General features: G+C 41.2%; 11 protein-coding genes across 19 annotated transcripts in view; 7 read left to right on the top strand and 4 right to left on the bottom strand.

Annotated features, from left to right (window-relative positions):
* Positions 1-2,299, top strand: part of usp44 (ubiquitin specific peptidase 44) — a 12,773-nt gene extending 10,474 nt beyond the window's left edge. For both annotated transcript variants that reach the window (XM_026147487.1, XM_026147488.1), the window contains exons 4-6: positions 585-693; positions 887-1,137; positions 1,996-2,299. In XM_026147487.1, coding sequence (XP_026003272.1) covers positions 585-693; positions 887-1,137; positions 1,996-2,120 — 485 coding nt within the window. In that variant the 3' untranslated portion in view covers positions 2,121-2,299. The remainder of the gene's footprint in view (positions 1-584; positions 694-886; positions 1,138-1,995) is intronic.
* A 2,498-nt stretch (positions 2,300-4,797) lies between these two features.
* Positions 4,798-12,875, bottom strand: metap2a (methionyl aminopeptidase 2a). 2 transcript variants are annotated; one of them, XM_026147121.1, is made up of 11 exons: positions 12,674-12,875; positions 9,847-9,948; positions 9,672-9,749; positions 9,463-9,565; positions 7,500-7,661; positions 7,217-7,398; positions 7,020-7,114; positions 6,840-6,936; positions 6,055-6,158; positions 5,760-5,875; positions 4,798-5,677 (listed from the first exon to the last, which is right to left on the bottom strand). In XM_026147121.1, exons 1-11 carry the CDS (start codon positions 12,828-12,830, stop codon positions 5,425-5,427), a joined length of 1,449 nt encoding a protein of 482 aa, XP_026002906.1. In that variant the 5' UTR covers positions 12,831-12,875; the 3' UTR covers positions 4,798-5,424. The 2 variants fall into 2 exon arrangements, with proteins under 2 accessions (XP_026002906.1, XP_026002907.1); XM_026147122.1 differs by having other exon boundaries at positions 9,672-9,734.
* A 3,139-nt stretch (positions 12,876-16,014) lies between these two features.
* On the bottom strand, positions 16,015-31,670 carry vezt (vezatin, adherens junctions transmembrane protein). 3 transcript variants are annotated; one of them, XM_026147236.1, is made up of 12 exons: positions 31,411-31,670; positions 30,298-30,435; positions 25,675-25,758; positions 25,380-25,564; positions 24,286-24,570; positions 22,868-23,026; positions 22,332-22,479; positions 21,470-21,834; positions 19,584-19,777; positions 19,209-19,315; positions 18,838-19,045; positions 16,015-18,591 (listed from the first exon to the last, which is right to left on the bottom strand). In XM_026147236.1, exons 1-12 carry the CDS (start codon positions 31,444-31,446, stop codon positions 18,032-18,034), a joined length of 2,469 nt encoding a protein of 822 aa, XP_026003021.1. In that variant the 5' UTR covers positions 31,447-31,670; the 3' UTR covers positions 16,015-18,031. The 3 variants fall into 3 exon arrangements, with proteins under 3 accessions (XP_026003021.1, XP_026003022.1, XP_026003023.1); XM_026147237.1 differs by having other exon boundaries at positions 22,868-23,014; XM_026147238.1 differs by lacking the exon at positions 31,411-31,670 and adding an exon at positions 31,014-31,379.
* A 271-nt stretch (positions 31,671-31,941) lies between these two features.
* fgd6 (FYVE, RhoGEF and PH domain containing 6) lies at positions 31,942-64,073 on the top strand. Its single transcript, XM_026146937.1, has 21 exons — positions 31,942-32,211; positions 33,895-35,944; positions 46,319-46,430; positions 49,743-49,810; positions 49,889-49,919; positions 54,611-54,762; positions 57,712-57,868; positions 58,091-58,178; positions 58,657-58,707; positions 58,798-58,856; positions 58,942-59,013; positions 59,724-59,792; positions 59,878-59,961; positions 61,305-61,384; positions 61,467-61,569; positions 61,657-61,800; positions 61,887-61,989; positions 62,253-62,347; positions 62,433-62,561; positions 62,642-62,790; positions 63,261-64,073. Exons 1-21 carry the CDS (start codon positions 32,202-32,204, stop codon positions 63,301-63,303), a joined length of 3,849 nt encoding a protein of 1,282 aa, XP_026002722.1. The 5' UTR covers positions 31,942-32,201; the 3' UTR covers positions 63,304-64,073.
* A 4,531-nt stretch (positions 64,074-68,604) lies between these two features.
* Positions 68,605-73,217, top strand: ndufa12 (NADH:ubiquinone oxidoreductase subunit A12). Its single transcript, XM_026147071.1, has 4 exons — positions 68,605-68,743; positions 69,066-69,151; positions 72,574-72,661; positions 72,962-73,217. The coding sequence occupies exons 1-4, from the start codon at positions 68,655-68,657 to the stop codon at positions 73,140-73,142; spliced, it is 444 nt and encodes a 147-aa protein (XP_026002856.1). The 5' UTR covers positions 68,605-68,654; the 3' UTR covers positions 73,143-73,217.
* A 583-nt stretch (positions 73,218-73,800) lies between these two features.
* On the top strand, positions 73,801-159,511 carry tmcc3 (transmembrane and coiled-coil domain family 3). Of its 4 annotated transcripts, none has more exons than XM_026147554.1 (6): positions 73,801-74,173; positions 75,209-75,291; positions 152,149-152,313; positions 153,360-154,141; positions 155,434-155,569; positions 156,250-159,511. In XM_026147554.1, exons 2-6 carry the CDS (start codon positions 75,226-75,228, stop codon positions 156,550-156,552), a joined length of 1,452 nt encoding a protein of 483 aa, XP_026003339.1. In that variant the 5' UTR covers positions 73,801-74,173; positions 75,209-75,225; the 3' UTR covers positions 156,553-159,511. The 4 variants fall into 4 exon arrangements, with proteins under 4 accessions (XP_026003339.1, XP_026003338.1, XP_026003340.1 ...); XM_026147553.1 differs by having other exon boundaries at positions 75,209-75,297; XM_026147555.1 differs by lacking the exons at positions 73,801-74,173; positions 75,209-75,291 and adding an exon at positions 79,563-80,007.
* On the bottom strand, positions 92,317-102,166 carry LOC113009326 (reticulocyte-binding protein 2 homolog a-like). The gene is made up of 2 exons (XM_026147552.1): positions 100,689-102,166; positions 92,317-93,082 (listed from the first exon to the last, which is right to left on the bottom strand). The coding sequence occupies exons 1-2, from the start codon at positions 101,562-101,564 to the stop codon at positions 92,453-92,455; spliced, it is 1,506 nt and encodes a 501-aa protein (XP_026003337.1). The 5' UTR covers positions 101,565-102,166; the 3' UTR covers positions 92,317-92,452.
* Positions 159,512-161,151: 1,640 nt separating the features above from the next.
* On the top strand, positions 161,152-164,721 carry eri1 (exoribonuclease 1). The gene is made up of 7 exons (XM_026148236.1): positions 161,152-161,518; positions 162,430-162,611; positions 162,702-162,918; positions 163,013-163,096; positions 163,170-163,279; positions 163,367-163,481; positions 163,982-164,721. Exons 1-7 carry the CDS (start codon positions 161,444-161,446, stop codon positions 164,222-164,224), a joined length of 1,026 nt encoding a protein of 341 aa, XP_026004021.1. The 5' UTR covers positions 161,152-161,443; the 3' UTR covers positions 164,225-164,721.
* An 899-nt stretch (positions 164,722-165,620) lies between these two features.
* Positions 165,621-197,156, bottom strand: lamb1b (laminin, beta 1b). 2 transcript variants are annotated; one of them, XM_026147046.1, is made up of 33 exons: positions 197,018-197,156; positions 196,491-196,666; positions 191,915-192,047; positions 190,084-190,157; positions 189,003-189,191; positions 188,850-188,913; positions 186,328-186,530; positions 184,981-185,101; positions 183,866-184,054; positions 183,389-183,565; positions 182,683-182,795; positions 182,518-182,597; positions 181,739-181,874; positions 181,508-181,666; positions 180,465-180,598; positions 180,271-180,391; positions 179,847-180,033; positions 179,614-179,757; positions 179,299-179,530; positions 177,868-178,031; positions 177,410-177,634; positions 175,961-176,178; positions 174,972-175,068; positions 169,873-170,242; positions 169,611-169,795; positions 169,221-169,462; positions 168,945-169,148; positions 168,709-168,853; positions 168,399-168,606; positions 167,877-168,018; positions 166,700-166,876; positions 166,462-166,621; positions 165,621-166,139 (listed from the first exon to the last, which is right to left on the bottom strand). In XM_026147046.1, exons 1-33 carry the CDS (start codon positions 197,049-197,051, stop codon positions 166,003-166,005), a joined length of 5,340 nt encoding a protein of 1,779 aa, XP_026002831.1. In that variant the 5' UTR covers positions 197,052-197,156; the 3' UTR covers positions 165,621-166,002. The 2 variants fall into 2 exon arrangements, with proteins under 2 accessions (XP_026002831.1, XP_026002832.1); XM_026147047.1 differs by lacking the exons at positions 186,328-186,530; positions 188,850-188,913; positions 189,003-189,191; ... (2 more) ...; positions 196,491-196,666; positions 197,018-197,156 and adding an exon at positions 185,498-185,529.
* Positions 197,157-198,143: 987 nt separating this feature from the next.
* On the top strand, positions 198,144-204,651 carry ssbp1 (single-stranded DNA binding protein 1). The gene is made up of 7 exons (XM_026148085.1): positions 198,144-198,218; positions 200,061-200,136; positions 200,333-200,390; positions 200,611-200,751; positions 202,447-202,534; positions 203,316-203,404; positions 203,711-204,651. The coding sequence occupies exons 2-7, from the start codon at positions 200,113-200,115 to the stop codon at positions 203,752-203,754; spliced, it is 444 nt and encodes a 147-aa protein (XP_026003870.1). The 5' UTR covers positions 198,144-198,218; positions 200,061-200,112; the 3' UTR covers positions 203,755-204,651.
* Positions 204,652-206,927: 2,276 nt separating this feature from the next.
* Positions 206,928-244,417, top strand: creb3l2 (cAMP responsive element binding protein 3-like 2). Its single transcript, XM_026146737.1, has 12 exons — positions 206,928-207,557; positions 232,462-232,705; positions 233,311-233,513; positions 233,616-233,694; positions 233,906-234,111; positions 234,433-234,579; positions 234,782-234,840; positions 235,142-235,210; positions 239,347-239,446; positions 239,692-239,821; positions 240,836-241,070; positions 242,354-244,417. The coding sequence occupies exons 1-12, from the start codon at positions 207,459-207,461 to the stop codon at positions 242,427-242,429; spliced, it is 1,647 nt and encodes a 548-aa protein (XP_026002522.1). The 5' UTR covers positions 206,928-207,458; the 3' UTR covers positions 242,430-244,417.
* The last annotated feature ends 6,801 nt before the right edge of the window (positions 244,418-251,218 follow it).

Genomic DNA, 251,218 nt, shown 5'->3' with positions numbered 1-251,218 from the left:
TGTGACACTGAAACAACAAATGGAAGCATTTTGGTGACTATAAAACATGTTACCAGCGTTTCATTACGTTGATGCCGTGCTTTTCGCTGCCGTGCGGTGTAAGTGCCGTGCAGCACTCACACCGCTTAGCTGAAATCCAAGCAAACTTCCAATTCCCTACTATCACAGTGAGGGTAAGATGGGTAAAATGATTGGCTGCAGTCTTGACTGACTCAAATGTTGAAAGCCTGTAAGTGCCTGTCGTGAAAACAAAACAGGACATGGTGGGGACATTCCGGTTTGTAGGCAGCAGCTAATAAAAAATAAACATACCCAACAACGGTATCCAGGAAATCAAGGACATGTTTTCACACTTCTAAATGAAAGCATTTAGAAGTGTGGTTCCTTCAGGACTAAACTAACACAAATACCTGCACTGCTTCTCAGATCTACTCTAAAATGTTCATGTAAAATGGCGCCTTTATCGCTCTGCAGCAGTTTACATAATCACAGGGTCACGTGACCGCTTTAAAGCTGCGTCGACGCTCACAAAAAGTGATCTTTGTGCTGTGTGTCAGCTCTTTCCTCTCTCCACGTGTGTGCAGCTGCCAGAAGACGGGCCTCATCCAAGCCAGTCATTCTGACCGAAGCACAGAAGCAGCTGATGGTCCATAAACTGCCTCAGGTCCTAAGGCTGCACCTCAAACGCTTCAGGTGAGGAGACGTTAACGCCTGTGGAGTTGATTGGATTAATATAACCGTGTCTTAAGTGTTAACTCAAATTTTCACTTTATTATACATGGATGTGACTTCTAGAGACGAGACTCTAGTAAGAACACTAATAACCTTCAGCTGTTCTTAGAAGATCACCCCTCAGCTTTTTCTCTGCCTTCTGATTGGTCCTCAGGTGGTCTGGGAGAAATCACCGGGAAAAGATTGGAGTCCACGTCAGCTTCGACCAGCTCCTCAACATGGAGCCCTACTGCTGCCGAGAGCCCTCACCCAAAGCCATGCCCTACTCCAGTCCCAGCAGCCCCAGCGCCGCTGGCTCGCCCCGCTCAAAGCACTTCCTTTACGAGCTCTCGGCCGTGGTGATGCATCATGGGAAGGGCTTTGGCTCTGGCCACTACACTTCCTACTGCTACAACACAGAAGGAGGTGAGTCATTTTCTTTACTTCTTTCTCTGTGTTTGGGTTTAAGCAGGGAAGTGTACACAGCAGTGAATGCCCCGGTCACAGGAGGATTAATGCTGTGGGAACTGTTCCCTTCATCCTCTCAAAATGTCCACATTAAAGTCCAGAGGTTCCTCTGCCACAGTGAAATGCCACTGAAAGGATTCTCATGAGATTCATGCTCAGGATGAATTTTATCTTGTCAGAACGAAACGTGGAGTCATCGTCGCCGAAAGAGTCAAACTAACGCCTCATATTCCTGCAGAAATGATGACGTTCCCTCCTCGGCCCTCTCAGCTGTATTTGCAGGTTATTAATAGGACACGAGGAAGCTTTCAGGACTATTGTTCCAATTTTACCACCTGATTCATTCACTGCTGCATGTGAATAAGGTTAAATGTAGTTTAGTTTCTTTCCTGCTGATATTTATATACATGAACTTCTGTGTACGCTGAGATTATGGTTAGGCTAAGTTAATCTTTGTTTTCAGTAACTGGCACAAGGCTTTTTGCTAAATTAAACTTCAGGTATTTTATTTTATTAAACTTAAAATTAGATTTTAAGTTTTTAAGATATTACCAGGTTGTGTTGATCTTAATTTTCCCAACATCTTGTCATGTTGAGTATTCAGGATGTGATTTTGATACCAGTTCTACAGAGTAAAAAACAAATATGTGCTCCATGGGGTTAAAAGTAGAATTTGAGTGCTTTTCCAGTTGTTTAGCCAGTGTCCAAGTATGTGGCTCTGTGGGAGCGGGATCTCAAAAACCAACCCCAGTAAACAAACGTGTTGTTCCAAACACATCTGCTCATCTGGGTAACTCGTCCCTCCTCTTCCTCCAGGCTTCTGGGTTCACTGTAATGACTCTAAGCTGAACGTGTGCTCGGTGGATGAGGTCTGCCGCGCTCAGGCCTACATCCTCTTCTACACGCAGCGAGTATCTCAGGACAGAGACCGGCCGCTATAGGACTACACCCCTCTGTGAACCCCGCTGCCACCTCCCCAGCAGCCCGACTACTCAGCGAGGTGACATCAGCACAGCCCCACCTATCGGTCTTTCTCTTCCCTCTTTCTTTGGGCATTTTGTATCTGGGAGGTTGGGTCTTTTTAGTCTATTTTTCTATTAAAAAAACAAAACAAAAAGGAGGTGAGAGAGAAAGGACTCGTTTGTAAAGTTGGGTTCTGCTTTGTGAACTTGTTGTATATTGTGTTTATATGTAGGTATTTTTTTTTTTAAAAGATTATGTTTGTGATTCATGTACAGTTGTATTTTATAAAGAAGAGAGCGTCAGCCAAGGTGTCTGTGTCAAGCAGCCAGTAGACTTTGGTCAGGCATGACTACATACTCTACAGCAGGGGTGCCCAATCCCAGTCCTCGAGATCTACTATCCTGCAGCTTTTAGATGCATCCCTACTCCAACACAGCTGAATCAAATGGTTTGATTACCTCTTCAGCATGCCATCAAGTTTGGCAAAGGCCTGATAACAAGCCATTCAGTTGATTCAGGTGTGTCAGAAGAAGGATGCGTCTAAAAGCTGCAGGACGGTAGCTCTCGAGGACTGGGATTGGGCACCCCTGCTCTACAGGTATGTCTGCTTACCTGTGCGCGAGGCTTGTTGATTGTAAATGCTGTGTTTTGGGGTTTTTGTTTGTTTGTTTTGTTTTATAAATCAGCTGAAATGTTTCTCAGTCACTTTAGATAGTCAACACAGAACTGGATGTAGGGTTATAAACTGTCATTCACTCAGTAGAAATGGCCTCCGTGTGTCTGAGACAGGTAAACATTTTCACAGGCGTTCATCCCGATTCCTTGCCAAAAAATGCACTAATGTGTATAGTGCAGGTTTTTAGTGTTGGTTGTTTAAAAATCTGTACACGAGCAATGTTTTTCACTCTGAGGCAGACCTCAAGCCAAAGTATTTGCGGGAAGTATTTGGAAAGCCCTGCTTCTCCTAAACGGTTCAGTATTTTATGGAGTTTTTAATGACAGCTACGAATGAGTGTGACAGGGCCACATTAAGAAGGTTAGATTTAGAAAATAATTTTGAGTGATGTTGAAATATTATTCTAGAAATATAGTTAGAATTTTGAGAATAATTTTGCAATACAAAAACATTTGAGAATAAAGTCTACATTTTGAAAAACATTGGAATAGTTACAAGAATAAAGTTGGATTTGAGAATAATGTCAGAATATGATTAAAGTAACTTAAAAAAATTAAATACCAATCTGAGAATAAAGTCTGTATTCTTTTGAAAGAAAGTCAACATTTTGAGGAAATTAGTCCAAATTATGAGACTAAAGTCAAAACACTATTACTGAGACTACAAAAGAAAGCATTTCTCTTTTAGTACACAAGTTTTGTGATATTAAAGGTGAGGACTATCTTTTCAGGGGGAAAAAATACAAGTAAAATTGAATGAGGCCTACAGCTGTGTTCTACTCGAGAGCTTTATTCCTAAAATCCCAGCTTTATTTTCAGCATGCTAAGTTGTAAATCTACATTTTCTTACTTAATGTGGTTTTTGGTTTAATATTTTTTTATTTGGCTCAGTGCTGCCCCCTGTCTGCCTCAGAATGTAACTGCATAACCGTAAACCATCCCTGACTAGGCAGATAACTGCTGTACTTGAAAAGTGCCCTTTAACAAAATAATCTATTTTTATAGTTCATATCAATTCAGCAAAGTGGGAGTCCCACACAGACCAGCATCTAGATTATGAATGTACTTTTTATACAATTCTCAGAGATTTTACAAAGGAGGCCATCGACTGTTTTAAACGTTTTATACAACCACTTTGTTCCAATTGTTGAAAACCACCAGCAGTTAACAGATTTCACTGTTCAATTATCTTCCCTCTGAGCAGAGGGGAGTCGAAGCACACTTTGTGGGTTTGTTTTTTTTTTCCTCTGTCCGCAGTTCTGTTATTTGTTGGCATTTTGGTTACTGCTCCATGGATGCGCCGTGTGTAAATTGATCGAAGTTATACTATGCAAATTATTACCTCAATTTTTTGTTTTTTCTAGAAAAAAAAATTACCTCAATAAATGAGAATATTTTTTCATTTTTCTACAAAAGATGCCCGTCTGTGCTTCGTTATTTACCTTCAATCTACAATGCATGAAAATTCCCCTTATTGAAGGGTATTAGAAGTTTTATTGCCAGTAACAGTCTCCAGTCTTCATGCTAAGCTTAAATAAGCCATGTTAACCTTTCTAAGTGGTAGCATCCTACTTACAGGTATAAAACCATTTACCATTTTTATAAAATTAACCGCTGATTAATCAATAAGGTTTAATATTTCACTAAACCAAGTCTAAAATAAGCATGGCTGAGAAGGTAGCCTAACTTTACCTGATTTTTTTGTTTTTGTTTTTTAATGTTAACCACCGTGTGATAGAGTAACGCTATTACCAGTTACTCCTAAGGACACCCCAACATCCCATGAAGTTATGTTTCCCCATCTTGTCTGAGCAAAATAAAGATTTGGGTTTGCAGAACTTTTGGGGGCTTCCTCTGTTGTAGGAACAAAATTAAGAAAATGCACCGTTTAGGTTTCTTGCACAAAGTCATCAGTAGGGAGCCCACAAATGAGCAAAATTATTTAGTTAATTTTCTTTCTTATAAAAGCATTATCAGGGAGAGTTTGAAAATGAAGCATTTTAATCTGGAACAGAGTGGCAGCAGCCATTTCAAAGAAACTTTACAAATACCAAAGAACCGATAAGCGGAGGGCCATAGTGCAGAGTTCCCTCCTGTTGCAACAGAAGCCAAACATAGAGCTGCAGGTTACCGGTGTCTGTATGAATATCTAACTACAAGACCACCTCTTCCCCAAGCTTTTAAATGTTAGGAACAGTCTGCAAAGACTTTGGGCCATGCCAGCATGCAGGCCTGACCACTTCTTTAAGCCATCAGTGGCCTTGGTGCTTCATTTTAACAGAGCACCAAAGCACCGAAGGCTCAAAGTGGAGAGAAACTCTTTGAAAACTGGGGTTGCACTAAATTCAGCAGCAGCTTAAATGTAATATTTTGCAATATGATAGTCCTGATGGAAACTGGAAAAAACAAAAAGCTCTATCCAAGAGAAAGGTGTGGGCTTGTTTCTTTAGTTGTGGTTGATGGCGGAGCGCTCAGACAGCTGCTTCTCCTTCCCTGAAAGCTGTGCACTGTCAGCGTCTGGCATCCTTCACTTCATCCCCGAGTTCTCCAACAGGTGCTGTGTGGTAGTGAGGGGGCGGGGTCTGGTGGTGCTGGAAGGTAGGGGTGTCAGTAGTCGTCCCCCCGGCTCACCACCTCCTTGCAGGTGGGCCTGAGCAGGATGGTGTGCTCGAACTGAGCGGTGTAGCAGCCCTTGGTGTCGCAGAGCGGGGGGTAGGGGTCCACGATGCCGAGGTCGCACAGGTTCTTCAGGGCCATCAGGTACTTGCTCTCGCCTAGGCGGTCCAGCCAGCGCCGGCAGAACGCCAACGTGCCGAAGTTCTCGTTGATCACATTCAGCAAGTGCTTCGCTCGCGGCAGCCTGGAGAAGAAAAGGAGTCAGTGAGTTACTGCTAACCAATACGCTCCCTGTCCAGGCGAGCTAAATAAACACAGGCTCTCACCTGATAGGGACGTGGCCGACGTCAAAGTTTTTCATGTAGTGCGAGCACTCCATGTCGTCGTGGACCACGCCTTTACCCGTGCTGCCGAACGTCTCGATGGCGTACACCTCGCCCTCCTGTAGAGCGACACCCGAGTCAACGAAAATAAAATCGTCAGAAGTGAAGCTGAAGGTGCTCTTCAGCTTCTTTTTACAGCGTTTAGTTTTTTTTTACTTTTTAGAAATTCTGATATTGCGTTAGAATCACGTGCAGTGAGTAAGTTGATCAAAATGTGAGGAAACCAGGAAGTACTCGCCTCCATTCTCGTCGCTTCTCCTCCTTTAACGATGGGCACAGTCTTTCCAGCGTGTATCCTGTACTGACCGATGGAATGACCGTTCAGGTTTCGGATGGGCTTCACTGCAACGTAGGGGAAAAAAGACGAAATGTAAGTTTTTCCCAGTTTTAAAGTGAAAATATTCAGTTTGTGTACACACCGGCACACAAATATCAGCAGAGGAGAGACTCCGTTGTAGATTTATATCTTAGAATAATGCCCTGAATCTAATTTTTCATGATCGGCATATTCAAAATTTTTGGTTCAATGTCCTTTTTGATGCAACTCTCCACCTTTATCCAGACTTGAGACGCCTTGTGGACACGCCAGTTGTTGTTTTAATAAAATAAGAGTAATTTGTTTAACTCTCTTGCTGACTAGTTGCACACGTCTTTAGTAAGCACTGGGAAATATTTGAAGCTCTTCATGTCAGTTTTTTACAGGAGCTACGCAGAGTTTAAAATAATGTCTGAGCTCTGATTTTGCTGCATTTAGAGTAAAAGGATCACAGAGGGAAAAATATGTGAAGCTCTGTCATGCGAGAACGACCTCAGATCATTTACATGTTGCAGATTTTTGCTCTTTTCTTTATTTTTTTGCTTAAAAAAACAAAACAAACAACATAATTCAGATGAAACAGAAATGCACGAGTCTGTGAACATTACCACACGAGTCATGGTGCACGTGAGGGTGGATTTTCACGGATAGCATAAACTACTGTTTTCTATAAAGTTGAGTATCCTGTAATGACAGTGTGATCTCACCCTGGTATGTTTTGCCATCAAGCTCGACCTCGTAGGACTCCATCACCTCTTGGATTGCCTCTCCGACATCACACAGGCGCACATCGATGCCGGCGTTCTTCAGAGGAGAACAAACATGTTTCAGCTGCAGGATCCACAAACACACACCAACTAAAAACGAGGCGTCCGTTCAGGTCTTACTTTGATTCCGGTATTGGTGGCGTCTTTCACGGCCTCCAAAAGCTTGTCGTACTTTGGGTTAAACGTGACGGTGAAGGCACAGTCAATGATTCTCCCTGCGGGCAGACACCGGAAGAAAGAAGCACACCGGTCAGCATCCAGTGGCTGATGTATTTTTAAACAGCAGTAAAAGAAGCAGAAAGGTTCAGTCGGCGTACCGTTGATGTGAGTGCCAAAGTCGATCTTGCAGACGTCATCGTACTGGAGGACAGTGGTGTCTCCAGCGTTGGGAGTGTAGTGAGCAGCACAGTGGTTCAGGGAGCAGCCGGTGGGGAAGGCCAGGCCGGCGTTCAGCCCGTTCTCCTTTATCAGCTTACGAGAGCAGTCCTCCAACCGCTCGCTAATCAAAACAGAGAAGGGCATCAGCAGGAAATCCAAATCTTCTCATCTAATTCCAAAACAGCCGCCTCTACGAGCGACAGAAGATAAAAGCAGCCTCACCAGATTTCGATCATGGTCATGCCAGGTTTCAGGAAGCTGCGGACATGCTTCCGGACCTGCCTGTGCGCCTCGGCCGCCTGCCTGAAGTCGTTCCACATCTCCTCGTTAGCTTTATCCAGCACCCGCTTCTCCTCGTTGGTCATGCGTGACACGGCGCTGCGACTGGGAGGTGAAACAAAAACAGCAGCGCAGCACGTTCAAGCATCAAATTTGGATTCAGTTACAGTTTCTAAAGCTAATAAAAACATCTGGAGACCACATTCTTCATGAATATGCACCTGCTGAAACTACTTAGTTGAATGTTTTTGTCTTTACTGGAAAATACAGAGTCTCTCCTCTGTTAAAGACAGAGATGAGTGAGTAATTTTTCAGATCACAAGATTAAAAAGTGTTTCCCAGAAAGAGGAAATAAAGACTGCGATATAAACACTGCACAGTGTGGTCCACAGCTTGCTGCAGGAGCCTCACATGTAGAGCCTCACATGTAAAACCTCTGATGTAATTCAGCCAGAAAACACAGGAACAAGAAGGGAAGGCAATGGAAGTAAAAACAGATTAAATGAAACCTGCACACCTCAGGAACACTCAGAGGAAACCACTAAAGAAGTCCTTCCATGCTAACTATTGTTACTGTTAGTACCACTCTGAGTGATACTAACAAAAAGAGAATAAGTTAAGATTTTGAAATATTATTCCAGAAATGTAGTTAGAATTTTGAGAATAATTTTGCAATACTATTTCAGGAATAAAATCAAAAATATGCATTGCAGGGAAATCCACGTCTATTCCAAGAGTAAGTTCAATAGGGCTGCCACAAACAATTATTTTGATAGTCGACTAGTCACCGATTATTTTTGATTAGTCGACTAATCAGATCATCATCCATTGGACGTACAGCGTACAGCTTATTGCACCAGCAGCATCTGGTCTTATATAACTATCATTAGCTTACAGCTTGAAGTGTTTGTGCTAACTAAAAATAAAGACAAGATGGTAGTTTATTAATTTTTAATGAAATTTGCAGATTGTTTCGGTGAAGTTTAATAAACTCCTTGCTTTCTAAAATATAACAGGACACCGGAGAATATTCTCCAGCGTCTCACACTTCTGATGATCAGCTGTCTGCTTGAAGTTTATTTAGCTGTGCAAAAACTATAACTTTAATCTCAGCCAAACCGATTTACTCAGGAACAAATAAAATACTAAAGAAAGCCAAACAATAACATTTTTAAGTTATCTAAGTGACTTATATATCATGTTTAACCTGACTAGCAAAAAACGGCGGTGGGTTTGAAAACGATTTGCCGGGAGTCCGGTGTTCTCACGGCTCTAGTTAGCCTTGCCCCCGCCTAGCTAACGAGCTAGTGGGTAACAGACGTCTCCGAAAACGTCGGAGAGCTTTTGAAAATATGTGGTGTCTTGATAAACTGAGCAGATATTTGAGGTTTACACAGCTACATTCTCGCCTGAAAATATGTTAAACGTTTATTTTGTGACCCAGAAAGAATAATAAGAGTAAAGTTAAAACTAACTAGCTGCCGCCATTGTTGACAACTGCGCTGGGCTGCGCTATGAATTCTGGGACACAGCTTCTTCTTCTTCGGGGTTTAACGGCAGCTGGCATCCTTGTACATGCAGTGCTGCCATCTTCTGTTTCAGTCCGTTATTACACCCTTAAATCCTACTACTCATTCCTGCGTCCTTTGTGATCTTACAAAGCTTCAAACGATGCGTCGACTATTAAATTAGTCGTCGACGATTTTAATAGTCGACATAATCGTGACTAGTCGACTAATCGTGGCAGCCCTAAAGTTCAATTCCCAAAATTAACTCAGAAGTTTTGGAAAAAAGTCAAAATATTATTTTGAAAAAACCCACCTGGCATTTTAAAAGCTAAAGAGATTTAAAAGAGAAGTAGAACTTAAGTCGCAAGTGTAGGTGTGTGTGTGTATGCTCGTCTTACCCATCCTGAACAACAGGGTATTCACATTCCTGTCCAATGGGGAAAACTCCGCTTGGGTAGAGCTCACAGATGGACACAGATGGAGGATCAGTCTGACATTTGGCTGTCAAAACACAACAAAGACTCACCAACAGATGTCTTACAGAAACACCTGGCTCCGGTATAAAACACACCGAGTCTGCTTTTCCACTAAAATATCATTAACTCACTTCCTTTCTTCTTCTTTTTCTTCTTCTTCTTCTTTCCTGCAGAGTTCTCTCCATCGTCTCCGTCTGTGTAAGTTAAGACTTTTTTTAAAAAAAAAAACAGCTACTAAATCCAATGTTTACATTTGACCTGTCCACACCACCGCAGGTTAAAGTGTTGATGTTTGACTTCAGTCACCTTCCTCGCCCTCCTCTTCCTTCTCTTTGTCCTCTATCGCCTGCTTCTCCAGCTGTTTGGTCACCTCGGCCACTCCGTCCGCCTCCACCTCTGCCTCAGTGCCTGTAAACAGATGCCAGTGACCCAGAAATGAATCGTTACTCACTACTTTTAAAATATACACCTTTAATGGCCTGATAGGGAAGCAATATCAGGGTTAAAACGAAATAAGATGTGAAGGTCTGAGCCACGCTCTCCTGAAATCTCAACACTATAATCCACAAATGAGGAACATCCTTCAAGAGATTCAAGATTCTTTATGCGTCACATGCATAGTTATACAAGTATAACACGCAGTGAAATGTAACCTGACACGCTCCTCGACTTGTGCAAAAGGGGGGGGGGAGAGGAAGAACATTATATATTATATACATTAGGCGAATGTGCAGTAGTAGCATTGTATGCAGCAAGCAGGTGAATTCTGTACATTAAGTGAATTAAATAAGAATAGACAATCTGAACATTTTCCTGCAGTTTTTGATGGATTAAAGCTTACATCACTATAAAGTAAACTAATAAAAACAAAAGTAACATTTCAATTTAACTCTCTAAAACACCTTCGGTAATGAGGCAGACCTTAAGGTGTACACTAAGTAATGTGACCACACACCTGAGCTCTCAACTTAGCCCAGCTTAATCCTGCTTTAACACAGTTTTCCCTGTTTGATGAACCTCTACAAAACTGGCTTTTATTAATAGAATTGTTAAATGTTCTGACAGGACCTGTGCCCCTCTTTTCACCTGGGCAAAGATCAGGGCATACACACAAAAAAACGAGGGCAATATTAAACCGCTGAAGGGCATGCTGGGTAATGACAGCGTGAAGGTCTGTTTGTGCTCACCACAGCTCTGCACCATTTACACCAGCAGCACTAAGGGCGCATCACTCGCTGATACAGGAGCCAGCGACTTTTCATTGACACTATGCCACAAATAACCCATCAGCCAGGATTCTCCATGACATCACGGCCAATTAGAAAAGGAGGAAGAGCTTAATGACGCCAGACGGTAGCCAGAGGTGTATGGATCAGAGCTCAAAAATTGAGTGAACAGAGTCTTGCTATCAGTTTGGCTACTGCTGGTCTTGTTGGTTAGCATAAATATTTCTTGGCTTCCAAAGCAACTGCATAAATTTGCAAGGGGGCGGGGGGCTACATGCTGATTCAGAGTTAGTGAAGACAGATACAAGAGCAGAGATGGCCTCAGAGAGGAGACGTGTCTGTTGGTATTCAAATAAAACAAGGCTTGTTTTACTTCATTACTGCCTCAGCTGAGTCTGTGCTGGACCTTCTATGTGGGCGGGGCTCAGTCAGCTCTACCCACACAGTTAAAGATAACCAGGTGAAGAAGAATAAGTACTGTTGTGTTATTGTCCTACTTGAAGGCAGTGTTTTTTGTTTCTTTTCTTTTTTCTCTTAAATAAGAAAAACAGATCAGACACAAAGAAAACTGACACCACTGCCCATTCCCCATAAACTTAAAATATGGCTTTTAAATAAATGTCTTCAATTACACAGTGTATAAAAGCTGTATTTTATTTTGTAATGTTCTGAATGTTATTAACTATCTAATAAGTAAGAAAAATATTTTTAACTGCGGCTAATTTTCAAAATAAACCTTCCTCTGTTCTTTTCTTACATAATAAGTCTGGCAAAGGGAGAATTACGAAACAGGAGAGCTTGGCTGAAGCTCGGCGGGGGGAGGGCGGCAGCAGCAGGGAGGACAGCTCCTGGAAGGACTATCTTCCACCCTAAAGCTGCCCTTCCACGACAGAGGGCACGTTTCCCGTGGGGAGCTCCGCTTAAAGCCCGGTGTCCTCGCTGAGGCCCAAGAGGCACAGCGGTAGCCCAATCTGCACTGATCTGCGCCCGCATGTCCAACGAGTAGGACGTGGAGAAGCTGAAACCACTCAACTGCACTGCTTCCGGTGTAAATTTCAGAATAAGATTAGATTAGATTAGATAGAACTTTATTAATCCCTCGGGTGGGTTCCTCTGGGAAGTTCGATTTCCAAAAAAGCACAGCACCGACAGAAGTTACAGAGTTGCAGAATATTATATATATATATAATATACACACACACACACACACACACACACACACACACACACACATATATAAATACAGAGATAATATAAATAAAATATACGAAGGGGATAAATAGAATAAATAGGAATAAAAAATAAAAATACAAGTGAATTGCACATTTCAAGTATTGAGGTCTATTGCACTGTTGACTATTTACAAAAGTATTGTACAGTGAGGTGAAGAGGCACTACAGCTTAGTTGTTCCCCCCTCCTTTGTCCTCCTGTTTCCCCTCCCTCTCCCCTCCAGAGAGGAGTTAAACAGTCTGATGGCGTGTGGGACAAAGGAGGTTTCTGTCACAATGCCTCTATTATGGAAACCAAGAGATGTAAACTAACACTGTCTAAATAATATAGTTAATTCTTCCAATCTTATTCCTAAATCTCATATAACTGACGCATTACAGCTCTTGTAATGCATGGCTCAAGATCTCTTCCTATATGTCAACACATTATCTCACATACTTTATCATGGAAATCAGCATCACAACTTAAATAAATTTCCTAGCAAAAACAAATCACAACTACTTAGCTTTGAAACAATACACGTTGGTGCAATTTAAATATTACATTTATAATTAAAACTTTAACTGTCGATTTTATTTTGAAGCCGTATGCACATATTTCCGGTTTGGTCGCGGCTAACTCGTCCGTCTAACTAACGTTAGCCTGTTAGCACGAGACTTCACCTGTCGTGGCTCACCTGTCCCCGCAGACTTGTTCTTCTTCTTCTTTTTTCTCTTCTTTTTCGAGGTTTCCTCCGCTGGATCGGCCTCCTCTCGGTCCTCCGCTTCTCCGTTCAGCTCCCGGTTCAGGACCGCTTTCTGCTCTGCTACCCGCTCCGCTATTACGTCCGCCATGATCGCAGGCGCTGCTGGAAGAGGAAGCACAAGGGGTTGTGGGAGTCCTCAGTATGTGTTGCCTTCATGGACACCCGGGATTTTTCTTCTTGTTAATAAAACTAATTACATTAATATTTTATTTGTAAGTACAGAGGGACTATGTTTTACTAAAACAAATACACATATTATCTCAAAATATTTAATTATAATATAATATAATTAAATATACTCACACCTAGTGAGTAATCATATATAATTACTCAATAGTTGAGAGTCTTTAATTAATTTAGAAACATTTATTTAGTAAACACGATACAAATGGAAATAATAACGTTTTTTATTATATGTTGACCCACGGGCACTCTAAAAACCAGGAATAGGTTTAATCTCCCTGCAATTTCAGTTTAAATAGTACTTTCAGTGTGGTGGCATATGCTTGAATGCTTAAAATTAATTATTAAATGACCACACCCTTAATGCACCACACACTGACTGCCATGTTTGGTGTTTAGCATTTGTTTAGCAGTTAACTTGTCTGCCAGATGAACGAAGGTATGATTTGGAATATTTTTTATAATGCGCGGAGTTTAAAGACGTTTAGTCAGAAACCGGAGCTCTGTACGCAGCCCCTGAAGGCATCACATAGTAAAACATGCCGAATCAGCTGAAGAGGAGCTTTAACACCTGAGGAACCAACAGATGTGATATACGAATAATTAAAAGGATAACAAACGAGCTTATCACACTAAAGAAGACGAGTTTTTCTTTCTTTTAACACAAAAATATAAAATACTATTTATTTTACAAGTTTAATCCTAATATAAGGACCGGGGAAGTTCCAGAATCCGCCACTAGGTGGCAGTAAACACTACAGTAAACAACCTTTATAAAACAATGTAAACACTATAGTTGTACACATGTTTGCAGCATGTGGGTGGCCTAAGTGCTAGTGGCCGACGATAGTGACTGTTATTGAATGTTTAAGCAGTTTAATTTAACCGTTAAAGCTTTTACATTTTTGTTGTGTTTTTACACAAAAGTGATCAGTTTTTCCTCCTCACTACCTATCAGTGCATTCGATGTGCACCTATACAGCAAATTTTAACTTCTTCCTATTTTCAATAGCAACTCGTGTGATAAATAAAGTTAATCTCAACTAATTTTCTCCCTTATTTAGTTTAAAAGTTTTATTTCGGTACAACTCATTTGGAGATACTGTCTCTGAGTAGCATAGATGGTGTTATTTGTTATTTTCTGCTGGTACCTTAGCAGTTTGAAGTGTTTCTCCAGGATCACTTGAACAGATCAGATTCAGGCTGGCTATGGGGCAAGTCGACAGACAAAGAAGCCTTTATCTCTTAATGATTCAAACCTAAACCATAACAAAACTGTATTATACTGAACAAAGAGCTCAGTATTGCTTCCATGAAATTGAACTTTGTCAGTGCAGTCTCTTTGGAGATTTTAAGATGTCTCATTAAGTCAGAATTGTAGATTTCTCAGGTAAATATCTTGCAGTTACAGAGTAGCAGGTTCTGCTCCTGGTTGTGTCATGAGGTTTATTATAGTTTGTGTTTAACTTGTTTTTGGGAGTGTTTTTTAAGCTGCCGTAAGAAATTAACTTCCCACTTCTGTGATAAACAAAGTTTATTTTAATGGCTCTCCTACTTAATTTGGTATGGTTTATAAAAACTCACCACACACTTTGTTAGGCAAAATGTTCAACTGTTAGTTAATGCAAATGTCCAATCATCCGCAGCTCAGCGCATTTAGGCATGTAGACACGAACGAGACAACCTGCTGAAGTTCAAACTGAGCATCAGATTTTAGTGACTATAAATGTGATTCGGCCTTTGAGCTGACAGAGAGGCAACAGTAACTTAAATAACCACTTTATAACCCAGTTACGAGGAAGAGAATCTCTGAACGCTCAGTACGTCAAATCTGGAAGCAGATGGGCTACAGCAGCAGAAGACCACACCGACCGCTGCTCCTGTCGGCTAATCCATAAAAGTTAATTCTGTTTATCTGGACATAGCGTTTTTAGTGGGAGAAACGTTTTGTCACTCATCCAAGCGACTTCTTCAGTCTGCACTGAAACGTTTCTCCCACTGAGAACACTACGGCCAGATGAACAGAATCAACTTTTTGGGATTTACTTGTCTGGATGATTGAGCATGCATCCTGTCAGCTAAGAACAGGAAACTGAGGCTCCAGTTAAAATAGGCTCACCAAAATAAGACCACAGAAGATGAAAAAATGTTGCCCAAGTCTTGATTCTTGCTGTGACATTCAGGGTTAGAATTTAATGTAAAAATCATAAAAGCATGGATCCATCCCTTCCTTGTATCCATAGTTCAGGTTGCTGCTGCTTGTGTGCAGGATATGCACACTTTTACCTCCTTAGTACCAACTGAGTATTGTTTAAACTCCATGGCCTACCTGCATATATTCTTTGATTGTTGCCATCCCTTAACGGCCACAGTGTGCATATCTTCTGATGTACTCTGTACTCAAACGCCCTCCATAGTCCAACGGAGCACCTTTAGGATGCTCTACTGGAAGCCATCTCAGAGAAATATTACCAGCACCTTATTGAATCTGTGCCATGTAGAATTATTGCAGTTTAGAAGACAAAAAGAGGTCCAATTCGGCACTAGTAAGGTCAGCTGAACAGATACAAGATGAACAATTGTAACTGATTCAGGCTGTTTTTAAGATCTCTTTGAGCATATGTCTGTTCTTGGTTTTTGGTGAAGTGCCTTACTCACACCTACATTAACTCTTTCCACCATGAAGACCTTCCATGTACCCTAATTAAAGTGTTTTAACACCTCAGTATACATCATTAAAGATGAGATTTGATGACCATTAGAAGGGCAGAGATACCCCTCATTGACTTCTTAATGCATAGCCAGGCTTGAAATATGACCAAAACAAGTGTCAGCTCTATTTGGCATTCACAGAGGAAAGAGTTAGGGTTTAGTTTTAGTTTAGTTAACTAAAAGTAACTTTAGCAGCTACCTCTGCCCACTGCAGATCTAAGTATTTGCCTCCAAAGCCAAGAGGGACCCAAAGAAGGCGCAGCAGCAGCTGCAGCTGTTGTAAGTCAGGCAAGAACAAAATCCCACACGAAACAGATCAAATAACCGACCCAACCTGTTCTTTAACCCCGCTGTGACACACGAGCGTGAGGACAAACTTCCAGGATGGTTTTTTATTTCACACTGAAAAATGCAGGAGGACAAGGCAGACACGGTGACAGGAGAGAGGGCTGGTTGGGTTGGAGGCGGGGCCAGCATCAGGGCTGTCAGACAAATGAGAGAAATACACCTTTGTTTCTTTTAATACCGTACCCGTAGAGGTGAACGTAAACTCACAGCAGATCATTAAACTCACACGTTTGAGCCCGACCCTTCCGCTGAGCGTGGCCCTGTAAACACTGACGCAGAGAAAGGGGATCGAACTGAGCAGTTCACAAAACGTCACTGGAAACAGGATTGTGGACGCACGTTCAGCTACATGTCACCTCCTCCGAGTCCCATCAGGGGCGCAGAAGCCCCCACGAGGACAAAAATAAAAGCGCTGATTGTAAAAATAGCTTCACTTCCTTTTCCCGCAGAGCTGCCTCTCACACAGATCCTTAAGAAATCAGCTGATTTGACCTTCAGCTCCTCGGTGTGTGTGTTCAGACAGAAAATCGCTCCTGGACAGATTTCACTGTGTATTTTACTCCCTGAAACATTAAGGCTCAGATTTCCTGATGTGTATTAAAAACTTTTGGATTCATATTTAGAAACTGGCTAAGCATGTAGAACCTGCAGTACACTTTTTTTTTTATTGTTTTATTTAAGTTGGTGTTAGTGTTGAATTCCTGGTTTGAGTTTACTTCCTGTGAGTACAGTTCCCCTGGCGTTTCCTCATCTGCTCCTCTCTCAGTTTTGTCTTTCTGTTTGTGTCTCAGGCTCAGAATGGTGTACTGCAGAACAGGCTTAAAGCCTCTTTTCACCAGGCTGAATCACCATGGCAACCTATGCTGGAGCAGGTTATGTTCAGAGTTTTGTTTAAAATCTGTGAAAGCTTTTTAACGCCACAGGAAAAAAAAAGATTATTATCTCAGATGTTTACATTTATAAGTCGTCTCATGGCGAGATGTATTTATTTTTTTCCAATGGCGAGAACAATCTTCCGTTGGAAACCCACTGAATTGAGAATATAAAAAGTAAATGACTTTTAGTTTGAACTAAAGTGATTCCTTCGTCAGAGAGCGTCAGACCTGAACACACCGAGTCACCTTTTAATATTTAAATGTCTGCAGCGTTTTGGAGCTCTCGTGTGCAGCTGTCGAAATAAACAGCCTCACGCAGAGCTGTAAAACAAATGTTAATTTTAAGCCACCTAAAGCAGAGAAAGCCTGGTTATATTGAGCTTTGTTGGCAGCTTGCCCCTCTGTCTTCATGTTTAATGCCAGCATTGTTTAATGCAGCTTGGTTCGTTTTGGGTTACTTCCTGCTTTACTGAAGGTTAGCTTTGTGTCCTTTACCCGATTCCCTGACTATTCTCGCCTCTTAACTGTGTTCAGCTGCTGTTATGCCTCCGAGTGTTTTTAGATACTTATCTGTCTCCAGCGTCCTGTATTTGGGTCCAAACCTTGCAATTTTTAAGGAGTTCTAAACCTTTATTGGATGAGAACAGGTGAGAGGAGACAGGAAAGGAGGAAGAGAACTAAAGGAAGCCATCTGCAGCCTTTCAGCCTGCAGGTCGCTTGTTATTCTTTATATTATGAATAAATTTTTTCAAATTCCAATTTTATAAAATTTTTCGTGTTATTATTATAAATGAATAAAATCAGATGACTGTGGAGGGGTTTCTGCCTGAACACACAGTGCAGCTCTGATTTAAAGTTAAAAAATGTGCAACTAAAACCGTTTTTCTTCTCATACAATCAGAAGTTTCTTCCACATCTACAGAGCGACTGTGATCACGTTTCAGAGTGTGGATGACACCGGGGTCTGCTGACCTCAACACTGTAAGGTCTTCATGTTGTTATAGTGGTTCTGGTACCTGAGTTTTAACAGCAAACAGAGCAGTAAGAATTGTGGGTAATGTACAGTAATGTGGACGGATGGGTGACAGAGTGTCGTGGGCTGGATTTTCTCTGATGTAACACAGACATAAACACTGTCTCTGCTTAGTGCTCGGTTAAAGCGGTTTCATCTCTAGTCCTTCTCTGGGTTTTGTCTGTCTCTGCCCTCTTCGTCGTCCCCCTCTTTCTCCTCCTTGTCATCATCATCTCCGAACGTCTGCTCCTCCATGCTGATGAGGGAGTGTGAGCGAGCAGCCACCTGAGCTGCGAGGGCGGAGCTGAAGCTGAGCGCCTCAGAGCCGTGGATCTCCGTCAGTCTGTCCATCACAGAGACGGCGGAGACTTTAGGCTTCAGGAAGCAGTCCAGGCCGTTCTGCCCCTCCCCCTCCTCCAGGACGCCATCATACTGGTGCAGCTCTGACGCACCTCCTCCTCCTCTGCTGCAGACAGACGTTCCTCCCATCTCTGATTGCTCCACACCGCAGCTGAACTCTGTCACGGGGTCGGTGGAGGGGTTAGGCCTCACCCCATCGTGTCTTCCTTCCTGCTCCTTCTCTTCATTTCCAGCAGAGCGCTCTGATAGGTTGTTTCCTCTGTCGATGGCAGATTCTCCTTTGCCCACAGATGTCAGATCGTCTGACGGCTGAGTGGAAGGGTCTGAACCCTCTGTGTGAACCGAAAGCCCCACGGCGGCTGCGAGAAAGAAAGAAAGACGTGGATGATTTCAGTGACATCTGCTGGTGGGGAAACTTGTAGGAATAATAATTATTTATTAGGCTCTGCTGCTAACTATAACATAACATTAATAAGGAACATTAGCTCAAAATTTGAGTAATAATTATTCGTTTTGCCTGCATGCATTTAAAAATGTACACGCAGATTTTATGAACTGTCATCCTGAGGATCAGTAGACGCGTTTTTCGAACGTCCAGTGCAGACCTTGGTCGCTGAAGAGCAGCTGCTTCCTCTTCATCCTCTCCCCCTCTGACGCACGGAAGCCCAGGACAGCTTTCAGCTCAGACAGGACGCGACGGGACTCCTCCCTCTCCCGCCGCTGCCGCTCCCGCTCCTCCGGTGACAACATGTCAGACCATGACCCTCTGCCTTCGCCATCAGAGTCCGAGTCAGACACGTAGGCCTCCCACTCCTGGTCGAATAAAAGAGTGGGAGAGGCTGACAACAGGGCAATAAGTCATCAGGGGAAGGGGCACGAGTTATACACATGGTTTCCTGTCCTGACAAAAAATACTCAACAATCGTGCTAAAAATAGCTTCAGATTTAATGTTAAACAGTCGACAGCTGATCTTACCAGCTCCTCCGGCACGGGGTCTCTGTCCAGGATCAGCGGGTAGGATGGAGGAGGATCGGGAACCTCAGGTGGAGGAGGACTGCACTGCTCCAGACCCTCAGCGCTGGCTACACAGAAAGATTTCAGACTAACATTATTGTGGGAAAGCAACAGTTTGGTCACTGTGCAGACAGCTGTGCTATGATTGGTCTATTTCTTGTCCTACAATGTGTTTAAGCAACTTCCTTCATGACCGGCAACAGTCTTGAGTCATGGTAAAGGAAGGAGGGATAAAAATAGGCCTGAAGTTACGTGAAACCACTGAGCTGATAACGTGGAAGTCACTGCGATGCCTTCACAGGTCGAACCTGACATTATGCGTTTGACCCGCCTCACCTGTACAGGCGTTGGCTCGTCTCAGCATGCGCTCCACCTGACTGATGGTGTCCTCCCAGCAGCCAGTGCTAGCCTGCATGTGTGGCTGCAGCTGGTGGAGCCGGTCGCTCAGGTCCTGGTAGCCCTCGAGCGTCAACTCCGTCAGCTCCTTGGACACCATCAGCTTCTCCAGGTCGTCCTCCAGGATGATCATCCTGATGATGACAAAGAAAGAGGTTCTTTATACACAATTTTCTTCTACAGGGAGTGCAGAATTATTAGGCAAATGAGTATTTTGTCCACATCATCCTCTTCATGCATGTTGTCTTACTCCAAGCTGTATAGGCTCGAAAGCCTACTACCAATTAAGCATATTAGGTGATGTGCATCTCTGTAATGAGAAGGGGTGTGGTCTAATGACATCAACACCCTATATCAGATGTGCATAATTATTAGGCAACTTCCTTTCCTTTGGCAAAATGGGTCAAAAGAAGGACTTGACAGGCTCAGAAAAGTCAAAAATAGTGAGATATCTTGCAGAGGGATGCAGCAGTCTCAAAATTGCAAAGCTTCTGAAGCGTGATCATCGAACAATCAAGCGTTTCATTCAAAATAGTCAACAGGGTCGCAAGAAGCGTGTGGAAAAACCAAGGCGCAAAATAACTGCCCATGAACTGAGAAAAGTCAAGCGTGCAGCTGCCAAGATGCCACTTGCCACCAGTTTGGCCATATTTCAGAGCTGCAACATCACTGGAATGCCCAAAAGCACAAGGTGTGCAATACTCAGAGACATGGCCAAGGTAAGAAAGGCTGAAAGACGACCACCACTGAACAAGACACACAAGCTGAAACGTCAAGACTGGGCCAAGAAATATCTCAAGACTGGTTTTTCTAAGGTTTTATGGACTGATGAAATGAGAGTGAGTATTGATGGGCCAGATGGATGGGCCCGTGGCTGGATTGGTAAAGGGCAGAGAGTTCCAGTCCGACTCAGACGCCAGCAAGGTGGAGGTGGAGTACTGGTTTGGGCTGGTATCATCAAAGATGAGCTTGTGGGGCCTTTTCGGGTTGAGGATGGAGTCAAGCTCAACTCCCAGTCCTACTGCCAGTTTCTGGAAGACACCTTCTTCAAGCAGTGGTACAGGAAGAAGTCTGCATCCTTCAAGAAAAACATGATTTTCATGCAGGACAATGCTCCATCACACGCGTCCAAGTACTCCACAGCGTGGCTGGCAAGAAAGGGTATAAAAGAAGAAAAACTAATGACATGGCCTCCTTGTTCACCTGATCTGAACCCCATTGAGAACCTGTGGTCCATCATCAAATGTGAGATTTACAAGGAGGGAAAACAGTACACCTCTCTGAACAGTGTCTGGGAGGCTGTGGTTGCTGCTGCACGCAATGTTGATGGTGAACAGATCAAAACACTGACAGAACCCATGGATGGCAGGCATTTGAGTGTCCTTGCAAAGAAAGGTGGCTATATTGGTCGCTGATTTGTTTTGGTTTTGTTTTTGAATGTCAGAAATGTATATTTGTGAATGTGGAGATGTTATATTGGTTTCACTGGTAAAAATAAATAATTGAAATGGGTATATATTTGTTTTTTGTTACGTTGCCTAATAATTCTGCACAGTAATAGTCACCTGCACACACAGTTATCCCCCTAAAATAGCTAAAACTAAAAACTACTTCCAAAAACATTCAGCTTTGATATTAATGAGTGTTTTGGGTTCATTGAGAACATGGTTGTTGTTCAATAATAACATTATTCCTCAAAAATACAACTTGCCTAATAATTCTGCACTCCCTGTATATGTTCTGCTTTGTTGCTATGGTGACCTGCTATCTCTGAATGGTACACGGTCTCCTTTTATTTAGAACGAGATTATTCAAGGTTTTCTCACTCGCTGAGCAGCGCTTTCAGGTGCAGCTGCAGGCTTCGGATGGAGGTGTGGAGGGTGTTGAGCTCTCGGCATTTCTCTCTGGCTCGCCCTGTCCTGTCGCAGCCTGTGGTCCTCGGCTGGGTCTCAAAGTGTCTGTGAAAGTCGAAGCTGCGCTGCACTTCGCCGAGACAGCTCGCCAGAGCGTGATGGAGGGGCTCGGTCACGGCGGAGATGGACCGGTAGAGCGGAGGAGGAAGAGGAAGAGGAGAGGAGGCGTCTTCTGTGGGTCTGATTTCCTCAGACTCCTCTACTCGGCTTGGAGAGAGGAGAAGGGCCAGCCGACGGAAACATTCGGAGCTTTGACCGACCCACAGCTGGAACAGCATCTGCATTAAGACAAGCCAATAAACCTGAGATAAATAGCTTCTTTCAGGCGTTCTTGCTTCGATATAACCAACACACTTCCTCTCTTTCTTCAGCACTGCTTCAGGCTTTTGAAAATCAGAAGCCAAAGTGAGGTCAGAGCATGAATAGACTTTTTTGTATCCTAGTTATTTATCGAGCTCTAAAAGGTTGAAGAAAATAAGCGATTTGGCTAAAAGTGTCCGAAAATGTGTCTGAAAATAAACAGGAAACAGAAAGTATATGGCAAAATTCATAATAACGACTGTTTTGGTTAACTGAAATCAGGATTATTTAACAGGGGGAGCAGAGATGTTATCAAAAATCAAAGATTTTTTGAATTTTAGAAAAAGAAACAGACGTCTTTAGGGGGAAAAAAAAACTGTGCTTTTCCTGATTTTTGTGTTTTAATAATGAGTGGAAGCCAAAATTGTAAACGCAATGAGAATTTGATTAACTGCCTTTGACCCTTGGGCTTTACCTTCAAGGCAGGCAGGCTGTAGTCATCCGTAAGCTCCTGGGCCTGCTCGTCTCCCAGGTGTTCGATACCCAGGCCAAGCCCCAGCTCCTTCAGAGGCACCGCGGACACGTAGTTGGTCACATTATCGATCTCAGAGTTCAGAGGGAACGTTGATGGGCATTAAGGACAAGTGATAGAAGTGTGGAAAGTCTCTTTTGCATAAATACATAGAAGTTTATAAATTTCTCATTTTATATAGATCTGCGCGGATCTTTTCGAATAGTTTAAAGAGGTAGCCTTGACTGTCATCAAAGGAAGCTTTGGGATTTCCACCCACACCATCAAAGCCTCAACCTTCAAAGACAATCACATTTCCCTCAGATATGTGACCACGCTTTGATGACAACGATAAATTCAATTAGGAGTTCGGTAAAGGACATTCAAATACTGAAGAGAAGAAACTGTCTAAATTCAAGCTCCTAAAAGCTTAAAAATCATGAAAATAAAGAATTCCCTGACAACAGCATCCACTCCCAGTTATCTCAGGTAAAGGATATGCCTTGAGCATGTGACAGGTGGCCCTGCGCGATGCCCTGAAGGCCGAACGCAGCGCCCGGTACAAGGCCTTCCTCAGTCCGATGAGCTGTTGGCCACGTAGCCCCGCCCCCGGCCCCGCCCTGCTAAAGGAGCTGGCCGCACTCACCCTGTCGAGCAAACTTGACAAGTGAAATGTGATACAACTGTGGAGACGTCCCAAAGAGGCAGGGGGGCAACACACAACACTGAACAACACATCACAGAAGACGAGACAAAGACACTGAGACGGGTTAGAAACGCTTTAGTGTCAGAAACAAGCAGGTGTGACAAGAACAGCTACGCAACTCAACACATCATCTTTTCTTAAATGAATCAATACTTGAGTATTAATCCAAGCTAGCAGCATGTAAATAGCTGTCCAAAGATAACCAAATCCATCCTCCAGCAGCTTTTGTGTAAAAAAGGTGGAGGCAAAAGAGGACCTCTGCAGGTCTGTTAGTCCTGGTTTATTGCAAAACACTACAATATAGTGATTAGAAGATGAAAATTAGAATATTTTACATATTTTAAACAAAGTTCTAGAAGCCGACGGACAACTTCAGGGAAAAAATAATTAGATAAACATATCACTTATATGGATGGGTTCAAAAATGACTCCACTTGGTCACTTAGGGGTTAAAAAAAGAAAACGCTCATCATCACTGACTCCAGTAAAATGTGGACACAGAGGAGTACACAGAGACATCAGAGGAAAACAATCAAGGCTGTGCATATATGTGTGCCCTTGTAATCCTCTGAAATGACTGTGTGTGATGGGATGCACTACCAGGAGCTCCACACTGTTCTTTCAACTTCCAAGCAGAAAAACCGAGCCGTTCAGAATAAAAGACCTGAAAAAGGGTGCTATCAGCAGGAAGCATCACTGATAAGTCAACCAAATGTCAGGCGCTGATAGTTTACAACTTGTTTTACAGTAAAATGTAGACTGTTCGAAAAGCTGTGAGTAACGTTACAATATTTGCATGTAGCATGTGAGCACATTTGTCAAATCAGCCATAGATATATATACACAAAGATGCCCTTTTATATTAAAAGAGTGCTTATATCTATGATTATTAGCTTCTAGCAGCTAAATAACCACCAGGCACAGTGAACTATGAATTTTTGCCAAAAGGCATTTTGTTTTATATTGTGATGCTGATTGTTTTCCCCTTGTTTATTGACTGTGACATACAGTGCATCATGCCTACAGACAGACAGAGACCACAGTAGGCTAAAAATCAACGATTAACCAAGATAAACACAGAGGATAACTAATGGTTAGGACACAGAATTAGTTTAGCATAAACAGTCAAATATGGGACAACATTCTGTAAATGCCCACCTTAACTACACTGATCGATTGATGTGTGGGTGGATGTAAAACAAGCACACTTACAGGGTGAAACCTCTGGAGATGACTTCAGTCTCCTGCACCAGACGCAGGGCTTTTCGGGACAGCCCCGTCAGGGTCTTGCCGTTGTGAACCAGAGTCTGGAGCTGGGTGGCCCTGGTGTGGACAGCTCTCTGCATACGGCCCTGTCTCCACAACGTGACCATCCTCAGTCCCACCCAGCCCAGCAGGGCCAAGCCCCACGGAGCTGCAGCCAGCGACCACAGGCCCCCAGACACGGAGCAGAGCCCCAGCAGCACTGAGGCCAGGCCGACCAGCCCGGCCATGTCCCTGAGAGACGAGCACAGGGAGGAATTTTGACCCTGTCAACATTTATATGTACTGAGCCCGGATAAAAGGGCAACAATTTTACATGTCAGTGTTAGATTATTAGAGTTGGGGAGTACGTGGGAGTAAACGGCTGTGTAATGTCTTCTGTGGTTCTGGAGTCACATTAATTAAAGCTATAACGATCATGCACCACATCATCCTGTGTGTGATGCAATTTATATCTGCACTGGATTTTCTCCAGCATCAGCATTCATCAAACATTGTTAAATTCCTGTTTTTGAAGCTCTTTGATGTAAAACTCCCACTAAGATGCTGGATTTTCATGAATCATTAAAAATAATGAACACAGAGGTTCATTCTTGACCTCATAGAGACCTTTTCACTTAAAAGCTTTATGAAACATCAATTTTAGCCAAAAGAATTTTGAACTATAAGAGCTTCATTGACAAACTAAGACTATTCACCTGTAAAACTTAATAATAGAGACTTTAAATGCAACCAGCTTTATAAAGACAATAATCCTTATTTATTTCCTGTCAAACTTTAGTGCGGCCCCTCACTTCATTGACCACTTGAAACAACACTCCCCTTAAAGGCCACCTGCCATTTAAGCCAGTTTTCCTATGATTGAAGGTGGCGCTTCTGTGCCAATGAAAGCCTACAGAATAGCTAAGTTTCATATGATAAGAATTTTGGTCAAAAAATTTGACATTTAGTTTTGTAGAAGATATCCAATACCTTGGATGCAAAAAAAGTCATTCAATATTTGTGAAAGGGAGTTCTCGACTGTCTGTTTCAAAGTGGCGTACCATAGGGAGGGCTTGGCGATGAGGCTCGGTCTAGGTAAGGTGTTCGCTCTGCGAGGCGAGCCAGAGGGTGAGGAGCCGAGGGTGAGCAGACTCGGGTCTAAGAGCTCGATCAGCTCCACGTCCTCCTGCAGCAGCACGTCCTGGTCCAGAATGCACCTGACCGAGTACTGGCCGAACATGCAGTCCTGCAGAGGGCAAAAAAAAAAGTTTGGTTTGTTTTTGTTTTGTTTTTTTAAAATAAACAAAAAACACGAACTGTAGGCGCTGGTTTCAGTGCCAGTCTTCCTGCACCTACCAGCTTCTGGTCCAGCTTGCGAGATGCTGCCGCCTGGTGAAATGGGCTCCATCTCCATAAGGCCTCAGCCAGTCTCCATAAGCCCTGCATATTACACACAAGGGAAAGGTTTGGATCATTTAGGTCAGGATTCCATTCCAGCTTCATGCAATATTTTATCCCGCCAATAGTAAACAAAAGAATAAAAGTGAAATATCCCACTATGAATCACCTCTATGACTTTTTGTTTGCCAACATATTTATTACATTTTTAACACAAAACAAACAACTGATAGAAAACCTCAATCAGGACAACAAAGTACACAGCTATTATAATGAAAAAAAGGCTATATTAATTTAAAAAACACAAGAAAAACATCAATAAACAATAAACAACCATTCTCTACTCTCCGATCCAAATACTTCCCTTCAAAAATTTCAAATTTAAGTGTGTCATTCAGTTCAGTGACTCAGATGCACTGGAAACCATTGACCTGCTGGATCACTGCTCTGCACCCACATGTCTTCAGACTGTTTTGGTTTGCTTCGAGTCCCAGAACGAGTGTGCAAACACACTTCCAAAAAAAAAAAGGGAAAAAAAAGGAGTATCCCAGGAGACAAAGCCTTTCAGGCAACCACAATAAGTGCAATGTGTGTTTGTGAAACACCCACGAGTCTTTTATATCAGCACCAGGGCACGAAAGCCACACAACCGCTTCACTTTGATGAATTTCTAGTTTAGCGTTTACACTTTCTGCCTCAACAAGACTACCTTTTATCCCTTCAAAAATGCAGGCCGGACAGAGGAAAAGGACGGGCTCCTTTGATTCCAGAAATATGAAAAGTTTGTACGCCCTTCATTCGACACAATGCAGACACACTTCTGTTTTATTTCTCGCTTCCTAGGAGCCTGGATTCCTAGCACAGTAAAATATACGATTAACTGAGACGGCGAGCCTCTGGCTTTTTGGTATGTTGTAACGTATTTTTTCATGTGCGGCTAAAACAACAAAAAAACAAATCCAACCCGTGTACTAGTCATGAATGGGATTTTCTTTTCACTAATCTGCTTAGTGTTGCTTAGTGGTATCAGTGAAATGCTTTGTTAAAAAAAACAGGACTCATTTTGAAAGACGTTTTCGGCCTGGAGGCTTTGGTTCTTGTTCTGCTAATGTTACAAAAAAATGAAGGCCAGCCTGGAGATTAGCGTGATAACATTATCTGAAGTCTGCATGTGCTCCAGTTTACAGCAGAAGCAGGGGGTTATTGATCCGACATGGGCAGCCAGGCCACTCTGACCCTTTTTCTCTGGGGATGAAAAGAAAAAAATCCAAAGTGTTATTAGTCTAAAGGCTGCGGTCGTATTGATTACTGATCAGAGAGTGAGTCTAACCCATCACCATGTGTGCTGCCAGTGTGGACCACAACTCTGTTCACTCTGGTGTGGAAAGTATAATGAACACCTGAAATACCTATGGCTTCTGCATTAACAGCAACATGTAGTTCTCAGGTTACAGTGCAGGGTTTTCAGCTACGATGTACCTGTGGTGCAGATTTAACACAGAAGCATAAATGCACTGTTGACTGTCTCCGTGGCTGTGAGTCAGCTGCCTCCAAACGTGCTGCGTTTGCAACTTCTTAAATATTCTCCAGACAAGCAACCTCGATATAACAGCGATTAAAAACAAAACAAATTCTGAATATAGTAAAACCAAAACCAAAACTAAAGATTTCCAACAATATAAGAACAAAGCTGAAATGACCAATCTAACTGAAGGTAAACTCAAAGCAAGCCTCAAAATGAAACTGAAAGAAAAGCTCATTTGAAAATGCAAAATTATAACAACTCTGGAAACACAGAAATAGATCAACCATTTAAACTGAGAAAATGTTTTTAAGAAGTTGGGACTGAGCTGTGTTTACCACTGTGCAGCATTCCCTCTTCTTTTAAAAACAGTCTGTAAACATCTGGGAACTAAAGAGAGCAGCTGCTGGATTTTTGGGGGAGGAATGTTGTCCTGTTCTTGTCTGATAGATGATTCTAGCTGCTCAACAATCCTGGGTCTTCTTCTGGGTATTTTTCCCTTCACGATGCTCCAGAAGATCTGGATTACAGGCAGACTAGTTCAGCACTGTGACACTTCTACTATGATGCCATAGTGTTGTAACAGCTTCAGTATGTGGCTCAGCATTGTCTTGCTGAAATATGAAAGGCCTTCCATGAAACAGACTGGAACTTGGTGAACTTCTTTAATAAGAAACTCTGCCTTACTCAGATGCTCTTTCTCATTCCCAGCCATGTCACTGACCTGTTGCCAATGAACTGAATTATTTGCAAAATGTTCCTCAAGCTGTTTCTTTTTAGTACAACTTCCTTTTCTAGCCTTTTGTTGCCCCCATCTCAACATTTTGACACATGTCGCTGTCATCAAAATTTTAAATTACTTTATTTTTCCTAAAATGTTCAATTTTCAAGGTTTAAACATTAGATGTGCTATCAATGTTCTACTGTGAATAAAAAAGGCTTTATGAGATTTTACAGCACCCAACTTTTTTAGAACTGGGGTTGTATTTGGACCTATAATTAAAGTAAGGAAGCACAGTAAAGAAGTAGCTGAGAGGGAAGCATTATTCATTCATCAGTAGTGTAACTTCGGGAATAATGCCACCTCAAAAACCGAATAAACAAACAGCTTATTTTTCAGAATCTTTAAACACGCTGTGCGTTTACCCCGTGTTAGGGTCAGGATTTTACTGTAATGAGATCTGTCTATGTGGTCGAATCGTTTTTGCTTGAGCTCCAGCTTTATCTGGACTCCAGGAAACGGATCACGGTGGAACAACCAAAAAGCTTTCCTGCCTGATCTGAGTCCCTCATCCTCCTTGACTCCTTAGAACAACAGTGCACAGCAGGGAGGAAGCATGACACATACGGAAAGTTCCTGAACACCATTTCCCATTTCAGGAGGAGGGGAGGCCGAGTCATGTTGTCCTGAGCTTCCCATCCTCAGACTGAATCACAGGCCGCTTCAAACCGCAGACGTTTACGGTTAGCATGATGAAAGTACCATTAAAAATTCAGGAGTTTAAATCTTTTAATTGCAGGGGGAAAAAAGCATGTAGCACACATGTGATCATCAGCACACACACGCAGGCTGTAAATGGACGCTCACAGAGGCAGGAATTACGTCAGGCGGAAAGCAGCATGTCGGTAATCGTATTCAGGCGTTCTCTTCTGAGAATCAGAGCAGCAGCAGGGAGAGAAAAATATACCTGAATCAGTGTGCATGAAGCCCTGCTCTCAATGTCTGTCCAAAGTGAAACATATAAACACAACTCATGCAACCGCTGTCTGTGGACGACTGCGTGTCAATATGTGTGAGGAGTCAATATCCAGATCAATTACTTTCTGCCTGACTGCACAATCGTGCACACATGCTGCCCGCTCAGGGCTGCAGAAAACATGGTTAGAGCAATAACCTAACCTGATGAGGGCTTGTTTGACAATGAAGAAGATGTTTTATATGACCTAAAACTTAATGTGCAGCCTATCTGAGCTCTAACAGAGAGCTGGTGTCAGAAACTGATCCACGTAAAGCACGCTGCAGTGTTTGGCTCGTAACATGTTCTGAAGGGGCAAACAGATTTTTCTCAGTTTTCACAGTTTCTTTTTCGGCTCCATTGTTATTAATGTTAATAAGGATATTGTTAAATCTTATTGCTATTGCTATTTTTTCAGTAATTACAGGCAAATAAATGGACAGGTTCCACCATCTGAACAGTTTATATCTAATAAAAAAAATTAACCTTTTAAAACTTAAAGATCTTAACTTTTTTCTCATTTTTCACTATTTTCAGACACTTTATAGACCAATGAATAAATGAAATGATCCAAAAATAAAACAAGAAATATTATTGTTGTTATTAATTTATGTAACAGATTTAATATATATGTAATTTCTTGTGTTTTATGTAATGTATTTTCCTTCTATGGATCATGATTATGCAATAAAGATTAACTGACTGTAAGGTCGGAGCTGGATGTCAAGCAGTCTCTTGCTTATAAATTTATTTTAAGCTGAATCTGTGTTCCATTCACTCAACCGTGTAACAAATTTTTGTTTAACAAATGGCCAGAAGTGAGATTACAAAAGCACAGACTACTGTTAATTTGTGCATTTATTTCATTTTCAGACATTTTATAGACCAATCAACCAGGTAAATAATCCACAAAAAAGAAATTAAGAATTATTCCTAAACTCAAATATCCTATTTTAAAACTAACTTAACATTGGATTTTAGTCTGACTTTGTAAGATTTTTTCCACAGAGGAATAATGCAAAACTGTTTTTTATACATTTTAAACAAACTAATTATGTTCTTCAGCTAACAAACACATTGCTTCAAAGATCCCTGTGGTTTTTTCCCACCCTTTTTGAAGAACGAATAACTGCTTTTATGTTCTTTGTCACTCATGGATAGTGTTTTTTTAATAACAAGTTCTATCTACAAAGCCTTTTATTGTATTTTAAGATCATGTCTTTGTCTGGTTTGTGTGTCACTTGGGAGCAATGTGTTAGAGGTTTGATTTAGATCAAGTGGTTGTTAGTGTGTCGTTTCTGGGAGAGGATGTGGGGAACTCACTGAGGTTTTCTGTGGGTCTCCACCGGGAGAGGTGAGGTCTCCCTCTTGCTCGCCATATTCCTCCTCCTGTGATGCTGTCGGACATGCCTCAAAGTCTGTGTGCCCTAGATCCTGCAGATACTGGAAAAGAGGAGAATTCTGCAAAGAGAGAAAGAAAGAGACCAGTTAAGGAGGAGGGGGGAAATTGCATAAAACAGAGCCGGACGGATGAAGACTGGGAGAAGGAGAGGAAATGTGATGATTAGATTAATCAACTGGATTCAGGGTGAGCTGACACTCATCCCGATTTTTGTCCCAGTTTGTCTTGCCGTGAATAAAAAGACGAGGGAAAGGCAGAGACTTTCCCTCAGCTGAGTCTCTACCCTCTCTCCCATGCACCTTCTTCTCTACTCTGGGAGGATGTGAATCTGGAAATCATCTCACACTCACACAGATGTCAGCAGGCACCTAGTTCTTCTCTCCTCAAGTCTAAGCACAAGTTGTCATGTTATAATCCTTTCCTGTCAGAGAGGTATAAACAGAGGTATTGCTGCCTGCTTTAAGAAAGCTCAGAAGCAAATCAGCCATGCAGAAAGCAGAAAAATATCCCCCTGCTAAAATTTGCCCAAACGATGTCTGACCCAGTTCTCCCCAGCTGCAGCTCTGATAAGCCAACATAAAAACGCATATAGCACCAGCCTGCACAGACGGTTAAACAAATATTAACTGCCACTCACATGCATGGTCACACGAAGTCGCAGCTCATGTTGTCATCATCCTGGATGCAGAGGTGTGTGTGTCATTTTTCAGAACCGACGCATTGGACGTGGTCATCCCCACCCCACCTCTTAGTAGTGATGAAACACCAACAAACAATGCGCACAACTAGCCCGGCTCAGCCCCTTCTCATGACCACCAAAGCTCCTTGGTAGGAACACGGTTAAGCAGCCAGCCAAATATGTGGAAATGCTTAGGATTGGCAGTGCATGGCAACGGGGCAAACGGCAGGACTGATAGCTAGCTCGGCTAGCTAATGAATTGGGCTCGTAGCTCCTATATTTAGTACAGAACTCGAGCGGTATGACAAAGCATCGGTTGCAAGTTTTGCTAATAAACAGGGGTGGTAATACGTACCTCAAACACCACATCTTCATCAAACTCCTCAGTCATTGCTCTCCGCCATCAACACGCAGCCCGTTTAGCATTCTGAAGTTGTAGGCAACAGTAATCAGGGTAGGAGCAGCGGCTGAGAAGTTAGTTGTTAGCCGGTTGCTAAAGCTCGCCTACAACTTCCATAATGCCTCTGTGTCTTCCAAACGCCGAAAACGAACGTTCGGCTCGATACGCTTTAGAGAGCCTCAGGTGGTCACGAGCGGTAGTGTGGTTTCCCATCCGTTAATGCAAGGGGGCACAGGAGAGTGAAGTTTTCGAAAATTAGCGCGCAAAAAAACGGAAGTTATCTTCAAAATAAAATGCTTCATGTTTTTAACACTGTAGAGTGCTAAGATTTTAAGTAAAACAACTGCAATTGCGATATATTTCAATGGACTCGTATGTTTGAAGACAATGTGCTAACATACACGCTTTACTTCACAATTTAATTTTCTATACGTCTTCTTTGAAATGTAATGTATTTTGTAAACTAGGACCGGAAATCTGTTGTTTGCTATGTCCAATTTAGATTTACACAGTTGGAGGAAAAGCACCGTGGCTGAAAACTTGGAAAAATGGGAAAAGTAGCAGGCATTAAGACTTTATCCGCGCATCCGCTGGCGAGATAAGGAACCACAGAGATGTATCTGCATGTTTCACCCACGGAGCGGATTTCACGCTGACAATAATGTCGAAGGAGGAAAAAACGCAGATTTCCTCGCAATTCCATTGAAAGTAAATTTACTCATGGAGAGAGGAGCAAGTCGGGAGTCATGAGCACAGGTTTGTGTCGTGGGGGAGCTGAAAAAAATCTGCTTTGCAAGCGTATTTTGTGGCAATAAAAGTACATGTAATGTCTTTTAGTTTTATTCGTGATACTTTTTCAGAAAGAAATGGTCAATTTCCACGCTGTAGCTGTCGGTAGCACCACTCTATTTTTATCCAGCCAGAGTTAATTACAGTTTTTCTTAATAACAGCTTCCAAAAAGACATAAAGGTGAACTGTTCCGACCTCAGTTTGAGTGCTTTGTAAAAACTCAGTGAAAAACAGCAGTTTCTTTTTGTTATCTAAACCTCTGTTGCAGCTGGAGGGGGTTAAATCCTTTGTCTCAAAACATCTGTCCTGCTGTTCCTGAAACATGTCGGACTTAATATCAAGCTGCAGCCCAAACATTTCACGAAAAGCAGCAAACATGTCTCTGGATGAAAGTCTTTTCATTTTATTTGGGGGGTTATACTTTTTAAACGTTTTAATAAATATGCCCGGCGTTGCCTTATAGAACTAAACATAACACCAGATTCCGTTTTAAAACATGCGAATTTAAAGTTGCTTCTTTAATAAATATGGTTGTGTGTCTTCCAGAGTGTAGTTTATGACTTTACATGCTGTTGTTGCATACGCTGACAGATTCGGCTCATAGATAAAACAGAAAGAAACAATAAAATTAAAAGTTGTGTATCCACACTCTTCTTACCAACACCGCCATCCATCGTGGGGTTTTTCTTAAGTTTGGGTGAAGCACTTCGCAAAGTGTACGCTTACTAACATGAAGTGTGCGCCGAATTGAAGGGTGGTTCTCGGTGATCAGAAAAAAATTCAATCACTATTTATTAGTAGTTATTACTGGTTGCAGTCACAGTGAATTAATGTTTTGCGATGTTTTTGAAGGGAATTTGGTTGGAGTCAGGCTTTCAGCTGCAACCGGAGAGCGGTTTTCGATCGTTGGCCTTTTCCGAAACATCCGCTCGATGACTCGACTTCTCGTGGTGTCGGCCAGCCAACAGTTTGAACCAATAGAGTGGAAAATATAGCCTACAATCCTAAACCAGAGGTTTTTTTTTAAATTAACGACTATACTTTTTTTTTCTATTTTAACCTTTATTTAATCAGATTATTTCCTAATAGGATTAGGAATGCTAAGCAAGGATTTTTTTCAGGAAAACAAACTGTCATGAAGAAGAGTAGGAAATGCTCTTGAGTACACAGGTCTATCGACAAATAAGAATAAACTGTGACTTATTTAAGGAAAAATTGGACCAAGAAGAGATAATACAGTAAACGCCAAGGTTATTATAGTGAACTGCTACAACATTAAACAACAACACTGAACATTTTCAATCAGAAATATAAACTGAACTGATAGAGAAATAAATAAAAGCTTTCAGAATTATCAGAAAATGCAAACTATGCAAAGAAATCTGGTCCAGCCATACCAAATATGTCAGAAATTAAGCATGTTTGAATCAAATAATCTAGATTTGCTGCCACCTTCAAACATTAGCTACGTCAGTTCACACTCATGAGTAAATACTTTGTTATAACGGGGAAGATGGTGCAAAATAGTTGAAAATTACTCATTTCCTATCTTCGCCCTGTCAGTGACCTTGTGACCTGAGCTTGCCTGTGCTTACATTAGAGGAGGCATGGCTTTTGTGTCTGACACTCCCTCTCTTTCTAACACACAGGTGTAAAGAAGCCTCCATTAGCTCCCAAACCTAAACTCCCCGTCACTACCAAACCTTCACCCCCACCCGTCGCTCCCAAACCGGGACTCATTTGTCAGCCTTTGGCGGTCTCCCAGCCCTCCCCTTCCACTCTGAAGAGGGCAAAACCGGCTGTTGCCCCCAAACCATGCATCCCCAAATACTCTGTTGCCTCTTCTCCCCTGGTTTCACCCCCGCCGCCACCCAAGCCTGCTGAACTGCTTATCCCATCTCAGGAACAGCAGGAGGCTTTTGATGATGGCCTCAATCTTCTCAACTCCAAAAACGGGATATTATCTGAGGCTAGCAGACGTGAATCGGATTACATCATTCCCACCTGCTCCTGTGGGCTCCGGGACTGTGCACAGTGTCAGCCCCTGGAAAATGGGAGCACATCTGAGGCTGGGGGACATTCACACAAAGAGCTGTTAGAGAATGGCATTTCCAAAGAGGGGTTCGTGGGGTCAAAGCCACGAAAGGGTGGAGAAAATCAAGAGGAAGATAAGGGTGAAAGTGTGCAGATTAGCAAAAAGCCCAGGGGTAAACCTCAGAGACAGAAACACCTTGATAGGGGACCGGTAAGCAAGGAGGTACAGAGGACTAAGGAGCAGGAAGTAACTTTAAAAAATCAGGAAAGCCCTGCTGCTGAGCTCGATGTCTCTAAAGTATCGACGGAGGCCCAAAACACACACTTGAAGTCAGCCTGTGATGTCATAGGTGGCATCATTGTCTTCTCAAGCATCTCTCCTCTTGAATTGCCTACAGAGTACTCTGAAAGCAGCAACACTGTCAGCAGAGTGTCTCCTACCCAGTCACACCCTGATCTGCAGGTCCCCGCTGCTCCTAGCAAGCCTCTCCCAGTCCCTCAGCCTCGTAAACTTAAAAAGCCGGCGTTGGTGAGGCAGGATGGTCTGGAGGGTGGTGCTCAGGAGCAGTTTGTGGAGGAGCAGAAACAAAGAACTGAGATGAAGGAAGCTGAGGGGAAACTAGCTGCTCTGTCTCTCAGTACAGAGAGCGAGGAGCTCAAACCGGATGCGTGTGATGACAGTTCACCCCCAAAAGACTCAGGTTTAGGAGACGATGAGGCTGACGCGCCTGTCCCGCCTCCTCGGCAAACCTCTCTGTCACCTCATCTCCACAGGTCATTTCGCATAAACCCCAATCTTAACAAAAACAACTCCCACTCCTTAGACCTACTCTCACAGCCCGACTCTGTCAGCCACAGTAAAGAGGGTGAGGCGCGCCGGGCCGAGGAAGATGAGGAGGATGGGTACGGCGACTTTGAGCGGTACCCCATCAGTCATAGCCTCCCTAAACAGATCAAACTCAGCTGTCACCCTCCTCTGGCGAACGACAGGAAAGCCTTCTCCGCTGAGGAGGAACAGTCGCCGAGGGCACCGCCAAGAAAACCGCAGAGACACAGCCTGCCCGCACCTCCTCCACCCTCCATCTGCCCTCCTGCACCTCCACATGCTAACACCCCAATGAGGGAGCTGCCCGCTCCTCCTCAGGAGAAAACAAGCTGGCGCTTCTCGCGACCCTACGTGACCTTCTTCAGTCGACAGATCCCCACCAGGAGCAGCGTGCCGCCTAAGAGTCGAGCCCCGGTGCTGGGGGGCAAGCAGAGGGCGCAGTCTTTCTCTGCAGCTGACCTGGCAACCCGGGCCAACTCTCCAAAGAGGAGCCTCTCTTTCCGGAAGCTGCTGGAACTCCGGCTGTCAGTGAAGATGCTGCCAAAGCTGCTTGCCAAGGGAGGGCAGTCCCTGGACTGCACCAGCGTCGAGTCAAACCGGGGCAAGAGGAGCCTGGAGAGGCCCAGTAGCTGCATAGGGGAGGCTGATATTTGCGGAGAAGGCATAGAAGGCTTGGCGGAGTATGAGAACGTCCCGCTCTATGAGGAAATCCCGGAATACATGAATCTGCCGTTTCACAGTGCCAGGCTGGGCTGGCCTCATGACCCAGATGCAGCTGATGCAGACATCTACGAGGTGCAGGATCCATACCACAGATGTCAGGAACATGAGTATGAGAGGTACGCTGCTTTGTTAATCAATTTTTTCTCAGCTATTTGAGTTGATAGAAGCAGTTTAAGAGAGAGTCAGAAAGGTGGAGGGAGAAGGAGTCGGGGTGGTGACACAGTTGTTTTTCTGTTTATCTTTTTATCTCTTGTATACTGATTTTGTTGATAGCCAATCACTGCTGCCAATCTCAGTCTGCATGCTCTTTAAAAAGATATTTTAAATCTCAAGAGTCAGATTTTCCTGGTTCACTGGAGTTTAGGGATCAAACCCAAGCCACTGCAGAGGACTCGGACTCAGTACACACTCTAACAAGTGAGCCTCATGACCGTTTATTTCTGATTCTGGTCATTTGGGGGATTTATTTTAGAAGGATTAAAGTAGGTTAATCCTCAGCAGTTTAGCTCTTCTAGCCCTCAGGAGGGCTGGTTAAGATCCTAAAGCACGGAGGATGAAAAGCTACTAATTTATCTTGTTATTCCTAATATCTTTGCTGTATTTATTCAGATGACAAAAACGTGGTTGTTTATAAATGATTAACAACAGAATGATATAGGGTTAGGGTTAATTTAATTATTAACCAGTGAAATCAGTACATGTATTGATTTCTTTGGTCAGTAATGTAAGGTCTCCAATTATAATACAAACTGTGTACTCCTGGATTCATATCTTTGCTTTCAATTTCAATTTACCTGCAGGCTGACGGCAGCACTTTGACACATTTAAACTCAGACTGCTGCCATCACAGTATTTTGTTTATATTTTTAAAAACTATCTATTTGTATTTTTACTCAATACAGGAATGATTAATAACACCCACAAAACATTTTAAATAAAACAGAATTTTCCATAAAATGCAGCAGCTCTGTTATGCTTTATGTCTGTGACATTTCTTTACTCCTAATTCTTCATCCTGTATTTAGCAGTGACTTGTACAAAAATCATGTTGTGGATACAGATTTTGGTGAAGTTACATACATGACATGTGAAATAAATGCAACCAGAGAACATAACATCTCATTCGTACTAGGATAGTGAAATTAACATAACATAGAGGAAAATCATAAGAATTGGGATTTAATACAATCTTTTTTTAAAACCGTAGAGATGCTAATAATCGCTGTGTGTGTGATGATGCTTGTGAAAAGTTTCATTCAGACTAGCTCAAGCGTTAACTACTTTCAGGACCTCCCCAAGGACATGCCCACGTGTTTTAGGTCCTGAACCTAAAAAATGTATAAATCTATTTACAGCTTTATAAAAACTTTATCAAGTCTTATCATGTTTGGAAAATGAATTCGTTGTAATTGTACAAAAACCGTACAAGAAATGGTTACACGGTTATATAAGATCAAATGTACATTATTGATGGGATATCAATATTTAATTGGAAAATATCAGTGCTGTCAGTGTTAATCTCGTTAAAATGACTTTAATGCCATAATTTATTTAACCGCATTAACACGGCAAATCTCCATTAGCGAGTTAACGTGGATCGCCCCGTGCGTTAACGCGTCAACGTGTTAGCGCCATGCAGCTCATCACATGCAGAAGTATGTGGTCTCAGACTAAAATTCTTATTAGTTTTTGTTTAACTGTGAAATATTAGGTTCACAATCACATTCAATAGAAAAGCAGAAAGTTCTAAGTATTTATCTCTATTGATTAAAATAATTTTTTTAATCCTCTTTTTTTCTATTAGCTCTTTTTTTCCTCTCTTTCATCATCTTTCTGAAGTGATACTGCAGAGTAAAGATGTTTTATAGTGTGAGATAAGAAGGGCATCTTTATACCAGGAACAATGGCATGCTTTTCTTTGTCCATGTGGGAAAAAAGGACCTGCAAATTGATGTAGCGAGCTTTTATTACTGTCCTGTAATACCAGGTGAGCCACAGCTTCATTGCATGAACCGCCAGTGTGCAACAGGTTGGACAGGTGAAACGAGCGATTTGTGTTCAAGAGCATGTGAAAGTCAGCCTTTGAGGCAGTCAGACATTGAATTTGAATAGAGCATTGATGTGCAGCAGGTCAGGCTGTTTTCCTGTGGGTTATTTTCAGTGGCCAGGGCAGGAAATGTCTGAGAATCGCAGAAACGCCACACAGCTCTCTAGAACAGGGAAAATAAACCTCTAGCAACCACCAGCCTCCTTTCTCCTCCTCTGCCTGCCCGCCCTCGCACCATGTTTAGCCTCTTCTTAACCTCATCACTCCATTTTTCTCCTTTGCTTGGCTGAGTTTGTTCTCATGCTGAGTACATGCTAAATAATTTTCACACTCGTGGAAAAGCAGAGTTTGCAAAAAGAGCCACATAAGAGATGTTTTAAAGAGAAGTATTTATGTAATAAGAAGTATAAAAAATGAAAAAGGTAGACAAATATGGTACATGAATTATTTTGGAAAGATTAACAGCTAGGGAGTAGGGACTAAATTATGACAAAATGCCCTCGAGCAAGTTTGCAGTTCTGGACAAAACTTTACATGCACTCAGCATTGGTGTAAATGTCATGGTAATTTGGGCTTCTAGTTATTTATTTGAACTATTCTTTTTCCACAGTGGAATGTTAGTACAGTAAGCATCTTCAATGAATTTAAAAAACAAGAATTAGGTGCACAAGTTTGAATTTAATTTCGATTTTCTCTAATCAGCTTTTGGCATAATTCTGGTTGGATATTTCGCCACTCGTCTTGGTAAATTTTTCGTAGAGTTTGTTTAAGATGGTTGGTTTCCTGGCGCAAACCTGGCTTTTAAGGATATGCAAAACATTTTCAGTAGTGTTGAGGTTAAGGCTTTGGGAAAGCCTTTGTTTGTGGGATTGGTGTCCAGGTTTCCATTGTCTGGCTGTTGATCTGAGGTGAACTTAAATAATTTGGAAGTAGTCCTCCTTCTCCGTAATTCCATCCAGTGGAAATGTAGCTGGGTAATTATGTCATTGGCATCGGTGAGCCACTGTCAATATGTGACATATTGAAATCGCGTTTGAATTTCCGCTTGTTTTTTGCTTTCACTTTGCAATCGCGCGAACTGTGAACTGAGAGCGACGGTACTGATTGGTGAGTGACGATAATTTGCGCACCAATTCCTCTGACATCGTCTTATCAATCGTTAGCTTACTATGCAAACATGAAAAGTGAACTCTCCCGCAGCAAGCTTAAACATGTGAGAGGTTGATCGCGCAGAGAATCGCTGAGCTTATGTGAGTGCGCGTGTAAAAGCAGCAGGATATATATTTCAGTTCTGCTGAGCCAAATAAGACAGGTCAGGGTGAAGAAGTGACAGCCAAAGAAAAGCTTACCACAAAACGGAAACGTTATGACAAATCAGACTATAAGGCAAAAAGAAAGTGCAGCTTTATGGTTTCATGGACAAAAGAATTTCTGTGGCTGCGATATGACGAACTAAATAACCAGGGCTGCACATAAGTGGTTCGCAGGTGCGCATTCGCTGTCAAAATAAAAAACGCGCACAAGATGAGAAGTTGCAACGCGTGTTTGCGTACATAAGATTTTCTGGAGGAGGACAGACATTTGTTTAGAACTCTTAAAGATGTCAAAGAAGCTCCTTTAAGCAATTACTTTGGTGTTCCTCTACCTCCAAAGAAATGTCAGAAGGAGTCCGAACCACAAAAGAAGCGCGTATTCTCGGAAAAGTGGTTGCAGGAGGTGAGCTGGCTTCAAACAAATGATGAACGCACAGAGATGTGGTGCGGAATGTGCCGTGAAAATCCCACTCTAGCGGACAAAAACAGTGCCTTTTATATGGACGCAAACGCGCGTTGCAACTTCTTATCTGGTGCACGTCTTTTATTTTGACAGCGAATGCGCACATGCGGACCACTTATGTGCACCCGTGTAAATAACATAATGTTCTGCCGGGTGTGTTGTTGGTTAAAACATCAATCAAAAAAATTGTTCTCTTTTTTATTCGGGCTACTTAAATTTATTTTGGGCTACCAAAAACTGAAGAGTCCCTGCCCGAAGGGCTACCAGGGATTTTGAAATTTTGCGAGCCCTGTAACCTCTAGATCACAACCATTAAAATGACGACTGTAGGACAGGGTCCTCAGCATATATCATGTCATTGGGACCACATTTTCTAAAATGTGATTGCTTTTAGGGTGTCATTAGCCTTGATAACTTAGAAACTTCATGTGTTTTTAAAGGAAAAATCAGGATGAGCTGATTGTCATCTGTGAATAAATTGTGCTAATTGGTAAAATGCTCAACAATCTAGCTAGACATATATAAAAAAAAACATAAAACAGGGGTCCCAGAATTGAGCCCTGTGGGACACCACAGGACAAAGTAATTAGAGTCTCCAACAGAGGCAATGAGCCTTTTATCTAAGCCCTTTATCCAGGCCTTGTGCCTGTTTCCTCTGTTCATACAGGTGATCATGTCAGGACACCTTAGCTAACGCTGAGGTAAACTGTTGTGAAAGTGGTCTTCTAAACAATTAAGATGTGCTCTGCGTCTTAATTCTGTCTGGTATGCAGAGCAGTCTGCCGGGTGTTTGTGTGTCAGAGAGGAAAAAAGAGGGAGCGAGTGAATCTGTAGTGTTTCCCAGGCATCCGAGCCTGTTAAGTTTATGTAAGTAGCCCCGGGCTGTAAACAAGTGGCGCTCTGTGCCTGACCCAGTATTCTGGAGCGCTCGACTACAGAGAAAGCATAAGGGAGAGAAAAGCAGACAAAGAAGGAGGTAGAGTCAGTGGGAATTGAAATTTAGGTAACAGAGACACATAGGAAAAGCAAGGAAGTGGGCAGAGTGGGCTATTCGTGGTGGGAGTGAAGGGAGATACCCATTTATTTTCATACCCCACACCCCAACGTCCACAAGACTCTGCACAAAGATTAGGATAGGAACTGACAGCAGGACATAGAGGATGAGACAAAATCAGGATGCTTTAAATCCTTCTGTTCTGAAGTCTCAGACAGGTTAATTCTACAGAAGAGACTGCGAGAGCCAGATCAAAACATTAGCAGCACAAACACATGTTGCTGCTTGTGCCTGGCACACAGCGCTGTTTGTGGGAAGACCCGAGCCAGCATGTTGTTTCATTGATGGCCGTAGGGCTGATAAAAGTGCAATGAAGAGAAAGACAGGTCTCAAAAGTATAATCACTTTTCAAATGCACATTATGTACAGCTGGGTGTTATAGAGGTAGGTCCGGGCAATTAATCATCTCTAGTTTTGGCCAAAATGACTAAAAGGGAGTCTTAAGATAAAGTAAACTCTCAAGGTTTTGTAGTTGAAATCATGGAACAAGTATTACTCAGTTCTTTTTATCAGAGGACTGCTCAGGGAAACACCAGATTCTCCACGATACAATATTATCAAAGTACCTTACTCATAATAATATTATTTCAATTTTCAGCATTTTGCAGAGTGGAGTATTCCAATAATGTATCTTGTGATTTATCACCTTTTTCTAACTGAAAGTTATGTCCTCAAACTTGTTCACTATCTGTTTTATCCAATAAGATAAAGATTCTGTGAGTTTGTCAATCATACCAATACTGTCAATAAAACCTGCTATATGAAGGAGTCAGTCTGCAATTTAATATGGTCATGTTGGTAATTACATGCAATCTTTTTCTGATAATACAGTAATTAATTGTGATAAACTATTGAAAATCACATATTTCTTGCTGTGTACATAGCCAGAAATTCACATTTAACTATTACATTTATACTCAGTAACCTTCTTGTTCAATAGGTTGATTGTAGTCGTTTGAAGTCATTTTGCAACTGTTTGCAGAAGTGTTCCCTCTAATCAGGTGACCTGTGCAATTGTGAGTGTGCAACACGCTCAAAGCTCTGGGCAACCATTTAATCACTACAGGTTGCAATCAGTTGCAGAGTGTAAAAAAAATCACTACAATCACCAGGTAGCCAATATTTTTTTTTGTAGATGCAAGGAGGTTGCTGTCCAATTTATGTTTGCTCTGATTTAGGAGGTGGCTTTCTCAAAAAGTGTTTCCAGTTATGTATGTTTTTGTGGCTCAGGGTTTTCTCAGGATGGTGGTGCAGGAGATTGGCTCTATGTTCATAGTATTCCCAGAGTATTTTCATTTTTTAATAAAATATTCAGATTTGGTGTCCATGTATCGATAAAATATCACAATACTATGCTGTATCGACTATGAACTAGTCTGATTTTGGGATTGTGCAATGGTTGGCTGTCAGCTTTGTTTCTCTGTTGCTTGCAGACGAGCGTTTGCCTGTGCAAGATTGGATTTGCATAAAAAAATTCCTAGTAAGGGGCGTAAAACTCCTTACTATATGACCATGTGTCTCCCACCACCTGCTCCACCTCTTTTTTTCATTTGAATTACATTTAAAGTCTAAGAAAGTCAACTGAACCCCCCCCCCCCCCCAATTTTTACCAGTAATGCATATTTTTGGTAAATAATCAATTTTAAAAAACAACTAGTCACTCACATAGCTCCCAGTGGTTTGGTCCATTGCCCAGGTGTGGCTGTCTTATTTACTTCTCCCACACAGTAATATCACACTTGTTGTAATGAGACAATATTTCATTAGCTCTGTTATCCTTGTTACCAAATCTTATGCGCCAGTGCAGCCACATCTTACAACACATGGAGGCAGATTTGTGCAGTTTTCCAAGAGCTGTTGAGTTCTCTAAAGGAACAACTCAACCAGCTCTTTTACTGGATATAAGGAAAGGAGCTTCAGCGCTTCCTTTATTACCTCCTTATCAGAGGATACACTGGGCCTTTCTTTATGATGCTGAATATTTGTGCATCCAAACAACCAACATAGCGAACAAGTGGCACCGATGATAGAAGCCACTAGAAACAAACTATTCCAGCCTAATTGATGACATTTATGGCATTTGTTTTCTGTGCTGACTGATATGCTGCTCAGTGCTTTGCTGCCTGCTTTTAAATCAGGTGTCACTCTGAACATAAACACAAGCTACATGTGATGTCTCTGATGTGTATCTGTTTCTACCCGTGCTGATGCTAGCATGACTAAAGCTAGCCAAGCAGCAGTAAATATGTGAAGTAAGGCAGAAGGATATACTCATCAAACAAACAGGATCATAAGAATATAAAACCACGAGCACTACAAATGTAACAGAAATATGTTGACATAAAATGGCATGTTATTTGAAATCTACACGAAACAATGACACAACTACTTTTTTTCAATTTTTTCAATTTATTTATTTTTTACCAATTGTCCAAATTAGTCTGTGATTGGCCTTAGTGTGACAGAAATCATATTTATATACAACTAAATATGACTCAGCAAACATGTTTTTAAATGGATGATTCCTCACTTGATGACGAATGATCCATTTCCATATTTGCTGAGTCTTAAATTTGATGTCAGTGAACTTTTCAGTGGTTGGTGTTAAAAAAAAGCCCCCAAATCCCCTATGAGCAAGCACTTGGCGACAGTGGAGAGGAAAAACTCCCTCTTAATAGGGAGAAACCTCTGACAGAACCGGGCTCAGGAAGGGGTGGCCTTCTGTCTTGACCGAGAGGGGTTCAAATGTTCACTGACAATTTAGTTGTATATAAATATGATTTTTAGGACTTGATGTTGACACCAATTATGTGAAATTGGGGACGCGCACAGTTCCGCTTCTTCTTGTTCTTCTTCTTACTTGGCGGAATCTCTGGCAGGCTCTTGACTTCAGTCTTGAGTTCAGCCACCTTGACATTGAGCATTTTCTGTTTGTCTTGTACACTTTGCAAAGATTCCTGTACAGAAAATGCAGCTGACTCTTCTTTTTCTATCTTCTGTTGTTCTGTGGTGTCTTTTTCTTTCTGAGGCTCCTGCAGAGACCTTGCAGTGGATGGCAGTGAGTCCTCTTTTTCCATCTTGTCCTGTTCTCCAGTCTCGTTTTCTTTCGGAAGCTCAAATTTGTGCATTTCATTTGCAGCAGTGGAATTTTGTTCTTTGTGCTGCTGTGGGATTTTAAGTGAGGAAGCTTTGGCCCCTTTCAGCTCTCGCTCCAGAGACTCTAGCTTCAAATCATGAAGGGCCTTGTTGGGGCAGAGCTGGGATTTCAGGTCACTGATTTCCAGGTTGAGTGTCTCCTGCTCCTGCCTATGTTTAACGGCCTGCTCTTCAAGCTGATTTTGAGCTGCTAGGAGCTGTTTCTGGAGCATCTCAATCTGCTCTTGCTGAATCCTACATTTGAGCTCAAATTCAGCCTCCTTAGAGGACTTCAGTCCTACAGAGTCAGTGTGTGAAGCCTCTGTGGTTGGAGTGGCAGACTCCACACACTGCTCTGTGGTAGGGTGGCTGATTTGGTCCTGCAGGGTAGCAATCACCTCATCCAATATGACCATAGCTTCATTGTCACTCACGAGAGTGTCTGTCTCACTGATGTCATAGGTCTTATTACTAGAAGCCTCTTCCAGCTGCTCTATGAGGCCTTTGATCGTTTCCTCGTGATTTTTCTCGTTCTCGTGAATTTCTTCACGAAGTTTGTTCACCTGAAGCTGGTGATAAGAGGCCCTCTTGTTTGCACCTACCATTTTACCGTAAAGGTCGTTCTGATGGTATTGGGAGGCTTCCAGTTGGTGTCTGAGAGCAGCAATCTCGTGCCAGGGATTAAACGGGGGTCTAAATGTGGGAATGGGTTGATATTCCCAAGTCCCTCCATTAGGCACAGGGTTTGGTCTGCTGGGGTTCTTCCTATTTCTCTCTCTCTCCATGTCCTCCTTTGCATTTGAAATGGGGAGCATTTCTTCATTTTTTGGGTTTGCTCCATCAGCCGTGCTGTTTTGAGCTTCAAGAAGAGCCCGGGCATATGCCCGAGTAATTGCTCTTCTTGGTTCTTCAGCCACTCTTTTCTGTTTTTGCTTTTTTGGTTTCTTTGGTTTCACAACCGTTTCCTTTGGTGGTTGTGCCACAGGAGACTTTTTAGTATTTGGTTGTGCGGCTTTATCAACCTCAGGTTTTGGTGTGATGACCATTTCTATTTTTGCTTCTGCCATTGTAGATGCGTCAGCGTGTGCGTGTGCGTTTCTCTGCGTCCGCCTTGTCTTTGTTTTAACAACCAGGTTGCTTTGTGTTTCTGCCATCTGAGATCCACTAAAGTCGGTTGAACGTCTCCCCTATTTATAGGGTTTTCCAGTAGAATGTGCACTGTGACATCACAGGCTGTTCCTGTGATGCGCTGTTCCTTTGAAGTGCCATGATTGGAACAATTCAAAATAAAATGCCCACAAACCTAATGTAAAGGAAAGGCTTTTATTTTGTAGCACATACTGAATTAACACTATAAAAGCTACTCTACAGGAATTGCAGTAAAAAATAAAACAAAAGCAAAATATGTTTTTTAAATGGTTGTTAAAAAAACTAACCAAAGTAGAAGACAACTGTTTAGTGGAAAGTATTCGACATTCTAGAGATTCTCAGGCATAATAATTTCTTTCATAATTTAAACAAGGACAGGTAGAAAACGTTCATATTTAGTGAAAGATATTTATTAACATTATCCAATGAGAGTTACTGAATGTCTGTAGGCAGTGAGATCTTGGTGGTTGATGAGGGTTGATGACAGAATGTCATCTATGTTTTGTTTTAAATTCCGTTTCAATGCTGAATCTAAGAAACAACAGACTGCAGAGGGAGACTTTAATAGAGGTTTACTAACTCTTACTATCATATACATTGTGGAAAAATCTGTCTTTATTTAGCATAATATATTTGTTATAAGCACTAAATATGTTTTATGATTAACTGATGAACACTAACGTACCAAGCTGAAAATTCTGCTCACCAGTCAGCAGCTTATATTCACAAAAAACGGATAAATCTGCGATCCATGCAACTTAAAACTACTGATGCATTTTATACCATAATCTGTTAATATGCAAATATGGAAAAATTATGCAGTTGTTTTCTTGTATTAACTCATCTGTAAATAAAATAAATTAACAGTATTAAAATGATCAAAGTGCAGTGGGATTTATTGTGGTGTATTAGTGTGTCTGTGAAGGTCTTTGACCTGGAGAAGACCTCCAGACCTAGTAGTTGGTTGTTTTATTCTTTTTTTTGTGGACACATTTTTTGGCGTCCCCTCATTTTCAATTCCTACCTAACCGCTGTCTGCATGACTACCCAAAATATTGTCTAATTGTATTCATCAGTATTTTCCGTTATACCAAACCTCTGAAGAAGTGTCGGTCTTGACTCACATACTTCTATGAGTAAATATGCGTGTTAAATTTGTCTAGGCCCCCTTATTGCACAAGGCTTCCTTAATCTTTATTTATCCAAGGAGTGTTTTTCTGAACTCACACACCACTCTGTAGCCCTGCCCTGCTTCCCTTTCACAGATTTAAACATTCCCTGTTAAGAAAAGCTAAATTAATCTCTGTCTGTCTGTGTTTGGGCGAATAGCGGCTGCCTCATCCAGGAAGTCCACTCTGAGGAGGAGGAGATCCACAGCTCAGATGACGAGGACAACAGCTCCACCTCTAGCAAGGAGCACTTGGACGAGGCAGACAGACAGGTACTATAATGAAACTCCGTCTGTAACATCAGGGGAATTCAGACAATAAAATGACTCAATGTGAGCAATAAAGTAATTAGGGTTGAATTTAAACTGAAACTTCTCCCAGTACCTGATGACTGATCATTTCCATGCATGTTACTCTGATACCACAATCCATAAACATTTATAATATTTACTTACCATCATGCCTCATGCTTTCACCAGTGTAATTATTATAATGAACATCCAGTCAAACGTCTTGGTTCTCAAATTCTTCCAGCAGAGTGTCTTTGCAGCTACGAAAGGCTCTAAACACTTATTTTCAGCCATTTTTTTTCCTTCTCTTGCTTCTGTATGACGTTAAAGAGAGTGGATATGCCTAATCTGGTCATATTTATGAGGGGTAGCCAATCAGAAGAAATGTGGGGTAAAGGGGGAGGGGCTGAAAAGCTTGTTTCAGAACTTAAGAACTGTGTCACAGCTCAGTAATAGAGAAAGGAGGATGATTTTAAAATACTAGTCATGCAAAGCTACTGTAGTAGATTCCAGGAAATGAAATATACTAATAAATATAATACATCAATTAATGTTAACATAAAGTTCACCTTTAAAAAACTATAAAGAATAATATATATTCTTTATATTATAACAATATATAATAATTTCTATGTTGAAATCTCCAATGCAATCCAAGAAACAAATATGGAGTTTGAAAGTAGTGTAAGAGGTCCCATTTTAATGTCTTCAAACTATAGCTTGGTTATGTCGAAATCATAATACTGAGATCAGGATTAATCATTAACTCACAGATTAAGATTTTTTTTTAATCTGTTGACCCAAATGAATAAATGAATATGAATGTGATAGGAAAACACAACGGTCCACTCAGGAGTTGAGTATAGGTTAAAGCCTCGTTTATACTTTCGCCTCAGAGTAACATAAATGTCATCATTAGAGGGTGAGCGTCTGTGTGCCCGCTTGTTTTCATGACCACGTGGACTCGTCTGGAGAACTTACATTACAGTGCACCAGCTATGACTGCAGCCCAGGAGGAGGACTTGGAGTAGATTTTCAGGGAAGTATAACAGGAATCACTACTCAGCTGGTGGTCTCTAGCTGACCATGTCTATAATGAAATATAATGAATGCAGTCCTAATGCAGTTAGAAAAATGTCTGATTCAAGTGGAAGATTTCCTTGTTTACTTTCAATCAAACATTGACATGTGACTCCTTGTTATTCAAGGAGCGGGTGAAGCTACTGTGACTTATAGACTATATATAAAAGATGTGACTGCACAAAGTCACCTATTAGTACTTTAAAGTGGACAGGAGTCACTATATGTATTGAGAAACAAAAAAAACACCTTTGTGTTACAAAAAAAATACAATCCACAATCTGCACTGTAACTTGGAGATTATTTTCTCCTTCACTTACAGTTGGGCTTCATTTTTCCTCAATTCTATTATGACTTTATCTACTCAGTGAGATAATGTTTCCAACAAGTGTGGCATCTCTTCCTCGGAGGGTTTGGCTTTTTTTTCGGGGGGGGGGGTCCTACGTTGAATACATCAGTCTGTTTTCCCTGTGGACATCATGATGGATATCAAGATTCCCAATCGTGCTTCGCTAAGAAACTGTTTGTTCTGTGATGCGCATGTTGTAAACTGTTTGGATAGACCATTTTATTGCATGAAATAATGCTGATCTCTTCCGTGGACATCTGCTGATCCACAGAGGTCCACAGTCTTGACTTCAGCTTGTTGTTTTGGTCAATCAGACCCCCCCTATGAGCAAACACCTGGCAACAGTGGGAAGGAAAAACTCTCTTTTAACAGTAGGAAACCTCCAGCAGAACCAGGCTCAGGCAGGGGCTGGCATCTGCCAAAACCAGTTGGGAATGAGGGGAGAAAGACAGGACAGAGTCCTCAAGTGCTTTACAAAAGTGAACATTAAGAGTAACAGGTGGATTTTTCTGTTTCAGTGCAGCTAGCAAAAAAAACAAAAACAACCCTTTTTGCTAAAAAGACAGAGAGTGGCAGTGGACAGTATATGCTTCTTATTACCATAAAAGTCATTGTTGCATAAAATGACTTTTATGTTAATTTTATGGCAGCAAAAAGTGGCCGCCTTAGACTGCTTTTTAGCTTTAGTGTTGTGGTTTTCTACTGTGTTACCAGTTCTGTTATTAGTTAGCTAGCATAAACTATAAGCTATAAACAGTAATTTAGAGCAAGGCTCCATGGTGAAAATTAGCCTTTATACATGTAGTGCTTCATGTCCACTTGAACGATTTGGTGTTCGCCCAACATCACGAGTCAGGGGTGAGTCTCAGAGGGGACATGCTCATTCAGAAGCTACTTCTACTAATTCCTCTTTAGACCTAGAGGCTCCATCCCTCTTTTATATACAGTCTGTGGCCCGAGCCACAATAGTCACATTAATGGTGACTATCACCTATAGCAAGATTACTAAGACTCCACTATTTGTAGTTTTTAGACACTTGAAGAGGTTAAAACAAGAAAAACAGAGAAATTTTATTTTTAGTCTCATTCCCAACCACACTAATCGGAAACCATAGTCTTAAAGTGGCTGTTTTTATTCACACTTAGTGGAAAATGCTACAGAATTATTACAAGGGCTGAAGTGAGCATATTTCCAGGGAAACATCTATGGAAAAACATCTCCAAGCGCTCTTAAAATATGATGTCAGCATGTGAAGCTGGCAGATCATTTACAGGTCACAACGGACGACTCGTATCTCTCCCGGTGACTCAACTGTCACCGCAGCAGCTGGAGGCTATGTGCTCACATGCATCCTGCCGAGTGTGTTTGTTGCCTTTAAAAGCTTTTCAGAAGTGGGTGTGTTTGTGTGTTGAAAGTGGGGGATGTTGAGCAAACACAGAAGGGCTACAGGTTCAGGAATAGCTCCCTCAATGGCTGAAAGAGTCAATACTGTCAGCACCTGTGTCTGATGGCTCTCAGAGCGCCGGGGTATCACAAATACAGGCTCCGATAGGACCAGTCGGCCATTTCGGTCAAGCAGGGGCCAAGGCCGGCGTCCAAATTAAGTCAAAGAGAATCCCCCCTCCCCCTTTCCCATTCAACAGCACACTGTTGGAGAGAGATGGGGAGAGGAGACAGGCAGAGAGGAGGGAAAGGTTCCTGCTTTATGTTGTTTGAAAGAACCTTAATGGTCTTTAAACACCAGCACCGGTGATCATGGTGATTTGCAGCGAACCTGTGAGTTAACTTTAAACTGTTTTGGCGCCGGCGTCTCCCTGGCACCGTCCTGACCGTCTGTGTTTTGTCTTTTTTTGTGAAACTTTAGCAAGAAGACGAGATGAAGAGGAAGAAGGTGGTGCACATCGCCCAGGAGATCATGAGCTCGGAGAAAGTGTAAGTGCTTCAGTCACGAGGTAGCATCTGTACTGTAATCCGTGGCTGTCTAACGGACGTGTTTCTCTCTTTTATCAGGTTTGTGGATGTCCTGAAGCTTCTGCACATAGTAAGTGTCTTGTTCAGTCAAGACTTTTATTAAAGGAGGATTTCCATGACTTAATTTAGCATCCAGAGCAAAGAGAGTGCCCAGCATAATAAGCAGCACTGTATGTTTTGGTGCTGGCACTGTGCTGTAACTGTCTTGAGTGGTGATCAAAGCCTTTTCCCTAGGATGGATTTGAATTAGTGGGCCCTTGACTGCAGTTGTCTTTGCTCGAGTGCCCTGGCTGAGTTGATTAATGCAGTTACAATCTACAGCTGAGGCTTTTAAAGTTGCTGCAACGGAGTGTTTCTGGTTTTCTGGGGGGCCGTGGTGGGCAGATAAATGCATGGCCACAAGGTGGGGGAGGAGGTGCTTTGATCAGATCCATTACAGAGATGCACTGAGAGAAGAGTGTAGGCACAAGAAAAAGAATGAGCTGTGGGCTGTGGAGTTTGCCTGGTGGCTCGTTTAGTCTGTTTGACATATTTTGGGAGAGTTGTCCTGCAGACATTTGTGTGTGATGGCCCAGTGATTTTTTTGAATATTGCAATTAACTGCAGTTATGCTGCTAACAAATCTGCTGACTATTACTGATTTGAACTATAAAGCATCGATAGAAAGAGAAATCTTTCATGTGGAGGAGGATCATCACACGTGATGAGTGTCAGGTTTGATGTGGAGAGGAAGAAAAGGATGGAAACCTCAAGCTGAATATTCAACAAAAGAAGAGCCTTTTGTTGTGGCTGATGAAAAGTTCAAAATGAAACACAAAAGTCCAACAAAATCCAAAGAAGATGAGACAAAAAGGCGTTTCAACAAAAGGAAGGCGGGATTATTTATACTAACAGGAAGGGAGTGAGAGGCAGGTGAAAGTAATTAACCAATGAGGGCGAAACAGATGGTCACAAAAGAGGAAGTAAAAGCAAAAACAAGACTTGAAAGAAAACCAACTACCTAAGTAAAACAGGAAGAGAACAATCAACCAAAAAAACAAATACTGAGTGAAAATGGAGACAATCGGGAACCGATGAGAAGAAAAACAAAGAGGAGAGTGACATTTAAAAAAATCCAAACAGAATCCAAAAACACAAACTACAAGAATCAAAACTTCAAAACAACAGTGAAATCCGGAGTTCGGTTTCTAGCTACAACCTGGGTTAGTCCTTACTGTACTGTACTGAAGATGGTGATTCAGCCCAGGAGTGCAGCCATCGTACTGCAACCTCTGGGGGCTTCTGAGGGATAACATCAGGCGCAAATAACCTCAACTGTGGCGCTTATCACCGTGCACCAGTGCACACCTCATGGAAAACTAGCAGCCACACCAACACAATATTTGCTTTGCTCACCAGAGCTGGCTGCCTGCGACTGCCCTCTTCCTGGTGTTTTTGCCAGTGTATTAAATCCCTGTTAAAAAAGAGAGTGAAGAACCAGGCAGATGTTATGACTTAATACAGATTTACCCACTCACCTCACACCAGTCCACTCATAAGCACTCATGAGGGCAGTAATAAAATGATTTATTACTGTATTTGACCTTAGTTTGGCTCATTGAGTGTTGCTGATTAATTTTCTGTCAGCTGATTTATCGATTGTTCAACTTTCAGCTCAGACGTTTAGACAGGAAAGCTGTGCCTTTGTTTAAGTTTAGTCCAAGGACGGACTGCAGCAGGCGTTGTTCCCAGGGGGAATCCCAGGTGAGCGGGTTCAGATGACCCACGCCGAGGGCCCACCTGTCTTTCCGCCTCAGACATGGCTTTAGTGAAACCGCCGTGGGATTAGTAGAAAACGCCGCCCTGTGGCTGACGGGGGAGGGCGAGGTGCAGACCTCTGTCCAAGAAAGGAGGTCAGATCGCATTCTTCCCTCTCCGCGGCCAGCCCGGGCGCGCAGCAGCTGCTTCCTCAGGCCACAGAGGCGACCTCCAGACACGCACATGCCTCAGATAATCCTCAGTGTGTGTGTGTGTGTGTGTGTGCAGGTAGGTGCGTGGGCTCATGAGTGTACTGCATATTTGTGGTATGTTCATCCAGTTGTTTAATTTTTTAATTCTTTTTTTTTTTTGTTTCTCCCCAGTCGACCTCTGTCTTTGTTTTAACTGCAGGTTGTCGATTTACCTGTAGGACCAGAGATTTTCATTCCCCATTTGTTAGATCCTCATGTCCTGCTAGGAACCGCTTTAAAATATACAATAACAACATATGTAGGTGTTTTATATGTGCGATAATAAGGTTTTAGTTTAAGTGTTTCAACTCTATCTAGCTTTTTGAGTTAGGTTCAGAGAGGTTCATTATCTGTCTAATCTGTACATTAGGTAAAACATTAGCGAGTAACATAATGGAGATCATATGCAAATCCTTTTTTGAATAACAGATGAGACAAATTAAAAGGAAAATCTGAATAATGTGTTGAGAAACAGCAGATGCAGAAACTTCCAGAAAGAGACACAGAACAATGAAGCATTTAACATCCAGCCATGCTTTGAGATGTGCTGAAAGATTGATTCTGTTAATTATGTTATTGTGTCAAAAGAGCTGCACATTCATGTTTTGTTTTATTTTTTTAATGTTTTAGATTTTAGAGTTTAGAGTTTCTACCAAACTGCTGGAACAGTAAATGAAAACGGTGATCAGAGCATTATCCTTCACCTGAGGAAGGACAGTGGGAAAGAAGGATGAATTGTTTTAGGGGTCCTAAAAGGCTGGAAGAGTGTGGTTGATGGGCGTAAAGTTAAAAGGAAAGTTACACCTTTTAAAACGTTGACTTGGAATATCAGTGAGGTCATGTGATCAGGCTGTTTCGGCATAAAACAGTCAAAGAAAGGAGGTTCTAGCAGGGCTTCAGTGCAAAAACCTTCATTAGAAAAGATGAATGCTCATCTGAGAGTTCAGTGGGTCAAAGCCCACAGAGGTGCTGCTTTACAGACGTGTGGGCACAAAGTGACGTTCAAGTCAACTGAGTCATCCCTGACAATATTTTGTGTTGGAGTGTTGGCGAGAGCAGGCCAACTAAAGAAATGTTACAGGCCTGAATGTTTGATGTGCTTTATATTGTCCTGTAATGAAATACCGCGCTCATATTTTTAGGGATTTAGGGGTCATGGTTGATTTAATGTTAGATTCTGCTCTCCTTAATTATCACCTAAACACCAAAATGAAGGGATCACTTATTAAAAGTTTCAAAATGAATGCATGGAAGCACTAAAGTCTCACGGCTGTTGTTTTCTGGGATACATCTGGTCAGCCAGTCATGGCTTTTAAAAGAAAACTGTCCCTTCACATCTGAGTTTAGTTGAAGAGTGAAAGGAGAGGCTACGATAGAGATTAGAGCCACTAATTAATTTTCATGTGATTATTTGGTTGTAAATTGGCTGTATATCCACACAATGTCCATTCTGGGTACACATGCTAATTAGTTAAGATGAGCTAAGATAGGGGGCGGCACGGTGGTTAAGTGGTTAGCACTGTTGCCTCACAGCAAGGAGTTCTCTCCGGGTGCTCCGGCTTCCTGCCAGAGTCCAAAAGCACAGATGAGGTCAGGTTCGTTGGTGATGCTAAATAGACTATAATTGACCTTTTGCCCTATGACAGGTGAGATGGGCTCTACCCTCCATGCAAACGTGAATTGGATAAGCAGAATAAAATAGATGGATGGAGCTAAGATAAGCTTTATTTGTCACATTAAACACAACATAAATAAAGCAGAATAGCGCAATAAAATCAATACAATATGGCAGAACAAAATGACCCATTAAGGTAAAAACACCAAACAAAACAGCACAAGATATAAATGTAATACAAATAGAAGCTTAATACATAAATATCTAACAAATAAATCCATGTTTGAGGTGGTGAACATTTTGTTTATCTGTAGTTGTGGCAAATAACAGCAAATACGTGTGCGTTATATTTGTTCTGAGATTGTATTTTATTGTGTGTTGCGTGGTGAGTTTATCTTTCCGGGCATCTGGACAGTCATAATGTATTTCTCTCAAAGGTGACGCTGTGGTGCAGCTAAACAGACATATTTCTCAGAATATACTGCTGCTTCATTTCTTTGTGGTTGTTTTTGTTATATTCAACAAAATATGAAGAGCTTGTGATTTTTTTCAGCAAAATTCTGTCTAGAATAAAAAGCCTTCCCTTTATATATTTTGGGTAAAAATGAGACTTTAAAAAAAGCGCTTTCCCAAATAAGGAGTTGAGGTGTGGGACAAGGAATGAAAATGCCATTCAGTCCCAGATAAAGAGGGATATCTGGTTTTACAAAGGCAATAAGATAAATGGGCCACGAGCTAAACAAACACATGACAGCTACGATTATAATATTGTGTTTTGCTAATTGTTGTACAAACTGTGCTTATCGTCTGTAATGCCAAGCAGTGGATATATTTGTGAGTGAGAGAGCGCGAGTTATCCAGGACGTCGGGATTCCTTGTCACCTCCCTACTTCCTTCCAGGTGGATGTGTGTGTTGGCATGCTGGACAAAGTCAAAGTGCTGACTCAGCTCCATGTGTGTGGGTGGGGGTGGATGTGTGTGTGTCATAAAATATGTGCAGAGGTGTGGACGGGGAGGGTGGAGGAGCGGGCAGTTTATGAGGTGCTCCTGATCAGTTGTAGTAAAGTTTGTCGCCATGTGTCACTTCCAGACTGCCCAGCTGTGTCTGTGTGTGTGCAAAGTTTTGTTAGAAGAATTAACCCATGCGTTTCTCTCCAGGATTTTCGGGATGCCGTTGCCAAGGCAACCCGTCAGAATGGGAAGCCGGTGGTAGATGAGCGGATCCTCTGTCAGATCCTGTACTACCTGCCTCAGCTGTACCAGCTCAACAAAGACCTGCTGAGAGAGCTGGAGGAGAGAGTGGCACACTGGTAACACAAACACACAGTTTTCTTTCTCACTATCACAGCACAAAAAGCATCTTTGTACTGAACTACACCTTATAAGGCTTTAAAAGTGGAACATAAGGTTCCTTTTATAGAGATGGAAAAGATGGAAGATGAAAGCAGCAGTTACATTATATCCACAAATCCATCCTGACATACACTTCCCTAAATGTAACTACTTGTCACATTAATGCAGTCCACAGTGACTGTGATTGGCCTGTTCAGAGCTGTAGTTATCTCCATTTCATTTCCTGCTACTTCTTCATCTTCTTCTGGCATCATTTTTCAAATCAAATGTTTTGGTGTGCTAAATTGCACACCAACGCAGGTGTCAGGGACCAAGCAGTAAAGCATAAAGGACACAGGTGGTTTTAATTCAAAAAATGGGTTTTATTGACCCAAAAATATGAAAACATATTTAACAAAGCCAAAACTTAAACAGGCAGACCAATAAAAGAGGTCAACTCAATAGACTAAACTCAAGATAATAATTAACAAAACCTCAAACAAACATATGACAAACTGACCTGCTGAAATGACACACAGGGGGACTTAAATACTGGTTTAGCTAAACCAAATGACACACGGGGGAAAACAAGATGGCTGCCATATAACCAACTAATACAAAACATTTAAACAAACATGAAACACCCCCCAGGCAATGAAGCATGTGGTGCAATCCAATTAGGCTGTCAGTAGTACTTCAGGTCTCCCAGCCCTTTGCCACACCTTTTGCCAGACAGGAGGAGACACCAACCCCCAGGTAACTCAAACAAAGAAAGATGTATTAATATAACATAAAACAGAACTTTGACCTTGCAAGGTTAATATGTGTGCACGCCATATAAACATTGGAAGGTGTGATGGAAAAATGAATACATTTAATAAAGAAACAATATTGAACAATAAGTAGAATATTTTAAAGTAGTGACTGTAAATTAAACTAAAGTGAACAGCGGGTGGTGAGGTGTGGAGCTTACCATGTGTGGCATGCCATCACAGCAGGGACATCACAAGCAAGAGTCAATGGCATCATAAAAAGTAACGGTGTTGTACACTTGCATCAGCTAAGTGGTGGGCTTTACTAGATTCAACACAAAAGTTGAAATAAAGCTTTAGTTTGTCTCGAGCTTTATTTAGTCGTCATCCCTTTAGCTTTCTGAAACCTGATGTCATGAGTGCATCTGACGCATCTGCATCTGAGAAGCCAAAGAACGCTGCACTCTCATTGGCTCATGAGAGCACACGTTACTTTATTGTCCTTTTTTTTACTCGAGTGGGTCATAAAAAAGTGATTATGTTTTAGTCAGTAAGAACCTTTAGCGATTGAGCCCACAGATCATAATCATAAATACTACCACAGGAGTCGCCACCTGGTGGCCATTAGAAAGAATGCAGATTAGCAATGCCCATCTTTTGTATACAGCCTGTGCTCCTTCTTTATTTTATTGTAAACTACAAAGGCATAACAAGCCTTATTTTAAATCAAATTAGACGAAACTAAGAAAAAAACAAAAACAACATGCTCTTTATTAGTTGGTAAAGAAGCAAAGTTATGCCCTAATCAGACACCTACTGCATTAATACAGTATTAAAATAAGTTATATCAAAAAAGCCTTTATAACAGTAATGGGGAAAAAACGATGAGCTCAGAGGAGAACATGCTCATTGATCCTTTATTTTTTGTCATAGTTTCACTTTATTATTATACCATAAACTGAAGTGAAACACCAGTCCCTCGTTTTGAGAATGTTGTTTAAAGTCCTGTGGAGTTTGTAAGCAATACTTCCTCGACTCTCTAGTCTTATATCTCGAGACCAGTAGCTACTCCCAGCATACTGAATCATCATTATGATTTAGATGCTCAATAAAGTTTATTGGAGGTCAATTTGAAACTTTATATGTGGAACTGTGTCAGATAAAGGACCAATAAATACATTTCTCATCAGAACTATTACTTTAAAAAAAAAAAACCAGTGAGATTCATCTTATTATATGTTCATAATGTATCATAAAGTAAAGGGTGACTTGACAGGAGTTTTTAGAGGTGATTTGTTGAGTCAGAGCTGAGTCACCCTAACAGCAAAGAGCTGATCCTCTCTGATCTTTTTACACATGAAGTTGGGACAATCTTTGAAGAATTAAGTAAGGTTATTGTCAACAGCTGCCCTTTCTCACAAAAGGAAAGCGTTCTTTAGACACACTAAAGTCAGCACACTGGATTAGGCAGTGTTGCCTCACACACTCTTTGTTCTGGGGCGCAATGAGACTGTTTAATGTCCAGTCCTGCTGAGTCAGACACTGGCCTTCTCACATGCAGCTCGCTCCGGAAACATCCACTGAGAAACGTTCAGGGCTGCTGTGCCTGTTTGACAACAGCTATAGACTCAAAATATGAGCATTTTAAAACTTATCCTAAAATAAATATAGTGCAGAAATACTCATAATGACACGTGATACTTTACTTTCCTAGTTTTGGTCCAGCAGCTGCACTCTGTATGGTTAAAATTCAGACGTTAGATTAAGTCCTGAAGGTTTCTGTTGTATCTTTGTGTTTCTACATCTTAAGACAGCGCTCTGAACATGTAGGAAAGATAACCAGAATGGCCAAAATTGAATTAAACTGTTATAATATGAATATTCCAGGAATTTAACACTGAACTACCAGGCAAGTTAGACTAGTAACCACAGTGCTGACACATCCTGACTTTTAGTTGCTTATTTAGAGTTACAGTTTTTTATATTTATCACAATTCATGTGTCATAAAAACTGTTAAACATGAGAGTGAAGTACTTGGACACATTAAATTAAATGCAACACGATTGCTTCTCTGTAGTTGGATGTTTTTCCCCATGATGAAGTTCTTTTTTCTGCTTTAATATATCAGAGCTGTTTCATTGACTTCAGGAAACTTTATGTCCACCTGGTTACAGGAGCGACCATCAGAGGCTGTCGGACATTTTCGTACAGAAAGGTCCTTACCTGAAGATGTACTCCACCTACATCCGCCAGTTTGACAACAACGTGGCTCTGCTGGACGAGCAGTGCAGGAAGAACCCCGCGTTTGCAGCCGTTGTCCGAGAGTTTGAGGTAGAGATCCAAACTTTTTTCCAGCCAGGACTTCAGTGAAGAATTTAAATGAAAAAAAGAAATATCAGAAGCCTCTGCACCATCATAGCCATAATAATAAAGGTCTTTAGATAATATCTGAAACCTCTCATATCTGTGGGATAATTGGGATTTGCTGTGTCTGTGCATCTGTTTGGGTTTTGCAGCAGCATTTAGAGTGACTCTGCTCTTGTTTTGTCTCAGATGAGCCCAAGGTGTGCCAGCTTGGCTCTGAAACACTACCTGCTGAAACCAGTGCAGAGGATCCCTCAGTACCAGCTGTTGCTCACAGGTACAAACTCAGAGAGGTGTATTCACTGCTCCAACACGCTGCAGGTCAAAACTTTATTGAATCTTTTTATTGGCGGCACGAGAACGAAAGCTGGAGTAAAGTCAAGTTTTAACTGTCCTGGTGTTTTGGGAGTGCACTGCCACCCAGTGGACAAATACGATGATCGAAGGAGAGCCTGTTTTCTGCAGAACAAAGTTACAATTATTTACTTTATTACTTTGAGGAAAATAAGAAGCTGTCAGCACACTGAGCTGAGGCTTCTGATATCAAAGAGGGAAAAAAAATGTTTCAGACAAAAAGTACAAAACTTCTTTTCTTTTATGGATGTTCTGGGACTTTAAGTCTAAACTAAACCCAAAATGACGCCAGAGTCTAGAAAAAAGAAGAAGAAAAGTTCTTCACAACAAAATAAAGCTATGGTTGTATATCCTTGATGAGCTGAAGGTCTGTAATCTGACCCGCTGTTTTTATTCCCTAGATTACCTGAAGAACCTTCCAGAGGACTCTGAAGATTACAAAGACACACAAGGTTAGATAAAGGACATCCCTCACTGCTTCCTGTTTCCACCTTTATGCTGGGCACTTTAACACTGATGCTTTATCTTTGCTGTCCATGCAGCCGCCCTCAGTATCGTGAAGGAGGTGGCCAACCATGCGAATGACATCATGAAGCAAGGGGTAACACCTGATTCCCTTTAAAGCCTTTCAACGTTTTTGCAGTGATGGAAAGCCACTTGAGGTGTTTGGTGGTTTGTTTTTGCAGGATAACTTTCAGAAGCTGATGCAGATTCAGTACAGCCTCACTGGGCACCATGAGATCGTTCAGCCAGGCAGGGTATGTCACTCAAAATGTTATTTTTTTTGCCAACAGCCTTAACAGAGTGGTCTGACAGTGGGAGATTGTTTAAGCAACAGCAACACAAATAAGTAACACAAGCAGCATGCGGTAAGCAAAATTTATGGAGGATTAGGGCCACTGGGAAAAAAAAAGTGGGCACTTTTTTTTTTCTTTTCTAGAATTCTGAGATTAAAGTCTGAATTTTGAGAAAAAAGTCCAAATTCTTTATTTAATCTCAGAAATCTGACCTTAAATTCAGAATTCTGACTTTTTTCTTAGAATTCTGACTCTTGTTTTTCAGAATTTTGAAATTTAATTCAGAATTCAGATTTCCCCCCCCTCAGAATTCTGACATTAATCTCAAAATTCTGACTTTTTTCTCAAAATTCTGACTTTTTTCTCAAAATTCTGACATTAATCTCAAAATTCTGACTTTTTTCTCAAAATTCTGACTTTTTTCTTAGAATTCTGGGAAAGAAGAAAAAAAAAAGATGTGCCCACCCCTAATCCTCTTCCGTAAAAATTAGAGCATCATGTCTCCACGCTAACTTGCAGCTGAAATCATGTATGCTTGACTATTACACTGCATGTTCTCAGTGAGAGTAAACTATGGTTAGGTTGTCATAAATGCTGTAAGTGTGCAGAGATAATTACACCGCTGTGGATTATTTGCACGGTGTAACCTTATAATGTATCCGTGTTTGCAGGTGTTTCTGAAGGAGGGCACGCTGATGAAGCTGTCCAGAAAAGTCATGCAGCCACGAATGTTCTTCCTGGTGAGCAACCAGTGAATTCAACACAATCTTCACCATTACACTCACACTGCCTGCCTCATTTTATTGTTTCTGATTGTTTTTTCAGTTTAATGATGCGCTCATGTACACCACTCCAGTCCAGTCTGCCCAGTATAAACTCAACAGTGTCCTTTCTCTGGCTGGGATGAAGGTTAGAGACGGTGGTGGTTTCTTGTCTTTCTTAACTTTCTTATTGCTGACTTTATTACTTAGAGATCCACCAGCAGATCCAAGACCAGCTGAAAACCTGTTTACACCTAGGCCAATCAAACGTTATTGTGAACTGGAAGTGATGTGCGGGCCAGTTGAGCGTAAGAGGTGTGGTGGGACTTGCAGGTTTTGAATTTGCCACAACTGAAATATAAGGTCTTTGCTTTTTATTCAAGGCACTTGCAATAGGATGTAATATGATGCGTCTATAACAGCTTCAACTCTTCTGGGAAGGTTTTTCAGAAGCTTTCGGAGTGTTTGTGAGTTCTGAGATCAGACGTTGATGTTGGATGAGAAAGTTTGGCTCGCATTATCCGTTCTATTTCATCCCAAAGGTGTTCTGTTGGGTTTAGGAACGGTCTCTGTGCAAGCCAGTCAACTACTTCTACACCAAACTCACTCATCCATGTCTTTATGGATCTGCTTTGTGCAAGGGTGCGCAGTCATGTTGGAGCAGGAAGGGGCCATCCCCAAACTGTTCCCACAAAGTTGGGAGCAAGAAATGTCTTGGTATTCATTTTAATTATGAATTATTATTTGATTTTTATTTTATTCGTTTTTAGTTTTTGCCGTTTCGTTTTATCTATTGTTCTTAACTAACTTGCTGTAAGCACTTTGGTCCTGTGTTGGCTTCAAAGTGCTTTGTAAATAAAGTTGGATTGGATTGGATTGGTATGCTGATGCATTACGAGTTCCTTTCACTGGAACTAAGGGGCCGAGCCAAACTCCTAAAAAACAACCCCACATCATAATCCCCCATCCACCAAACTTAACACTTGGCAAAATGCAGTCAGAAAAGTATCGTTCTCCTGCCGACTGCCAAGACTCATCCATCAGATCATTTATCACTCCCGAGCACACGTCTCCACTGCTCTAGAATCCAGTGGCGGTGTGCTTTACACCACTGCATCTGACTCTTTGCATTATTCTTGGTGACGTATGGCTTGAATGAGGCCGCTCGGCCATTGAAACCCATTCCATGGAGCTCTCCCTTCAGTGTTCATGAGCTAACAACAGCCTGAGCAAAATCTGAGTCTGATTTTTAAAAAAAAGTCAAAGTCTGAGTAAAATCTTCAATAAACGATTATATAAAGTTTATGAAAGTGTCGTTTCAGCAACAAAACTGAAAAAAATTGTAGTCCTAAAAGCTGCAGTCGGGGGATCTGCTGGGGGTTTTCTTTTAAACCCTCTACTACACATTTACTCGTGTTGCATCTACACTGAAATACTGCCTGTTGTGTGTGCAGCAGCAGCTTCAGTTTACTTGCTTTTGAATTTTTGCAGGTGAGTAAGCCCAGCCAGGAGGCCTATCAGAACGAGCTGAACATCGAGAGCGTTGAACGCTCTTTCATCCTGTCAGCGAGGTAAGCACTCGGGCGAGTACTGCATCAGATTTTGTGCACCCATCGTGAGCTGTAAACTCACGAGTGCTGCTTGTGTTCACAGCTCAGCTACCGAGAGAGACGAGTGGCTGGAGGCCATCGCCAAGGCCATAGACGACTACACGAAGAAGAAAATCACCTTCATATCAAGCCGAAGTCAGGAGGAGGTAAGAACGTGACGTCTATGTGGGTGGACAGTGTGATAACTTCACCTGGTGTGCATCCATATTAACCCGAAGCCTCTCTCGCCGCAGTCGGAGGGGGTCGTTGATAGCGGTGCCCCGTTAGGCTCAAAGGCTCCCATCTGGATCCCAGACCTGAGGGCCACCATGTGTATGATCTGCACCTGCGAGTTCACCCTCACTTGGAGGAGGCACCATTGTCGCGCCTGTGGAAAGGTCTGTATCGCTATAACAACGGCCACTCCGTCACATTTTCTATTACATGACCCTTTTCTCATGGCGGCTCTGTGTGCGTCCAACAGGTGGTGTGTCAGGCGTGCTCTGCCAACAAATACTACCTGGAGTACTTAAAGAACCAACCAGCTCGTGTGTGTGATCACTGCTTTGCAAAGCTACAGGAGAACAGTGAGTACAGAGGAAGGTTGCGCTGGATAACCAGCAGCAGGATGTCTCAGTTTAAGTGTTTGGAAGGATGTGAAAAGGCAAAAAGCGCCAAAGAACTGAGATCTGATGATTTTATAATTTGATACGTACACTTATGGACATTTTCACAGCCTGAAGTCTTAATCAATTAAGGATAAAACTAAATTTCCTATACTGTAGGTTATTTACTTTTTGGTATAACTCCTGTCTTCTGTCCTATTTAGTAACATGTTATCATATTTTAGGTGACCGCTGTGCTTCAACATCAATTTCTCCCATCAAATCTGGAGCTTTCTCCTTCACCAGGAAACAGAAGAAGATTCCTGCTGCACTGAAAGAGGTAAACAGGCTAAATTTATGTCAAATGTGTGATGTTATTTTGCATCTTTGGCATTGCAAGGATTCATTTTTTGCATGTTTACCAGGTGTCTGCCAACACTGAGAATTCCTCCATGAGTGGCTACCTAAACAGGTCAAAAGGCAACAAGAAGCAGTGGAAGAGGCTGTGGTTTGTCATTAAGAATAAAGTCCTGTACACCTACGCTGCCAGCGAGGTACTGTAGCTAAGTGATCTCATGTTTTTCTGTAAGCTGTGCATTTTTGCAGACTTTGAACGCGTATTTTTTCCGTGTAGGATGTGGCAGCGTTGGAGAGCCAACCTTTGCTGGGTTTCTTCCTGAGAGAGGAGAAGAACGGACCCGCTCAGAAGCTGCAGTTCAAGCTGTATCACAAAAACACACTGTTCTACATCTTCAAAGCTGACGACATCCCCACGGCACAGAGGTATCTGACAAACAGTCCAGTAATGTGGTAATATTAGAGATTTTTGTTTGCATTTGTGGTAACTACATGAAACAGGTGTTTGATTCCAGTGTGGTTGTTAATACTGTTAATATCCAGAGAGCAGGCAATGAGCTGATTTCATGTTGCATTTTCACAGCTAACAAACACATTTTAAAACACTCCGTTTGTCCTAATCTGAAGCTGAAATCTAGTCTCTGTTCAGTATAGCTTCAGTATTATGGGATATATCACAATTTCAGTTTCACTTTAGAAAGTGACACTTAGGTAAACATCCACATCACTATGTGGGTTAGGCGGTTTCTTTTCCTACATTTTGATGTCAGAAAATAACATAAATAACTATTGCTTAAACAGATCTTGCTGTGAATAAGATCAAAAAGTTGATCCGAGTGCATTAAAACTCAATAGTAATTCAGCTTATTTTCTGTTTTTGGCATTCTTACTTTCAGATGGATCGAAGCCTTCCAGGAGGCAATGATTCTCGAGCAGTAATCCCCCTTTTTTCAGTAGTGAAGTTGTGTGACAGCCCCGGAGCCAGTTGAAAGACAACTTACGACCCCTGATTGATCACAGGTCAGAGGTCACCAGCTCAGGAAGGACTCCAGGTGGACTGTCTACCTTAAACTGAAGCCTGCTGCAGAGCGTCACAAACTCTGCTTGGAAGCCAGACTCCTTTAGCTCTCCAAGAACTGGTTTTTCTGAACTTATTTTCAGCTTCTGATGCTCAGCGGTGCAAAAAGCGAGTAGCAGCTGCGGGTCAAAGGTCAAGTCCAGAAGCACGTGTGTGGAAGTGAGACCAAACAGTTGACTGGGCTTTTTAAAGTCCCTCGGAAATCCTTGGAAGTCGGAAGTCTGGGGATGATTTTTCAAACGCTGTTGGGCGAAGGAATCCGTGTGAAACAAACTTCATACTGGCTGCACACAAATAACATAAAATACCAATCATGTGTGATTGGCACTAATGTCTGAGGAGAGTTCATATATGTAACAGCATGGGCTTTTAATGTGAAAATCAGGCTTTAACAGAAACAGGAAGTGGACATTCTGCTCTTTAAATGCATCTCTCTGGTCAAGAGATTCTTTAATAACAAACATCCTGGAGACAACTGGAAGTGTCATGAAGATTATTGTATATAGGTTTTTTTGGCCTGTTGAGCCACATAGGAAGTGGTCAAAGGGTAAAACTGTGTACATTAAAGAACAACGCTGACCTTGTTTGTTTTTTTTTTGGTTTTTTTGCTGTTGTTGTTATTGTTGTTTTTTAAAGCCGAGAGCTAATATTTATAAAATAGGAAGATTTATTGTTTAAAAAGCGCAGGCTGCATTTAATTTTGGGAGTCAGGGTTTGTTATCAGAGACCTTCATACCCTTCAAAATAATTTTATTTTTAATACATGGGGCTTTTTTTTAATGAGAAAACACTGTAGGCAATACACATGAACTATATATTTCTAAGGAAATATTCATTCTTGCATTTAGCAGACTTTGTGCCTTCTATATCCTCCTGTTTGAGATAGACTGCAGCAGCACAGATTGAAATTCCTTGCAGCGTAGGACATGCATGGCGCACTGTCCCGCGTCGTGCTAGGGTTCTCAGCCTTTCAACATGTTTAAAAAAACTGCATTTTGTTGCAGTCTGTTTGTTTGTTGCACACAGTCTGTGTGTTGATGTCACATTTGAACAAACCCAGAAACAGAAACTTTTTTTTTTAGTAAAGTAATAAAAAGGGGGGAGAGTGTCATCAGAGCTTATACAATAACATTTGTAAACATCCACTCTATACGCGTTAGAGTCTCTTATAAACAGCATTTCTAAACTGTCAGGAAACAGTTTTTAATAAAATATATATGAATATAAAACGTATCCTCTTGTCTTCATTTCTGTGATTAAAAGCAGTGGCTATTTGGTGCCACAGTCATTAGCGCTGTCACCTCACAGCAAGAAGAGTCTGAATCCACCTACTGGTTAGGTTCTTTGGGTCCTCTGCCTTCCTTCCACAGTCCAAAGACATGCATCTTAAGTTAAATAGTGATTTATAAATTGTGTGAATGTAAAGGTGAATGGCTGCCTGTCTAAGTTAGACCTGCAACATACCAGGGAGGTCCTGAGAACGTACTGCTCTGCTCTGACATTCAGTCATGCATCTATTTTAAGGCCCAAGATTTTTCTTAAATTACAAATCTTACATAGGTGCTTAAAAACCTGATTTTCTTCAATTTCATGAAAACTGATCTTCTCTGAAGTGGCAGGTTTATTTACAACAAAGTGTTTCACAATGCTTGAGGCAGAAGGTTTCCAGTTAGTGAATTTGTCTAGATTCACAATTCTCTGTCAGATTTCTTTTAGGCTTCTACACAGAAGAGAATAGGGGTAAGTTAAACAGAGTAAAACAAAGCAAACAAGCAAAGAGAGGCAGCTTCACAAATGCAGTTATTTCAATGATCCGGCATCAACTGACGTTCTTCATTAACCTCCAGGTCCTTGGAGTTGGAGGGTGAGGACCCAGGAGAAGAGCTCAGGAAAGAGCAGTAAGGAGGAGAGGGAAAGAAAAAAGGAGGACTAGGAGACCGTGATGAGAATGTCCATCTTACTCAGGCTTTTTGCTTTAGACTTTTCATTTTGGATCATTCTATGTGCAGAAATGTGCTTAAATCCCTGAAAACTGTTAAACTCACCACAGATATTCATTTACTGGCTGTAATAGCAACATTTCATGGTTTCATGAATTGTGTTCATCTTGCACCCAACCACTTTTATCCAATACTACTTTAAATTCTGCTCTAATACAATACTTGGAGGATATTATGCTTTCAAATGTGGAACCTCTCCTCCTAAAGATAAAAACAAATCTGGATAAATGGGGTAAATTGAATCTTACACTATGGGGTAAAATTAATGTGATTAAAATGATGGTGGTCCCACAGTTCAATTATGTTTCCATGATGTTACCTGTACGAATTCCTTTGCACATATTTGGTCAAATTGAGAAGTTAATCAAAGATTTTTTGTGGAATAACGAGAAGCCGAGAGTGAATATAAAGAAAATGTGGGCCTCTAAAGACATTGGGGGAATGGCCCTCCCAAATGTGAAGTTGTATAATTTAGCTTTTGAATTGTCAAGACTGGCCAAATACTGGACAGGATCGGGCTCTGAGCTGAGCTGGATGAAGATCGAACAGGAACTAGCGAGCCCCTTCACACCTTTGGATGTTCTCTCGCAGGGCGCGGCAACTAATGGACAAGACTCTCATGATAACCCAGTGCTCAGGTATTCCAAAGCTGTCTGGGTGGAGGTGCACAAGTTGTGTGGAGCATCTCATCTAAGACAACCTTATGCCTCGCTATGGAACAATATTGCTGTAAGGGTTGGGCGGAAAACTGTGTTCTGGAAGGAATGGCTTGTCAAAGGCATACGCAGGATAAGTGATCTTTACTCAGGGGGAGTGTTTATGTCATTTGCTGAAATAACCCGAAAATACGGTTTGATAAGAGAAAATAATTTTTGGAAATATTTACAAATAAGGGATTGTGTTACCAAAGGAAAATTTGCTCAAAGCTCGAATATGGTGGTGGAGTTTTTAGAATTGTCCAGTACAGCACATAGGGCAGCGGTTTTCTACAAACTGTTTAACAATCCAAAAAAAGAGATATGTGAAAACTTGAGGGTTATATGGCAGAGGGATCTGGGTTGTGCAATTTCTAAAGAAGACTGGCGCAGAATTTTGTCATTCTCTGATAAATATATAAGAGAGGCCAGGGGTAAATTTACTCAGTATAAATTAATACACAGGTGGTACTTCACTCCATCCAAACTTTATAGAATGGGAATTAGTCCCAGTAATGTATGCTGGAAATGTAGATCAGATCCAGGGACATTTATGCATGCTATTTGGGAATGTGGGAAAGTTTATCCCTTTTGGCAAAAAGTATTGGACAAAATAGGAAGGTGGATTGTTTTGATGATACCCCTGTCACCAAGACTGTGCTTATTAGGGGATCGGTCAGTATTACCTGGGGTTTCAAAATATGACTTTGTGGTTATAAAGGTGGGGGTGATTGCAGCGGCTCGAGTTATTCTCAGTGTATGGAAGGAACCGTCTCCTCCAGAATATAATAGGTGGAAAGAAACTATGCTGAAAATGGTGTCGTATGAAAAACTCTTGGCTAGGATTAATGATGATAGGGAGGGTTTTGACAAATCGTGGGGACGTGTTTTTGGCTGAGATGGTTGGAACTTATTTGGTCAGGGCAATTATCTTTAGTCATGTTGTACGCTTGCTGCACTGTTTGTTTGTGTAGGCACTCAGTAAGGGAATGACTTAAAGATTTGAGTTAACTGATTTGAGTTTTGTTTTTTTTTATTATTATTATTATATTTTATATTTTTTTTGTTTTTTTTTCTGTTGTTGTTTGTTGGTTGTTTTGTTTGTTTTAGTGTTGTGAAATGTTAAAAACAAATAAAGACTTCAAGTATAAAAAAAAAAATTCAAAATGCCTTTTGTGTGGAATATGCATTTCTTGAGGATCTTCATGATCCAAGAAATGCAGTCATTGGCAATTCTCTCAGCAGCAAGAAGTGATATCAAACTTTTAGGGGGATCCTCCTGTAAGTTCTTAGAGGTTGATGGCTGACTTTGACCTTCTGTAGGCCCAGTGTCAGTGATTGGTTCAGGCTCAGGGCTTTGTTCTGGAGGTTGGTCCTGCTCTAGTACACTTCACACAGGAGACGGTTTTATTTTTGGGAGGAGAATCTGGACTTGACTGTGGTTCACACAGTCTGTCACTTTCTTTTTCCTCTGTTGGGGTCAGTGCTCTTAAAATCACATCCTGGATGTCTTCCATGGCACGAGAAACGTTTTACTTTGGACGGTTTGATCCAAAGCATCATTCTGTAACCACACTTTTGCATGGAGTCTTCAACAGTCACGTAGACGACTTCAAAAGAAAAGGGTAACTCATCTGTTTGCTCTGGAGACCTAGAGATTACCGTGTCTGAAAGATTTCTTCCCGGTAGCATCATAGGGAGTAAATATCTTTGAGTCGACTGGAGGTAGTCATTTTATCTGTCAACTCCCTGTGAAAAGTCTCAATTTCAGCACTTGTCATTATGTTCTCGGGGGTTTCTGGATAAGGTTAAGGTGCTCTGCCCGGGTTAATTTATTAAACAGTTGATCAATATTAGGTTTGATGGTGTTAAAATGGTGTTAAAATCAACTTATTCGTACACACACATTCACATTCAACAAAGACCAAAGCACGAGTGCTCAAATTAATGTGGTTTCTAAGTTAATACATCTGCGTCCCATAAGGAAAGAATATAAACATCAGTAAAGCTTTTTTCAAATCGTCTCTCCCTCTTGTAGTGGACATCGGATCTTGCTTAACCTCCTAGGACCTGGCGTCCACATATGTCACATTTTGGGTTATTTAGACCAAAATACTAAATTTTGCTCTACAAGGGCCTGATGTCCACTTACGAGAACAATATACTGCCTCTGTTTTATCGAAATTTAAAACGAATATCCTCATATGTGGCTCTCATTTTTCTTAGAAACAAAAATCAGGTAAAAAAAAAAAAAAATCTGGTGATTCTTTGTTTTTACATTCATCGGGTCCTAATATGCCCAAATATCAAAGAGAAATTAAAAATGCATGCCATGGAAGAGTTCGGGTCTTAGGAGGTTAAAGACCAAGTTATGTGACGTAATCCTGCGGAGCGAGAGAGAGAGAGAGAGAGAGAGAGAGAGAGAGAGAGAGAGAGAGAGAGAGAAGATGGAACTGAAGTTCTGGGCCTTGTTTCCCCCGACCGAACGGTCCGTCCTAGTAATCTTTCCGTCTTAAGATGGCGGGGTATGGAAACCTTGTCCGAAGGGCTTTGGGGCAGATAGGAGGTCATGGAGGAGTCCGGGGTTTTTTGCTCCAGCTGTTCAGGTGAGTTTAATAAGACGTGTGTGCCGTCTGTGTTTATCCGCTGGAGGTGAAAGATAAGGGTTAAATGCGGCAGAAGAGAAGCGCGGATTTGGAGAGCTAGCTGATGTTAGCATGCTGTAAAGGACTCCTGATTAGCTAGACATTAAGAAAATGGTGTAAAGTCCATTAAAGGGCTTGAGGAAATGTGTGAAAACTATCAAAACTTTAGGACTTTAAAGGTGATTCGTTTTCAAAATAAGGTTATGTAAATGCTACATGATGTTGTGTTTATGACCTGCAAGTTTTGGGGAAACTAACGTCTGTCTTCCTATTTTATTGGCAGAGTGAATGATATAAAAACGGGCACACTGGTCGGTGTGGATAAATATGGAAATAAATACTATGAGGACAAGAAGCATTACTTCTTCGGTGAGTCAAATTAATTTCAGAGCGCTATAGTAACTGTTTCACGTCTACAGATCTTTCTGTTATCTGGTTTCACTCATCCTAATGTTTGCAGTCAGGGTAGTTTAAGGTGGGTATCAACTTGCTAAATCAGTCTGGGATTTACTGATCCAGCCGTGATCTTTTCACGTTTATTTATATTTTACTAGGAAAATGGAAAATTAGGTGCAGCGATTTATTGCAACATGTGCAAACATACATGTAAATTAGGGGTGCAACGATATTCGTATTGATATTGAACCGTTCGATACAGTGCTTTCGGTTCGGTTCGCATATGTATCGAACAATACAACATTTGTAATTTATTTTATCAACTTTCCTTCTGAAGATGCTGTCTGTGTTGAGCGCTCAGTGAATCTGCGTTCGACTACTCCGCCTAGGCTGCACTGTCGAGCACAGATCCACTGAGCGCTCAACACAGACAGCATAGTCAGAAGGAAGAGCGCAGGGCAAGCTAGCGAGACAGAAGTTAAGCTCCCCCACCCTCATTCAGATCTGGCGTTTGGAATTATTTTGGTTTTCATGTGACGTATGACCCTGAAGGTAAGCTCATGGACTAAAGTAAAACAGTATGTTGGATGTGCCATGCAATGCTCAATTACATGGGTGGGAGCTAGCGTGTTAGCGCAGTTAGCTCGTTAAGTGTTGGCCGTCTAGCCCCACGGGGCGATCGGCGGTAGCTCGTTAACGGAGATTTGCCGTGTTGTGGCGTTAAGGTCATTTCAACGAGATTAACCTGAAAGCACTAGTGGGAACACAACGAATATGACTGCACATTTACGCCGACATCATCCTAGTGCAAAGACAAAAACAAGCATGCTACTAACTTTAGCCGAGTCATTTAGACAGCTGTTAGCACGTGATTCTCCTTATGCTGCTGAGAATATAGCCCAGAAGAAGCGGATAGTATAGCTTTTATTTTGGAAAGAGCCATTTCTCTGTAATAAACTCTCTTTTCCAAAGATGAGTGATTCCTCAATCAGATACAGAGCTCGCAATATCGCTAGCCCGACGTCCTGGGGATAGCGATTTTTTTCAGTCAGGCTACCAAAATCTATCTCTTCCCTGCCCGTAGGGCTATTGTAGGAAGGAAAAATATATGTCAATGCTTTTGCATTCTTTCGGAAATGGAGCTGGGTAATTATGTCATTGGCATCGGTGAGCCACTGTCAATATGTGACATATTGAAATCGCGTTTGAATTTGCGCTTGTTTTTTTGCTTTCACTTTGCAATCGTGCGAACTGTGTATAGAGAGCGACAGTCTTATTAATCGTTAGCTTACTATGCAAACATGACAAGTGAAATCTCCCGCAGCAAGCTTAAACATGTGAGAGGTTGATCGCGCAGAGAATCGCTGAGCTTATGTGAGTGCGTGTGTAAAAGCAGCAGGATATATATATTTTAGTTCTGCTGAGCCAAATAAGACAGGTCAGGGTGAAGAAGTGACAGCCAAAGAAAAGCTTACCACAAAACGGAGAAGTTATGACAAATCAGACTATAAGGCAAAAAGAAAGTGCAGCTTTATGGTTTCATGGACAAAAGAATTTCTGTGGCTGCAATATGACGAGCTAAAAAACAACACGCACAAGGGTTAGGGTTAAATTTAAAAACTGTACTTTTGAGTTAAAATATATATTTATAATTTTAATAAATGACAAATTAAAAAGGCATGAACATTTTTTTGTATCGAAAAAACATCGAACCGTGACACCAAAGTATCGAACCGAACCGAACCGTGAATTTTGTGTATCGTTGCACCCCTAATGTAAATGTACTTTCTCTGCTTTGTCTTATATACAGTTCTAATTCTAATGTTTAATGTGACCACCACTTTTCTTTAACACATCCTGAACTCTCTCAGGTGAGATTTCTTGTAATGTTTTTAAGTAGTCTTCAGGAATAGCTCTCCAGCTTCTTGAAGGACACTCAAAGCTCTTGTTTGGATGTTTGCTGCCTTTAGATGGTCCCACACTGCTTCAGTAATGTTAATGTATGAGCTCTAGGGAGGCCAGTCCATGTCTGATAGTGCTCCATTGTGTGTCTTTCTATCCATGTACGCTTTAACTGCATTGGCAGCGTGCTTGGATCAATGTCATGCAGGAACACGAAGCTCCTGTCAGTCAGATTTCTTTCAGATGATATTGCATGGTGGTCATGGCCGCAAACCATGACAGAGCCTCTACCATGTTTTACAGATGGTTGTACATGCTCACGTTTGTCTTCCTCTCCTGACCTTATTCCATCAGAATCAGTTCCACTGATTTTCAGTCTAGTTCTCATGTAATTTGGCATACCCCAGCCTTTTCTCCCGCCCTTCCTTAAGAATGGCTTCTTGACAACCACTTTTCCACTGAGACTATTACTGGTGAGGTCTCCGTGATTCAGTGAGGTTTTTAGATGATCAGCTGAAGCACCAGATGCATCTCTCAGTTCTTGTCATGTCTTATAATTCTTAAGAACATGGCCTTCAGATACTGTTTATCTGGTGTAGATAGTTTTTAGGCCTGCCACTTTTTTTTTTGTTTTTGTTTTGTCACGCACTTGTCCAGTTTCCTCAAACCTTTTAAGGACACACTGCACATCATGGTGAGATATGCCAAGCTTTCAGCTGATAGCTCTTTGGGAATCACCTTGGGGAGAGGAAGGTCTGTGTGTCTGTTCTTAGACTGCTGCCCCCATGACTCAAACAGTACATTTATGACGATTAAATTTGTTTGATGCCAGGAAGGAATGCTGGCCAGCAGACTGTGTGACTATGGTTTTTATCAGTATCACAACTCAGATTAATGTATATTCCAGTAAATGAATGGTTAGATGTGAGGGACTCTGTTGTGTTTAAAAAATAAAATAAAAAAATCCCAGCTTCAATTCCGGCAGGAGTAAAGATCGTGCCTCAGGCATTAGGAACCAGTGTACTTCAAGCCTGGTTCAGTAAGAGGCACTGATGTCCGAGAGATCTTCCAGAAATAGTGATGCTGATTTACAGAGAACTGAGAATCGGTCCAAACTCATTGAGCAGGTTAGGGCTGCTGCATCAGTTACCATGGTGATGAAGAGGAAGAGAAGTGAACCATCTTGGCAACACTGAAAATTCAGGGTTTAACCTGAATTTGACCTTGGCGATTCCCTAATCTTGCTCCATAGCACAGACATTATGTCAATGGTGACCTGTCTATGGTTAGAGGAAGGATTTGAGTTCAGTTTAAGTCAACTGCCTTTGACAGGAAAAATATAGTAAAGCCAAAGTAAATTAAACTTCAGGTCTTTGATGGGTCTCCAGCAACCTGTTGGATGTTAGGAGGTTAAGTGTAATTTAGGATGAATTTAAATGCTCCTTCAAAGAAAATCCCTAGTCTTAGTTTGTGTTTTGTCTTTGTGCGATCAGGACGTCACCGCTGGGTGATCTACACCACAGAAATGAACGGGAAGAGGACTCTGTGGGAGGTGGACGGCAGCATGGTGCCAGCTGAATGGTGCGGCTTTTATAATGGATTCAAATAGGGTCTGGAATCAGTTAAAAAGCTCAATAAGAAATGTAGAAAACCAATAATGTACATTTTTAATGTTAGAAAGTGTCCATAATATATAATTGTGTATATATAATTTTCCAGTAATCCAAATTATGTTTAGTATTTACTGTAAAGAATAATGTTTTGTGCAAAAGAAAGAACTAGTATGAGATGGTGAAAGAGGAATCTTTTATTTTTTTAAGACTTAGAGTTTGATCATTTAAAAGCTGGTGTTGTTTAAGCCTCCCTCTGTGCACTCTTCAGGCATTGCTGGCTGCACTGCATGACCGACAACCCCCCTACCACACATCCTCCGGAGCCCAAGAAGTTCCTGGCTGAGATTCACCAGTTCAACGTGAGCGGCACCCCACAGCAGTACGTGCCCTATTCTACCACCCGCAAGAAGATCCACGAGTGGATCCCCCCCAAAGCCGGAGCTCAGTGAGCTCGTCATCATCCACATTTTAAATTATGGTTCCTTTCCTGTATCCCTGTCGTAAATAAAACCTCTATACCTGTGTTTGTGGTGTGAGTCCTTACGTGAAAGGGTTTTCACTTTTTTTCTTGAAAGCTTGGACATCAGACACCTCTAAATTGTTTTTAAATCAAAAACATCATGTCTGTAGTATAATGGCTTTGGTGATTTTCTACAAATAGAAATGATTTTAGATGCTGTTCAAAGAAGATGGAGAACCTTGGAGTTTATTGATGTTTTAAGCTTTTAAAACCACACACACTGCTACACCATGCTACACCATGCTACCAGCCCTGTACTGTTGGTACAATACAGGATTCATGCGTTAATATTTACACAAAATTCTGACCCTATGTTGCAGCAGCATTAAAACTAATCAGAAAAGATGTTTGGTTTTTTTTCAAATGTCTGTTGTCCAAATTTGTTACCTTAGTTTCCTGATGACGATTCTGCTTGTAGCCCATCTTCTTTAAGGTTTCAGATGCTCTTCTGCATATTTTGGTAATAAGAGATTTTTTTAGTTTCTTTTTGCTTCCTACCAGCTTTTCCTTTGAATTTTTCCTTCTTTTTTTTTTTATCAGTGCACATTAGGTGGAAACATCTCTTTGCTTATTTTAAGCTTTTCATGGATGCTCAGATATTTTTGTAATTCCACTAAATTGGCTCTGCATTGCAGAAAAACTCATTCGCAGAGGTGTGACAGAAAGAGAGAGAGGAAAAAAATTAAATCCAAACAGACTAAAACTCAAACACTGGACAGGAAGTCAAGACCAGAACTGCATTAGTAAACTGGTTGCACTGTGCGTCTGTTGTGTGTGCCTGTTGATTAGTGCAGGATTAGGCTGAGCTGGAGGAAAATTGCAGCCTGCAGCACTTCACTGAGATATGCAGAGATCCTCTCAAGTGCCCGACTAAAAGCCGCACTGATGGTAACACAGTGCCACACTCCCTGTGAATGTCAAGACCAGCCCAGAGCTCTCTGCAGGGCTGCACACTGACAGGTACGTCTGTCTTTTATTATTTACACAGTCTGAGTATCTGAGCATTTCCACACATCCCTTTTTACTCCAACATAGGTTGCACCTTTTTATTGGTGTCCACTTTGCAAAAATGATGTGCAGCATTTGACAGTCTGTTTGCATCATTTATTAAAAATATAAGTAGTTTGGAAAACTCAGTGTTTTTTCGCACCTCTTTGTATATTTATACAAAAAAAAAAGATTAAAAAACAAACAAACATTTTCTTCTCTAATCATACCAAGAATGTCATAATGATCTGACAGCTGTTTGTTATGCTGTGAAAAGAAGAAAAATGTTCACTGTTGAACAAGGAAATGTGGCAGCAACGGTTGTGTTTTTTTGTTTGTTTGTTTGTTTTTTAAACCCTTTAAAATATACTTTTTTGGGGGGGGATTTCCTTTATTCTAAAGTAGTTTAAAACCTTCCACAAATTAAATAAAATGATCAGAATGAGAAGAAATAACATCTATGAGATCATGTCCCAGTCTGTAGCTTTGTTTAATACTAATTTGTACCACACGGGGGCACAGGGATTGAACAAAACCTGTATTTCACCAGGGGAGGTATATGGCAAAAAACAAAACTTTTACCAGAATCATAAATTAAACAGTAGCAAAAATCTGAGCTGAGCCCCCTACTGGTGGAAGCATCCCTCAATTCATTATATTCCACTTGTCCAAAGTCAGGTTAGGGTGGCAGTAGGCTAAAGACTGTATTCTAGGCATCCTGCTGGTCAGCCACAATTCCCAGTGTCTCCAGGGGGATACTGGAAATTCCCAGGCCAAACAACTGGCAGAAGGTGCCCAACTGAGGTCTCCTCTAATGGGGCACCCAGTTGGGCATAACCAGGAAACCACAAAAATAATACGCAAAATATGTTTTTTCCAACATGACTGAAAGACAGAGAATTAAAATTCTGGTGTTTATGTGAGAGTATTTAAAGCCAGCAGATCATGTTTAAATTATCTTGTTCAGTAGTTAAGACTTTGTTTTTATATATTTTTGTATTTTTTCAGCAATCTGCAGCTGTTAAATGAGGAGGTTCACTGCTTCATCACTTTTTGTTCAAGGGGAACATTTAGAAGAAGGTCCGTGCAGTGTAAGTGTACGTTTCAATTTATCTGTAATACAGTTTAGTGGCCAACAGGTGGAGTTGTTCCCCTTTTGTTGCCATATTGCTCTCTCAAACCAGATCATGCTCAGGGGGCTTTTTATATCCCCTTGACTCAGCATTTCAGCAAACAACAGTCCTCTCAGAAAGGCGACTTTTCATCTAAATCTTCAAATTAATTAAGAACAAAGAGCCAGAAGTGCTTTGATGTGATAACACAGAGGCTTGAGTGGCCTTTAGTGCGCTCTTCAGGCTGATTTCTACATTTCTATTCAGTGAACGGTTCATTTGTTGCTCATCTGTTCTGCCTACATCTCACGTCAGCTGATAGCTATTGTCTGATTCATCTTCTGCAAATGGAGCAGATAATCCCGTCTCTGCTTTTGTGTTTGCTGATGCAGCGCTACGCTGAAGTGGCAGCTGGTAAAAACAGCACCAGGGAGTCTAAAGACGGTCATCCTAACACAGAGACACCCTCCTTTTTCTTCACCACCTGTCTTGCCAGCTATCATAACTCTTAAGTGTCAACAGCTTCATGCCTCCTCTTTATCGAGTCTCTTTACCATCCTTCACTTTTGCCACTCTCTCCCTCCCCGTCCTCTCCTTTTTCATCATTCATAACCGACTTTCTTCCACGAGGGGGGTTTGACTCCTAGAGGAGCACCCTCTTTCTTTTTTTCCCACTTTCTTTTTAAAAAAATCTTTAATTCTCTAAATGTTAGCTCAGCTTAGTGGGTCGTAGTCATTGCCTCAGGCCTTTGATTTTTTTTATAGACCTCTCCTCTCCTTTGGCTTTTAAAATGTCCCAGTTCTGCCCACTTCCCACGAATGATACTGCACACATGAAGGAGAAATTCAAAGCTTCTCCCCCCACAGCCTTGAAGAGATCCCCTGTCAGTCACTGGCATCCCCTCTCTTGGTTTTCTATAGCGAGATCACAATCCCTTTTCTCTTTGTTCATCATTTGTGTTTGCTTTGGAAAAGCACAGGTCTGTTAATGCTGTAGGTCTACTATTGTTTTTCAATATATCAAGACTTTTTGCCATAATTTATAAGTGCTGCAGTTCCTGAAATGCACCTGAAGGAGAGGCTGAATGAGTTTTCATTGAGGATACCTGCCAGGTTTTAACTAAAGTTCCTTAGCGAACCCAAATGCAGGGCTTCACTTAGGGATAAAGGCATCAGAGTAAATGTTAACTTTTGAAAAAGTAACAGAAAAAAATGAGGAGGATCTACAGAATAATCCAAATGTACACCATCAGGAAAATAACAAAACTCCAAAACAAGGGGGAGCAGGAAAATTAGACAGGAGACTACAGAGAGTTAGGGAAGGCAAGAGAAGAGGAAATACTACATTCTAATTATCCAGAAAAGACTCCACCTTTTGGCCAGCGGCAGATGGGATAGGCTTCCTGACCCTGAATTTGATAAGGAGAAAATGGATGGATGGGCAAAGGGGAGGTCGAAGAAACGCAGTTACCAAAGTAAAACAGGAAGTAGAAACGATGAAGACAACGATAAGATGGAGGGACTCTGTAGACACTAGCAAAATATGAACATGGAGACATAAGAAAGGAGGTCAGTACACTAAACATGCTTAACTGTCTCTAGTTGATATGACCACTCTTACTGACACCACACAGAGCCAAGAGTAGAAAGTCTTAAATCTGAACTTTAAACTGAACTCATTATTTGAAACATTTGTCCTTGAGTCCTCTCATTACCCATGAGCACTCTGATGGTGTCATGGTCCTGTGTCTAGTGATCCAATGTTTATGTTTTTGATTATTCGTATTCTGAATTTTGGGGATTTCTAGTGTTTAGGTTTTGTTTCTATGCTTCCCTTGTGTGCTCCGTGTTGCATCTAGTTTTTTCTGGTTTCCTGTTTTACTTTGACAGTCCTGTGTCCTGTGTTTGTGCATTCTGTTTTGCTTCCTCCCTGTCTTGTGTGTGTGTGTGTGTGTGTGTGTGTGTGTGTGTGTGTGTGTGTGTGTTTGAGATTAGTGCCAGAGTGTTCCTTCGTTACCCTCTTGTGTATTTAGTCCTCTGTCTTCTCTCTGTAATCGTTTTTTTGCATTTCCTTTTCTTTTGTTGTCCTTGTGTTTCCAGCTTTTTAGGTTTCTTGTTTGTTGTTAAGCTGTCATGTAGTGTTTAGTTTTCCCAGTATAGGTTTTGTTAGCTCTGTGTTAGTCAGTCTTTGCTTTTATTCTTCTGTTCGTGTAAAATTAAGGCTTAGGTTCTGTTAATATCCACCTCCATCTCCGTTGTCTGCATTTGGGTCCTCACTCCCTCATCTCCATGCCGCCTGCTTTAACAGAGGTGACACATGGATGCATCATGGCCAACGTGGGGTTCAGTATTTCGCCCAGGGATACAAGGGATCAAACTTCTGACCTCCCACTCAGTAGATGGTAGATGACCCTGTGCAGCTGAACCACAGCCACAACCTGGCAGCGCATGTATGAGAGAAAACGAGGTACAGAATAATAGGACTCCTGTAAAGGTTGTGTTAGGAGCACACAACTTGGAAAGTATTTCCTTCTGCCAGTGTTTGGTACTTGTGTGTCATGACCTCAATTTCTAGTTTCTGAGACGTGAAACTGCATGTCCAGGTTTTTTCAAATAAATAAAAAGGTTCATATTTGCAGAAGGACATTTTGTTCCAGATGGTACCAAAATCAAATATAACTGCCGATCCAATGTTTGGCTTAATAATTGTAATAAATGTCACTTAAATAGATATTGCAATGTTGGTGAGTTGTTTTAATGAACATTTTGCGATCTAGTGAGCAGTTTTACTAAAAACTACTGTGTATTTTCCATAGTAATGAAGCAGCATGCCCTTCAGTGAAGCCTGGTTCATTATAATAGCAGCAGAGCTTCACAGACACAGTGGAATAAAGTCTCTGGATTATGTGGGAAATTGTTCCGTGTTGCTTCTATGCACAGCCTTTGAGCAGCTTTAATGTTTTAGCTGTTTACCGTCCCCTGGGGGCAGTGTGACAAAAAACAGGTGTGTGGGCTGCTTGGTCTCCTTGGTAAACTGCACACAAGCATATCTGCGCAGCCCGGCCCTCATGCCCCTTTGCACAGATTCAAAATGACCCAAATGATCATAAAGCAAGCAATAAGCTGTAACCTCAGACAAAGGAAAAATAAGGCAATGCAAAAGTGCCAAAATCTGCAGTTCCTTCAGTGGCCACTTGAAGCAAGTCTCTACACAGGAGAAATAAAAATAAAATATAAAAAGGTCAGCAGCCAGAACAACTGAAGGAACAGTGATGGAGAGCGGACAGGCAGGTGTGTTTCAGGAAGGTATTGCTTCTTGCAGGTTTGGGGTTCAACTTGACAGTTCAAGTAAATGCCAGGATTGTGACACTTTGCAGCTTGTTTTTCATTCTTGCAAGAGTTAGCTCCTTCCTCCATATACAAAATCACCTGCCTCCAAAAAAGCATCAAAATTCAGACTTTTAGCCTTTTAAATGCACTGGATGACATCATTGTAGCTGCCTTCATCTTTTACATTGTCTATGGTGGTAAATCTTTACTGAACCAATGAGCACGCATGCAAATGCATATTTTATATATTTATTACTCGTGCTATTTTGCAAGTGCCCCCTACTGCACCCTCAACTGAATTGCTCCAATATCTGTACAAATAGGGAAGTAGATTGGCTCTCTTTTATTGGCTCATGGTTGAGCCAATCAGCCAGTGCGTAACGTCAGGGCGATTACTCTCCTCTTTTATAAACAGTTTATGCTCTGGACATAATACTGACTGCATTAAATCATTGTTGGTTTACACTGAGGAAAAGTGTCACCAGCGTCATCGTTTAAAGGTATTCAGAAGCATATGAGGATTATAGCCCTGAGACATTAGCAAGCAGATATTACTAAAATTCCTCACTCTTCAGTGGAATTGTTAATAATAACAATAAAGAGATAATAAATAAGCCCTGTTTATTGTCCTCTATGTGTGTAGTTTGAGTGGGAGCGGGTGCAAAGTCCAGCACACACAAACACACACACACAGAGGCTGTTATCTGACGCTGCAGATTAGCAGTGCTGTCAGAGTCTCTGTCCTGTAGAGTGCGTTCACCCTCAGGGAGCAGGAGATTCCTGCATTAACTCAGCATTCCCACACTCTTTCATTCCCTTAAACCTCCCTCCCTCTCTCCAAGGCTGTCCCTATCTCAGTCCCTCCTCATCACATAATCCTCTGCTTCTTCCCTTTTGACTGGCAGTGGAGAATTGCTGTTGTTGTTGTTAATGTGTGCAAAGTGTGTCCCGGCCGGTGGAGGGTGGCCGATAAGGATCAGGACAATTCCTACTCAGGCTCCCTCATGCCTTTTAAGGTGGCTTTTCCGCCTGAAAGGCACAAGTGTGTGAGGAGAGTAAAAGAACAGGGCAGCTCAGGAGGAGTGAGTGCAGTGCTGGTGGAGCTCTGACAGCTCTGCTGAGACAGGAAGCACTAGATTTCACAATAAGACGGTTGCATTGCACACAGAAGTCGACAGACAGGCACACACACTACTGCCTCCTCTTAGAGGGGAGTCGTAAAACTTCAAAGAGCCAGACAGAGCTCTGTGGTGATTTCAGAGGTCTCCTGAAAACCACGCTGGAATGCACTTTGACCTCAGGGTGTGAGGAAGAGGAGACATGAGGAAGAACTACAGTGATATTCCACTCATCTATGTGACAGAGGTAGCTTTTGAACTTTATTTCACTCTAAAATCTGACTGAATGTTGATTATCTTGTTGTCGGCTTGATGAGAGATGAAAAAGTCGCTTCTTATTTTGTTTACGTGAAGTCGCCTGCAATCACTTGATATTCACAGCAGCTCAGGCACACAAAGATAAAAGCATTCATTTATGAATGAAATGTGCTCTGATGTATAGTAAGAGCTTGATATTCCTGTAGGCAGGGGAAGAAGATTTTTTTTTATCTTATGCTGTGTTGTGATTACATTGGCATTTTCCACTAAACATAACCAAGGAAGTTGATTTTTAACAGTCTGAGGTCGAGTGAGACAAGTTTCACCACGTTTCTCTCTGAGCGTCAACGTGTGATTGGCCTTAGGAGCTTGAATAACATCTGAGGAATGCCTACACCAAAACACTGGCTATGCACACGTATTAAAACTGCCTGAGCTGTTTTTATTTTCGCTTTCTTTCTTTCATGATTGTTCTAAAAGAAGTCAACCGTGAAGTTTTCTGTTTCTGTTCCTCCTGTCTCTATCTGTCCATCACAATCTCAGCTGCTCTATCAAAATGTCCGGTTGCTGAACTCTGTGGCTGTGAGAAAAGCGTCCCAGAGCGTATCCCTGGAAGGGCGCTGTGCTTTTGGCTGCTTTTATTGTGCTGACACTGTGTGTTTTATGTGTGCACATGCATTATGTGCCTCATTGTGCCAGTATATGCACAACACAAATGCATTAAAAAAAAAAGATCTTATGTAACCACTTCCACCACAATGAGCCTCTTCCTGTCCTGTCAGGCTAACAGCCTCCATCAGATGACCAACAAGGAAACAGTAGAGGGAAGAAGCTGGTAGTTTTTATCTGTCATTCTCATCGAGGTCTCAGTGGTGCAAAAACCTTCAGCAACAAGTCTATAATCAGCTATCGCCTGTGTTTTCACAACTTATGCATGCGTGATACGTTGTCAAACCCTCTGTGTGCAGTATGTGTGCGAAGCCTGAGAAATGTAGAGACTTCCATCCATTTACCATGGTAACCAGCAGTGTCTAAAGCATTCAAGACCTTATCTTAGTGCTTCGCCTTGTCTTCCTCCTGCTCTCTCGCTGTGTTTTAACCCCATAACAGAGGGAACATCTCAAAGGACATCATAGCAAGAAATGTCTTTTTAACCTTCATCCTTACGTGCACTTAAAGCAACACTATGTAGTTTTTGTTGCGTGCGTATTTGGTCTATATCAGGTCTCAGAATTTGTTAAACGCAACCTGAAAGGAACAAAAACACAAGACATATTACACTGTGCCAGTCAGTTTCAACTAAAATTAAACCAAAATGTAAAAAAAGTAACAAATGAATAACTACAGCCTGCGATTCAGGTGCTTGTAGAACCACCTTTAGCAGGAATAACTTGAAGTAAATTGAAGTAATCGTTTTCTGTATGATCGTATCAGTCTCACATTGTTGTGGAGGAGTGTTGATTCAGTTCATTGAGGTTTGTAGGTTTTTGTTTATGTACAGCACTCAGGTCCAACCACAGTGTTTCAATTAGGTCGAGATCTGACATTAGATTTACTGCTGTGCTTGTGATCATTTGTTCTGCAGAATGACCTAATTATGACCGATCTTAATCTATGAACATAAGTACAACAAAGCAATCTAGCCATTTGATAACGCTTGAATGAAACATTATCAAATTCCATTTTAGTCAAATAAATTGACTAAAATGTAATTTTTATTCAGTGCCTTAGTAAATTGAACCCCACATAAAAATCTAATTCAGTTTTATTTGTACAGCCCCAAATCACAACAACAGTTGCCTCAAGGCACTTTATGTTGTAAGGGAAAGACCCTACAATGATACAAAGAAAACAGGAAAAACCCCAACAATCATATGACTCCCTATGCAATCGCTTTGGCAACAGTGGGAAAGAAAAACTCCCTTTTACAGGAAGAAACCTCCATCAGAACCAGGCTCAGGGAGGGTCGAGTTGGGGGTGAGTGGATGAAGACAGGACAAAGACATGCTGTGGAAGAGAGACATAGATTAATAATAGCAAATAATTAAATGCAGTGAGGTGTATAAATGACTAAGAATCTTTATCACAGTCTTGGTGAAGACTGAAAACTGCTGGATGCCAGATGTTTTTCTGTATTGCTGCCCAGTAGATGCCAATATGTAATGTGTTCTCAGATTAATGTAAAGGAGCGCAAGTCTAAAACTTTTATGCATGGCAGTAACGTTTCATACATCACCAAGTAAGTACAAAAGCAGGCAGGACTGCAGTGTTTCTCAGATAAAGCTGTTTAGTGTGTTGTTTCCACAAATATGAAGTCAGTCAGTCAGACAGGCAGGCATGGGCACGGCAGCACCGAGGAGAAAAGACTTTGAGCCAAATTACTATTCAGCCGTCTGCAGCTGTCAGTATAACTCCCTCTGACCGGACTCCACAGGCAGTTTTTCATGTTTCCTGACCATCTTTTCAAATTTGCTGCCATCAGAAATTGTTTCTAAATAAATAACATTTTTTAAATATTAAAACAATTCAAATTATAAATATTTAGTTATATTTGGGAGTCCAGACTTCCAGAATGACCAGGAAGAACTGCAGAAATTGAATTAAAAAATAACATTATTGTACAATAGCACTGCTATTTTTATCAGCACAAGATAAAATATTCTAAAGTGAAATGCATTTTTGATTTAGTGCACGATAGGCAGACCCATCTGCCTCCAGAAATACATGCATTTAACCAGCCATTACAGCTGTATGTTGTATATCTGTGTATATATAATTGTGTATATACAGCATGCACACAGTCACAGACTCACATAAATGTTTATGTCAGAGTTTATGTCAAAGAGAGGAGAAAATGCCAGGAGGTGCCCAAAAACACCCTACACCTGCAGGCCCAAACCTCTACGTGTTTGATATAATGAAGTAAATCCACCTGATGGCTTCAGGGGTGTGTTTTATTTGTGTTGTACACTAACAGGTGCCCAATTCATGAGGCACCATACTTCTAAGTGTACAGATGACTCAGTAATTGTGTTTCTGCTGAGCGATAAAGACCCTGCAGAGGTTTCAGAGTGGTGTAGTGCTGCTTCTTGGAGAGATGCTCATAGATATTATGATTCTCTCGGCTGTGGAGTTTAAGCAGTAGTACAAATGCTGTCACGCTGTGCTCGATGGCAAGTTGACCTTTGAGCTTCAGGTGGTTCTTTGAGGTTTTTAATGACGGCACCTTCATGAGATTGCTTTATTGTTGTTTTAACATCAAAAACACAAACAGACCTGCAGGCTGATTGACCCCCTTCTATGTCAGCTTAGGACTTTGAACAAGATCTATCCAATACACGCTGATGCCAACCTCCAGACAGGAAAGCCAACATACAGGTTAATCACAGGGGCCACTGGACTTTAAACATGTCTGTGCATTTATTCTGCCATTATTCTCCTGATTCATCAACAATCAAGCTTATGGTTGCCAATTATGGGCAGTCGAAGATGTATGATTCAAATTCACAAAGACAAAGTTTTGAAAAAGTGAGCAAAATCATCATCTACAGAAAATATGCGAAAATAGTTTCCTTCCTGAAGTTCCTTAATGTATGGGGTCAAATCGAGCCACAAGTCATGAAGCACAAAGATGCCTCTTGATATCACATTTACAATTTGATGATTTGACAAAGGAGTTGAAGGATGGATGAATGCTTTGGTGTCCTCATACCTTGACTGTTTTAATTCATTATACTCTCACCATAATGATGTTTCTGGCACATGCCACCTGGAACAAATTCGTTTTGTTGTGAAGGACAAGCTGAAGGCTTTTGCCATAATTAAGTTTTGCTTTCTCCTCAGATAACATCCAGTACAGTACAGTCATCTCTTATCAAAGTGTTACAGTTTCCGTTCTAAATTTCAGTGTTGTGGGATGATTTTCTTTTGTTTAATTCTATTTATAGTCTTTATTTGGCAGTACGGTGCAGAGAGTAGACAGGAAAGCAAGGAGAAAGTGGGGCAATTGCGGGGGAAGACTTGAATACATGCAACTGCTCCAACCTTTGGTATTTGGAGCACCATGACAAGGAGGAACCCTCATCATGAATCGTCCATGAATAGGCGCCTTAAAAAGATGGAGAGGTTTATGTATGCCCCTGAGGCCTATTTGCCCCAGTAGGCCCTCCCAGGGCAAAGTGGCTCCAGGTGAAGGGTCAAAGTCTGATTCTTATGATTACGATCTTTATGAAGGACTCATAAATGGACAACGGTGTCTCGCTGGGACTGGGGTTACAGGGTCCACACAGCCACGACTATACTGCATCTCCTGCACGTCTGTACTGTAATTTATAATTACATCGAGGTTATGATGCCATTAAAACCAAGCGAACATGGACTGAAACAACTTTTAGAATAGAATAGAATAGAATAGAATAGAATTCAACTTTATTGTCATTGCACATGTCACAAGTACAAGGCACAATGCACTTTTACTTCTGCTGTCTTTTAAAGATTAAAAAAATAACATTTAAATAATCTAAAAGAGGCTGTAATGAGATAAATCATTAACAGGACTAGTCGCACTAAAGGGCAGGCTCGAGAACGAAAAAAACTTCTGTTCGTTTTTGATATTTAATGTTTCCATTTGCTTCTAGTCTCATTATGACTCACATTTTCCTCTCACGCTAATTACATTTTATTTTTGCACCCAGACAATTTTATAGAGTTTATTCAGCGTGTCTAGCATGTAGTGAACAAAAGCCCACATCTTCACCATTACTCACAATCTCGCATCTGCCTGAAAACTGTCAGTCCCCATGATATAAATTTCTGAGAATGCTCGTTGCTCCACGTAGCGCTTACTGTGTTGACTTGCCAGCAGCTGGTTAGAAGCCAGTACGAGATCAGGAACTGAATTCATTAAAGACAAAAAATGCATATCCTCGAGGTGAATCAGCTGAGGTTAAGTGTCTGTGAGGGTTTCGGTACAAAGAGTTGTGTGTGCGTTTATGCATGTGTGTCTTTGTCTTTGCCTGCTACACTGTTAGTGGCTACAACTAACAATTAAAAAAAATTTTTTTAAATGGCTAAACTTGCAAGATTCCCATTAGCTTCAAAAGCACCGTAGTGCAAAACAGAAAGCGATAACAAGCTAAACTAAGCTGATGCAAGAGGCCAAAAGGAAGGTGTAAGAGTGTGCCAATAAAAAGAGCAGGAGCATAAATAATGAGAATTATTTAAAATAGCACTGAAGAAGAGTATTCAAAGAGTGTAAATCCCCCTAAGAATGAGGGCTGTACTAATACTTTGATATTTTATGATGTTTTTATTACAACTTCCTGACATCAGAATGTTTTAATTATCCAGTCTTTAAGTCTGATGTCATTAGCTGTTTCTGGGTCCAAACTTCGCTTCATGTCCCAAAGAAAAATAAACACTGTGGCAACACTTAGCGTTACAAACTGTCTACATCGTTTCATCTGTAATAAAATGGTCAGTGTGGCTGCTCTATCAGGTGTAATATATGAAGTTAAACATCCAGGCATCCATGAAAAGTTAGAGTTCACTAGTTTCCATCTAAAGATGATATACCATGTTCTGACTGAGGGATTTCACATTAGCACAGTGAAGCTGTGGATAAGTGATGAAATGTTTCTCCCACTGAAAACGCTATGTCCAGATGAATAGAATCAACCTTTTGAGATTACTCGAAATGGTTTCAAGGTCAAATTACAATGAAGGTCAAGGTCGAATGCTTAGCCAGCCCAGGTACACGTGTCCCCTGAGGCCTAATATATTGTTGTGAAGTTTAAGAATGTCCGTGGAAGCTTGTGGGTAATATAAAGTTTTTAGTTACAGTATTAGTTACAGTATCTCACTTTTAGCTCTACTTTTGGTCCCCACCAACTGCTGCAGAAAATGTCTAACTTCCCACAGTCACGGTAAAAAGAAAGTACACCCTCTTTAGGTTTTGTGGTCTGGGGAAGTTTTATAAGGCCAGTAAATTGACCCCAAGATCAATGACCATACAATACTCAGAGATACAGAAAAACCCAAGTGCTACACCTCAGACTCTACAGGCCTCAGTTAAATGTTAAAGTTCTTAAAGAAACTATACAAACGACTCGACAAGTGTTGCTTATTTTGAACGACTACCAAGAGAAAGCCTCTTACCTCTAGAAAGAACATGCCAGCTAGACTTAAGTATGCAAAGCTGCATCCCAACAAACCACAAGGCTTCCAGAACAATATCCACAGCATGTTAGCCCACACACCTCGTACCAACAGTGAAGCACAGTGGTGGAGGTGTAATGATTTGGGCTTGTTTTGCAGCCGCAGGACCTGTGCACCTCGCAGTCATTGAGTCAATCACAAACTCCTCCTCTGTACCAAAGTGCTCTGGAGTCAAATGTGAGGACATCTGTCTGACAGCTAAAGCTTGGCCTAAATTTGGTCATCCAATGGGACAAAGATTCCAAGTACAGCAGCAAATCTGCAACAGAATTACTGATAAAGAAAATAATCAAGGTGTTGCAGTAGCCCAGCAAAAGTCCAGAACTCAGCCTGATTGAAATGTTCTTGTGGGATCTTAAGACTGCGGGCCATAAATGAAAACCTCAACAAAGTGAAGCGACGTTATAAAGAAGAATGTCTCACCTCTGTGTTCCCTCACTAATAAAACCAGGAGATGAGGGAGGCAGCAGACTTCCACAAACTGAACATGGCCTCATCAGACACTGATTAGACCGGAGCTGTTTGTGTTCAACTCTCCTGATGATAATGACCTTCACTGACAAGCTTTTATTCAAATTACTTCCTCTGCATCCTCTGATTTTTGTGCACGCACTAATGAAAGGTGCCATGCCATAGTCACCGTCCATTACGCCTCATCTCTTCTGTTCATGCAATGCTCAATTTATCACCATGGGGACAAGCAATGTTGTTAGCAGCCTCTTACTGTTCATTCAGACACCCTATGACTAATTAAAGGAAAATCATAAACCCTTCATTCCTACAGTGACGGGATATTTTGACAGGTATTTCACCTGCTCAGTTTCTACAATAACAAACCAAAATTCGCACATTTATACCAGGATTAAACCACAAGACAACCACCTATTTTATAAAAAATAATCACCTAATTGTTATAAAAAAAAAGTTATGTTTTCACCGGTTGCTGTGATTTATGAAAGACACAAGCGTGTCTGTATATTTAGTTTGTCATTAAAGTCTGAGGGGCACTTCCTCTCCTCACATTTGAACACGAATGCTTGATATGATAGGATTTATTCATCCTTTAACCGGTTTCCTGTTGTGTGCGTGCTCAGCTTCATTAACATATAACCTTGTCCTTGACTTTAGCCTCAAGCTGCCTGGTCTGAAAAGTTTGTAGTGTAAACAGAGGCTTAGTCTTCCTTCTGTCATAATTTATTTTGTCAGCAGAAAATAGAAGCGTTAGATTCCCTCACTTTAGTTCTATTCCTGCTTACAATCCTACCCTCATTGAAATGATCCATTGTGGTTGCTCTGTAAAGGTTTTAATTCAGGTTTATGGTTATGCCGGAGGCCAATGCTGAACTGTATCACCTTATGCTGAGTTGGGTTTTGAATATTTTATCCTTATAATCCATAGGTTAAGTTTTAGGTCACATCAGAACAAGGATAAAACCTAAATACAGGTTAGTGGAGAGCACAAAGAGAGAGCATGAGAAAAAATCAGCGCTTTTATAACAAATTCTTATCGGCAGTAACCTACGTTCTTCTATGTGTTACAAGAAGTTGCTTGAGAACATTGATGCCAGTCTAATATCAGCTGTACGCAAGCTAACAGCTAGTTCAGCTTATCACAAATACAAAATTAGCTGGTTTGGCTCTGAAATGTAACAATTTGATTTGTAAAGAAGCTAGACTTAAAAACGACAAAGAGTTCCCACAATAATTTATTTAACTTTTAAGTTTCATTCAAAGATAAAGCAAAGATGGAAAGCTAGCATGTTTTCGCTTAATGTGTCTCAGAGCTAGCAAAGGAAACATTGAGAAACAATGGATCATATAAGTGTCTGTTGCTCAAAAAGCTAATAAATCTATAGAGCTACTTATAAAGGAGACTTTTTGCTGTCGGGGTTTTAGCAGCTGAGTCACTTGATATTTTGAAGAAATAACAGTGAAGGTGTCGGTTTGTTGAACCCCTTCCTCTTATCTCTCGCTGACCTCTCACTTTAATGTCACACCTTTGTGATTTCCAGTTCCTTTAACTCTGCCTCGGTACACCTACACATCACAGCAGTTGTCACTGATTCTGAGGGAAAAAATTAGCAGAGAGAGACCTGAAACCACTCAGAAGAAGACAAAGGGGCCTAAATGTCACACTCTAGCAGTGTGGGGCAGGCGGTGACGTAGGTGGGACCACACATGAAAGCGTGGCAGCTGCCCCACGCTTTGAAAGCGTGACCCTTTAGATATTTATTTCAAACATCCTGTGATGCCTGGGTGTTTGCTCAGAGAGGCTGTGCTGTCTTTTATGAAAGCTTTCACACATTCTGATAGATCTACTCATGTAACCGTGTTTTGGATTTAATGTGAAACATATTAGACACAGCTAGGACTGGGACATGCAATAGAAATGTGTCATATATGTTTCACATTAGATCCAATGGTTTCCCTGTTTTATCGCAATTTTAAAGATGTAAAGATGAATCTGTTAACTGAAAACGCTTTTATTTTTAATATGTAAACATTTTTACTACCTCTCTTTAATCCATAGTCATAGCAGACTTGTGTCTTTGTTTTATAAATTAGAACAAAGTCTAACAACTACAGCATGCTGATGAAAATGCTGGCCACGCCTCCTAATCTTTGATTCTGGTGTATAAACACTTTTCCTTGATATTCATTATGAAGAACTCACTGAGCTCGGGGATTGTGTGTGATGTGTGAGTCACCAACTCTCTGCTCACTCGGTAACTGCAGAGCTCTAAACCTCCTCTGGCATTAACATCAGCACAAAAACTGTGCTTCATGGCACAGGTTTCACTGGCTCCTGTAGACGTGACGCGTTGAGTTTATTATTACATATTCTCTGTTTGATTCTTGTCTACAGTTTACATTTCAGGCTTCATGTATTTTCTTAGTGTTTTCAGTATTGAATTCTTAGTTGTACATGTTTTATTCTGCTTGTTAGTTATCTTCTGTGTCTTATATTGAGTTTTACTCCCTCACATGTGATTGTGTTAATTTGGGTCACCTCATTTTCTCCCAGCTGTGTCTAATTCCCATTAGCCCTCAGCGTGTTAGCATGTGTAGTCCTGCCATTCCTATCTATTAAAAATCTTTTCTTTTTTTTCAGCCATTTTTGAATTGTTTGTTTTTCTGGTGGACTTTGCTTTATGGACTTTCAGCAAACAAAATTAAAGGCTTGCTTAAAGTTTAAGTTTGGCTAACCCATTTCCATGTATCCATATTTGGGTCCTGAGCGCTTCAATTCATCACACTCTTGTCCGCATAGTGTCGCTGACTTGCGGTTAACCTCACAAATCCTTTTTACCAGACTTTAATGAAACATAAAGGAGAACAGCCATGCGGATCATTTTATTTTAACGAACTTGGGTAATTCTGATCTGTTAGTGGTGCCACTTTAGAAGCTGCAGGAACCTTTAGACACAGAATTGTAAATGACATTAGACTTAAAAGCAGAACAACATACATACAAATATAACTGTTACATTTACTGTGATGTTATAAAATGCTTAATCTTCTGAACATAAATTTAACAGTTTATGTTTAAAACATTTAATTTGAGACATAAAGTGGATATAAGAGGCCAGCTGACAATGTTAAAACTATCGCATCTGCTGACTTTTGTTTTTGGGTTAATTGGCCAACCCAACATCTTCAGGTATCTGGTTTTAGCAACTGGTTAAAAATATTCCATCTGTCCACTTCCTTTACCAATTCAGGGAAAAGACAAGGTAAATCCTGGACAGAGAGAGAGACGATCAGTCACACCTATCGGCACTTTAGGATCAGTTAATCAAGCATGTGCTTCTTGGACTTAAATGATACTAAAGTATGAAAGACGAAACCTTAAAGGCACAGGGAAGCCCTAGCTGGCTTATGCCACCCTGGTTTAAAAACATTTTATTCAAAAGGAGATTTTTCTTCTGGGGAAGGTCAACCTGTCGTTGGCAAGGGGAGGGATGCTTATATTTATTGTATGTAGGGAAAAAGAAAACAGCTAACACATGATTATTATTATTATTATTTTAAAATGAGGAGCGAAATAATTACTCTCTGGTATGGGTTAGGATCATCTTTTTTAAAATTAAGAAATATACCATTCACCTTGGTAAAGGTTGTAAGTTAGCTGTACCTTTCATGGTTTAGAAAAACAATAAAACTTGAATATACGTTTACATGTGTAAACACCACCCTCATGCATTCATGCATGACTTTAAACAGAATTTGTCAAGTGAATCAGCAACAGCTGCTTGTGGTTGAAAGCAAGTTGCTGATAAAGCAGCAGTTTCCACAGACTGGCAAGAAATACATTTGCATTATATGCAGTGTGAAAAACAGTCATCACCTCTATTTTGGTCCTTAAGCCTTTTGTTGGAGGGTAAAATGTAAATCACGTTCTTTGTTTAAACATAGCTACAGCTTCTTTTTGTACAGTTAAAATTTATACGGTACGGAGAAATAAAAATGTCCAAACATTTCTATTGTTTTTTCCGCCAACTTCAGAGGACAGTTCTTGATAATGTTTTTAGTTTGTTTGTTTTACAATGATAAGGATTTCTAAAGAAGCAGAATTCCTAGAAAATACAGAGAACAGTCCTTTGTGAACTCATTTGTAGCCAGAGTCTGTATCTAGTAATGCCCGTGAGTGTATCTCAATGCCATCTCAAGGTTTTCCTTTATATTTCTGGGTATTGTAGTGCTTTGAATTGGTTGAAAACAACATCAGCTGATACACCTCACTTATGTTTTCCCTGTTGGTTTGACAGATTTATAACCCGGTTATTTTCACCTCCAGGCAAACAAAACCCCATCTCTGTTGTGCCCATTCAGCAGACCATCTGTTGCATATGTTGCATGTTTGTGCTCCACTGTATTTGTGTGTCTAACGGCATCGATTAGGCCATTTACGCACATACAATCATATGTGCGTAATACATACAACAAATCAGCATACAACAAAGCTGCATCAGGGTTTATAAAGCTGTGGCTGTGTGACCAGCCTCGACAGTACAGCAGTTTGCTGCAGTCAGCTTAAAACTATAAAAGCTACTCTAGGTGTGAATGAAATGTATGACTATGACTTCTAGTTCAAAAAGGGCTATTTATGTATTTAAGTCCAGTTGTTGCTCATTCACTGTTACCTTGAACGAGTCATGCTATCACCACTCTGTGTAACAGATATTTCCTATATAAGCAAATATGTTTTACACTATTTACCTACTGAAATGAAATGACTGAATGTATCAAACATACATTTTGCTCTTACTTCACATTTTAATATTTTTAATGATAACATTATTAGGTTTTTAATGTCCCTTACTGCAGAATAAAGATTTCTTATGAAAGTTTGGTTTTGTTTTGTTTTTATCTTTAGCTCCATTCTAAGAAAATGACCAGTTTCAAGTGTCCTCAGTGTAGGACACATACAGGATGCCATGCTGAAATGTAAAGCACTTACAATAGAAGCCACCAGAAACAAATTATTCCAGCCTAATTGATGACATTTATGGCATTTGTTTTCTGTGCTGACTGATATGCTGCTCAGTGCTTTGCTGCCTGCTTTTAAATCAGATGTCACTCTGAACATAAACACAAGCTACATGTGATGTCTCTGATGTGTATCTGTTTCTACCCGTGCTGATGCTAGCATGACTAAAGCTAGCCAAGCAGCAGTAAATATGTGAAGTAAGGCAGAAGGATATACTCATCAAACAAACAGGATCATAAGAATATAAAACCACGAGCACTACAAATGTAACAGAAATATGTTGACATAAAATGGCATGTTATTTGAAATCTACACGAAACAATGACACAACTACTTCTTTTCAATTTTTTCAATTTATTTATTTTTTACCAATTGTCCAAATTAGTCTGTGATTGGCCTTAGTGTGACAGAAATCATATTTATATACAACTAAATATGACTCAGCAAACATGTTTTAAATGGATGATTCCTCACTTGATGACGAATGATCCATTTCCATATTTGCTGAGTCTTAAATTTGATGTCAGTGAACTTTTCAGTGGTTGGTGTTAAAAAAAAGCCCCCAAATCCCCTATGAGCAAGCACTTGGCGACAGTGGAGAGGAAAAACTCCCTCTTAATAGGGAGAAACCTCTGACAGAACCGGGCTCAGGAAGGGGTGGCCTTCTGTCTTGACCAAGAGGGGTTCAAATGTTCACTGACAATTTAGTTGTACATAAATATGATTTTTAGGACTTGATGTTGACACCAATTATGTGAAATTGGGGACGCGCACAGTTCCGCTTCTTCTTGTTCTTCTTCTTCCTTGGCGGAATCTCTGGCAGGCTCTTGACTTCAGTCTTGAGTTCAGCCACCTTGACATTGAGCATTTTCTGTTTGTCTTGTACACTTTGCAAAGATTCCTGTACAGAAAATGCAGCTGACTCTTCTTTTTCTATCTTCTGTTGTTCTGTGGTGTCTTTTTCTTTCTGAGGCTCCTGCAGAGACCTTGCAGTGGATGGCAGTGAGTCCTCTTTTTCCATCTTCTCCTGTTGTCCAGTCTCGTTTTCTTTCGGAAGCTCAAATTTGTGCATTTCATTTGCAGCAGTGGAATTTTGTTCTTTGTGCTGCTGTGGGATTTTAAGTGAGGAAGCTTTGGCCCCTTTCAGCTCTCGCTCCAGAGACTCTAGCTTCAAATCATGAAGGGCCTTGTTGGGGCAGAGCTGGGATTTCAGGTCACTGATTTCCAGGTTGAGTGTCTCCTGCTCCTGCCTATGTTTAACGGCCTGCTCTTCAAGCTGATTTTGAGCTGCTAGGAGCTGTTTCTGGAGCATCTCAATCTGCTCTTGCTGAATCCTACATTTGAGCTCAAATTCAGCCTCCTTACACTCAGAAAAATTATGGTTCTTAAATGGTTCTTCAGATGTCTTCATGGTTCTTTAAAGAACCATCATACGTCAAAGAACCTTTTTATTTTGTGGATGGTTCTTCAGCTATTACAAATGGTTCTTTAAAGAACAAAAGGTTCTTTATCCTTAGCAATCTAAGTTTGATGGTGTAAATGGCATAAATATTTATTCACTATAATGAGGCTGTGAATTATACTGTGTGTTTTCTTTGTGTGCATGTGTGTGCGAAGGGGAAGGGCGGGATACCTGGCAATTACCATTTAAGAGAAGATGGTAGGAAACTGAATATTCAAATAAAAGTTAGAAATATTTGCAAACAATAGACACAATACACACATTCAAATACTGTACTTTAGTTTTAAATTTTAATAAAGCATTACTATTTTCTACTCCAAGGCATTACTTTTGAGATTATTATATATTTTTGAAAATATAGCATAATGATAATAATAAACTTTACAAACCACCCAGCAGTATGTAAAGTCAAATTATAAAATACAAGTAAATAACAACTGCAGAACAGAATGTCAGTGTAATGGACACAGACTTCGTTTTGACAAAGCACAGCTTAGGTAAATGATCTGAGTAGTTGTTCATCACTGATCAATTTGTTAATATGTGTTTCGAGCCAAATAAATGACAGGGAGAGAGAGAGAGACGTCAGAACACGTCATACTATAATCTCCCGGGAGCGGATGGAGGGGGTCAGCCGTTGGGATGCGCATGCGCAGACAGAGTGTGCGAGCGGCGGGCCTTGACCTTCGGGAAAAAAAAACTCACGGACGGTGACAGCGAAACGGATAACAGTCTTCAGTACCTGCTGGACTTTGAAGCTGTGGATTCTGGGACTGTTAGAAAAGGTAAAACATTTTCATTAAAACCTTATTACTGTTTTGTTTTTGTTACTCGTCATTGTAGCTTGCTGTTAATGTTGTGCTAACAGTAGCGATTAGCTAGATACGTTAGCCGTTGAGGTCAACGCAATTTAGTATCCAACTGTTTTCCTAACAAAACCACTGTTATAATTAAGTGAAGCTGCTCCCAGCTAATTTGAACCTTTGGCTTCTAAAATATGTGGTTCAATTGCGTGCTGCGTACATAACCTAATGTCAGCTAGACCGAAATTAAAATTTAATATATTGTTAAAGTCACTAAAATGGCGCCTGAAGCCTGTTGTGACGTGAGCTCTGTGTCTGCTCTAGAAACTCTTGAAATTCTGTAGATCTGAGCCGTACATTAAATACTCACATGAACCTGTACTTTGAATTCTGTATGAGCTGTATAAAATACAGCTATGCATAAGAGTTTTGAATGAATAATTAGATTAGATAACTCTTTATTGTCTAATCGAATTATATAGAAATGAATAGAAATGTGACATGAGAAGGTGTGTCTTTGACTGTTCCTGCATAACTTAGTTTCGGACTAGTTGACAAGTTATGCTACGGTCATTTGATGTTTCCAAGGTAGATGTTCTTTTGTAATATAGTTAATTTTTTTGTATATTTCATTTATCCACCATCATACATCATACATACAAGCTAAGAAGAGGTCGTTATACTAACAAGAGGTATCAACGCCGGGCCAAAGTTCAGCACATGGTTAAAGTTTGTAATCCAGCCAGGGTGTAAATATCACTCAGCAGCCAGAGCTGAAGCAGGTAGCATCAACACATAAATCTACTCTACCCGGCTTAAATCACAAGAGCACCTCTGACCAAAAAGCTGTAGATTTTTCTTGTTTGCACAAATTAATCCAGATTCACATTAATTGTGTTCACAGCTCCAACAAAATGAGGAAGAGGAGGGGGAGAAACACAATTAGGTTGAATTACAATTGGATGGAAGGCGAGGACAAGGAGAAGGAAGCTTAGGATGAGGAGGAAGAGAAGCAGCAGGAGCATCTTTAGGGATCCCTATGATGTCATTGAGGTTGGTTTCATTAATATGGTCCTCTCACAAAGAACGATGACTTGTTTTAGTTCACCTACTTCCTGTATTAAATAGTGATGTGCAAAATGTTGTGGAAAACCATGGAGCAGGCACGTATAGTGCATCTGCAGGTAAATGAACATCAAATCTCTAAGACAGACTGAAATCTGTATATTTATCACCCTTATGATAAAACCCATGTCAGCCATTGGTTTATGGACTTTGTATTTTGAAGCCTCAACATTTGCTTTCTTGCTGTTGCTATGTTGGGACCATATTAGGATGAGGGATCAGAATCTGGAGTCATGCACACTATTGTTTCATTTAGTGTGTATCCATAAGATTCGTACAGCAGATCCAAGTTGTGCCTTGAAAACAGGAAATCCGTCTGCATAGAGGAGAACTGTAATAGCAGGCTTGTAAAAAGTGAGGCTTTGTGCTCTCGTTTTACTTCTGTCACCCTGTTTTGATGCAGATTTCACTTGAAATCAGGCAAGAACTGGACTTATTTTTTTATGTGTTCTTGTGAATTGATTGTGTATCGCATATGTTTGATTTGACTTTCTGCAAGACAACAGTTGTCCGCTGGCCAAAAAAGTTTTCCAAATACCTCCACGTGATCTAGCCTGGATTTAGAAAAGAATAGCAAAAAAAATCTGCACCTCCTGCTTCAGATGCAATTTGTGTTTCTGTGTTCAGAGGCAGCGGCGAGAGGGGAGACCTCGGCTCATCCAGCTGGAGAGCCTGACCAGGAGGAGTCGAACATTAACTGAGCTCTTCCAGGGCACCCTGCAGACTCGGCTGCTGGCATCGGCGAGCAATGACGTGAACGCCAAACTGGAGTCCATCACAGGTCAACTGCAGGTATGCGAGTCAGACCTGAGGAGGGTTTCACTTTTCTCTTCTTTATAATTGACTCTTTTCTCTATCTCTTTCAGCTCCTTGTCTCAGAGTGGGAGGGATTTGAAGCACAAAGGGAGGAACTTGTCATTTGGTTGGCTGATATGGATGTGAGGTTGACCAGCTGACAGGAAACACCAGTGAAAAACTGAAACAACTGCAGGTGTGGGCTTGTTTTGATATGACATATACAGGGAGTGCAGAATTATTAGGCAAGTTGTATTTTTGAGGAATAATTTTATTATTGAACAACAACCATGTTCTCAATGAACCCAAAAAACTCATTAATATCAAAGCTGAATGTTTTTGGAAGTAGTTTTTAGTTTGTTTGTAGTTTGAGCTATTTTAGGGGGATATCTGTGTGTGCAGGTGACTATTACTGTGCATAATTATTAGGCAACTTAACAAAAAACAAATATATACCCATTTCAATTATTTATTTTTACCAGTGAAACCAATATAACATCTCCACATTCACAAATATACATTTCTGACATTCAAAAACAAAACCAAAACAAAGCAGTGACCAATATAGCCACCTTTCTTTGCAAGGACACTCAAAAGCCTGCCATCCATGGATTCTGTCAGTGTTTTGATCTGTTCACCATCAACATTGCGTGCAGCAGCAACCACAGCCTCCCAGACACTGTTCAGAGAGGTGTACTGTTTTCCCTCCTTGTAAATCTCACATTTGATGATGGACCACAGGTTCTCAATGGGGTTCAGATCAGGTGAACAAGGTGGCCATGTCATTAGTTTTTCTTCTTTTATACCCTTTCTTGCCAGCCACGCTGTGGAGTACTTGGACGCGTGTGATGGAGCATTGTCCTGCATGAAAATCATGTTTTTCTTGAAGGATGCAGACTTCTTCCTGTACCACTGCTTGAAGAAGGTGTCTTCCAGAAACTGGCAGTAGGACTGGGAGTTGAGCTTGACTCCATCCTCAACCCGAAAAGGCCCCACAAGCTTATCTTTGATGATACCAGCCCAAACCAGTACCCCACCTCCACCTTGCTGGCGTCTGAGTCGGACTGGAGCTCTCTGCCCTTTACCGATCCAGCCACGGGCCCATCCATCTGGCCCATCAAGACTCACTCTCATTTCATCAGTCCATAAAACCTTAGAAAAATCAGTCTTGAGATATTTCTTGGCCCAGTCTTCACGTTTCAGCTTGTGTGTCTTGTTCAGTGGTGGTCGTCTTTCAGCCTTTCTTACCTTGGCCATGTCTCTGAGTATTGCACACCTTGTGCTTTTGGGCACTCCAGTGATGTTGCAGCTCTGAAATATGGCCAAACTGGTGGCAAGTGGCATCTTGGCAGCTGCACGCTTGACTTTTCTCAGTTCATGGGCAGTTATTTTGCGCCTTGGTTTTTCCACACGCTTCTTGCGACCCTTTTGACTATTTTGAATGAAACACTTGATTGTTCGATGATCACGCTTCAGAAGCTTTGCAATTTTGAGACTGCTGCATCCCTCTGCAAGATATCTCACTACTTTTGACTTTTCTGAGCCTGTCAAGTCCTTCTTTTGACCCATTTTGCCAAAGGAAAGGAAGTTGCCTAATAATTATGCACACCTGGTATAGGGTGTTGATGTCATTAGACCACACCCCTTCTCATTACAGAGATGCACATCACCTAATATGCTTAATTGGTAGTAGGCTTTCGAGCCTATACAGCTTGGAGTAAGACAACATGCATGAAGAGGATGATGTGGACAAAATACTCATTTGCCTAATAATTCTGCACTCCCTGTATTTGATATGAAACATACGTCAGAGACATTATCCTAAACTGGACTAACAAAGGACCATGAGTACAACATGAAACGTACATTACATAGCGTAATGCTAAAGTTCATTGATCATTTTAATCATAAACTTGTTGTTGAAATATTTTTACTGAACATGCAAACATCTGCTGATGAAGATGTGTTGATTTATTGGTCTGTTATGAAGCTATTGCTATTTCTAATGTGTTTTATCACATACACACACATATTAGTGTTTAAAACACTAATATGTGACATGTATTAGTAGTGATGTTGTGCTGAGGGTTAAAATGCCTTTTTGTCTTTTGGTAACTACAAAATGACAATAAACCATTAATATATGTCTATGCTGTGCTCGTATTTATTTTTACCCTACTCAAATTCAATTTATGATGCATTTTAACTTCTTAATAACTTCTTTCATAATTTAAACAAGGACAGGTAGAAAACGTTCATATTTAGTGAAAGATATTTATTAACATTATCCAATGAGAGTTACTGAATGTCTGTAGGCAGTGAGATCTTGGTGGTTGATGAGGCGACAGAATGTCATCTATGTTTGGTTTTAAATTCAGTTTCAATGCTGAATCTAAGAAACAACAGACTGCAGAGGGAGACTTTAATAGAGGTTTACTAACTCTTACTATCATATACATTGTGGAAAAATCTGTCTTTATTTAGCATAATATATTTGTTATAAGCACTAAATATGTTTTATGATTAACTGATGAACACTAACGTACCAAGCTGAAACTTCAGCTCACCAGTCAGCAGCTTATATTCACAAAAAACAGATAAATCTGCGATCCATGCAACTCTAACCAGCCAACAAAAACATGTGTTCATAATACAAAACAAGTTTACTTTGTGAAATGTTAAAAGGTACAAAAAATAAAACAATATGTTTTCAAGACTTTTTCACAAGTTCCTATATCTCACTGAAATGTTACTCTGTAGCTGATTTCTCGTATTTTAAGTGTGATGAGAAATTTTGACTAGAAACAAGACAAATATACTTGATAAGAGTTTGAGTTTTTGCAGTGTATATGCAGCTGATTGATTTGGTCTTTAACCAACATGGAATCATTTATGTTGGGCAGCTGTGGCTATGTGTACTAATCAGTGCTTCAGTCCACACGTCAAAGGGCAAGATACTGAACCTTCGATTGTCCCCAATGCATTTGGGTGTGAATGAAATGTATGACTATGACTTCTAGTTCAAAAAGGGCTATTTATGTATTTAAGTCCAGTTGTTGCTCATTCACTGTTACCTTGAACGAGTCATGCTATCACCACTCTGTGTAACAGATATTTCCTATATAAGCAAATATGTTTTACACTATTTACCTACTGAAATGAAATGACTGAATGTATCAAACATACATTTTGCTCTTACTTCACATTTTAATATTTTTAATGATAACATTATTAGGTTTTTAATGTCCCTTACTGCAGAATAAAGATTTCTTATGAAAGTTTGGTTTGGTTTTGTTTTTATCTTTAGCTCCATTCTAAGAAAATGACCAGTTTCAAGTGTCCTCAGTGTAGGACACATACAGGATGCCATGCTGAAATGTAAAGCACTTACAATAGAAGCCACCAGAAACAAATTATTCCAGCCTAATTGATGACATTTATGGCATTTGTTTTCTGTGCTGACTGATATGCTGCTCAGTGCTTTGCTGCCTGCTTTTAAATCAGATGTCACTCTGAACATAAACACAAGCTACATGTGATGTCTCTGATGTGTATCTGTTTCTACCCGTGCTGATGCTAGCATGACTAAAGCTAGCCAAGCAGCAGTAAATATGTGAAGTAAGGCAGAAGGATATACTCATCAAACAAACAGGATCATAAGAATATAAAACCACGAGCACTACAAATGTAACAGAAATATGTTGACATAAAATGGCATGTTATTTGAAATCTACACGAAACAATGACACAACTACTTCTTTTCAATTTTTTCAATTTATTTATTTTTTACCAATTGTCCAAATTAGTCTGTGATTGGCCTTAGTGTGACAGAAATCATATTTATATACAACTAAATATGACTCAGCAAACATGTTTTAAATGGATGATTCCTCACTTGATGACGAATGATCCATTTCCATATTTGCTGAGTCTTAAATTTGATGTCAGTGAACTTTTCAGTGGTTGGTGTTAAAAAAAAGCCCCCAAATCCCCTATGAGCAAGCACTTGGCGACAGTGGAGAGGAAAAACTCCCTCTTAATAGGGAGAAACCTCTGACAGAACCGGGCTCAGGAAGGGGTGGCCTTCTGTCTTGACCGAGAGGGCTTCAAATGTTCACTGACAATTTAGTTGTATATAAATATGATTTTTAGGACTTGATGTTGACACCAATTATGTGAAATTGGGGACGCGCACAGTTCCGCTTCTTCTTGTTCTTCTTCTTACTTGGCGGAATCTCTGGCAGGCTCTTGACTTCAGTCTTGAGTTCAGCCACCTTGACATTGAGCATTTTCTGTTTGTCTTGTACACTTTGCAAAGATTCCTGTACAGAAAATGCAGCTGACTCTTCTTTTTCTATCTTCTGTTGTTCTGTGGTGTCTTTTTCTTTCTGAGGCTCCTGCAGAGACCTTGCAGTGGATGGCAGTGAGTCCTCTTTTTCCATCTTGTCCTGTTGTCCAGTCTCGTTTTCTTTCGGAAGCTCAAATTTGTGCATTTCATTTGCAGCAGTGGAATTTTGTTCTTTGTGCTGCTGTGGGATTTTAAGTGAGGAAGCTTTGGCCCCTTTCAGCTCTCGCTCCAGAGACTCTAGCTTCAAATCATGAAGGGCCTTGTTGGGGCAGAGCTGGGATTTCAGGTCACTGATTTCCAGGTTGAGTGTCTCCTGCTCCTGCCTATGTTTAACGGCCTGCTCTTCAAGCTGATTTTGAGCAGCTAGGAGCTGTTTCTGGAGCATCTCAATCTGCTCTTGCTGAATCCTACATTTGAGCTCAAATTCAGCCTCCTTAGAGGACTTCAGTCCTACAGAGTCAGTGTGTGAAGCCTCTGTGGTTGGAGTGGCAGACTCCACACACTGCTCTGTGGTAGGGTGGCTGATTTGGTCCTGCAGGGTAGCAATAACCTCATCCAATATGACCATAGCTTCATTGTCACTCACGAGAGTGTCTGTCTCACTGATGTCATAGGGCTTATTACTAGAAGCCTCTTCCAGCTGCTCTATGAGGCCTTTGATCGTTTCCTCGTGATTTTTCTCGTTCTCGTGAATTTCTTCACGAAGTTTGTTCACCTGAAGCTGGTGATAAGAGGCCCTCTTGTTTGCACCTACCATTTTACCATAAAGGTCGTTCTGATGGTATTGGGAGGCTTCCAGTTGGTGTCTGAGAGCAGCAATCTCGTGCCAGGGATTAAACGGGGGTCTAAATGTGGGAATGGGTTGATACTCCCAAGTCCCTCCATTAGGCACAGGGTTTGGTCTGCTGGGGTTCTTCCCATTTCTCTCTCTCTCCATGTCCTCCTTTGCATTTGAAATGGGGAGCATTTCTTCATTTTTTGGGTTTGCTCCATCAGCCGTGCTGTTTTGAGCTTCAAGAAGAGCCCGGGCATATGCCCGAGTAATTGCTCTTCTTGGTTCTTCAGCCACTCTTTTCTGTTTTTGCTTTTTTGGTTTCTTTGGTTTCACAACCGTTTCCTTTGGTGGTTGTGCCACAGGAGACTTTTTAGTATTTGGTTGTGCGGCTTTATCAACCTCAGGTTTTGGTGTGATGACCATTTCTATTTTTGCTTCTGCCATTGTAGATGCGTCAGCGTGTGCGTGTGCGTTTCTCTGCGTCCGCCTTGTCTTTGTTTTAACAACCAGGTTGCTTTGTGTTTCTGCCATCCGAGATCCACTAAAGTCGGTTGAACGTCTCCCCTATTTATAGGGTTTTCCAGTAGAATGTGCACTGTGACATCACAGGCTGTTCCTGTGATGCGCTGTTCCTTTGAAGTGCCATGATTGGAACAATTCAAAATAAAATGCCCACAAACCTAATGTAAAGGAAAGGCTTTTATTTTGTAGCACATACTGAATTAAATTTACCGCCACATCTCCTTAAACCCTTTCAGCCTTTACCCACCCCCAGCGCACCCATTCAAGTGTCCCATTCATTAAGGCTTGGAGAGAAAAGGCATGGCTGGAAAGCGGGGAACTTTAGCCTTCCCTGAAGAAATGCTATTATAGAGGGTGAAAAGCGCTTAGGGAGCGTGAGGAAGAGGAGGAGAAGGAGGAGGAGAGAGTCTTCTTCAGTTCATTTGCTTGAAAGAAACAGAGTTGCTTCTCAGGCAGAGATACAAAAAGGAGGGAAGGCAATAAATAAAATGAAGAAATTGAATTAAAGGCTTGTGCACACAGGTTCAGATGTCTTGGAGAACTGAAGATTAGAGCACACTGTTCATGGTTTTACTAGATGTACCTGCTGCCTGGCTCATCTGAAGCTAACCTACAAGAAAATGTAATTTATTTAACACTTCTGATCTCAAACTTGGTTTGAAATGTTAAAAATGTTTTTAAACAAAGATTTAAACTATGAAGATTTTTAAATTAAATAACTGACACACTCAAAGTTATAATATAACACGAAATTGCCAAATAAAGATAGCTGGGTTAGGATAACAAGATATGCACTGACTGTGGTGCAAGCTCCGTTTACAAAGGATGGGCTCGCTTATACTCTTTAACAAGGATCTGAAACTAAGATACACAGCTGAAAACCCTTTGCATCGACATGTAAGGCAGTGCTACAACCAGCAGTCCTGCATAAATAATAAACTTTGGGCTAACGTGGCAGGCTACCCATGATATTTAGGATAAACCACACAGAACCAGATCAAAAACCAGTATAGACAACTGCAACCAGATGCATGTGGTGCACAAGCTGATTCACGAAGTCACAGTTTGAATCCTTGAGTGAGAGAGCAACTTTAATCTGAGGCAGGCCCGGCCCTAACCAATCTGGCGCCCTAGGCAAGATTTTAGGTGGCGCCCTCCTACATCGGCAGTGTAGTGTATGTACTCAGAAGAAACCGAATAGCTTTGTCTTTGACCTTTTTTTTTTTACTTAAAGAAAGCAAATTCACAATCAGAATAATTAACAAGATAAAAAAATATATGAATAAATAAATGAATACAAAAAATAAAAAATGAATATATGAAATACAATAAATTTTACATACATAAACACAATAAAACGTGTCAACAAGTTGGATAAAATAAATTAAAAATACAATATAAATAAGGCACTGCACAAAACAAGATATTAAATAAACCAGTATGACTTTAACAACTATATTACAAAAAAGGGGATCCTACAGAGTTGCTTTTTAATACTGCATTAACTAGAATGACTTACAAATTACTGTACACCACCCCCTCATCAACCTCACATCACCTGCTACAGCCTTACTCTCCTAGTCTTTCTTGCAGCAAAGTCATCTACAACATCATCATATGACAACTGATTTGAGACCACATGATTTATGCTTATGATGGAAAGTCCACTGAGACGTTCTTGCATCATAGTAGATCTCAGGTAGGTTTTAATGAGTTTGAGCTTAGAGAAGCTTCTTTCAGCAGCAGCCACTGTAACAGGAAGAGTGGCAAAGATTCTCAGAGCAACCCACATGTTGGGGTAAATTTCTGCCAGCTTCTTCTCATGCAGGAAGGTCAAGAGTTCCATGTTTGTCATGTTCTTTGATGGCAATGGTGGGAAATTCTGCATTTCCATTGCAAGCTCTGTGCCATTAATGTCCGGCTGGCTGTCATGGGTCAGAGTAGTACTCAGTGTTTGGCACTGCTGTAGCAGCTCTTCTATTTGTAAGTTGTGGAAATTGAGGAGTACTCCAAACTTGTCATTCACCTCTCCAAGGTTCTGAAATCTCTCATCAAGTGAAGAGATGGCTGTATCCACTACCACATTAAAAAATGTGGTTTCCATTTTTTTTAAGGGCATCTTGTATGGGCTCATCTGGAGACTCATAACCGAAGTGCCTTTTGGTGGTTCTCAATCGCTTTTGTTTGAGTTCAGCCTCCACATTCATTTCTTCACACATCTCCTTTGCCGTTGTCTGTGCATCAGAAAATCCAGTGTTTCTGTAGCTGGTGAGGGAATCTTTGGTTTTCTTCAGCAAGTCGACAGCCACATCTAGCTGCATGGAGGGCGACTGCACCGCTTGATGCTGCTGCAAAACTGGTGGGTTGTGCTGCTGAGGTGGAGGCAACAGGAAGACCGCTTGATGCTGCTGCATCATGGCTGGGTTGTGCTGCTGATGCTGCATCACTGGTGGGTTGTGCTGCTGAAGTGGAGGCAGCAGCGGTAGATGTGGTAGATGGCCCAGGGGTGGGATTTAGAAACTTCAACAGTGCATCTGAAGAGAGGAGTATGTGACACCACTGAGTATTAAAGTCTAATAATAAAAACATATGATTCCAGGAATAAAATGAAATGATATAATATAAATGAAAAACCAAAGAGATATATGTATGATGTTAACTGATATGCAAATTAGATTAGATTCAATTTATTGTCATCATTACAGTGAAATGCTGAATAGCAGAATGCAAAGTAACAGTATAATATCATATGAGAATGTTATTTTATGATTATCTTTGACCGAATCACAGCAGTGCTCATATTAAAAAACAGCATTCCCTCTCATGTGATATTGCTTAACATTAATGATGTGCACTTTAACAACTAGGCTTAGAACTATAATATATACAGGGGTGGAAAAGTGACTATTACCTGCAGGGTAAACGTTAGCTAACCAGAAGGCAATAACAATGTAAACAAAAAACACCTGCTTAAAAGATGAATACAAATGAGGAATGGTGGGAAAGGTGGGAGTACTGTAATTACCTAACGTTACATTATTATTTTCCATAACAATTTAGCCCCCTCCACAATATTAACTGACGTTAAAACAGTTAACTAGCTATTTATTGATTAGCAATTAGCTAATCATGTAACATTAGCTTAATGCTAAAAATTTAGGTTACTATCACATTCAGACAAATAATTTCATGTAGGCTAACGTTACCTACCTCTGTCTTTTTCTCGTTTCTCCTCCTCTTCTTTTCTCTTTTTTCTTCCCTGGGCACCTGACAGTTTTGGCCGTTTTGACATCTTGTGTTGATTTTTTGATGTGGTGACGTCCAAAAGGAACCATGATACGGGAAGGGAGGGGGCGCACCGTGCTGGGAGGGGGGGCGTAATGTTGTAACAAATAATATTTCTATTAAATAAGCTTTACTTTGCATTTTAATTAACGTGGGATTATTTTTTGTATTTAGAAATAATAGTAAATAATAAAATGTGCCATTAATAATAGCACCAACTTTTTTTTTTTTTTCAACATTTGTGGCACTGGCGTGGCGCCCCCTGATGGACGGCGCCCTTAGCATTTGCCTATACGGCCTATGCCACGGGCCGGCCCTGATCTGAGGAGTACGAGCTTGTAAATGTATACTACTGTCATATCGAGTGCTGCTTGATAGGCAGACTCAGGGAAATGCTTAGAAATATAGCTTTATTTCTGAAACTCATAAGGTGGTTCTAGGAAGCAGATCTACCAAGAATACTATTACAATTGGAATGCTAGGAAGTCAGAACTTACTACACAAAAGGAAAACGGGGCACAAGGAAGACACACAGCACAAGGATATAGGGACCATGAGGAATAACACAACAAAGGGCAGAAGAAAACTGAGGACCAAAGTTTAGATGTGAGGTAAAGGCAAAGTGGAGACACGTGAGGGAAGACAGCTGAACAGAATCCAACTAATGAGCCGAAGAGAAGCAAAGCGGAACATAACACACACAGAATGAGAGACTATCAGAATACGTCAGGAATGCGGGAACAGAAATGCAGACTCAACACAAAGACAGAAAGGGAAACACGCAGAGACAAGGCTGACCTCATTCAGAGATCAATCCAACACCACACCAGGGCAGACTGGAAACAAAAGGGAACCAACAACAACTAAGGAACTGAGAACTAGAAACTTAGATAACACAACTCAGAAGTGCTGGGAAATAATACTGTAGTCAAAGGATGACACACAATATAGAACTAGAATGTAAATCACCGGGTACGACCCAGGAAACATGACAGGACTTAGAAGAAAATGGTCTGTGCACACAACTGGTCGCATAATAATAAGCTTCTTTTGATCTGCTGCCTCTGTTAAATGTACTGCATTACTGCAATATTCACACAAACTCAACATTTCCTTCATAATTAAAATTAAAGCCTTCATTTCAAAACTTACGTTATTTGAAGAAAAATGGCACAGGAGATTATCCACGGCTTTGATATTCACCCTCTGAAAACTGCTTACTAATTCTCACACACCAGGGAGGAAGTGAGGGAGAGACAGCAAGCATCATACAGGGAAGAACATGGAGAGGGAGAGGACAGCAGCTATGGGGAGAGCACGGAGATGTGGCTGATGAAGATGATCAGACAGACAGATGAAGGAGTGTCACAGTTTTAAACTTGGCACTACAGATCTGCTCTGACCCTGTGCGCCCTGCAGTCCCTGTTCACCAATCTGCAGACGAAGAGACGTAGCCATATACTCCATATGTACGTGAATAGGTCTCATCTGCTGCAGATTAAGCAGCTGTTTGCTAGGAAGTTCACAGTATCAGCGTATTTCTGTTTCCCGCCTCGTGGCCAAAGATTTATTTCAGGTCTAGCCGAGAAGGACTTAGTGACGGATTTATAAAAGAGTCGTGCACCTCGCACTGTTGATTCTACATTTCAGCAGGCTTGGCTTCATGGCTGACCCGCTGCTGGAGTGTTTGATAATACCATGTCAGACTGATTACTTCTGCCTGATGATACATGTAGATGCCCGGACTGATTAGTCACTGTCCCCACTGCCAAGCTTTAGCCGCAGCAGCCTCCGTCCTACTCTGCTTGTATGAAAGTCTAAGGATCCTTACTTAGTCACTGCTGGACCTAATGGGGCTCATCCCTATCAACAGAAAAACATAGAAGAACATCTGCATAGTTGAATCTAGTCTTGTGGACTAAATATAGAGGGATTACACCCAGTTTTAGTTTTCAAGGTTCCTTTGGATTGCAGCAGAACTGCAGGGTTGAAAGGGATTAAACGTGCAGTGCTAAGTTCTGCAAGTACACGAATAAGTGACAGAGAGGAAGATCGTGCAGAAGATAAAAGCCTAGAGGTGACAGACAGGCAGGGAAGTTCTCTTCCAAAGGGGAGAAGCATAAAAATGTTGGAAAATATAATTGTTGGCTCAGATTTGTAATGAAAGTGAGCAGGAGGGTGGCAGCTTTAATGGGAAGAGAGGGTGAATGTGAGGACAGGGAAGCAGAGGGAGATGAAAGGAGGGGTGTTTTTGGCTCGGCGGGGCACAGGCAGGGCTTAAAAGCGAGGAAATTTTCTGTGCCTGAGACATGTTTGAGTGTCAGGAAACGCAACGAAAGGAGAGTGAATATGAAGGTGATTACGGCTGAAAATGTTTGCTTTACTCCGAGACACTTCATTTCCTGCATCATGGAGGAATATAACGCACAAATTTAGCATGAATTGATGGCAAATATATGTAAAAATAAACACAAAAACAAAAAAAATGTGTGTGTGTTTTAGATTTATAATTTATAAGAACTTTGGACATCTTTAATTATGTTATTTAAGCTAAAATACCTAAAAAGAAAATAGTTTACAGACTTGTTCAAACTGGTGGCTCACGGCTTACTTTGATTAAAGTTGTTTGGAGAGGAAACATCAGACCTCCTCCTCCTCCTTCAATTGTTCCCTCTGGCTGTTTCATATCTACCTGACCGCGTCCATGTGGCGCCACATGAGAGGAAGGGGTGCTGTGCAGATACTGACTAAAATCACAGCAGTGTGTGTGTGTGTGTGTGTGTGTGTGTGTGAGTGTGTGTGTGTGTGTGTGTGTGTGTGTGTGTGTGTGTGTGTGTGTGTGTGTGTGTGAGTGAGTGAGTGAGAGAGAGAGAGAGAATAATGCTGTTTTCCAAGGAAGATTCAGAGATTTTATGAACTCATAAATCATATTTGTGGTGTATTATGTTGGGGAAAAGACTCATTTGAACAGAATGAGAATCCTCTGCTTCTTTTATGCTTTTATCAGGAGAGACGGATGCATCTGTTCTATATGTTCCATGGATATATCCCCTGCATTTCCTTTCTTTAGTGGTATAAAATGCTAAAAACAAAGGCGTGACTTGAAGGCTAATTGTGAAGCATTGTGGGCTGTCCATAAGTCAGGAAACATTTGGTAATTGTACTCAAAGTCTGACTACTACTTCCATGAAGTCATAAAACCTCTGCTGCATATACACTGCAAAAACTCAAACTCTTATCAAGTATATTTGTCTTGTTTCTAGTCAAAATTTCTCATCACACTTGAAATACAAGAAATCAGCTACAGAGTAACATTTCAGTGAGATATAGGAACTTGTGAAAAAGTCTTGAAAACATATTGTTTTATTTTATTGTTTTATTTTTTGTACCTTTTAACATTTCACAAAGTAAACTTGTTTTGTATTATGAACACATGTTTTTGTTGGCTGGTTAGAGTTGCATGGATCGCAGATTTATCTGTTTTTTGTGAATATAAGCTGCTGACTGGTGAGCTGAATTTTCAGCTTGGTACGTTAGTGTTCATCAGTTAATCATAAAACATATTTAGTGCTTATAACAAATATATTATGCTAAATAAAGACAGATTTTTCCACAATGTATATGATAGTAAGAGTTAGTAAACCTCTATTAAAGTCTCCCTCTGCAGTCTGTTGTTTCTTAGATTCAGCATTGAAACTGAATTTAAAACCAAACATAGATGACATTCTGTCGCCTCATCAACCACCAAGATCTCACTGCCTACAGACATTCAGTAACTCTCATTGGATAATGTTAATAAATATCTTTCACTAAATATGAACGTTTTCTACCTGTCCTTGTTTAAATTATGAAAGAAGTTATTATGCCTGAGAATCTCTAGAATGTCGAATACTTTCCACTAAACAGTTGTCTTCTACTTTGGTTAGTTTTTTTAACAACCATTTAAAAAACATATTTTGCTTTTGTTTTATTTTTTACTGCAATTCCTGTAGAGTAGCTTTTATAGTGTTAATTCAGTATGTGCTACAAAATAAAAGCCTTTCCTTTACATTAGGTTTGTGGGCATTTTATTTTGAATTGTTCCAATCATGGCACTTCAAAGGAACAGCGCATCACAGGAACAGCCTGTGATGTCACAGTGCACATTCTACTGGAAAACCCTATAAATAGGGGAGACGTTCAACCGACTTTAGTGGATCTCGGATGGCAGAAACACAAAGCAACCTGGTTGTTAAAACAAAGACAAGGCGGACGCAGAGAAACGCACACGCACACGCTGACGCATCTACAATGGCAGAAGCAAAAATAGAAATGGTCATCACACCAAAACCTGAGGTTGATAAAGCCGCACAACCAAATACTAAAAAGTCTCCTGTGGCACAACCACCAAAGGAAACGGTTGTGAAACCAAAGAAACAAAAAAAGCAAAAACAGAAAAGAGTGGCTGAAGAACCAAGAAGAGCAATTACTCGGGCATATGCCCGGGCTCTTCTTGAAGCTCAAAACAGCACGGCTGATGGAGCAAACCCAAAAAATGAAGAAATGCTCCCCATTTCAAATGCAAAGGAGGACATGGAGAGAGAGAGAAATGGGAAGAACCCCAGCAGACCAAACCCTGTGCCTAATGGAGGGACTTGGCAATATCAACCCATTCCCACATTTAGACCCCCGTTTAATCCCTGGCACGAGATTGCTGCTCTCAGACACCAACTGGAAGCCTCCCAATACCATCAGAACGACCTTTACGGTAAAATGGTAGGTGCAAACAAGAGGGCCTCTTATCACCAGCTTCAGGTGAACAAACTTCGTGAAGAAATTCACGAGAACGAGCAAAATCACGAGGAAACGATCAAAGGCCTCATAGAGCAGCTGGAAGAGGCTTCTAGTAATAAGCCCTATGACATCAGTGAGACAGACACTCTCGTGAGTGACAATGAAGCTATGGTCATATTGGATGAGGTGATTGCTACCCTGCAGGACCAAATCAGCCACCCTACCACAGAGCAGTGTGTGGAGTCTGCCACTCCAACCACAGAGGCTTCACACACTGACTCTGTAGGACTGAAGTCCTCTAAGGAGGCTGAATTTGAGCTCAAATGTAGGATTCAGCAAGAGCAGATTGAGATGCTCCAGAAACAGCTCCTAGCAGCTCAAAATCAGCTTGAAGAGCAGGCCGTTAAACATAGGCAGGAGCAGGAGACACTCAACCTGGAAATCAGTGACCTGAAATCCCAGCTCTGCCCCAACAAGGCCCTTCATGATTTGAAGCTAGAGTCTCTGGAGCGAGAGCTGAAAGGGGCCAAAGCTTCCTCACTTAAAATCCCACAGCAGCACAAAGAACAAAATTCCACTGCTGCAAATGAAATGCACAAATTTGAGCTTCCGAAAGAAAACGAGACTGGACAACAGGACAAGATGGAAAAAGAGGACTCACGGCCATCCACTGCAAGGTCTCTGCAGGAGCCTCAGAAAGAAAAAGACACCACAGAACAACAGAAGATAGAAAAAGAAGAGTCAGCTGCATTTTCTGTACAGGAATCTTTGCAAAGTGTACAAGACAAACAGAAAATGCTCAATGTCAAGGTGGCTGAACTCAAGACTGAAGTCAAGAGCCTGCCAGAGATTCCGCCAAGTAAGAAGAAGAACAAGAAGAAGCGGAACTGTGCGCGTCCCCAATTTCACATAATTGGTGTCAACATCAAGTCCTAAAAATCATATTTATATACAACTAAATTGTCAGTGAACATTTGAACCCCTCTCGGTCAAGACAGAAGGCCACCCCTTCCTGAGCCCGGTTCTGTCAGAGGTTTCTCCCTATTAAGAGGGAGTTTTTCCTCTCCACTGTCGCCAAGTGCTTGCTCATAGGGGATTTGGGGGCTTTTTTTTAACACCAACCACTGAAAAGTTCACTGACATCAAATTTAAGACTCAGCAAATATGGAAATGGATCATTCGTCATCAAGTGAGGAATCATCCATTTAAAACATGTTTGCTGAGTCATATTTAGTTGTATATAAATATGATTTCTGTCACACTAAGGCCAATCACAGACTAATTTGGACAATTGGTAAAAAATAAATAAATTGAAAAAATTGAAAAAAAGTAGTTGTGTCATTGTTTCGTGTAGATTTCAAATAACATGCCATTTTATGTCAACATATTTCTGTTACATTTGTAGTGCTCGTGGTTTTATATTCTTATGATCCTGTTTGTTTGATGAGTATATCCTTCTGCCTTGCTTCACATATTTACTGCTGCTTGGCTAGCTTTAGTCATGCTAGCATCAGCACGGGTAGAAACAGATACACATCAGAGACATCACATGTAGCTTGTGTTTATGTTCAGAGTGACATCTGATTTAAAAGCAGGCAGCAAAGCACTGAGCAGCATATCAGTCAGCACAGAAAACAAATGCCATAAATGTCATCAATTAGGCTGGAATAATTTGTTTCTGGTGGCTTCTATTGTAAGTGCTTTACATTTCAGCATGGCATCCTGTATGTGTCCTACACTGAGGACACTTGAAACTGGTCATTTTCTTAGAATGGAGCTAAAGATAAAAACAAAACCAAACCAAACTTTCATAAGAAATCTTTATTCTGCAGTAAGGGACATTAAAAACCTAATAATGTTATCATTAAAAATATTAAAATGTGAAGTAAGAGCAAAATGTATGTTTGATACATTTAGTCATGAGTATTTTACACTGTTATTATTCCTGTTAAGAGTATCTGGAATATGCACTCCTTACAGTGGCCATGTTACACCCTGCTCAAATGTAGGTAATGTTAGACATGAGTCTCCTGGAATTAGACCTCAGTACTGTTAAAGTTGAGTTACTGACCTTTTGCTGTGTCAATAAAAGTTCAAAAAATAAGAGTGCTTCTGATGTTTTGCTTTAAGATAAAGTCCCATATTTTTTTGTAGCTTTTTGAACAGATGGTGTCTTATTCTCAGCACTTTTTTCTAATTATTGTTCTCAGAGTTGAGATTTAATTCTTATATTTAACTCAATCGAGAAAGAAACCATTCAGTCTCTTTCCTTGTAATAAGTCAAATTTTCTTCATTTAAGCATAACATTTAGATACTTTTGTCTAGTTAAAAGGCATAGATTCATTTGCTAGTTTTAACAATTCTAGTCAAGCAACTTTTGCTCACCCCACTGGCAGATTTTTTTCTTCTTCTCAAAACAAGAAACTTTTGTCAGATTTAAGAATATTTGTCTTGTTTCTAGTCAAAATATCTCATCACACTTAAAATACGAGAAGTCAGCTACAGAGAATGTTTGTGTGTTTTCCTCTTCTGCCTTGGTATACTTGGAGAATTACTTTCTGTAATTGACAGTTCTGCACTTTCTAATCTACATCCTGCTCCGATTTGTAATCCACAATGAAACGGTGCTCTTAAGTAAGATCTGAAGACTTTGTGCCAATTAAAGACTCACAACAAATGTTCTCACTTTGCTAAATGCATAAAAGCTTGAAAAATGCTGTTTTGCGTTGTTGAACAACCTGTACTTGTGGCAGCTACTGCTTTACTGGACAGTGCAAATCTCTGGTAACAGTGAGTCACCAGTGCAGTTTGTGCTGCATAATAGACCTGTTGTAAAGATTCATTTTCAAATAAATCAAAAAAGGTTTCAGTGCCAGTGCAAAAACAAACACTGCTGTGGGAAATAACACCAGTCGATCAAAAGTTAGTCCCTAACTGTGTGTTTCTCATGATCAGTGGGGTCCAACTTTCATGGTCCTGGTTTCTTTTAATCTTTTTATATTTTGATTTCGCTTCATAGATCTTCATTCTTGTGTCCATATTTTCCCAGTGTCTTTTTCTTTGTCTCCTCTCTGATAGCTCCTTTGTCTACCTTATTTCTACTTCTCGTTTTATTTTGATAAAATGCTTTTTTCTTGTATGTCGTTTTGTACCCTGCCCTGATTGGTTTGACCCGTGTCTAAACAGCCTGACGTATATACAGTCCCATCTTTCCCCCTGTGAGATTGTTTTAAGCTTATTTCCCACACCTTATGCAAGCTTGTTGCCACCACATGGGAAAAAAAGCATTTCTGCCAGCCACAAGTCTTTTTGGTTTGGTGTGTTATTTCGTGATTCTGTTATTTACTCAGAAGGTTGAGTTTGGAAATGCTTCTGAGGCACAGAAAAGGAAAGTTGCTGGGAATTGCATTGCCAAGGCAAAGCATTTATAGGGACAGTGTGTGGAGTAAAGCAGACAATATTGTGAGTGATGTGAAGCATTCACTTGCCTCCTCTATCTATTCTTCCTTCTGTGAATTCCTATTTAGTTCTTCGATCCCTTGGACTTTGTGTTATTGGTTTTTAATTAAAAGCCAAATAAAGACTCACATATTTGTTCATTTCACCCACCTGTTGTGCACTGAGCTCAATAACGGATCAGTCCAAAATCTCCCATGTGTTTGCAGTAGGGTCGAGATTTGGTTAGAGCACACAAATCACATCATCCTCATCAAGCCTTTCTGTTACCATTTATTCCCGATGAATGTTATCCTGGAAGAGATCACGCTTATCAGTATAAAAAGGATTGGCTTCCCTCTAACATAAAAGACCAAAACTAGGATGTCTCTCAGAGCGTGACAGGGACAGCATATCTCCCCGCTGCAGGGGTCAAACACTTCTTTTTTAAAATGCCTTTAATTTGTCACCCATCTGTGCACAAGCAGCCATATAAATGCTGCATATCAATCACTGTGAAGGAAAATGTGTCCAACTTCATTGCTCCAGCTACTCAAGAGAAATCTGTGTGCATCTCCATCCTACTTAATAGATTCAGACTGAAATGAATCAATTAAACTTTAATCAGCGCTCAATTAAACTGTCTTCGCTCTCCCCTTATCCTCCTGACACCTTGGAGAAAAGATAAGTGATGCACACAGCAGTGGCCTGCAGCTTCCTGCCTCTGCTCGTCTGGATGTAGCCACATTCCCATCTGACAGTTATGAACACATTAGTTGTTCTACGTAACAGCGATACCAGACATTAGATGGGAATCATAGCTGTGAATTATTCAAGATCTTAATGAAATCCTCTCCACTTAATGTCTTTATTCCTGGAGCTCTGGGCGATATGGTATCAGTTAGTTGGCATGATACTCACATGCTTCATTTCTCTTTGGTGTTGAAAAATACATTTTTTGAAACATTATGTGATTTGAGAGTATATAAAAGTGTGTGTCTCTGTATGTCAGCGATATCTTTTGAGGAACAAAGGAAATGGAGAAGCAAATAGACGTTTCTTCCCACAGAGTCATGTTTGAGAGCTCTCAGTCTCCTCTGCGGAAAGTTTCCCTTCCTGTTTGACTCAGAGACGCAGCAATAATCAGGCCGAATCAGGACAGCTGTGTGTCACTTAACTCCCAGTTTCCTCTCTCGCTTTCTCCCTCCGTCTGTCACATTCTCATACGCTCATTGTATGACGGAGGTTACACGATAGTGAGGTATGGGAACTGATATTAGCTCTGACGTCAATTTTACTGGCATTGAAGTAATGGGCATTAACGCTGGAGGCGTTTATACAGGGATCGAGTGACATACTGTGCTAGCATTAACGTCAGTCAAGTCACCAGTGTGGTACAGGGTTGAAAACCAAATTTCAAAACAATGACAAGACTATCAGGATGTGCTGCTCTTCTCTGGTAGAGCATACCAGAATTGCTATACCAGGGGTATTAAACTAAAATTTGAGGAGGTCCAGTTGGAGAAAATCTTCTCAAGCAGAGGTCCGGGACATCATAATGTCTAACTTACGTTATGATTGTGATAGAGAAGCAACCTTTTTTTTTTTTTTTCATTTATATCTGAACGTATGAACAATAGACTGTCAAATCAATGAAAATACAAGTTAAAACATTTCAACAAAATTTATTGTTAACACTGAAACACACAGTAGGCCTACATTAGAAATAGGGCTGCTGTTTAAAATGAATTAGAGAAAATAAATAAAATGGCTAAATTGTGCATCTTAAAACAAAGTGCTTAATTTCAGAAAAAAAAAGTTTCCCTTTTTCTTTACATTTTACATCTCGACTAAACAGTCTCAATACATTTTCAACAGATAACCTCAAAACATTTTAACAATTTTACAGTTTCTCTTTCTTTCACCCCCTTATATTCCACGTCCCAACTTTCTGTTGTTCAGTGAGAGAACTGAGCTTTAGTTCGCTCTACTAGAATTTTAAATCTGGGCTGGAATGGTGTCAGGGCCATTCTCATACACATGTGTAAGTGCTCATTGGTGATCCTGGAACGATATTTAGTTTTTATTATGTTCATTGTGGAGAAAGCTGCCTCACAGCTGTATGTGGAGCCAAACATGGTCAAGATGTACAGGGCTACTTTCCTCAGATTTGGGAAAGCTGTCTCAGAGACCAATTGGGGCCAGAAAGTGGCAGGTTCAGTTCTTCCAAACTGCTCTTTCAGGGCCACATCTGCTTGGAGATCAATTAGTTGCATTTGAAGAGGCCCAGCATTTGCCCACTTGAAGTGCTGTGTGACTTCCTTTGAGAACCCTCTGACATCAGTGATGGCAAATGGGTTCTTTATGAACATGGTGAGCTGCTGTCCAAAGCTGAAGCTATCAAAACGTTTGCTGAAGTTTTCAATCAGCTTATCAACAAAGTCAACAAAAGAGGACACATCTCTCTGTCCCTGAACCTGTTCCTTCACTGTTGGGAAGTGTGCATAGTCTCCTTGCAGGTCTTCTTTGAACACTTCAAGTTTCCTCTGAAAGCAGCGGACAGCTGTCATCAGTTCACAAATTGAATTGTCCTTGCCCTGCAGCTTCAAATTCAGTTCATTCAGGTGTGAAGTGATATCAACCAAAAAGGCCACAATATCCATGTTTTTCCCATCATTTAAAAAGAGAGAAAAGTTTGTTGCTTTTTGACTTTCCAGCTCTTCCAAGAAAGCTGCTACTTCACTTCTGATGGACCAAAATCGCTCCAATGCCCTGCCTTTGCTAAGCCATCTCACATTGTTGTGAAGCAGAAGATCATCAGCGTGTGCATCAACTTCTCTGAGAAATTCCCTGAGCATGTAATGCTGACAAGAAGAAGATGCCCTGAGAAAATTAATCATTTTCATCATTGTTTTCATCACCTCAGCATACTCGTCTGACAGGGTGGAGCATAACACTGACTGATGAATAATGCAATGATAAGAGATTAGCTCGGGATTGTCCTCTTTCATTCTTGCTACAGCTCCTTTCTCTCTCCCCATCATAGCAGGGGCTCCATCTGTGGTTATTGAAACCACTTGGTTTGGCTCTATTCCTCGCTTTGTTAACATTTCCTTAATGGCCAGGTAAATATCCTCTCCTCTTGTAGTGCTGTGAAGGGAAGTTACACCTAGCAGGTCTTCACAGAACTCTTTCTTATCATTGTTGAAGAACCTTACATAAACTAACAGCTGAGCATTGTCAGACACATCAGTGGACTCATCTACAGCCAAGCCTACACATGGTGTCTTATGAATAGCTTCTTCCAGCTGGGATAGCACATCCTGAGCTAATAATTCACTTCTCTTTGTGGCTGTTGATGCTGACATAGGTATTTGCTTTATTTTGTCATGAAGCTCTTCTTTTTGTTTACCCTCAAGTAATGTTTCTGCTACTGCACTCATGCACTCTTTGACAACACCTGCAAAGGGCTTTTTGTGTTGACCTAAAATCCAAGCAACTCTGAGGGAACATTCATGAGCACGTTGTTGGGCGGTGAAAGAACTGGTTAAGATCCTTGTGGACTGATCATATTGGGCTCTGAGACTGCTAATTTTCTGGGACCTGAGTTCAGACTTGGGTGGGTATGATTGTTCAAAAGCTTTGTGCTTTGTCTCATAGTGGCGTTTGACATTGCCACTTTTAATCAGTGCCACGGTTTCTGAACATATGAGACACACTGGCTTGCTGCTTGCGGCCGGAAGAATGAACATATATGCGTCAGTCCATTCAGTCTTGAAAGTTCTATTTTCGGTGTCTACTTTTCTCTTTTTTGAAAGCGCCATAGTTGTTTTACCTCTTGTGACTCCCGCTCACGTCTTGTCTCACTGTATCGTTAATCGTCTCGCTTGTCATTCACCTCTCACCGTCTCTTTCCTCTGTCTGTCTGTGTCTGCACTCAGCGTTGCGATCGCCTTGAATGCGCAGATGTGATTGGCTAACTAGTGTCACGTGGGTGGCTTAACTCGCACACAATTGGTTTGTATGTTCCTTGGTCTAATACAATGTAAGGTTACCGCTTGAAATTGAATCGCCCCGTCAAAATTAAATATAATTTAATATTTTGTTAACTATAGGTCCGGGTCCATATAGGATGGCGACTGGGTCCGGACTCGGACCCCGGTCCGCCTGTTAGTGACCCCTGTGCTATACCATCCTCATCCGCTTTGTCCGGGGCCGGGTCGCGGGGGTAGCAGCCTAAGCAAAGAGGCCCAGACCTCCCTCTCCCCAGCCACCTCCTCCAGCTTATCCGGGGGAATACCAAGGCGTTCCCAGGCCAGCCGAGAGATATAATCTCTCCAGCGTGTCCTGGGTCTGCCCCGGGGCCTCCTCCCGGTGGGACATGCCTGGAACACCTCACCCAGGAGGCGCCCAGGGGGCATCCTTGTCAGATGCCCGAACCACCTCAGCTGGCTCCTTTCTATGTGGAGCAGCAGCTGCTCTACTCTGAGCCCCTCCCGGATGGCCGAACTTCTCACCCTCTCTCTAAGGGAGAGGCCAGCCATCCTTCGGAGGAAGCTCATTTCTGCCGCTTGTATCCGCGATCTCGTTCTTTCGGTCACTACCCACAGCTCGTGGCCATAGGTGAGGGTAGGGACGTAGACCGACCGGTAAATTGAGAATTGCTATACCAGAAAAGCTAAATGATTCTTAGTAAAATACATTAACCAACTAACATTTAACATTTTGTGTGGCCTTCTTTGGCCTTGATAACAGCAGTTTTTATCAGCATTTCAATAGTTTCTATTTTGATATTAAACTCTAGATACTTTCTAGCTGTTCCCAAAGGCTTGGGTCATTATATATTATAATTGGGTCATTGTCTTGTTGGTAAATGAACCCAAGACCAATTGGGTTCTGTCATGGCTGGGTCTGTGACCCAGCATTTTGAGTTCATTATATATTGTGTATTTCTGTTTTTAGTATGGGAAAATGTTAAGTTGCTTTTGCATTGTCAGTTAGAACTTGAGTCTTTGTGTTTTGTCATTTATTGTTTGGGTTAAGCTCATCTAGCTCTCTTAAACCCCTAAGTTGTTCAGCCTTAGTTCTGTTTATTGGATCTCCTCATTTCTCCTTCCACTGGATCTTAGTCTCATTTGCCCTTTGTGTTCCATGTCTCATGTTGTCATCCCATGTTGTTTGGTCTGTCTCATCATGTTTCCTGTTTTATTTTGAAAGAGTCCTCTGTTCTTTGTTCATTGTATTTAGTTTCACTTCCCCTGTCCTGTCATTAGTTTCATGTGTGTCAGCTGTGCTCCCATGTGTGGCCACTTCCCTTGATCATCCCTTATGTGTATTTAGTCTCTGTGTTTCATTCAGTCTGTGTCACGTCATCTGTGTAACCTTCCCAGTGATGCCTCGTCATAGTCGGCACAGTTCTCACAGTCATAGAATTAGTTCTTGAAGTTTCATAGCTTTATCTCAGTTTCATGGGTTTTTCTTAGTCTGTTTTCCAGTTTAGTTGTCTTGCCTGCACTCGTCTTAGCTTTTGTTTTTGCCTTCTGTCATCAGCCATAATAAAGGCTCGCCTTTTGTTAAGTCATGTCACGTCTCCTTGCCTTTGTCTGCTCTTGGCCTGCTCTAACTAACACACCAGCGCACCGCGCTGTGACAGGTTCAGGGCACGAGGGATTTCATGTTGCAGTAAGATGTTGTGGTAGACCTTCGTTTTCATGATAGTGTTGATTTTCTTGTATTGTGTTGACGTGGCAGTTTTCAGTGGGAGTTGCATCTTTTTTATATTGCTTCTTGTGACAATGATTAAATGCCCTTGAGTTATTGGGGGTGAATAAGTACTAACAGTGGGTAAACTAATGAATATCATTCAGCTGAAGCACACGTAACACCGAGCTGACTGTTGCTGTGGAAAGTAGAATAGAGACATATTCTTATTCTCAGTTTATCACGTACTGTAGATGGGTCAGATTCTCTTGGCATCACACATTTTATTATTTTGACATGTAGGGTGGTTCTCCACAAGTATTAAAAAGCAAATTCAAAGTCTCCGTAAGAAAGTATGACGGTGACAATGATCACAGGACTTCCACCCACAGGACAGGAGTTTCTGACCTGTCTAGCACAACAATATTTCAACTTTTTGAGTTCCTGTGTGGTTAGGGACCAAAACTATGTGGTTAGGTATATTAAATGATATGGTTTGGTTCAAAATACACAAAATACATGGTAAACTTTCACCTTCTGCTGCAACTTTTTCATCTTTACTTAGTCTTTACTACAGTTACAATAGTTATAAAGCAAGAAGGGATTTAACTGTAATGTAATCTATTTTAGATGTGAAGACCCTTATGTTAAAGAGTTGCACTGAAGCACTGCCCAGTGAAATAAAATGTGATGCCAATGGATCCTGACTAACTACAATATGCAATGAGTTGAAAGCAACCTTATATTTCTGGTTTGAGCTGAAATGATCATTCTATGTTTGTTGCAGTTAAAAGCATTGTACCCTTTCTTAGTAGTGTAGTTTTGCCATTTAGGCATATCTTAAGCCAATCCACAAGCTTTTCCTAACCGATGATGAAAGATACATTCGATGAATGCTCTGGAATGTATCTCTCTGCTGCCTCTGCAGTCCGGATGGTTGTTCTTCTGAACGGCCATCCGAACCAAAAAGGTGAGAAGGAAAAATTAAAAAATGAGTATTAAATCCAAAAGTCCAAAGGCAATGTAAACCAGGTTCCTTTACCTGATACACCCAGGACTTATCCTACCTCCTAATGTGGACTTTAAATCTGATCACTGATCACAGATTCAAATCTGATCACATTTAACAACCAGAAAACGTTAGGGAAAACCTCAAAAGGCATCTGACATAGCTGTAATATGTAATCGTAGGATTGCACAGGAAATTACTTCTCCAGAATCCTGTAATTACCGACTGTGGCCACAGAGGCCCCTGTTTCCACTTTCCGCACAAGCTATGTAGTGATGCTTCAAATGTGAAAATTATGACCCTATCTTCTTTAATTCCTCTCACGTTTCACTTCTGATCCCTTCAGGGTTTCAGCCAATGACTGCCTTAGCTAGCTAGCTAAGGATGTTAATTTATTGATTAGCTTAGAAATCCCATATTTAACTTAACATAAAAGTGCAGCAGTACCTCAGGCCCTTGTACTGGTTAGTCCAGTTTGCTAGAGAACAACTCACACTCTCAGTTTGAAACAGACAGCTGTGATCTCCTTCAGTGACCCTACTCTGTCTGGAAATGCTGAATAAAAATGTGCAAGTTTTTCCATTACTGCAGCTGCCACTCATCATGAAGCTATACCCCAATTTTAGAGCACCAAGTTACTAATTAAAAACAAACTGAGAGGAAAAATGACCCCTTGAACCCAAATCAATGTGATGACTGATGTAAATGCCAGTAGGCATCTTTAAAAGGGGCAGGGTTCATGACCTTTACTGCAGCCAGTCACCAGGGGGCGATAGACATTTTGGGCGAGCTGTCAGGTTGCGCATGGTTTCTACAGACAATGGTTTCAAGAGAATACTCTGAGCCCAGTTTTTACTCATTCTTGAGAACAGCCTAATCTCATGTGAACATAATTTAAACATTCCACAACTACCAGCGGAATACTAGAACTTTACGACCACATCGGCTAAACATTCCAGAGCGGCTGCATCATTTTCTGACCTCAGTCAGTTCCTGAAAAGCCTCACTGGAACCTGCTTCACCCAAGCAATCCAAAGACTCACCTCCAGTAAACAGCGCAGACTGTTATCAGTGTACCGGAGGTTTCTGGTACATCAGAGGTTAAAGTTATACCCCAGCTGAGATGGAGGCAGGAAGTGAAGCAGGAAGACCAGTGCTCGAGGGGGAAGAGAACAATGGCATCTTGTGATTAACAGCAGAAATTATGTAAATATTTGCTTCCTTGACACAAAAATAAGTTTTGCATCATTTTATGATATGAAACTCTGGGGTTTACATGCTGGAGTTTTAAAAAAATGATGTAACCTGACTCTGGTTTGGAAACATAACTGGATTTGTAGCTCTATTACTCACTTATTAAAAGTCAAAGGAGATATTTAGATAAAGACGGAGTGTATGCGTGTGTCCATGTGGATACATTTGAGGTTTTCCTGCAGTAAATCGAAACACTTCCTTAACCTGTTTTTCTGTTACAGTCTTGCAAGTGTCACAAGGTTGGACATATCCATTAGGTCTGCTCTTAATGGTATTTAAAGGCTTGTGAGCTTGTAGATAAAGCTTGCCCTGAATCAAATGAATTCGAAAGTACAAACAGGCCACCAATCTGTGCCTAATTAAATGTCACAATTAACTCTGCCTGCTATCTCTTTTTCACACAAATGGATTTTGTATGTCAATACTCAGGGGAAGTGGAGTGGAAGTGCATCAGGATTGATTCATCCTGAAGCTATACAATGACGACCCCAAGATGCACGTGCACGCTCGTGGAAATAAGGCGATGTGATTTGTTTGGAACACATTGCACCTCAGTACGGGGGCTCGTGGCCTGCAGGCTGCCTCAGTGCCAGGTGCTGTGTTCTCCCCTGCAGGCTGAATCACCGAACCTCACGGCGTCCAACCTGTCAGCACACACACTTGTCACGGTGATTAACAGCCCGCTGACTCACCCAGCATCCTCATAAACTAGGCTTCAGGTCCATGTGCGCATAAGGGAGAAGAAAGTGATAAAGAATGACAGAAGAGTGGGACGCCGGAAGGATACTGGTGTGTTTTTCACCAGATTGGAGGTCCAGGGCGAGGTCGAGTGCCAGCCAGAGGACTTACATTGCAGGGATTAATTCTTAATGTCCGCTTTGACAGAAAACTATCAGTAGGCTCAGATCACATGACAAGGCCACGGATCATCCTAATTGGTTTCTTTATCAGTGGGGCCAGACTGGAGCTGCTGTGCCTTTAAATCATTCATGAATCAATCCCAAGACCTTTGAGGAGTAATTCATCTAACCGGTGTCATGTCTATCACATTATCCATGTGACTGTGTTTCCACTAGGTGTAAACAAGAACTTTGGCAAAACACAGGTCATGTTAAAGGTGGCAAATTCACAAAGGGTAAGAATATCCTGCACTGGAAACTTCTATTAGTGTGAAAGGACCGAGCAGCATAGAAACTTATTTTTTCTGATAATTTTACACTCATATGCAATCAGTCTCTCACAATGTAATGTATTCTACAAGTACATTACCAGCGATAACTCAAATACGCTTCACATGCACTATTAATAAAGTCTGTTTGGTCATTTGAAGAATATTTGCATAGATTTGTAGGGTTTCCATACGGAACGGAGGCTCAGATGGGTTATTTCAACCATTTTATGTAAAACACTAAATCAGACACATGCTATTAGTCACAGCAGAGGAGTTTTCTATATTTTCAAACAGATCTGGAGAGGATTCATTCTGACGTCAGTTTTACTGGCAAGAAAAAGAAAAGATTAATCCCATCAATCTAACAGCTCAACCCTAATTTCTACCTTGACAGGGTTAATCATTTGAATATACAGTGCATTAATTATTGAAGTTAGTGTCGCTGTGGTGCTGGTCTGGATTATATACTGTATACAGTATATATACAGAACTCACATTGTAATCTTCCTATGAAGATTGATGATGAATATTGACTGATGAATATGTGGCAGATCTGCTGCATATTGTGCATTAAACTGCATCGGTATATTGTTGTTATGCTTATATTTAGAATAAAGCCCCCTTATCGTCCTGTCAAAATTATGTTTTATGTAGATTTTCCTACTGTGGATTGTTGCTCTCTGTCATGGGTTTCACATATTTATCTGCTGAAGGAGGAAAGTTTATCTGAGCTCACCATAAAATTTGTTTACAAGCATATTTGTCACATAGACATATAAATGATCAAAAACACTATGTTGATATCATAAAAATGATACATTTTAAGGAAAAAAATCTTTATCATTTAATGTGACACCGAAATGGGTTCTCAAGTTGCTGCAACTGTGAGTACGACTTCAAAAGGGACAAAATCCCTCGAATTAGCTGATTTGCCATGAGAAAGCACTTGGTGACACTGGGGAGCAAGAACTCCTTTGTAACGGGAAGAGATCTCCAACAGAAGCAGGCTCAGGGAAGGACACTAATCTACTGGATGTGGTTGGATGATTAGGAGGAAGTCCTGATGATTTTGAGTCATGTGACCACTCTCATGCTCAATAGCCGGTTGACAACATCTCCAACGAATAAGGGAAAGTCTGAAGGATTTTAACTATTTATGTTTTAAAAAAGGCTTCATCAAACATTTGTGCCCTGCAGCCTGTTTGTAACTTGATGACCCATGGCCTAGTTTTCCTGGGCCAGAATTTCCATTAGATAAAGGAGCCCAGAATAAGAGGAAAACTTTTCTTTATTTCCTTTTGGGACTGTGTTATGCTTGATATTAATTATGATTAAATATTGATAAAGATATTGTTGAGAGTAAAAAAAAAAGAGCCAGCAGATCTCACTGGTAGACCAAGGAGGCCCACTGTTTCGGATTATAAATTAATAAGAGTGGGAGTATTCGATATGCCTCCCAGCCCCTCCCTCTGTGTAAAAATGTGGGCGGGGCGTAGTTACACGCTGTGTGTCCACTGCTCGCCGGTTTTAGGAAGATTATCGCGGCGGGCTGGTTAGGAGAGGGGACCACACCGTTGCTTGTAGCCGTTGGTCGGCCTCCAGCAGCAGCATCAAGTGGACGAGGGAACCCCGATGGCATGTGGTTCACAGACGGTGTTAACGGTTAATTTTCACACGGAGAGAAACGGCACAGGGGAGCCAGTGTGAGCCCGAAGATTATGTCCGGAGCTGGCTCTGCTGCTGGGGAGAAAAGTTTGGAAGTAGGGATACGCTCAAATCAGCGGCGGTAAAATGGTAAATATGTCCTTTCTGCTAATACGAAATCAGTTAGCGAGCTAACGTCTGTGAAACTGTCGGTTTTGCTGTCTGACCGCCTAAATCTCCACCCCAGAGTTTATAAGTTATTTATAACCGTCGAGTTTCTGTCACTGGGATGAATTGGCGTTCCTCCTCTTTCCAACAGCTGTCAGTCAGCTTTTCGCCGACTAGTCCCGTCATGTATTGTGTTCACGTGCCTTGTCACACTTCATTTAGAAAATCCAGTTTTTCCCCTGCTTGTTGGAATTTGTGTGTATCCTGTACATAAACAAAATATTTACACACTCATTATTTAACATTTGGAGCTTTTCTTGAATTCGGCACTAGTCTGATACTTTAATCGATTATTTTCCGAAATGTTTACCTTTTTAAAAAATTGATTATTGATCATATTGACGATATGTTAGGGAGCGTTAAATTGACAGATTTCTTAATGGAGTTTGGTTCAGATGAACGGAGCTTATTGTAATAAAATTTTAAAGCAATTTTGACTCCACTACGGGATGTTTTTATTGATCCAGACATGATGCATACCAGTGGGAAAACTAGTCTGTCAATTTTCCGTTTTTTATGGCTATTTGATAAACACAAATGTATTTTATGCTTGAGTAGATGAAACCTTTCGTTTATTGTAGGGGTGTCAAACTCACATACAGTTCAATTTGTACTCAAATAGGTCCATACTAGTTAAAGCCCTACATAATAACTTGTGTAAAAAAGATACATTCCTGTTTTTGTTTTTTGTTTTTGATTTAAACTATCACCAGGATCTAAAGAAACTACTGTCAAAATATCTGTATATGTCTTATAGAGAGATCAGCTAAATTGGAAGCTGAAGTTTTTATTTATTTTATCCATTGTTTTGATGGCCTCTTATGAATTCATACTTATGAATTTAAATTGAAACACATCTGTACCAGCGTTTCCTGAGCTGGAACTGGTAGCGTGGGATTCTAAATCATACTCAATAAACCCACAAAGATTTTCAGAAGCATTCAGCATGCATTGGATTTCTTCATGTTGCTTTTAAAGTTTTAAGTCTTGTAGCTACACACAACTGTCTTGAAGTCTGCTGGGTGAAGCTATAGGCCTATAATTATCAAGACTGCCTGCTTTTACCAGCTTTTACCTTTAATAATCATCACAATCTGGCAATAAGGCGTGCGCCAAACTGCTGGAAAAACAAAAAGGAAAGCAGTTAAGCAGAAATAGGATCTAACCCACATGCTTTCTTTTCTCTGCATTATAGCCTAAAACATCTCATGCAATGTAATACTCCCTGAGTCTTTACCCTTAATGTTATCTACCCTATCCAAAAGCCAAAACTGTAAAACCTTTCTAAAAAATCTGGCCCAGCTGGAAAACTCAGTCACTAGAGAGTCACACGGTAGATTTTTGCGGAATATGATGAAAGTCAGTACAGCTTCAATGTAGACTCGTAATAAGTGTGTGAATATGGAAGAAAGGAGATTCTCTGAGCCTTTTTTTTCATGTTCTTCTCCATTATTTATGAGTCTGATATGAAGCCTGTAGCCCCTAAAGAGACAGGAAAGGCAGGTGATTAATACTCAAAACAGCATCTGATCTGAAATCAGTCACTTTAAGGGTTATTGGGGTTATTAGAGGGGAATTTGGGATTATCGCTGTTAAATAAAATATGTTCACATGTTCTTCACATCAATCGTCAGTTATTTTGATCAATAGTGAGATCTTGATTATTTGACATGATTACTCACAAACTTTGGAAAAGAAGAAGAAACCTATCTGTTCAGTTAGGTTGATTTCTGTTTTCCGCAACCTGGAGGCCGAAAGAGAGAATGATTGAACTGTAACTGTTTAATCAGGTTAGTCTTGTTTCAATAGTTACTGGAAACCTTACTGAAATTAAAATTGGACTAGCAGCAAAGTCGGAACAACAGAAGGTAATATTCTGTAGTTCTACCCGAGCAAGCCTCGGGTAGAACTACCTGAGATGTCATCAATCTGTCTCACTAATATACATTCATTGAGTCGGCTGTAATTACATGGTCATGGCAATTATTAGTGCACAGTAAAAAGTCACAGAATCTTCACTTATAGTATTTTAAATCTTTATTATTCAAGCAGCTTGTCTGAGATGTAAAAATACTTTTAATTTTCCATCCTTTTGCAGGAAATTAGTGCATTTTTCTTTAAATATTAAAGTGGCTGCACCGAACCCTTCGGCAGCTCAATTCTAGCCTCCAAACTGTGGGATTGACACCCCTGTTTTAAGTTCTTTCAGCATTGTTTTATTATCTGGACACATAATGTTGACAGTTTTTAAAGGAATAGGATAGCGTATACATGCCCACAGACGAAGTTAGTGGTGGAGCAGGTTTGTCAGGTCTGTCTGCAGTTTTACTGATTTCAGGTAAAGTCATTACGTGTTGCCATTATATACAAATTTCGTGGTGTAGATAAGAACCTAAACGGAAATTATTGTTGTTCGGAAGTGCATTTAAATTCCTCAATGACAGGGGCATCCTGTCAGAGGGAGGGTAAAATGACCATACAGTGCCGTGCTGACTTGATTGCAGTGCTAATCCTCCTAATCCTTAACCTGTGACTACATGTCATGACATGAAAAAACATTCCTCCATGATTCAGTTTGTGAAGTCCTTTACAAAAACATCAAGCTGACTTGTATGCTAAGATCTGTGTGACAGCCATAGACTGTATGTGAAAGCTGGTTGTGGCCACAATGACTACACCCACCCTGCATTTGAAGCCTCAAAGTCATTGTCGCCATGTTATTGACAATATTTAGATGTGTGGTTTGAATGCAACCGAATACCTTCGTACCATTTCATAGCTTGTGTTTGGGTTTAGCACAGTCTGAAAGAAGGGTTTGTTTTAAGATGCTTTGCTTATGAGTTAGGATTTGGGAAGATCAGATTTATAAATATTTTTCCAACTTTGCCAAATGATTTCCATACACATTGAAAAAGCTCGATTGAACAGCAGCTAAGAGAGCAAGATCATTTGCCGAGCATTTAACTGGTCTTGTTGTCTGTGCAGAAAGTAAATACACCTTGCAGGTCTGCTAGAATGTGGCAGATGGGTTTAATTTAAATGTAGTGTGAGTAGAATTTGTGTAGTGAGTATTTTTGGTAGACAGTCTAACAAGATGACTGAGTACTCACCAAAACTGACGCTCAGACTTCTTGGTGACTTGTACCTCACAGAAGAGTTTTTTGTGAGATCACTCTCCTGCAGATGCTGGTTGGCTATGGCTTGCTCTGCTGATACAACCTTGCTAGTATCCAAATGGATGAGAATGGATTAAAAAAATTCACTCACAGTAGAGTAGTTATGAAGGAGGGCTCAATGCAAACAGGTCAAAGCAAATTTTTTTTGTAGAGGGCTGTAAACATGTTTTGTCCTGCTCTAAAGTTAAACATTGTAAAATCGGAGTGTTTGGTGATTGCCTTGCTTTGTTTTTCGGCCCCACAAAGTTGCCACTTGTTAACATAAAATGAGTTTCTTCGCCTTTTATACAGCCATGACTTTCACAGGTGTAGAGGCGACACTGTTTTCTTATTCAGTTTGGTTTAATTTGATTGGTTAAAGAGCTAAAAAATGGTAACACCATTTTTTTTTCTTATTTGGGGGCCAGCTGACACCCATATACACAACTGTGGAGCTCGTCTCTGTGGTACACCGGTACACCGAGGCATTTTTCAGCCCATGACACCTTTCGTGAGCTGTTCAGCGACCGGAGGCAAGCCGCCACATCCTCGCTTGTTATCCTATATTTGACAACACTCGGGGGATACTTGTGGTCGACTGAGGATCTTTCCAGCGATGCCTCACATCCAGCCTGGCGCAGACATAGTTTACAGCCTTTCCCTAAGGCTCCTTAACAGGTTATATTCATTCACTTTCCTCAAGCACATTTTTCCACTTAGTAGCTGAAGAGTATAGTGTCTGAACACTGAAGCTTGCACAATTTCCCTCAATAACACCTTTCCTTCTTCGCCTGCGTCACTAGTATTTGCACAGATAATTTTGTCTTTTCGACTTTTTGTTTTTAGATTTAAATATTTCTTTATTCTTTGGTCACTTGACTTAAATTTTTGGATTTATCTTTTCACAGTTTAACGTCTAACTGTAATACAGCAAGAAGAAAAAGCACAGAGGTTTATGATTATTGCATCAAGTAGCTTTTGCTCACAAGATCACTTTCAAAGGGAGATATTTCTTCCTCTTCATGTTGGACGTTTGTGTCTTTGATCCAGAGGAAGGGGATAAGGTGTGTTTCCTTCTCCGAGCTCCTGACAGTATTCCCTGTAGGCAGCGTTTGTTTACAAGTCTTCTTTTTCTCGTGTCTGCAAAGAGAAGGGGATTGTCTTCCTCAAGGTTTAACTCCACATTTTTTGGCACAGGCACAGCAGGTATTTATTTACTATTGCTAAAAATATGACAGGTCTGCCAACAGTTAAATCAAGTTTGTTCATGCATTTGGTTTATTTTGGTTTGGAAATGCGTCATGCGTAGACCTTTCCCTTGAGTGCTGGATGACTGCACACCAAAGAAAAGATAGTTTACGCCAGATTTAATGATAAATATATCCTTTTTAACACGCAGTTTTTTCTTCATTTAAATGTTTCCAGTCATTCTCAAGACTTGTACATATTCCTTGGAGTACAGTTTTTATTTTTTAAGTCTTAAATCTGATGGACAGAAATCAGGTCAAGGGAGCAACCAATGTTTACGTTTAATATTTACCATTGTAGCCTATAATTTGTTGGTTTGACCTAAAAAAAGATAGCAGGAAATGGTTTATAGAATACAATAAGTCAATCATATTTTCTAATAGTTGAAGAAATGATGAAATTATGATTATTTAGTGACTGAAATGGGCAATTTTAATAAAAAAGTAACTTTTATTTAATCAGTTTAATCAAAATGTATTCTCCAGGGACCAACTAACCAATTAATCAGCTAATGGTTGCGTCATTTATCACAGACACCTAGCAAGCATTTTCTTTTTTTACTTGGCTATACTATCTTTGGCTTTAGGACTACATCTATTCATCTTCCACTTATCGCAGTGGGATCATGGTTAAATCAGCATAAGCAGGATATTAATTTTCCCAGTTCTTCCTGAGTAAGATATATTAACCCTTGTCCCAGTTCTGGGTCTGCTCTGGGGTCTTCTCCCAGGTGGATGTGCCTCAGAAACCTCCAAAGGAAGTCTCTCTGGGGGCATCCTAATCAGATGGCCGAAGCACCTCAGCTGATTTATTCTGATGCTAGGGAGCAATGGCTCCAGTCCAAGCTCCCTGTGGATGACTAAACTCTTCACCTTATCACAGAGCCAAGCAATCTCATTCTTTCGGTCACTGCCCACAGCTCATGACCGTAGGAGAGGGCTGGAATGTAGATGAACCTTTAAATCGAATGCTTTCACCTCAACTGTCTGGTCCAGTAGCCACATTACTGCTGATTCTACACCAACCTGTAGCAGCAGCCTTCCGCATTTTTTTTTTTTTTTTTTTTAATTGATTAATAGAAAAAGATTCCATAAATCAGTCAGCTGTAACGAGCGTGGCATTCGTTAGATCCATCTCTGGGGATTTAGCTCAATATCTGCTGGCTGACACATAACGGAACAAAATATATATTTTTATATTTATTCTCCTGAAGTTCTCCAGCCTGAGTGATTGAATCCATACATTATTATTGTCTTCTCACTTGTTTCTCTTTATTAAACCATAAAAAGAACTCCCTGAGTGTGTGACAGACTGTTGCCACCGCTTTAATAATAAAAAATGTGAGCCATCTCTGTAGCGTTGAGCGCTCACTGCAATTTGTTTTCCTCCTTTTACTTTTATTCATACTTTCACGCTGACGTGTCTGATCTGGTAGCAGTCACAGGTGTCCTCAAAGTTATTTAGCTCCTTCTCCAGTTTCAGCACAGTGGTCTCTTGGTCTGCTGTAACATTAATTGCACTGAGGGAATAGCAGAGGTGTGTTGGCCCAGGTACATCTCTGCATACACAGCGGGTATCTAGAGAGAGATAGACAACAGGGATTTTATTTCCATCCTTTACCAGGGAAGGCAGCAGATGTTATAACGTTTGTTTATCCCACATGCTTAGGTGATCCTACAGGTTGTAATATGCTGGCAGAAGTGCTATAAACACCACTTTTTCTCTGTCTGCAAGATTGTTCCTGCTTCAACTACTGTGACAGATGTAATCTTATTCTCTGAAATAGACAATAGAGGGTATGAGTTGTTGTTCTTGAGTGTTTATGGATTTTTCCCTGCTGGTCATAGCACCTGATTTAATGCAAAAGCTCTGACCAGACCTTGTATTTTTGTTGCTCTAGCTCTGAGACCTGTGGGGTTTTTTTTTTTTTTTTTCTTTTTTCTGAAAGCCTGCTTTTATGACCAGCAGACACACAAAGTGTCCCGTTAGCACCATAAATCGCAGTGATGATCCGTGCTGAGCCTAGGCCATTGTTTGGCCATTGAGAGAGAGAGAGAGAAGAAAATGGGAGGGGTGAGTGTTGCTGAATGAGAGCTGAATGATGGTTTTCGCCTTTGACTCGCTTCACTGGCGAGGTGCGAGGCCGGCTATAATCGGTTGCGTCTGTTGTCAGGGCAACTGGTGGAATCTGCTTCCGTCTTTTTGCTGTATGAATGAATAAATGGCGCTTAAAGTTGATAAGAAGAGAGAAAATTATCAAGACTTTTCACATGTAGGTACACAGATCTATCTCCTTGCCTTCGTCTCTCCCTCTCTGTGCTGCTGGATTAGGGATCGAGTGGGCTAAGCCGACAGTGAATAGACACACACACCAGCAGTGATGCCGGGTGTGTGAGTAACACGGTGTGGATTAGCTAACACACAAATGCAGCACCCATCAAAGAGGTCCTGTGTTGGTTTCACACACACGCACACGGCTTTTCCCTCATTAATCATATCACATGAAGCCGATTCACTGCCAGGTTTTCCACTCTGTTAGAACATGCATTTAGCTGTCTACTTAAATTTGGCTCAGCCTGTCCAACATTTTAGTTTCCAATCTCTTCAAGTGAGGACAGCATGCTGCCTGCCTCATTACAGTGGGTTGTGGTGATAGCTCAGTCAGAAATAGAGTGAGATCCATAAATATGTGGACAGTGAGTACATGTTCACTGGTCCTACACTGTAAAAAAAAGGGTGATTTTTCTTTCCCCACAATGTTCCTGTTATTTTGAAATACCTGAATTATCAATAAAACGTCAAAATTAAAATGATTTCCATGCAACAGTTAAAAACGATCCTGATGTTTAAAATGATTCCAGTTACTCTGAAAAAACCCAAATGTAATTTGTAAACTATTATCGTAACACTCCTCTTAAATTAAAGCTGACAGTCGGCACTTCAATCACTTCTAGATTGTTTGATTTAAAACCCACTGTGTTGGTGTACAGAGGGAAAATTACAACAGCTGTGCCATTTTCTAAAAACTGCATGTGGTCAGGAACACTTGCAGCTTCACGGGTTCTGGTCAATTGTGTGATTATTAAGAGATTAATCAAAGTAGCTGTTTGCCTTTGTGCCCGTTGTAGTCCTGCAGTAATGTAACACTACATGGTGTAGCTATATGTTTCTACTGTGAAGAAATAATTGTGCACATTGTGATGATTGCTGTTGTTGGATTGTTACGTTTTAGCTGATTCCGGCCTCTCTCCTATTGTTTTTGTTATATATTGTTGCACATTCACTGTTTTGGGGCTTTTGAGTTGTTGTCTGGACAAAAAAAATATTTGAACATTAAATGTTTATCTGCTGATATTTTTGAATAACAATTTCAGCTCTCCATCTACATTTGAAATATAACTACTTTTTTTGCAGAAAATTGTTACTGTTCCGAGGTGAGTTGAACGTCACCAATTAATCAGCAGATTCATTGATAATGAAAATAATTATTCGGTGTAGTCTTGCATTAATGTGGTCCTGTGTGGCCTGGTTTCTGCTCAGAAGTTGTGGAGTAGTTGTTCAGCACTCTGCCACACTGTCATATGTACAAGAGCAAAAATCAGTATTTATTTAGGCAAAGCTTCCAGTTTTATGGATTTATGGGTTATTTTTCTTATAGATTATTCAAATTTCATTATTTTTTTCATTTTGGACTGACAGTGCAAGCAATTTGAAGACATGATCTACATCTGTTCATGTTGGTGTTGTTGTGATTGTTATGTAAGGTGTCTCAATTTCTATTGCAAACGTGCTGAAAGAATCCAACCTAGCTCTGCAACATAAGTGGCCTCAAAGTCTGCCTCTGGCATTTGTTTTTATTATATTTGCTTGTGTCACGTGATGGTCAGTAAGCTGAGCTGTACGCAAATGATTTGAAAGTACCTAGTCTGTATGAAGAAATGAACAGGATATTGGTCTGAAGTATAGAAACGCTCACAGGGGGGTGGTTTACATCAGAATTCAGGTGGTCTTGCAAGTTGTAAAGATGTGTGGCTGCCCTGTTCTCTGTGGTAACCAGTAAGTGACGATTAATAATTCTGCAAGCTATAGTCTTCTGAAATGCTGCACTGAGGAAATCTGGTCACATCAAAATTTATTTAACAACATCAACTTGAAAATATATTCTTTTTAAAAAATGGATGTTTGAGTGATTAGTTGATTCAGACGAATAAGTATAAACGCTATTGTTTTTAGCATTAAAATGCTGATTCCATTTGGAACAAGCCACAATGAAAACAAAGTGTGACCTGCTGCCTTGGTGAAACACGCTCCGCAGTGTGTAAATAAAGTCATAGTTATTTCCGTGGAGTCTCTGCCCCACTCACCTGCCAGTTCTTATGTAATTCACGGTCGGGGGGTGTTTGCATGTTGTTGTGTGCCAACGCATTCAGAATGTGTGGACACCTTTGAAGGCTACTATGCAGGATGAGTTGTATCACCACGGCTCTGGTTTGAACTGCTGCCAACATCTTGGTGTACTCGGCTCTTTTAAGTATGTTAGAGACTTTGCTGTGAGTTTAAAATGCAGAAGAGCATTCTTAATGAGGCATCCAGAAATGGAGCATCGGCCTTTGGATGAGTGGACTGTAACTGAACTCTTTCCTTGATATGGTTGGCATTTGAATACACAATAATTTGTAGAGTTTGCATCTCTCCATGAGCTCCTCATAATGAGTCTCAGTTACCTAAAATTTAAATGGACAGTTACTGATATAGGGCTTTTGTGCAGATTAGAGGAGCCAGGGTTCGAACCAGTAACATTCAGATTGGTAGTAATATTCAATATGTTGGGTGTTAAAAGGTTAAGAAAGGGAATGCCACTTCTCTACGAAAGAAATTCATAGAATCATCATCATTATCACTGTCATTGGTATTCTGTTACCAGAGAGTGAAGTGGCTACCACCCCAACTTCAGGGATTATCAGTATTTAAGTGGATCAGTTATGATAAAAATCACCCCCTGTACAGTCGTCTTAAAGGGTGAAATTAGCAATAGAGATCAAAACTCATGGGTTATTCTCACAGTTAAAGCCGGGCATTTTAACATGAGAGTCCGGGATAGCATCTGTTGGTTTTGGTACTTCAGCACTGGATTCATTTTTTTTTAACCCTAGTGGGTTATAAATAAATAAAGATATCGATTTCCTGTTCTTTTCTGGGTTTTGCTTCTATTATTTTCCAGATAAAGACTTTCTCCAGTCGCCCTTTGGTTTGCATTTATACTTGGCCCAACAAAGCTTAACAGATTTAAGTGACGTCTCACAGCAGCACTTGTTCTTGTTGGCATTAACGATGAACTTCATCATCACAGCTAGTGGCGATGCTGCTGTCTGGCTGCAGTGCAAAAACATTGTTCTTTCTCTCGTTTTTAGATGCTAAAGCAGACTTTAAGCTGTTCTTAACATACACTGTCTGAGGTGAGCTGTAGAGAGTCATGAAAAAATAATCAGCCAAACTGGCAGTGTGTGCGTCACTGACTGAAACGGGGAGCGTCAGAGTATAAATGGCTTTTTTAGTCTGCTGCACACTGACATTCCCATATTTATTCATTAAGTTAAAACTAAGAAAGTCTTTGAGCACTTTGACATTAAACTGATTGAACTTGGTGCAACTTTGAGGTCCTGGTCTTTCTATTATTTGCCCTTTTAAAATAACTGGAAAGATGCCACAGAGTTTCAAAGCACCAAAGATGACAAACTAGTTTTAATGAGTGTGATATAAACGTCACTCATGTGAGATTTGGAGATTCTCCTGCAGAGAAAACTGGGAGGAGGAAGCCTGAGGAAAGGAACAGTTAAGGAGTTCATCTGGATCTACAAACCCACATGTGCAGTTTTAAACTGGCCTGGCTTGTTCTTTTTGTAATGTGGCTTTTAACAGAAGGAGGATTTCGATGGAAAGCTGTAGTTGATGGGATATGCCGTGATTGTGCAACTTAATTGCAATATGTGAAGGAGGAAATTTGCCCTTTCAGCTAGGTGGTGGATGGCCTGCTGGACAGGAAAGCTTGAGAGGAAAATAACGAAATAAGATGTTTGCTTCTTGACCATAACAGAAAGCCTGAAAGAACCGGACTTACGAGCCCGGACCCTGCTAAATCCATAGTCCATAACTTTTTGCCTTGGAAGAAAACACCTGGCTTCTGTTTTAGTTTGGTGGTTGGATTTTCAGTATGTTAGAAATGTGTTAGCTGCTCTGATGCCTTCAGAAAGAATGACTGAGGATCCTCGGTGTGGCAATTTATTACCAACATTACCTTTTCCTTTCATCTACTGGACATGAATAACCTTAAAACTCCATAATCGGTTATAATCTGATCTTTAAATGGAATACATTTTCACCCATGTTTTTGCAGTTTCTGGATATTTTCCTGCCTTATTATTGAGAAGGATAAAAATATGATGGAAAGGTTGAATTCATACTTTGTCTTTTGTTTGATTCTCATACATTTAAGGCACAAGGTTTCTATAACTCTGTTATTTCTGACTCTATCAAATTAAAGCTGTTAAGAAGACTGGTTTAAATGTTTTATTTTTTATTACAGTGTGTTACTAAAATGTCTCCATGCAGGACAAGCCGTGCACTATGTATATGATTTATTCATGAAGGGTCTGAATTTGACCAAGCCTGTTATGGTTAACTCGGTGCAGTGCGATTAAAATTTAAAAATGGGCCGATGTTCCCATAAAGGCCGCATGATATACTCTGACCTTAACTTGTGAGCACTCTTTTGAAGCTCTAATCTGATTCCGATGGTCCACCTGTGGAGTTCAAACACTGACCTCAGGGTTTCTCTCTCCTTCTCACTGATTCCTCGTCTGACACTTTCTGTCTTCATCACTTCCTCTTCCTCGCCCTTTAAATCTGTCCTTTTTTAAAAAAAGAAAAGAAACTATTTTTGTCTTTTTCTCAGGATTATAGCCTTGCACATCTGTGTCCTCACCCCGCTCTGTTTTCTGCGGAGCGTGTGAGGCCGCCGTCTAAACGGGAGCTGCTGGATAATCTTTACTATGGAAAGCAGATTAAAATCTCAGATTACAAGAGGACAGGAGAGAGAACAGGAGGGGGGATTACAAGTTTTTTTTTTCACCTCTTTTTCCACCCATTGAGTCTCAAACTTGTATATGGATGGGTAGAGCAGGTTGTATACAAACATATACATGGATCAGGCTGTGCTGAGGCTTTCCCACTCACCCATAAACCAGTTTTCTCAGATACAGTAGGTCATTTTTTGTTCTAAGCTGAAGATTTACTTATGTGGGTTGTTGCTATAAATGTAGTGTTACCGAATCATTAGCGAATGCCGAGCCCCCGTGATAGTAAACAAGTTGCCAAGTGTTTATTGATTTGTAGCTCAAAAATCCATCCAGTTACTCTCATTTTCAATCTGCGGGTGTGATTTATTGATTCACTTTATTTCCTTAGCTTTTTAGCAGATCAGTGTTGGACTACATCATCTCAGAGGGAACACATCATCACCTCTCAGAAGTTTATCACAGCTTGAACCACAGTGAACTGCCAGCTGAGGCTTAATGTTCCCTTGAATTGTGGGAAATGATCCAAATGAAATGCAAATAAAGTAAAGTGAACCTCCCTAAATATAGCACATCATCATCACATATCATTAGCACAGGCATTAGTGTAATTGCATCAAACACTTAACACCAAATTGCTGAAAAGAGTCCCACTATCCAGTGTGACTTTAGAGTAAGCCATGTGTGCTCTTCTGCTGAGACATTTTCTTCTTCATGCTCTAAAATGCACAGATTGTGTTATGAAAGGCTGCCGTGGGCTCTTATCCATCTCAGGCTGCAGACAAGTAGAAGCATCCTCTTAGCATGTGGAGGCAAAAAGGTTTTTGCAGTATGTGGCCTGAATGTTTAAAAGCACATAGTGGAACAGAAAGTGGAACATGTTTTTTAGACATGTGAGTGGTTCAGCTTCTGCGGTGAGGGCGAGGTCGGTCGCTTAGTCAGCGTGACATTTTTCACAATTTATTCATGAATTCTTTATTTTTAACGGTGATCAGCCTGACATCTAATGCTACAAGCAGGTGAGATTTTTGAGTTTTTAGAATTCTCCTCGATAATTCGGCGGATTGTCAACAGGATAATCTTTGCTTTAGTGCCGTGATCAGGCACGTGATGATCCAGTGTCAACATCAGCAAAGCTTATTCCTTTAAGACTTGGCTCTGCTTTGTGTCTGGAGTTTATGAGAATGCTTAACCTTTTGCCTATCGACATCTCGTAACAGTCACCAGATCACCTCTCTGGATTTAAGGGTAGTGTGAGAAAGGCTATCTCGGCAGGTCACCCCACCTTGCCTGAGGAATGGAATGTTGGAAATGTGAAACGAAGACAATGCACACGCCATCTGTAGCATCCTGTTTATTGTTCAATGATTCAAAATCAATTTGAAAGGCACAATACATTGATTATAATTTTAATTTATAAATGCTGATTGTAAACTTAGAGTTTGTGTGTAATGATTCGAAAATATTTGATGTATTATAATGATTGAATTATGGAGTTAATTATTCGGGAGTAAGGGGAAAAAATCGTTATGTGTCCCTCTAGTATCCTGGGAGCGCTCTGACTTTAACTTACAGAGCCTGGAGTGGATCTCTACTCAAGTTTCATCTGGATCTTGTGTTTTCGCCGTCCTTTCAGGCCCAGTGACATGTGCTGACTCTCACCTTGAAACTGTTTCAGGTCAGTTGACTGAAACTGGGAGAGTCAGGGAGGTATTTTCACTTACCTAACCCTGGCAGCTGTGATCTCACAGATGTTTAGAGGTTAAACACGGACTTTTGGCATGTCAACAGAATTTCTAGAAAAACAGCTCAAAGACTGATTAGAAGATAAATGTATCAAAATAAACACATCGCTTTGCACTCAACTCTGAAATCCTGATTCTGTAACATCAGATAAAAATCTGCATTCGTGTATGTTTAAAATACTGATGTGTCAGCAGGTGAAGGTGTTGTAGCGCTTCTATTGGCTGATTTTAAAACACTGAAACAGACTGTTAGAGAAGTAGAGCTGAAAAGCAGCGTGTTATTAGCTAGTTGACTAAAATCTTGTGGCTTCACTGCTCAGTTTCTAATGTGCAAATTGAAAATGAAAGTAAAGCATTAGGCTTCATGGGCTTGCTCCGTCCTCTTAGTCGTATTTATTGTTGTTTATCCTGAGCATATGACCCCTGAAGAACTGCTTTCCATTGCTTAAATAGGTTTGACTGCATGCGGTAAGCCTATCTACAGCAACCTTTCCCTTGGGATCATCTCAGCTGATCATGGTTTAAATTTGCGCAGAGCGTAAAGGGGAATAAATAAGGAGAGGATGAGAGCAGGACGTCTCGGCCACTCTGACTCATTCAGATGTGCCCTCTGTGCTCTGTCCCCCCCATCTGTGATTTCTTAATTAGTCTCTTGAGGCTATTGCAGGGCCGTGGCACTGTATGGACATCCCAAGTCTGAGAAACTGCTCTGTTAGGAGCCAGCTTGCTTTAACTCGCAGCAGAAGTATTCAGAGAGCTGTGAACTTTCTAAGTTAACTTTAGAAATCTTTTTGTTACTGTCAGACCTCTGGTCAGTCAGGAGTCACACCCACTGTTGTCGTATGTTTATCTAGATTACATAAGAAAATTATCTTCCATAAGCTGCAAGCACTAGCTTTAGAGGGAATATAAAACAAAACAGAAGCCAAATAATCTTTCAGTCATTGCTTGTTTTTGTTCAGTCATTGCCCTTCTCTCAGTGTGTCAATCAGATGTCACATCCATCCATCACACTTGCATTCATCCTGATACGTGTACTCAAAAATCAATTGCACTGCTACCACAAGTGGGTGAGGATGCTTTCCACTGATTCCCTTCATCACAGTCTCACTGATTTCTTTCAAGTGCATGGATTTTCCGTTCAAAAGAGGTTGAGACGGGGATGGCACAGCACTCCATTAAAGTGCTGTTGAATCAAAAAAGCAGAATTAAGTTTGATATAAAAGCTGTAAGAGAAATGAGCGATTGTAGTCAATCACAAATGAAGTGAGGAAGATGGTATAATGTGATAACATGTTATGGATGTTTCATATTTCTCAAATACTGTGGAGCTAATGTAACTTGGACGTGTCCTGTTCTGCCTGCCACGAGCGCAGTGCGTCTGTGGGTGGTGCAGAGAGTAGCCTGTTAGGACTTGAAGTCAGGCTTCAGTTACTGCTGCGTTTTATTGAGGCAAACTGTTTACTTGCCCTCAGCCCCACCTTAAGGTTGTGTGTGTGTGTGTGTGTGTGTGTGTGTGTGTGTGTGTGTGTGTGTGTGTGTGTGTGTGTGTGTGTGTGTGTGTGTGTGTGTGTGTGTGTGTGTGTGTGTGTGTGTGTGTGTGTGTGTGTGTGTGTGTGTGTGTGTGTGTGTGAGATTACCTGAAGGTTGGAGAGCAAAGGTTGGACCTCTGTTTTGTTCTGAGTCACCGACACATTAAACAGAAAGTAAAAGGTTTATGTATATTACACATCGCTGATAATAAAACTTTATATAAATATTCATATCTAAGCATATGTACATTCATGCACTTTATAAGATTATGGGCAACATTTTCTCTACTTTGTGATATTTTATAAATAAAAAAAGGAAAGAATCTGTAGTCTGAAGAAGCTGTAGTCTCCTTCTGTAGTCCTTATGGCTGCTCCCTCTAGGATTAACACAGCAGATCATCTACTTCCATCTCATCCTATCCCAGGATCCTCCTCTGTCACACCAGCCCTCTGCATCTCCTCCTTCACTACATCCATGAATCCTCTCTGAGGTCTTTTTCACAGGAAGAGCATCCACTATGCCTCCTCTGCACACGTCCAAATCATCTCAGCTTTGCCTGTGTAGGGGATTATTCTACCAAAAGCTCAGGCTTCACACAGCTCTAAACACTTGGTTTTCTTTTTTTTTTCTACTCTCAGCCCTGTGTGATGTCATTGACAGCAGATATGCGTAATATGATCATCTGAGGCGCACAGCTCCGGCTGTGCGTACACACCTTTCTCATTGTTGAAAAGATGGTGCAAGACATTTGAAACAGAAGGCAATGGCTCTAAAAGGATAAAATATTAACTACTGAAGTATCACTGTGATGAAAGGGTACAAGTGCATTAGTAGCAGTAGCAGTGTTGCAGTAGTGTATAAAATAAATGCACAAACTGTAAAATTAATAATATATATTTAGGTAAAAATATTAAAGTTTTATTGTCATTCCCATCCACCTGCTTCTCAGGATGTTTTCACACCTATGCCGTTTAGTATAAATCGAACTCTGGATCGTTTTTCCCGTCGGTGTGGTTCCTTTGTGCACATGTGGATATTATAATCACAATTAGATGCAGACCAAAACAACCATGCCAGGATCCTTTAGAGAAAGCTGTCTCAGTCCGGTTCCAAACGAACTCCAGTTCACGGTTCGTTTTGCGGTGATCTGACCTCGATCCGACCAAGTTATCAGGTGTATGCAGACAGTTTGAGCTACATGCTTTCCCTTTGCCAAGCATGCGTTGCATTCTGGGATTTAGCCTGAGAACATCTGGTCAGTCAGATGACCAGACTAAATTTTCTCATGTGGGTTTGTAGTGATTTTGGATTTCTTTGAGTTTTATGTGTGCAGAAAGAACCCAAACTACAGAAATACCCTGAAGCTGTTTCTGACCAGAGGAAACGAACTGAAGGTGTGAAAATGCCCCCAAATCTTGTGTTTGGCTGCCACAGGCGATAAAGAGAAAGCTGTCTTTAATGGAAAGGAGTTAAACCAGCTGTGCTGAGGCTCAATATCAGGGAAATAAGATAATAATTGAAAGCTACTTAAAATATGGAGCTGGAAATCTCCAGTTTCTGGTCACAGTGTGACAAACACAGATTTATTGTTTTGAATCATAATTTTTGACATAAAAGTCAGTTTTATTTGTATTTTAAAGAATTTTTTTTAAAAATGGCAAGTTTTCCTAAAAGGTTTTTACCTGAGAGGTTAAGTTTCCCTGTTTCCATCACTTCCCTGGGTTTGTATTCAGCCCCACTTCTCATTTTCTCATCCGGTCTCTGACTGTTGTGCTCTTCATTTAATCCCAGGATGATTCTCTGTTAAATCTCTGGACCCCCACGGGGGGTGTGTCTGTCTGCCAGCTCCTCTTCCCCACAGGAGGCTCCTCTCTCTTGTCACAGAGTCACGGGTGAGCCCCTCCAGACAGAAGGCTCAGCGGTCCCATTTATATTCAACCCGGTCTCATTTCGCCTAAAACAGTCCTCTTTTTCTTGTCATAGGTGAACATCTTTTCCATTGCCCTACGTGGTCTGAATGCAGTTTAAATGGCAGTAGCTGAGTTAGCACACCCAGAGGATGTCCAGTTACCAAAACCAAGCTAAACCCCTAATGCACAAAAAGCTTTGTGGCAATAAAGTTCATCATTATATTGCTGTGAAAATTTTACAGATTAAAAACAATGTTCCTTTGGTTCCTGACTTTAATATAGTGACTTCCTCTGATTAATTATGCAAATGAGCTTCATTTAAGTCACCCGAGGACATTAAAAAAAGTTGGAGTTGGAGTGCTGTTTTTCTAAAAACATGTGAGAATGATGTGAAAATTATACAGTACAATACAGTGTTTTAAAAGCCCTCCAGGTAATGGAAATGATGCACAGCAGTTGCAGAAACTCAGTGTGAGAATGTTTAATTTATTATTCATACAGAGCAAACAGTACTTTGTGCCCATTTCTGTTTGATTTGTACCGAAATGGATTTTAGTCATTCGTCAGCACAAAAGCTCCCCTTGCTTTTTAGCGTTTCAGAGCTGAATGGATTTGAATTCAATCACAGGTGCACTGGTTTGTGTAACCTGTGCCTCATCCTGTGGCAGCATGATGCATTAGGGCCTGGTGTGCGAGCCTTTCTGGAAGCCCTCAGGAAGTGGAGTCATAAATAACCAGGAAAGCTCATCAGTGTTGTTCTCAAGCCTGTTGTAACAGAGTGACAGGGTTTTTTTTTTTTCTGACATCATCTCCATGTTTATCGAAATAGCTGCTGATTTTCTTTCTGTGCTGTGCTGAGTGTAGGTGTAGGTCAGTGTAATGGACAGATCCTGGTTCTTGATTTTTGAGGGTTATTTTAGAGTGTCACGCTTACGTCATGGCCAAATACCAAAGACAGAAAACAGACTTTTTGCAAAAGTTGCCATCATCTGTTTGGTTAAGCTGGCCGTGAGTATTTATGGATAGCACAGTTAGTCTGTTGGCTGGATAGACTCACTTTTTTCAACAGTTACCAGACAGATTAACAGGAATTTTTAGATTTTAGACTTCCATCTACGGCAACACCAGAGCGTCAGTGTCCAAAATATAATTATCTTCTTTTCTCAATGGAATGGAACATGGGCATTTACCCCCTAACAAAGGGTTTGGTGATGTGGTGGCATGTATCTGGTAACGCTGGCAGTACAGATTCAAAGTTTAAATTTTACTACTGATTACATTCAGCCACCTTCTTGGATTGCTAACTCAGGGCATGGTGGTCTACTCTGACCTTCTACGTTCATCAGGGACTAAACAAAAAATTTCTGACTTCCAACTTATTAAGAAATGTACCAATGGACCCGCTGCTCAAACCTTTTGTCTATGAGGGGCAGGGAATCAGAAGAAATCTTGCTTAAAGGGAAGTGGAGGGCACATTTCATGGTTGAGGAGCTGCACCAAAGCCCAGTATTGAATAAATAACATAGAAAGCTACTTTAGTCAAGTCCAATAAAAGCGAAATGGAAGTGGAAATGAGCAGAATATTCCCTTTAACATGCCATCATACCTAACAGTGAGGTTATGGTTCCACTAATGTACATGTTAGGGCTGCAGTCGTGGCTTCTTTGTGTGGTAGGTGAAAACTGTGTGGTTCAAAGCAAGATTTGCTGAGATTTGGCAGTGGTGCAGTAGTTAGCTTTGTGGCTTCACAGCAAGGAGTCCTGGGTTTGAACCCACAGGCTGGGGGCGTTCTTTGTTCAGTTTGCATGCTCTCCCTGTACTTGATTGGCTTTTCTGGGTACTCAGATTCCAAATTTGCTGTAGCTGTGAATGTGATCTGGATAAGAGGTGAGGAAATAGATGGATGGAAGATTTTCTGAGTTTTTCTGTCATCGCTGTATTGATGATTTGATAATTTTGCTTTATTGTGAGGTTAATGTGTTGTACCTCCCTGCAGTTGTCTTTAGAAACCTGTTTTTAAACACCTCCCTCCACTAAATCTCTTTATCCGGATTCTCACAATCCAATTATTTCCTCCCCAGCACTCAAACTCTTACCAGTTCAACGCCAACATTAATCTGGTGTTTGGGTTCAGACACTGTGCGGCCCCATGCTGGGTTGGAGCCGAGTAATAGATGACTAATGTGCCATAATGTGTTACCCTTCACTGCTGTTAGCACTGATTTATTAAGGAGAGTCACAAGTGCCAAAATAATTATTTGTGTTGGCCTTCTCACAATCCTCTTCTGAGAACAAACAAGACACTAATTAAATAGTTTCCTTCAGGATGTACTTTCATTCAGTATATTAATTGGTGATTAACTGTTTCACAGTATTTAGCCCTGTCTGTTAAATTTGCTCACCAGATGTTTTCTGGTAAGCAAAAAACAACAGGTATGCTTAAGTCCAATGAAGCCAGTATATCTTTGAATCACTATGGGTTAGCTGAACATTGGGACTGCAGCTAACAGCTATTGTCATGTATTAATGTGATTACTTTTTATATTTTGCTTTAAAAAATCCCAGAAAATCTTTTTTTTTTTATCATTTCCCACAGTCAGTTTTGGCACCACCACACTGAGTTTATCTTGATTAGGGTTATGCCCAGCACCGTAATCTCAGAGATCTTACAACTTTTAATATTATCTCAAGGCATGCTGCAGGTATTGCTGCTAGAAAAAGAAAGGGCAGGGGATGGCTGCTGATAGTATGTGGCAAATTAAACAAGCAGTTTATTTGCATGCAGACAGCTTTTATTTAGCTCTTTCTGTGGGAGCGGCTAAAAACCTCACATTCAAGATATGAGCACAGGTGGTTTCACTTAGAACTTTTACAGGTATATTAATGTGAAAATACAGACTGCTCATTAGTGTTGGTGGGTTTGAGACACTTTGCCTCACAGGATAGTGCTACCTTAATTGTGTGAATGTTAAAGCCAAACGGATCACATTGTGGAGCAGATCACCAAACTCATGCTTGATCATACTTGATTCTGATTCTGAACCAGAATGGTTGCTGTTTCAATTTGTTGATTAATTCAACTCGATTCCACGGCCCAGTTTCCAAACATTTACTGTATGAGCAAGATGTGTTATCAGCTCATTAATCTTTATTGTCAGGGTGAGATGTCATTATTGCTCAGTGGCTTCCTGTGACCCTGCTGACATTGACTAATAACATGTATGTGCAGTGCTTATCTTTACTGGTCAGAGGGGCTTTCACATTTCCTGCAAACAGCCTTGAGTTGATTGATTAGCGCTGGATCAATCTGCGGCCACTGATTGGTTTTTGGCAAAATGATCAGTCTTACCTCTGCACTTCAGTTGTTTGCAAGTCACACTGACGAGCTGAGGGGAGGATTTCATCGTTCACGGGGGACAGAGTGTTTACAATTTGCTCGTTTTGGACTACCTCTGGCTCATGTTAGTGGAAAATAAATTGATGGATCGGAGGCAGGAATAAATAACTTGTTACTCTGCAGAGGGAGCAGCAGAAGAAAAGGTTTCCCTTGGCAATTTCCTGTGTTTGTGCCAGGCTGCCGTCTCCCCATGGCAAGGTCCCTCCATCAGATGAGCTGTGGGTGGTGGAGAAGCACTTGCCGCCCCGCTCTCTCTCCTTTTTTTTAATATAAAGTGCACACTACGAGCTTTGACTCTAGTTCCTAATCTTTCATTTTGATCACAGAAAAGTGATGTGGAAACACACCAGAGTTCACACACAGGCGTTGAGTTTTTTATAGTTAGCCTTCTACTTATCTCTGTAAATGATACCTGCACATAAAGACGCATATGCAGGTATACATTTGTAGTCTGATTTCTGTCAAACATGTGTTGGATGAAAACAGTCCTCTGTAATCCGATGACAAATTAGCCTTATTTCAGCGTTTTAAACTTGAATCAACAACTAATGGATGGATTGGCATGAAATTCAGAGCATACTGTCACAGTGCTCAATGGACGAGTCCAGCAGATTAAATCATCACCATGAAATGTAATATTTGGGCCCATACAGATGTTCAAAATAACAGTTGGGTTGATAGCTGCTACAATTTTCTTTCTCTTTGCTTATTTTTGTTGTCCTGTGTTGCCAAGGAAACAAAGAAATCTTCATTGTAAAAGATAATTGAATGATTTTAAAATCTTTAAATACTGTTTGTGAACATTCATCCAGTGGAAGCAGCAGATTAATGTCTCCTGCCAACATCTGTGAGTTTGGTGTTTGCAGCTAGGCCACCGGCTGCCTGTGCAGCTGATGTGTGGCTGGTGTATTGTTGCATGCTGTGGATGAATTGTAATAAATAAAGTCATTGCTGACTTTGAATCTGTGGATATAATTGGGTATTTGATCAGTTTTGTGCCTTTAAAAAATGGATCATTCTGTCAGCACTATGCTTTGGTCCAGACTTTTTAAGCAACATCAGGGGAGTAAATAGTCTTTTCACTCCTGCTCCCTCTCACTTGTTATACTCAGTCCAACACTTGTCAGAAAAGCTTTTATTCCACTTTCAATTTCATTAATATTTCATGTCACCCGGCTCTTGATTTGTTGAGTAATTTCGTTTTGGAGCAGTTAGTCATGAAACTGACATTCCCATCAGTTTAACAGCCGATGATTGTCTGCAGAGAAGCGCACCCACTCGGGAAATAATGCCCCAAAAATGATCCATGATCTTTTATTTGGGAAGGAGGAACATTTCAGCCAGTGCACAGTACAGCTTTACAGGTGCAAGACAGAACGCCTAAGTTCAATTTTTAGAGATGAGCAAGGAAGCAAAATAAATAATAACATCTCAGTAGTCGATGGCTGATTCATTTGTCCAATCACACAACCCTAATCTGTTCTTTTCTGCTTAGTTGTAATTAGCAGGTTTTTTGTATGTTATTCATTTTACAGTGATGAAAAAGATGGAATTGAACATTTGAGATGCTGATTGGTCCATAATGATAGATTTACTGTAAATGAGGGCTTTTAAACTAATTTGAGTTCACAGGCCACATACAGACCAGTGCACAGTAATCTTTCAAAACAAGCATTATTTTCCTTTGTTTTAGTATAAAGAAGTGCATCTGCAAACATTTATTTTCAGTGAGTCAGGCCTTTACAAAGCAAATGATTAAAAACTTTTACAGTTTCACATTAAGGAGAACTTGCAGATCACAGCGGATCTATAAAGACACAAAACCTCCATGTATGGGATATTTCAAGCAACTCGTCGGTCTTTTTCTGATCCTGCACAGTAAGAACTTGAGCCACACCAGGAACAGCACTGGATTTTATTGACAGCCCTGAATTAAACAGTTACCCAGGCCGTCACTGATCGTCTCCACTTTAAGCTGTAATTTAAAAGATGTGTTTTTGGGGGCTTCTGTGCGTACAGATAGTTGTTTGTCTAATTCAAAGCTTGGAGACTTACAGTCTTCACTGCAGGAAGCTACAGATTTTATGTAAATTAGTACGTTTTTGTTTTGCTTCCTCACAACATCTGATTTTTAGCTTTTTTTGAAATTGTGGTTCTCTTCAGGGAGAACCATGGGAGACTCATTATCTCTGCATTCACATTCATCCGTTTATTTTTTATTACTCGGATACAAATTGAACTGCCTAGTTTGGGACAAGTCAATATGTGGATATCCTCGTTTTATTTCCCCGTGGACAAACACCCTGATGTGCTATCTGTGTTTTGGCTCAGAGTTCACCCATCTGTATAATAATCTAAATGGCCCGAGTGCAGACCCGGGTCACGAGGCGAGCAGTGACCAGACATCGGCTCTGTAAAACAGACACATGGCCTCCCTCTCTGTCCCTCTGTGTGTTTGTGTGTGTTCACATGTTAATAATTCTCAGCTCTCGCCCTCAGACCTACTTTTCCAGTGGAAGTCCAATACGTGTGTTGACTGCTGAGCGGGAGGCTCTGGTAGATTTACACACTCGAATCTACTGCGTCCCAGCTGATATATGAGCAGGGTTTGTAAGTGTGTGTGTGTGTGTGTGTGTGTGTGTGTGTGTGTGTGTGTGTGTGTGTGTGTGTGTGTGTGTGTGTGTGTGTGTGTGTGTGTGTGTTGCACTGATGCAGGGAAGAAAATCTACAAAAACGTGTTGCCCTTTATCTTGTTCCTTCTACATGTTCTGATCATTAGATGCTCTCTGATGTTTTTGGCTGCAGTTTGCTGCAGATAATTGTTGTTTTCTTGTTTCCTTACAAAATCTTCCGCCTACATTTACACAATGCAACTCAACCACTCACTTTTCAACCCTGTGGTACTTTGATTTTGTCATGATTTAGGGCAGCGTAACATAAGTTAGTAAAGCCTTGAGCATTTTCACCATAGCCATCTTGCTTCATCTTTGATACTAGATATGATTAGCAAGTGGTTGATCTGACTGGGAAACTGAATGATGCTGCACACTTGTACGTTTGAGACTCTCCACCCTGAAGTATATATTAGGGGCAGGGATAGCTCAGTAGGTAGGTAGGTACACTGCTCCCCGGGCACCCAATGGCTCCCCACTGCTTCACTGAGTGAATGGGTTAAATGCAGAGAGGAATTTCTCCACGGGGATCATTAAAGTATACATTATTATTATTATATCCTGTATTGCCATAGTTTTTTAATTTACGGGGGCCATGATATAGAAAATGAACAGCATGTTGTATTTAATAAGACTTGAATCTAAAGCCTAAGCCTAGAAGCTCATCAGGGGCTGGTTTTATAAAGATTCTGAAGCTGGAATTGATTTACTTGTCGCTCGTCGCTTTGAAGCTAATGGCTTGTCACTCGTGGAGATTTCAGGTTGCCTAGGTAACCCACTAATGTATTTACAGGTCATATGTCAATAAACTGAATTTTCCACTCTGATTGGTAGTCACTTTAGACACTCATCTGAAAGTTGGAAAAATCCATAAATTGAAGTTGCGAAATCTCATTCGCTGTCCGTTGACTCTGGTCGCCATGTTGCTGCTAAACTCTTCCAGTGTGTCTGCAGCTTTAGTGTTTTCGGTAGAGTTAGACCAGTGTTAGGTTTGGACATCGACTAGTCAAATTGATTGACCAAAACATCCAAAGATGATAAGAAACTTGGTTGGAAGTTGTCCAATGGTTGCTGGCAGCCTTTTTGTCACATCAGTAAATCCTGGGTAAATAAATCTGAGTCATTAACTTTTCAAATCCACTGTTAGAAATTTTAAATGTTTTTTTCTGCTGTTTACCCCATAAGGCCCCAGTCACACCGACCTAGAAACCAGTTGGCAACCATGGCCATTACCTGGTTGGTGAGTTGTTGCTGGAGTTTGATTGAAGTTACTGTGAAACTGGTTACTAAATATCCAATCACAGTCGGTGACACCACCCCAGTAACAATAAGTTGCTACGGAAAAATGTATACTCTCCAACTGGTTGGCAAGTGGTTGTCGAAGGTTGATAACAGTTGCTGTGAAATTGGTTGCAAAGAGATGAATGGCCCCAAAAACCTCCATGTGATTGCTTTGGTTGTCAGTAGTTTTCACAGACGATATAATTTTTGCTCAGCGGGTATTAGTGAAACTGTCAAAAGTGAGACTGAAAACAGAGACCATTTTTCTCCTTTTGGCTACACTGATGACGCACAACTTTTGCTTTGAAGGCGAACGTTTGTGTTGCACTTGACAAAGTTTTACTACCTCTCAGCGAGTAGCTGGTGTTTGCGGACAAGTCGGCCTCTTCTATGCAAACTACAGGCGAATATGGCAACCAAAGCAATCACAACTTTTTAAAAAAAACAAAAAACAAAGTTCCTCTAACCAGCAGGAGACCAGCGGTGTGTGAAATTATTATTATTATTTTGGTAGAAACTTGACTTTACAAGTGCTGGACTAGTCTATTCTTGCACGCTCATCTCAAGGCAGCTTCTTCCGACCGTACCCAAGAGATTAGTAAACAGGAAGGTGCCGTTTTGGTCTTAAAATATCAGTTCGACTCTGCCCCAGACCATTTCATTGTCATGTTATTCCCTCTTGCTCTCTCCCTAGTTTCCATTCAATGAACACTAAATTTCCCTAAAAAACAGAGGAGATCAGGTAAAAACATCATGGAAGTCTATGGAAATCCGCCTTGGTGAATCTGGCTCCAGGAAATTTTTTAGTGAGGTCACAGATCAAAGGTAGTTAACTCGTAGACTGCTATACATCCAGGCTTCTTTTTGCAACCACGGGAGTTACGCCCTGCCGGTGTTAGAATGCCCCCCTTCACAAAGGCTGTGGTTACTAGTGGCACTTTTTTCTTTATTCTGTGTCAATTAAATCAGTTTATTTACAACACAACTTTGTTCTGGCTGTATTTCTTCCCCTCTGATTGGATGTGTGATGTTCTGAGGGCGTTTGCATCTGTACTCAGGAGTAGCACAAAGAATAGTTTCATTAAGATCGATTCAATAACAGGAATGATGATAATCGTTGCTGTTTCATACCGTAGGACTGTTTTTCACTGCTCGGGCTAATGATTGCTGACTTGGCCGCACGGCTGCAGGTCACAGGACACAATTACAGTGTCATGTCTTCTGCTTGTGCATGCGTAACACAAAGACAACAGGAATAAAGGCACAAAACCCGCCCTCGGGGTATGTCAGCAGTTTGTGTGTGTGTGTGCTTCAGAGCCAAGTCTGACAGTGTGTGCGCTTTGCTGCCGTGGCAACTAGAGTTACCACATACTAATATTTTAGGTTGCCTTACATAATCGTCTGCTTTTGTCAATGCAGAGAGTAGATTTTCAGGCACCGGGGGCTGCTTGTTTGGAGCTCTCGCTGCTCCCATAACTGACCACTGTGAGGTCTTACGAGTGCTTTAATGTCCCATCACCTGCCTTCCTGCCCTCCAGTCTGACACTGACTACACAAAGCCTCTTACATACTGAGTACGCACCTCTATAAGGATCCTCTTGTTTTGCCAACATGGTAGGGTGTGCTCACTAAACACAAGGCAGACAGAATATGAAAGGAATCTGTTTTCTTTCTTTTTTGAGATTGTATAAGTCCACCTGCCATTTTAAATCAGTGGTGTACAACAGTCGGCGGGTTTTCTTTCTTTTTTTAGTGCAGAGTTTTGCCTCAAAGCCTGAGTTGTCTGCAGGGTCTGAACAATGTCTGCCGTTTTCTCCAGAGAGTGCATTTGTGCCTCGTTAGTTTTAAATGTCAGCACAATGCTTATGAGAGTTTTCATTTGGTCTCTTGAATGAGGCAATTTTGTACTTTTCAACAGCAATTTTAGGCACGCCGGCGCACCAGCTCTGCGGGGCATGCTGTCGATTTGCTGGTCATTTAACCCACCGCTTTTGTTCACACTGAAATATCTCAACTGCTATTGCATGAGATGAGTCAACTTGAGTACCCTGTATAGGACCACCAAAGTCTCAACTTTTGACTTCCACGCTGTGGCCTCACAGTAGCATCGACCCATTCGGCCTGTTCTGGCTGGGCCTCCCAGGGTTAATTAGGTGGATTCGGACTTGGAGGAAAAAGCTGGATTGCTCTTTTGGGTTCAGCACAAGTTCCAGTGTCTCTCGAGGTCATCACGTAGCATCTGCAGTGATGCAGACTGTGCTGGTTTGTTGATGTAAAGAGCGAGCCAAATGCAAAGGCAAAGTTGTCAATTTAACCATTGATCTACATGCCTACCCTCACCCGTGGTCACGAGCTGTGGGTAGAGACTGAAAGAATTTAGAGGAAATGAGCTTCCTCTGAATGGTGTGTGGGCTCAGCCTTGGAGAAAGAACGAGGAGCTCATAGTAGAGCTGCTATTCTTCTGCATCAAAAGGAGCCAGCTGAGGTGGTTCGGGGCTCCGAGGCGAGGTGTTTCAGGCATGTTGAACTGGGAGGAGACATGGGGGCAGACTCAGGACAAGCTGGAAAGAGTGTGTCTCTCAGCTGTGAATACTGCTTTACTGAATCGCAACGAAGTTCAACTGACCTTCATCAGGCACAAAACGATGTTCATATAATCACTCTTACACACACACACACACACACACACACACACACACACACACACACACACACACACACACACACACACACACACACACACACACACACCAGGTAGAATTCAAGCATCTTGTTGGAGAATAGTAACTGGTGAACTCTTAACATGTGTGTGCTTGTAATCACATAATGAGGCGATTAAATTTGAGGATGATGGGGATTGTAAGCTGTTACACATTTAGGTGTACAGAGATTTTGAACCAGTTAACTTGTGATTTAATTAAATAACTTTGGTCACTCAAGTGTACTCATGTGTTAAACTCAAGACCCACAGGCCACTCATTTCAATCAAGCCCGCAGATATGCACATTTCGGTTTCTTAATAAATTGTGGCCAAACTGGCGAACCTCTATTGCAGCTGCAAGCATACAAGCTAGTTAGCAGGAAATGGCATATAAAAAGGAAAGCTGATGCTGAGGGCAGGCAATTACAGGTCAGCCTGTATTCTGAGTACTGCTTTACAATGTGTAGAGTGTGTGTTTCAGATAATAGAATTTGCCTCATTTTGATATCACACACCAGCAGAGAGATGGAGCCACAGAGGAGTAAAAGCCCCAGAAAAAGAGGCGTGCAGCTAGATCAGAATAGGTTCCTTCAAGCTACATTTCAATGTAATGGAGCAGCAGAGGCGAGTTTAATGATAGTTGAGGAAATGGCTAAATCAAGGAGGTCACTGAGTGCAATTTAGTTAATTTGCAATTTTAGGTTTTTATGTGCAGCCAATTTCATGCTAGGAGGATGGGTTGTATGGGCCTACACGGGCTAAGATCTTTTTATTTTTTAGCCAAATTTTTGCTAGTAGTTTTTGCACTTTTGTTTTTTGTTTGTGAAACAGTTTATGTGCAATGCAACAAGAACATTTCTTTTTGAAACTGAACCATTTCATTTTCTATACCTCAACAATCTTGGCATATTTGCTCCTAATGAAGCCGAGTTTGAGTTCTCCGTTCTAGTTGTGACGGTCAAACTTTCGATTTTCTGGTTTACTGCAGTCCCACAGATATCATTACAAACTAAGGTGGTAACCATGGAGATTAATATACCTGCTCAGTATGAGTATTGGGTATAAAATATGTAAAAATCTGTGTCTCATCAGCTTCTTTTAACATCACTTCCACTTGAGAAATGCTGTCTGAATGCAGCATTATCCAACTCTCAGTAAATGTTAGTCTCAGTCGGATATTATCAACAGTGGGAGAGTATTTGTGGCATCAGAAATGGCAGTTTGTTGTCTGCCTCTGGGTTTCAAGCCATGAATGGCCCAGTCGGTCATATGAAAGACAAATTAGCACAGTGGTTTTTGACACGTCATTGTGTTTATATTGTACAGACCAACCCAAAAAATAAAAACATATACACTCATCAGATCATTATGTCTGCAGGCGGAGCGCAGCGGCTGCGATGTCCTCAGCATCCCGGTGCCCATTCGCCGCGGCGGCTCAGAGTCCAACCTAGACGTGGTTGACGGTGTTGGGCACGACGGCGTGGGTCTGGATTTCACCAAAGGACCGCTGGGAATCGACAGCCTGCAGCAGAAGATCCTCAAGGTAAGAAGGAAAACATTGCACACCTGCTTCAGTGTGTGTCTGTAAATTTATCGTGTTTAATTTGAAAAGCTGTGGGTACACATGGGACACATTGGCACTCAGAACTCAAGCACCACACTTGAGTAAAAGACAAACTAAAATATCTCCTTAGCTCTGTTTGGTGACACATGAAGCAACAGAAGCAGCTTTTTTTAAATCCAGTAATGGACTAAATGTCCTTTAAATGTCAGTTCTGATACGACGGGGAAAGAAAAAATCGACTCGGGTCCGTCTCAGTCCTGTCTTTAGAAATTAGAAGTGTTTTTCACAGTAGAGGCTTATCCTGCACTTTAATATCAACGTTTTACAACTGTAGAGACTAAGCTGAACTCGTGCTGCGTGCTGTATATTCACTGGTTTATCCAAGCAAAAGTAGTTTGAGACTTCAACAATAACCTAACAGTGAAATTATTATTACAATGTGATGAACTGCTGCTCCCAGTCAGGAATATACACAAAGAAACAAATACAGTGAATGAAAGCAGACCAGAGAAAACAGTTTGATCTGTAGCATCAGTATCAGATGGTAATTTTTAAACTTTCCATGGTTGGAATAAACTCGATCACATGACTGAGGGGCGCATTGACTGCTACCCTTTAGCAACAGGAGGCTAAAAAAATCTTGGAGGAACTTTGTTTTGTTCTGAGGAAACGCCCGTGTGAGGAGGTTTAGAGATGCCTTTAAGACCAGCTCTGTTTACACAGGATAACTTCTTCACAAGCAAAGAAAAGCAGGTGTTAACGTCTCCTCTTGTGGCTAATTATCATTAGGGATCAGAAGTGCGGGGCCAAATTAAATTAGTATCAGTGAGCTCAAAGACAAACAGGGCTGCTGTCAGTATTCATGCAGCATTATTTTATTCTAACATACCCGTGTGAAAGATGAGCAAACTCATAGAACAAATCGGGGTGTCGGTAAGAATCAGAAGCGCTGGTATCATGCATGCTTAAATGATTTTAAATCTTCAGCAGCTGTTTTCACATCTGTCATTTGGCTCTGCCTTCAGGTGACGGAGCAGATTAAGGTGGAGCAGACGGCTCGGGACCAGAACGTGGCCGAGTACCTGAAGCTTATGAACAATGCCGACAAGCAGCAGGTGTCGCGGATACGGCAGGTGTTTGAAAAGAAGAACCAGAAGTCTGCGCAGACCATCGGTCGGCTGCAGAGGAAGCTGGAGCAGTACCACCGCCGCATGAAGGACAGCGAGACCAATGGGAAGCACAACCAGAAAGACAGCGGCGGCAAGGAGTCCGGGACTCACAGCAAGGAGGGCAGCCTGCGGGACGTCAGCACCACCGGGCGTCACCAGGCACTGGATAAGGTGAAGACGATCGGGCCCGGCGTGTCGCTCTCACCTCCATTTTTCTTCAGTAAGCCGCGGGAGTTCGCTAACCTCATCAGGAACAAGTTTGGCAGCGCTGACAACATCGCTCACCTGAAAAGCTCTATGGAAACAGGGTCAGGGCTGCAGGTGGAGGGCGGCGCGAGGGGTCTGAGTGGCAGCGCTACCACAGTAGCCAAGGCGACCAAGTACCAGAGCGACGATGAGTGTTCCACCGGGACGTCTGCATCCGCCGACTCCAACGGGAACCCGGCAGGAGGATCGGGGGTGGAGTCAGGGGGGCCAGGGAGGTCTGACTCCAGCGGGCGCCTAGTGGAGGTGCTGGACATGGTGCGGGACATCAGGGATGCTCAAACGCAGCTGGCAGAGGACATGGAGACTCTGAACACACAGTTTAAACGAGACTACAACTACTTCACGCAGGTGATGCAGGAGGAGCGATACAGGTGAGCACAGCATCACGAGTCTAAGGAAGGCTTTTCTCCCAGGAAAAAAAAAATTCTTGACATATTTATTAGTTTTTTACTCTTTTTTTTTTTCATGATTTCTAGGGAGGTTTTAGGGGGGAAAGCTTGTGTGCTCCAGTACTATTTTTAAATGCTTCACATCTCCGCTGTCACCAGCATTAAAATGAGAAATGCCAAAAATATAGTATTTGAAGAAAAGAAAAATCTCCTAAACTGAGGTGCAAGAAAAATAAAATGACATTTGGTTGCTTATAAGGAGCTTTAGAGGATTTGTTCTTTGTTTTTCTTCCCTGGTACTGAGGGCAGATTGTTTCTCACTGTGGAAAGATTTTTTTTTTTTAGTGTTTCTTTTTTGCGTCACAGATCAAAACAGAATATTTTGTGTTGTTCTGGGAGAGGAGAATATTGTTACCCACACATGATGGTTAAATACTCTTCCATGAACATTTTACAGATAATAGAGCACAGACTCACATGTTTCTTTCTTAAATATACCCATTAGTATAAAGTCAGCCCCTCGGGCTTTGAGTGAGCAACAGTTCAGTGTTAACACCTTAAACGCCCCTCATACAACTATGACTTGTAAAATCACTTGTATTATTGAGCTCTGAATTAAATCAGAAAATCCAATAAAACACTGAACTGAGAAAGATAAGAGAAATATTATACTGTGTAAAATATTTCTGCTCAACAAATTATGCTGTTTTTGTTTTGTGGAAGGGTCTTTTTTCCTTATATCTTTTATTGTCAGAATATGTGTGCTTCAGTCATGTCACAAGAATATTTGCACAACGATTTGTACGACTATAAACACGAAATACAAAATAAAAGCGGTTTGCACATTGCTTTGAAGCTAACCGGGGGATGCTAGCAGAGGTTTTTTGCTCAGAAGGCAAAAGGTTTGAGGATCACTGATCTGTATTAAGTAAAATTGTGGCATAATTGTTGGATGAAGATGTTTTCACACTTCGGTGCTTCAGTAATGGTAGCATTTCTATCCTAACAGAGCCAACGTTGTCATTACATGAGCTGTTGAACTTTAAAGAGCTTTTGACAGTTTAGGAGTCCATCATTAAAAGCCTAAAAATAGCCGGCAGAGCTTACACGTAAACCCCCCAACCAAGGGCAAATGCTCTGAGCAGCTCGGCTGCAGCAGATACACTGCTGTACTGTTACGTGCCCACACACTCTCAATAATGCATTGTTTCTCTCTCCTTGGCTCTCTCCGCCTCCACCTACTCTGCATGTTTGTGGGTGTTTCTGTCTGTCAGGTATGAGCGGTTGGAGGACCAGCTGAATGACCTGACGGAGCTGCACCAGCACGAGACCAGCAATCTGAAGCAGGAGCTGGCCAGCATCGAGGAGAAGGTGGCCTACCAGGCCTATGAGAGGGCCAGGGACATACAGGTGACTTATGTTTGGGCATAAGCCCCCACCACTGCCACAGCACACGGCTGATTAAGATTAGAGTTTAGGATTAACCCTTTAAGTAACCAATGTCTTACTCAAATTGTAAGTTTAATTGAAAGGCCTAATGTATTATTGCCTTATTTACAGTGTTCAGTTTAGACGAGTTTGACCCCTTAGTGGGAAAGGTCACTGCGTAGTGTACCTTCATCATTTGAGGCTATCCTGGTAAAAGTGGTCTCTGCCAGGATGACGACAGGCCTATCCACACGGCATGCTCACTGTGGTTAATGGGTTTGCTACAAGAACGCTTAAAGGAGAGAGAAGCCCCCTCCATTCATATCACTGGAAGATTAGCATTTTGGAGAAATAATTAATCTGAATCTTTTCCTTTCACTTCGGGGAGGTTTTAATTACAAATTTCTGAGCGTCCAAATGATTAATTGATGACATGTCTCTCATGACATGTCACACTGAAGCCACAGCAGTCCCTCCATTGCTTCCTATTTCTAATCGGACGTTCTTGCGCTTGTTTCTAATGCAGCTGAAGTTCATACACGATCCAGTTTTGCTGCCCTTTCGCTGTGACTCACTGCTCTCCAGAGTTTCCCTGATCTCTAACCATTTTTCTGTGTGTGTGTGTGTGTGTGTGTGTGTGTGTGTGTGTGTGTGTGTCGTAGGAGGTGCTGGAGTCGTGCCAGACTCGCGTGTCGAAGCTCGAGCTCCAGCAGCAGCAGCAGCAAACCATCCAGCTGGAAAACACGGACGCCAAAGTGCTGCTGGGCAAGTGCATCAACATCATGCTGGCCATCGTCACCGTCATCCTGGTGTGCGTGTCCACTGCGGCCAAGTTCACCGCCCCGCTGCTGCGCAGTCGCCTCCACTTGGCGCTCACCTGCGTGGGCGTATCCCTGCTAGCGCTGCTGTGGAAGAACTGGGAACATTTGCAGTGCGCTTTGGAACGATTGCTCCTCCCGCACTGAGACCGGTGTGGGGAGGAAATCAACATGTAGCCTTACATGAGCCGATGATTCTGGGCTCCACGGTGACTCGGTTTAAGGCTCTGAGCCTCACCAAGAACACGTAAACGGACATAAACGCTCAAGACCTGAACCGGAACTCTCTGAAGGTGCACACATGAAAACGTGGCTGCTCTGCTGCAGATCTGCAGGGCCAACAAAAGATAAATCGGCTCAGCTGCTTTCATCTGGTCACCAGGAGACTCTGGTGGCACCGGCATCACACACACACTGAAGTCTAAATATAAATGAGCGGGATTACATCAGGGCATGGAATAACACGTTATTTTTTTTCCTGTCCTTTAAAGGGATGCGTTTCTGTTAGAGCACCACCTCCACACAAACTGTCAGTTATGAGTCCAGTGGACCTGATTTGAATGTGCACACCAAGCTCGCTGTGACAAACACAAACACACATCCACCTGAAGGTTCATTCGCACCGCGCCTCTCTCTCGCTGCTGTTCTGTATTTATGTGAGGTTTTTTTTAAATTCAGCATCTTCTTCAAAGCGACAGTTTGAAGTCTGGGATTGCACATTGTTTTAAGCTGTTTTCTATCAGTGTGTAAATCTGTGTATTCGTGTGCGTTGTGCACTTACTCGTGTGTCTCTGTACTGTGTTTCTTCAAGGAACAGTTAAACATTTTGGAAAATAGGTTCAAGTCTGGATGGTAGATGTGCAGCTAGAGCCGGGAGAGATCATTAATGGACGTGCTGTGAAAGAAATCTGCTGTAAGAAAATAAAACCTTTAAGCTACAGCTGCAGTGAAAAGTGATGCCCAAACCTGCTTTTATCGCCCTCCTTCATTTTTATTGCCCAAATCTGACCTCACAGTAACTAAATGATTATAAATTTGAAAAAATACTCCTAATTATGCGTTAATTTAATGAATTAGCTTCATGATTCTGCTCACCTCAACTGCTTGATTTTTTTTTTTCCCTGATCCATAATTATTATTGTTCAGTCTTCTGGTGTATCTTTGAATCCTCACAATAATCCTTATGTATCTCAAAGTTGATCCTCGATGCGGCCCCTTGGTCACGGTGCTTTGAGAACACAGCAGCCGCTGCTCAGGAAACGACTTCATGCAGTTATTTTAAAGCCCTTCTTTAAACCTACCAGGAGACTTTTGTCCAAAATGAGCTTAAAATGTTCACATTCCTGCAAGTTATGTTTTTATTGGTGTTTTGGTCCAGAGCTCCGACCCTCCCAATCAGCGTTTCCTGCCAGAGCGCTGAACGGATTTCCTCACAGTTCTTGTTACAAATGCAGTAAAACGAGAAAAATTGTTTAAAATGTGCACACAGCTTCATCTTTACCAAGATAATGATCAGATACACCGTCATTTACTGGGCAACAAAACGATGGCCTCTCTAACTCTTTCCCCATTAAGATGACATTCAACGATCTCCACATTTCCTGTAATGACAAGTTTTGACACATCTGTAATCAATAAAGAGGCTGTTAGACAATACGTTCCTGTACAGCCAGAGACCACTTCATTAACTTCTGATAGATACACAGTCATTTTAGTCTGAAGTAGCCTGAAATATGACAGAAACTCCTCAGTTCAGGTAAAAGAATCAAGAGTTACTCCTAACAGGCTCCCAGATGGAAACGGTTAAAGCTGGGGGCGGGACATAGAGATAGACAGCGTCTCTGCATTGCTTCATTCTGTCTGAAACAAGCCGGTTTACCTCCCTGCTGGTTACCGCCAAGTTTCTTTTACCTGTTTGTCACACTCACCTGCTGGTCACCACGTCTGATTTGATTAATGTGTTCAAAAACACCAGGGACTGGTTACTTGTCTTATAGTTGGCCAACATCTCCGTCCTCTGGCTCTAACTTCACACTGAATAGACCAAAACAAAAAAACAAAAAAAAGTGACTATTTCCCAAAATGTCAGGCTGCCTGTTTTGAAGTGAAAGCTGCTTAACTGCCTCATCTCTTGTTAATTTGGTGTTTTGTGGTTATTTTGTTATGATGTTTGTGTTTTCAGGTAACTGTTGCTTCTGAAAGCTTTTTAAAGCCTCTAACAGTGAGAAGGGAAACCTTGTACTAACATCAAGAGATAGCTGAGAAGCAGAGCCTGTTTTCTCACACGACACATGTAGAGAGAACACTAACGCGTGATGCAGTTTGGTGCACGTGGAGGGAAATAAGGTGAAATTATGCCGATTTGAAATTGTTTAAAGTTGACAGGTGATCACATGCAGGCTTCACTTTTTAAGTCCTGGATCATTAGATGGCCTTTTCTGGAGAGGTGATCAGAACAAATTACAATGTGTGTGTGTGTGTGAAGCCTTTGATGCTGTGCTGCGTTCATGTCCAGGGGGAAAAAAAAACATGGCAGCATTCAGACGCTCTGTTCTGATATTTAGAAGATTTGAGAGGCTGAAGATTTTTCTCTTTTTACTTGAAATAAGCGTCTGTTCAAACATTAAAGCAGCATGTTTCCCAGCAGCGATAGCCGCTTTCCCACACGTGACTTGAATGCAGCATCGCAGACTGGACAGAGGGAAGTGAAAAATGTAGCTCCCCGACCCCATTTCACTGTGATGAAGATGATGACGAGGGGGTTAAAAAATAGGACTGATGCCTTTTCAGTGCAGCCTGTTTTTTCTTCTTCTGTGTGTCCTGTTTTTCTCTATTCTAAGAAGAAAAAAAAAAAGCCAAATATGGAGGTTTTTATGAAACCTAAGCTCATCTTTGATGTTTTTTGCAAACTGATTCAAACACTATCTCTGTTAGGAGAGACGTGTACCTCCTCTCCAAAGCTCTGAGTTCATGGTGTGTGTGCGTTTTCTTTGTCTTTTTCTTTTCTTATTTCTGTGCATTAGTTTCTGGTTATGGGTTTTCTATAACTGTATTATTACGGTATTATATTTTCAGATGATAAAATAAATCATTGTTTTTCTATCAAGGTGCCTTTTTTTAAAATAAAAAAAAAAATCTGAACTTCTTATTGATTATGGAAGATGTAATCCAACTGTGAAGATCATACTGCTCTGCAAGCTTCCTAAGGAATACATGTATAAACCAGGGTGTAAATCACTTCAACTTAAAGCAGCTGGATAAGCTTTTAGAAACGACATTGATTTAACTGCATTCAATTTCACTGCTGTCTTCAGTTTAAATTCATGGATGCTTAAAAATCCATTAGAATCTTCTGCAAAACTCAAGTGCAGGCAAACAAAGGGAAGTAATTTAGGATTTGCAGGCACAGATGGATCTTAAATTGAACGCCAGGTGTCCTTTATTGCTTTTCATTAAGACAGACATTTTCATTCTGTTGTCTCAGAGACAAACGTCAAATCAAAGCAGCAGCAGCCCCACCCGGGATTTACAGTTATCATTAGCTGCACAGCGCCAGAATTTCCAGTTTTCTGGTTTTGCTGACCTCTGGCGATGATGTTTTGTGAAGTGTTTTCCCCTTACAAAGGCTTACAAAGGGTTCATACTGTATAGATGTGTATAGTGAAAACATCAATGGTTTGTGGCTTTAAATAGAGATATAGTGACAACTAGCGGCCAAACAGGAGCACTACCTCCAAATATCTAATTAGTTTTATTACATATATCTGCTTCAAATATTTTTTTAATTATATACGGCAACTATACTAAAATAATTAGAAATTTACTATTCAGTTAGATAGTACCCTGCCTTTCTTACTGCTGGAACCATGAATTCTGATAAATACGCAAAAAACTAAGGAAGGGACATAATTCTTTTTCATAGCACTTTATTTGCACTGTTCCAGTGATGGATGCTCATAATAAGCAGGTCTGATAATGAAGTCGGTGTATACATCAGTAATCCCTGTGAACCAGCAGCTCAGGCTTCAGACTGCTTCAAATGTCTGGTGTCAGTTTTTTTCTTGGCTCTGCATGATGTGAAATAAAGTGGATATTCCTAATATGGTCATATTTGGCATATATCCCCAACCACTTTTAAACAATCTGTTTAACAGCCAATCAGAGGAAAGTTTGCTTAAACGGTACTAAGGGAGCTTGTTTTGGACAGAGGATGAAGTGTTGGGCTGCAATAAACATAAATAAGGATTATTTAGAATCATGCAAAGCTGCTCTAGTGGAATACAAGCAAAATGTGCAGCTGGTTAGGTCTGGCTAAATAATTGCACACATTTTTATAATACTAGCGATGTAGGTTCACAGGTGATTTGTAATAGATAACAGCTACATTATTAGTACATAAAGTTACTGCATCTATTTACAAATCTAGCTACACTGTATTCCCAATAGAGTAAATTACCTTTTTTACCCAACAAAAACAGACTATGAGTGTTTACTAACCGAGTGCTGAAAACATGAAAAGGACTTCAATTCAAGCTACGAAAATTAAAGATTACAATGTGCAAATTTATGATTTTCAAATCCTAGTATTTCTCTTAAATTTATTTTCAGAAATTCTGACATTAAAGTTGAGTTCACCTGTCCTGGGTGAAAAAAAACAAAACAAAAACAAAAAACACCTGTTGCTGCGTTCATCCGCAGCAGCAGGTGGCGATAGTGAGCGCTGTTGCTGCTGTTTTGGCGCAAAGCGGAAGCTGTCATAACTGTCCCCCTCATGAAAATGAAAAGTTCAGTGCTGTTATGTGGGTTTAGCAAAGGCACCTTATTATTTACTGTCTGAAAAAAAAAAAAAAAAAAAACTCCCGTGGTTGATTTATGCGAAATATCTGACGTTAACTGAACGTGTCAGCGCTGGTTAGCGGTAGCTGCTTCAGCCATTAATGTGTTGAGGCTAGCCGGAGCAGCAGCAGACCTGGTTTAGCCTTCAATTTATGTTGTTTTCAAATGATCTGAGCAACTTTTGGACTAACCTCAGCTTTAAATGGACGAACACAAGGAGAACATTCACGGCCAGGAGGACAATGTGAAGACGTCCAGCGTGAAGGACCAGGAGAAGGTGGGTGAGCTAGCAGAATCACTGCTCCGTGTAAACGCTGTTTGCGTTGAAGTAAACTGGCTGGTGCGTTCATTGACACCAAAGACAGGCTGGTGAGAGATATGTCCCGTTGGGTTCTTTGGTGCCGACTTGATGAAAATGACTAGAAACCGCGTTACTTTTAGTTACTCTTGTATTGGAGTAATTAATACTAAAATATTTGAAGTAGACGGGAGCTACATCACAGTGTTTTGTTAATGTGAGCCCTGCAAATCGACCCCGATTCTCTTTTGCTCTGTGTACTTCATCTTGTCGTGTTGTATTTTAATTGACTGAGCTATTCTTTTTTTAAGCTAAAGAGATCGCTATTCTCGGGTTAGACCCCGTTTTCCTTCAGTGTTACTTCTTAAAGGCACATAATCAACAAGAAGTTTGCTCCAAGTTATCAGGATAGCATCGCACAGTGGGTGCTCATCCATGATGCGACTGTTGGATTGAGATCTGGTGACTGTGCAGGCCATGTGAGGTCAGAGAACTCACTGTCATGGTCAAGGAACTAGTTTCCTGTTAGAGGACAGCAGAGGCACCCAGTGTGGTCGTCTCCTGCTTCTAGGTTTGAGATGCTCTTCTGTACACTTGACCTTCCTACTCTTCTGCATGGTTGCATTAAGTTTGAACAGTCTGCCTATTTTCCTTTTACCTCCTAGAGATGGTTTTGTGGGAAAATCCCAGTAGATAGGTCTGAGTATTTCAGAAACTGCTATCTACTTTCTTTTGCAGATAATCTTATCTGATGTGTTGTTGGACTTCACTCTAAAATGATCTGTTCCTCCAAACAAACCATTGATCCATGCTCTCTGTGTTTTTGATGGCCAAATTTGTAGAGTTACATCATTTTCTGACACATAACGACCCACACGTCTCCTCCTCAGGAGAAGCCTAGCAGCAGGCTGTGTCCTGCGGGAGAATCTTCTCCTCAGGTGTCCCCGTCTCAGTCGAAGGGTGACTTCAGCCATCCGGTGTACAAAGAGATTGCTTTGGCCAATGGCCACATCAACCGCATGACGAAGGAGGAGCTTCGGATCAAGTTAGCGGAGTTAAAGCTCGACACACGGTGAGTTTTTAATAAATGTTTGAGGACCAAACACTCGTGCTTGTCCCTTAGAAGTGTTCTACCAAACAGTTTTTCTCTTGGTGTGTGCAGAGGAGTGAAGGATGTGATGAAGAAGAGATTGAAGAGCCACTATAAGAAACAGAAGCTGATGCAGACGGCGGCAGAGGGAGGCCCCACCGACACGTACTACGACTACATCTGTGTGGTGGACTTTGAAGCCACATGTGAAGAGGACAATCCTTCAGACTTCCTCCACGAAATCATTGAGTTCCCTATGGTTCTCATCAACACGCACACCTTGGAGATTGTTAGTAAAGATTGTGACTTAAATCAGGAGTTGTCTTTTGTTGTTGTTGTTTCTGTTGTTGTTAATAATGATGTTCCTCTAATGTTCTGCACAGGTGGACACCTTTCAGGAGTACGTGAAGCCTGAGCTTAACCCACAGCTCTCAGACTTCTGTGTGAAGCTGACGGGAATAACGCAGGTCGGTTGAGTTCACGTCACTATCACATTACACGTGTGGGTCATTTACTCATTTTGCTGTGTTGTGTTGGTAGAAAATGGTCGAAGAAGCAGACCCGTTCCCAGTAGTCCTGCAGCGAGTTGTGTCGTGGCTTCAGAAAAGGGAACTCGGGACAAAATACAAATACGCCATCCTGACTGACGGGTGGGTTTCACGTCAAAGCTTCTGCAGGATGTTTACTTTCTTCTCCTCACTTGGTTTACAGCGCCGTTTCTTTAACATCGTCCACAGGTCGTGGGATATGAGCAAGTTCCTCAACATCCAGTGTCGGGTCAGCCGAATCAAATATCCTCCGTTTGCAAAGAAGTGGATAAACATAAGAAAGTCATACGGAAACTTCTACAAGGTACATTTTACAGCTTTGTACAGACACGCTTACATGTTTTAGATTTTTAAAACTAATTTTAATATTAGTCAAAGATGATTTCATTTATTTAGGGGAAAAAGTTATCCCAAGCTACCTGGCTCTGTGTGGAAGAAAGAAAAAAAAGTAACTGCACCCTTATTTCATTAATCACACCCAGCTCTGATTACTGCAAGACCTGTGGAATCAAGAAATCACAAATAGAACCTGTCTGGCAAAGTGAAGCAGGCTAAAATATCTCAAATAGCAACACATCAAAGCCCAAAGGAAAAAAAAAAAAAAGCAAAAGGGAACAAATACTTTTTCACAGTACTGTATTCTTACTGTTCCAGCTCATTTCAGTCATTAAACCCTCTGCATGCCTTCCTATGTCCCGTCCATGAACCTCCTCACAGATTTGGCTATTTCTCACATGTCCTAATGTCTTCTATGATAAAAGGTCTCCACTGCTAACCAGCCATATTTTCTTCTTCTTCCTCCAGGTGCCGCGTACTCAGACGAAGCTGAGCACCATGCTGGAGAAACTCGGCCTGACGTACGAAGGTCGTCCTCACTCCGGGCTCGACGACTCACGCAACATAGCGAGGATAGCTGTCCGCATGCTGCAGGATGGCTGCCAGCTGCGCGTCAACGAGCGCATGCACGGCGGTCAGCTGCTCTCGGTTCCCAGCTCGGCGCCTGTGGAAGGAGCTCCGCCTCCACACAACCCCCGCAGCAGGGACTAGAACCATGACCACTGAAAATACTTATACTGGAGCTCAAAGTCTCCTTTTACACCAGATCTTTAAAAGTGGATCATTCCTTCATTTTCTGGGTGGAAAAGTCTGCCTCGCCACGCCTTACCGCGCTGCTGTTTCTCAACAGTATCACAGAAATATCTTTCAGTTGTCTTGTGGTGGGGAGAATTCAGTTTTTACCCTTGACAGCATAATAAAGCCTAATCTGCAGCTTCACATGAACACACATATCTACAATTTAAACTACTGTGCTAATAAAACACATAAATGCTGCTGTGCTGTTTAAGGTGCTGCACGATGACACTGCTCACCGCTTTCCTCGCAGAGAGTCGAAGAGTCGGTCCTGTGGACTCGGACAGCTCCATAAATGGACCTCTTAAAGAAAGCTGTAATTAAGGAGTTCAGCCTGTGTTGTACTGTCGTCACGTGTACAGATGTCTTGATTTAATGTTTGTTTCATAAATGAGGATTTGTTTCAACTGAAATGTCTGCAGATCTGATAAGTAATGCAAATTAAATGTCTCTTTTTGTTTGCAGTTTTTCATCTTCTTCACTCTGTGTGATGCATGCTTTAGATTCAGCAAATTTTGAAGGGACAAGAGAGGCAGTCGAGTCACTTTAGAAGCTCGGCACAGGTGCCTTACAGCAGGCAAGCGTTGACAGGCTAAACCTGCTCTCAGGGCATCAGGGGCGGTATTCTATGGCAAATATTAATCAGGCTCCACAGTGCTGGGCAGCAAGCGCGGGGCCCACTAGAGGGCGTCACACCTTTATGACACCAGCATGAAGCCTGTTTCCGACTCGCTGATCAGACTTTCACACCACTGTCCTGCTGGAGGTCATTTTGTAGCTCTGGCTCTGCTCATCCTGTTCCTCTTTGCACAAAGGAGCAGATAGCGGGCTTGCTGATAGGTTCGGGGCTTTCTGCGGCCTCTTGGAAGGCTGTAGAGTAACTCTAGAGTGCCTGCATATCTCCTGGAATTTCCTTCCTGCTCTTAAGACTGTGCTGCGAGATACAGCAAACCTTCTGACATCTGAACATATATATGGACTACCTGTGTGACCTCTGTAGGGTCCTGGTATCACCTCATGCTTCCAGTAGTGACACTTTGGAAACCTGGGTGTAAACTAAACACAGTGTTGTTTTAATCTAACACTTATGTGTATGTTTGCAGACCCAACTGTCTGTACTATGATCATCAAAAGAAGTGCAGACACAGCTTTCCCTCAAGGTTTCTTTGTAATTCAGCTGCTTCTATCATCAAGTCTTCCAGGCTTTGTGGCTGTGCAGCCCATTTCTCTGGTCTTTATTTATTTATAATAGGGAAAAAAGTGTTGTTGTTTTTTTACCAGAACACAAAAGATTAAACAAGACCAGCTGACATGTGTTTTTCTTGTAGTCGGGTTTATTATTGGCTGGTTGTTAAGGCACCATGTCCAAGTGATATCTTTGGATTATTAAGTACATGTGAAATGTTAATCCTTTTAATATAGATATTTAGTTACAATTAAACACAGATTGTAGTAACGTATGCAGGTATATTGGCTTCGAGGTCATGATGGCTTCTTTCCTTCTGGACTCCTTACTTTAATACTCTAACGGTCTTTGGCAGCTTTAAAGCTTTTTTTCTGTCGTTGAAACATTTTTTGGCAACGTCAAATATATTAGTGTTTTTATTTAACAGCCGTAAAAGGAGCAGGCATGTAGGAGCAGTACGTCAGACACTTTGGCACTGTCAATAAAGTCAAAGGCGGCGATGGTTTCATCACAAACAGGTGCTGTACAGCGCTACTTTGCGGCTCATCTCCTCCAGCATGTTGCGGGCGGCTTGCTCCAGCTCGGCCAGCTCTTTAGCTTTGGCCTCCAGGATGCGCTGGTTGTCCACGTAGGAGACCTCTAACTCTGAAAACGCCACACAAAAACAAAACTGTCTTTTTTATCAGTTTAAATTTCTTGCACAAGTGGAATATTTTTTTCTTAATTTTTATATATCTGATCATACTTCAGAAACTGACTCAAGATCAGTCGGCTGGTTCGTAGCAGATTATTTCATGTGCTTCTGTGTATTTTTTTAACGGGAGAGGATCCAATAATGTAAAAAGAAACAGATCTAAACAAACAGGAAGAGAGCAAACTCCCTTCTTGTTTGTTAGAAATGCATTCATTTAAAAGAACAGAAGACAAAACTACAGAGTTATTATACATTTATCTGAACAGTGTTCACCTTTGAGTCTCTCCAGCTTTCTGCTGCTCTGATTGAGCAGCTCTATGGCCTCCTGCTGCAGTTCGTCTGCCCTCCTCTTCGCCTGCTGCACCGACTCCCCTTTAACCTCCACCTGGTCCTCCACCTCAGCGAATTTATCCTTCAGCCTCTCATTGAACTCCTGCACACACAAAAAAAACGCACTGCAGCAGGAGTGGATTCACATGCAAACCAACACGGATGCGCGCGTTTGTGAGACCTGCTCTGCTTCGTCGGCGTCCTCTTTGGCCTGCTGCGTCGTCTGCTCAGTCGACACCATTATCTCCTCCATCTCCAGGTTGTTCTGCCTCAGCAGGCCGACCTCCCTCTCCAGCTGCAGCAGGCGGCCCGTGGTGTTACTGAGCTTCAGCTCCGACTTGGCCGTCTCCGACTCCACCTGACGCACAAATGCACAGATTTATCTTGTCTTTTCTTTTTCACTTCTTCTTTTTAACTGTTCAGGGTTTGCCTCATACTCTTTCTGCTAATCCCACCATCATTAATTTCACCTGCATCTCATCCCTATTAAGCCAGAGTTTCTCCTGTGTGTTCACATGAAAGGAGCGGCGCTGGCAGCTTCTGACCGACCACAGCTAAAAAAACAGGCTAAAGTTTAGCCTGTTCAATGCCAGGAAGGAAACCCAACTATAGCATAAGATATAAGGTCACAGAACTCATATAGAATAATAAGTTATCTTTAAACATCTATATTTATTACTGATGATCATCGGGGAAAGCTAAAGACTTCAGATGCTATTAAAAATCTTTGGACCCTCCTGTGATCCACAGATCTGAGGGATGGCTATTTTCCAGAGATTTGATTGGTAAGTAGCTGGTGACTTGTTGATCCAAACTGGGTTATTTTAGTTGTAAATATTTTTTCTGAATCCAGTTCAGTTTCAGGAAGTTTTTGGAGCTCATTCAATCTTTCAAGTTTAGTTTAATTTTAGTTAAACTTGAATACCTTTTGTATCTTTATAATTTATTTTGTGGGTGGCGTTGTCAGGCATTAGTAAGTCAGTTTCCTTTATGTACATTCAACTTTTGTTTGCTATATTATTTTTATTTTTTCAAAGTTTCTAATTTAATTTGTTATTTTTTTATGTTTATTTTTAATAGCTTAGACTAAAAATGCTTTTTAAAATAAAAATATTACGTCCGAACACCCGACAGCAATAAAACATTTTTATATCACTGTGATTAAACTAAATCAAAGCTGAGCGTTTCCTGACTGAAATATTGTTTTTAAAGTCAGTTGTTACTGAAAACAAGGCAGACCGTTCTAAAACGGCAACAACGTACGACTCCGTCTCTTGAACTTTGTGCTGTTTTTGTCATCCCGAAACAGTAAACGGAGTCACTGAATCAAACCGCATCATCACTGAGGTCAGCCGTACAGCGTTCAGCAGGTCCATGGTGCCCTTGGTGTTGTTCTGGGCCAACTCAATGGCGTCCATGGCGATGCTCTGAGCGCGGTCGGTCTCGTCCAGGGCAGCCTTAACTACTTCTGCGGTGTCCTTCATGTTAGACGCTTTCTCGCTGACAGACAGGGAGAAAGAAAGATGGGTTTATTTACACATTTCTGTCAGAGGCAGCCAATCAGAAGAATGTCAGTTCAAAGGGGGAGGAGCTAAAACAGCTTGTTTTTCACATTTTAAATTTGCAGTTGGCTGCTCGCTGACCGCTTCACTGACTGACCTCCTGTGTTTGAGCTCAAACTGGTAACAAGGATTTAGATTTTGACCAATCACCTGCCTCTGATGTCCTGCATTTGGCTCGTAGTCCAAGAAAATGTTTACAACAATTACAGAAGAAAGCAAAAATATTGCCACCTGTAAGACTGCAAAAAAGATTTTTTCATGTTGAATTTTTTTATCCCGTTCCTCCTGTTTTCCATCCTGTCAGTCGTCACGTGTTACCTTGCAGCCTTAGCCTCCTTCAGCAGCGACTCGGCCGCCATGACATCCTCCGCGCTCTGACTGAGGATCGTCTCCACACTGGTCAGAGTGGTGACCTTCTCCCTGATCTCGTCCGTCAGCTCCTGAAGCTTCTTGGCCGACGTCGGCATCTCCAGAGCCAAAACCTCGTTTGCCAAGGCCTCGATAACGGACGCGTCTGCTTTCTCATCTGGATAAACGCAGACCAAACATAAATGAACCGTTTTATTTTAAGAAACGTGCATAAATTTTTACACATTGTGAAGACTAGACGTGTACAGGAGAAACTCACTCATGAGAAGATCTCGAATCTCCCTGATGAGGTTGCGGAGCTGCTCGTTGCTCTGCTCCACTCTCTCTTTGCTCTGGTTGGATTTGATCAGCACCTCCAGAGCGTTCGCTTTGGCTTCGTTTGCTCGGATGTTCGCTTCCCACACCTGAGCAGAGTGTCCACACAGGTCCAGGTTACCTGTCTCACATCCACCTGCAGGTGTTCCACATTATAACACGACGACCATGTTCACTTACCATCCTGGAGAGCTCGTCTACCTCCTGCATAGCTTCTAGGATCGCCTGTTCCAGCTCATTGGCTGAATTGAGAGACGTCTGAGCGGTTGTGACAGCGCCTCCACACTCTTCTCCTCCACAGCGAGGCGCTCCATCCTCGTTGGTGCAGCCCAACCCGCCACAGGTGGAGCAGCCATCATCACCTTCAGAGGCTCCACCACAAATCTACAGAGAAAGACAGAATTACCAACAAAGGTGAACGTGTGATAGACAGATGCGATCTTCCCGTGTTCTCACCTTTTCACTTAGTGAAGACAGGCTAAATTTATCAAGCTCTTTGGACAGCTTGTCCAGCTTCTGCATGTTTCTCTGTTGTTTTCGGTCAAATTCCTTCTTCGTGCTGCTCAGTTTGTCCTCCGTGGCTTTCCGTACTGCAACTGACTGCTTGACTGTGTTGCCAGGGTCGCTCGTAGAAGCATTGGTGCGCTGCTCTGCCATCCTAGACTGCATGTGCGCAGCAGTAATAGTCTCCAGGGCACCTGGAAGCAGTAAAGTTAGGGAACAGTGAAACAGGGCTGGACGGAAATGTAGTACTGATGTACCGATTAAAACGTGCCGACTTTCTGTCTTGGCTAAGCTGTAAAGGTCTAAGAGTGAAGCTTTAGGCTGAAGCACTTGATTTCTCACCGTGTATGTTGGCGTTCTTGGCGTCGTCCACCTGCTGTCTCAGCCTCTGGACGCTCATCTCCAACTGGTTTGCCTCAACAGTCAGCACGTCTAAGTCTGCATCGGTGGCATTTGCATCACTCTGAAGAAGTTCCAAGGCTTCCTCGGTTGTGTTGAGCTTTCCATTGAGATAGGACATCACACCACTAAAAGCACAGTGAAACAATAAACACCAGTTGCTTGCTACAACCCCAAGTAAGCCTCTGTTTGGTGGTGTGCATACGTTATCTGATGCATCAGCTCCTGTATCTGCTCCAGCTTCACCGTGGCGGCGTTGCTCTCCAAGATGTCTCTGACAGCCTTGGAGTTTCTCTCGAGACTTCCAATCAACTCTTTGTACGGCGCCGTCACTCCGACAGTCTGCAGCTCGTTCACTTTGGCCTCCAGTCGGCGAGTTTGGTTGGTCAGCTCCTCGACCACGGTGTCCCAAGCCGCAAAGCACTTGTGGCAGGGTTTGCAGTCAGGGAACTCACCGTGGTAACCCCTAGCACACTCGTTGCACCGGGGGCCCGCCACGCCCTCCACACAGGTACACTGCCCTGTGGCACGATGACACTGCTCACTGGAGATCCCCCGGTGGTCGCAGTCACAAGCTAGAAACACACACAGGAAGGTGGAGACGCCAACTAAAAAAACGACTCCCAAGGGTGAAACAACCCAAATGTTTAATTAATAACAGTTTTTTGTTGTTTGTGTTTGTATATCAAGTTTTATATTCTGTATTTGTTGTAGTTTTAATGCAGTACTGAAGCAGATTTAATGCGATAGGGACTTAAATAAAGGTAAAAACATAGCAGTGTTTCTTTCTGCACTGTTCCTGCTGGTGTTAAAGGGCGAGAGGCAGGGCAGACTCAAATCATGTCACCAATCTGTTGCAGTTAACCAATGGCAGTTAACCTTACATAGAGAAACCGATGCAGACACGAGGAGGACGCAACCTTCCCAGGACCTTCTTGCTGAGTGTTTAGAACTAACCTTCAACTTTAAGTTTTATAATGTCAGAACAATAAAAACAGTAAAAACATGTAAGTTACGCGCAGCCCTCATAATCCAAAAAAAACATCTTCAAGTTTTTGTCTCCTTGGGAAGTAAGTCACTTAAAGTTTATTTAACCTCAAATGGTTTCAGTAAATAAACTTGGACATGAATATGACCTCGAAGGTCAGGTTTCGGTCGCTCCATGGGGGGAAAAAAAGGAATATCACGTGTCAGAAAGAAGGAAAAAACAGTCTGACAGATATTCCCCATCAGTGTTCCTGTACTTAGAACATAGAGAACATATCAAATGTCTAAACTGAGACATTTGATTATTTCATGAAACATTTGATGGCAGTATGTCTCAGAGAAAAAGGGAGCAAAAAAAAATGCTTGAGGAGCATTTTTGCAACCAATTCACTTTAAAAAGAACTAGTGCTGTCAGCGTTAATCTCCTTAATCTTGCCGTGCAGCCCCACGCACGAGGCGATCCGCGCTAACTCGCTAACGGACATTTGCCGCGTTAATACGGTTATGCCGTTACCATAATTTTAATGAGATTAACGCTGACAAAAAAAGAACATCTTAGAGACAGACAGAGGTTCACCAATCTGCAAAAAAACTGTCTACAAATTGTCCGACAATTTTACAATAACATTCCTCAAGGTAAAATCATGACGACTTTGAATATCTTGTCATCTACAGTTTATGTCATAACAACATCAGAAGATTTAAAAAATCAGGAGAAATCTCTGTGCGCAAGAAACAAGACCAAAAATCACTGGATTGTGGTGTTCAGGCCCTCAGACAGCACTGCATTAAAAAACAGACATGATTCTGTCATTACTGAGATCACTGCATGAGCACAGTTCTCTGTGCCATCTATAAATCCAGCCTCTGTGATGCAAAGAAGAAGCCACATGTGCGCATGATCCAGAAACACCGCTGTCTTCTCTGAGTAAAAGTGGAAAGCTGAGGTCAGACGAACTGAAATTTTAAATTCTTTCTTGGAAAACATGGACCCCGCATCCTCTAGACTAAAGAGGAGAGGGATCATACAGCTTGATATCAATGCTCAGTTTGAAGTCTGGAATTTGTAATCAAGAAAAAAAAACTAAGAAGAAGACTGAGGACTGCTGAGCAGCTGGAATCCTCCCTCAGATGAGAACTGCTGGTTTGCTCAGTTTGTGGACTGTTGTAAAAAGAAGAGGGGATGCTTTGAAATTGTACATTTTTTCAGTTTAAACATGTGGTATGTTTTTCAATATTCTACTGTGTATAAATGAGATTTTCTGGTTTTTATTTTTATTTTATGCAGTGAGCGTCCAAACCTTTTGGGGTTATATTTGTGTGATTTATGCAACAGAAGGTGAGGCTCTGGTTTAATGAGGTTGAATTGTTACATCTTTCTGCAGAAACACAGTCATGGATGAATGTAAATGGTGATTATTGGTTACTAATTGAGAAAAGCTACACTACTATTATATTAAAAAGACATTTTAACCGCTGACACTTGTAAATCTGAGGCGTTTTTTTTTATCTGCATACAACATATACATATAACACTCCTCACTGAGGAGGCCACAGTGTTCCTGTAAATTGGTGCATTATTTCATCATCTGTGCAGAAAGGAGGTGAAGTCCAGCTGCTTTCAAGGCTTAAAAGACCATCAGAGAATTCAATGGGAATATTTCATATTCCTGTTTCCTCTGTGTGTTTGTCCGTGGCGAAAATGGGAAGCCTGGGAATTCTGGAGAACATCTGTTTCTCATGAGAAGAGGTCATTCCCAGATCCAGCTGCCCCTGCTGCTCTCTCTTTCTCTGAGGGTGAGCCAGCTACTGTGGGACACTTTACTGCAGATCGACTCTTCAGCAGTTTGTTTCGCAGACAATAAAAATTTTCAGGATCCAAAAACAAAGCTGAGCGCCAACCCGGCTGACTGAGTGCTACCGACACGTAACTGCTGTCGGAGTAAGCCGAATCATCTGGAAACCATTTCAAAGCTATCGCTGCTGGTCTCCCACTGAGTCACAAGAATAACATCCTGTGAGAACATGAATACTAAGATCCAACCACAAGGACACATCAGGAAGTATTAGAATAGTGATGGTTTAGCTCCAACGTGCTGAAATAGAAGTGAGGGTATTGCTGGTGCTCAGCGTAAGACTGAAGGTCTGCAGTGTGAAGACAATACTGATAAAAATAAAAACAAGGCCACAGTGGCATGTCCTTCTTAACTCCTTCCCTATTCAGGGTCTCAGAGGGGCTGGAGCCTCATTAAGTTTCCCTTTCTGTGGCGCAGAAGGCAAAAAGGCTGCTAGAAAGTTATATAAGCTTGTGAGATGTTTAGAGCTACAAAAACTTCACAAAAGGCAAAGGAAAAATAAGCACCGTACCATCAGACCGTACGTACCACCTGGGGGCGGCAAAAACAAGCTGATATGATGAATTTCGGAGTAGTTTCTAGACTAGATGCTGCTTCAGGGTGCCGCTAACCTCCGAATATTTGTCTGCTTCACCATGAAATACTTCATTGTGTTCATCGGGTAGTTTTTTACTGCACTTGTGTCCCACACAGGTTTACTTGAAACAAACTCCAGAATCTTTGGAAGAATCTGTTTTTCACAGCTCAGTCTTGAGCTCAGTCTCAACACATTAAACCACTTTTAAAAAACGATTTCTTCCTGCTTGCTTTCACGACTAATTGAGCAGGGTAGCCTGCCGTTTATCTTACTCACTTTGTTTTTATTTGATCTTAACATATATTCATTGTTGATTTAGTGACTGTATATCATATATATATTTTGTATAATCCCTACAGCACTTTGGTCCACTGAGGGTGTTTTTCTTTTTAATGGGCTTTAGAAACAAACGTTTTTGACACAAGTTCATCTAAGTTGCACAGGCAGGTTTTTGAAGTTGGAGCCCTTTGATCTGTCCATGTCCCAGGCTATTTTACCCAACCAACACAGCCCCATATCTGCAATCCTGTCTCCAAATTACCCCCACTTCCAAGAATTCTTGAGAAAGTGGTTATAAAGCAGCTCGTAGAGGTAATGAAAGACAACAACCTCTCTGGCAGTACAGAAACCGCTTTACTTTGGCTTCAATTTCAGGTAATCTTACTGTTCTTATTTTAACTGGTGAAGTCAGAGAGGAAAGACTGACATGGTTCGGACATGTGCAGAGGAGGGATAGTAGACATATTGGTGCTGCCAGGGAGGAGGAAATGAGCCTCAGAGGAGATTCATGAATGTGGTGAAGGTTGGTGTGACAGAAGGAGATGGTAGAAACAGGGTGAGATGGAGGAAGGTGATCCACCATGGTGACCTCTAAAAGTAAGGAGGAGCAGAAACAGGAGGATAAAGCTTTTACTAGGCCTTACTACAGCATTTGATAGTTGACCGTAGCATTTCCCTCAAGAGACTTAGGAATGAGGCTGACCAAAGCAGAAAGGCACTCAAATGGGTCTCATCCTACTTCTACTTCACCTGTAGAGTATTCAGAGTCACTGCGGTCAACTTTATTTCATCAGCTGATCTAATAAGATGTGGAGTCCCACAGGGCTCGGTTCTTGGATCTACTTGTTTAGTTTCCATCTGTTGTTAGTTGATATTATGCCTGTTAAATGTCTCGTTCAGGAAAAGCACATAAAAACAGAGCCTCTCCATTCTTCCCACGTTGCCATTAAAAACAAGAGGACTTCCAATTTCTTACAACTGATAAAATGTGTCTTTATTGTTCCTGATCATATTTCTAATAGTGCCGCTGTCCATCTTAAACAACTAAAAACCGACCACCAGCAAGCTACTCAACACCTGAGCATTACTTTGAACATGTCAGTGTCTACCAGCAGTCAAAAGACTTTTACACTGAATTTTAGTTAATACAGTCAAGTTTTTCTTTTAAAAAACAAGACATAGTTTCTACATTTTCCCTGTAATTTACTGAAATATCCTTTTACATTTTACAATGGGCTCTTTACGTTTGTATAAAATTCTGAGTAAAGAAATATGTTGGTGGGTCAGACTCACTAAGTAACCGGGATTATTTTAGTAGTAATTAATTTCTCCTGTGCTCAGTTTGTCTCACCTGTTACCCTGTTAGTATTCTTGCTATATGCATCCACCCCCCTGTTTCCCACAGCCAGCTGCCAGATAGTCTTGTTCTCACTGACATGAAACTTTCCAGGGATATCCCAGAGTTCCTGATGGTTTCTTGTTTGCATTTTTCTGTCATGTTTAAAGTAGTTCACCGAGTTCTTTCTTGTATACTCCCTGGCAGACTGGCTGACCTTCAAATGTTTGACTCTCTGGTCCTGCATTTGGGTGGTGGTGATATCTTACCATAACATTTGACCTCTGGATTCCCCCAGAAGAGCTCTTTGCACTCCCGGCACATCCGGCCACCAAAACCGGGCTTGCACATGCATTGTCCTGTAACCTGCAGGCAGCGCAAAAAACACAGCGATCAGGTCAGAGCGTTCAATAAACTTCAAAGCTCTTCTCTCCGATGCAGACACAATAAAGCTTTGAAGTTTGGCAGAATTTGTTCCTGCCAGGAAAGAAAATTCCTGTGTCATTCCACAGTGTATTCCGAGACTTCCTTCCTCCGATGGAATGAAGCCAGTAAACACAGAAAGCTGAAAGTTTCGTGTGAGTGAGTGTCATCAGTTCTTTACATGTGAGAGGAGAGAAGCAGGTCCTAAACAGCTGGAGTCCATATACAGTATCAAAAACTACTTGAAGTTGTTGGGATGGTCACACCCTACGGTGTGGGGGTTTGGGAAAACCAATCCCCAACACTATGTAAGAGAAAGTTTGGAAACAGCAGCTCATAGATGGACAGGATTTTGTGGTTCATTTCAGATCGTGTTCAGAGAGAGTTAACTGGAGTAGCTGCTGAGACGATGGTGCGGGGGTTTCATTACTTAATTAACTGGAGTTTAGATTTTTTGTTCTCCTGAAATGTCAATACTGTCCTTGGATACATATCCACATGTTTCCGTCCACACTGTTTGCTCCGGTTCTTTTCCCAACTGTTACTATAAATACCCATTCGTATATCTTTATACATACATCCAGCCTGGCAGATACAGGAAAAATCTGAGCAGGGAAACCATTCATCTGGCATTGACCTGCTTGGTATGGATAATCCTACCAGAAATAAAAATTTCTAGTGGTATTTGTGCTCCAGGTGGCTCACACCAAGCAACTGAGCACAAGTTTTAGATTTCATCACCTAAAATGTCTCTAAAAGTTAAAAGGCTTACCCAAAAGTTACTGCATGATAGTGTTAAAGGACAAAATATGGTTATAAACACAGTCTGCCTCACCTCATTGCAGGAGGATTTGAACGAGTGGACAGGATCGCAGTCGCAGCGCTGGCAGCCCGTCCCGCTGGTGAGGTTCCACGTATCTGGAGCGCAGCGGTCGCAGTGCTGACCGACCACGTTGGGCTGGCAGGGACACTGGCCACTGCGCTGGTCGCACTGACAGTCATCGGGGGACGAACAGGCATAAGGAATCGTCCCTACTGAATAACACGTGCACTCTGCGGAGTGAAGAAAGAAAGAAACAAGAAAGATGCACCGCAGAATTATGGGAAATTTACTGGCTAGATGGATATTTGAGATCTGTCTATGTTTGTTAACATAGACTAGCTGCTTTTACAGCAAGAAATCAGCAAGTGTTTGTAGTCAAGTCCCCAACTTTAAAATTACAAGTGACCAAAGCAATCATGAGGAGGATTTGGTGCAGCACCTTCTTTGTCCAATATCCAATTCGCTATTTTGGATGTGACGAATTCTCAAGCAATGCTCGCAATATGTCACACAAGAAACCACAACAGACTCCAATTTTAAAACGTCCACCTTTACATTTTGACATAAATTCTCTGGTAAATTGAACTTCTGCGGATTTAACTATTCCAACAGTCTGGGTCCAGTTTAGCTGCTTTTGACTGCTCCTTTGTCACAGGGGGTTGCTACCTGATCCAACCACAAAGGGGATTTGAGGCTCTGGCTAGAATCAAATCAGCAACCTTCTCGTTACCAAGTAAATATGCTAACCACTCTACCATTAGGTCCAAATGTATTCATGATGATCGCTTTTGGATACACAAAAAGAAGATGGCAACGATCCAAATGCTAAACTCAGAAAAAAGGTCGTCCACAATCCAATGGCAGACACTACTTTGACTGTGTCTATCTTTTAAATACAGTCTATAGCACAGGTGTCGAACTCCAAGCCTCGAGGGCCGGTGTCCTGCAGGTTTTAGATGTGTCCTTGATCCAACACAGCTGATTTAAATGGCTAAATTACCTCCTCAACATTTCTCAAAGTTCTCCAGAAGCCTGGTCATGAACTAATCATTTGATTCAGGTGTGTTGACCCAGGGTGATATCTAAAACCTGCAGGACACCGGCCCTCGAGGCCTGGAGTTCAACGCCCCTGGTCTATAGCTGGCACTGAGCTTACATGAAGTGGGGGACAACATTTTTTCGTCCCAAATGGTCAGACTAACTTAGATAAAGTAAAAGCAAACGGCCATACGGTACCCAAATTAGGACGACATCTTGCCAATTTACTGATACAACTACTACAAAAGTCAGAGGTCACTGTAATCACATGCACCAAGACTGGGAGGATGTGTACTGGCCTCCTTCTGGCTGTGGCTACAATTATTTAGCAGGAAAGTGAAACCGGCATTACACACAGGAAGCACTAACAAATATATTTTTGGATAACAATAAATATGATGAATCATGTTCAGCTGTACTCACTCCTGCAGCTCTGTGTGGTAGCATTGCCATAGTAACCCAGTTTGCAGTGCTGGCACCCGTCGCCCTGGGTGTGGTACAGGCATTTGAGACAGGCGCCGGTGCGAGCATCGCAGGAGTCCAGGTCGTGCATGTCGATGTTGTTGTTGCACTGGCAGGGCATGCAGCGCCCACCGGGCACCAGAGGATTCCCAAAGTAACCCGGGGCACACTCGTCGCACCTGACACCTGGAAGGGATGCAGGAGACAAGTCAGCTGGTATGGTATCGTACATGAGACCTCAAGTTTGTTGCTTTTCTTTTCCTCTTGAATCTAAAGATTGAGGTCTGGCACGCTAATTACAGACTACTGAAGTGTGTTTGTACTTGTGATGAGCGTGTGACGTGAAGACATGTTGACAAAAACTGCACCTGAGCCCCGCTTACATAAAAACAAATCTGTGAAGTGTTGTGTTTACATGCCTTTGTATCCGCGGCCGCACACACACACCAGCTGATTGGTATTAGGCAGAAGGTAACAGCTGTCCGCAAACTGGCGTCTGCTGCGTGGCCCATCAGGACACATACAAGGGCGACAGTATCCGCCTGAACCCAGCTCTGGGTCACCATGGTAACCGCTCAAACACCTGGTAGCAGAAGAAAAGGTGTTAAGGGATCCTTCAGTTTAGATCTGGAAGGAAAAGGCTAGTAAAAATCAACTGTTTCTGAGAGACACCTGAGTACTGAAGAAATGTCTGCCCAAACTGCAACGTCCCATATAGCTGCATTCATATAATTTTGCCTTAAAATTACATCGGATAGACTCAGTTCAACACAGGAGAGAAGGAGCTGGGTTTGGATGGGTTGCAAAGCGGCTTGCAGATCCACAACTCCAGCACTGTGCAGTTTTCCTCAGACAACTTAATAATAATAATAATAATAATAATAATGATAATAATAATAATAATAATCTTTATAAGCCTCTTTCTGCTGCTCAAAAACTAAATAAATAATATAAAATAAAAATGTTGCCATCCATAACTGAACATTTTGATTTATTAACTAGAAATTTCAGGATTTCTTTATTTTCAGGTCATTTTCTCAGAAGTTTGAGTTAATAGGCCAAATTCTTGAGATAACAACCTGAAACTTTAAATTATGAACGGCAAAAAAAGGAAATGGAAGTTTTATTTGACGTGTCTTCATCACTAGCAGTGTTACGCAAGAAAAAAACCCAAATGAAACGTTTATTCTTTTATTTTCAACCCTGTAATGCCAAGTGTGTCATATTTGATGCGTAAGATTTTGTGAGTTTTTTAAGATTTCTGCATGATTGGAGTGTTTTTTTCCCTAAAAAAACGGAGTAAAATGCACAATTAACTTTTCTAAGCAATGAAACTGCACAAGAATATATAAATTTCATTTCTAGAAAATAGTCTCTGTAAGAAGGTTCAATAAACACTCACTAATAACAGTGTTTATAACCCATAAACACGGTCAAATTGAATTTTCTGGTAATTCTTTAATGGTTCAGGGTTTACAGGGATAAATGACAGAAAACTGAATTAACTGAGGAAGTCAGGTTTTTTGTCCTGTTCTTTTTGTAACTGATGCTTGTGCTTATTGTTCTCATCTTTAATTCAAATTTGACAAATACTGTGGGCTAAGAAATGCTATCTTCTGCTGTCCTTATATGTTGCCACCTTTTTTTTTTTAGACATCTACACTCCTTTCCACACATTGGGGTTTAATGGTTAAATCTCCCTTTTTCCTTGACCAAGGAAATGAGTTTTGAGGCCCTTGAAAAGCTATTATACTAATTATTTTATGTTGAATCTCTATAATATCTGTCTCTACCTCACTAGTATTAGCAGATTTAAGCTACCACCACTGCATCTACATTCACATCCTCACCTCTCGCAGTGGTGTCCGGTGGTGAAGTCTCTGCAGCCCTGACACTCTCCAGTCTGAGGGTGGCAGTACTCGCTGTGGCCGTTACACTGGCACGGTCGGCAATGAGGGAAGCCCCAGAAGCCCGGCAGGCAGTGTGAACACTGGCGACCCGTGGCCCCTGAAACACACTCGCAGTGGCCGGTGGCCTCGTGGCACAAGGGGCTGACAGAGCCCAGAGGGTCACAGTTACAAGCTGTGGGGGTGAAGGGATTAGGATTAAAGAAAACATTTAAACTGAAGATGAACACGTCGGCATTGAACTTCAGCTGCACTCACGTCTGCAGCCGGCGGGGCCGAACAGGAAGGTAGCCGGGGCGCAACGGTCGCAGTTCCTGCCTGCGATGTTGTGTCGGCACTGGCACTGACCGCCACTGGGGTCACACAGGGAGCTGAGTGAACCCTGAGGGTCACACTGGCAAGCTGAGGGATGAGATTGGAGGGGAAAGGTGATGAGAGTGGAAGCAGGAACAATTTTTAACATCTTCAGATTCTGAAGATGAACTACACACCCATGGCTCCTTTGTGCAGCAAGGCAGAGGCACTGAAGATGTACTGTTTACAGATGTCGGTCATGGGGCTCTTTATGATGCTCTGGCTGTTCTCCAGACATCGATAGCGCTGGAACGTATCCCATGCTTGCTCTCCCACGTCTCCGTGGAACATTTCTAGCTCTCTGACACGGGGCATCAGCACCACCTTTAAAAACAGAGAAGAGCGTAAGGAGCTACTGAGGGCCACTATGGACCAACAGTTGGAGCTTTCACTGGCTTGGAAGGACATGAAATGTTCCTAAAGCAACTGCTTTAGAAAATGAGTGTCCGTGGTCTTAAGTTTTTACATTTCAAGAGAGCCGTACGATCTGAGCAGGACAGGTCCTGGAGTACAGGCAGGACCTGTCTGAACAGGTGTGTGTTTGTGTGCAAAGCCACATACCGAATCGATGAGTGTGTACGGGTTCTGGACGGTGCTGACTGACGAGTAGAGAGGCAGATTGAGTTGGATCGTGTAGTTCAGCCCTTTCTCAAAACACACCGGCCTCACCAGCAACACATGTCTGAAACACACACACAGAGTTAGTTTATGTGTCTGTGTGAGCATGTTCAGTGTACAGTAAATGAATGTTTTACCTGGATCCAGGTGGAAGAGAGATCGACTGCTGGTCTCCGCTCTGGAAAGAGTTACTGCAGTGACTGGAGTAGTTTGGAGGGTTGAAGACGGGGCGCTGCACTTGGATGTTCACCTCCTCCCATTGCTCCGGTAGCTGTCGACAAACAAACATACATGTGGTATTCCTTCATCGTTCCTCCGTCTTTGTTTCTGTTTGAGTGTATTTATTCAAATAAACTGTCCATAGGCTACCCTGTGTCACATGTTTCATGAAAAAGAGATAGTTGGCATTCAGGCAAAGTTTTTCCCAATCTTCTGTCCAACTTTGGTGAATGAATTATTGCCCTAGTTTCTTGTTCTTAGCTAACAGGAGAGGTACCCGGTGTGGTCTTCTGCTGCTGTAGTATTCAGACATGCTCTTCTGCATACTTTGGTTGTAACGAGTGTTTTTTTTAAGTTACTGTTGCCTTCGACTTGAAACAGTCTGGCAATCCTCCTCTGAGAACTGCCGCTCACTGGATGTTTCCTCTTACTCGGACCGTTCTCTGTAAACTCTAGAGATGGCTGTGCAGTGTACTGCTGATCTCAGTAGATCGACAGTTTGTGAAATACTCTGAGAAGCTCGTCTGGCACCAACAACCATGTCATGTTGAAAGTAACTTAAATTTGAGCTTCAGCAGGTCATCTCGAGCACATGCCTGAATGCACTGAGTTGCTGCCATGTGATTGGCTGATTAGATATTTCTCTAAACAATGGTATTCCAGTTGGCAAACAGCTGTCACATACTTCATATTTATCAACACTTATTGATGAACTAGATAACTCAGGGTTTATGTAGAGAATATTTTCATTTAATTAATGACGGAAAGGACAGGAGATTGACGTTTGCACGAGTTTTCTGCCTGTTTGTCTGCCTGCTCAAAAGATTACGCAAAAATATTCGACCAAACTTTAGGAAAATGTTCAGTAAAGAAAGAAACCATAAAAAGTTAGTGACAAAGGTTCTTTCAAAACGCCATGGAGCAATAACCGACTCTGAAATATGCAAATCATTTGTGTTACCTGTGGCTCATAGCGTATAAGGATGTCATAGTCCATGGACTCGGGAATATTGTCGATGCTGAACTCTAGATAGGTTCCTTCTGGCACATTAACGAAGCCCATACCAGTCCACGTAGGACTCCGACCTTCAGGATAGGGCCGAGGTACCAGCGTCACGCCCTGATGGGGAAACAAACGTTCACAAATCTGGAGGGAAAAAAAAGCACCACAAGCCGATGTGAACACACTCACAGGGCCGCGCTTGGCGTCCTCTGCCTCGTATATGTAGTGATCCAGAGCCATGAAGTAGTAGCCGGACTCGACCTGATCGCAGCGGCGCCCGAACATGTGCTCCCTGCACACACACTGTCCTGTGTGAGAATCGCAGCTGTGGAGAGATGGCAGGTCGGAAAAAGAAAGACAAAGTTTTACACATCCACATGCTTAAACTATTTTTTTCCTTGTTTATAATTTAATGAAAATGGTGAGATCTTCCATTAATTTCATTGCTTCCTGTTAGACATCTTTCTTCTTTAGAGGCAAAACAGCTGCACATCTTTCTGCAGGAGCTGTTCTATTTAATGGTCAATGGTAATCTCTTCTTGCCTCCATGTACAATTGTAAAATGTATTTTAATAAAAAATAACTAATATAGAAACATGCATCTGTCTAGCATAGACCTTCACTTTGGTTAAGAAGTGGCCTGAGTCACATGCAAACAGAAACTTCTGGAGGTGAAAATATGCAACCATAAACTGCAGTTCCTAACCTGGCCACTTGAGGCTGTCTTAAAAAACAAGCCAATCCCAAAGACACAAAACGCTTTACTTTACAGCAGTGAAAAAGCCTGTTTGCAGACTTATATGAAAACTGCTTTATTGGACATTTTTCCAAAAATTAAGGGTCATTTTATGCTCAAAACATTTTTGTGATGAAGGAAACATTTGGTCAGCTGGCATGAAATGACCCACTTACCTGTCATATTACTAAAACTAAACACAGATGTTTTTAATATCATTAATTACACCTACTCATTGTTGACAGCCCCGCCCTGGTCACAGTCACATGGTCTGCAGCCATCCATGTCATTGGACAGACCCCAATGCTGTGGCTGTAAAAGCAGAAAGCAGATGTTTATGAGTAATAAGCGCACTAAGGCAGAGAGGAAGGTATCCAGAGTGAGCGTGGATCCGTACCCGACACTGATCACAGTTGTGTCCTTCGACGAGGCGTTTGCAGAAGCAGCGTCCTGTGTCTGAATCACACGGCTTTCCTCCTGGCAGCATTCCCAGCGGATTACAGGTACAAGCTGCCAAAACGCAAAACGAAGCAACAGGATAAACTGCATCAGCCTGTCTGACTGTAGTTACTGTATGTTTATCTATACTGAGTATGTTTGTGTCTATTTTCATTTGAAGTTCTGTGGTATTACTATGATATTTTATTATTATTGTCTTCCTCGAACCAAATCACTTCAATTTTTTTATCCTAAAATTCCACAAATGTACATATTAACATGCTGAAATTAGGGTATATTTAATATACTATGATCTATTTGAATTTTAAAATGTAGAGGGACTTCTCTATAGATTATACAGGAAGTAAGAACTTTGTGCTGCATTATTATTTGCACAGCGGATGGATTCACATGTGTGATTTGGCTGATTTTGCACAGGATGCCCTTCCTGATCTAACCTCCCATTCATCTGGATCTGGGACCATCGACATATTTAGAGTTTTCACCAACATACCAACAACCTTAACCTTAGTTTAAGGTTTGCTCGGTTTTTCAGGCTTTAATTACGAATTAACTCACTTTATTTTGTAGCATTTTGTTTCCATCTCCTTGTGTTAACCTTTGCTTTAATATGATTTCATAAGAAAGCGTATAATCTGACTTACGCAGGCAGCCATGTGGCCCTTGTCCCAGCCCGTAGTGTCCTTGTCTGCAGTGGTCGCAGCGCTCTCCTTCCACATTGGCTTTGCACCGACACTGACCTGAGATCAGCCCGGCAATCACATCTGTCCTCGGGTCACACAGGCCACCCTCCAGAGAACCGGAAGGCTCGCAGTTACAGGCTAGAGAGAAGAAAAAGACATTAAAGAGATTAAAAAAGGAATGGACACCAGTTAGTGCACCAGGAAAACATTCAGCGCCTTAATACACAGTATAAGGCTCAATATGCCAAAGATATCAAAAATATATCATATGTAGCAGGATGTAGTTTGTAGCATCACTTCTGATATCACTAAGGACAATTTAGTAGATTTTTTGCAGCTTATTCCAAACTTACAAATTCTTTACTCTGATTTTATAACAGATGTTTTCATGTTTTCTCTCATGATAGACTGAACTGCGGTTGCGTAGCAGTGACCTACGTTCACAGACGTTTGGGTCCCTCAGGTTTCTGCTGGGGTGCTGGTAGAAGAACGGCGCGCACTGCTCGCACTGTCGGCCCAGCGTGTTGTGCTGACAGTCGTCACACACGCCTCCGCTCACGTTGCCGGACGCCACGTACACGGCCAGGTCAAAGTGGCACGACGTGGAGTGCTGGTTACACTCACACTCTGAGAAAGAAGGAAAGTGAAACGTAGACTTTGAGCACATTTCCTGTTCACATTTTCAGTGTTTTCATAACTTTACTACCAATTAAAAAGTTTACATCCATCCATCCATCCATTCGCTTCCGCTTATCCTTTTCAGGGTCGCGGGGGGCGCTGGAGCCTATCCCAGCTGTCATAGGGCGAGAGGCGGGGTACACCCTGGACAGGTCGCCAGTCTGTCGCAGGGCCAACACACAGGGACAGACAACCATTCACTCGCACATTCAAACTTAGTGGCAATTTGGATTATCCAATTAACCTATCCCCACAAGCTGCATGTCTTTGGACGGTGGGAGGAAGCCGGAGTACCCGGAGGGAACCCACGCAAACACGGGGAGAACATGCAAACTCCACACAGAAAGACCCCAGCCTGATGATGGAATTGAACTCAGGACCTTCTTGCTGTGCAGCATTTGGGGCGATCGTGGCTCAAGAGTTGGGAGTTCGTCTTGCAATCGGAAGGTTGCCGGTTCGAGCCCGGCTCCGACAGTCTCAGTCGTTGTGTCCTTGGGCAAGACACTTCACCCGTTGCCTACTGGTGGTGGTCAGAGGGCCCGGTGGTGCCAGTGTCCGGCACCCTCGCCTCTGTCAGTGCACCCCAGGGTGGCTGTGGCTACAATGTAGCTTGCCATCACCAGTGTGTGTGTGAATGTGTGTGTGAATGGGTAAAAAGTTTACATTCAATTAAAATACGCAAACCATTTTTTACCCCTGGAAGTTTCACTGCTTCCTTTATGATTAAAACATTATCCTACACATATCAATTAAGCGTTCTTTGACTGTCAGTCTCCCTGTTTGCTGTCAGTACTGTCATCATGTTTGTGGAGATCTTACTCTGAGTTTAAAGAGCTGAGAGCTGTAGACAGACTTTTCCATGTTTGTGTTCTTACTCTTGCAGGCGTGGGTGTTTCGTCCCTCAGCAGGCCTCCAAGGCAAATCGTGATAAAAGTCTTGGCAGCGCTCGCAGTTCAAACCCTCAGTGTTGTGATTGCACATGCACCGGCCATGGACCTACACACACACACACACACACACACGCACGCACACATATACAGTAATAGCTTATTACTGATTTAACCACCACAAATGTCTGATAGCCAAATATATTTGTTAATATCAGTTTATTAAAATATACGAAGCTGAATCAGGTTTCTTCAGCACTGAAGTGCTTTTTTAACATTTCAGGCTTGACAAAATTATTATAGCCTGGTTCTACTGGAGGTTTCTTCCTCCTAAAAGGGAGTTTTTCTTTCCCACTGTTGTCAAAGCACTTGCTTGTAGGGGCTCATCTAATTGCTCGGGTTTACTCTGTTTTCCTAGCCGTATTTTATGGTCTTTAGCACACAATATAAAGTGCCTTGAGGCAACTGTTGTTGTGCTTAAAAGAAATGAATTGAATTCACACACCTTCCTCGCATCATCTCATCCCCAGTGGTAAGATTTCTAAGAAAAGTCAGAATTCTGAAATTAAAAGTCAGAATGCAAAGATTAAAGTCAAAATTCTGACAAAAAAGAATTCTAAAAAAAAGTCAGAATTCTGAAATTAAAGTTAGAGTTCTGAGAAAAAAGTCACAATTCTTAAAAAACAATTCGGACAAAAAAGTCAGAATTCTAAGATTGAAGTCAGAATTCTGAGGAAAAAGTTGGAATTCTGACAAAAAATAATTAATTAATTTTTTCTCAAATTCTGACTTTTTTCTTTGAATTCTGCTGAAGAATTCTGACAAAAAAAAATTCTGAGAAAAAAGTTGGAATTCTGAGAAAAAAAGTCAGAATTCTTTTTTTGTCAGAATTCCGACTTTTTCTCAGAATTCTGAGATTAAAGTTAGAATTTTGAGAAGAAAGTCAGAATTCTGAGATTAAAGTCAGAATTCTGAGAAAAAAGTCAGAATTCTGACAAAAAAAGAATTCTGACTTTCCCCCCAGAATTCTGATTCCAACGTTTCTGACTTTAATCTCAGAATTCTGACATTTTTCTCAGAATTCTGGAAAGCAAGAAAAAAAGATGTGCCCACTTTTTTATTTTCCCGTGGCCCTAATCCTCTTCCGTAACTCACTGATAAACACCATGAGATCCAATTTATTAGACTTATTGCATGCTTGTTTCATCATTAAATTAATTCTTTTAGGTTATTACTTTGTGTCATGGTCTGCCTGAGCAGAATAAGTTTAAATTAGATTTAAAAATGGCAAAAATGGTGTTTCTCGCCTTTTCTTTATATGCCTGTGTGACGTACCATGCCCTCTGCACTTGTCGGCGCTCCATCAATTGGGGCACACTCGGAGGCGTGCCCATAGCAGAAGCAATTTCCCCGGACGACCATGTCATAGAGGGCGTAGTAGTACTTATCCTTCACCTCGTCGCTGGAGTCGAGCAGGTTGTCACCCAGAGTGTGGAGCTTCATGAACTTCGCCCTGAGGTTCGTGATCTTCAGCATGTCTGTGTACACACAGGAATGCATTATTAAAATGGTTACACACGCACACACACACACACACACACACACACACACACACACACACACACACACACACACACACACACACACACACACACACACACACACACACACACACACACACACTGTTTTACAGGGAGATTAGTATCTCGCCCGCAGACATCTGTGAAAGTGTTTCATTAAATCCAAAGCATCTATGTTTCAGTCAGGATCACTTTCATCACATTGAGAATATTACTATTATTAATATTGTTATTATTATTATTATTATCATTATTGCATCTGCATTGAACAGTATTGTGTGGGATAAAAATTAACACAGAAACAATAAGAAAAAGAGCAACTATATTTTAAGTGGGTTGCAAAAGGCTTGCAGAGGCAGCAGAAGCTGCAGACTGGCTAAAGCTAGCCAGTTGGTGCACCCAACGTAAGGTTACTAATGTACAAACAGAACTGGCCCTTGAGCGCCAGAGTTTTAAACTTTGTGGGAATATTTGTTTATTATTTAAAGTCTTTGTGTTTTCAGGTTGTAGTATCAGTATCAGTAGGTGATTTCCTGTTTTATTTTGACATTCCTCAGTTTACTTCCCTGTTGTTTTTCAATATGTGTTCTAAAAGTCTGGATTTCTATTTTTGTTTTCTTGGATTTTTGAACGGTTGTTTTTTTCCACCATTAAAGGTGTGCTTTCTGTTTAATCCGTCTCCCTGTAGAGTCTTGCTTGTGAGTCCAAATTCCTGCAAACTATGACACATTGGCCCCACGTATAGCGCTCCAGCCTCCCACCAAGAGAGTCTGAACTAGGACTGACCCTTCTTTTGGAGTTTGACTCTTCTCCTGCATGAATTTGCTCCAAGAGCTCCAGTTTCCCCCGCTGTGTTAGGTTAATGCTGCCTGTCTTGCCTGCAACATACTCAGAAGAGATTCTTCATCACAACCCTTAAAGTCTCAAACTGTGAGTCTCATTCCTGTCCATAAAGGCTCAGTGATGTCCTGCTGTGTTAAGTGCACAAGGGCATTTTGAGCCCTTGATACACACGCAAGTCTCCTTGACAACACAGCACAGTTTATATCACTGTGACATTAAACACAAGGTTTCAGGGGACAAATTGCATGTGCTTTATTTATTTAATTGAAGTTATGCTCAATTCTGAAAGTTGGACAGAAATATTTCCACTTTTTCCCTTCCCTCCATAAGACCGGAGGCGGAAAGATTTACAGATAAAATGCTCAAGTTTCACAGCCATGAAGAAAGTGAAAATGCAAACTACATGGTCCCAGACCGCAGCAGTTGTTTGACTCGAAACAATTTTAATCTCCACATTTCTACTTTTCTTTTACTCAAAATTAACAGTAATATTTTTTTAAATTTCACTTTCGAACTAAATTAAAAAGAAAATGCTGATTCCATCAGCTTAAAGTACTAATAGAGGACCTGCTGAAACTGTACCAGAGTCCATGAACGAGTCAGTATTTTGGTTTTATTTCTTCTCACTGATTTCAGAGTTTCTGAGCGTGAGGATACCGCCGCAGTTCCTTACACACCCACAGCGGTTACCATGTACTTAACATGAGCCAACTGCATGTGTGTGCGATCAAGGAACAGAGGCAGTGTGTGAGGTTACAAAGTCCAAGTTGCTTCCACCTGAGAAATTCTTTCCAGTGTTGGTCCTGTCTGATCTCTGACGCCTGCAGATCTGCTACAGGTAGCTCAACAACTGCTGACTAAAAGAAATCATTCTGGTATCCTTCTGTGGTACGTTCAGAGTCTCACTCAGGTTAAATCTTTCATCAGTTTCATATTGGTTTTATATAAGTTTCCTGTAATCTGGTACTAATTTGATATAAAAGAGTGGCTGCATTCAATTAAGTAATTTCGGATTAACCAGTTTTATTAGTCAGAGATGCTGTGACACAATCATCTAGCCATCACTTGTCAAACTCGCTCAAATCCTTACACTTTCCCATATTTCCTGCTTCTAAAACATCGACTTTGAGGGCAAAATGTTCACTTGCCCCTAATTTATCCCACCAGCTAACAGGTGCTGTGATGAAGAGATGATCACTTTACCTCTCAATAGTCATGATGTCAGTGTAAGCATATTTACAGCCTGGTTTCTGCCAGGATTTTTTACCTTCTGAATGGTAAAATTACCTGCATTGATTAGATTTTTTCCCCTCAAACTTGGCATGAATCATCTATTTACTCATATGAATCCATTTCAGATTTTAAAAGAGAAAGCTTTATCTTAAAGGGTCACAAAAGTAAATGTTTGAGTTTCTAAAACCAGAAGCAGCTCACTCTGTATCCTTGTGCTGTAGGGGTCGTCAATGTCAAACGCGGGGTCCAGCACTCGAAAAATCACCTAAGAGACACGAGGGGGGAAAGGTAAGAACTAAAAATATGGAAAAGTTTGTTTTCAGAGGGAGGGAAAAAATGCAAACACAAACTAGCCTCTCCCTCAGTGGATGGTTCGATATCAGAGTAGCGGGAGTCGCAGATGATGTCGTCCACTCTGACCATGGGCCCGGTGAAAATGCCAGGGAAGGTCGAATTGCAGTCGTAGGCAAAGTAACGATAAACCTGCCACGATTTTCCGTTGTCCATGGAGCGCTCGATCATCATGGCAGCCGGCCGAAACGTCTGCAGGCAGATAAAGACCAACAGGCATCTTATTACTGTAACTGATACGACTGTTTCTTTTATGGCCACTGCATCACTCACATATGAAAAATAAATAAAATGATATTCTGCCTGAAGACTGGGCGGAAATCTACTGACGTCTACATTAAGCCGTAATAAGGGAACATTTTTTCTAGTGTTTGGGGGTTTTTTTTATTACATAAAAAGGTTGAAATAAAAACAATTTAACACGTAAGAGTGATTCTTCAGAGGACAGAGAGGATGTGTTAATCTCCATGTTTTTTTAAGCATCTTTACTTAATCTGGTATTTATAGTGACATGTTTGTGTGCCTTATGTTTAATATAAAAACGTCACTCTAAAACTTTTTTTATATGATGCATGTGACGGTGAAAAACAGATACCCACCTTATTTCAAATTATTTGGAATATTTTTTCGTAAGATTTTGACACCATAGTGGCATTTAACCAATATTTTAATAAAATATAGCCTACATGCACATTTTCTGTAATAGTTCTCTGTTTAAATCAATTATAATTTATACATAATAAGCTAAAATAAACTAAATTAGCTGATCTTTCCTGTCTTGGATGGGCCGGATGTGCATTGTGTCTCTGAGAGTGTTTGGACTCTGACGTAGAGCTGCTGAGTTGATGAGAGGCAGCTCCAGCTGGCCACCATCAAAGCCGAGCAGCCACGAGAGGCGAGCTGCATTCTTTTACTTGCCCTCTCCCTCCTCTTCCTCCTCCTCCTCCTCTTCCCACCGTTCTCAGGAGACTGATTTTCAGTGTTTCCTCACCACAGCTGTTCAACACTGTGTTTTTCTGCCTGCCCTGGGTATGGCAGCAGTTGTATGATGTGTGTGTGTGTGTGTGTGAGGGAAACCAGGCACCTTGAAGGTCATGATAAGGTGTGTGAAATGAAACTCCGCCTCCAGGTCAAGCTGGATGATCACGTTCTCCACACCTGCAGCAGACAGGAAACAGGAAATACACATTTCAAGTTTTTCGCAGACTGATTTCTTCACACGCATTAACATGCGTTCGACTCTTTTACGCAGTTAAAGTTAACACAGTCAGCTCGCTTTCTTACGCTGCAGTTACTCAGCCAACAGTAACATCATAAATTTACTTACATGCAAAACTTTATATGTAAAAACATTCAAAGCAGAGTTTGAATTTAAAAACAGCAGCTCGGAGGACTTGGAAGATTCCTGTGGGGGAATTAGGAAATCTCAAGTGGCTCCTGCAGCTTCCTGCTGTTTGAGAACCATCTGCACTGCTGGCCGCCGCTCTGCCGTGACTCACACCTCTGACAGATTCCCACCGCTCTGCAGGAACAACTGCATGGGAACCAGCTGCACTGGGATCACCATGAAGGATCCAGCTAAAGATTTTACGATGCGGATTCATGGACTTAATTTCACAGAGAATTGCATATAAATGTTCTCCAGCTTGTTTGGAATAAAGCAAACTAAACACAAGTTGGTATATTTAAACAACCTGACTGCAGCGTATCAGGTGCACTGATGTTTGTGTATGTTGGAGAAGACGTTTGTTGCTGTGGTTGAGACACAGGTTAGGATTCATGACTTCCAGAAGTGATGTAAGTTGCTGACTGAGGAATGAGTCAAACAAGTGATGTTGAACTTGGCTCGCCAGTTTTCACACAAGCATCTCTTGAGAAAAGTCACAGAAAACTTTCATGGTAAAACTAGAGCTGTCATGAGAGCAAAATGAATTCATAAAACCAAAAGAAAGTCAAACAAAAATGTCAAATTTAAGAAAATTTAAGAAAATAAAATAGAAAACTTTAATGACTTATTATACGATATGTTTGTTCTCATGTTATTGTATGCGATGTGTATATTTTAGATTATATCAGAGTTAAATTCATCAAAATTTGACCTGTGCTTACTTTCTTCCTTCTATGGGAACTTATTTTATCCACACAAACTTTAAACAAAGCTTTAGGTGCAGGAAGACGTTTTGTGTGCACTGAATACATTTCCCATGTAACCCCAAAAACTTGAGTTGTTCAAATCCACCAAACTTTATTTCAAACTGCAATAATTGACCAGTTTGACCAATTACCAATAAAATTAACCAAACATACCAAATAAGTACAATTTGTTTAAATGATGCACAACGTTTGCACAACTGGGTGATATTAATAAGGTTTCATAGAAAAGTCTCATATTAATGAATCTGGGTTTGTCTACATCGAAATGGTACAAAATAAAAAGATTGGCTGGTAATTTTGTCAGTGGAAGAAAATCATGAGTGGAATCGTAAAAATTACAACCACAATCCTCACATTTGGGAAGGATTTGGTAGTTTTAAGCTTCACTGTGAAGCTCCTCCCTGTACCAGTGGATAACAATGAAACAGGTGATTACAGGTGAGAAAACCTCTCAGTTAGAAACTGTCTCTCCGTGGAGCTCTTAAAGCTCTCCTGTCTCACGTCACGCTTCTCATTTTTTCCACTTTAAAGTCAAGTGTTGACACACATCTGTTTCTTACCCGCACACCTGTTCTCCTCAGCGCACCTGTAAGCCCCACCCATAAGGACTGCTGCTATGAGAGGCTCTGTGATCGGTCTGCTCATTACTGAGCTCAGTACTCATGAGATCGGCCTCTGTGAGGGCTCACACGCTATTCTCCCTCCAAAGTAAACAGGAAACACCCCTCATCTTGTTTCTCTAGTGCGTTTGTGTCTCTCACCGTTCTCCGACTGCCACCAGGTCTTGAGGCGGTTTGGGGCGAAGGTGGTGACCACGTTCTCGATGGTGTGGCTGATGTCGTTGCTCTCCTCGTCGTACATCTCCCTGGAGTCGCACACAAAACATTTTGTCTCCTGATGGACAGGAAGTGCGAAAGCGTCAGTTCGCCATACTCTTGATGTGCCAGAAATAGCAGCTGATTCATTAACATTAAAGGACATCGAACAGTTTTCTTAGGGACTGTTTCTTGCATAGAACGTGGTTCAAATGGGGTGAAACGTTTAGGCAAATTTTAATTGTAGATAACAAGCTTAAAATACACAAGATCTTGTAATTTTACAAAAAACTGTTTTTTCTGTTTTTATATTTTATGCGACAGTAAATATGTTTTTTAATGCAATCCAGCTGCTATGATGTGAGTGTTTTAATGTGAGTGCTAGTTTTGCAGTGTACCTAAATGGGAGTGTTGTATATTCCCACAGAGGGGAGCAGACTTTACAAAAAGCATCCACAGTTTTAGAATGAACTATTCAACAATGCCCTATGGAGGTAAGATTGAAGTGTCCACATACTTTTAGCCATGCAGTGGTTTAACTGATGAGCTGGAAGAGATGAAGTCAGTAATGATGTACAGTGTATATGATACTGCTGCTGCGCTTCTCTGTGCCGTGTCTGTTTAATAATCCCCTCCACTGCCTCTGGGATCTGCACGCCAGATGGTTTGGCATGTACGCAAGCTAAACTACAGTTCACACACACACACACACACTCTTAAATGTCACAATATTTCCGCGTGTGAATAAACAAAATGAGTTTCTCAATTTCACCAAGCTCTGAGCCAACTATGTCTGCGCTGAAATGGGAGTAGATTCCGAACAAGAGGCTCCACTTAGTAGGAAAAAAGGAAAAGAAAGCCAGCTGCTTGAGTCAGACTTCTTTCCCTCCACTTCATCTGCAGCTCATATTTTAGGATTGTGCTCATCCTCAGAAGTCTCAGATGGCCTCACAGCGAGCCTGTGCTTTCATAAAAAACACCATTCACACACAGGACTCGCTAAAGGCTGTTTGATAAAGACAGAGTATCCCCTTCGTCGCCCCCGGCCCGCATCCACACAGGGAAGGCTTTGTGAGGCGCACAACGCTTTTATTGTGGAGGGGAATGTCTGAACTCCCACTCGACATTATATACATGCGCATCCTCACACACACACACACATACACACACACACACACACACACACACACACACACACACACAATCATAATCAGAGAAACAGAGTAAAATAAAGTTTCTGTGTGCTGAACACCATCACATGTTTGAGAACAGTTGGAGAAATCTCCACGTCTATTTGCTCTTCGCTTATCTCTAAAACTGTACACGTGATCTGCTTCAAACTTGGCAAGTGTGTTGCTTGGGTAACAATTTGATGTGATGCTAAGTTTGAGGTCATTTGGATCACCCGTTCTCTTATTTAATGCTGAAATATTACCTACAGTAACTGTTGCTTGCGCCACTCTGTGCTTAGGGTGAGGGGCAAACATGCTTGTTTGGGAGGACATTTACACAATCCCAAGTTACCCCTCAAGTTAACCATCAAAACTAAGCAGACCCTAAGCTAAGCTTAATTCTAAATTGAACCCTAAAACCAAGGCTTAAAATAAACTTCTAACCAGTTTTGATGGTCAAAAACTGCTTCTGACAAAAGCAGCTAGAAGATTTTTGTTTAATTTTAATTTGGCCATGTTGTTTTGGAAGAGTAGTTTATAAAGACGCTGTATCCCACAATTGCACAGTCAGGTTTTGAACATCACACACACATATTCAGTGAATATAACCTCATAACTGCCCCTTTTCCAAAACAGTCACTTAATGATAGCCTGCAATGATTCATCTGTAAATTGTAGCTAGAGTAAGATGGGTTATATTCACTGAAGGGCCTCTTCATCACTACATTTACTAAGGTTTCATTCATTCAGTAGCTGCGCTGTCTCAAAACCACTGATATCAACAATGTATGTTGACAGAATTCAAAAGCGATAAGTCATAGAAATCTTCAATTTACACCTGACCCACTTTCTACCATTTGCAGGGACTTTGTCTGCAGCTATGAGGGACTTCTCAAAAACGTAATCATCTAATCAAATTTATCAAAGTCGTGAAGATATGAAAGTGCTTTTGAGGGGAGCAGGAGAACTGCATTAGCTTGTTAAAGTGAGTTAAGCTGACACACAAATGTGTTTGGAAGTGGCGTGCTGTGATTTAAAAGTTGTGTTTCATGTTGGACAATGATGCAGAAATGATCGCCAGCCAGGGAGGCAATAAGGAAAGAAAAATATTTAAGTAAAGTGTTTAACAACTTTATTTAGGGTGAAATCATTTAAAATGTAAAACTCCCTGTGTTAGTATGGTCAGTTTTTCAAATACAATTCTACAAAGTTAAAGTGAACCTTTAATATTTTTCCGGTTATATATATATATATCTATATATATATATATCTATATCTATATATCTATATCTATATCTATATATATATATATATATATATATATATCTATATATATATATATATATATATATATATATATATATATATATATATATATATGTACTGTTACATTGGTGAATTAAGCATGGCCAGAGTTTCAAATAGTGAGATCTGTGTGTAACCAAGACAAAACCTCAATCTTCAGACGCTCTGTTTCTGGCAGTTTTTTTCTGCTTTTGGCTCTGTATGATGCCATTCTGTGTGCCTGTGCCTAATATGGTCTTCTAGGCACACAGATCTAGCTGTGAGCCTAGAAGACCGACCCACTAGCTGTTAAAACCTTATGTTTATGAGAAGCTAAAACAGCTTTAATGATAATGGATTGCATTTATATAGCGCTTTTCGAGACCCTCAAAGCGCTTTACAATTCCACTATTCATTCACTCTCACATTCACACACTGGTGGAGGCAAGCTTTCCAGCTATTTCAGTCAGAGGAGCTACACTGAGGCCAAGGTATAAGTAAAACACAAATAATAAATAGACTATCAATAATGCAAAGCTTCCCTAGCAGCATCTAGAAAAATGTGAAGCTAGAAATATTCAAAATTTCAGAAATAAAGCTCTGAAAATTGATGTCAGCTACAGAAATCCAATAATCCAGCAGGCCTTTGAGCCATCTGTTACAGAAATACTGTAGTGGCAGGAAACACCAAGATGAAATAATTTGGTTGGCTAAACGTCTCTTTCCACAACTCTGTTTACAGAGACGGTTCACGAAGTCCACTGAGACTTAGAATTGCTTCACATGGTTGAACTGTGGGCCTGAGTTCATGAGTGTTGTGCTGTAAGGAAACTGCTCATGTTGTGAATGCCACTCTTATATATCAGTGATGTTTGCTTTTTCTACTGACATCCTTTAAATGTTGCATTTAAATGACGTATGACATATATGAACTGTCACATATAATTACAGTCAATATATTTTCTTTCTGATTATATTCAGAATCATCCCAATGGGAAAAATCTGCTCTGCAGGCAACCACAGCTTTGAGTTTACGCTTTGTTTTTACAAACCGTGGTTTCAAATCAAAGAGAAAGAAAAACTACTCGAGTCTAACCACTGGATGAGAGAACACTCAAGGACAAGTATTCACAAGTGGTGAGATGAAGCGTAGTATGTTTTTAAACCTTACTATGTATATTTTTGCGTGCATATGAATCTGTAATTATGATCCAATAAACAGATGTACAGTAGTTAAAATGCAGTAATCCACCTGTCCACTAAAGGAGCAAAAGTGTGCCAAGAAAATATCCCCCACAGCTTTCCAGCACAAACACCATCCGCCTGAGCTGCTGATATAAGGCAGGATGGATTCATGTGCTCATGTTGTTGCCATCAACAAGCCTGCCATCCAAACAATGCAGCAGAAATTGAGACTCATCAGAGCTCATCATCTTCTGTTGTCCAGTTTTGGTCAGCCTGTGTGAACTGTAGCCTCAGTTTCCTGTTGTTAGATTTTCTGCTGCTGTAGCTGTCACAGCTCTTACTCGTTAGCTTAGCTTTACTGCTGCATAAGCCCTGACGCTAACCCTATATTCTTCTGAATAAAAGTATTTAATATCATAATTAATGACATTAAAACACACTGGAGTTATCATCTAAAGTTTAAGGCAAGTATCTTTGACCAAAATCGGAATAAATTGACTTTATGTAAAGATTAGAGATAACCCTATTTCCTTACTGATATCAGAAAATATTTATCATTGCCCCAATATTTTGTTCTGTGGGTTGTTTTTTCTTTTCTTTTCTTATTTTTGTAACTGTAGATAATGGAGAAAAACAGAATAAAACAAAAAAGCAAAGGAATATTAGTCATGAATATAGGAAAAAGAAAATGAGCCATTAGAAAAAACAAAGGCTCATTTAATTATAAAAACAGAGTGGTCAAGTGAGGCTTAAAAAAGTCTATATAAAAGGCTATCTTCTTTTGGCACTTTGTAAAGCAGATATTAAACACAAAACACGTGCAGGAAGCCTTCAATTGAGCCTTCTCTGCTACCTGTGCTCTAAAAAAGATCCTTTCTTACCTCCAGGTGTCCCACGATGCAAAAGCTCTCGGCCTCATTCAGTCCGCAGGTGGAGGAGGCGGTGAGTTTGTGCGCCCTGCCGATCAGCAGGTCACCTGTGGCTGGGTAGCAGCTGCCCTCGGTGCAAATATCTGGGAACTGCGGAACCTGCTGTGCCCTGACAGGAGCCCACAGGGCTGCAGGGAGGAGAGACTGGTGTCAGTGAGATGTCAGCACAAAGCATTGGCCTCGTTCTTCTTTTGGTTTTAATGATAAAAGCCAGAAACAGAGCAGGCTTGCGGTCAGTTTATTTCAATTAGAATCACATGAATTTACTCTTCAGATGAGAATTAAGTGCGCAGCTGTGGGAAAGTGCTCTACTGAAAGTTTTATTTAGCTCTTAAACTCTCCTCCAGCATTTGTTTTGGAACAGGAAAACGGTGGATAATCGTTTACAGATGCCTCTCATTACATGTGATGGGAGCGAACATGTCCCAGCAGATTAATTTTAGCCAAATAAAGTTGTTCAAATTAAAACTTCAACTCACCCAAAGTGGTTAAAAGGTGGATTATGAGCAACATGGCCCGGACCCGTGCACTGACAGCTTATCGTGATGGTCCTACCGCAGAGAGTGTGTGCTGATGTGCGTGTGTGAAGTGTGAAGTCAGAGGCGAGGGTGTTGTCTTGTAGAAAGTTCGCATCCCACCAAACAACAACTCCACCCCGCTGTCAGCAGCGCGCCACCGAGAGATCTGGAAAACGAGCGCACCCTCTGCTGGAAGGCCTAAAGAATTCGTTTTCTACACGTTAATATTCGCAGTTTCCTGCTCATAGTTTATTACTTCATTATAAAAGCTCGATTTAATTCTGTTTAATTGTCCTCTTTATGTGCCAGAACTATTGTTTGAATCTTTAAAGCTTATTTCTAAATTTCCTTGTACTTTATCAACTCGATCCCTGACCATTTCAAAACTAATTTTTAAATAAATTCAGTGTCAGTGGGAATATTCAATGTTTGGGGTAAAAATAAAGCATCATGTGAGCATCACAAGACCAAAAACAACTACTTAAGTTTAAAAACATACCAGAATGGTATATTTGCAGACTGGCCTTTATCAGGATCATCTCCTATTTATGTTGAATTATTATTAATGCAAATATGGAAATCAGCTGGGATAATTCTGGTTTATATACTGCTACACTGCAGGGGAGCTAGATTCACCGTGTTTTGTTTTTGACTCACTCTACCCCCAGCTTACAGGTTTCGAGAACCAAGAGGAATAAAAAGCAGTATGTATATCTACTTAAAGACTAAAATATCACAAAATAGATCATTGTATTTAGAACTATGGCATAAACACATAGTTTAACTCTAAGTTAATATTTTTTCAGAGGTGGAAACAAGCTTCCATAACCCAGAGCTCAATAAGATGAATATTTGTCACTATATGTTTGTAAAAGGTAATTTGTGTTTGAATTGTTAGTAATTCTTTTCTGGATAACATTTTTTATAGGGAGCGACCAACATGAATAGGGACAAAGGATGAAGATGAAGAGGAAAAGAGGAAGATTCAGAAAGGAGAGCGAGTGAGATGGAGGCAGTGGTAACCCCTACAGGGAGCAGCCGAAAAATAAAGGCCCTTAAAGCGGAATAGCGCTTTAACGACACGTGGAACGTCGGACTCTTGTTGGAGACGGACCGGAAGTAGCGTGAGGTTACAGAAGATTCTTGTGAAGTGTTGCACCTGGTAAGTTTATAAGCGGCTCTTTAGTGGCCACTGAGGAGCTCATTTTTGTACAGTTTTGTGACACGGGTTCGTCTCCAGGTGCTCCCCGCTGTAAATCCGCGCTTGGGGAGAAAATCGTTGATTACTGGGGGTTTGTTTCGAGTCTGCATCCTATGGCGGGAGAGCTCTCAAGCCTCGATGCTCCTCTGAGAACCCGGAGCTCTGACTCTGGTGGTCGGTGCTACATAAACTGGGCTAATTTCTCTGCTAGCTTAACTCTGAACTCTCTTTATTGCATATAAAATATGAACTTACTAGTAAAACTCTTTCTAAATCACCGAAACAAACTAGCATTATTAACAAACTAGCATTGAAGAGATGTGGGTTGTTATAAAAATTACTTGTGTATTTGTTTCTTCAAAATAAAGTAATAGCAGTTTGCTTCTGAGTAGATCTTTTTTATTTATTTATTTATTTATTTTTTGACATTTTTGACTTCGAGCCTTGTAAAAGCAACCCTATAGCTATCTTGAAATGCACCAGGTCACGTTGAGCAGTTACTACAAAGCAAAGGTGTAAAACATAAGGCATGGTGTCTAAAATCGGCCCGGAAAACACAATCCGGCTAAACATTTTAGACTATTAACTGTATGTAAGTTTAGCTGTTTTTCTACTTTTAAAGACTTATGTCATGGCCAGTGGTACTACATTAAAGTAATTAAGTGAAAGCTACAAACTGTATTTGTGTAATATACCGAGTACACAGTGTTAATAAAAAATAAAAAATAAACAGACAATATGAGGTAACAAAAACATTTATGTTCTACAATTACAGGACAGTCTGGAACTACCAGGACTTTTTTAGTTGTTGCTAACCTTACAGATTTTTCACAGTTTCACTGGTCTGGCTCACTTCAGAGGTATTATAGTTTTTTGTTTTCTAATTATTTCTCATTTTTATTTCCTTTTGGCTTTTTGTTTTTAATTCTGTTTATTTTGCTGGTTACTAGAGCTGATTTTCTCACTTCATTTTAGCTTTTAATGTTTAAAAATGTTTAGTTTTTTAGTATCAGTATTAGTTTTAGTCTTTTTAGTTATGACTCACAGGCTTGTAGACTTCCAGAGTCTCAATAAACACGTCCATTGAGCCAGAGAAAATTGGAGAAACACAGTAGTTTTTCTCATATTCACATATTGCCGTGACTTCGGTGTATAATATGTTTTAAATGTGCAGCTGCAATGAGTAAGCTTGGAGTTGTGATTTAAACACACTTCTTAATTGGAAACTCTTCTTCAGCTCCATATGAAGTTCCAAAATACACTTTACAGTTAAAGAGAATGCATGAAAATAAAACTAAACAGATAGCATGTAGTCAGCCACATTTAAACATCCTGTTTGTTGTTGCTGATTAAAATAGTTTCTCTCACTCGTGAACGAGTCAGTCAGCATTCCTGCTTTCACCAGCTGAGGACTGAAAGCGGAAGTTAGATGTACAAATGGATGAAATGAGCTTCGTCTGAAGGTTTTTGGGCTCAGAGTAGAGCTGTTGCTCCTCCACATCAAGATGAACCAGCTGAGGTGTTTCGGACAAGTCCAGGTGGTCCAGTTGGCTGCTTTGGGAACGCCTCAGTGTCGCACTAGAAGAAATGAAGAGGAATGTCTGAGCTTCTGCTTAGATCGCTGCCCTCACGACCCAGACATGAATAAGCAGCAGAAGATGGATGGATGGATGGAAGGAAATGCTACTTTGGGAGATATTTTAGTGCAATGATAACATATTTATGTTAACTATAATCTTTTTTTTCTTTCAAGCTTAAGGAAGATATTTGCAGCCCACACATTATTTCTATTGTGTTTTTCAGATCTGCACTGTATCAGTCTCAGCTGCTGTGTTTGTCTTCAGTCAGAAGAAAGATGCTTAGAAGTGCATCAGCACAGGTGAGGAGGAAATGGTCGGCGCTGGACTATATAAACCGTACCAGATAAAATCAGTATTAGATTTATGATTTGTAGGTATTGTAATTAATAACAGATGGAATGGGGAAAAAAGTAGAAATTGTAAATATATATTTAAAAGAAAAATCTTGTTGCCAACATTTTGAAGTATTTTAACTATTTGGCTGTTCCTTCTCAGATCATCCGGCAGGCGGTGAGGTACAGGAGTACAGACGCCAGCCTCATCCTGGAGAGATGTAAGTGAATTTCTTCTCCAGCTTCTCTTCTCTCTGCTTTGAGGGGTTTCGAATCTTTTTACAGATGTTCAGATGGGTTGAGATCAGAACATCAGGTCGCTGCAGTGTTTTCTCATCATGGAGGACCGGGACTGCGTCTAGTTATTACACATTAATTCAAAGGGGATTTTCATAAACGCTGGGCTAACTGTAATAAATATGCTGTCTGTATCTGTTTCAGCGATAAACCGGGTGCAGCTGTTAGGTCGGGTCGGCCAAGACCCGGTGATGAGACAGGTGGAGGGCCGAAACCCGGTTACCATCTTCTCATTAGCGACCAATGAGATGTGGCGCTCTGGAGAGGGAGAAATGAGCTCACCAGGTAGGAGTGTATAATGTAGTCTTTAGACCCAACAAAAGATCTACTAAAAACTTACAATACACCTCCAACTGATGTTCATACTATTATTCTCATGTGTAAAGAATTAAGGCCAGAATTGGCCCAAGAAAGACTCCAATCAGACCCACTGCACATCTTAAGGAAATGTGAACCAGGGCGGTTACTACAGCAGCATTTATTTATCATGTAGAAAAACTAGAACATACTGTTGACACTGACCTATTTATCTTATATTGATATATCTCATGGATTAAATAGTTAAATTTGAGAGAGAAGGGCATTTTCACTTAAGATCAAAGTGGGCTGTGTGTGTCCCACATTGTAATATGACTTTGACATCTTTGATGTTGATGTGTTGGATTAGTGCTGTTTGTATGTTAGGATCTTTGGGATAGTGTAGTGATTTAGGTTAGTACATATGCATTTGGTGCATATTGCTTGTTGTTTGAGTCTGTACTTATAAGCTGTGGTTAGCTTAAGGGGAGTCCCGTTTTACAAACATAACAATTTTATATATTATCGTATTTTAATTGTGAATAAACTGAAACGTCCTCCTCTGAAATGTGACATTTCTCAGCTTGATCTTTCAGCTCAGATTTACTAAAGTAACCAACACCCCTCTTTTTATTCTGATTTGGTTCAGTCTGGTTTTACACATTGAAAGCACCAACATTCAACAGGGTTTGTGATGATTTGGTCAGCTTTGTTTCATTTTGCTGTTGCTCAGTCATATTTACGTACTGCACTGCATGATTTTGATCCGTATCTGCAGATCAACGTGAACTGATATTATCTGCTGTTTTTGCTGCTAGATGTTTTTCATATCATGCATTTTCTGCAGGGTGAGGGCTGTTTGCACTTCAAGGTCTCATTTTTCTTTGCCTGCGTCCCTGAATTAAACACGAGCATTTCAGTGTCGGTGTTTCTGTGTTAGTCACTGAGTAGCAGACGCATTCTCTGCATTCTAGCTTAAATTTTGAAGCTAGAGTGAAATAAAAGGTCAAGTGTTCTTTGAAAAGGTTTAAATGCTAAAATAAATATATGTTAAAAATGCACTGATAAAGCTGAGTGAGCTGATGAGAGGGTGCAAATAAAGGAGATATAATAAACTATCTGGATGATGTTTCGGTAACAAGAAGGAAGAAATTATTTAGGAAACTAATAGACTTTAACAAAATAAACGATTAACTGGAGCTTCTATTGAAGGTGGGATATTCATGTTGTTGTGACATCACTGTTTTATCAGTCAAAGTTGGATGCAACTGCTTGCATTTGCCACTAGAGGGCGTCGGCGAACGTTAACAGATTGTTATTCATTACTACTGCTGGATTTCAAGGTTTTGAGTCTAGACAGCTGCTCTTCATGTGCCTCTGCACTGGGCTCAGTCATCATCAGACACTCCAGCCTTTATGGTTCATTCATGATCGTCATTAGAAATCATAAATACAACTGATGAGACACGTTTCATAGCTCACTGTGATAGAAAAGCTGTGCAGGCAGCCTTTAAAGTGTTTAAATATTAGAATGAATAACACTCCAAATAAGAGGATTGACTGTTTTTCTCATGTTCTCTTGGACTTAGCTCGGTTTTTAAAGGTATTTCAAGCGCTCTTGTTTCTTTGGAGAGTCTGAATACCAATTAATCTGATTCGCCTGCTGCTGTTTTCTAATTCCAGGTGACATCAGCCAGAAGACGACGTGGCATCGTGTGTCTATATTCAAACCTGGTCTGAGAGACGTGGCGTACCAGTACGTCAAAAAAGGGTAGGACCTGCATGTTTCCTGTACAGGCAGAAGACTTAGCTGTGAATACATGTGTAGATTTACTGCTCTGCTGCAGATGGGAAAGGGGGAATAAAGCTGCATGACTATTTTTACCAGCTCTCTAAATGTTCCCAAACCCAAGCCAATCACAGAGTAATCAGAGTAATCCTATCTGTGTTTATCCACTGTCAGACATGAGTTGGCTTTCTTCTGATTGGCTGCCCCTCATAAACAGAAGGTTTGACCGGTATGTGAGTGGGAATTATGTGAGATGGCCATATGAAGAATACCCACTCCCAGTGACTTGTCTGGCATTGTAGATTTAGAGCTTGCAGTAGTTACTGTAAGAATCAGCATCCACCTTTGTGACAGAGTTAGAGATGGAGGCGAGGCTTAGATGGTTTGGACATGTGCAGAGGAGGGAGAGGGGCTATATCAAGTCAAAGATGCTGACGTTGGAGCTGCCAGGCAGGAACAGGTTGTTCTCACAGCCTGCGTGACAAGTAAACACAACCTGATGTAAAATCACTTGTAGTGCTTCTTTACCTTATAAAGACATGCAGCATTTTATTAGTATTGCAGAGTAAAAACACTCCTCGGTGGGGGGGGGGGGGGTCTTTGGTATTTTGAGTAAGAAGTAGTTACTCAGTGACTCCTACGACTTCTGTTTTCAGATATAAAAATATGCTTTTATGGTCTTTTAAAGCTCCAGAATCTCTTCATCACATTAGGAGTTTCAGAATAAAAGAACATTGTGCGAATGAACCATTGTCATTTTCAGGTCGAGGATTCTAGTAGAGGGGAAGCTGGACTACGGCGAATACGTGGACAAGAACCAAGTCAGACGTCAGGCCACCACCATCATCGCAGGTCAGGTCAAACACCCACACAAACACACTCGGGCCTGATTTAGACTTTGCCGGATACTCTTTGCGTCGGCACTGCCGGCATTTATTACTTGTTTTTTACTGTGTGGTGGTGTCTCTGTGTTTCATATGCAGTAGCAGCCAATAGAAAGACATAAAATGCTGGGACTTTTGCACAGGATTCAGGGTTTTTTTGTTTGTTTGTTAAAGCGTAGATTTCCAGCTGAAGCCTAAATCCAGTGACTCACATCTACTCTGTCAACATGTCACCCCGATGTTCTCCTCTCTGATTCTTTTTGATTCTCTGCAGACAACATCATTTTCCTGAGCGATAACGTGCGAGACAGAACCTGAAGGACCTTCCTCTCCATCTTCGTCTCCACCAAACACCAAGGCGACTTCTTTTTGTATTTTCTTCTTTATACCAAAATAAGACTCAAGGATGTGAAGTAAAGGAACTGTTTTCACAAGAAGCCGGGAGGACGGACAGGATAAGCTATGATCATCTTTGGCTGCGGCACCACCTGCTGGTGCACATGAAGTCTTTGAGGCTTCAGGAGGAGCAGAAAGAGCTCAGCTGTAGTAAATGTACACCTTCTGATTATGACTTAGACGTTACAGATAACTTTAATGTTGTTTAATCCATCCAAGTGTTCTAAACGCTTCTCCTGAATCATAACTCTGAGTTTGGGGACTCTTTGAAAAGTTGTAGCTCTGTTAAGAGCAGCTCTCACTCTGCTCTCACTTACTGTGACTTGTAATGTTATAGATTTTGTTTCCTTGTGCCAGTAAAGACATACTGTCTTTATAAGCTGAAGTTGTTTCATGGTGAGTAAGACAAATTTACCCTGTGAGCCAGTTTCACAGGGACGCCCACAAACCTGTTTCGAAATTTAAATTAAATTCTGCCTGCAAGTTATTTTCCCTCATCGCATCTCCGTCACGCTTTATGCTTGAAATCGTTGAGTTTTCTAGGAAAGATGCAGCAATAATCTTCATTTCAAGTAGCTGCTGCCGAGGTTAACTCACAGGTTAGGTCGTCTTGTATGGCCTAACGTGATCTCCTGCTTCTTAAATGCAGTAAAGCTTTCAGAAAGTCACTGGATTATGTGTAAAATGCATCACCACAAAACAGGTTTGTTTCTCCATGCGCGTGAAATGTTGATGTGTTGCAGATGGTCTTAAAATCAGATTTATGGCAGGTAATCGAATCTCTGTGCCTGTCTCTGAAACTAAACGGCTTCAAAGGGAGGTCTTTTTTTCTCGGAGTTTAATTAAACTGCTTCCTGTCTCTTCCTCAAGCAGAAAGCTGCTGTGTTGGAAGCAAAGTCATCTCAAGTGTTGCAATCTGCGTGCAGTTTGCACATTTTTGTCTTGCTACATGATCAGCCTCAGGAGTGGACGCTTCTGCAAAATAAGATACATCTCTGATGTGGTAGCAGTTTTGTCCCATTTGACCCCATGTTACCTTTTTTTTTCTTCCTTTAAAGAAAAAATTAAAGTATTTTCAGCATTTTTCTTCCAGCTCTGCTCCAGTGAAAAGCAGTTTCACTGGAGGTCAAGGTTCACGTCTCGCAAATTTCGACTCCTTAAGACTGGTTTTAATTTCTGCTGTTTTCATTATTAACTGCATGAGTCATCTATAGCTATAACCACATTACTATGTGGGGAATTTGACAAATATTATCAGTTACATTTACTCTTGTTTTCTGCTCTGTCACTCTTTTGTCAGTTGCACTTATCTGTTTATCTTCATTTCCTTCCTGCACGGTGACTGAACTGTTCAGAAAGGACATACTAGACGTTTGTTTGTTTGTTTTAATACATATATGTTCCTAAAGATACAATAAACAACATTTGTTTAAAATATTTATTAAATGCACTTAAAATTTACTTTATATTGGGTAAATATACAAAACAAAATGAGAGAAAACGTTTGAAATAAGCTGAAAATGTAATTTTTATAGTTAAGGTATATATATTTTTTCAAATATTGTTTTAAAATGAACTCTTTAAACCCGTGTTTTTGTTTTAACCAGAATAATGTGATTGGCTGTTTCAGTAGCAGCCGGGGTGGGATTAAAACGAGAAGGTATTCTTGGCCTAAAGTAATTGGTCGCACGAGTTTTTGAAGTTCCTGATTGGCTGCGCAGGTTGTCATTGAAAGGCTCTGAGGAGCTTTAAATACAGAAGAGATGTGATTGGTCAGGCGGACGAATGTGGGCGGGCGGTTGAGTTACGGGAGAACCCTGTGGATTCAAGTCCAATCAACCACAGTGATACCGGAAGTAGCTTCGGGTTATTTAAAAAAATAAAAGGTTTTTTGAAAGACAGGATTGACTTTAGTTTGTAACTTTGCTTAGTTTCATTTTCCTTCATAACTCACGGACTAGAAATATACAATTGATATTTTTTCTTTTAATAAGAAAAACACTATAATATTCATTTTCATGCAAGAAGTTAGAAAAAAATATGCGTCATACTTAACCATTAGATCTCAAGCAGCACCAATCTTCAAAACAATCACACTACTCTAATTATTTCTAATATTGTAATTAAAACATTTTTTATTTTATTTTTGTTACATTTTTAAGAGATAGCCTAGGGATAAATTAATTTAAGTTTAAATTTACAATCATCTAAACATTGTGTAATATTTGCATGCTGGAATGACCACACTACATAAAAAACATTCAGAGTTAATAGTTTGTACAATGTTTAAAAAAATATACTGGATTAGAGGAGACACCCTTCACAATTGTAACAGCAACAATTGTGCAGCAGTAGTTTCAGATACATAAATATAATCTTTGAAAATGTTCCAATGAAATGTATGTGTGCAAAGAATTTCTTGATGCATGCTCAATTATCCAGGTAAGTAAATCCCCAAAACGTTCTCAGGAGAGAACGTTTCTCCCACTGAAAACACCGCGGCCTGATGAACAGAAACAACTTTTGGGAAACAGAATTTAACTAAAGTTTTTCCAAAACCCCGAAAGCCATTTGACGTTGTTAGTTTTATATTTAAGTGTAAGAAAATTGCTAAGATAATCATGCAATCTTTAAATCTAAGCTGAAGACTTAACCTTTTTTGTTGTTGTGGTGGCGGCTGGATAAGTTGATTATACAATGTAAAGGCTTTGATGCTATAATAATAGGTTTGTTTGTTGTTTTTTTTAAAGAAACTCTAAATAAGCTTTAGATAATAATTATACAAATGTCTAAACTTGACTATTATTATTATTAATTTATTATTATTATTGTTACAACATGGTACTAGTAGTAGTATTTTTTTTTTTACATCACAACTAACAAAAGCAAATATTTTTGTATGCAATTAATATCTTTGCATGTATTATCATTATTATCATTATTATTAAAACAATATTGTTGCTGTCGTTGTTGTTAAATTACTGACATTTTGTCTTTGCCAACAACCAGAAAAAAAGCTCTGCAATCACTATTAGGGTTTTTATTTTGAAATTAGAGACCGGAAGCTCCGCTTAGTTAACCTGACTATTTTCAAACTAGTGGCAAAAGTTAATGACGGAGCTTTTACATGTTCTGTTTTTAATATGTTGTGATGTTTGATGCTCTTTATCAGTCGTACTAAAGGCTGAGATTAAGACTTGAGTTTGCTTTGTGTTTTGTGTTTTGTTTTTTTTCCTCCGTCTCGCTGTCTGTGACTCCTCCCACACATTCCTGTGTCTGAGAGGAGGAGGTAAGAAAAGGAAGGGGAGCCTGGTGGAAACACTCTGTGGACCCTGATCCAGAGAGGAGAGATGATAAACAACAACAACAACAACAGCTCTCAGCTTGAATGCGTCTGCTTCAGCCCTCTCCCACATTTATCTCTCTGTATCTGAACCGACTGGACGTGTTTCGACTGTGTTTTTATTTCTTTGCCTTCACTCCAAAAAGTTGTGGAGAACTTTCCGGTGGAGTTTGAGGTTTCCAGCCTGACTGTCTGCACTGCAACAGAGCCCCGCTGTGTTTCTGCTGCTGGAGGAGGAGGGGAAAAAACAACAAGGCCACAGAGAGTCTGTGTGGAGGAAATCATGGAGATCCTGGACAGCAGTGAGCCGTTTCTTCACTGGGACAGGAACCTCAGCGAGCTGTCCGAGGCCGGAGAAATCGATTGTGTGCTCAGCACCACAGTAAGTGATCGATTAGCTGGGGTGTAAATGATCGATCAGGGGTCTGGTTATAGGCTCTGCAGCTGCTCAGCGGGGGATGATCACCCTTATCTCACTTAGATGAGGTATTAGTAGAGAGGAGGGGGGAGGATGTGTGTGTGTGTGTGTGTGTGTGTGTTACCCTGCTCTCCATTCAGATGTTGAGCCTTGGGGTCCAGGATGCTCCTCTGACTCATTTTTACATTTTTCAAACAAATCAGTCTGCAAGGTTTTACTCAGATGACTCACTAAGACACACATTTAAAGCACTCTACACAAGTATATTTACACTGCTGTGTACTTCTACTCTTTCATACTTCAGAGATGAATAATGTGGACCTCATTACAGGTATCTGGCGGTTTTATTTATAAGCTGCTTTCCTGAAAATCATTATTTATCAAATCAAAGCAATTGCTTTTAAAAATATATATATATTTCCAGGTCCTCATTTATGTAGTATTTCTTTCTTTAGTATAGATGCACACGCAGATATTTTTAGTACTTTTCTCATTCAGACAACCACACTCGTACACCAGTGGCTTTGGAGCTACCAGTGCTATTCTCAAGAATCCTTCAGCATCTGGAGACTCCGAGCATCGAGCCACCATCCCTGCAACAAGTAGATTTAAATGAGTAATAACTTTAGTTTTAGTGCTTTACTAATGCTGGATTCTTTGGAGCTGGCTCTCTACCTAACAGTATCCTTTAAATATTTATAAAGTGTGTTAAAGTGAGCTGCTGCTTCATGTCCCGTAGATGATAAAACCTGGAGTCGGACCATGAACTCGTTATAGCTGCTGTTATTATATTGGTCAGGTATCTTATTTATAAAAGACATCCATGCAAAGTGGGGATATTTAAAGAATTTATTCACGCGCAGTCAACATTATATCGGCTTCAGTTCTACCACGTTATTTGCTTAAACACAAGCTTCTGCTTTTATGTGCCCACAGAAGGTGTTAGTCACAAACAATGGCGTTGCAGTGCAGAGAAAAGAGCAGCAGACTAAAGTAGAAAAAAGAGAGAAACATGAGTGCTGCGTCTGGCCTCAGTAAGATGAGGCCTGCAGTTATGTAACTTGAAGGGTGTCTCCCAGCTGTGTGACTTCTCGGGGAACACTGTGGGCCAAGAGGCGAGCAAGTGAGATGGAGAAAGCGAGACTGAGAGGTGTTTGTGTGTCAAATCTGCATATTTGTGTGTGTGGAGAAGGAAGGGGGAGCGTCGGCATTTGCAGGGAGAAATCCAGCTCACTTACGGGAATCAGACACCACAGGCGCCTAATGAGCCTGACTTTTGTTTCCATCCTTTCTAAGGACATTGCATTGACTTAATATTAACTTCTCTGAGCCCTTTCCCCCCCAGCTTTAAGCCACATTACAAATCTGTAATTTAATCATTTGCATCATGCTGCCTTGCCCGCCCCCTCCCCCCCAAAAGTGAAAGAAGTGGTGTTCCTGCTCTATGTTGTGGCTGTGTGATGAGATTTGAGTGAGTAAAGCAGGCTCACACAAACACAGACAGCCTCCCGCAGACAGGTAAAGACTTGTGTTAAAGCTTCAGAGAGTATTCATGCTGTGAATGAAGGGCCTTTAAACACGACCCGAGGCTACAGTTCCTCTCATGTACCTGCAGACCCGAGAGCTGTAGCTGTGATCTTTGAAAAATGAAAATACAGAAAAATGCAGTAAATTATGCAGCCGTTTGCATTTCTGTGAGCCTTCCGATCAAAAACATTTACCAAAAGAAGCAGTTGGTCAGGGGGAGGCCAAAAATGGAGCAAAAGTTGAGTGAAAGTCAGCGTTGGTAACAACCCACCACTGGATGTGTAAAAACAGCCATTGTTTTGCTGAATCATTCACCACCACGACTTCACGATGCGCTTGCAGCTTTTTCCCGCCGTTAGCGGCTTTGAGTATGAGCTAAATCTTTAGAGAAAGATGCATATCATTACCAACTTAATGGAAATATTGGTTCCATTCCATTTGCATGTAAGCATTTCTGATGTATTTCTATTTTGCATACGTTATATCTACTGATTTATATACTGCAGATCACTGGAAAATGCAGGCAATTTGTTCCAGAGGCAAGACCTGCCACTTGACAGCCATCTTGGCAACATGTCTGGGCAGTTATTTCTGCAGCCGCATGGAAATTTATTCAAACTTCATGTACATAATCAGTTAGATCTGATTATAAAGTGCTTTAAAAGTTTGTTAATAAGGTTCATACTTCTTCTACACAGCTCATTTCAGAGTGCCTTCGACAGGTGGTGTAAAATAAGTATTTTGCTAACATGACATCACCTAGCTAGCTGTTAAAGAAATCTTTTTCTTTTTCCAACCTACGGCATTGCCCCCTGCTGGCCATAGGTCACATTGCGCTTACCTAAACTATATATACTATATATAGAAGTACTGGGACACCTCCACATTACACCTCCAGGAGCTGCTCAGCCATGGGGGCCGTGAAGCTCCCAGCCTTCAGCTTCTGTGCTGATGTTAACGTCAGAGGAGGTTTGGAGCCCTGCAGTTACTGAGTCAGCAGAGCGTTGGTGACGACCGCACTCTGTGACTTTACGTGGTCTGACGCTTCGTGCTGGAGTTGCTGGTATTCCTGAAACCTTTGTAATAAAAACACCTGGAGTTGATCGTGGAATATCGAGGAACCTCCCAAACTGACGTGTTGCATAATTTTGATGTCGTACCTGTTCCGATGGGACTGAACACACCTGAATTCACAGATTATAAGGTGTGGCTAATTCTACTTTGTTTTGCTACAACAACAAGTACATAAACCAGCCACTGCATGGTGATATACTCGTGCAGCCCCCTTTTTTTGCACCATCGCCTGCTGATTGGCGGAAACTTTGTAATCTCCCACTTTGTGGCTAAAGTTGGTTGAACTTCTCAGACTGAAGACAGCTGAGCAAAAGTCTGAAACTTTTTTGATGTTCATTCAGACGACAAATCAGCGAAATGTGCTCCCTCCAAATCTCCTTAAACCTGTTTCTAAAATCTAGAATAAAAATTAAAAGAACAAATTTTTTATATTTTGTGACTTTTAGCAGAATCAGCCTTACAAATCGGTTAATCTTTAACACTAAACACACTTTTCACTTTAGTTTCTTTGCGGTGAAACTTCACCAACATACACACACAGCCCAGGTTGTGTTAAGAGGCAAGGTGCTCCTGTTAGGTCACTGGACACTATATTTAGTAAGGCATGAATAGCATGTGTGTGTGTGGCAGTGGGGGATGCATGATTGCAGAAACCAACAAGCCTGCAGTGTTTGAATCTCCGGCAGCTTGAGAAGCAGACTGGAGTCTTTGTTCCTCCGTTCAGGTCGTGGGTCGGGTCTCTCTCGCACTTTCTCCCTCCTCCACCCCTGGGGAGGGAGGTTTTTTGCCATTCGCTAGAATTCCTCTCGACGGTGTAAAGCTTCTCCGTCGGTAGCACGTGTCGTTTCCTCCCATGTCATCCCGTCGCTGTTTGAAAGCTTTTATCGTGTTCAGGTTTCTCAGGTTTTTGAACGATAACACCTGCTTGGTTTAAAGGTGGAGGCGCTACTTTTGTTTTTCCTGTTTCTTTTTAGCCTTTTATTTCCACTCACCCGTGAAATTCCTTTAGTGACACTGTAGTAGAGTAACAATACATATTTTAGGCTTGTCTGTCTGTCTGTTTCAAGAAGTTGTTCAAGTCTTGTGCAGTTTTCTGAAAAAACCAGTGTAAATTATTTAGTTATTGAAACATTTTAAAATCTTGTGTATTCATATTTTTACTCTTTAAAAATTGAGTTTTTGAAGAGACGGGTGACTTTTGTACCTGTGGTACCATTTTTTCGTCATGACAATCCACTTGACGCCTTTTACTGCCAGGTGTGGAAAAGAGATCTAGTTTTGCTTCACCTTTCAAATAGTCCAATAATTGTCCTTTTTTAGCTCAATTCTTGGTCACTACCAAATGTTTCTGGTTAGTTGCTAAATTCTGTCTGAACTTGTGTCTTTGTCTGTCTCCGTGGTATTAAGGGAAATTGTGGGTTTTCATTTACGTATTTATTTGTTGTTGAAAGAGACTCAAAGCAACACATGAATAACAAAACCTTATGATAAAAGAAGTTGGAAGTGTTTGCGTGCTTGAGTTAGATCTAGCTAAAACATATAGTTTGGAGTCATTTCACAGAGTATTTCACAGAATATTCAGTAGATTTACACCTGAAAGAGACGTTAGTGACGCTAATCTGTCCTGCTCTAACCTCCTTAATGGTCATTTAATGACTCTTGAGTGTTGTGGGATCATTACTTGTGTTAGACTTGTTTTCTGTCTCACTTTTATCTTATCTCTGCTCCTTTTTCTTGTGAAATACCAGATGTTTTTGTATATGGAGACGTGAATGAATCACACACTGGGACTGCTGGGCCCAGGCCCAAGGGTCAGGGTGGCCTGGACTAGAGTGTGCGTCCCACGTGATGGTTTTCGTTTTTATTCAAAGGTCACTCCCAAAACAACCACGGTGGCCATTTTCACGCACGCACGCGGTCCTGCCTTGAAGTTGTCTAGACGCATGTCAGAATCAATCGGGTCAGACGTTAAATGCCCTTTGACCTGCCAGCTCTCTAATACAAAGATCCTGAAACATCTGATTAAGCTGATGTGTAAAAAGAGCAGGTAACAGTCTTGTGAGTTTAGGGACATTGTCCAGAGTTTGATGTGAAAGCAGCTACAAAATAATGCAAAGTATTTGTAGAGCATCAGCATGTTCACAGAGTCAGAAACTCATGGGAGGAAAGCAGAAAGAAATGCACACTGACCACAGTAGTCAGATGGAACAACCACCAAGAGATAGAAAACCACTGCAAACAAACGCAAAAAAAACCCAAGACAGCAAACAGAAACAGAAAAATGGATCCAAAGACTCACTTTGTGTGTGTTTGCCTGTGAGTGCTGCTTGTGTGCAGGAGTGATGGGGTCTGTTCTTTTATTTTCAGTTTTGTATTTTGTGTACGTGAGTATTTTTGCTTGATTCATGTTCACGAATAAGCATTTATCTTAGTGCCGCCACTGTCACACATCCATTTAAGCCAGTTTTCTTCTGATCGACTGCCGAGGTCATATTAGGGATATGCACTCTCACTGATATCATGCTAGAGTCAAGAGTGGACAAAAGAAGGCGTTTAGAGTGGTTTGAAGCCAAATCAACAGTACAAATATGACAGGAAATAAGGAAAAACACGTTAGACCCTCTTAAACAAAGAAGGGAAAACAAATCACTCTTCACACATACACCTGTAGCTAAGACCTGCAGCAAGTGGAGAAGAGACAGAAAGTGACGGTAAGATCATATTTTTGTCAGAGGCTTCAGGAAAAGGAGTCAGGAAGAAACCTCTGATTTAAATTCCATTTCAGAGTCTGGCAGGAAGCCGAGCACATGCTGAACTCGCTGCCCTTGCAGTGAGCACAAGAGACTGACATGCAGGGGGAAAGTGTGCGTTTGCTCCACATACGCGCTACAGCTTTCCTTACATAACACTCAACATACCTACAGATAATCTCTGGGCGCTATCCATGAGCGTAACTCCAGCTGTAACCCAGCACTTTTATGAACACATGTGATGGGCTGGTGGCGGCTCGGCACACTTTTGGGACAGAGGTGTTTTATTCCAGCAGAGGGGGAACAGCTTGACCCGTGTGCTCACACTGCAGAGCCTGTTCTCCGTCGGGGCAGGGCATCCTGCTCGCCGGTGGCCTCGCTCCGTCTCTCTCTGAATGGTCCGAGTGTGTGCTGTAACATGAGTGTCAGAGCGCGGAGAGAGATGCTCATTCAGGGCATAGGGACACACACAAATGCACAAACAAAAGTGCGCACACACACACACACATTCACAGCAGTATTTTATTCTTAGAATCACTGAAGCATAATTTTACAATACAAGGATTCAGATTTAAGCTCGAATTGTTCACGTTGCATGTCACAACCAGGCACGCCTCTTTAGATTTGTTCACCTGTAACTCAAGTCTGTGCTGAAGGAGCATACCTGAGTGTGAGAACAAAGCTCAAAGAAGCTGTTATTAGCGCAGGCGTGGTGCCGGATCTTCAGGTTGTTCGCAGAGGCGACTGTGACTTTCGCACAGGAACAAAATGATGACGCAAAGATCCTGTGACGCAGTCTGATTTATTTACAAACTGAAGCGTGTTTGACAATCCGGTTCCGGGTTATGAATGGAAGTCGTAAGTTTAGATAAATATGCAAACGAGTGCAATAAATTTAAACTGTAGATGCTTGACAGCGCAGAAAGTTTGTAATATCCTTTTGTTAATAGTTCATCTGCACAGGTTTTTAATAATCAATTAATTTCTTATTAAAGGAACCAGAGATGACCCTAGTTTTAAAAACCTGAACATATTCAGTTTACTGTCATTTAAGGAAAAGGAAAACAGCACATCGTCACATCAGAGAAGCTGAAACTGGAGCAACATTTTCACTGCTACTTAAAATGATTAAAACAATTCATCATTTCAGGTTCAGTTTTTACCGTCTGGTCCTGAATTCTGGTTACTGCCTAAACTTGTCTGCTATGCTGGTAATTTGGTAAACCCACACGCTTCCTTAGAGTCAGGTAAATCCCGACAATTAAATAAAATAGCAGATTGAAGGGGCCAAATTCTGTGTTTACTCTTAGTCTGAGTCTGACTTTGACTCTGAATACCTGAACTGGCCAATGACTTCGAGTACCACTGAGACACAGGTTGAGACAAGTAGGACTAATACTAGCAGGTAAACGGGGATGAAATGGATGTGTTTGAATTGGATTTCTGTAAATGTGTATTTGGAAGGCTGAATGTGGGTTTTATTGCTTCCCTCGACTTTGTTTTGAGTCTGTCGCACTTCCTGAATCTCCACAATAACATGATAAGTCAGATTTCACTCAGTGATTAGAAGAAACTGTCTGAATAAAGAACATTTTACTTTAGTGAGTTCATCTGAAAAATCAACTCTTTAGATTTTTCTGGCCCACGCTGCTGCTTATCCAGCTGTGTAGTTTTACTGTAAGTGTCCCAGTTTTGGAGATGGTTGCCTTCTCAATGGTCATGACCCTGTTAACGCCACATAGCCTCAGTTTCTTTTTGGATCTGTTCTCCTGCTACTGAAATACATCTAAGGCTCAGGACTGTCTGATAGGATGCAAATATTTATGGTATCCCTCTTCAGCTGACCTGCTGAAGAGGGATACTATAAAGACCTGCTTTGGGGGACAGTAGAGGGAGAGAAAAAGAGAAGCCACAGACCTGGATGTAAGCAGTTTCATTAAGGAAGTATTTTCTAAGCAACCAGGTCAAAATTCATGAAAAGGACCTTTTTTATTGGTTGTTTGAGCACCACAAGTCAAGCGGACCAATCGCACCAAAAGTATACAGACCAGGAGTGTCAAACCCACGTTAGTTCATGACTCAGCCTACAAACCTATCATATTTATACAACTGATGAAAAGCAGCCTGAGATCTCTGTAATAAAGTATGCGCAATTTCAGCAATGCAATTATAAAGAAATGCTTTTGTGGTAAGTCAGTTAAGCCAGTCAGTGCAGCTCTTCAGGTTTAAATCCAAATCTAAACTCAGTCTTAACTTACTAAGTAAACTGGCCTTGTTACTGTGGACCTGCTGTAAAAACAGGAGAGTCTCTCATAATCATGAGTTCGTGTATTTATTGGGATACAAAGAGAAAATAAACACTTATTTTCTGTTGTGTGGAGGACATTCAACATTTCTGGTCTGCGTTGCACTTTTTTTGCATTCAGTAGTAGTAGTCAGCAAGTGTTTGCAGACAAGTCGGCATCTTCCGTACCAGCTAAAGGTGACCACTAGGAGTGCAACGATACACAAAATTCACGGTTCGATATTTTTTCGATACAAAAAAATGTTCATGCTTTTTTAATTTGTCATTTATTAAAATTATAAATATATATTTTAACTCAAAAGTACAGTTTTTAAATGTAATGTTGCTGAAACAACAAAGTAATAAAAAAAATAAATCTATCTGATCGAGAAATCACTCATCTTTGGAAAAGAGAGTTTATTACAGAGAAATGGCTCTTTCCAAAATAAAAGCTATACTATACGCTTCTTCTGGGCTATATTCTCAGCAGCATATTAAACATATCAGGTCCCCATAAGGAGAATCATGTGCTAACGGCTGTCTAAATGACTCGGGTAAAGTTTGTAGCATGCGTGCTTGTTGTTTTTGTCTGCTTCCACTTGTCTTTGCACTAGGATGATGTAAATGTGCAGTCATATTCGTTGTGTTCCCACTAGTGCTGTCAGCATTAATCTGAAATGACGTTAACGCCACAACACGGCAAATCTCCGTTAACGAGCTACCGCGAATCGCCCTGTGCGTGAGGCTGGACGGCGTCAACACGTAAACGAGCTAACTGCGCTAACGCAGTAGTTCCCACCGATGTAATTGAGCATTGCGTGGCACATCCGACATACTGTTTTACTTTAGTCCATGACGCGCTTACCTTCAGGGTCATACTTGACACACATGAAGACCAAAATAGTTCCAAAGGCCAGATCTGAATGAGGGTGGGGGAGGTTCAATTTGTCATGTTGCAATGAGCTTAGCTTCTGTCTTGCTAGCTTGTGCTGCGCTCAGTGGATCTGCGCTCGACAGTGCAGCCTAGGCGGAGTAGTCGAACGCAGATTCACTGAGCGCTCAACACAGACAGCATCGTCAGAAGAAAAGTTGATAAAATAAATTTAAAAATTTGTATTGTTCGATACATATGCGTACCGAACCGAAAGCACTGTATCGAACGGTTCAATATCGATACGAGTATCGTTGCACCCCTAGTGACCACGGCAGCCTGCAAGAATTCTCACCTAGTCGCTACCCGACACCTCCAGCAGCCGGTCGAATACACAACTCTCCCCACGATTGGTGGTTGCCAGGAAGTTGCAGACTAGTCTAAAGGCCTTTGTGAGCAGGATGGTTAAAAAATCCAAAGTTTATTTGTTCCTTCTTTGCATTTTCCAAATCCATCCAGGGAGTAGGATTGAACCCTGGTGGGCCGATTCTTGTCCCTAGACCGTATGTTTGTCACCCCGAACTGACAGACAAGCATGGCTGCAGAGTGATTCAAAGTTTCCTGCTTTAAAACATTTAAATGCACATTTATTTCATGCCGAAGCTGGACTGCACTCACTGAAAAGTTTTTAAAGAATCCGACTGAACTTTTAGGTTTGAATGCTTCTACACTGAGAATAAACTCTCTGACTTTTCACTTTCCTGCATCTCGTTAATCATGTCATTGTTTTGGCCTTTAAAAGTGACAGTGGTCTGCAGATGGTGCACACACACACACACAGAGGATGAGCAACACTTTTTTTTTTCCTTTGTCAAATCTGATGCAACTTTTCTTTTGACTTTGAAAGTGGACTCAGACTTGAGCTTGCTGCAGGCGTGCAGCCATTTGAGAGCAAAGCGAAGGTAGTAATCAGCGTGGGGAGGGATCATTATGGAAAATCCACAGGAGCCTTCGTTCTTTGAGGCAAAGCTAAATTTATCCCTCTGTCTGTATTTCTGTCTCCTTCTACCTTTCTCTCTCTTTTTTCTCACTCCATCCTCTATCTCTCTGCCCCCTCTCCCCTCAGCTTTAGGCACCATAAAAGGTTTTAAATGGCAGTGTGTGGTTAGCAGGGTGTGGGTTCAATGTCCCTCTGAGTACTTTATACACCCAGCCCTTAAATGAGCCTTGAGGCGGTTTTACGTCGAAGCCGCTGTTGGTGAAATACAGATAACTGACCTCTGGTTCTTTACTCTTTAGAAGCATGTTTGGTTTTTTTAATTCTTTAAACGGAAGAGTTTCAGGCGAGTTTTCAGAGCTGCTCTACAGGATTTTGTCCATGTTAGAAACTTTAAATTCGCTGAATAAACAGAACTTCAGTGGCTTTAGCAGCTTGTAGTGAGACTTTGGGATTTTTGCATGAGCTCCACTATTTCATGTATTAAACATCAAAGCGTGTAAAGCCTGTAAACTGGGTATTAAACAGTGTGAGCACCAAGAAACGCTCAGCTTTGATGTTTTTGTTTTTTTAGTAGCTGGTAACCTGCCTTGTGACTCAACAAAAGTCCAATCCAGACCTGTTTAAGATGCTAATCTGTCCATCTGCTGTCGAGTTAGCATTTCACTCCTCTTTCTACCCATTATCCACCACCTTCCTCACCCCCCGTCACTCCTGCTAGACGAGTCAGCTCCTGTTGGAAATGCCAGAAACGTCTCTGCAGCTGTTCCTGACTCGTCTTTCTGTATGTAAAGTGACTTGATCAGTCTGATTTGTTTCCTAACCTTTCATTCTTTCACATATTAATGCATTTCCTCATAATTTTCCATGAATCCCCTCTAAATGGACTATTATGTTTAGCAGTATCGCTGTAATCTGTCTCAAGATGCAGATTCTTTTTCTGCAGAAGTTGTTGAACGCTTTGTTCAACACAAACTTCTGCAGAATTTCCACAGAAAAGCACTCTGCAACATGCCAAATCTGTCAGTCTTTGAGGTTTTCTTTTAGACATTATAAAGTATTACCAAACAAACAGTTGTCGGTTATACAACATGAGTCTGCAAAAGCAGAAAGATATTAAAACCTATCTGAGACTAATTCAAATGCATTTTAGCTTTTTCCACCTCTGAATTAAGTTTGTATTTTCTGTTGTAATCATTTCGAATCCCTAATTCTTTCAAATTGAATATATTCTACATTGCTGGATCTGATGTTTTATCCCATATTTCCCACATTTTTTGGCATTCCCACTCATTGACTCCCAGCCATAATGTAAACTACTGATGAGGACTGCTCCCCTACGACCTCCTGGTCACTTGGGAAAAATGGAGTATTCAATGACCAGTTACTGGGGAGCTGAAGCTGTTGAGGGTGCAGCACCAAAATCCTCATTGTGATCACTTTGGATACTAGCACGATGCTGTAGTTTACATTAAAGTCACCCACATAAACACTTGCTAACTGCTCGTCGAGCTGCACTGAAATTTGAAAACAGTTGTCACAAACTGGAAAGGGAGAGCTTTCACCTTCAAAGTAAAAGTTGTGGTACTTTACCAGCGTGTTTCAGAAGGTAAAACCTTTACTTTGAAGGCCCAAAGTTCTCTGTTTCTGATTTGTGTTGCACTCTTTTTGCTTTCACTACAGCTCGACAAAGGGTTGGTGAGTGTTTGCAGACAAGTTGGCATTTTTCATGCGAACTGCTTGTGACCGCAGCATCTTGCTAGTAACCAAAGCAATCACAAGAAGTTTTTAAGCAGCATCCTGTAACTCTTTGTAACCAGTTTCACTCTAGCAACACAATCCAACCACTTGCCACACACATTTTGCCCTAGCGACCTCTGGAGGGTCACTGACCGGTCTCCATCCCCGTGTTGTCTTTAGGCCTTAAACACACAATTTTTTTGGTTTTACTTCAGTCATTCTTGGTGAGCTTCAGCAGATGTTAGCGACACAGAAAGTTACTGCATGTGAGTGTGAAGTCGCCAGATGTGGCTTCACTTTAGGGTGTGTGCAAACTGCACCAAGCAGCCCGGTTTGTGCTCGTTTTGAAAGTGGAACATAAGCTAAACATTTAGTCCATTTTTAGTTTTAGCACATTACTCAGTGCAAGTGTGGAGAGACTGAGGAGAAAGTATCACAAACTACTGAAGATCCGTATATCTGTCGGGATCCACAGACTCCGTTTATGCATGACATTGAGAAAATTTCATCCTTGTTGTGTTTTCATTACCCAAATATTAGATTTTAGCATCCTCTTTAAACCAGATGTTCTGCTCTTCTGACAGAGCACACCTTTTTTATAACCTGAACCTTTCAATCACATGAGACGCTAACAGGCCCAGTCATCCATGCAGAGTTCACCACATGTGTGCAAGTGGCCTGCATGACTTTTCATTGAAGCATGCGTCTGCTTGGAAAGCATCCACCCCAGGAAAATTTTGCTAACAGGGGAATCAAGATCAGCAACGCCCCCAGGACGGCGCACTATAGGGTGCACAGCAAGACCAGCGCCGGCCCAGATTTTACCCCGAATCCAGCAACAAACCGGATAAACTGAGCTTTAGGAGAGATTATCTTCAAATGAATCCCTAAATCTTCGCACATCAACACAGTGTTGAAGAAGTTTGTGTTGTTGGGAGAAAATCAGAGGCTCGAGAGAGCTGGAAGAACTCAAAGTATGTGTGAGTAAGGGTGAAGGAGTTCAGATGGAGAGGTGTGAGTGTAATGGTCAGTGTTAGCAGTGCAGAGATGGAAAAAGTTAGGAGCGTGCTGACCCAGTTTTTAAGAAGGAAATGCACACAAGATGAGGGCCAGCTGTGCTTGTGTTTAACAGAAACGCTGCCTCCCTGCTGCGTCTGACTAGAGACAGACCACACAATGATTTTATTATCGTACCAATATTTTGACCTGTGGAAAAAAAAATAAAATTAAATTAAATAAAATTTAAAAAAAAAAAAAAAAAAAAAAAAATACATATATATATATATATATATATATATATATATATATATATATATATATATATATATATATGTATTTTTTTTTTTTTTTTTTTTCTCTTGGGGCTTGGTACCCATTGTCGGGTGGGGGTGATGATATCTCCCCCCCTGACCTGTCGTCCTGGTCAGGGGGACAAGCTGTGAGAGCAGTCCCTTCTTCCAAATGTTGGGACACTGAGCCACTTGTTGTTTCGCTGAGTTTTTAATTTTTGCAAATTTTTTTATAACTAACGTGGAAGCGAACAATGACAGCATGCGATTGATCACTAAGACTTCGTTATAATGTACTTTTGCTAGCTAAACCTAAACACCGCTCTGAGGCGTAGCCACAACAGTGAAAGTCACAATTTTTGGTCCAGTACTTTAACGTTTAAACTCTGACTATCTCATGAGTCCAAAGTTGTTAGTACGCTGTATTATGGTTTAAAAATTTAAAGTACAGCTTGCTGCTAATCCGGTTGTTCAGTGATGACGCGACGAATCCTACTTCCGGGTCTAAAGTAGCCTGTGTTTAATATGGCTTTTGTGTTGTTAACATGTGTAATGTTATGTATTTTCTTCTATTTGATCTCAAAAAGCTCCTAAAACAGTCAGTGATCACTGTTGACCTCCCTCGGCTTTTATTACCGCTAATCATTTATTTAAGCTCAGTTTTTAAAACCTTAGGATGTAACTACAGCCCAGCCCATGCAGCAGTATATGAATGACTAACCTCGTATTGTGGATGGATTATCTCAGTTGTTCTCCTGGCTGAAGTTTGGTCCTTTTACAGCATCCTGCCATGCGATTACATTTGTTCCTGACCACCGAGAACACTCATGTTAACTTTTATCGAGTGGAAAAAAAAGTTAGCTTGTTTATATTATGCTAACATAGCTGTGTCGCTAGCGGTCACGTAGCACATCATTATATACCAGCTAGCCAAACTTCAGTAAACCTACAAACGTCACTGCTGTTTAGTTTTCTGTCTTCATTTATGCTGGAAGTGATAGCAGAGCTGTACGTTTTAATTTGTTTCCAAAACCCCGCAGTCAGGACATGCTATATTGTATTTAGATAGAAGCTAGCGAGCTAACTTCCTGCTAACTTCTAACTCCTTTAAATGTCATAAATTCCGTTTTCATGGATGCCTGGGTGTTAAACTCAATTGTTACACCTGGTAGAGCAGAACGCTGATCATTTTATTAAAGATGAAAGACTTTAGACAGTTTTTCAACTCTCAGTAATGCCATAGTGATCGTTTGATATATGGACCTGCAGCGGAGTTTAGACCCAGACACGGCTAGTGCCGTCAGACTGAACAACCAGATAGGTTTTTCCTCGAAAGCATCAGACCTTACAGTATTAACTGTTTTGACAAAAACAAAAAGTCTTGTATTTTTACTGCAGTTTGTCGCTGTTTTCTTGAAAAGCAATATATTTTTTATTATTAATAAGAAGCTTTTAGCAAAAAATAGTCTGCGTGGAAGATATAAAGCATTTGTCGGGGACTATTTTCAGCTGTGGATTAATACCTAGTGTTTGCTTCAGCAAAGACAGGGTTTTGGCCAACAGCAGAGCTTCATGACACAGAAGAATAAGATGCAGATTATCAGGCAGAATCGGTTCACTGTTGGTCTGTTTATGACATTTGTTCTTCTCATAGGTTCCACTGTAAAAACAGGCTAAATAAATACAGGCTGATATCATTGCCTGCTCTCTGGTGAGGTCATTGTGTAACATCTGGAGGGTCGGTGGGGGAAGAGTGGGGGTTGCACAGATGATAGGTCAGTATGACAGGGAAAGAGTGGAAAGTGTGTGTCAGTCTGTGTTTGTGGGGGTTGAAGTTGGAACTTTTTGGGAAGCTGTTAGAGACAGACAGAGGGGTTGGCGGGGGGAGGGGATGGGTTGGGTTTTACTCGTCAGGGGACCCTGAAACGGTTTTTCCATTTGTCTTCTTGTGGGTCTGTTTGTGCCGCCTCCGTGCTGCACACACTCATTTCCAGTACCATCACTGCATGCTTCAGAGAGCAGCTGACTCACAGCTCTGAACTTTGACTCGGGATGTTTTCCATTCCGGGACCTCAGAGATTCCCATTTTGAACACATTTCCTGTCGCGGCTCCATTTAACTGCTGACATTAAGGCTTTTTTTTTTAAAATAATTCAGCTTGAAACATTAATGAGGTCTGAGGCCGCTGTGTTAGACAGGAAATGGATGTTAACCTCTGGAAACCTTTATTTTGAAATGGATCCGCTGCAACTTTTGCAAAGTTCAGATGTTTTTTGTCTTTGTGTTTGTTCATACGTGGGTGGAGGGTAAACAGCGTTGCTGGACTTAATGCCTGCTGTTATTCTCTCTCACATCCTGCTGTTTACATCCGTTAACCGTCTCTCCGCCCTACCATTATGTTTAAAAAGAACAAAGTCTGATATGTGATAATATCACTGCTGATGCTAATGCAGAATGTTTTGTGTGCTGGAACAGTTTCTCTAATTTAGGGCACAGAGTCTTCCTTCTGATTCACCCACAGCATCTGATTAGTCTTTGTGACCTCTGAGCAAGTGTAGAGCATAAAATCTGCTTTAGGATTGCTCAAAAGCTGCATTTAATAAATCTTTTTACCAGAAATTACTCAGTCAACTATATCGTAAACCAATTGTTTGGTTATGTAGCCTGTAAAATGTTAAAAGTGCTCATCACACACGAAAATAGAATAAAAAGTAGAGTAAATCCTCTCTTTTCAGAAGCTGTTAGTTATTTTTAGGTTGAAACAATTATTTGATCAGAAGAATTGCATGAGCATTTACCCCTTACTGCACCTTGGTAGTACCAAGTCAGACCCTTTTTACCTTCAGAGCTGCTTTAATGATTTGTGGCAGGGATTCAACAATGTGCTGGAGACAATCCTCAGAGATTTTGGTCCATGTTGACATGAGAGCATCACACAGTCGCTGCACATCCATGATGTGAATCTCCCGTTCCGCCACATCCCAAAAGTGCTCTGAGATCTGGTGACTGTGGAGGCCATTTGAGTTCAGAGAACTTAGTGTTCAAGAAGCCAGTTTGAGATGGTCTGTGGTTCGTGTTGTGTTATCTTGCTGGAAGCAGCCACTGGAAGATCGATGCACTGTCATAAAGGGAAGGACCAATCTGGTCATTCTCCTCTGACCTTTGGCATTATTCACAGAGAACCGCTCACGGGATATTTTCTACTTTTTCGACCATTTTCAGGAATCCCTAGCGATGTTCATGTGGGAAAACCCCACTAGACCCTCCAGACCAGCCTGCCTGACAACAATTCCAAAACATTCAAAGTCACTGAGTTGCTCTCATGTGATTGGCTGATATTTTTTTTCTGTCCTCACTGCCTACTGGTTGTTTTTTAATCTGTTTCATATACTCTCAATAAGGGATTTCACTGTCAGTCCACCTCTTAGTGCTTTGTTTCACATTCTGCAAGGCCAATGTTAACTCTTTACCTCTTGAAAGCCTACGAGGAGTAATCCCTGAAGCTCATATTTCCAGCCTGCTTCCAAGACAGAGTGAGTGGGTTTGGATCAGTTAGCCAGGGGGATCTCTGCCCCCTCCTACCCTCGTAAAAACCCGGAAACTATTCTAATGGTCGACAAACCATATCGTTATTGATTCATACTGAGCTGTCAAAACTTGTCATTAAGGGTAGAGTTGAGGTCGTCAGATGTTGTTTTTGTGGGGAGAATGGTTAAAAGCTTTTGTTTACATGCTTAAAAAATCCGGTACAGAGGCTTTTAAAAACTTGTGCTATCCTATAAATTACCATCATGTTTGGGACAGTCCTGCTTCAGAGGCTCAGCGTGTACCTAACCCAAGGCTGGAAGTAAAAAAGGCCCAAAAGCTTTAAGTGGCAGTTCCTGCAGTGCAGACATACAAAAAGTGCTTCTTTCAGCAGTCAGAAGAACTATAAAAAAAGCTGTGCTGCTCAGTGCTGGGCAGTTCGTCAGATTTTAAAAGCTTTGTAATTGATAACAGCCTCCTGTGAATGGAAATAAGCTGATTAGAGCAGTAAGGATGGAAACTGTGAGGTTAGAGGCCAAAAAACCCCAAATAATGAGCCAAAAGGTTTTGTGTTTGAGGGAGGATTAAATTGATAAAGTTTTAAAAATGATAACATCTAGTTCTTTGTTTTAAATGATAATAAATTTAATATTTTAGAGGTTTTGGCATCCTGTAACATTTCTTTCAGTTTTAAGTACCCATGACTGTTTAGAAAAGCTGAAAAAGTTTGAATTTGAATGAAAATAGTCATTATTTGTGCTTCTAATCATCCAGGCATCCTTGACAGCTGCTGGTTTTCTGCCTTCCTCTGTTATTATCCTCTCTTATCCCCTGGTGCACTCGCTGCACCTTTGATTACCAAAAGGGGTGGTGGTTAGCGAATCAAGCTGGGATCGAAGTCAGGAATCTGGGTCAGGGAGTGTCTCTATGTCCTTATCGGTGTGAGAACCGGATCGTGTTTCTCTTGGAATGAAGAGGTTTTTGTCAAACAAGGTCGTTCCTGGCTGAGCTTCACATCTCTTCAAATTCCCTCGTGGCTGTGGTGAGACGGCTGTGTGTTTGTGTGCCTGCGGATGAAGCTTAAACAGCTGGATCTCTGTGAACTTTATCGCTTGTTTTATGTCAAACAGTTTGTTAAAAGTGATGGAAGCTGCATCCTGTGAGTTCTTACGGCTGTCTGGACATGTGGGCTCAGTGCTGGGCTCACCTGCTACTGCCACCTCCCCCCTCAGATAAGATCCAGATAGCCGAACCTCTCCAAGGTCTGTGATTTGTCTTGTTGTGCTAACACAGACAGTATCAATGCCACAGCGCGGACAGATCAAGCCCAGTGCTGCAGAGACAGGTTTAACGTGGTTCCAGACTGATTTATGATCCTGCTAGCCATCACGTTTATCTAATTAAACTAATTTATCTGTTCTGAAAGACATTTGTGTTGGCCTGATCCAGTGCAGTTTGTTTTTGGTTTGATAATAGCATGCAGGGATTTGTCTCAGTCTTCAGGCATCTAGTTGTGTTTGGTGACTCACTAAAATGTAACTGCAGAGAATCATTCCCTGTCTCATTCCCTTTTTTAAATTAGATCTTTCCAGGCTTGTCAGGTGTGACTGCTGTGATTCACATTTTCAGTTGTTTATAGTTTATTTCACTGCAGATTAAACGGCCTTAACCAAACAAATTTGAGCTGATTGGCTCTGAAAGATTCATGATAAACTAATAGGACTCAGTAGTCTAGCCACAACTACCGTATTTACCGTAATCTCTCCAGCAGGAGAATGTAAGGTACCTTGATAATAATGCTGTTGTTTTGACTTTATGCAATACTTCCAGGTGATCTTATGTGCGTTTCAGTTTCCATAGCAAGCATAAAGAAAAAACTCCCTGTTAACAGGAAGAAACCTCCAGCTCTCCAGATCCTCTGAATCTTTTGATGATATTGTGTAATGTAGATAATGAAATAATTGAGGAGCATTATTTTGAAATTGTTCCACAGTTTGTAGACACAGTTTTTGCAGATTGGTGCATGTCTGCTCTTTATAGTACTTTTTGCATTTCTGGCCTTTTGTTCCCAAGTCTCAGCTTTTTTTGAGACATGTCTCTTGAAATTATAAATTTGTCCCAGTTTAATATGTTTTCTGTGTTTAACAGTGAATAATATTTGGGTTTATTAGGGCAGAAGATGATTTCTTTCTATTTTTATTTAAGTTTTAGGAAGTTTCCCACCTTTTTTGGAACTGGGGTTATAGAAAAGTTTATAAGCTTAGTTTTTTTGGGTGATGAACGAGGGTTACCAGTGGTTACCATCCTTTACTCACTGGACATCGTAAGAGAAATGAAACACAATAAAGCACATAGTTCATACTCATCAAAGGCTTGAACACATTCTACATTTGTCTTTGGTCAAACGTGTACATGAAAGGCAGATTACGAGTGTAAACTTTAAAACATAATAAGCCTTTTAAGCCAAAAAGTTTTCTTTAATAAAATGATGTAAAAAATAAAAGATTTGTAGGGGGCAGTTGGATTTTTTTAGATTAAAAATGGCAGGCGTGCACAAATATTATTCACATCATTATCAGTGTCATGTGTGACAGACTGCTTCTGAGGTCATCGATGAGTGTTTAAAGGTTGTACTTAGTGGAGAGCAATCTCTGCTCTTTGGCTGATAAATGCTGTGCACGTGTGCACACTTTAGCTAAGTGTTAAAACTGCTTGTACACATTGTTATCATTCCAGGGGGGAGTTTCACTCATTGCTAAAGTGCTGTTACCACAGCGGCTGAGGACCAAATATCCAAATATTCAAAGTGTTTTGGGAATTTCACCAGAGGGCCCACATTAGGAGAATCAAACTAGAGGGTGGGGGAACCGGATTTTAAGAGAATTTGAGAGCAAGTGGGGAAAGTGAAGTTAGAGGAGAAAGCTTCGCTTCTCTATCTCTTAATGACGACATAGCAGGACATGATAACAAAATGATGCGTTAGTCAGATAGAAGATTCCTGCAGATGAAAGTTCAGGTCTTCATTCAACCTTTCGCACTGGTTATCGGTTGATAATTGGACACGTGTTGGTTATTAGTGACAGTAAAGCGACCGGGACAGATAATCGGGATCCACATCAAACTATTGAGTCATTCAGTTGGTGCTGATACACAGACGCGTTTACTTTATTAGGCTGTCATCAGCAAAAGTACACACAGCTGAGTCCAGGGCAAGGTACACACACAAACACACTCAGTCAGTCAGCTGGACACACACTAGAGGAGGGGGACGGTGGGGCCTGTGTGGTTTTAGTGTGATTTATAGTTTGTAGGCATCTGGTTTGGGCTTTAAGGGGAGGAGGGGACATCATCAAACTTTTCTCGAGCTTTAGGATCTGCTCATTAAGGGTTAAAACAGATGCACATCGTACTTTACAGAAGAATTACAGACAGGGAAGCACATTCCTCTCCTCCCTCTGTTAAATTAGCTGCTAACCGATGATCAACACAGATGTCGAGGCTTACCGCTCGCTGTTCTGCCTGGCAACTGGCTAGTGTGCAGTGGACTGGATATTTCTTAAATCCCACTGGTTTTATTTTATTTTCTAACATTTAGATGTAGGGTTGCTGTGGCTCATTTTCAGTTGGTCTTGGAGTCATGTATCAGCCATTACTGGTACTCAGTATTAAATTAATAAGATATATTCCTCATTGTGATGAAGATGCTGGGATTATCGTTTTATGCTTGATTTAAACTTTCTTTCGTTTCTAAAAAGCCAAACTGCTTTGCTGTTTAGCTTTCTTTGTGCTATGTTAGCTCTCATGCTAGCAGTTGCTACTGATGCTAGCAGTTGCTACTGAGGTGTAAAGTAGTAACTCAAACCAAAAGCACATAACTGAGCCAAATTTCATATGAGTGAATGCCTATTTAGTACATATTTAGTACATCAGGGAAAAGCACGGTTGGGAAATGGTTGCTGACAAAGATAGAGCTGGGTCAAAAACTTCCTTGTGATTGTTTTAGTCACCAACAAGCTACAATCTCCTGTAGTTTGCACTGAAGACGCCGATTTCTGTAAACACTCGCCAGCTATTTGCCAAATCTTGAAAAAGTGCAACTCAAGATGCAGAATCTCTGCCTTCAAAGTAAAAGTTGCGCCCTTTGAAAGATTCTGGTTGCAGCGGTAAGGCACAACTTTTATTTTGAAGGTGAACTTTTCTCAGTTTCATTCTGCAAGCAGTTGGTGACTGTTTTCAGACAAGTTGCCATCCTCCAAGCAAACTACTAGCAAAGCAATATCAGCAAATTCTACCAACATGTTGCCAACCGGTAGAGGAGTACACATTTTCCCTTAGCAACAGGTGGTTGCCAGAGGGTTCGCTGACTGGTCACTAGCCATATGTGAAGTAAACAGCTGTAAAGATATCAGTGTTATGGTCTGTCTCCACAGTGCTGTCTGCGTGCCACTTCTGGTGTAAAGTGAAGAAAGTCTTTAGCCTGTTGGCATTAATCTAACACAGTCACAGTCAATTTGAAACAGCTCAAACTCCAAAGTGTTTATCTAGCTCGTGTGTCCCAGTTTGGTGCTTTGTCTTCACCCCGTTTCCTTTGATGTGATCCTGATATATGAAAAATATTGTGCGGCTGCTGGCTGTGTTGTCTCTCTCTTTGGATGACAGGGAATTTCTGCGGACGGCACTGATGTCTCATCACAGCTCGAGACATTATCTGTCTTCATTTCCGCCTCCACTGACAGATTTCATCGCGACTTCAATTAAAAGATTGCGATCTGCGCCGTCAGCTGAGTCCTCTGCTTGTTTCTGCGTGTTACATTAGAAACATTATTATAAAAAATATGAGGGCAGCCTCTTTATTATCACCCCTGCTCCCTCAGATGAGTCAGTAACCTGCTGATTCTTGCTCTAGTTCTAGTGTAATCTCCCAATTTTCCCATTTTGGCTTCAGCTCTCGTGGTTGTTTCCCAGCTGGAGAGCGTCGGGTTACAGCCAGCCCTAAATTACACCTCTCTGTTGGGATGCAGGGGACAAAGAGGTTTCTGTTGTGCGTGATGAGCTACACCCGGCCAGTGACCTATGCTGCAGCCCAGTCTCACACACAACCATGACCACAAACTCCCACAGCAGAAATGACAGGGAGCTCATAAAGCCTCACTGTGTGCCTTTGGTGTGGTTCTGTTTTCAAGCAGGCGGAGTTGGACCTCTCCCATTTCCTGTTCTCCAGAAAGAGGAGGATATATTTGTTTCTGAGCCTCTATGTTTTTTTATTGATATTTTTTAAACTAAACTTAAGGCAATAAAAGCTGATTATTTATTTATTTATTTTATTTAGTTTGTTTCAGTGTCATTGTGATATTGGGGTGGTATCAGATGTCCCATAAACCAGACCTTCTCTTGTAAACATGGATTTGCTCCGTATGTAATTACTCCTCCTCCCTGAAAGCTAAAAAAACACACCCACTGTTTTTTTAGGTTTTGTTTTTTTTGGTCCTTAATGTGATTTTAATGCTTTGTCACCCCCCTGTCTCACACAAACACACACACTTTTTTGTAGGAAGCAATATGCTGACATTATGCTAAAATAAACGCAGTCACATGGCTTAAGCTACTATGTTAGATGTGATTATGTTTAAGGTAATGAACCTCGTATCGTCAAAATTCTTAGTATGATAATCCTAAAATCTATACAAATCTAAAATTTGTGTAAAAGTACAAAAATACAGTTTAATTTCTATGTTTTAGGAATCTTGGTTCAGCAGATATAGCCTCACTACAGTTGCTGTGCATCTGCAAGCCACTTTTCAACCCACCTTCAACCCCAGATCTTTCTTTTCATGTTTTTCTGACTCTATCAAAGTCATGTATGTTGTCAGCGATGCCTGCTTTTACACTCTGACTCTCGCTGCTTGCTCGTGGTATACAAGGACAGGGAGGTCCCAGAACAAAGTCATACCGCCAAATATAAATCGCTGTAAATAGAAATGAGGATAGTCTTTGAACTGTAGCGTTATCATTATTATTTATATTTAAAATGACTATTATTACTGTAATTAACACCCAGATCTGTCAGTGTTTTATGTGTTTACTTGTTTAAAATGGTTTAAAGTAATAAGATGCCTCTTGGTAATGCTGCTGCTGCCAGGAGATGCTGGAATGAGGGTAAAGCTGTAAATGTTTGTCTACAGTGCGCACAGTTGTTCACGTTCTCTCTCTCCCTCTCTCTCACACACACACACACACACACACACACACACACACACACAGTAATATATGTTGATATAATGGGTTGTTTCCACTTATATGCGCTGTTCTGGAGGTTAAAATAGAACCCACGGGTGTATAAATGTGTAAATATTTGTCTTCCCTCTTGAATAGATTCACGGTGTGCTGTCGCTGTTTGCATTGCACACACACACGCACACACACGCACACACACACGCACACACACACACAGTGAAATGACCTCTGTATGCTGCCCTATAAGGGCCGTCCTCAAGCCTCTGTGTTTGTGCATGTGGGAGAAAATGCTAGAAGTTAAGCTCTCTCTTTCTCAGACTGTAATCGAAGCCGCATGCTTGGCATTTGGTCGTCCACCTTCCTCCTCTTTCCTCGTTTCCTGCATCTTGATTTCACTCTCTCTTTATCCCTCTTCTCATTCATGTATACATCTTTTTTTGTTGTCTGTTTTGTTGTTTTATAACAGTTTGTCCAAACCATCGGTGTCGTAATAGGTTGTTTTCCTCGTCTTGCTCTTCACGTGTCTCTAATTTAAATGGTTTTCTTCTCTCACACTGGCCAAGTCCCATGTAGCTGAAACTGCAATTGGAAACCTGCTTCTTATTTTGTGTCCCAGCAGAACTTGAAGTTGCATCACAAATGTTTTTGAAGCAGCGAGTTCAAGCGAGGACAGGGCTGGAAAAATGTAGCTTTGAGTTTGAAATGTATGCGATCCCTGAGGGTAACTGTACATCATTTCTGTTTCTTAAAAGAATGATACAATGATATATAAGAGCGATAAAACATCTCAAATAGAAAGCGTAGCAGACAGTAACACCACAAGGAGATAAACATGTACGGAAGTTCATCAGTGACAAAACTGCAGGGGATTTAGGATTTAAAAGTAAGAAAAAGACGTGTTTGTCAAAATAAATCACATGTTTGTACATGCCTGTGTACTCCTAGTGCCAATTCCAGAAAAGAAAAGAGAAACAAGCGTTACCCACGGGAGGCAACACAAGAGGAAAAGAGTTACCCACCTACTCGGGTACTTATGTTTTTTGCCAGTTTTTCCCCCAAACTGAATATGACGAGTTAATAAATCAATCTAAAAAGGACGAAAAACTGCACACATGATAAAAGTAATGGCCTATATTTTTTCATAATCTTTGTAATCTTAATTTCCTCTTAGCAATTTTTATGCATTGAATAAGTGTTTTGCTAACATATAAATCAGGCCTGCCTGCTTTCATAGCCCGGCTCGATAACTGTGACAGGGGATGGGAGACCTTAAAAAACACAAGATTATTTCCAGATTAAACTGCTTTAAATAGCTTTTATTTATGAGTGAGTGAGTAAGGGTAGAGCGTGGATGAATATCACTGTAAGTGTGCTGCAGAACTGAGGGGAGGAGGGAGCTTTTCCAGCCGAGCTCAGTGCGGAACAAAACAGAGGCACCAAGGGTAGACTATATTCAAACAGACTTACAGTAACTTTATTACCAGTTACTTTATTTTATATTGAATGAAAGTAATGCAGTTTTATCTTATTTCACAATTTAGTTTGGCTGAAACGATAACTGCCTCCATGCCGGCGACTGCTGTAGCAGGACGAATGATGTTTTCTGAATCCTGGCACCGACTCAGAAATGAACGACATTATAACGTTCTGCAAATGTTCTGCAAAAACACTTTAACTACATGGTTAACTTCAGAACAGAACATTGTGATTCTATTTCACTTTTGAATCGGTGATATCCACCTTTTAAAGTTTGTGGCTTCTTGGCATCGACGTCCATATTTGAACCCGTGTACACTTCCATTTCTGTTAAATTGCTTCAATTATCCCTTCATACATGTACATGTAGTGTTTCTGGACAGACCGGATATAAACTGGTTGGTGGTTTTTCTAGAAACATTATACAACATTTGTTGTATAATAGCGACTGCAAAGTGAGGACTTCATGGTTTTATCTACTGTTTATTGCTTTAAACTGAGTATGTTTGGGTTTATCTGATAGGATAAGACATCAATGTTCTGTTTTCCTTTGTCTTGGGGACCAAAACTGTTGAACTTGGAGGTCTAGTCTGCATGTTTTCTGCATGCTGAGAGGAGCAGAGGAAGGCCTAATCTCCAGCATACTTTGCTTTGGCTGCCTTTTGTTTATTAAAGTCATAACAGCCAATCACAGGGGGGAGATCTACACATGCTCACCTGCCTAAGAGATAAGGAATGTGATGATGGGGGATCAAAGGCTGGGAGGAAGAGGGCTTGTCTGCAAACTTCTGTATGTGTTTGGTAAATGTGTCACCACACTGAGAATCAAACACACACTGAAAGAGAAGCTGTGATTAGTGGGGGAGAGGTTTGAGTATTTGATTGGCTGCTTTAGTCTTCTCTGAGGGAGAGCTGAGGGAAACCTCAAGGCAAGGTGCCAATAAAGAGTTTAATAGTCTGTAATTACAGACTGACGGTCGTAGGCTCCCGACGATGTGGCTTTATGTAATTATCTGTCTGATTCCTCCTGCATGTCTGTGACAGGAGTTCAAATTAAACATCCTCTGAAAATTCATAGTGCTTTATTTCTCCTCCCTGCAGCACTTCTCCGAGCTGCTGGACGACCTCTCCCAGGATGCTTTGCTGGGTCAGCTGCTCAGCGACCCCTTCCTGTCCGGGGGGAGAGACTCGGTGGAGTCCATGGAGGAAGACGACGACGCCGACCTGTCCCCGTCTTCCCCTCTTCCGCCCCACATCACCGCTGAGCACAGCTACTCGCTGTGCGGTGACAGCCGACCCCAGTCACCCCTGTCACACCTGACCGGAGAGCACGGCAGCGAAGCAGGTGAGATGCCAACACAAAGATTGTGACTTTAAAGGACAACCAATCAAAAGCACCGGGGTGCTTGTCCTCAAGCTCACAGTGATTATTAATCACAGCTGTTGGTTTTAAAGACTTTTTATTTTTTGATACAAATCCTATCGCTGGGATTAAAAGTGTAGTTAAAATGAACTTCACTGGGAGAAAGTGGAGTCTCGCTGGTCTGGCCCACTTAAATTCAAAATATGTGGCTCGTGATGTAAAATCCCTGCTTTGATTCTCACGTCATCACACTGAGAATCAGACCAGAATCAGAAGAAGAAAGAATAAAAGACAGAAAACAGTCAAACAGCATCTTACCACTAAATCTGCTTTATCAAGGCTTTTATAGCTTTTATTGTGAAAGGACTTTAAACAAAAGTTAAAACTCAAAAGTTAAGATTGCTAATGAAGCATTAATGCTCTATAAACCAGTATTTGTTACCCGTTACCGTAATATTTATGGAGCTGCTCTGCTACTGTTGTTGGTAAGTGTTGGTATTATTGTGTGCAGTGGTAGATAAACCTTAATCTAATCTAATCTCATTGGTAAAGAGCACTAACAGGAGCACGCTTTGCCTCCTCTGCAGCTGAGTCCGATGGCGATTCAGCCGAGTGGCCTATGGAGCAGGAGGAAGCCATTGAGAGCCTCCTGTGTGAGACTCCCTCCCTGCTCCCCACGCTCTCCCTCTCTCTGGCCACCAGTGAGGGGTCCCAAACGTCCGAGGGTTCGGCCCTGGCCCCTGCTGCCACCTCGGTTCAGGTCACAGTGAACCAGAGCAAAGTCATCAAGGTGAGAAACGATGGTTAAATCAGATATTTGTGCTCTTTTCTTCTTCTTTTTAATGTTTGTAACATTTTAACACCTCCTGTTTGTCTTTTCCTCTGTTTGAAGATAAAGGAGGAGAAAATCAGCCCTAAAATTAAACTGGAGCCTCATGAAGTGGACCAGTTCCTCAATCTCTCACCAAAAGGTCAGTTCTTTCCTCTCCTCTCTTTCCACTTGCTGCACTTCTGTAATGGTGTGCTACGAGGACCCCTGCTGGTGATTTGTTTAAATACCTCACAGCTGAGTTTGAAAACCCCTGAGCATCAAAAATGGTTTCTAAATTTAAATTTTTATAATTTTTCTCTGTTTTCTCTGAGACTGAATGAATAGCTAACAATCCAGCCGCTGTGTTTTAGGTCTGGAGTCTCTACAGATGCCTCCCACTCCCCCGAGTTCCCACAGCAGTGACTCAGAGGGCAGCCAAAGCCCCGTTCACGCCCTGCCTGGCCTCTCCTGCCCCACATCCCCCACCAGCCCCCCTCCATCCCAGGCTGGCCTGAAGGTGTCACCACGAGGTGCTTCGTCCTCCCTCTCCAACTCGCCTCTGCTCACCGCTCCTCATGTAAGATTAAAGGAAATTTTAAAAGCCCATCAAACCTCAAAGAGAGCAGAATAGCAGAGTAACGTGTTTCCAGCTGATGTAATTAAAATAACTGGGTTTTTTTGCATAATTTTCCTGCTGTTTTTGCTCTGCAATCCATGAATATTACTGGACTTTCCACCTTTTCCACTCCTTTCACATCCCTTCTACAACCTAATGTATATGTGCAGACTATCGTGCCAAAAAAGAAGTTATAGTGTAAAATTCACAAGCATTTTTTAGACATCCTCCCTCTTTACAAAGTTGTAAACAATGTTTACGTTTATCTGTTGTTTCCTGTAGAAACTGCAGGGTTCTGGGCCGCTGATCCTGACCGAGGAAGAGCGCCGCACGCTGGTGGCCGAAGGTTACCCTGTTCCCAACAAACTCCCGCTCACCAAAGCTGAGGAGAAGGCACTTAAGAAGATCCGCAGGAAGATCAAGAACAAGGTGCCGATGTAGAGCACAGTTCGTATTTTGGATGATCTGAGCAAGCATCCGTGATCATCCGTAAAGAGTCTAAAAGACTAGGAATATGTTTACTGCAAGTTAGAACAAAATAGTTAACAAAAAACAAGAAAATATTTGTCATGTCAGGCGAATTTCTGATTTTTCTACTTTTTCTGATTCTGTTTCCTTCACCATCTCTCAGATTTCAGCTCAAGAGAGTCGCAGGAAGAAGAAGGAGTACATGGATGCTCTGGAGAAGAAGTAAGTCCTTCTTTTTTCCTCTTTCATGTGAAAAACAATGTCAGGATCACTACAAATAGCAAACAGCTATTAATGCTGCATAAACTTTAGTGTCCCCTTTTAGAAAAAATGCTAGGTCATCTAAAGTATCCACATTCAAACATCATCAGGGTGAATCTCGGCATTACCGAGGTGTGCAGAGTGAAAGCAGCTGTTCTTAAACTACAAATAAATCACGCTAGAGTCAGAACAGGGAGAAAGTGGTGCTGATGAATGAACGGCGTTCAGTCACTGACCCTGCAGTACTGCTGTCTGACCACAGGGTGGAGACCTGCTCCAACGAAAACAGCGAGCTGCGCAGGAAAGTGGAGACTCTGGAGTGTACAAACAAGTAAGAGCAGCACACACGGACTCACAGTCTTAACCTCGTATAGGATTGATTTAATGCACAGTAACGGACCCATTTTAGATCCTTAACTTCTGAAACTACATAAAAATATAAAATTACCACATAGAAGTTAATTATTTCCTGCAAGATGCTTTTAAATTGCCCCTATTGGTCAAACATCAAATTCTCCCTCCTCTTTTGGCCTAAGGTAGGTAAGTAAACTGTCTTCACGAAGCACTTCCAGCAGTTCCAACGAGGAATTTTTCTGAATTAGAGAACGCGAGCACAAAAACAAAAGGATAACTGAGGTGGTAGTCCAGTTATTTGGGCTCTTTACAGATTCAGCCTCTGTCAGTGGCGACACAGATGAGTGAGCGACAGAGGCGATGACAAGTGTGTCATAAAGACTCTGGGATGGTGACAATCAAAACACCAGGAAAGTCATGAGGGAGGACGGGTTCACACCTAAAAATGTCCCTCCCTGGGCGCATGCTGGATTTAACACATCCTTGGGGATTTGGCTTTTTTTCCCTCTCCCTCTGTCTTTGTGAATCTCTAAAGGCATCTGTTTTTATATCACGCAGTGCAGCTGAGAAAAGCACGGAGAATGAGTGGGGAAACACTGACTCGCTTTTATTATTTGCAAATAGAGCTGAATCAAAAGCTCCCCGTGGATGTGTTCAGCTGCAATTTTGCATCCATGCATAATCATGAGGCTATTTTAATGTGAAAAGCTCACCCTGCATCAGATAGACAGCGCTGTTTGCTCTCGTTATGCATGGATGAACCGTGCGTGCACCCACTGAGTGCACTGTGTTAAGTATAGCTGCCTGGAACACAGCTGTTCTGGGGCTTGTTTTGCACTCAGTGGTTAAAGTGGGCTTTGCTGTCAGTGTCAAAAACTTAATGAACCAGTTGCATGCGTGGTGTGTGTGTGTTTTTTATTCTGGGACACCTGGACAGCCAGCTTATGTTGTCGTTAAGCTCAGTTCCTTATTTAATGAAGCAAACGAGAAAGAAAAATTTCAGAAAAATGTTTGACTTGTGCAAAAATAAACAGCAGATTCTTCACTAAAGTGCAAATTCTGGATTTTACAATAAGGATGCTGATGTAATTTACTGCGATATCATTCACATTAGCATGCAGAATGTGTGGGCGCACAATTCAATGAGTTTGCATAACTTTTATAGACTGTATATAAAAGATGGAAGCCACCATGAAGTCACCCAGTGGGTTTGTAGTCTGTATTTTGAAGCTTGCCACCTTGTTGTTTTCAGTGCCATTAAGGCAATTCTTTCAAAAAAGCTCAAACAACACAAACAAAGAAGAGTGGTACAGTTAAGCAACTCCGATTAGCAAATATGAGGCCCGGTACACAACTACAGCTCCCCCTATCTGTCAATCACAGCAGCCAATATCTGGATAAATAATATTTATAAAATAAAAACACCACCATGCACTTATGGTGGGGGTAATGAATGGGGATGGGGGTGGGGGAGGGAGACTATCAATCGAACCCCAAATTGTAAAACATGCTTATTACTACTGTAAAATGGACATTTTAACATGTAAGTCTATGGGATCTGACTCACTTTGGAAGTCTGCCTCAAGTGGCCAGATGAGGAACTGCAGCTTTCTGATGCTTCCACAGTGGCTTCATTTTTCAGTCCTGGAGATGGCAGTACAGAAGAGTCTGCAAACCTGGGGCCCGTTCTTCGTACCTCGCTAAGTAGGTTAGCCGGATTCGATTGTTGACGATTTCGCGTGATCCTGGATCAGTCGGTTCCCCGAAGCTCATCCGGGACTTGCTGTCATAGCAACAGAGCCGTAAGCGTAAACCTGCTCGGGAGCAGGTTTACTTCATGTAAACAGGATTAGATCGCGGCCACGCAGGTATGTCCGCTTCATTTATACGAAAGCAACAGCGATATTTTTCCACTGTTTCACCATAAATAAATATTATCAATGTAACTGAAGATAATGCAGCACTTGATCCTTTTATTGATGTCACACAGATACATACAGGTCATTTCCTAAAAAAGGGAAATGAACTATTAACATTCTATTACATGTATGTGATTATTACAGATGTAATTCATATTTCAGAGTAGTAATTGTAAATTACTTCGTGTAATCAAGATGAGAGACCATGGCTATAAAAGTGAAGGTGGATTTGGGAAGCCTGTCGCAGCCATGTCCTGTCCGTATACGCGAGCCACCCATTGCGGAAGGTGCAAGATTGATAAGGAGAGTCCTCAGAATTCAGCGTATATTGCGGGACAGACAGGATCCTTTAGCTCAGCGCGACAGTGTGCTCATAGAGAGATATCGATATTCCCGTGAGGGTATTATTTACTTAACCAACTTGTTGACGAGGGGGTGCAGGACCACCACCTGTCTTTTTTTCCTCTGCCCTTTTCTTGGTTGCTGTTATGAACAAACTAACAGAGTATTACAGGCCAGTATTACCTTGCCAAGAGACGCAAAGCAATCTAAGAGATAAATATTACCATTCTGTAGAATACTCCTGTATTCCACTTTTACTTGTTCCCATATTCTTGTGGGTCCTGTTGTGGCTCTAATGTGAAAGGGGATATAATATAACATATTATAATATAATATAATGCCATATGATATTGGACAATATAGTGTCATATGATAGATCTACCCTACCGCCTACTGGTGTTGGCCAGAGGGGCCGATGGCGCGATATGGCAGCCTGGCTACAACCGTAGCTGCCTCCACCAGTGTGTGAATGTGGGAGTGAATGAATAGTGGTATCGTACAGCGCTTTGGATGCCTTGGAAAGCGCTATATCAATCCACTCCATTATTATTGTTATTATTAAATTACTTACGAGTTTGATTTGTCAGCAACTTTCTGCCAGCCCTCTCTCCTTGCTTTTGCAGCCTTTGCAGTGTTCTCTTGCGTTTTAATTAAACTCTGAAACTCCTGAAATCCCTCACTCATGAGTTCTTGCTCTGCTGCCGGAAAATACCGAGCACGCCCCTTCGACATTTTCGCCGACCAATCAGCGGGTTGCCGATCAATGTTTCTACTATCGATGCGTAGCCCCTTTTACGACACCCAGTGATGTCACATTCCTGCGTCCAGCTGTAGTAATCGTCAACAGCAGGTGTGTTCGGGGAACCGGATTAGCGAGCTCACGGTTAGCGCGATGATTTGATCTTGGATGTGTCATTTGATCTTGGATGTAGTAAGCGACGTACGAAGAACGGGCCCCTGTTCAGATTACAACAATGTTTTTTTGTTTTTTTAAACAAAACAGAACAAATCAGCACACACATAACAACTAACAATGTCTTTGCATGTTAAAAAATTAATAAAGAAACAAAAGTTAAAAAAAAATATGGAGAAAGGTTGTTCAATGAATAGACATTGTGTGTCTGAAATGATAAGCTGATCCTTTCTCCCCTGAGAAATTAAATTTTAAGCTTTATTTTAAAAATATCTCATGGATCGTGTCATGTCAGTGCGTTCTAAGCTGTTTGCTTTCATTTCACACTTACATTCAGTTACACTTACACTGAGTGTAGAGACAGAAACAGCTGGACAAAAAACATCAAGATAGGAAATTTAAAAATAATCATAGAAAACCAACAGATTTAAAGGATCGAGGTTAACTGGGTTAGCCGTGTCAGGTATTATGTTGTGTGTTTTTAGCTCTATTGTTGGTTTCTGGTCACGAGTTCTAGCTTAGACACATTGTGTAGTTGTTTTTTTTGTTTTTTTTGTATAGCTAACCCTCTTAGCACTTTGTAAAGAGAGGCTTTAGAAACTGGGCTCATACTTTGGTGTCCCGTGGTGCGAACGCCGTTTCCAGCACTTTGACAAAACTGAGAAAATGTTCGAGGCAGTCTTCAGTGTTGACACACAGATCACAGACCCACAAACAACTCTAAGCCAGGAGTCGGTGTGTTTTGTGGTCACCGAGTTCAAAAATGAGTCGGAAGAAATGTAAAGTGAGGCAGGTGTTTTATTGTGCTAAGCTGTAATGGTTTGCACTCTCTTTACACGATACATTAAATGCAGATTGTCTATATGGTGAAAAAAGCATGCACGATGCACTCAGGTGTGTGTGTGTAACCTCTGTGTGTGTGTGTGTGTTTCTCCACAGGTCTCTCCTGCAGCAGCTGCAGTCTCTCAAGGCAGCCGTGGCAGGAAAAGTTTCCAAGTCCTGCAGGATGGTTGGCACCCAGACATCATCATGCTTAATGGTACGTGTGTGTGTGTGTGTGTGTGTGTGTGTGTGTGTGTGTGTGTGTGTGTGTGTGTGTGTGTGTGTGTGTGTATTAACAGAGATTGTGCTGATGAAACATTGATTAAAATATTGAATTAGAAACATCTGCTCCCATCGTTCATTAGCAGCGTAGCATTATGTGTGATTCATAATTTATTTGCCTCTCCCTCCCCTCTCTCCACCCTTCTTCTTCTTCTTCTCTTTGTGTTTGTCTCTCTGTAGGTGGTTGTGTTGTGTTTCGCGCTGTTTTCGGGGAGTTTTTATCCCAGCAGCTTTACGCCACGCTCCACCATCACTGAAACGGGCCTCGCTTCCAAACAGCTGGATGTCAAAGAGTCCTACACAGCTACAGGTAGTCACACTCACCAACCCGCACTCTATACACATGTTTAATACACCTTACTCAGCGTAGTTACAGCGTGATTTAGCCTAATCACATGCCTAACGTAAATGCAAAAATATAGTATTGTTGGGACGGTTAAATATTAATGTAAATATGAGAGGAAAGTATGAATATATTGTACTTGGCATAGTCGGGTTTTCTGCATGAAAACAAAATAAAACTGAACAAAACAGCAAAATATGAACACAAATAAATACCCCAGATGTTTTTCAAAGATGTTTGCTAAACAGCTTTTTGCTGGCAGGGCAGATAGATGACCTCAGATGAACTTTAGAAAAGTTGATGGCATTTTGTGTTCCTGACTTTTTCCTGCTTCCATCAAAAACATACAATTGTACATTTGTCCAACGGCTCTCAGAGGCAGAGTATCACCATGGTTACGCTGATACTTTGATTACACAGAAATGTTTGCATTTTCCGTATGAAGCCGTATATTCATGCGTGTGGAGCTGAGACGAGTGTGGACACACACCCACAGTTCGAGTCACCTTTCCTGGTCATTTCAGCTTAAGTGACCTGCCCTGCTGTTTCCATTGTAATGAATCATTAGTTCCCAGCTATTAAACTTTGGTGGTCCATTATAACATTGCTGCTAATCAGATGCCTCCTACAGCTACAGAGACTGATTAGTGGCGTTGACCTTTCACTGCATCCTCTCTGCTTCCTCCCACATGCACGCACTTTTTCTTTTGTAAGAGAAACCAGATATAATTTTCTTAACAATCAATTTCAGTTTCCTCTCCCATCCTGCCCACATGCACACACACTCACACACACAAACCCACAGGCTGCACAGTCTTTTCACCAGGCAGACAATAACATGTGGTGCTACACAGTTATAAAGTGTGTGTGGGCTGGTGTGTGAGTGAGTGTGGAACTAAAAATGATTTTCCTGACACCACACAGTCATACTTTCTCCTCACAAAAATTAGGCACTAATAAGCACTTATCCCCAACTTTTAGTTAAGTCGAGGAGTCTGTTATCGACTTTCGAAGACGAACAGCCACACCTCCTCGGCCTGGGTGGTGAATATCCCGACCAATGGGAGGACACGCCAGCCGTCGTGATGGCAGCGTGGCGCCGCTCAGAGCAGCAGAAACTCGGGGTTGAGCCCACCAGGATGGAAACACACCCACCTTTCAGGAATAAAAGCAACGACACACAGACGTCAAAAAACCTGCTCCTTCACCTGCACAGGTAAACACACAGCACGATGAGGAGTACTCGGATGATGATGATGATGATGATGATGATGATGGTACTGGGAGTAAACAGAATACCTGAACTCGATCAAAAGAAAGAGTTCACCCACTTTAACTTTCTCGATAAGATTAAAACCTCACTTTTCTCACAGATTTACCATAGATACAATTTTAATTATGATGCTCGTGAAAACGCAGATAACCATGACCTGTAATAACTAACACTACCTCCTCTGAGCACACTGGGAGTCTTGTTTTAATCACAAATCTTACTCCTCTGCATTTAACCCATTCACCCAGTGAAGCAGTGGGCAGCCATAGCGCCCGAGGAGCAGTGTGTAGGGACGGTACCTTGCTCAGGGGTACCTCAGGGTAGCCGATCAGTGGAGTCGAAGCCCGACCTTCCGATCATGGGGCAACCACTCTACCTACTGAGCTATCCCTGCCCTAAGCACATTGAGTTTAGGTAGAATGAAAGTGCTATATAAGTTAAAATTAACATCAGCCTCTATATCCAGGCAGGTTAGCACAGCCAAACATCGATCCGCCCACCATTATTCAACAGTCTGACATAAAGCCAGGTCATTAGTCCTCAGCTGCTAACCCAGTTTTGGTTCATTAAATATATTTAGGTTGGGTTTTGGTTATTGTAGTTTTGTTTACTAATCTTAGTTTAGTGGAGAAGTCTGAATCCAGCGGCGCGGTTGTGTTGTGTGGCCTTCGTCTCCGCGCTGTTTATAACCCAGTCAGACACCTCAGGTCATCAGGTGCAGATCTTTTCAGTGTTCGTAGAATCAGACCCAAGTGTGCTGAGGGGGCCTTCAGTGACTGTGGTCCTGTTCTTTGGAACAAGCTGCCTGCTGACCTGAGATCAATCATCTGTGCTGACATTCAAAAACAGACTCGGAGCCTTTCTGCTCACAAAGACCTACACTCAATACCCGTGTGTGTGTGTTTTCATGTATTATTGTGCTGCTTTCACTGCTTTAAGCCACTGAAAACCTACACAGGTTTTTGTGTTTGTATTTTCTGTTAAGCGCATTGAGTGTAGGTAGAATGAAATGTGCTATATAAGTTAAAATTGACATTTTTTGTTTGTTGTTGCGGGGGCTCCCATCCGCCTTAGTTATAGACCATCTTTGTATGTTTGGATGGTTAAGCGTTTGCTGAGGTGCAGCAGAGTTTTGGCGTCTTATATGTTGGCTTCCTTTGAGCCTGACACAGAGAAGACTTTATTGTAGTGAACTGAATCTCATCCAGTTGTTCTGTGTCTCTCAGGTCTCTGGAGCAGAGGACGAACGAGAGCAGAAGTAAAGTGATAGAGCTGGAGAGAACAGTCAACGAGACTTCCTGAGATTTAAATTCACACCAAAAAAAACCCCAATCCTTCCTCCTTTACTCCCCACGATGACCTTTGACCCCTCTCTGGAGCATGGTTCAGTGTCCTGGAGCAAACCTCATATAGAAGCTTCCACTGCTGATATTTTAAGGTCATTCTTTTTAATGCCATCTCTGCTTAATCAGATACACTGTAATGGTAGGAATAAAAAAAGAGTAGAGGGGCACTGGTTGCCTTAATTTCTGAACTAAAGTTGCACTGAATAGTTTTTCACAAGTCAACTTACCAGTTGTAGTTGTTTTAATTGATCCGGCTCGAGACACTGTGTTTAAAAATCACACTTAGAGAATTTCAAAGAGAGTGTGGCATTTATTCGAGGGGTAATTATATTAAAATATGACATGTGAGGCTTTTTACAGGACACTGATGAGAACCGTTTATATTTATAGACGCTTTTGTTGATGTTTTTTTTTTCAAAATTTATTGCTCTTTATTGCTATTAAATGTTTTTATTTCATTCCAGTAATGCGTACAGCCCATTTTTATACTTGTTTGTGTTCATACTGTGTTTTGTCTTTTTATTTTTATTGTACTCTTTTTATATATTCTTTTTTTTTCTTTTCGAGGGCCTAGCTTGGGGTTGCTGCACTCGTGTAACATTTTTAACTGGGTTAAAACAATATATTCAATCTACACTCACATTCTTTCTATTTCCTCAAGGAAATACTGACTGAAATGTTCAAACCCAACCTGAAGTGGGTTATTCTCGTTCATATTTGGCACGTGGGGACCCCGTTAGCTGGTCTTCGGTTCTTTTTGTACGACAGTCACCGTGTGCCAGTCAGAAGCTGATATTTGAGACGTGGTTTCCTGCAAAATTATTTTATTTTTGTTCCTTTATAGGTCACGTTTGCCCATTTGACCTCAAAATGCAAAGAGCTAACTGAGATGATTGATACCACTGTCATACCTGCATGATTAATATTGAGCTTGAGCTAAGCTAACTGCTTCTTATTTACTGTTTAGACACTGCTGGCCTCATTCTGGCGCTGAGCATTGTCTAGTGAGGTTTTAGCATACTTCGAAAAGTTTAGCTCATCTGAAAGTGGCTATGAATGGTATCGATCTCATCAGACTCTTGGTGTAAAATCAGATTGGAATAGAAAAAAACAACAGCATGTGATTGGACATTTAAGTTGAAACCACGGATTCAGTTTCTGTATCATGTTTTTTTTGTTTTTATCTTAAATCCTGCAACACTTTTGCCTTGCACACTTTAGCTGTCAGCTCCAGGAGTCTTTTACAGCTATTTTACAGCATTTGCCAAAAATATTTCTTTCGAGAAATGGGGAAAAAAAAGTTTATATTTTTGTAAATATGAGTTGTTAATAAATGAGAACGTCTAAATGTGTCTGGGATCTGTAGTTTGTGAACCAATCCATTATTCATTCTGACTCTATTTTGGGCTCTGTGCTGTTGATAAATTATGAACGTAAGACGTCTTAGCCGCAGGCTTTGTCCTGACTTTCTGTTTAGCTTAATTCCAGATCACAGTGACTTTAAAGTGTCTTAACTGTCCACCTCAAGTGTGTTACACATAGGTTTTAAATGTCTGAGCTTTGCTGCCGTCAGCTGTATGATACCAATCAGTAACAGAAGCTTTTTAAATTAAAGTTAACCCCAGAACCCGTGGTAATTTACAGCTCAGGATTAAAAACAACAGTTTTTGACCAAATCTACAGACTGTAAAGCCAAAATATGCATTTGAAGCTTTGTCAATATCAAGAAATGGATTTGTCAGCTTTCAATGACGCTCTTTACACATTTCTCACTGCCAGAACAGAAAGATCATCAGAGACTCGAGATGAGCACGCTGCCCTTTTGTTACGCCAGAAAACTTTTTTCCAAATAAAATTGAATTTCCTCGCTGCTTCTGTGTAAAACCAGCCTTTCTGTCTTTATGCTTTCAAACAAATAAAGTATTTTCCTTAGTAAAAGCATAATATTCACGAGTTTGTGTGTTCATTTGTTCGTTCTTTTTCAGTCTCTCATGTCGACGGTGTCATTCCTTTAAGTCAAGAGTCATTGTGTTTTACCTCTCTTGCAGAAAGTGTGCTGTGATAAGTGTTTGCATGGTATAAATATTCTGTACCACCTCAACCAGTTTGATCACAGCCGTATTACCGAATCTAGAACCAGACTAACATATTGGTTGACTGATGCTGATGCTAATTCTGGGCTATTGCCAGTAACTTACTCAGTATTTACTGTATGCTGTACAATATTTACTGATTTAATGAAGTTGACTTATAAAACACAAAGTAATGAATGGATGTGGTAATTAAGAAAAGGTATCATCACTTATTTAGCTCCATAGTGAGTTGCACAAAGATACAGTTTTAGTAAGTTTTTTCTGTCCACCACCAGGAATTTTCAATTAAATAATCAAGATTTGAATAAAGTGCAGACATTCCGTTTTAATTCAATCTGAACCAAATATTTTACATTCATTGTTTAGGAATGACAATTATTTTTATACACAGTCATATCAAACGCTGAAAAATAATTGAACAGTTGACTGTCAAGCAGTTTAATGACCAGGTGAGGCCTGTCCCCCTGTTATTTCATGACAAATGAAAGATTTGTTCCATTTTTAAGCTATTTCAAAGTGTTGCATTTGCATTTTATGGCTTTTGATTGTTATATTTTAAACATGAGGTCCAACAAGATGTCAGTGCACATGAAGGAGCCTGAAGGAGTAGCCAAACAATCAAGCAGCAATCTGGTTCATTCAAAACAACTGGGCATCTCAGCAACAGCAAAAGACAACAGAAGAAAAGTGCACGATGCAAGAAATATTTATGGTTAAGGAAACTAACTTTACAAATCAATATAACCAAGTCAGAAACACGCTCAAGGAGGTAGGTGTGAGCGTTTACAACAAGGTGCAAACCACTGGTTAGACTCAAGAACAAGAAGGTCAGACTTTAAAAGAAACCATCTACAAGAGCTGGAAAAAACCCAATAAAAGCATCCTTTGAACAGATGAAGCTAAGATGAACGTGTAGCAGAATGATGGGTGGAGAAAAGCTCGTGATCTGAAGCACATCATCTGTCAAACATGGCGGAGTGTATATGGATGCCAGCGAAGATAGGTTGTTAGAGTTTATTGATGATGCGATAGCTGATAGCAGCAACATCTTGAACTGTGGGGTGTACAGGGCTGTACTCGCTGCTCAAATTCAGTCAAACCCTGCAAACCGATTGGCTGCAGTTTCACAGTGCAAATGGACAATGACCTGAAGCAAACTGCAAAAACAACCCAAGAGTTTCACGGGGCAAAGAAATGAGATATTCTTCAACTGACAAATTAGTGACCTGACCTCAAACCAGCAGAGCAGCTTTTCAGTTAGTGAAGATAAAACTGAAGGCTGATCGACCCACAAACAAGCAGCAGCTTATCTGCGGGTCAATTTAGCCTTGTCCTAAAACCTCTGTAGCCGACTACATGAAGAATTCTGGCTTATGTACCAATATGGATATTTCACTCTCTAAAAGTCTCTAAAAGTCTCAAAAAGTCGAAATCAGTTTGGCACAATCTGGAAAAAAACCCCACAAATATTTTTAAAAAGTATAAATCCACATATTTAAATGTATAAAATCAAGGGCTTTACTCTATTAAGTAAAGGTTATTCGTTTAAAATGAACTTGATCAACACAGATCCATGAAGGTCTGTGGGAAAAGACATTCATTTAATGCTAAAGCTTAAAACAGCCTTTAATTTTTAAATTTTAATTTTTATGTTTGCTAATTCCTGTGAATTATTTTCTCACTCAGTAAAGATGCAGTGCTAATAAAACCCAAACTGTCACAGCTATGACTGCACAAATGAGCTTTTGTTGTTTGTTTCCATTAATCTTTTGCGGTCATTTGTTTGTATTTAAAAAAAAAACAGCATAAACTGTAGGTTATGTAATATCAATATCTTTGCAAGCTCCTTTGACTACATTAAAGACATTAAAACTAAGCTGGTGACCATAATTTCTTGCTAATGTCAAAGCTTCAGAGTGTGTTTTGATTTACGTTAGACACAAACTCTATTAGGACACAAATGAGCCTCGTGGTTAACACGCTGGCCAATAGGGGAGATTTTATCTTCTCCATCATGACAAAGATCCTGAAATAGATTAGCGGCAGTGTCTCATAATGAGTAGTGCGAATTGCTCTGACAGTCCCAAGACAATACGCAGTCCCACAGCCTCATTCCATTCTAGTCTCACAGCAACGCAGCCACAATGAATCCCACTAAACACTCCACCAATGGTGAATCATGCTGCCATAAAACCAATATAAACATCAGAGCAGACTCAGAAATACGGTATCTGATGAAACGCTAGTGGCAGAGAGTTAGTGCAAACTACAAGGAGCTGCGGTCTGATTTCACACTTTGATTCAGTATTGCAGAAGTTTCCAGCCGCTCTACTCGTTAATTATGGATGAAAATCCTTTCATCGGGGCTCACAGAGAAAGCTGCTGCATTGTTTTTGCCTTCAAGTCCTGATGGGAGAACGCTCATCAAGTTTAAAAGTGAATTTCACTCCTGGAGTGTTGCGTGAAAGCCAAACCCTGCACAGAGGGGAAAACCCCCAAACAAGTGATCAACATTACAACCACTGACAATGATAGCAGCTCTCGGTAACACCGGTCATCTGTTGGGATACCTTAGGCCCTGACATTCATGCTGAGGTTAATTTTATACGTACCCACCCATCTTGGCATTGTTGCACACAAAGCACACCTATACATAGCAGCGGCATTCTCCCAGGAGGACAGTGCACTAAACCCCAAAACCTCTCAGGGCATTCATCTCGACTCAAACTCCCCAGATACCAATCCAACTGAGCATTCACAGGATGCAGTGGAACAAACTCCACGACCCGTCTGGCCCAAAGGATCTGTTGTTACTGTGCCTCAAGACACGCCCGGATTTCCGTGTCCAGGCCTTCACAATAATAGGCAGGTTCTTTTAATATGCAGATTAGTATGTCAAAACTCTGAGTCCTAATTATCAGGTACTATGTAAATCAGCATTTATTGATACCTTTGGTCATGTTTCTTTAAGTTCTGCTTTTTATTATTAAATTTATGGAGTTTTAGATGCCTGTTTGGGTGGTTTTCTATTCTAATGCTCGTTTCTTTGGCCTTTATTTAACTTCAGTTTCTATTTGAGTTTATTTCTTGTGTGTTCAGTTCCTTCAGTGTTTCCCTCTCTCTCATCTTTACTTGTCTCATACTTACCTCCTTGTCTCACAAGTGGCTGTGGCTCAGGTGGTAGAGTTATCATCAACAAATTAGAAGGTTCCTCGATTCCTGACTCCTCGGCCCATGTACTGAGACATCCTTCTGCTAGGTGACGAATCTGTATGACTGTTAGAAACCACTCAAGCATGGATAAAAGCACTGTGTGGAAATGAAACTTGAAGCAGAAAGGTGCTAGACCATTTACTGTTTCTTACTTCCTGTAAGGTATTAGGAACATGCATCTGTATCACGACTCCCTCGGTTAATTCTCATTTTACTTTGAAGGTTTTTTTTGACTTGTCTTGGTAGCCGGGAATCAGTCTGCCAGGACCTCCGCTCTTGGCTGCCACCCGACTCACGATGCACCCGACCCCTACGGTGCCTCCTGTGGGTGCTGGGCCTGCAGGAAGATGGGCCCATGTCCCTTTTTCGGGCTGTGCCCGACGGTGGGGCGTTGGGAATGAGAATCAGCACCTCCAAATGTGAGGCCATGGTCCTCAGCCGGAAAAGGGTGGAGTGCCCATTCTGGGTCAGGGACGAGACGCTGCCCCAAGTGGAGGAGTTTAAGTATCTCGGGGTCTTGTTCACAAGTGATGGGAGAAGGGAGCGGGAGATCGACAGACGGATTGGTGCAGCGGCTGCAGTGATGCGGACGCTGTACTGGTCTGTTGTGGTGAAGAGGGAGCTGAGTGTAAAAAGGAAGCTCTCAATTTACCGGTCGATCTATGCCCCTACCCTTACCTATGGTCACGAGCTTTGGGTAGTGACTGAAAGAACGAGATCGCGGATACAAGCGGCAGAAATGGGTTTCCTCCGAAGGGTGGCTGGCCTCTCCCTTAGAGATAGGGTGAGAAGTTCAGCCATTCGGGAGGGGCTCAGAGTAGAGCCGCTGCTCCTCCACATCGAAAGGAGCCAGCTGAGGTGGTTCGGGCATTTGATAAGGATGCCTCCTGGGCGCTTCTTGGGTGAGGTTTTCCGGGCATGTCCCACTGGGAGGAGGCCCCAGGGCAGACCCAGGACACACTGGAGAGATTATATCTCTCGGCTGGCCTGGGAACGCCTTGGTGTTCCCCCGGATAAACTGGAGGAGGTGGCTGGGGAGAGGGAGGTCTGGGCTTCTCTGCTTGGGCTGCTGCCCCCGCGACCCGGCCCTGGATAAGTGGAAGAAAATGGATGGATGGAGGTTTTGTTTGTTATTGTCATCACCTGTCTGATCAGGCCATTCATTTTAAGCAGCATGGTTTCAGAAGGTACAGGTATGGAGATGTTAGTGGATCAGTCCCAGGCTCTTCCATTATGCATCCAGGCACCAGAGTCATGTATAAAGTTTGTGTAACTAGATGAATGACGCTCACAGAATCAATTGAGTCAGTGCTATAGACTGTATGCAAAATGGAAATAGCTACTGTGACATCACTCATTGAATTTGAAACTAGCACTTTATTAGTTCCAGTGTAAATATTTTGAACTCAAGGTGGAGAGCATGGAATGCTAAGTTATTGGCTAAATCCTGCGAACTTTGTTAGCAAGCTTCATTCATAAACTGTACGTTTGCAACAGGCACACAGACCTACATAATAATTGTTGCTTAGTAACAAGCACCAACACCACCATTATGCTACAGCTGCCCATGACACATGCCAATCAAACTCACCCACTGAACTGTTTTTATGGAGGAGATTGGGGATTGATTCACTTTAGGAGAACCTCATTTGAGGAGATGCAGTAATTGGTGCTTGTGCACAGGTCAAAATGTACAGTTACTGAATCACAGTGATGTCATGCATGTTAAAATGGTAAAAAGTATGTGAATATGCTGACTCGTGTTGTGATATAGTTTTGATGGAGGCAATTTTTGGCTCTAGAACTGCAGACTGACAGTTTCTGTTGCTGAAAACGAGACATCCCACAAACCTGACCGTCCTGACTGGATTTAGCAGGATTTAGCTTCTTCTGTTTTCTTTAAAGTTTAGTGCAGCACTGATTTATGCGTTTCACACAGCAGCATTCATTTCTAAGGATTTCCCTGGAAATCAGACAGACACAGTCCAGAGAAGCAGACTCACTGCTGACTGAACTCGATCGGTAAACAAGCCACTTTTGTAGTTTCTCATTTATCAACTGAGGGTTTTGTTTGAAAGACATATCTGCAGCCAAAGAGCTGGAGGTACCGAGAACACCGCTCAAAGGTCTCGATACGAGTATTTAAAACTAGAAGTCTTACACATATATACTGGATTTGTGAGGGATATTTTCTTTTGTTATTAGTCTGCACTCTGGTATTGTAGACATTATAAAGACATTATAAAGTTTAAAAAAATCTGCTCACACAGAGATTCTTCCATGAAATGAGATTTCTGGCCACCTCAGAAACCGGGTATTAGGGTAAAAGACTAACTGAACAAGTAATGGCTGGTTGAGTTGTGATAGCTGGCGCTCAAGTCTCGCTGTTTCATCCGATAAAGTGAATGGTTAGAAGTGATTTCAACCTGATCTCAAACTTGGTACTTTTGGTACTTGGTATCAAAGTTCAGGAGACCTTTTATCCAATATGACAGAGTCTGTGGAACTCTTTTTGACATTTTCTCTAGTGAATTCATTTCATTAATTTTATTTCTGTCTGATCATAGCAAAACAAGCAGTATTTTCCAAAAACAATGAAAAATACTAATAGATAAATAAAATAAACAACTAAATAAAAAATAACCCCGTTATATTTCAGACAGAAAGGGTTCAGGGAAAAGCAATTGCTTATATGTTGCTGTTTTTTTTAAAAGAAAATATAAAATAGCTATTAAATGCAATTTGGCAGGTCAAAAATTATATATAAAAGATTGGATTTATAAAGCGCTTTAAATTACAATTCCACTATTCATTCACACACTGGTGGAGGCAGCTACAGTTGTAGCCACAGCTGGGGCAGACTGACAGAAGTGAGGCTGCCATATCGCGCCATCGGCCCCTCTGAAGTGTATTGCCCAAGGACACAACAACCAAGACAGACAGAGCTGGGGATCGAATCGGCAACCTTCTGGTCACAAGCTAAGCTCCCAACCCCCTGAACCATGATCACCCAAGATTTATATAAATCTTAACTAATACTAGTGTGTTTAAGTTTCAGCATAATTCAGTTTGCCCATTTGTGCCCATCACTGGTTATTTTTTGGGTTACCATTAAGCAGTTATTTGTTCTTTTTAATTTTTGTAAGGCCTTTTGGACAGTATGGCTGCAGTATTGTAGATAAAATTAGTAACTCTTATATGATTAGACTAATGTTAATGAAGCTTATTACCTGTAGTCATTAGTTTAGCTGTACAGTCATGTGGCTTGCATATCAATTACTGGTCCGTGCCACCTGTGGTTAATAGTGCTATTAGTTTTCGTGTAGTGTTCATTGCTCTTTCATCTTCTTGTCTCTTCCTTAGGTTGACAGCCTATTATGCACTAAGCGAACACTATAACAGTATGAACCGGAGAGATCAGGTTTATATACAGTGACAG

The sequence above is a fragment of the Astatotilapia calliptera genome, chromosome 17 (genome assembly GCF_900246225.1).
Source record: "Astatotilapia calliptera chromosome 17, fAstCal1.2, whole genome shotgun sequence".
Taxonomy (NCBI): Eukaryota; Metazoa; Chordata; class Actinopteri; order Cichliformes; family Cichlidae; genus Astatotilapia; species Astatotilapia calliptera.
Note: the sequence above shows the minus strand (reverse complement) of the source record. Positions and strands in the feature narration are given on the sequence as shown.

What these genes read in the sequence shown, in the direction of transcription:
- metap2a (XM_026147121.1), bottom strand. Translation starts at nt 12,830, where the DNA reads ATGGCGGACGTAATAGCGGAGCGGGTAGCAGAGCAGAAAGCGGTCCTG. An exon ending in GGAAGAGGAGGGCGAGGAAG is followed by an intron (nt 9,750 to 9,846) that starts GTGACTGAAGTC and finishes TTTTAAAAAAAG; the next exon opens with TCTTAACTTACACAGACGGA. An exon ending in CCACCAATACCGGAATCAAA is followed by an intron (nt 6,937 to 7,019) that starts GTAAGACCTGAA and finishes TCTCCTCTGAAG; the next exon opens with AACGCCGGCATCGATGTGCG.
- vezt (XM_026147236.1), bottom strand. Translation starts at nt 31,446, where the DNA reads ATGACTGAGGAGTTTGATGAAGATGTGGTGTTTGAG. An exon ending in ATGAAGATGTGGTGTTTGAG is followed by an intron (nt 30,436 to 31,410) that starts GTACGTATTACC and finishes CTCTCTTTGCAG; the next exon opens with AATTCTCCTCTTTTCCAGTA. An exon ending in GCAAGCTGGACCAGAAGCTG is followed by an intron (nt 25,565 to 25,674) that starts GTAGGTGCAGGA and finishes TGCCCTCTGCAG; the next exon opens with GACTGCATGTTCGGCCAGTA.
- fgd6 (XM_026146937.1), top strand. An exon ending in AGCCACGAATGTTCTTCCTG is followed by an intron (nt 59,793 to 59,877) that starts GTGAGCAACCAG and finishes TTGTTTTTTCAG; the next exon opens with TTTAATGATGCGCTCATGTA. An exon ending in TCTTTCATCCTGTCAGCGAG is followed by an intron (nt 61,385 to 61,466) that starts GTAAGCACTCGG and finishes TTGTGTTCACAG; the next exon opens with CTCAGCTACCGAGAGAGACG.
- ndufa12 (XM_026147071.1), top strand. Translation starts at nt 68,655, where the DNA reads ATGGCGGGGTATGGAAACCTTGTCCGAAGGGCTTTGGGGCAGATAGGA. An exon ending in CAAGAAGCATTACTTCTTCG is followed by an intron (nt 69,152 to 72,573) that starts GTGAGTCAAATT and finishes TTGTGCGATCAG; the next exon opens with GACGTCACCGCTGGGTGATC. An exon ending in AGCATGGTGCCAGCTGAATG is followed by an intron (nt 72,662 to 72,961) that starts GTGCGGCTTTTA and finishes TGCACTCTTCAG; the next exon opens with GCATTGCTGGCTGCACTGCA.
- tmcc3 (XM_026147553.1), top strand. Translation starts at nt 75,226, where the DNA reads ATGAGGAGGTTCACTGCTTCATCACTTTTTGTTCAAGGGGAACATTTA. An exon ending in AAGGTCCGTGCAGTGTAAGT is followed by an intron (nt 75,298 to 152,148) that starts GTACGTTTCAAT and finishes TTATGTCTGCAG; the next exon opens with GCGGAGCGCAGCGGCTGCGA. An exon ending in AGAGGGCCAGGGACATACAG is followed by an intron (nt 155,570 to 156,249) that starts GTGACTTATGTT and finishes TGTGTGTCGTAG; the next exon opens with GAGGTGCTGGAGTCGTGCCA.
- LOC113009326 (XM_026147552.1), bottom strand. Translation starts at nt 101,564, where the DNA reads ATGGCAGAAACACAAAGCAACCTGGTTGTTAAAACAAAGACAAGGCGG. An exon ending in GACTGAAGTCCTCTAAGGAG is followed by an intron (nt 93,083 to 100,688) that starts GCTGAATTTGAG and finishes GAGTGTAAGGAG; the next exon opens with GCTGAATTTGAGCTCAAATG.
- eri1 (XM_026148236.1), top strand. Translation starts at nt 161,444, where the DNA reads ATGGACGAACACAAGGAGAACATTCACGGCCAGGAGGACAATGTGAAG. An exon ending in GCGTGAAGGACCAGGAGAAG is followed by an intron (nt 161,519 to 162,429) that starts GTGGGTGAGCTA and finishes TCTCCTCCTCAG; the next exon opens with GAGAAGCCTAGCAGCAGGCT. An exon ending in CATACGGAAACTTCTACAAG is followed by an intron (nt 163,482 to 163,981) that starts GTACATTTTACA and finishes TTCTTCCTCCAG; the next exon opens with GTGCCGCGTACTCAGACGAA.
- lamb1b (XM_026147046.1), bottom strand. Translation starts at nt 197,051, where the DNA reads ATGTTGCTCATAATCCACCTTTTAACCACTTTGG. An exon ending in TTATACGCTATGAGCCACAG is followed by an intron (nt 180,599 to 181,507) that starts GTAACACAAATG and finishes GTTTGTCGACAG; the next exon opens with CTACCGGAGCAATGGGAGGA. An exon ending in GTGCGGCCGCGGATACAAAG is followed by an intron (nt 177,635 to 177,867) that starts GCATGTAAACAC and finishes CATCCCTTCCAG; the next exon opens with GTGTCAGGTGCGACGAGTGT.
- ssbp1 (XM_026148085.1), top strand. Translation starts at nt 200,113, where the DNA reads ATGCTTAGAAGTGCATCAGCACAG. An exon ending in CAGCCTCATCCTGGAGAGAT is followed by an intron (nt 200,391 to 200,610) that starts GTAAGTGAATTT and finishes TATCTGTTTCAG; the next exon opens with CGATAAACCGGGTGCAGCTG. An exon ending in TACCAGTACGTCAAAAAAGG is followed by an intron (nt 202,535 to 203,315) that starts GTAGGACCTGCA and finishes TGTCATTTTCAG; the next exon opens with GTCGAGGATTCTAGTAGAGG.
- creb3l2 (XM_026146737.1), top strand. Translation starts at nt 207,459, where the DNA reads ATGGAGATCCTGGACAGCAGTGAGCCGTTTCTTCACTGGGACAGGAAC. An exon ending in ACCAGAGCAAAGTCATCAAG is followed by an intron (nt 233,514 to 233,615) that starts GTGAGAAACGAT and finishes CTCTGTTTGAAG; the next exon opens with ATAAAGGAGGAGAAAATCAG. An exon ending in CCTCAATCTCTCACCAAAAG is followed by an intron (nt 233,695 to 233,905) that starts GTCAGTTCTTTC and finishes GCTGTGTTTTAG; the next exon opens with GTCTGGAGTCTCTACAGATG.